General features: G+C 50.1%; 9 protein-coding genes and 2 long non-coding RNA genes across 41 annotated transcripts; 7 read left to right on the forward strand and 4 right to left on the reverse strand.

Moving 5' to 3' along the window:
• The first annotated feature begins 13,174 nt into the window (after positions 1-13,174).
• TARDBP (TAR DNA binding protein) lies at positions 13,175-26,462 on the forward strand. Of its 23 annotated transcripts, none has more exons than XR_006583909.1 (10): positions 13,182-13,477; positions 14,451-14,702; positions 16,603-16,766; positions 17,919-18,059; positions 18,834-19,004; positions 19,383-19,509; positions 20,537-20,606; positions 21,340-22,503; positions 22,868-22,964; positions 25,890-26,462. XR_006583909.1 is itself a non-coding variant. In XM_045035078.1 (8 exons), exons 2-7 carry the CDS (start codon positions 14,465-14,467, stop codon positions 20,602-20,604), a joined length of 909 nt encoding a protein of 302 aa, XP_044891013.1. In that variant the 5' UTR covers positions 13,182-13,477; positions 14,451-14,464; the 3' UTR covers positions 20,605-20,606; positions 21,340-26,462. The 23 variants fall into 23 exon arrangements, 9 of the variants coding, with proteins under 9 accessions (XP_003989534.1, XP_044891013.1, XP_044891014.1 ...); XR_006583911.1 differs by having other exon boundaries at positions 21,340-22,065; positions 22,405-22,503; positions 22,868-26,462; XR_006583914.1 differs by lacking the exon at positions 22,868-22,964 and having other exon boundaries at positions 21,340-22,065; positions 22,405-22,503.
• On the reverse strand, positions 20,340-37,516 carry MASP2 (MBL associated serine protease 2). Of its 3 annotated transcripts, XM_003989575.4 has the most exons (11): positions 37,335-37,516; positions 37,001-37,232; positions 36,629-36,806; positions 35,786-35,917; positions 33,685-33,881; positions 33,464-33,611; positions 30,455-30,573; positions 28,538-28,616; positions 26,685-26,819; positions 26,112-26,186; positions 20,340-24,851 (listed from the first exon to the last, which is right to left on the reverse strand). In XM_003989575.4, exons 1-11 carry the CDS (start codon positions 37,379-37,381, stop codon positions 24,088-24,090), a joined length of 2,106 nt encoding a protein of 701 aa, XP_003989624.2. In that variant the 5' UTR covers positions 37,382-37,516; the 3' UTR covers positions 20,340-24,087. The 3 variants fall into 3 exon arrangements, with proteins under 3 accessions (XP_003989624.2, XP_019691705.2, XP_019691708.1); XM_019836146.2 differs by lacking the exons at positions 36,629-36,806; positions 37,001-37,232; positions 37,335-37,516 and adding an exon at positions 36,315-36,600; XM_019836149.2 differs by lacking the exons at positions 20,340-24,851; positions 26,112-26,186; positions 26,685-26,819; ... (2 more) ...; positions 33,464-33,611; positions 33,685-33,881 and adding an exon at positions 35,046-35,156 and having other exon boundaries at positions 37,335-37,468.
• Positions 37,517-42,389: 4,873 nt separating this feature from the next.
• On the reverse strand, positions 42,390-46,438 carry SRM (spermidine synthase). Its single transcript, XM_003989486.6, has 8 exons — positions 46,191-46,438; positions 45,470-45,590; positions 44,860-44,952; positions 43,880-44,033; positions 43,250-43,333; positions 43,012-43,157; positions 42,805-42,927; positions 42,390-42,698 (listed from the first exon to the last, which is right to left on the reverse strand). Exons 1-8 carry the CDS (start codon positions 46,355-46,357, stop codon positions 42,678-42,680), a joined length of 909 nt encoding a protein of 302 aa, XP_003989535.1. The 5' UTR covers positions 46,358-46,438; the 3' UTR covers positions 42,390-42,677.
• A 4,971-nt stretch (positions 46,439-51,409) lies between these two features.
• On the reverse strand, positions 51,410-76,232 carry EXOSC10 (exosome component 10). Of its 3 annotated transcripts, none has more exons than XM_003989487.5 (25): positions 76,074-76,232; positions 73,406-73,542; positions 71,097-71,220; positions 69,464-69,568; positions 69,009-69,174; positions 68,531-68,645; positions 66,633-66,708; positions 66,317-66,427; positions 65,972-66,115; positions 65,256-65,446; positions 64,078-64,234; positions 63,776-63,924; positions 63,543-63,593; positions 62,778-62,889; positions 60,959-61,009; positions 60,705-60,783; positions 60,509-60,618; positions 58,721-58,816; positions 58,326-58,400; positions 55,916-56,003; positions 54,719-54,792; positions 54,023-54,194; positions 53,195-53,256; positions 52,204-52,280; positions 51,410-51,547 (listed from the first exon to the last, which is right to left on the reverse strand). In XM_003989487.5, the coding sequence occupies exons 1-25, from the start codon at positions 76,182-76,184 to the stop codon at positions 51,517-51,519; spliced, it is 2,664 nt and encodes an 887-aa protein (XP_003989536.2). In that variant the 5' UTR covers positions 76,185-76,232; the 3' UTR covers positions 51,410-51,516. The 3 variants fall into 3 exon arrangements, with proteins under 3 accessions (XP_003989536.2, XP_019691710.2, XP_019691711.2); XM_019836151.3 differs by having other exon boundaries at positions 51,513-52,155; XM_019836152.2 differs by lacking the exon at positions 73,406-73,542 and having other exon boundaries at positions 51,513-52,155; positions 76,074-76,213.
• A 43-nt stretch (positions 76,233-76,275) lies between these two features.
• On the forward strand, positions 76,276-84,535 carry LOC123379471. The gene is made up of 2 exons (XR_006583916.1): positions 76,276-77,780; positions 77,853-84,535. It is a non-coding gene; the product is annotated as an uncharacterized LOC123379471 (long non-coding RNA).
• Positions 79,020-213,117, reverse strand: MTOR (mechanistic target of rapamycin kinase). 4 transcript variants are annotated; one of them, XM_045035087.1, is made up of 59 exons: positions 212,963-213,117; positions 210,815-210,990; positions 210,005-210,113; positions 209,078-209,310; positions 207,385-207,585; positions 206,296-206,430; positions 198,371-198,646; positions 198,180-198,288; positions 195,237-195,423; positions 194,438-194,566; positions 193,480-193,724; positions 192,185-192,400; positions 191,675-191,880; positions 184,310-184,432; positions 183,610-183,699; positions 183,401-183,493; positions 182,585-182,719; positions 182,214-182,343; positions 180,656-180,906; positions 169,198-169,284; positions 166,474-166,641; positions 165,882-165,994; positions 165,390-165,552; positions 164,175-164,267; positions 163,317-163,463; positions 157,722-157,864; positions 154,724-154,886; positions 154,472-154,617; positions 125,229-125,348; positions 123,138-123,213; positions 120,033-120,172; positions 113,334-113,434; positions 111,385-111,500; positions 109,840-109,917; positions 109,525-109,632; positions 106,055-106,180; positions 105,825-105,956; positions 101,634-101,749; positions 100,551-100,668; positions 98,081-98,332; positions 97,327-97,427; positions 96,578-96,674; positions 96,230-96,328; positions 95,818-95,940; positions 95,260-95,442; positions 94,691-94,825; positions 94,304-94,478; positions 92,640-92,775; positions 91,938-92,085; positions 91,180-91,302; positions 89,247-89,329; positions 88,051-88,123; positions 87,474-87,548; positions 86,958-87,093; positions 85,468-85,533; positions 83,393-83,473; positions 83,034-83,114; positions 80,656-80,761; positions 79,020-79,964 (listed from the first exon to the last, which is right to left on the reverse strand). In XM_045035087.1, exons 2-59 carry the CDS (start codon positions 210,974-210,976, stop codon positions 79,949-79,951), a joined length of 7,773 nt encoding a protein of 2,590 aa, XP_044891022.1. In that variant the 5' UTR covers positions 210,977-210,990; positions 212,963-213,117; the 3' UTR covers positions 79,020-79,948. The 4 variants fall into 4 exon arrangements, with proteins under 4 accessions (XP_044891022.1, XP_003989538.1, XP_044891024.1 ...); XM_003989489.4 differs by lacking the exon at positions 125,229-125,348; XM_045035086.1 differs by lacking the exons at positions 79,020-79,964; positions 80,656-80,761; positions 83,034-83,114; positions 83,393-83,473 and adding an exon at positions 84,853-85,156 and having other exon boundaries at positions 212,963-213,093.
• LOC109502082 lies at positions 92,775-100,326 on the forward strand. 2 transcript variants are annotated; one of them, XR_002744321.2, is made up of 3 exons: positions 92,775-93,904; positions 99,869-100,003; positions 100,105-100,326. It is a non-coding gene; the product is annotated as an uncharacterized LOC109502082 (long non-coding RNA). The 2 variants fall into 2 exon arrangements; XR_002744322.2 differs by lacking the exon at positions 92,775-93,904 and adding an exon at positions 95,933-97,967.
• On the forward strand, positions 140,773-147,197 carry ANGPTL7 (angiopoietin like 7). Its single transcript, XM_003989490.5, has 5 exons — positions 140,773-141,467; positions 143,870-143,970; positions 144,548-144,742; positions 145,404-145,602; positions 146,052-147,197. The coding sequence occupies exons 1-5, from the start codon at positions 141,098-141,100 to the stop codon at positions 146,219-146,221; spliced, it is 1,035 nt and encodes a 344-aa protein (XP_003989539.1). The 5' UTR covers positions 140,773-141,097; the 3' UTR covers positions 146,222-147,197.
• A 4,043-nt stretch (positions 213,118-217,160) lies between the features above and the next one.
• On the forward strand, positions 217,161-223,481 carry LOC105259936 (ubiA prenyltransferase domain-containing protein 1-like). The gene is made up of 2 exons (XM_023258124.2): positions 217,161-217,893; positions 223,288-223,481. The coding sequence occupies exons 1-2, from the start codon at positions 217,368-217,370 to the stop codon at positions 223,479-223,481; spliced, it is 720 nt and encodes a 239-aa protein (XP_023113892.2). The 5' UTR covers positions 217,161-217,367.
• Positions 223,482-223,534: 53 nt separating this feature from the next.
• LOC123379470 (ubiA prenyltransferase domain-containing protein 1-like) lies at positions 223,535-229,647 on the forward strand. The gene is given in 3 exon segments (XM_045035091.1): positions 223,535-223,556; positions 223,559-224,059; positions 229,454-229,647. Coding segments are annotated over 3 exon segments (717 nt in total).
• A 38-nt stretch (positions 229,648-229,685) lies between these two features.
• Positions 229,686-242,040, forward strand: LOC101099816 (ubiA prenyltransferase domain-containing protein 1). Its single transcript, XM_011284490.4, is given in 3 exon segments — positions 229,686-229,722; positions 229,725-230,225; positions 239,581-242,040. Coding segments are annotated over 3 exon segments (1,011 nt in total). The 5' UTR covers positions 229,686-229,700; the 3' UTR covers positions 240,069-242,040.
• The last annotated feature ends 38,809 nt before the right edge of the window (positions 242,041-280,849 follow it).

A 280,849-nucleotide genomic window follows, 5' to 3' on the forward strand; every position in this document is an offset into this window, starting at 1 on the left:
CCTAGAAGTGGGTGAGGGAAGAGGGAAAGAGACCAGCTGAGAACATCCTAACACCCCCCCCATCCAGGAGACAGGTGTTTCCCCTCCCCAACCCCGAATACACCTGGTCCTTCCTGCCTCAATCTATGCTCTGCTCTCCCACCCCCCCCACCCCCCTCCCTGGGCAAGACTCACTCAGCGGAGTGAGTGTTCTCCAAGCTTTCCAAGACTAACAGTGTGCGCCTGGATCTTGTTGTTGGATCGTTTTTTGTTTTTTTTTTAAGTTTATTTATTTTGAGACAGAGAGGGTGTGAGCAAGCAGGGAGGGACAGAGAAAGAAAGAGAGAGAGAATCCCAAACAGGCTCTGCTCCGGCAACTCGGAGCCCAATGCGGGGCTCGAACTCACAAACTGTGAGATCACGACCAGAGCTGAAACCGAGATTTGGACGCTTAACCGCCTGAGCCACCCAGGCACCCCCTGTTGTTGGATAGTTTTAAGCATGTGATGCTTTAGCCCCACAAAGCAAGGCTGCAAACAAGACTGGGAAGAAGAGGAGAAGGAGAAAGACCAGACCAGAAGTTGGGAGACGCATCCTGGTCCCAGTTCTGCTGCCGATGAGCTTGGGCAAATCCTTTCCACATCTGCTGTTACGGGCTGAGCTGTGTCCTTCTGAAATCCGTAAGTTGGGGTCCTAATCCTCAGTACTTCAGAACGTAACCTGATTCAGAGGTGAGGCCTTTCCGGAAGTCATCAAGTTCAAATGAGGTCGCTAGGGTGGGCCCTGATCTAGTCTGACCGGTGTCCTTTTACGAGGAATTAGGAACCAGACACACGCGGAGGAAAGATCGCGTGAAGACACAGGGAGAAGACGACCCACAAGCTCGGGAGAGAGGCCTCAGGCGAAAGCAACTTTCCAGACCCCTTGATCCCGGACCTCCAGCCTCCGGACTGTAAGAAAATCCACTTCTGCTGTTGAAGCTGCCTAGTCTGTGGTACGTTGTCATGGCGGCCCCAGCAGACAGGTGCACCTGTAAAGTGACGACTTAGGACGCTTTGGCTCCTGATGTCCCTTGCAAGTCAAAAATATATGTCTCGATTCTAACTGTGCCCATTTCATCTGTACCTGTAGCTTCTCCCCGCACCCTGCCCCGCACCCCAAGAGTTGGCATCGTTGGAAAGTCCAGGACCTTCCAATCCCAGCAGAGTGCTGGGCACGCCGTAGCTTTCAAAAAACACTGAATGAATGAAGAAAAGTAGCGAGAGGGCAGAAATAGTAGGGAGGGAAGCGAAATAGAGGGGACCTTTGACAGACACTTGACAGGGCCTGGCACATAGCAAGCACGTGTCAAACGGGGACCCGCAAATCCGCAGGCGTGGCCACTCTCTTCTGCCCTGGACGGATTTATCCAGAAACGGAACCAAGAGCACAAAGGTTAGCCTCTTCTTTTCCCCTCCAGTGCAGATGTCAAACCCCATTCCTCCTACACACAGGTACCCCTACACACACAGCCGCACACTCCTCTGCACACCCTTACGCAAACCTGAAGCACACCCTCACACACACAAGCGCACAGACAAGTCTCCTGTCTTGGAGAGGCTTAGATTCACCCGGCTCTTTTCAGTGGGGCTCAAATTTGCATTTCTCCATTTGGGAAAAGTCACATTTTCAAAACTGCTTTTACTCGATACACCGGAAGCCCCGGGATTGGCTGAACCACAGCCCCTGCACGGTTTCACCACAGTTTTATTTACGAACACCCTCCCTCTCTTGCAAATGAGAAATTGCGAAATCCTTTTAAAACTAAGGGCCCTTCTACCTACTAACTAAGCCGGTTTTTCAAAAGCAGAAACCACTGACCCACTCATGGGTTTCTTTTGATATTTAGAGGTCAAAGATTAATAAAATATATTTAACTCCCATCGCCAAGCTTCCAAGGCATTTTAAATGTGCCCATCTCAGTGAGATCTGGCATCATCGTCACCACTTTATAGATGTGGAAACTGACATGTAACCAAACAATTATCAGGCTTGCTGAAAAGCTCCCTGATTAGTCCCTTAGAAAACACACACAGCACCCTGGGAACCAGGAAATGAATGGTCAACTAGTTGTGATGCAGAAACAGAACTTTCTTCTTTGCTCTATTAGAAGGAGTGATTTAATCCATTCTAGGAAACAGTTCCCTCTCCTCCTGGAACAGAAAGCAAATCTTTGACTCTCCTTCCCTCTCCAAGGGGGGAGCCCGTTTTCTGCTGCTGGAAATCATCATTTATTGAGTACCTCCAGAGCCAGGCCCCGTTCTGAGACCTAGAGCATCTAATTTGGGGATTCTTACCCCAGGGTCCACCCCAAGGCATATACAGAATCTGGGGGTTCTTGAATTTGGGTGGGGAAAAAATTACTTCTTTATTTTCACTAACTTCTAACTGGAATTTAGCATTTGCTTCTGTTATGAAGGTAGGCAATACGCCAGAGCGTTGTTGTAACTCTGTCCCCAACAGAAATCCCCGATAGTTTGTTTTGTTTTGTTTTGAAGTAGGCTTCACGCTCTTTGAGAAGCCCAGCACGGGGCTTGAACTCACGACCCTGAGATCAAGACCTGAGCTGAGATCAAGAGTTGGATGTTTGACTGAGCCCACCCAGCACACCTATATGCTTTTTTTTTAATGTTTATTTTTGAGAGAGAGAGAGAGAGAGAGAGCGTGAGCTGGGGAGGGACAGAGAGAGAGAGGGAGACACAGAATCTGAAGCAGGCTCCAGGCTCTGAGCTGTCGGCACAGAGCTCGACACGGGACTCAAACTCACAAACCACGAGATCATAACCTGAGTTGACTGAGACACCCAGGCGCCCTCACTATGTGCTTTTTAAAATGTTATTTAGAGAAAGGGTCCATAGGTTTCACCAACCATAGAAGGGATCCATATGTAACACACAAAAGATGAAGAAGCCCCATGAGACAGACATTAGAAAGATGGGCTCAGAGAAGTTAAAAACACTTGCCCAAGGTCACCCAGCGGGGATTCGAGCCCAGCTCAGTCAGATACCAGAGCCCATTAATAATGGTATGACTTCCCTTTCAGTGAGACGACTTCAACTCTGGTTTCAATGGGCATTCAGGGTCTTTCCGGATGGGCCCTGAAGGGAACAAACATATCTTACATCCCAGCACAGAAGCCCCAGGCATGGGTCAGCGTTTGTAGGAAGAAGGTCAAGCCTGTTCTCCACTCCCACTTCTTGGGCAGTACCCATTGGGTCTGGGTCTTTACTCGGCCTCTTTCAGACCCCCTAGTGAGGATCCCAGGACAAGGAGCCCCAAAGGGACCTGGATGCCTCCTACGGCACCCGAGCCCCCAGATCTGGGACAGTGGGGAGTGAGCATCCGATTATAGCCCCAAGCCTGTGAGCATATGGCTGGAATACCTTTCTTCTTTTTTTCTCTTTTCAAAATTTTTTTAATGTTTATTTATTTTTTATTTATTAAAAAAATTTTAATGTTTATTTATTTTGACAGAGAGAGAGAGAGACAGAGCATGAGCAGGGGAGGGGCAGAGAGAGAGGGAGACACAGAATCAGAAACAGGCTCCAGGCTCCGAGCCATCAGCCCAGAGCCCGACGCGGGGCTCGAACTCACGGACCGCGAGATCATGACCTGGCTGAAGTCGGACGCTTAACCGACTGTGCCACCTAGGTGCCCCTGTATGTCCCCTTTCTAGAACACAGGCCTCAAGCTGCGACTTCCTCAGGGAGGAAGGCACCTAAACGCCTGGGAGTTTCTCTGTTAAAACATTTTTCCCCCACTCTGTTTAGAAAATATGCCAGTTGCAGAAGAAGATACACTCGTTGGATTTCAAGAAGCAAATGAACAGGAGTCGAGAGCCCAGATTCTAGAAATACTCAAATTCACTAGAGATCAGAGAAATGCAAATGAAAATGACATGAGGAGAGAGCATTTTATACTCATCAGAATGGCAAAAATTAGGAAGGTGGAAATTAAGGGTGGAGTGTTGGCAATGCTGTGCAGAGTCAGGAGATCAAAATGCTGAGAGCCACAACCAGTCAGGGGTGGAGTTCACGTCCTACCCTGGCATTTCCTTTTTTTCTTCTTCTTCTTCTTCTTTATTTACTTATTTTGAGAGGAGGGATGGGCAGAGAGAGGGAGAGAGAGAGAATCCCAAGCAGGGTCTGTGCTGTTAGTGCAGAGCCCGGCGCAGGGCTCGATCTCACGAACCGCGAGATCATGACCTGAGCTGAAATCAAGAGTCGGACACTTAACCGACTGAGCCGCCCAGGCGCCCCGCCCCCGCCTTGGCATTTCTGCGCCGGTCTCTTCATCTGGCAAACAGAGGTGACATTGCCTACTTCCCATCCTCGCGTTGTGAGGGTCCCAACGCTGTTGACACCAGGTGCTGAGAAGGCCACCCGAGCGGGGTAAGGGCCCCGTGAATACAGCACTGGCCACCGTAAGCTCCCAGAGGGCAAGGAGTTTTCTCTGCTCGTTTGCTGTATACCCACTGCCCAGAATAATCGCATGTTCTGTAAGTGAAGTGCTCGGTTAATATTTGTTGCATAAATGATGCGTGTGACTGGTCTAGAGAGAGGAATAGCTTGATGGGATGTCAAATAGTGAAAAGAGAAAAACAAAAGGAAAATCTTGGAAATTGTTAACAGCACAGAAGAAAGGAAAATGAAGTGTGCGGCCACGGCATGAGCCAACTGTCTCACCTCGATGTCGCTCAGGGAGGTTTGTGACGGGGAAGCCAGGGGGCAAGCCAGAGGCTCACAGGGGAATGAACCAGTAAGATGAGGGGGTCACACGACAGAAGACCGCAGCAGTTAGAAGCCGTCACTCGGAGCACGGCTTGGCAAGCCTTTTTGTAAAAGGCCGGATAGTAAATATCTTGGGCTTTTCAGAGCATAGAATCTCTGTTGCTTTAGGCTTTAGGTGATATACAAATGGATGGGTGGACACTGAAATGTGAATTTCATGTAGTTTGTGTATGTCACAAAACACTATTCTTCGTTTGATTTTTTTTCTTTCCTCGACCATTTAAGAACCTGAGTTTGCAAGCTATACCGAAACTGTCCTGGCCCAGATCTGGCCCTAGTTTGCTGAGAGTTGTGTATCCAACAACACAGCAAATTCTAAAAAATGCAAGGAACAAAGCCAGTGATCTCAGGCAGGATGACAACTGGAGAGAGATGACCACACATCCTGTTTTTCCAGGGATAGACTAGTTTACCCCATGTCGTCCTAGAAATTAACAGCCTCTTTTTCACTCTCAAAAGTCCCAGATGGGATGATGAATTGCATGCATGCCTCTACTCCATTAAACCCTCATTTGTTTTGGGGTGCTTGGGTGGCTCGGTCATTCGAGCAGCCGACTTCGGCTCAGGTCACGATCTCATGGTTCGTGAGTTCGAGCCCCTTGTCGGTCTCTCTGCTGACAACTCAGAGCCTGGAACCCGCTTCGGATTCTGTGTCTCCCTCTCTCTCTCTCTGTCTCTGTCTCTTACTCACTCTCTCTCTCTCTCTCTCTCTCTGAAAAATAAACATTTAAAAAATTTAAAAATTAAAAAAACCACATTATTTGTTTTATATAAGTTAAAACATATGTTAAATCGCTGTACCCTAACATCTCAAGCAGGGGTCAGCAATTATTTTCCCTGTAAAGGGCTGGATAGTATATATTTTAGGCCTTGTGCCATAAAGCCGATGCAGCATGAGAACAGCTATAGACAAGATATAAATGAACGAATGTGAGCGTGTACCCCTAAAACTTACTGATGGACAATTTGCGTATCATAAAATATTCCTCTTCTTTTGATTTTGTTTCAACGAATGAAATATGTGAAAACCATTTTTAGCTTGTGTGTCTTACAAAATCTGGCAACAGGCTGCAGTTTGCTGACCCTTGGTCAGGAATAACACCTCGCACCTGGTAGGCACTGCATAAGTGGCTTGCTTTGCTGAGTACGCTCACTGAACAACCATGCATGTCCTGCAAGGACCGGTGCATGATTTAAGGTGCAGGCGGCAAACACCAGTGTGAATGTCCTGGGGCAGGGTGAGAGGGGCTAGGGATTAGGAATACGTGGGGAAAATAAATAAGAGAAATGGGGAAGAAATGGGGAAGAAGTGAGATGCGGGACAATGGTGGATCATGAACTGAGAAGGTTGGTAAACCCAGCTCCACTTCTAAGGCCCAGAAAGAAAAAGAGGAAAAGAAAAAGAAGTGAGGGGTCCGGAGCCGGACAACCTAGAGTTGAAACCCTGGTGCTGCCTTGACTATTTGGTGATCTTGAATAAGTTTAACCTCTCAGTGGCTCTTTGCAACTCAAATACAACTAAATACAGTACGTACTTCCTAGAGACGTTGGAAGGATTCCATGAACCCGCGCACGTAAAGTGCTCAGAACAGTGTCAGGCACTTAGTAAAGGGTCAATAAATGTTATGATGTTGTGGTTGTTTTCTATAAAGAATAGAGAAAAGGGGTGCCTGCGTGGCTCAGTCGGTTAAGCATCTGATGCTTGGTTTCAGCTCAGGTCGTGATCTCACGGTCGCGGGACCGGGCTTCACGTCGGGGCTCTGCGCTGACAGTGAGGTGCCTGCTTAGAGTTCTCTCTCCCTCTCCCTGCCCCTCCCCCTGCTTGTGCTCTCTTTCTCTCTCAAAATAAATAAACTTTAGAAGAAGAAGAAGAAGAAGAAGAAGAAGAAGAAGAAGAAGAAGAAGAAGAAAAGGGAGAAAAACTTGTTCCAGAGGATGGACAAAATGGAGTCAGAACAAAAATCCCCTGCGAAATACTCCAGAAGTTCCCAGAAGTTGGGCTGGGGACTCTGAGCAAAGACTCTGTGGAGGAAACCTCTAACATGAAAGACAAGACCAAAACAAACAAACAGAAAATAATTATCCTGATGAAACAGACATAATGCTGAGTGCACGAAAACATCAAGGAAACTATCATTAGCGTCTTCCGAGAGTTAAATGAAAACGTCAGTTCTGTGCAACAACAGTTGCTGTCATTGAGGAGCAATCAAACAATGGGAAAGATCTTTTGGAAAACAAAAATATAGATGCTGAACATTTTTTTTTTGAGCCAATAGAAGGATTGAAGGTAGGGTTGGAGAAATTCCACAGAAATTCCACAGAACAAAAAGGAAAATTTGCACAATAGAAGAAGAAATACTTTTTTAATGGGGGGACATGGCAGGAGATTCGATAGCTAGCTAATAGAAATTCCAGAACGTTTCCAGGACTGAAGAACAAGAGAATCTAGAACGAAAAGCTCTCCATGTGCCCAGAACAGTGAACAAAAAAAAAAGATCTCCAGGAAAACAAAGTCACCATCTTGAATTTCAGGCTACGAATAATAAGGAGAAAATTATGAATGATTCCAGAAAGAACACACAGAGTACGTGAGTGACCAAGAACGCAATAGACTGCTCAAAAGCAACAAGAGAAGCTGGAGGGCGGTGGGGAAAATGTCTTCAAACATGTCAACCTAAAATTAAAAATGTCTTTCAACCTAAAATCCTGTTGCAACTGACTACCAGTCAAGTGTGAACACGGAAGAAGTCCCAGGATGACAGCTGAAACAAGGTCCAGAAAGGAGGGCTGAAGTCTCCAAGAAATTTGTAAAAATGTAAATTATCTGATAGATTTGACTGTAAGGAAAACCTTGAGAAGTTTATACATCTTTTGGAGAGTGCAGGGGGAGATGTGGATGTTCAAAGAGTACAAAACAAATGAAAAAAACCCAGGCAATTATTAACGCCAGGGAAAAGAAAAAGTTGCACAAGAAAGGATACTTCTTGGCTCAGTATTGAATGAAATGTATTTAGTTATAAGAAGGAAAACATTGAATGTGTACTTAACTAAAAATTGTGAGGGCGCCTGGGTGGCTCAGTCGGTTAAGCATCCGACTTCGGCTCAGGTCACGATCTCACAGTTCTTGAGTTCGAGCCCCGCGTCTGCTATCAGCGCAGAGCCTGCTTCAGACCCTCTGTCCCCCACCCCCGCCCTTCCCCCACTCATTCTCTCTTTCTCATTCTCTCTCAAAAATAAATAAACATTAAAAATCAATCAATCAGGGGCGCCTGGGTGGCTCAGTCGGTTAAGTGTCTGACTTCGGCTCAGGTCATGATCTCACGGTTCGTGAGTTCGAGCCCCGCGTCGGGCTCTGTGCTGACAGCTCAGAGCCTGGAGCCTGCTTCACATTCTGTGTCTCCCTCTCTCTCTCTGCCCCTTCCCTGCTCATGCTGTGTCTCTCTCTGTCTCAAAAATAAACATTAAAAAAATTTTTTTAAATCAATCAATCAATAAAAATAAAATTGTGATATTTTAAGAGGATGGAGGAAATGATAAAGGCGTGTGTGTGAGATGAAAACCTTCACTGATAGTAATAGGAAATCAACAAGATCATCTCTAAAGTGGATACATCAAAGTATTGTAGAATAGATTTATTATTTAAGTATGTATAACTATAAATATGGGGAAAATCAGTTTTTTGTCTTGGGTATTTTTGCACTAATTGGCTGTTCACAAAAAATAATTTAGAAAGTCTAAGACCTCAGCCAAACAGGGGAGGCATATCTTGACTTTGGCAGGTTCTAAGATACTGAAATTAAAAGGAAAGTCAATCGTAATGAAACTGAAATAGCTTGCAACAATATTGTTATTTTACCTTTCAGAAATGCTCGTGACAACCAAAGTAGCAATGAGTACACCTAAGGTCCAGATTCTAGTTTCTAAATGCCTTTTCTCACCAAAAGGAATCAGGGCTCTTTAGAGGAAATTCATTCATTCCAGGTGAACCTGGAACATCTTGTACCAGAAACAAGAGCATGCTTAAAGACTAATGGAGACACATTAAAAGGACCCGAAGCTAGTTTAAAGGGTTTCCCCGGCCATCATCAGGACAATCTGATCATTAAAACCACTAATGACTGTAACTTATTGTAAAACATTGAATAAATAAAATCCAAGAGTTCATAGTGACTATCAAAAGAGAGAGAGAGGTGGGGGGGCACCTGACTGGTTCTGTTGGTGGAGCATGTGACTCTTGACCTCAGAATTGTGAGTTCAAGCCCCACATTAAATGCAGAGATTACTTAAAAAATAAAATCTTTAGGGGTGCCTGGGTGGTTCAAACAGTCGATCGTCTGACTTCTTATAGCTTGTGAGTTCAAGCCCCAAGTCAGGCTCTGTGCTGATGGCTCAGAGCCTGGAGCCTGCTTCGGATTCTGTGCCTCCCTCTCTCTCTGCCCCTCCCCTGCTCATGCTCTGTTTCTGTCTGAAAAATAAATAAAAACATTTAGAAAAAAAATTTTTTTAATTTGCCATTTTGCAACCCCAACAAAGTGACTGAATCAGGCAACTATCACCAGTGGATGCAAAACTATGAAGTGAAAGGTTGTAGGCAAACGGGATATTTGCCTGTGTCAGAGTATCACCCAGAGATTACTTGCAAATTGCAAAGACGGAAAATATGTTTTTCCGGGAGGGATGTGGTGGTCATGCTCTTAACCAAGAGATCAAATTTAGCATCACCGAAAATAAGACAACCAGGCATAATGTGTTCCTGATGGGGCGCAATGGAACATCCGTAGCTTTACTCACAAAGTGTTCAGGCCATTATGTCTAACCTAAATGTGATCTCAGGAAAAACAGGGGAGAGAGGAATAAGCTAAGTAATGCCATGAGGAACCAACCTAATGAATCCAAAATGCACCACCTTCTACAAACTATCTGGCCAGATATCTTCCAAAAGTCAGTATCTTGGGTGGGGAGATTATTCTAGATTTAAAATGACTAAAGAATGGGGCGCCTGGGTGGCTCAGTGGGTTAAGCGTCTGACTTCGGCTCAGGTCATGATCTCGCTGTTCATGTTTTACAGCCCCGCGTTGGGCTCTGTGCTGACAGCTCAGAGCCTGGAGCCTGCTTGGGATTCTGTGTCTCCCTCTCTCTCTGCCCCTCCCCTCCCAAAGATAAACATTAACAAAATTAAAAAGACTAACGAACACAATAACCAAATGCAATGCATGCAACTTAACTGGATCCTGATTCAAGAAAACAACTGTAAAAGACATTTGGGGGAATAATTGTGGAAATTTGAATACGGACTGGATACAAGGTGCTATTAGGAAATCATTGTCAATTTTCTTGGGTGTGATAGCAGCATTGTGATTATGTAGAAAAATGTCCTTGTTCTTAGGTGATGCAGGCTGAAGTATTGAAGAGTGAAGTGTCACAACAACCTTCAACCTACTTTGAAATGGTCCAGCAAAAAATGGAGAGCTAGCTAGCTAGCTAAACAAATAGGGCAAAATGGTAATGATCCTTGCATCTGGGCGGTGACTATGCTAATACTCATTGTAAGTTTGCTTCAATTATTTCTAGTTTGACATTTTTTGAAAGAAAATTTTCTTAAATGTTTATCTAGTTAAATTGAGAGAGAGAGCATGTGGGTGAGCAGGGGAGGGGTGGAGAAAGAGAGGGAGAGAGAGAATCCCAATTAGGCTCTGCGCTGTCAGCACATAGCCTGACACAGGGCTCAAACTCACGAACCAGGAGATCATGACCTGAGCTGAAATCAAGAGTCAGATGCTCAAGTGACGGAGCCACCCGGGCGCCCCTATTCTCACAACTTTATCGTAAGTTTTCAATGATTTCAGAGGGGGCAACTGGATGGCTCAGTCGGAGGAGCATGAACTCTTGATGTCCAGGTCGCGAGTTTGAGCCCCACGTGGGGTGTAGAGATTCCATCCATGCACACTTAAAAAAAATATTTTGGAGTAAAAAATTTTAGAAAAATCTAAGTCAGACCTAGGCCAGTTGGAGGTGCGGCTTCCAATTTAGGGACCTAAAAACACCAGGACTAAGAAAAGTAAACCTTGACAAAGTTGCCCTTATTTAAATACTTGTATTGTCTTGGTTCTTTCAGCGTTCAGGAATGTACGTACACTTTCTGGAGCTGGCAGAGCTGGGAATCTAGGGGAGACACAGCCAAGTGACCAGAGTGAAAACTGGGGCCCTTTCCCAGACATTCTGGTTCTCCGCCTAGTGTCCTTTCTTTCCAGTTGAGATTCCTCATCCCTGTGCTTGGAAGCTAGCACCCCAAAGAGCTATTGGGGAGCCCCTCGGTCCCTCAGCATCTGCCTAGCACTGGCACCCATGTCCTTTATGTCCTCTGAGATTGTTTCCCAACTACTCTCTGTCCCAGCCCCCACCTGGATTGTAGACCACTCCATGCAGGCTGTGCCTGGCTTTCATTTTTCTCACGTGTCTTTAGACTGTAATTTGGGCACAGTGCTGGATGAGCCACGAGAGCTCGGTATATCCTTTCTGATCCATGATCTTCAGAAAGCATTTCATAAATGCTCAGAAGAGAGGAGATGGGTAAGAACAGGAATGTCTGGCCTTCTAACAAATCCTCAGGCTTAATGTGTGCAGGATATGAACAAACAAACAAACAAACCAAGGGAACTTACAAAACACATTTCAGGGTGCCTGGGTGGCTCAGGTGGTTAAGCCTCTGGCTCCTGGTTCCGGCTCAGGTCACGATCCCATGGTTGATGAGTTCAAACCCCACGTCGGGCCCCGCACTGATGGTGCTGGAGCCTGCTTGGGCTTCTCCCTCTCCCTCTCTCTCTGCCCCTCCCACACTCTCTCAGACTAAATAAATAAAATAAAACACACACACACACACACACACACACACACACACACACACACATTTCAAACAAGTAGAACGTTTGATATGATCATCGCTGTAAAGCTGAAGCCCAGAGATGAATTGCAGTTAAGAGCAGAAGGATTCCACACTGTCCAGCCTCCCTCTGGCCTTATCGATTCTCTTCCTGAAGGAGCATTTGCCCTCTTCAAGACGGTGTTCACTGGTTTTCTCAACTGGCCGCGAAACTTCTGGGGGGAGGGACGGCTTTTGTGGTTTTGTCCCTGCTTGACTTTTCTCCAGTTTCTGCACACCCTGCTCCACCCACCTATGGCTGGCATCCAGGGCCCACAGAGCTGCCCACACTAAATGCCTCAGTCTCAATCATGACACAGAGAGTGGGCCAGGCTGGAGGATGGAACACAGCTTCAGGGTCTGACAGAACGGGGGAGAGCAATTTACGGCCTGGATGACATATATGGGCAAGTGTGTGACCTCAGGCAAGTCACATGGCCTCCGAGCCTCAGTTTCTTCTTCTGCAAAACGGGAATAATAAAACTAACTTCTCTCCCCAAATGGCTAGGTGGATGAGTTTAGATGACTCAGGCCTCTGCGCTTTATCTAGTGCTGCAAAACGTTAGTGACCATCAGGAGCCACATGCCCAGCTCTGCCGTCCTGCGTGTAGGGCCGCCTCTGGGTGTCTGTCTGCCCCCACCCTCTCTTCCCTTATCCCTGCGAATTGATTCACGCATAATCTGATTAACATGAACAGCAGGCATCAGGACTGGCAGGTCTTGACATTTACTCCCTAGGAAGCTTCAAGGGGGTGGCGGTGGAGCTCCTCCAGCCCGGAGCCAGACTGCCTGGGTTCAAATCCCAGTTCCACCAGTTACTGGCCCTGTGAGCTTGGGCAAGGTGTGTCCTAATGTAGACAAAGTACAGTATTATCATCAGAGGCCTGGAGCTGGAATATTTTAGCATTAGGGTTAGAGTTCAAATCCCAGGTCCACCATTTACTACCCGAGGGACTTTATGCAAGACAGTTAATTTCTCTGTGCCTCAGTTTCCTCCTCATCGGTACAGGCGAATAGAATCAATAGTACCTACCACACACAAGACTGTAGGGGCAATCGGATATGTGAGTACGTGGAAAACACCTGGCACATAGTAGGCTCCATCATTTGACTATTTCAAACAAGGTCATTCTTTTCAGGTGTGGAGATCGGCTAGGGGAGGGAGGAGTGGATGCACTCGGCTGGCTTTTTAGACAAAGGGGGCTGGGCTCCCGGGCTCGCTCAGGCCTCCAGAAGGTCAACCGGACCGGGGATCCAGCTCCCAGCTCCGGTCTGGCCCCGCCCCGCCCCACCTGGCGTCTCCCGGCCCCGCCCCGCCACTCCTAGCCCTGCCCCTGCGCTAGTCTCGCGCACTTTGAAAGTGCGCGAGCTCGGCCGAGACCCGGGGCCGACGGTTGGCCGGGCGAAGCCATTTGTTACGCTACGTGGGGGGAGCTAACAGCCTACGCCTCCATATTTTTGTCAACTTTTAGCCTTTCAGGCTCAGGTCCTGGTTTTACTGTCGCCTTTAAGTCCGTTCTGTTTGCTCAGCCTCCCGGAAGGGAGCCGTGCCGCTCTGGGGAGAAGGTCGTTGTGCCTCGGTGCGGCGTCCTTCCCCTCCCGACGGGGAGCCGGTGGGAGAGGACGACGGCCGGCGGGGGGAGGAGGCGGCCCTAGCGCCATTTTGTGGGAGCGAAGCGGTAGCTGGGCTGCTCCTGGAACCGTCGCTGCTTCGGGTTCCCTGTCGGGCTTCCTAGCAGCGGCCTAACGGGTGAGTCGCGGCCGCTTCTCACCGAGGACGCCCTGGGGGTCTCGGCCTCCGCACGCCGCGGCCCGAGGCGGACGCAGCGGCTTCCGCCACCGCCCCGGGAAGGGAGCCGTGGGGCCGGGTCCGCCTGGTCCTGCCCGAGCGGGCTCGCGCGGGCGCGACGTTAGGGGCCTGGCGCTGGGTGGCAGCCGGCGCCGAAGCCGGGACGCTGGGCCTGCGGTGCCGTGCAGCCCGGGGCGGAGCTTCCGGGCCCTGGCAGGGCTCTGTGCTTTCGGCGCTTCGCAAAGCGCCGGGGGACGCCGCCAGCCTGGGCCCTGTGCCCCTGCGTCTGGTCCTCGGGCCGCGCCGAAAAACCCCTCCCTCGGCCGCCACGCGCTGGCTTGTGGGAGGTGGCGGCCCGCGTCGCGAAGGACCTGTTGTCGCTGTCCTTGCCCGAGTGTGGGGAGCCCCCGGAAGTCCCACAGTGAGGAACAGGGAGGAACTTTTCTTCCTGCTCTCTTCACCTGGCTCGCTGCTGCTGTTTCTCAAGACACAGCTTCTGCATCTGGTTCTTAGGGACATCAGCTTTCATTCCCACACACGTCTCAGCCCCCAGGATGATTATTTACTTCTTTCTGGCAGCGTATATCAGGGTCCTAATAAATAACTGCTTGTTTGGTATCCTCTCCGGATGTTCCCCCGCCCCCAGTAACCACCTTGCCACCTGCGACTGACTATTTTCAGTTGAGCATCTGATGCCTAGTAGGCACGCGGCAAGTGTTTACAGCAGGACTGAAGTAGCAAGGCATCGTGTTTTGTTAGGAATCACTGGTCTTGCCTTTGCCTCGTTTCGGTGGTAACCCGCATGTATAAGAGCCCAAACAGCAGAGATGTCCCCGGAACATGGACGTGGTGGTGGTGGTGTTAACCAGGTGATGATAAGGAAACAGTTACTCTGACTTGAGTGTCGGTCATTAATGGTTCTTTTTCCTTTAAGAAAACTAAGAGAAGATGTCTGAATATATTCGGGTAACCGAAGATGAGAACGACGAGCCCATTGAAATACCATCAGAAGACGACGGGACCGTGCTGCTGTCCACGGTTACAGCCCAGTTTCCAGGGGCCTGTGGGCTGCGCTACAGGAATCCAGTGTCTCAGTGTATGAGAGGCGTCCGGTTGGTGGAAGGAATTCTGCATGCTCCCGAAGCCGGCTGGGGAAATCTGGTATATGTTGTCAACTATCCCAAAGGTTCGTTGCCGTTTGGCTTTGCAACGCTCAAGCGTTTGCTTCTCATTCTAAGTCCGATCATGGCCTCGTTTCACGGCGAAACATCTTCTATAACCCAAGTATTTCTTTAAATGTTACTGTTAGCTGCTAGTCCTAATTAGTGAAAATTGGAAATACAGAATTTTTCTGAGAGAGAAAACTATGTATTATGTGAACAGATGCTGCCAAGTTAATGCCAAATTTAAGGAACCGCTGAGAATGCTTTGCAGTAATCAGCCTCTTGTAAATAGATTCTTTTCAGGTGCCCTGATGTTTTGCTTTGGTTTTTGGTCCTTGCAGGCTTCCATCAGTCATTCAGTTGATCTGATGTTTTTGCCCCTTAAATCGATGGCTGTAACCCAAATCTGAATTAGTGCAACTATAATTTGGGGTTTTGGTCTTATTCTCACTGCCCCTTATCACTGATGTTCTAAATCTAAAAAAAGGAAATATGAAGGAATGGTGCCAAGGAAGTAGGTACATTTCAGCAGAAGAAATTTGCTGTAGTTGATCTCTTTTGTTAAAACGCGATACCAACAAAGTATCATTTTTGATTAGTATGCAAGACTTTGACTTACACTTTGAGAACATTTTTAACAGCAGCTTGGGGTTTTTTTTTGTTTTTTGTTTTTCGTATGCTGTTTTTCGAGCCATTGGCTATAGATTAATATTTACCCAAATTTAAAATGTCGTGTAAGGGCACCTGGGTGGCTCAGTTGGTTAAGTTCTTGATTTTGCCTCAGGTCATGATATTGCAGTTCTCAGGATCGAGCCTCGTGTAGGGCTCTGAGCTGACAGTGAGGGGCCTGCTTGAGATATGCCCTCCCTCCCTCTCCCCTCCCCATGCTCGCTCTCAAAGTAAACAAACATTAAAAAATAAAATGCCATTTAGATGATAACGTGTCAATACAGGTTCATCGGTTGTAACAAATGTCCCATACTGGTTTGGGGGGTTATTGATAATGGGGAGAAGCTATCCATGTGTGAAGGAAAAGGGGGTATGTGGGAAGTCTCTGCCATCCTTTCAGTTTTGCTGGGAACCTGAAGCTGCTCTAAAAAATAGTCTTTCTAAAAATCTCACTTAGTTCCTTTCCTCTTCCGAATACTGAGGATTTTTGTTTGCTTTAATGTTAGTTTATTTTTGAGAGAGCGAGAGTGGGGGAGAGGCAGAGAGGGAGACACGATCCCAGAAGCAGGCTCCAAGCTGTCAGCACAGAGCCTGACAACATGTGGCTCTGACTCACAAACTGAGATCGTGACCTGAGCCAAAGTCAGACGCCTAACTGACTGAGCCGCCCAGGTGCCCCCCAAATACTGGTCTTGAAAAATAACCTAAGATTTTGGTTTTTGTTACAAAATCAATGTGAGTTCACTGTTGAAAGTTTATAAAAGAAAGAAAAAGAAAATTGAAATTACCCTTAAAATCCACAGCTGGAGATAAAAGTTGATTGTGTTTTGGTACGTAACTTTTAACTTATAGGCATTAAGGTAAGCAGATATGTTTAGTAGGCATAAAGATATTACAGCACTGTTTTTTAACCTGTTTTTTTTTTCCTTAATGTGTTTTAAAGTCCAAAATGAAGTAGAATTAGTTTTGTTTTGATGTGCCTTTTGAGAGGAGAGAACAAACCATTGTAATCTTGAGATCCTGCAAAACCAGAGGTGGGAGGGAGTCCCTGCATTCGCACCAGAAAAGCCCTTCAGCCACTTATTCAGTCCCTCCTTCTGTCTTTGAGAGCTGATGTCACTCCTTGCCAAAAGTTTTCAGTATCTTATTGTTCTTAGAATCTTTTTGCTTGTCGTCGTTAGGTGCAGGGGTTAATATGTCCTAAGAAGTGTTAAATGGGGAGTTCACTGAGAGATTTCTGCTCCTTTTGTTCAGATAACAAAAGAAAAATGGACGAGACGGATGCTTCTTCAGCAGTGAAAGTGAAAAGAGCTGTCCAGAAAACATCTGATTTAATAGTGTTGGGTCTCCCGTGGAAAACGACTGAACAGGATCTAAAAGAATATTTTAGTACCTTTGGAGAGGTTCTTATGGTTCAGGTGAACTTTGATTTCATTTGACAGTTTTTCTTCTCCAGTGAATTCTTTTCCCCGAATTCCTGCAGTTTAGTGACACTGCCCTTCATGTTCAGCAGATAGTATCTTTAACATTTGTTACATGCGTGCATAGGGGATGCCGAAATGGTTCGGGTGCCTGGCGGGGTTAGTTGGTGGAGTGTGTGACTCTTGATGTCAAGCCCCATGTTGGGTCTAGAGCTCACATAAAAAATTTGGGTTATACTCTTTCCCTTTATGCATATATTTTATATTAACTTAGATTGTTGGGAGATTAAAAAAAACTTTTTTAAAGTTTATTTACTTTGAGAAGAGAGCGTGAGTAGGGGAGGGAAAGAGAGGGAGAGAGAACCCCACGCAGGTGTGGACCCTGATGCAGGGGTTAAACTCAGGACCCTGAGATCATGATCTAAACTGAAATCAAAAGCCAGGCAACCAATTGAGCCACCCTGGGTCCCTAAAAAAATAGCTTTTTTTTTTTTTTTTTTTTAAAGGGGGAGCCACCTGGCTGGCTCAGTTGGAGGAGCGTGCAGCTCTTGATTTCCATGTCGTGAGTTCAAGTCCCATGTTGGGTGTAGAGATTACTAAAATAACTTTTAAAGAAAGATAAAAACACATTTCCTGTTTTTCCAATTTAAGAATGTAAACATTAGAGGAGTGCCTAGGTGACTTAGTTGGTTAGGCATCAGACTTCAGCTCAGGTCATGATCTCACTGTTCGTGAGTTTGAGCCCTGCATCGTTCTCTCGCCGTCAGACAGAGCTAGCTTCAGATCCTCTGTCTCCCTCTCTCTCTCTCTCTGCCCCTCTCCCACTCTCTGTGCAGGCACGTGTTCTCTCTCTTCCTCTCTCTCTCTCAAAAATAAGTAGTTAAAAAAAAAATGTAAATGTTAGATCTAATTTATCTTTGCATTGTAAACCAAGTTGTTAAAATTCTGTTTCATAACATGATCATTAACATGATCTGGATTCAACATTTACTCTCCTGTTGTTTTTACTTCAAGAATAACTTGATTTAAATTTTAATTAAGCAACTCCATCTGAGTGAAGCCATTCAAATTACCAAGGAACTCTGATTTGGGTGTGTGTGAGTGTGTGAGATTTTAGTAAATTTCAGTGATTTTTTTTTTCCCCCCTAGGTCAAGAAAGATCTCAAAACTGGTCATTCAAAGGGGTTTGGTTTTGTTCGTTTTACGGAATATGAAACCCAGGTGAAAGTAATGTCACAGCGACATATGATAGACGGACGATGGTGTGACTGTAAACTTCCTAATTCTAAGGTACTTTACTCTTTTTTCCTCTGGGAATTTTGCTTTGGGAATTTCCTCTGCTTTGGGAATTTTTGTCAAATTTTGACAAAACTCCCTTAGAAGACACTGTAGAATAATAGTAAATGTACTTGGTAAAGGTAGTGGTGGGTATATTCCTGAAACATTTTGTCTCGTTAAAGCCTTAGGACCTTAATGCATGCTGAATGTTTTATGTTTGTTTGAAATACTTAGTTTATTACCTCTCTTACTAAAACTTCGTTCATTTTATTCTTTTTTTTTCTTTGTTATTTCTGGTGAGTGAACAGTTTCTTACGTGGTTACGTGTTAAAGCACAAAGACAGTGAGAACACATTAATCTTGTCACAAAGGCCTAATTTGTTCCTAGCAAGCAAGACTTATTTGGAGAGTTCCCATCTTTGCTAGGGCGTTCCTCAGTCATTGACTTTCCTTAATCCAAATAAACCTTTTTGAACTTGAAACCTTAAGACTTTGGAGGCACCTAGCTGGCTCAGTCTGTAGGGCGTGCAACTCTGGATCTTCGGGTTGTGCATCTGGGCCTCGTGTTGGGTGTAGCGATTACTTAAAAATAAAATCTTTAAAAATTAAAATGTTACTCTTCGCTGAAGCATTAAAGAGAAGTGCTAATACAGAAGAATGTATCTCCTTTTTAATGACTAATCGCATATAAAAGGCAGATCGCTGTCGTTACATCCTCTATCATAATGCTCTTTTCATAGCTCATAAAATATTTCTCATGTTTTTCTTTCCTTTCGATTTGACCAGCAAAGCCCAGATGAGCCTTTGAGAAGCAGGAAGGTGTTTGTTGGGCGCTGTACAGAGGACATGACCGCCGATGAGCTGCAGCAGTTTTTTTGCCAGTATGGAGAAGTGGTAGACGTCTTCATTCCCAAACCGTTCAGGGCTTTTGCCTTCGTTACGTTTGCAGACGATCAGGTACTTTTCTCTTTAATGATAGTCCTCTGACTGGGTAATTTGTCGTGAAGATTTCCCATCCCGCTGATTGCCGTCCTCAGCTGAGCTTTCTCACCTTGTAAGCTTTGGGATATGTATGGGTCTAGATAGTTGTCATAAACCCTTTAGGTATTTTTTCAGGATGTGGCACTTAAGTGGGAGTGTTTTATATCTTTTGAAAATAAGCTGAAAAAGTCCGTGCTGCTGTTACTACAGCTAAAGTCCATGTTACGGGTTTAAAGGAAATGAGCTTATTTTTCCTCCCGCGTAGACACTGGCTTGAAATCTAAGTTTGATTGCTACTCTGGTGCATGAGTCAATGGTTTAATTTCCTTTATTTACATCCCCTATTTCTTATAGGTTGCCCAGTCTCTTTGTGGAGAGGACTTGATCATTAAAGGAATCAGCGTCCATATATCCAATGCTGAACCTAAGCACAATAGCAATAGACAGTTAGAAAGAAGTGGAAGATTTGGTGGTAATCCAGGTGGCTTTGGGAATCAGGGTGGTTTTGGTAACAGTCGAGGGGGTGGAGCGGGTTTGGGAAACAATCAAGGTAGTAATATGGGTGGGGGGATGAACTTTGGCGCTTTTAGCATTAATCCGGCAATGATGGCGGCTGCCCAGGCGGCACTGCAGAGCAGCTGGGGCATGATGGGCATGTTAGCCAGTCAGCAGAACCAGTCAGGCCCATCGGGTAATAACCAAAGCCAAGGCAACATGCAGAGGGAGCCAAATCAGGCCTTTGGTTCTGGAAATAACTCCTATAGTGGTTCTAATTCAGGTGCAGCGATCGGTTGGGGATCCGCATCGAATGCAGGGTCAGGCAGCGGTTTTAATGGAGGCTTTGGCTCAAGCATGGATTCTAAATCTTCGGGCTGGGGAATGTAGACGGTGGGGTTGGTATAGACTGGTGGGAATTCAAATTTTTCTAAACACATGGTAAGTATATTGTAAAATACATATGTACTGAGAATTTTCAGAATTGGTCTGTTCAGTGTGGAGTATATTCAGCAGTATTTTTGACATTTTTCTTTAGAAAAAGAGGAAAAGCTAAAGGAATTTTATAAGTTTTGTTACATAAAGGGTTGAAATACTGAGTGAAAGTGAACTGCTGTTTGCCTGATTGGTTAAAAAAAAACAAAAAACCCAACACACTACAATTGATATCAAAAGGTTTCTCCTGTAATATTTTATCCCTGGACTTGTCAAGTGAATTCTTTGCATGTTCAAAATGGAAACCATTGATTAGAACTACATTCTTTTCTCCTTGTTTTAATTTGAACCCCACCATATGAATTTTTTTCCGTAGGAAAATCTCCTTTTTTGGAGATCATGGTGTCACAGTGTTTGGTTCTTTTGTTTTCGTTTTTGTTTTTTTTTTAACACTTGTCTCCCTTCATATGCAAAAGTACAATATGAAGCCTTCATTTAATCTCTGCAGTTCATCTCATTTCAAATGTTTATGGAAGAAGCACTTCATTGAAAGTAGTGCTGTAAATATTCTGCCATAGGAATACTTCCGTCTACATGCTCTCTCATTCAAGACTTCGTCATCACACTGCACAGGCTGCGTCTTTGACGGTGGGTGTCCCATTTTTATCCGCTACTCTTTATTTCATGGAGTCGTATCAACGCTATGAACGCAAGGCTGTGATATGGAACCAGAAGGCTGTTTGAACTTTTGAAACCTTGTGTGGGATTGATGGTGGTGCCGAGGCATGAAAGGCTAGTATGAGCGAGGAAAGGAGAGAGCGCGTGCAGAGACTTGGTGGTGCATAATGGATATTTTTTAACTTGGCGAGATGTGTCTCTCAATCCTGTGGCTTTGGTGCGAGAGTGTGCAGAGAGCAATGATAGCAAATAACGTACGAATGTTTTTTGCATTCAAAGGACATCCACATCTGTTGGAAGACTTTAAGTGAGTTTTGTTCTTAGCTAACCCCGTTAGTTGGATGTGTTAAGTGAAACGATACTTGTATTTCCCCTCCCCTTTTGTCAACTGCTGTGAATGCTGTATGGTGTGTGTTCTCTTCTGTTCCTGATCTGTAAGTGTGGTCCTGTGAACTGAAGCTGGTGGGTTGAGAACATGGACTGAGCTTGTGGTGTGCTTTGCAGGAGTACTTGGAAGCAGAGTTCACCAGTGAGCTCGGGGTGTCGCCACGAAGGGTGGAAGTTCTAATGTCTGTCAGCTACCCATAAGAATGCTGTTTGATGCAGTTCTGTGTCCTGTGCTTGGATGCTTTTTATAAGAGTTGTCAATGTTGGAAATTCTTAAATAAAACTGATTTAAATAATATGTGTCTTTGTTTTGCAGCCCTGAATGCAAAGAATTCATAGCAGTTAATTCCCCTTTTTTGACCCTTTTGAGATGGAACTTTCATAAAGTTTCTTGGCAGTAGTTTATTTTGCTTCAAATAAACTTATTTGAAAAGTTGTCTCAAGTCAAATGGATTCATCACCTGTCATGCATTGACACCTGATACCCAGACTTAATTGCTATTTGTTCTTGCATTGTCCAAAGTGAAAAGCTTTTTTTTTTTTTTCTTTTGAAACCTAGTTTTTAATAAGTCTGGGTGACCGCACCTAAAATGGTAAGCAGTACCCTCCAGTTTTTTTTTATTAGTGCCTCTGTGCATTTGGGTGATGTTCTATTTACATGGCCTGTATGAATCTCCATTGGGAATCATGCCTTCTAAAAATATTCTTATTTGGGGGGAGTGGGAAAAACAACGTTGATTATTTTCAAATGCTTTGTAGCAAAGCATAGCAGTTGGAAAGGAGGGCATTTCAGCACCTTTCTAGTTTGGGATTTGAAAAGTGGAATTAATTGCAGTAGGGATAAAGTAGAAGAAACCACAAATTTATCTTGTGCCTGAAATCCATTACAAAGCCTGATAGCTTTAAGAACTAGCAGGGTGGGATGTCTGTCTGAAAGTGTTAAGTGAAATGGGCTTTGTCCTCCACAGGTGGGGGAATAGAGTAACGTTGAATGAAATCGTTGACAGAAAACTCAGATTAGACTCTCACGGCGCATTGTGCAGTATGTAAAAGCAATAATCTATGATTCTCTGTTGTACTTTTTATGTAACTGCTGTGAGAGTTGAGCTTGTTTTCTGATGGAAGAATGTTAACATTTTTGTGTCGGTAGCTTACCTGATGCCCTTCTCTAATTAGATGATGATAACTAGGTTTGTCATTTTTGTTTTTCAAGTTACATGTTTTAAGCTTTTAGAAATGAAGTCGTCCTTTAGACTTGTGATCGCCACGTTGTTTCGTTACTCAGTTTCCTCTGTAAAAGGATCTTGCATTGTTTTAATTTTTTTCTGCATCTGCATTGCATGATTTCCAAACCCTGTACCATCTGAATTTTGCATTTTAGCACTTGCACTGTTACTCAGCAGCAGTAACTTGGTAACACTTAAAATGGTATTCGGGGACCTCCAAAGACTAAACTGACAAGCCTTCAAGGAGCCCAGGGGTAAGTTCACTTGTCAATGGCATGGTTTTAATCCCTTACTTGCACTTGTTGTGAATCTAGTTTCCGGTCTTAGAAGGCTTTCAATCTGCAGCAGCCTTCTGTTAACAATGTTTGTGGTACTAGTAGCTGTGGGTATTTAATTCTACCCTTAAAATTAAAAAAAAAAAAGAAAAAGAAATGAAGTCTAGAAGTAAAACTATTTGGCAAAGATTTGTTTTTAAAATTAAAAGTCTTATTTGGTCATCTCAATGCATTCATTCTTAAAACTTTTTTGAACCAGTTGAATAAAAAATTTGTTGCCACCACAGTTTAGTGTCTGGAGTCTTACTGGAAAAATTCAATTTCTTTTTTATATGTGACAAAGGTGATGGAAAGTTACTTTGGAGAAGTCTCAAGAAGTTCCCCTTTAATACGCACAAGAGGAATCAGGCAGAAACTCAAAATGAATTTTTACACGAGTGGTAAATATTTGGCTAGAATGAAACTCTTTGTTAAGCGTTAGCTATTAAGACTTTAAGGAGGAATAGCCAGCCGAAATGACCTGAGATCTTTAAGGTTAGGTGAGCTTAAGTTGTGTCCTTAGGGAAAGTATCTTAACCGCTTGATAATTCCAAAGATGCATGTGATACTTAGGAGAATTTGTCGTTGAGTGCCAGGAGAGTAGCTCTTCGTTGTGCAGGAGTTCTGTACTCGGCTCTTGTGATTGTGACCTGTTGTTTTAAGTATGCCCAAGGATTTCGTGTTCATTGTGAGAATTAAAACAACTACAGACTTACCTATGCTGTGGCCACTTAGTTCTGATGTCGTAGTTCTTCTTAAGGAATCGCCACATTTGATTCAGCCGTCTTCTGAATTTGGACATTATTTAGGTTATTATTTCCAAGTGCCGGGAACATCCTCACAGCTGAATTAAATTCTTAGCGCTGGCGTTACTAGGTCAAAGACTGCATGCTTTCAGGGCTTTTCAGATACGTTGCCAAGTTGTCCTTTAGAAAACCTGTGTTGTCTTTGACAATGTGAAATGGTGCTGTTCTGTGTTTTTCTTGTCTGCCAGTTGGATAAGTGAAAAATTATATCTCACCAGCTGATGGCATTGGTTTTGCACATGGGAATCAGTCAGTACCTAACCTGAAGTATTGATGTTTCCGTTTTATCTACAAAATCACGATTCAAGGTTATCCCTGAACCAGTACTGCTATAATATATAAAGCTCTGTTAGAGATCAAGAACAAGTCCCCAGACAATGGAAGAGCTGTCAGAGAACATGAACGGGCAGTTTATAGAAATGCAGATATCTGGTGCAGATACTGCACTTTGTAAGTCATGAGATGCAGATTTAACTGGTGATTTTCTGTGGGATTGGCACAGGTGATCTCACTTGCCTGTGTCCCCTCGAATCCGGCAGGAAGCGGTGAGAAGCCCCAAGGGAGGGGCACCTGTGGTGGCCTTCTCCCCCGCAGTTTGCTTTTGGTTTTGGCGGTAGGGCGGTAACTGCCATGTTAATGTCTCCTGGGTCACGTTGCCGGTACGGTCTTTTAAAGGGGTTTCTAAAAAGAATCCTTTTCTGATTGAAGACACAACGAATTAGAAGTTATTAATTATGTTCTTGATCCAGGGAATATAGTTAACAACTTTTGTGTACACCCCATACTGGTTTGCTTCCCCACAATTCATGGAACCCCAGGACACTATTCCTCCCACAAACCATGTCTGTGTCTCGTTATCTAGAAACACTAATGCCCCTCCACTGTCCCCTTTGCAGCTGTCCTTGCCTCCGCCTTCTAAGCCAGCGCAAAGCATGTTTTCCGTCACCCTTCCCCCTGGATAGGGCTGCTTTTCATACGCAGCAGTACATTTCTGATGATCGACAGTTGGAATGTCAACAAACATTAGACTTCTGGCAAGAAAACCCCTTTGGGTTAATCCCCATCCAGACACGGTTCCAATGTCATTGGTCCTCGTGAAGGATTCGGCTTCTTTTCGTGGCAAACAGATGGGCAGGATGTTGCTATTGATTACAACTCTGTTCTTCAACTTAATCAGTGCTATGTCGTTCTCAAAGCCGGCATCGTGAGTATAGCCTTCGTGTATAAAAATGGCCTCGGCCCAGGCTTGTGTATAATGAGCTGACAGCCTCTTCAGGGCACCCATTCTGATCTCTAAGGAGGAGGCATCTTCTTTTTGCTCATACACAGCGTGAGCAGCCGTGAGGATCCAGTTGTCCTGTAGGAGCGCGCCTGCTGCCGTAGTTCGACCTAGTAATAGGACTTGCCAGGGAAAATCGCCAGGCTTTGCGTTCTGCCCTCCATATATGCGCCCTCTTACGGTGCGAGTTGATATTCCACAAACTGGGGGAAGAAGCAGATACATAGAGCCTTTATAGAAACCCAGTGGTGTTTTTTTCCGTAATCATTCCCACTTTGGAATTGCATCTATTTAATATCCTCCAAAAATATCATCGGGTGAATTGGTGGGTGTCCACCCACACGGGCAAGTGAGACTGCTTTAAAACGGCACAGTTCGAACCTGAGGAGGAAACCTTTTGGTATTAGCATTAGCTCCTCAGAAAATGAGGTGTATGAAAATTAGCTTTTAGAAACTAATTTGTTTTGCTGAAATAATTTGGCCTACACGATAGGGAGTATTAATAGGGCGGACAGGAATTGTCTGGGCTGATGTACTGGGGTGATGTGATTACAAATCCAGTGAAAGGAAATAACCTTTTCATTGCTTCTGTTTTCCTGCTTGTAAAATGGGGTATTTACCCTGTAGTTCTGGGAAAGCAGGAACTAAGGTCACTGTTGCAGGATTTGCAAAATCACTTTCGCCTTTGAACATTTAAACGTTTTGCAAATCAGAATGTTGGCAGTTGTAGCCAGGAACCTTCAGGTTCGGAAATTACTATTTTAGTCTAGTTGGTTCTTCCAAACTAAATTTTCCTGTGTGTGTTGCTAACCAAATACACTCATTAATGTAGCAAATATGTCTCCTGTTGTGGCAGAATACTTGCACTAAAACGTACAAATGTTGTGTCAGCTAAGATGTAGTTTTTTTAAGAAAACTAATTTAAGCCAGATAACGCAGGAGTAATGAATACATTATTACCTTTCTGATTTTTTTTTGAATCGCTGTACTCAACTACATCTTCAGAGCCAATTCTGGCAAAAAAAAAAATTTTGGGGGGGTACTATTCAAAAGGCAGATTGCATTAATGTTTAAAAACTAGATGTCGTTGAAAACAGTTGCTTAGGGAAATGAGTTATTAGCTTTGGGTTTTAATAGTTTCACAGAGAAGAAAAAGTTAACTCCACAGCAGGACTTGTGTTTATAAATGTAAATGGTTCAAGATAATTCTTAAAATCGTTTCATTTTTTACGCTCGCCTAGTTGTGAAGTCAAAAATAATCCAATGACTGACGTGCAGTCGGCACCTAGCAGCCCCTCCGCATGGAAAGGGGAGAGTGAGAACGTGTTATCTGGAAATAATAACTTGGTGTAAGAGCCAAGTGCTGAGGTTCCATTTCTGCCCAACACCAGCCAGAGCGCTCGCCTCCCACCCAGCTGTACTTTCCATCAATTACTCGTCTCTTGTGTAAATGTATCCATTACCAGGCTCACAGACTGGGAGCGATTTTTCTCCTTTGGAGCTCGTCCAGAATCCATCAGCCCCACACACATATTTACCTGCAAATCATTGGAAAAGCAAAAATGTTTAACTGCATGGAGAAGGTGGTTGTCATTTGCTTGAATAGCCCCTTGAAGAATGTTGATTCTGGAGCATCATCGGGAAAGAGAGGTGTCTGAATAACCATTTTACATGATTTCATAAATAGGTCTCTGCATTAACCATGTTTGCTTGCAAAGTGGAAACCTTTTAGATGTGTAACTTGAATATGTATCAAGATCTCAAGTGCTTAATGATAAGGTTTTGACTTGTTAAATTAAACCATTTGGAATATATTGTGTGTTTGTAGTAGTCATTTACTAGATAAGATCTGTTTTCAGATTCTTGCAAATTGACATTAAAGTCACTTGAGCTGTAATACTTCACTTAGCGGGTGGGGGTAGTGCCTTTTAATCTTCCCTGCAACCTTAGCCAAAAATGTTGGCTAAAGTTTATTTTCAGATCCCGAGGGTTTAGGTTCCAAATCCCTCACCCCCAACGGTGAGCACTTTGCTTACCATCCTCCGATCGCATCGTGTAGAAGATCTCGTTACAGCGGTATTGAATCTCCGCCTTGTATGTGGTCACTTCAGGACCTGTGACGTACTGCACTTGGCCGTTGGGTAGATCTTCCGGCGGGCCGCAGTCCACAACTGGTAAGGGGAGAGGGAGGAGTCAGGTCGCGCTAACCTGATTTGTGTCCAGCGCTGACCGCGAAAGGCCAGACGGGCAGGTGGCTGCGCTGCCGGGCGCTGTGGCCCGAAGCTCCCCCTGTGTGGGAACAACGCTGACCCTCTTCCCTGAAAATGGAGAGGTCGGCCTTTCTGTGATCGTAAAGCATCGCCTTCTTCCGTTCCGACCCGAACGGCTAGATTGCGGTGAGGCCCCTGGGGTGGGAGCCGCACGGTGCTTTCCAGAAGGAAGGGGTTTGAAGCCACCTGGGACTGCTTAGTGCCGGTGCCCTAACTTCAGACGGAAATTCTGGGGCAAAAGGGCCTCAAGGAAGGAAGAACGGGGCACCGCCCACGCGTCCCTGGAGAGCAGTACTCCGTTTGCAGTTTGGCCCTGAGAGTCAACAATAGGACGGAGGACTTGGTTTGTGCTAAGGCTCCTTGTCCCAAATTAACTTTTTAGGAGATCTGGAAGTCCTAGTACCTTGAATTTGCATTAGAATGCTCACCCGTTAGGACACGAGTGTGAACGATCTACCCAGGTTCGGGGATGAGGTGATAGCAGGCCAGAAGCCCTACTTCACGCAGGAGGTCGAAAGCGACACTGGACGTTCTTTCTCCGAACATTCAGAGCTTACACTGAGATAGCAACTTAGCCGTGAGCCTGGTTCCGTGCCGAGGGCTCCTCTGATTCTCCGCAGAGAGGTGCCCACGGCTACCTGGCTTCATTAAAGTGGGGTTCGGAGCCGGACTCCCAGCTCCCAACGCCCCCGTGGTGCCGGCTCTCCTGCTTTGGAACTAAGCATTGGTAGTCTCGGTGGTGGGGCTGAAGCTACGAAGTGAAAGCGTTTCAATTGCCTGTGAATTCTGTGGGAACCCTTGCACAAAATGTGCACAAATACATTTACAGGGGCGCTGACCGCAGCAGCGGACGTATTCGGAAAGACCTGGGCACAGCACACAGGCCGTGGCGGGGGTGCCACGCAGCCACTAACGAGGGCGTGATTCTCCTAACCCTGGGGTTGACGTGGAAAGAGAGCCCAACAACACGGGGGAATCCGTGCGATCAGACCGAGTCTCCTTTTGCTTAAAGAGTGTGGACTAGTGAGATACGTTAGGACACACACACAGCATGGGAGCTGAAGCACGTGAAGGCACGGACCTCCAAACTCTCAGGGGTCGTTTGGGGACGTGGGCAAAAGAGGCTCTCGCTGTAGGTTTCTGTAAACTTAGTTTTTCGACTTAACTTGCATTTTATCGCTGGGAAAACAACTTACGATGTGATTCTTAACTCACAGGCTGGTAAGTACACCCTCGCTCCAGTTTGGTGTGTACGTGTCCGCGCAGTGACCCCCGTCCCTACAGTATGGTGGCCTGTACCTGTGCACGCGTGTGAGAGCGTGTGTGACCGCGGGCGTGTTCTAACAGTGGGATCGCGGGCCTTAAAGTGCCATTTTCTCTTTCCCATCCTGCACGGAGATTTCATACTTGGAAAAAACAGTTTTAAAGATTACGCTTGTCCAAAGGCGATACTTTTCCTAGTGGCTTGGTTCCCGTTTAACCTGTAAGAGCGCCCGGAGAGGCCGGGGAGGAGGGGCAGGTTTGGAACCCGGTCCCCGAGAAGCGGACCGTTTCAGAAGAGACCGGAAGCAGGCACGGCGGCAGAAGCCGCGCGGGGATCTGGGGTCACGGGGCCTTACTGCTGCACTGCGGCATCGGCTTGTCCCAGGATCCGTCTTTCTGGCACACGGCAGCAAATGACCTGAGGGGCAGACGACCCTAAAGAAGAAGCCGGAAAGGGTTGCGTTACTCGTTTGTATCGGGACCCCACTCCCCGAAGCTCCGCTCCCGCAGCAGTGCCGGGGGGGGGGGGGGTTGCGGTTCAGGGGGTGCCGCACCCACGTAACCGGTCACACCCCCGACTCTGCCCGGTGCCCTGGCGCGCTGGCGGCTGACAGCTCTGCCCCTTGTGTCGCCGATGCCGCAGACCTCCTAAGAGAGGTGTTGGCGCTGCAGGGATCAAATGGTGACCTCTGCGGCACCTGCGGAATACTTTTCGCTCTCCACTGCAATCCAGGAACACAGCACATCCAGTGCCTGCTGCTTTTTCACCAGTTCTTTACATAAAGGGCCAAAGGGCGGTGGCCAAACTTCGGGGAAGGCCAGCCGGCTCCCGCGTGGAGCGAATGTGCCCGGAGTTTTCCAGCCTTGTGGCCATCAGCTGGGGGGGGGGACACTTACTAAAAATACTTTGCTAGGCCTCGCCTGTGCGTTCTCAGTGATTGCTAGAATGGTTTGCAGAGAACGTGTCTGACTTACTGAAACGTTATTTTAAAGTTGGAAGTGAGGGGCGCCTGGGTGGCTCAGTCGGTTAAGCGTCCGACTTCAGCTCAGGTCACGATCTCGCGGTCCACGAGTTCGAGCCCCGCGTCGGGCTCTGGGCTGATGGCTCGGAGCCTGGAGCCTGCTTCCGATTCTGTGTCTCCCTCTCTCTGCCCCTCCCCCATTCATGCTGTGTCTCTCTCTGTCTCAAAAATAAATAAACGTTAAAAAAATTAAAAAAAAATGGATAAAGTTGGAAGTGAAAGATCACTTGGGCAGAGCAGAAGAAGCCTTTATGCTTTCAAGGAAGCAGGAGGGTTTTTTGTTCGTTCTTTTTCCCTTCCACCCCCCACCCCCACCCCCAGCAGAAACTGAAGAGTTTGCAGTCCAGGGAGCTGCGGGCCAGGACCCTGGCCGGGAACTTTGCAAGGTGGGAAAAGTGCAGGGTTTTGTTTTGCTTCGTTTTGGACTCACTCCTCCGCAGGACTGGACTGAATAGCTAACTATCGTTTCCGTGTTATTACTTTGTACCGCTGGGACTCAGTGACAATTTTGAAGAACATAAAGAGGACGTGTTAATCTCTTACCTGTGCCCCTGAAGCCACACAGTAAGCATTTTTTAAAAAAATTATCCTCCCTCACCCTTCACAGAGGTCACTATTTATAACTTTGCAGAATGTACCGTTTCCTAGTGCCGTTTAATCTTTGGTGCGCCCGGGACGTGTGGCACGGAAAGGTCGTCACGTGACCGGGGGCGGGGCCTAATTTAATGCCAGGTGGTAGCCCGGGCCTCTGGAGCTGCCTTAGGGTGTGAACAGGGAAAAAAATCCATTTTAATCACCAGCTTCGGAGAAGAAAAGGGCTTCTTCTTTTCTTCCTTCCTTTCTTTTTTTTTTTAAAGTTTATTTTGCTTATGTTGAGAGAGAGGGTGGGAGGGGCAGAGACAGAGAGGGAGAGAGAGAAACCCAAGCATGCTCAGCATGGAGTCCGCTGTGGGGCTCAAACCCAGAAACCGTGAGATCACCGCCTGAACCGAAATCAACAATCCGGGGCTTAACTGAGCCGCCCCAGGTGCCCCTTAGAGCTTTTTGCATAAAGAACGAAAGAATTCTCCATAGACCTCTGTCTTCTAGGCCAGCTTATCTCTTTGAATGTTAGTGGCTAATCGTGGGCCAAAGAAAGCCCCGTGCTGACCACAGCTATTTTTCCACTTGCACCCATCTGCCGATACGAATAGGTGGCCACGTAAAAACCGGTCATGATCCTGCTGCGCTTGGAGCTCTGTGCTAACTTACCTGCAGGAGCTCGTACCCAGTCTCGCAGAAGACGGCGAAGCGGTCTTTCAGGACGTACTGGGCTTGCACAGGCGCGAGGCGGCCATTAGGTGGAGCCACCGGACCAGGGCAAGGCCGAGCTGCGCGGGGGGGGGGGGGGGGTTGGAAACCGGGTTTAGGGGTTTTGATGCGGCCTCTCGAAGGCCAGTCTGAATGCAGCCATTTCAAGGTCTTGATTTTATAGCCGGAACACTTAACACACAGAGAGAGCTCGCCACAAGTGGGGTAGACCGCTTCAGAGTTCAAACCAGAGGCCAGATGACCCTGTGGGGCGCGTATTGCACCGATCGGGATTAGTAGCCGAGCCTGGGCCTCCCGGAAAGCGGCGTTGCCCGAGCCGGGCACCCGGGGGGCGTCTGCTCTGCCCCGGGGACCTTACAGTCCCTGCCGCAAACCAAGAGAGAGTGTCGCTTGGAGGAAAAGAGCTAGACCCGCATTCGCAGCAATTACTTTTAGCCTCTCTGGGCCTCCGATTCCTCTAGGGGTCGTGAGGGCCGGATGTAAAGGCTAGTGCCTTGCTGAGCGCTGGGCCAGAGTGGGTGCGGGTGACCACCCACAACAGCCCGGAGACACCTGGGGTTCCGATCCCCACCGGCACTCAGGGAGCCTGTGCTTCCCCCTCGCCAGCACGTGCTCACAGCGCTCAGGCCCCCGGGGACACTGCCTTCCACTCCGGCCCCCAAACCCCAGCCTGGTGTCACCCTCCGCTTCCCCTCTGCCACGCCAGTGGTTTGCTAAGTCCCCCCAGCAGCTGGTCTCCGTGCCCTGGGGTGGCTCTCAGTCCCTTGCTGTCCCAGAGCCCTGCCCACCAGCGCCCCCTGCGCACCCCCCACACCCCCACCCCTCCCCTGTCTCCAGGGACAGCCCTGGTGGCTGCCCGGCACCCAGGCCAGAGCCCTGCTCCGCTCTGCCTTGGCCTTCACCCACCAGCCCCGCAAACCTGACTCCCCCTTTGAGTTGCTCTGAAAGCAGCACTTCCGTTGAAGATGTGTTATTACTCTGACCTACAGGAGAATGAATGAACCGGGGACAAACCAATCGGTCTCCTAGCTCCGGTCTCCCTCCTCCCGACCAGTCTCGCCCCTTCCCACGTTTCTAACCGAGGTGGCCCAAGGGTCAATCTTTTCTAATCCAGTTTCCTCGTTTAAAAAATGACTCCAATCCCCATCATCCCAATTATCACTTCCTCCAAGCCACACCCTGTGCTCAGCGCCTTCCCTGCATCAGCCCAGGAAGGAACACCATTTGAAGGAGACATCGTTCTTAATTGGGACGACCGGGACATTACGGCTCAGGAAAGTTATGTGAGAGGTTCGGCGTCACATAGCCAGGCAACAGGTCCGTGCCCGGACACACACCTAGGCAGCCTGACACCAAACCCTGCACTCTGATTTCCTGGATGGGTGGGTGGTTGGATAGAAAGATGGATGGATGGATGGGTGGATGGAAGGCAGGCAGGCACTGAGAATGGAGGGAAGGAGGGAGACATACTCTTTCCCCTAAGAGAAGGTGATCTTGCCTGGAACAATCCTTTCTTTTCTTTTGCTTATAACTGTCTTGCCCCCTCTTTCTTCCTATGTTTGTACACCCCCCTTCAGAGCTCCCCTCCACTTGGTAGATGGGATGCTGCCCAAATCATGAATCATTTAATGAAACCAACTAGATCTTCACATTCGCTCAGTGGGATCTCGTTTTCTGGTTTTGATGGCTGGACGTGAGGGGTGGTGCAAGAGGGCACCCCAAGACATGACTCTTTAGCATAAAGATTGTTTTGAGCTGGTTATTTCCAGACATTGCAGACACAGGAGAGGCTCTGAGAACAGAGTCGAAGTTTTCCTTTTGTCGGGGAACTTTATGTTTACAAAAGACACGTCCATTTTGTAAGCGTGTCCCCCCTCTCTGCCCTAGAAGAAGGATGAATACGTCACTAGAAAACTCATCACCGGAGAAGGCAGGGTCTTAAATCTGTATTACGGACCTTACTTTCATTTACCATACTTGTCCTGGTGACGTCACCTGCCCGTAACTGGCTCCCCGCCCCCCTCTCTTTTGTCTTTAGCTGAAGATGTTATCGAAGCCTGAGTTCTAAGTCCCCATTCTCCCCTGGGTAATCTCCAGTGTGCATGAGACGTACCTGTTAACAAACTTGTTTGATTTTCTCTTGTTAATCTGTCTTTTGGTCCCCGCTAAGAATTTAGGAGGGAATTCTGTTTTCCTCTCTTACAGAGGAAGGAGGGCTGGTCGGGTGGATGGAAGAGGGGGGGACAGGAGGAGGGGTGAGGAGAGGGATGGACACGTGGGCGGATGGCATTTCTTCTTGGGGTACCATTGTCTCTCACAGGCCATCCCCCCCACCCCCCAAGCCTGCTTTGTCCTCTGGTGGAATTTGGGACATACTATCCCAAACTACAGCACCTTGGCATGTTGAATATCTTTTTAAACTGAAGGAGTTTGAGAAAACAGAAACAGGGAGATCCCTCAGACCTCTGCTCCCCGGCCCTTTGTCATTGTCACAGTCAGAAGACCCTCATGTACTGTCCTTGCGCCAGGAGGGAAGGAGCATCCTTATCTCTAAAGACAAAGGGAGCCAAGAAGAATCCGAATAAATAGGCCTAAGTCCTCCCCCCCCCACCGAGTCTACTGCACTGACCTTAACGTGTCATTTTTTTCCCGGTGACCATCCATCCACCTTTCTGCAAACCCGGCACAAAAGTACACAGGCCTGTTTCTTTGGGTCTTTCTTTCCTTATGACGTCTCCCATGTAGAACTTACGTGAAATAAATCTGGACGTGTTTCTCCTGTTGATCTGTCTTTATCGTCAGACCCAGCCAGGGACCCTAAGAGGGTCGAGGAAAACTTTTTCTCCCCCTACACTTCCCAGGCCCAGCTAGGAAAAGTCCCATCCCGTGTGGCTCCTTGACTCTCCCGAAACAGCTTCCTGCTGGGATCTGAGACCCACTGGCCCTCACCTGTGCTGGTGTAGTGGATCTTCCAGCCCGTGTGGTCCCCCGACTGATCCGTGACAAAGGTGATGGTCACCGCGTTGCTTTTTGTTTCAATCCTGCTGGGCAACGTCGTCCCGCAAAATGGGCCATATTCCTCTTTGTCTGTTTGAATCTGAAGGCAGAAAGGGCCCTGTCACCTCAGGACCCGCCAGAGCCAGATGAGGTCCAAATCCCGGGAACCTGACCTTGAGGGAGTCGTAGGGGCACAGGGTTTCAGGGTGCGTCTCCACGTCGAAGGACCCCACGAAGTCCAGGATGATGCTGAACCCCTCCTCCAGGTGGATGCTGTAGGAGCAACTGGACAGTTTGGGGTACGGCTGTGGGTATTCAGGGCTGCTGAGCACCCCCGACCGGCCGGTGAAGACCTGACCTGAACACAGGGCTGAGAGAGGGGGTGTTCCTGTGAGCCGGGCGCAGACAGCCTGGCTCCGCCCCGTCCGGCTGTCCTCACTGCGGTCCGGCCGGGGCCCCGCGCAGGCCCGCCCCACAGACACCTCCTCGGACCGAACACCCCACCCCAGTGGTGAAGGGACAATCTGGAGTTTCTCGGGCTTCCTGGCTTTGGCCGAAACAGGTGACACAGGCCCCACTCACACCCCTGGGGCTCCTGGGCCAGAGTCACAACCCCGGGGGGTAAAGAAGTGAGCGAGGTCACCGGCGGGGTTGGGGGGGGACAGAGGGGGGCGGAGACGGTGGGGGGTGAGGGATCCCTTCCTTATCTACCCCTGACCCCAGCAACTCCCAAGTTCATCCACCACGGGGCTCCCGCCCGCACCCGGCCCGGAGCAGCCCAGCCTTCCCTGGTTCCCCACGGGGAACAGCGGGGCCTTCTCTTGTCCACTTCCCCTCCCACCCTGGGCCTGGGCTCTGCCCCGGGGGGGTTGGTTGAGGGAAGTTCAAGTTCACACTGATCAAGCGTGTCTGGTGCCCTTTCCCCACTGGGCCAGCTGATTGTGCACTTGCTGAAGGAGCGTCTATACCAGCGATGGGAGGTGTCCGACCACCCCTGCCCCAGGCTGTAGACAGGGGGTGTGGGCATTTGAGCCGGGAGATTTCCAGAACTGAGGAGTCCCAGCACGGCCTTCCTTGCTCTGTGTGGCTGCTCCCCAGGGGCAGAGGGAACAGCCCCTGGGTGTGGGGGACCAGACCCCCCCATCAACACAATCTCGCCGAGCCTCTGTGCTCGGGGTCAGGCTCCCCCAGCCCAGCACACGTGGGACAGGAGCCATCCTCTGAACAGGAGCTGGTCTCAGGATGCTCCCAGCTCAGCCCCTGGGGACCTAGTGGGGCATAGAGAGAGCTCGGTTTCCCTGTGTGAACTCGGGCCAGCCCTCGCCCCTCTCTGGGCCTCAGTGCCCCACCTTCCAAATGGATTGGGGGCTGCTGAGTAAGCCTTTCTAGCAAAGAGGCCCGTGGCCCGTGGAGGGGACTCCCACTGACCGAGGTGCCTCCAGGCCTTGATGAGGGTAGGGAGAGAGGGGAGGCGGCCAGGGTGCACACCACAGCCCTCTCCCCACAGGGCCCCCCAAGAGACACGAAGCAGAAGTAGAGGTGGAGGCAGGTTTATTGTTAGGTCCGGGGATGGGGCGGTCGGGGGGGCTGCAGCAATCTCGGCCCGACCCAGACCGGAGCCGGAGGTGAGGCTAGGGGCTCTGCTCTGGAAGAGAGAACAGAGAGACAGGGAGAGACACTGGGAGAGAGACACTGAGCAGGGGGAGGCGGGGTCAGCACTGAGGCTGGGGGCCGCCCTCTCGCCAGGACACCCCCGGGTTTCCTGCCTTCTGGCCACCTGGCGCCTGGCAGGAGCTTAGAGGGGGCGGGCAGTAGAGGCCGAAGGGGCTGGCCTGCTGGGAACCAGCCGCTTTGAGCACGCCCTGTCCACACTGGGAAGTTTTGTGCAGGGAAGCTTGTGTGAGCCAGGCCCGCGTCCCCCACTCTTCCCATCTGGGGGCCCAGGGCGGCTGTATGGGGGCGGGGGGTGCCCGGAGCCCAGACGGGATACACGGTGGGGGCCTAACACATGCGATTTAAGGGAACGGGCTGAGGACCAATGGCCGAGCCGAGGGCAGAGGGAATGTGAGTGGATGGGACACACGGCAGGAGGGGACAGAAGGTCAAAGGTGGGCCGGCGGCCTGCCAGGAGAAGTGCCCAGTGGGCCAAGGCCAGGGGTCCCTCCGGAGCCCCGGGCAGAGCGGCTATGGCCTTGAGGAGCTGGCTGTTTCCTGGGCCAAGGTGGGGGCTGGGCTGGGGGCCGTGTCCGCCCCGCCCCCACGGCCACAGCTCACCTGAGCACGTGCGCTTGTTGCGGTGGAGAACGTAGCCCGCGCGGCAGGAGCAGTAGAAGCCACCCAGGTGGTTGTGGCAGTGGTGGTCGCAAGGAGGCGCCTCTCCTGGGGGCACCTGGCACTCGTCGATGTCTGGGGGAGGAGCGGGCCAGGCGGGTGGTCAGAGGGAAGGAGACGAGTCCGATCTGGGGCCTCACGGCTGAGCCGAGAGGAGTCCCCTCATGTCCCAAAGAGGCTGGTGCCCGGCCAAGCATGTTCTAGGCCCAGGGGCACCGTAACGTCCCCGGGACGCTTGGAGGTAGACGTCAGCACCACCTTCTCCAAACCAGGGACAGGTGAAGCGTCCTGCTCCGAGTCACCCAGCTAGCGGGTGATCGGTCGAACCCACCAAGCAGGTTCCGCCAAACCCCGCTGCACCCTCCTGAGGAGCACAGAGAGGTTGAGCCACGTGCCCAAGGTCACACAGCGGGCCCCCCCCCACCCCGGAGCCGCCATGTGAAATCAAGGGTCAGGCTCGAGGCCCACGCACAAGTACAGTGTTCCGGGCCGTCCGTTCTCGGCGGAGTAAGTGGGCTCCCTGGGCCCTTGCACCACAGGGGGTCTGTGGGCATGTCCCTGGCTCAGCACCGTCAGGCTCAGTCGGAGGGCAGAAGGCATGGCTGTCACCGATATTTGCACCGGGGATGGTGTTGGACTGAGCTGCGGACTTCTCTCCCACTGGCTTGGCAGGAATCCAGCCTCGGGGAGGTGAGGAGGCTGAAGGGAGAGCTGGCCTGGCCCAAGACAGAGTCGCCCCCGGCCCGCAGATGGGCCCTCCCCCGCCCCCACCTCCTCTCGGCTCACCCTCTGCCGCATAGAAGGCCTCAAAGCCCGTGAAGGGCTTCTCGTTGGAGTAGTCGGAGTGGAAGGTGACATCCAGGCTGGAGGCCGGCGAGTAGAAAGTGTCGTTGCCGGGGGCCCGCTCCGTGTCTGTGCTCTCCTGCCCGCACAGCGTGGCCAGCACCTTGGTCCCTGAGCTCAGCTGTAGGGTCGGGGTCACAGCGAGGGAGGGCAAGACGCAAGGCCCGCCGTCCCTCCGTCCCTCCTTCCCTCCTTTGGAAGCCAGACCCCGCTCCCACGTGTCCCTGCCCAGCACCCCCCCCACCCCGTGGGGCCCCTTCTTCGGGAGCCCCCAGCCCCCGAGAGGGTCCGGGTCACCCCCCGCTCCATCAGCACCTTGACAAAGTCATACTCGCAGAGGTAGGAGAGCTCCAGGTGGAAATGGGTGAAGTAGAGGCCCAGGCGGTAGCCGGGGGGAGCCCTCAGGGTCCAGCGCTGGTCCTGGTTGTTGCCATACTCCCCGGGGAAGCCAGGAGATGCCAGGCGCCCGAACACGGGCTCGGGCCACTGCGGGCCCTGGGGTGCGGCTGCCGAGCCCCACAGCAGGCCCAGGAAGATCAGCAGCAGCCTGAGGGCGGCGGCACGGGGGTGGGTGAGGGCCCGGAGGCCTGTCCTCACCCCTCGCCCCTGCGGGGGAGGCTGGTGGGGGGGGGGGCGGTGGTCCACTCACCTCATCGTGCACCCATCCAGCTGACCAGGCCGGATCTGGAGCCTCATGGTCTCACCTTTGATCTGTTTGTCCAGTGCCCGGCCCTGCCCCCAGCCTCCCTGACCCTGGGATTCTGGGAATTGACCCCGTGACTCCTGCTTGCCCCGGCTTTCCGGCAGGGAGGACAGGACGCTCCAGGAGCCAGGAATTGCACCTGGATGACAGATGGCCCCGGAATGAATCTTGGCTCCGTCCCTCACCCTTAACTTCTGTGTTTCCTCCTAAGGCCGGAGGGGGGCCTCCGTGACAACGATGGCTTTGGACGGAGGTGGGGGATGCATTTATGTTTGCTCCCTCCTGAAACCCTATGCAAGATGGGAGAGAGAGGTTTCTCAAATGTCTTTTATTTTTGAGAGAGAGAGGCCGCAAGTGAGGGAAGGGCAGAGAGAGAGGGGGTGGGCAGAGGATCCGAAGCGGGCTCCACAGGGACAGCAGAGAGCAGCCCAATGTGGGGCTCAGACGCACTAATGGTGAGATCGTGACCTGAGCTGAAGTCAGACGCTCGACTGGCTGAGCCACCCAGGCGCCCCGGGAAAGAGAATTTTTAAAAACACATGAATGTATGAGGACGGAGGCTATGGGAGAGGAGGCAGCGTTTCCGTTTTGGAAGCTGGGGAAATGGACAGGTGAAAATAACACTCTAGAAAGCAACTCTAAATCGGCAACGGAAGGGGAAATCGGCTTGGGGATTGGCGGCACTGAGTCCTTCTGGAAGCGTTAAGAAGCTAGCCAATCCCAGGCTGCCTGGGGGGCTCAGTCGGTTGAGTGCCCGACTCTTGATTTCAGCGCAGGTCACGACTCCAGTGTCATGAGAGCGAGCCCCGCGTCGGGCTCTGCACAGTCCTCTGCCAGACTAAAGCTTGGGGGTAGGATATGGCTGAGATGTGTGTTACTCTGTGGCCAGGCCCTAAGGGACGCTGCAACTTCTGTCTGGCTCTTTTTGGGATCAGTTGCTCTGGGGGAGGCCAGCTGCCATGTTGTGAGGCCACTCGGTATCCCTATGGGGGGCACATGGGGGAAGAACTGAGGCCTCCTAGCAACCACCGGCGTAATTTGCTGGTCACCCATCAAGTCACCAAGATGGTGAGGGACCCGTCTTGGAGGTTGATCCTCCGGTTCCAGTTAAGGCCAGGTGACTGGCCGACGGCTTTGCCGCAAACTTACGGAGGAGTCTAGACTGCACCAGCTAGCTAAGCCACTCCCAAATTCCTGACCCGCAGAAAAGCATTTCAATCTGCCACCTCTGAGGTACTTTTCAACACAGCAAGAGATAATCCATAAAAATGGAAAAGAACAAATCTCAAAATGCTAAAGGGAGATGATTTCCAACATAGAATTCTATACCTATCCAAATTCTATGCCCATCAGTCAAGCAGTGGAACAGGGACATTTCATGTGTGTCAGATTTTTGAAGCATCCCCTGTCCCCTTTCTCAGAAAGTTACTAGGGAATATGCTCCACCAAGACCAGGGAGTAAACCATGAATCGGGAAGGCATGAGGTCCAGGAGACAAGACTTCTGATAGGGAGTTCCACCAGGGGTGGTCCAAGGCTCAGGGGTAGTCAGAACACTTGTTGAGTCTAAACATTAAAACCGTTTTTCAGGGGCGCCTGGGTGGCTCAGTCGGTTAAGCATCCGGCTTTGGCTCAGGTCACGATCTCACGGTTCATGAGTTCAAGCCCCTCATTGGGCTCTGTGTTGACAGCTGGGAGCCTGGAGCCTGCTTGAGATTCTGTGTCTCCCTTTCTCTCCTCCCCTCCCCCACTCACACTCTATGTGTCTCTCTCTCTCTCAAAAATAAATATACGTTAACAAAAAAAACCCTACTTTTTCAGTAGTTATTGTTTCTTAAAAGAGTGCTATGTACTTTCTGGTATAAATCATAGTGAACAAATGCATATTAGGTATGTTAATATTTCCTGTTACTGAACATTCCATTGAACATAATCATGAATGAACTATAAATTATAATGGGGCAGTTACTAGGGTCTCATAGCAAAAAACTGGTGAGCATTCTGTCCAGACCCTCATGAAGTATATTGAGTCCAAAGATCTTAAAAAGAGCTTTCAAGATTTGGTAAAAAGTTCGAGGCTGAACTGGCAATGAATTTATTAAAAATTAAGACAATGTGAGGGGCGCCTGGGTGGCTCAGTCTGTTAAGCGTCAACTCTTGATTTCAGCTCAGGTCACGGTCTCACAATTTTTGAGTTCAAGCCCTGCACAGGGCTCTTCACGGACAGCGTGGAGCCTGCATGGGATTCTCTCTCCCCCTCTCCCTTTCTGCCCCTCCCCTGCTAATGTGAGAACACACACACACACACACACACACTCTCTCTCTCTCTCTCTCAAAAGAAATTTAAGCAGATGTGAAACACCCCCAGGGGAAGTGCAGATGAAGTTGGTCTCCTGTCCCAGCCGAGAGTGACGTTTATAGAGCTGTACTGGCACCCGTGCTGAATGTGGCCCCAAGATGATCGTTTAGTTGTTGAGAGTGTGGCTGGGTCAGGGAAGGGAAGAACGAAACCCTCAGCTTCCCTAGTGGAAAGTCAACAGATTATGACTGAAGCTGCCACGCTGAGAGGCAGTAACTCAGGACGCTCCAGACGTGAAGGCAAAGACCAGAAGCCTCGGCTGAAGAGGCACACGCGGCTGCCTCTGCGAGAGGTGCAGTGGCCGAGGAGGCCTGCTGTTTTCCTTCCAAATGCTCCACCTACTGGAATCCTTACACCGGAGCAGGGCTAGTTTCGATAAATAAGTCAACTTCAAAGCTACGGGGTGCCTGGCCGGCTCAGTCAGTAGAGCATGTGACTCTTGATCTCAGGGTCACGAGTTCAAGCCCCGTGTTGGGCATAGAGCTTAAAAAAACCCAAAAAACCCAAAACTCAAACAAAAAACCAAATCCCCAAAACGTCTTTATCCGCCATGCCACAGAGGGGGCCTGTTTGTGGCCCTCTCCGGCATTTCTGGGGCCTCGGGGCTCAGGCCACGTCTGCACTGAATGCCCCCCTTCTGCTTTGGCCCATTAGTCTGTGTCTACATCACACCCACCTCGATGTGGGGCCCAGTGCTAGTCCCTAACTAATGTGCACCCCTTCAAGGAGGCTTTATTAAAAGTTGGGTAAGTGGAGGGATTTACGCTGCGGACTACTTCAACGTCCAGGAGAGGCATTCTTGTTTCCCGATGGCCTCCCTCTTTCTACACCTTGGGGCCTCCTCTCCTCTTTCTCTGCCCTGATAGGCAATCCTGATTCTCACGTACTCAGCAAGCACTGCGTCACCTACACTCCTTAACGAAGCCCGTCATGGGTAAGGGCTATGAATGCTCCCATTTTTACAGGCAGGGTAAGCAAGTCAGGAGCGGAGCGGCTCAAAGCCACAGAGCCAGCAGGAGGCAGGGTTGAGATTCAGATCCAGGTCCAGAGCCCCTGCCAGCAGCATCCCTCGGGTTAACCTGGGGACAGACCTTCCTGGAGTCTGGTAAGATGGGCTGGGGCAGGAGGCGCCCTGAGAGCAGAGGCCCGGTGATGTCCCTGCTGGGGCCCGAGGGTGCCTGGGCTGAGCTGCAGAGGCATGTGGGGCAGGCAGAGTGGAGTGGCTCTCAGAAGGCCAGGTGCCTGGTACCCCCCACCGTGTGCTGACTAGATGTGTGGCCCTGGGCAGCATCCGCCTCTCCTGGGCGCAGTACCTTACAGGCAGCTGTGAAGGTTTAAGGAACGAAGACCTGTGTTGGGTCAGGGCTTTGTAACTGGCCACCGCATCTTCTTTTAACTGACACTCTGCCTTGCGGCCCAGACTTGTCGTGACACCACCCGGCCCCCCTGGGAGTGGGGAGACCTGGGGGAACAACGCCCATCCCCAAGCCTGGGTTTCTGGCAAAGTTAGCGATCAGGTGTCAGAAGGTGGTCCGGGTCCAGTGAGGGTGTGGGGTTGGGGTGCGTGGAGCCCAGAGCAGGGAAGTGATCTGCCTGCGGCCGCTCAAGGAATTATCTGTGCAGCTGGAGGCTTGCTCCCCAACCCCGTGATGACTGCAGTTCCAAGCCCCTGAAACTGTCGGGTCTGGGGTAGCTGCCCAGGGCAGGTGCAGGTCAGGGGGGTGTTCTGGCATCCTTCCTCCCTGCTGGAGCCACTCCCTTGTCACCGCCCTGCCAAGTCCCCTTCCAGGTCAACTCATCCTCCGGCAGTGCCTCCGTCGAGGGCGGAGAAGGCAGTTGGTGAGGTCGGCTTTTCCAAGGAGCAGGGCTCTTTCCTGTAGACCCTGAGATGGGGGTGGGCTGGAGGCCTCCCCCCTGAACCTGCACCGTGTTGTGGCTTCTCTCGTACCAGCGGAGCCTCAGTGCAGGCCATCGGGAAGGGTAAGGTGCCTGGGGCAGAGGATGGAGGTTCAGCACCTTGGAGAGGGGACAGTCCTGCGCCCACAGTCCTGGTATAGCCACCCACACCTGATTTCTCAAGCTCTCTCAACGCTCGGGGGAACTTCTGGGAATGGACCACAGCACACTCACGGGTTGGCAGGCAGGATCGGAACCTGAGTCTGAATCCTGAGCCACGTTAGGGCACCTGATGTGCTTACACAGGCCCAAGTAACCGGACCCCAAGCATGCCCCAGCCAGCTGCCTGGAGTCATCTCCAGCTTCCCCACCCCAATCCCCAGGATGGCACCTGACAAGCCTGTGAGTGACCCAAATTCTTCTGAGACGACAAAGCCTCCGAGCGGCCCCGCATGATCTTGTCAGCCCCACAGCCCCGGCCCCAGGGGTCTGTCACCTCTGTCCTTGTGGGGTTCGGTGAAGGAATGACTAAGGCAGTGTCTCAGGACAGATGTGGGCCCAGTTTGATAACTGCTGTGTCCCCCGGTGCCTGAGGTCGAGGGCCAGTCCAAGGCTACACAGGGAGGGCGTGGGGCAGACACCTAGAGGCCCGACACTGGGGCCGCCTTGGAGCCTGCTACACAGGAGTGTCCAACCGTGGCTGAGGTGGCGCCCGCCTGGGCCCACTCAAGATCGGGGGACACACGATTCAGACTTTGTTATAAATACACGTGTTTGGTGAGTGAGGGTGACAGAAGGCGGAGAAGGTGCCATACACAGCTGCCATAGGCTTGGAGGCTGAACGCCACATTGAGAGAGACAGACAGTCCGCCCAGCGGGGCAGGCTGGGCAGCATTCCGGGGCCTGTAACACTTGCTTGGTGGGCGCGCCGGTGGGGCAGGGTCGGGGGGGTCCTGTCCAGGGCTTGTCACACCCGGGCGCCCCGGAGGCTCCCTGGCCTGAGGTCCTGGGCAGCACGGGCGGCGGTACCTGGGCTCAGCTCACGTCATTCAGGGCCTGGGGGGACAGAAGGCCTCGTCAGGGGAGTGCTGGGTCACGTGGGGGCTCAGGCGGACCCTCGGGAGGCCCCGGGCCCCCCTGCCGGGTCCTGCCAGCGGCTCACCTTGCGGGCAAACTCGGGCAGGACGAAGGCTGCCTGGTGCACGTCGGAGTTGTAGTATTTCAGCTGCATCTGTTCAACCTGCTTCCGTGTCAGCTGTTGCACGGGCTTCCGGAAGTCGGTGCCCTGGGGGCGGGGGACGGGGGGCGTCAGGGAAGCGCCTTCGTGCCCACTGCCCCCCTCCTAGCCCCAGGAGGGAGCGCAGCTCACCGGATTTTTGCTGCACAGCATGAAGCCTATCTGGCCGCTGGGGTAGGTGGGGATACTGCAGTAAGCGTAGGCCACCACAGGGAAGAGCGACTTGCAGAACTGTCGCATCTCCTTGATGAGGTCCAGGTGCAGCCACTGGCACTCACCTGTGGAGAGAGCAGGGCAGTATCAGCGCCGGCAGGCAGGGCCCCCCAACACTGGAGGACCCCCGCCCCGCCCCCGACGCCGGCCTGCTCACCCTGGCAGCAGAGGACGCCATCATCCTTGAGAGCCGTTTTCATGAGCTGGTAATAGGACTCCTTGAAGAGACTCTCCGCAGGGCCTGCAGTGGTGGGGACAAGGGACAATGGCTGAGACCTCCTGAGCCTGGCTCTGGCAAGTACCACCACTGCCCCTTTACACGTTCACAGCTGCCAAGGGGGCAGGGCCGGGATTTCAGCCCAGGTCTGTGGATTCAGAAACCAACCACAAAGAGAGTGCTTTTGAGGAGCGCAAGGACCCACTGTCCACCTGAGGAGGGCTCCATGTCTTCGTCCCATTCCTGGGCAGGGAGGTGGGGGGCTTCTCATTGCCATTTTGTTGGGGGACTCTCCACCCTGGGCCCTGGGTTGAGACTAGATCCCTGCCCTGATGCTGGCCTATTAAGACCAGAGAAGAGGCTGAAGAAGAAACTTAGGCCTCAGTGGGCCAAGACCAGAGCCCCACCCTCCTCTAGGAAACCAACCTGTGAACTTTGGGCAACAGCGTGGTCTGCCTCTGCTGAGCCAGGGCTGGGTTGGGGAGGTAGTAACCAAGACAGGAAAGACGCAGGACCCCCGCCTCTGGACGGTGGCTGCCAGGGGGGGCCCAAGGCCCATCCCTCGCTTACCCATGGGGTCTGAGGAGTCAGTGATGATGACATCGAAGGCATCCTGGTTCTGTTTCATGAACTCAAAACCGTCACCCACGTGTAGGGTCAACTTGGAACTGGAGTAGCCCACGGCCATGCCCGGCAGGAACTTCTTAGAGACCCGAATGACGTCCTGAGGAGGGAGGAGGGACCGGGATCTGCCGTGGGGGTTGGAGGCCCTCCAGCAGTCCCTCTAATCGCCTGGTCACTTGGGCAAGCCATTCATTTTGTGGAAACCCGGCTTCCACATCTGTAAGATAGGGGGCACTCTGGTACCTCCCTCTCAGTCATGGCAGGATGGCTCCTCCCTGCTCCCCGGCCCACATCCCACTGTCCCTGTTCTCTGTCCCCAGACCAAACTGTCCCTTCTGAGTGACTTTCTTGCTATCTCAGAGGGAGGCGAGTCCAACCTCTTCCAGGAGGACCTTCCCCTGCCTCCACGTGGCCAACTGTTTTCCATCCAAGCCTCAGCTGAAATCTACCTCCTCGGGAGGCCTGCGCTGACCAGCCTTCGCCCGTGAGCTCTGAGCCTGCCTTTTCCTTTCACCCCCGGTTCCCACCACGCCTTCACCAGATCACCCTCTTAAGTCTCTTCCTCCCCGGAAGACAGACTCCAAGGGGGTGGGGACTGGACGGGTCCATTCACCACTGTGCCCCAGCATCTAGGACGATGGCTGCTGCATACTAGATGCTCATTAAAAACAAGCTGAGCGTAAAGGGTAAACGCACGCACGAGTAGTTGGAACGCTCCTGGATCTTGACTTGAAAACCAGCTTAGTCTTACTAAGAGCCAGCATTGAGGCACACTTATTACGTGCAAGGCCCTTTACCACCCAGATCTTCTATTGAATCCTCCCAACGAAGAAAGAGGCTGAGCAAGGTTAAGCAACTTGCCCAAGGGAACACAGCCAAGTCCCAGGGCGGAGCTGGGACTTGAAACCCCAGAGCCCAACACTCACCTCATCAATCTCACACTGGACCACGGACTCCACGGAGGAATGCTTCAACACCTCCCGCAGGACACCCCCGTCCCCACCCCCGATGATCAGCACCTAGGAGCGGGAGGAACAGTCAGAAGCAGGGCATCAGCTGAGCACCAGCCTCACCAAACAGGCTCCAGCAGGACTCAGCGGCCTGGGCCCGCACGGGGCAGATACACTCACGCAAAACCATCTGAACAGGGTAGGTTTCTCAACCCCGCTGATGCACAGACCTTATTATTTCATCTGCTACTCTCAGCAACGCTGTCCTGCCTCAGGAACCTGGCACGAGGCGTCCCCTTTTCCTGGAAACTCCTCCCAGGGCTGCTGCTTCTTAAGCTTCGGGCCTCAGTGAGAAGGGTTTGCTCCTCAGAGGCTGTGTCAGCCCCCACCCTGTGAAGTGGGCCCGCCGCCACCCCCACCCAACTTACTCCCCTTGTGCTTTGCTAACACTTTCTGACAACCATTTAGGAAGCAGCTGGGCCGAGCATGGGCACATCCATGCGCGTCGGGGCCTCCCGCACTGTTCTGCGGGACACTGAGCAGTGGGCTTCCTGTGTGGGGGCTGAACCTTGCCGAGCCGGGGTACCTTGCGTGGGTTGGGGTGGCTGCAGAGGGGCAGGTTGGCTATCATCTCCTGGTAGGAGAACTCGTCCCTCTCTGTGCACTGGATGACGCCGTCCAACACCAGAACGTTGCCGTAGCTCTTACTGAAGGCAGGAGTGACAGTTAGGGACCTGGGTCCCCTGCAGTGGGGGCGATGTGCCCCGACTCGCCCTGGGTGAGAAGGATCTCCCCCGACCTGCCAAGGGGTCCCAGGGGGGAGTACTGGGGATGACACGTGGCGAAGCTGGGCAGGCAGGCCCGCCGGGTGGGGGGTGGGGGTGGACTCAGGGTCCCGGCTCTGACGTGTCCGGGACTGACACGTGGAGCTCGGCGCGTGGGGTCGGCGCAGACTCCGACTCCCTCCCCGCGGAAGAGGACCGCCCCAAACGGCGGCCCCCGGCCCAGGGAGACCGGGAGCAGGGTGGGGAGGGCATCGCGGCAGGGGACGGGACCGCGGGAGGGGACGGGCCTAGTTCTTCAGAACTTCTGACAGTTTTGCATGGGGAGGGGCGGGGGGAGAGACGGCCGGGGGCGGGGGGCGAAGTAAAGGGCGCAAGGCAGGGGTCGGGCAGGAAGAAGGGTGGTCGGGACCGAGATTCGGGCAGGAGGAATCCCGGCTGGCTCCGGAGCAGCGGGCAGCGGGCGGTCTGGGCTGAGGGCCGCCGCAGGCGCTCGGTGGCGCGGGGCCGGGTGGGCGGTGGTACCTGCGGAAGACAAGGATATCCTGGTACCGCGAGCGCTGGTGGTGTAGCAGCTGCTCCACCTGCAGCGACAGGGCCTGGCCTGGCCACAGGCTGCACGTCTCGCGGAACCAGCCCTCGCGGATGTCAGCGGGGCCGAAGGCGGTGGGGCCGTCGGGGCCGGGTTCCATGGCGGGCGGGCGGGCTGCGCGGGGCGCGGGCCCGGGACTGCAGGCCGCGCGGAGCCGCAGCACAACGGGACCAGCTCCGCCCGCCGCCCGTGAGGCAACCTAACCCTGCCGGCGGGGCGGGGCCTGCCGGCAGGGGCGTAACCCAAACTCGCCAATGGCGGCGCGGATACGGGAGCGCGGCGGCCCGGAGGCACCGCCCCCACCGGCGCTCAGAGCGCGCTCATTGGCTGTCGGCCCTCAGCGCGGTGTCAGTGGCTGGTCGCTCTGTCCGTCGGCGGCAGCAGGGTAGTGCGGCCCGCTCCGAGGGGCCACGTGGGGACGGGCCCGGGCGGACGGGCCCAGGCAGCGGGGAGGGTTCCGGCTCTGGGCGATCCGGGCCGGCGGCTGGGGTCGGGTCCGCGTCCGTCCCCGGGCCCCGCGCTGGCCGGGCGGTGCAGGCCCCCGGGCCCCGCCCCTTTTCCGGGGGCCGGGAGGCGCCGGGGGCCGCAGGGAGGGAGCGAGGGGGCGCCCCGGCGCGGAAGGGGAGACCGGAGCGGGCGTCTCGGGCCGGGCGCGGACCCTCCGAGCGCTGGGACGAGCTGACCGCCCGCCTGAGCCTTCGGTCTGCAGAAGCGGGAGCGGGCGGCTACACTGCAAGGCGCAGAGTTACGTTGTTGCGCCAGGGCGGACGAGGAGAGTGTAGCTCTCGCCGTGTCCCCAAATTTGGCTCCTTGTTGGACGGAAAGTGTGGCTTGTCGCCAGGCGCACTGTTGTTGTTGTTGTTGTTGTTTTACTTGAAAAGGACCGACTTAGCTCCCTGACTTCAGCGAGATCTAGCCATTTTCTGTCCGATTCTCCTCCGACCCATGAGCTGTGTGGCTGGCTGCTGGATAAGGAGTCTTTTTCGAAACGAGTTTCTAAATTTACGAGCAATGTCCCGGAAGAGGCCAACCCACGTATATTCAGCACCAAATAAGACTGGCACGCGAGTTTTTTTAATTTGTCTTTTTATTTTTTCAAACCAACTGGGCTTTGCTCTTTGAAGGGGTGGGCGGGAACGTGCTGTTTTTAGGAAAATGTCAAGGAACTTATCTGAATCACATTAAGCATGCTAATTACCAAATATTACATGCTAATTGCTCTACACGCATAGTTCTTTGCACGCCAAGGAAGGGAGCTGAAGCTGGTGTAAAACTACCCGTGGCATGAGAGGGATGTCTTTTGACTGACGTTTTGCGGCCTCCCCTCGGAGGTGGGAAGCATGTTCTCTGTAACCTCAGATGAGTAACAGGCTGCTGTTTACCAGCTGGTGCAAGCCTCAAGCCTTACAGCAACAACGTATCTTGGTTGGCTTTAAGCTTTTACAGGGAAGGTGAGCCAAGACAATAAAAGAATTGCTAGGAGACGTCTCATACAAAGCCGTTTCAGGACACGAGGTCATTCAGTAGAGGGTCGCACAGCAGGTAAGATTCTGTCCAGTTAACCACAGGCTTGCCTGCGTTCAGTCCTGTACTGGGGTCATGGCATTTGCCTCACAGCCTGTACAACCTCCGTCAAGACATTTGCACCTCTGAGCTCTGATCGCTTGTTTACTTCTGTGTCCCGAGGCAGACTGTAAGCTCCAGGAGACTAGAGCTGGCAGCACTGGGTTACAGGCTGAGTTGATGCTGGCGGCCTGGGCCCTAGTCCAGGCCCCTCGTAGTCAGCTGTCGCGGCTTTCTTCCAGGGACTGCACAGCTGAGACCAGACAGGGGCCCTGGCATTCCTGGGGCACTGCAAGGTCAGGGGATGGGGGGAGTGGAAGATCAAGTCCATCCCATGCCCCCTGTGAGCTGAACAAAGCTGCTCCCAGCATGCGTCTCCTCACAAGAGAAGGAACATAAATGACATCTTATCGCCTCCTGTAGAGGAAGGGAAACCACGGTCTCCGCCTCAACACCAACAGGGAATGGGATCTCTGGGATGGTGTGTCTAAGCAGTAGCTCAAACCTTCCAAGTTCAAAGAAGACAAAGGCCCTGAATAAAATACAGGCAGAAAAGTCCCTAGATGTACAGGACCATGATCCATCCCATAAATGCCACTCGACTTCAGATCACGAGGAGGAAACGCAGTGCTTCTGCCAGAAGTGGCCATATTGTGGAGCCCAGTTATTCAAAGCAGGTGGGGAAAACCAGGATGGCGGCAACCAAGGTATAGCATGAAATGTTTCCCCGAATTCAGACCAGCGTGCTTTTAAGATTCCGTTGTCACGCGTCACTGTCTAGAGGGTCAACTATCCCAACCTGTTAAAGTGTAGATAATATGTAAAAAGGGGGAGAGGGGAGAGGACAGAGGTGGGCGACTGGCCACTGTCCAAGGTGGAGCTTCAGGGGGACCGCGTGGTAAAGGTATGTGTGCCTGTCACCGGAGACTTTTAGCAGCTAGCACCTGAGGCATGTTTTAGGCACTGTGTTCGGCCAGGCTGACAGCTGTGGCCATGAGTGGGAATGAATTTGGCCACCGCGTGGTATTACGTGGTGAAGATGTTTATGGCAAGCTGACCAAAGTGCCACAAAGAGCAGCATGCCTCCTTGAGTGAAGAGCCCTCCTCGTAGATCCTCTCTCCGCCGCCAGCCCGCTGACCCTGCAACCTCACTCCTCCAGAGCCCAGGCGCGGTCCTCCGCGGTTCCAAATCACCGAGCCTTTCCTCCGCAGGCTTACCCATCCTCCCACGGCCTTGGGGATCCACGTGCTGTCCCCATGGCTTGACACATCAGTGAATGGAAATAGAGCTGTTCTCCAAACGTCCCCAAGGTTCAGGTCTCCATCCCGTGGCTCGGGAGTCCTGGACTTGTGGTTTCAGGGCCCGGCCAAGTTTCAAAAACCCATCTGGGGACTGACGTTCAGGTTTTGCCAGCTCTTTCTTTTGCAAGGAATGACACTTAGACCTCAACTAGTACTACTGTTCATGGTCCCCATCTTTTTAGAAAACAAACGCACCAAAAACCATTGCCACAAAGACAAAACTAATAAAGATAATTTCCAAGTAACGGACAAGGAATTGTTTTAGCCACGGAAGAAGCTGAACACACAGTCTTCGTTGTTCTCATCTCCCCCTTGGCCTGCGTGCGGGAAGCCCACTGAGGCCCGCTAAGCGAGGCCTGGGGCCCACCGCCCCACTTACCATGGCGGTCCTCAGACTTAGGCCACTGTGACAATCACCCGGAGAGTTTGCCGAGCCCGGCTCCCGAGGCCGCAGCTCCAGCCTGGTTTGCAGCTGTGGGGTGGAGCCTGGGTTTCTTTGTATTACAAGGTTCTCTGGACTTTCTCCCTTCCTCTTCCAGGTCCGACCCAAATGTGCCTTTCACGAAGTCTCCTCGGGCCATCCTCAGTAGAAAATGATTGCTCACTCTTAAAAATTCCCATCTGTCCCATTTTTTAAAAAAAAAAATTTTTCTTTTTCAACGTTTATTTATTTTTGGGACAGAGAGAGACAGAGCACGAACGGGGGAGGGGCAGAGAGAGAGGGAGACACAGAATCGGAAACAGGCTCCAGGCTCTGAGCCATCAGCCCAGAGCCTGACGCGGGGCTCATCTGTCCCATTTTTTAATCGCAGGGACTCTGAGATTTGGGGGGAGACTGCTTATTGTGCCTCACTGTCCATTCTCTCCAAACTGCATCAGAATCCTGGACTTTTAGGGGCACGTGGGCACGGAAATGACTTTCCCAGTAGCCCTTGCTGTGGCATGTGACTATAGGCCGGCCAATGGGAAGTGGAAACGGGCAACTTCCACGTGAAGGGAGGTGGGTGGGCATCTCCCACTCCTTCCAGCTGAATGGAATGCAGATGTGATGGATGGAGCCACGGCAGGTCCCCGTAACCCATGCGGTGGAAGCCCTATGTTCCTGTTGAGAACGGCAGCGCCACACTTAAGTGCCAGAGGGAGGACTGCAAAGTTGTCCCACTAGCTCTGGACTAACTAGGACTGAGGAGAGAGGAAAAAAACATCTGCTTTGCTAAGCCACCGACAGTTTGGCTTTTCTGTTGGTTGCGACCGTTCCAGTCCTGACTAGGCTAAACATCAGCCCATTTGGGGCCTGGGCTGTTCTTCGCTGTTCTGCCTGACTGGCTGCTCCCTGGCAGTGCACCTGCTTTGGCTTCACGGCTCCTCCGGGGGTCGCACACAGCCAGCCCTCTCGATGATCTCTGGGAAAATTTCTATGAAAATATGTTCTTTGTTTAAGTAGTTGTGAAAACAAAAATGATGGTATATTTTGTGCCTTCTTGGCTTAATATCCCATCTCGATATTAAAATCAAACGGAATTCTGAAGAAGTTCAATGCTCCATTATTAAGAACATAAAAATGCAAATATACATGTTCAATAATGGTGCTTAACTAGAATGAATTTTGGAATGAGAAAAGATAGAAACTTTAAAGGTGAGAAACTGCAGAAGCATAAATCCAAGTTTGGAAATGAACACACACATAGTAGAAAGCCTTTCTACCAAAGCGTGAAAGCTTATCTCTGTGTGGTAGGATTACAGACGGTATAATTGTTCTCTTTTCCTCATTTCCTACAGTGAACATGCTATTACTTTTTTAATTGGGGAAGTTAAAAAAAAAGGGGGGGGGGAGACAGGTACAGGGAAGAGACCGGGCCCTCTAGAGGCCACAGTTGGCTCTAAAGCTGTACCAGCCGCCCCCCACCCCTGCTCCACCCCGCCCCCTCACCCCCCACCCCCCCCACCCCGCCCCGGCCCCATGGGGTCTTTACCATTTGGCTTTCACTGGCATGAATGGAAGGCATGTGAAGGAGGGAGCACGGCTCATGGAACCCTCTTAAAATGGAGAGTCGATGCTCCATGAACAGGGTGCTCTGTGTTTTGTGGGTGCTGCCCTTTTCTGAGTCATAGGAGATTCTCCTGTGTTCTCTCTCAGGAATGATTCTGGACTTCTCCAGAAATCACAGTGTCCTCAAGGGCACGCTTACCCACAGACAGCCGGAGACGGTGATCTGAACAGGGTGGGATCTGTCCTCTCCTGCCGGAACTGTGGTGGCAGCAAAGGAAAAGTCAGGAACCCACTTTCTTCCAGTAAGAATTATTTTTAATGGTTTAAAAATGAGTCTGTACAAAACCAGCACCACCGTCTGGTGCTTCCGGTCCGCTGGGGAATTCCAGGGGTCTCTTCCAGCGCTATCTCTTTGGCCAGCTGTGCCTGAGACCTCTGCGGAGACAATATGAAAACAAGAGTTACTTCTTCCAGTTTGGCTGGAGAGCTGCTCCCAGCTGTTCATAAAACCTTGCAAACCTTAATGCACAACTGGGGGAGCCTGGTTTGTTGGGGGGGGGGGCGGTGCTCCTGGACAACTGAGCTTGGTGGTAGGGTGCCCCCCCACCCTGGCAGACGAGAGCGGGCTGGGGCAGTGCCCTGGGGCCCAACGAGGGTGGCTGTGCTGGCTAAGATCTAAAGGCAGATTCCCTCATCAGGCCAGCCCCCAGGGGTGAGTCCTCTGGTTTCAGGGTCTGTCCTGAGGATAAGCGTTTCAGGTTCTTAACTAAAATTTTCTTAAATGACAACCCACACTTACTTCACTGATTTTTCCCCCCCATTCCTCAGAATTAGGCTGATCTAGGAAAATTCCAAGCCTATTTGCTCGGAGGTGACCCCGAGGCAGCTGTGTGGCGATATAGGTGGTGAGTGACAGGAATCTGAGTCTGGGACACAGTAACAGCACTCGGCAGTCCCTTCCCCTCCTCCCAGCTCGGCTTTCCTAGAGTGACCGGGAGGGATCTGCTCCAGTGAGGCTCTCTGGGTCTTTCCAGCTGAGACCTCTGAGCCGCTGCTGGGTTTGCGGGGCCACGCCGGCCTTGGCCACATACCTGTCTGGCTTTCCGCTTGGAAAGGACATGCTTTTGTTTCCCACCGACTGTTTAAGTTTTTTGGGTATGGCGCATTTCTGAAAAGATAAAAAGAAAAAAAAAAAAATCACTTCGGCTGAGTGATAACCTGACTGCTGGAGACACAGGAAACAGCTCAGAAGGCCCTCCCGAGACACCAGCGCCGCCGGTGTGACTGGTTTTCTCTCCACTGGACGTTTCTGGGTGCTCTGAAGAAAAGGCCGTCCGGATGAGCTACTAAAGGGACAGGAGGGCTCCACACGGGCCTCAGCCTCCGAGTGCAAATTTTCGGCCATTTTTGGCTCCGACTGGCACCGACACCCACGGGGGCGAATGCAGGCTTGTGCCGGCACAGAAAGGAGTGTCTGTGGCCTGCGGCTGTGATTCCCATGGTAGCAAACCGCATGCCAGCCTTTACGGCCTCTTTAAAAAAAGCTGTTTTTTTTTTTTCTTTTTCTTTTTATTGCTGGAAGAGCTGACGGGTATTGTCCGGACTTGGGAAGGGATGAGGTGAGGGCAAAGATATGCAAAGGAAGATGACTGATGATTCCTAAGCTGGGCCCTCTTCCCAGCAGTGGAAGAGGAAAAAAAAAAAAAAAAGCACCACGAGCACGTGAGAATTCTCAAGCAGATTTCTATTTTTCATGTAAAAATTTTTTTATTTTAGAGAGAGTGTGTGTAAGTGGGGGAGAGGGGCAGAGGGAGGCAGGCAGAAAGAGAGGGAGGGAATCTTAAGCAGGCTCCACGCTCAATGCGGAGCCTGACATGGGGCTCGATCCCACGACCCTGGGATCACGACCCAAGCTGAAGTCAAGAGTCGCATGCTTAACCGACTGAGCCACCCAGGTGCCCTGTCTTTCCTTTTTTCTTTTTTTTTATTAGCTGTATCTTGTGTTTTGTTTTTTAATTTTCAATCAAAATATAGCTGACATATACAATCTTACTAGTTTTCGGTGTCAAATACATGTCTTACCTTGCCAGATGGCATCTGCTTATTTGGATCAAACTGGGAAGAAGGTTTCGATTTGCTGTTTCCTGGAAGGTAAGAGAAGAGAGACGCCTGTGATCACGTACAGGAGTCAGTACACCCAACGGGCGGACTCCTGGGTGGGTGCCTGGTGTTCAGGAAGGGTGGGGCTGTCAGCCTGCTGACCCCTTTACGAGGTGGGCCGATGGCTGACACATTTCCACGTGTCACGCTCCCAGTACAGAAGGACAGCCCGAACACTCGTTTCTCACAGATCTATTCTCAGCTCAGGGCAGGTGGCTATAGCACTGGCTCTTTTTCCACCGAGGAAACCCGTTCTGGTCTGCGTGCTGGTCAGATGCCACTGTCGGGAACTTGGGCTCTGAGGTGACAATCCTGCGCTACCTTCTCTCTCTTCAAAGGGATGTGGTGCCAAGGAGGCTGCTCTAGAGTCAGGAATGCCGCCTGTAGCCCCTCCAACGTAGACGGACTCTGACGGGCCAAGGAACCGCAGAGCACCTCACGGGCGTCAGGTTTCTTCAGTAAACTCCTTACCATGTTTGTGTGTCTGAGAAAATGTGTTTCTGGGCACAAGCTACAGTGAGGAAAGACCACGCGTGCCATCTCGCTCAGCTACCAGAGAGGCCCCGGCAAGTAAGGCCCAGCACAGGAGGGCGGCGCTTTCTGTCCGGGCGCCGCAGGCTCCTAGGGCGCCGGTGCCTTGTCCTTCTCGGGCTTAGTCGGTGCCTAGGGCACGCTTTCTTCCTTCGCGCTACAGTTCCTCCCCCTTAAGGCGGCCAGACATTCCTTAAAGGGCACCAGTCCCGGCCTCACCAGCAAAAGCCTTGAAATCCGACTTGCTGTAGTCGTAAGGGGTAAAATCTTTTTCTGGCAGATCTGGGACTTTTGGCTTCTTAGAAGTTTTGAGTCGTTTCTTCTCTTGTTTCTGCTCTGTGGTCCTCGGGTCACTTGTCGTTCGCTCTCTCTTCTTGGCGGCGCTTTCTAGCTGTAGAGGGAAGCAAGCACGGGGGTGGGTGAGACAGACGGACGGTCCCACTAGGGACTCCGCCGCTGTGCTGGCAACTGGAAGGGGAGTGCGGGCCGTGAGTCTGGGCAGGGCTAGGGCCACGTGGAACAAATCCCTCGCTGGAGAATGACGGCAGGTCACTGAGGAAAGATGGGCTATGCGCTCTGGAGGGCTCTGGCGGGGTGGAGAACGAAATACATACTAGGGCAGAGCAGGACGGTAAACAGGCTTGGCTGTTAGAAGCTTCAGCACCTTATCTACTACTAGAGTCAGGGGTACGGTCTGTTGAGCGTAAATTCAACAGAGGAAATCATCTAAGAGGAATTACGGTATAAACTTTTTCGAGGGGAAATAAGGCAGGCACTAACTGAGGAGCCAAAATGGACGGGGAAGACATAGCATTTAATTTGAACCACAGGGCAAGCCCTCCTGCCATTCGAGGAAAATCCTGGCCACAACCAGGGGCATCGGGTTTCCTAAAAGAAAGAAGGGCCCACACGTACGGCAGCCTGCTGTCGGACGGACACGGCCTGTTCCGCTGTTGCTTTGTACTCTTCCCTGGCCTGGTCCCGGGCGGCTGCAAGAGAGAGCACTGTCTGTGGAGCTGCCGCCTCCGGCAACCAAGCCTCCTTCCTCACCTGGCTGCCCCGGCTGCCGGGGCCGCCACAGCCGGGGCGCCCTCCCTGCTCCCCAGCCTCCCGCTCCGACCCCTCTCCCCCAGGCTCGGAAGAACGGCTGCCTTGAGGCTCAGGCCCGGCCGCTCTCCCCACACTCTCAATCTGACGGCCCACCTGCCCCTCTCCTGAGAGCCCAAGCCAGACGTCCACCACCTACGTGACTCCTCCCTGAGGACGTTTCGGATGGACCTCAACCACGGCACATCGAGGACCAGAACGAAACCCAAATCGGCGCCCTGTGCGCTCTTACTCTGTTGCTGGCCACCCTCGTCTTTCTAATCACTCAGGCCCAAACCTTCTGGCGTCCACGGCTCCCTTCCTCCTCTCACGTGCCTCACCCGACTCGTCATGAAGTGCTGTCAGTGTCACCACCGGAAACGTCAGCTTCCAGCCGCTCGTCCCCAGCTCTGCTACCGTGCCTTCCGAGCCAGCGACCCCTCACCTGGGTTACCACCCTGTCTCCTACCTGGGCTCCCACTCCTGCCCTCTCCACTGGGCCCTCCGTGGCCCCTGAAGATCAGTGCAGGTCACTGCTCCGCTCAGACCCTCCAGAGCTTCCCAGTCCGCTGGGAGTACAAGCCGTGTCCTCACAACAGCCCTTCCTGCTCTCCTCCCCTCAGCCGTGCTGGCTTCCCGGCCTCTCTCTGTGCGCGCCCGACAAGCGACCGCCTCGGGGCCTTGGACTTATGGGGCTTCCCCTGGAAGCAGCCCGTCTTTGCTCAGTGTCACATTGATTAGACTGCCTTCACCAAACGCCACACGGAAGCAGCCACCACTCCCCCGTGCCCGCCCCCAAGCACCTCCTACCCCTCTCCCCGCGGAAGTGTCTCTGGCCATCTGAAAGGACAAACGTTCACGGCAGGCTGTCCACTGTCCCCCAGGAAAAGGCAAGCCCCGCAGGCAGGGGCCGTGCCGTTCTGTTTGCTGCCATACGGGCACTTTGTTGAACAAACAGAATGATGTCCAAGGCCTGTTCTTTGACAGACACACTGACGGGCTGACTTACAAGGAAGTGAGCGCTACCTGTTTGTTCCGCTGCCTTCTCCTTGGCAATTTCTTTAGATTCTTTGCGTACCTGCACCTGGCTCGCCAGCTTCCAATGGTTGCTGATCTACAATGAAAACAAACAAGACAAAAATGCTCCGAAACTCAGCCACCTAGGAACGCTGTATTTTTTTAATGGGGTGATACCGGACATGCTAACCTAACAACTACACACGTTCTAAGTCAGAAGTTCCAAATCTGATGACACACACACACAAAAAAAAATCCATTTTATTTATAAAATCTTTATCAAGAAGGACAAAGGGCAACTGTATTGCAGGCACTGAGCCGGATGCTTTCCCGTCCGTTGTCTCATTCAATCCCTTCTAATAATCCCCGGGACAAAGGCGTTATCATCACCCCCACTTTGAGATGGGAAATAGGTTCAGAGAAGCTAAATAACTCGTCTGAGGGCACACGGTTAGCAAATGGTGGAGCTGGGATTCAAGGCAGGACTTCTCAGGGCCGTTTGCTTCTATATGAACATTTGCCTGCGGGTCAGGACGCATGTCGCTGACATTAGACAGAAGCACGGTAAGGGACGTACAGTTGCCGAATGGGCCACAACTGGTGGGGTAAGTGGGGGAGAAGGCATAAGATCCACCTGACTCCCCATTTCTAAAGGCAGGAGGCTAACCACCAGCGACAGGGCAGGGGCCTGTCAGGTTTCTGGCCTGACCCTTGGTGCCTAACGAAAGAGTGGGAGGCAGACGGAGCCAGGCCGTCCATCTGACTGGAGCAGGAACTTCCTGCAGGAAGGAAGAAGGCTTTTAACAGACAATTAACAACGCTGGCTCCCAGGAACATCTCATGGGGCTCCAGGGAAGGTATTTCCTTATTCCTCATTATGCTATTAAAAACAAACCAAACAACAGAAGACAGAGTGTTTTAAATTTAAGCTGTCATCTATAAGAGCCTTAAAGTAATATTCATATATAAAAATGCATCAAGCTGATCTACAAAGAACTTATCAAACTCAACACCCAAAAAACAAATAATCCAGTGAAGAAATGGGCAAGATATTAATAGACACTTCTCCAAAGAAGACATCCAGATGGCCAACCGACACATGAAAAAATGCTCAACTTCACTCATCATCAGGGAAAGACAAATCAAAGCCACAGTGAGATACCACCTCACCCCTGTCAGAATGGCTAACGTTAACAACTCAGGCAACAACAGATGTTGGCGAGGATGCAGAGAGAGAGGATCTCTTTTGCATTGTTGGTGGGAATGCAAACTGGTGCAGCCATTCTGGGAAACAGTATGGAGGTTCCTCAAAAAATTAAAAATAGAACTACCCTACGACCCAGCAATCGCACTACTAAGTATTTATCCAAGGGATACAGGTGTGCTCTTTCGAAGGGACACATGCACCCCCATGTTTATAGCAGTGCTGTTGACAATAGCCAAAGGATGGAAAGAGCCCAAATGTCTATCGACGGATGAATGGATAAAGAAGATGTGGTATATATATACAATGGAGTATTACTCGGCAATCAGAAAGAATGACATCTTGCCGTTTGCAACTATGTGGATGGAACTGGAGGGTATTATGCTAAGCGAAATTAGTCAGAGAAAGACAAATATCATATGACTTCACTCATATGAGGACTTTAAGAGACAAAACAGATGAACATAAGGGAAGGGAAACAAAAATAATATAGAAACGGGGAGGGGGACAAAACATAAGAGACTCTTAAATATGGAGAACAAACAGAGGGTTACTGGAGGGGGTGTGTGTGGGGGGGATGGGCTAAATGGGTCAGGGGCATTGAGGAATCTACCCTGAAATCATTGTACTATATGCTAACTAACTTGGATGTAAATTTAAAAAAAAAGGAAAAAAAAAGGAAAAAAAGGCATCAAGCTGTACACCTAACATCTGTGCACTTTGTGACATATAAATTAAACTTCAATTAAAACCAAAAGCCTCAGGGCACCTGGGTGGCTCAGTCGGTTAAGCGTCCAACTTTGACTCAGGTCACGATCTCACCGTCCGTGAGTTCGAGCCCCGCGTTGGGCTCTGGGCTGACGGCTCAGAGCCTGGAGCCTGCTTCAGACTCTGTGTCTCCCTCTCTCTCTGCCCCTCCCCTGCTCACGCTCTGTCTCTCTCTGTCTCAAATTAAAAAACAAAAACAAAACAAAACAAAAAACATTAAAAAAAACCCCAAAAGCCTCTTTCTTAAAAGGTTCCCAAATGCTTCTGAAAGTCAGAATAAAGTTCTCGCCCCTCTCTCTAGAAGCTATGCTTATATGTATTTATATATAAAGCGTTTTCTGTATTCAGGAGGTTCAAGATGGGCTTAAGACAAGAGCTAGTTCAGATAATTAAGAAGTCTCCTTTTCCTAGAAAGTCACTCTTGGAAAGGATGGTGAGTCCACTTACTTCATAGATTTTTGATGACGGATCAAACTTCGCTGCCTGAGAAACGTGAGCGCGGCGTTCGAGAGAAGGCAAAAACTGGAGGGACGGAAACAGTCGTGTTAAAGGCGGTCAGGAACTGGACGGGGGGTTTCGGTTGGTGTCAGCATGGGAGGCCTCGTTCAGAGCATCAGCCGAGCCATAGCTCACTAGCATTTGAGCGAGGTATCTTTGCTGGTTTCATCTGAGAAGATCCCGACTCCATCCCAACCTGGACACCAGGGACAATGGACACACTGGATTCAGGGGCTCCCTCTTTCCTGGGCTGTCGGCCTCTTTTCCAGGCAAAAGGCCCCTACAGTGGCAGAAACCTCTGCCTGTTCCGTCAGCCCTCAACTAGATGCACAACGCTTACTTACCATCCTAAATGGATTTTCAAAGGACTCCATTATGTTCTGGGCTTTCTTCTGTGCAACTGTTAGTGGGCCCTTTCCACTCTCTTCAGCACTAGGTTCCTGCAGGGACAAACAGAAAACGATCAACTCATCACCATCATCATTTTGTGGCAATACGATACAAGCAACGGCATAATCGTAACAGTAATAAGAATACTGGCTAATTTTTTAGGGCTCTCGTCTGCATAAAGCACTGTAATAGCCTGTAATAGCACACAGTGGGGTGTACTTAACATCTATTTATTAAACCAATGAACTCTCACTGTGTCCTTACAGACTATTAAAGTATGTGGTATTATTCTCCCCATCTTACAGATGAGGAAACTGAGGCACAGAGAGGCTAGGTCTTCCAGACCCCGACGGCTAACAGCGGCACAATGAGGACTTTAAACTTAGGTCCATCTGGCTCTAGAACTCGAGGTTGTAACCGGACACTCACAAATGAAAAAAATTACACACTTTTGCGGGGAATCAGGACAATTCTGCACCAGGGTGTTGCTTCCAACCGGGTTCAGCATGCATGCTATCCTTCCGCGTGCTCTGTGGTAGCAGTCTTGCCACCCAGGGCACAGAGACACGACAGTCTGTTAAGTACAGTGCTTCCCTGTTCACACGGCCCCAAGTTCACGCTCGGATTTGTAGCTGCTGAGTCACCTTGATGACTCAGTTAAAGCGCCTAGATTTCTCTGGTCACGAGTTACTGAAGCCAGACCCAATCTAAGTTTATGTGATTAAGTGAGAAAGTTAACTCTCAGGCACCACGTCTCGCAGGCGGCATTTTGTCTTCCTGGCTGTGGCCTCGCGCTCTGGGGTGATTCTGGAACCTACGGAACCGCCCAGCTGCTTCTCACGTGAACACCTGCTAAGCTCGATCCTCGTCTTTGTCCAAACGGATCAGACACTTGCTTCTCTTTCTTTCCAGAAATTCTGAATTTTTCCTCTACCACCTCTGTTGTTGGCAGTATTCAGTCTTACCTGTGTATTTTCCCTTCATCCCGGTCATTTTGGTATCTACCTATCTTGACCAACAACCATACCGTTCATCCTCCCTTTGCAAACAGCCTGAAATTCCAGTACTGGCAGAAACACCCACTAGGGAGGACAGACCGGGACAGGCTCCGTCACAACCCAGTGCGTATTCCGGGAACATGGCCTGACCCAGGTTGGCCACGCTCGGTCCCATACTGGACGGGGTCACGACCTACCACGACTCAGCCCCTCTTTGGGATGGGAAACACGTATCTCCCCGCTTCCCAGTGCCCTCATATCCTGCCCTTCGCTTTCCTTAATCGGCCAGCATAGAGAAATGCGTTTCAAAGCCGCCTCTTTTGCATCCAGAGCACACGCGGATGGCACCGGGGCGTGCTGGGGCTCAACGAGCAGCGCGTCACGCTCACGAGTGCTCAGCCGGCCCCGTCCGGGACTCAGGCCGAGCCGCCTCCACCGTCGGGAAGGTCCTGCTTACGGATCACCGCGGCCCACGCCCTCCTCCCCGCCAGGCGTTAGCGCTCTCGTCAAGGTGTTAACCCTTCCTCGAGGACCTCTTCACACAGAGCTCAGGAGACAATCCTCCGCCCATCTCTCACAGACTGCTTAGCAGATCTGTCTCCACGCCTGTCCCCTCTGGCCTGGGTTTTACTTCTGGCATCAGCGTCCACAGTGGATGCGACGCTCCAGGCACATAGCCTGTCTGGTAAAGCCAACAAATCCCTGCCGGTCTACATCACCTCACCGGCGAGTCCCACTACTCACGTTAAATAACGTGATGACAGCGGTAGCGATCAGGCATTTGGTCTCTGGAGGGGCGTCCTCTTCTCTTTGGTCAGGGAAGAGGCTCGCCTGTTTCTGCACGGGCACGGGCCCTACAGGGATGGAAGCCAGTAAGGTCAAAGCCTAGCGGACAGCGTGCAAGGCAGTTTCCAGGACATTCCAGAGGCCTCTACGTTACCGTCGCTTGCGACGACAGGGTAGCCATCTGAAGGGGCGTGGGAGCAGTCGTGGGGTCCAAAGAGAACATTCTCCAATCTCTGCGTCAGAAAGAAACCGACAGGCCTCATGAAAGCCTTGCAAGCACGCAGCAGCTTTTCGCTACTGTGCCGGGGGCTGCCTCGGACAGGGAGGTTTGTCCCGCAGCGGCTCTGACTGGTGTCCCCCCCCCCCCCGCCCGCCCACTGGAAAGAGAGGACAGATGCAGGACCATACCTCGGGACTGGGCAGCGGGCTGGTCTTTTTCACGCCGGTTGCCACTTCAGACTGAGGAGGAAAAATAAAAAGCATCTGAGCAAAGGTACACCAGTGGGGCGCCCGCGCGTGTTTCCCTGGCATAAACTGTGCCCTTCACTAGACTGTCGTTCACGAGCCCAGAGATTTTCTTTCGTCCTTCATCCCTTACAGCGCCTGGCGATACGATCAGTTGGTACTCGGTAATTATCTGTGGAACGAAAGAATGAAAGCCTTTCTCATGGCAAGGGACGACGCAGCAGATTTGCAAGAGCTTGAAAGAGATTCTTGTCTAGAGACCAGGGTCTCTCTTTCCCTGGACAAGCTGTAGAGCCAACAAAGGAAACTTTAACACGAGGACTGAGATGTGTATATCTTTACACATCCTAAAGGAACTGATTTTAAGTCTTTCTGGGTCAATAATCTTTCAAAAAAATTACAAATACGGTTTTACCATATGCCAATGTTACTACTGAGGCAACACCGTTAAAAATTGTCCCCTCCTAGCTCGGAGCCTGGAGCCTGCTTCAGATTCTGTGTCTCCCTCTCTCTCTGCCCCTCCTCTGTTCACGTTCTGTCTCTCTCTCTCTCTCAAAAATAAAGATTAAAAAAAACCTGCTCCCCCCCCAAATATAAACCAAGACACGTAAATCTATCTGAACATGCTGTAGCATCGACACAGGCATGTGCGCGCACACACACACACACACACACACACACACACACACACACATCCGCCACTGTGCCCACACCCGGGCGCCACGTGCGTGGAGATGCAGGTAACCGGACTTTTGGCTGGCTAGCCTGCCTTCGCCTGAGTTTGTCGAAAGTTTGGCATCTCCTTCACAAAATCAGCTCTTCCTGAATTCCTCCTATTTTCCCAGTCACCTAGGCTTTATATTTGGAGTGAGTTGTCCTAGACTCCACTTCCACTATCCCCAAATCCACAGTCTGAGAACACGCCGGGGTACTTCGCCCGGTACTCAAAGAAAATGGCAGTCGCTTTCACCGTCTGTTACTAATTCCCATCGACCTTTCTTCTGATGGCGCTTCTTGTTCGTGTTCCTTTCCTTCCATTTCTGGGACCACCAAACTCACAAGACATTATCATTTCACATCTTGGACCCCTGCCAGGCTTCCAAAACATGCTCCCTGGACTGAGACCCTCAATCCATTTTTTTTTTTAAGTTTATTTATTTAAGTAATCGCTACACCCAATGTGGGGCTCAAACTCACAACCCTGAGATCGAGAGTCGCACGCCCCTCCGAGCCAGCCGGGCGCTGTGACCCCCAATCCATTTTATTCCACCAGGTTAACTGCCTCCCAACAACAGCTAACTGGCCCAGTCATTAGACATTACTTGCTGTCGACTTATTGAAGACAGGATCATAAAATAACAAAGATGAGCTTTAGCTTTTCACTGTCATCAAGGAGACATGTCTACTGGCTTTCCTAGCCCCTATTATTTTCTTGGGGTTAAAAAAAATTTTTTTTTAATTTTTATTTATTTTGGGGGGGGCAGAGTGTGAGCGGGGGAGGGACAGAGAGAGAGGGAGACACAGAATCTGAAGCAGGCTCCAAGCTCCGAGCTGTCAGCATAGAGCCCGACGCGGGGCTTGAACTCACAGGCCGAGAGATCATGACCTGAGCCGAAGGTGGACACTTAACTGCCTGAGCCACCCAGGCGCCCCTCCTGGGGTTTCTCTTTAGCACGGAGACCAGATCATGTATGGAGAAGACCACAGGTGCCAGCAGACAGAGCCTGGTGAGCTGAGAACCTTTGGCAGCAAAGCTTCTTACCTTCAGCAGGGGCATCTCCCGAGCCTGCTGGATCAAGAGGTGCATCTCATTGATCTGCTGCCGTACGAGGGGTGGAACAGGGTTGCAGCAAGCTATGATGCCCTGGGGTTCCCTGAAGACAAGGAAGGACAAGCTCATCACTCCGGGACACGGCCCTCCGAGGCTTCCAGACAAGCACGGTGATCAGGGAAGCCCGAGCGCTACGGCTGAGGGGAAGACCAGGGAGACGAGCTCCTAGCGGGGGGCAGTCGGGGCCAGCCGCTTCCGCATGTGCTCTCTGCTGCGGCAAGCTTGGAGGAGGTGGCCCCTGCAGCCTGCCTCCGGCTAACAGGGAGAGCTGGAGAGGGGCACCACAGCCCTGCCGAGCCGCTGCACTGCAACGGGGTCAACAAGAGATCACGAATTTGGATTCTCTGCGTATGCTTCAATGAACATCATAAAGCATTCAAAACCCCAAGATTCCAAATTACAGAGGAGAGCATCTGTGACACTTTCCTCCCTTCAGAGTGGGTACTGGAGGCTCAGACTCACAGCGGATCCGATCTGAGGCGTAACCATTGAAAACGGCTGCAGTTCAGAAGCTTTAGTTCCTACTGGGCAGTCCAAGGGAGGAAATTCTGAATCCTTGGACTCGTGAACTTCCTTAGAGCACTCATTTTCTCTGAGTCAACAGCACTGGGGTAATAACTATCAGAGAGGCTGATTTTTGAAGGATAAAGTTTCTCTGTTGAGAAAGTCAACATATTTATCAGTTCTCAGACTCACTTGGGCAGTTCTTCAGCTATCTTTAGCATCATGTGGTTTGGCAGGACGTATCTGGAACAAAACACACAGTGGTAGCACGTTAAATTCAGCCAGCGAGCCCCATTAAAAGGCTACAACCCGGGAGGGGAAAACGTAACAGACTTTCAGGGTGAAAAGAAAAAAGCCCATTATTTCCTTGTCACCCGAGCTGCTCAGTCTAGGAGCAGATATTAAAAGAACGTCTAATCCCTTACCCGTAACTTTCATCTTCCCTACGAGCTGTTTTATCCCTCCAGGCAAACAGCAGCTGAAAGGCTGTCAGCTGCTGTGTGTTGAGATGCTTCTTCTGCTTCCTATACAGTTCGAGGTAGGATTCGTCCGTGAAGATAGGTTTGATGAATTTCTGCAATGTATTACAGAACATTCAGGATCAATGGGAATCAGAATTGTGCCCTGGGCTCTTGAAGACGTTTGGCTCTTTTCCTCTGTGTAAAGAACAAAGCAAAGCACGAGGACCCGGCCCGAGACAGGGTGGCCGTGACCGGTGACACTGTACCTTGAGGCAGATGTCCCTGCTCCGCTGCCACACCACCTGCAGCTGCACGGGCTGCTGGTTGCCTCGCTCCCACAGCTCTAGCCTCATTTTATCATAAATGTAAAGCAGGTAATGGGTGTCATCTCGGGCGTAGTTGAGCATTTCCTCAGGCAGAGGTCTAGAATTGCAACAGAGGCAATAATTTTGCTGGTTTCTGCCCCGGGTGTGGCAATGTAAGCTATGTGCTCTGAGGGTGCTAATAAGACTTTGGCTCCTTTTAGTATCACAGCCAATACTCCAGTTATGGCGACATTTCCTCCATCTTAACAGGACAAGCCACTGTCTCCACGGTTGGGGAGAAAGGGCAGCAGGTAACGATGTGGTTGAAAATAGAGACCCTGGGATCCCGAGTTTGAATCTTAGCTCTCAACACCTGTCCTCGGACAAGTCACTGGGCTCACTTTCCTCACCTGGGAAATGAAGGCTGGCACCTCACAGGCTGCTGTGGGGACCACCCAGCACAACATCCCCGAAGCTCTTAGCTCAGTGCTTGGCACATGGCAAGGGTTAAATAACAGGTAGTGGCTTTCAGGCTTTGTCAGTTTTCATCTTCTATCTGGGCTTTGTTAGATCCTCTTTGGAAGTTCTGGTGTGCACAACTGGAGGAAAGCTCATGGGAGGAGGCTGCAAACAACAGCTGCAAACTCAGGAAGCCGGCCACCTGACAGTGATCGAGCTGAGCCCAAACCCCGGAAAGTGTGGCAGGACTCCACCAAAATCTCACACTCTAGTAAATACTCATTATAAGGTGCGATCACCTACATACCTTAGAATTCTTTCAGACCTCTGGGAATTCACCACACACACGCACGCACGCACGCACACACGCACGCACGCACCCATCCCGACTGCAGAGATCTGAGTTTCAAACGAGAGATTGGCAGGGATACAGACACGAACACGGCACACCTCTTCCAACCTCTATTCCCGAGAAGCATGGTGTGATAGCCCTACACACACTCCACGTGGTCACCCTAAAACTTCCAGCTGTGTTGGAAACAGCTGGAAGAAAGACCAGCGACATTCAACTCAAGGTTTGGCTAACGTCACAGTCTGAACAAAGGTCTGCGGGGACGAGACGCTGATGGGCACCCATGCTTCCTGCGCCATCAGCATTTCCTCGTGAAGCACAAACTGACCGTATCCTCCAATCAGCCAGCTGAAACTGTTTGTTGGATTCCACGTTGCAGTAGAGTTTCAGCAGATGGTCCAGCGAGTGCCTGCCCAGGTTAAGAAGGCGTGCTGCCTGATGGGTATCGAACATGTTCACTACATACAACCCGAAGTCTTTCTGTAGCCATTCTATGTCTGAATCAGCACCGTGGAAGACCTGAAAACAAAGCCGGAGTCAGGGGGTACAATGTGCACGAGGCCACTTGTGCCCCGAAACACACTCTACCTCTAGGGGATTATAACTCTGGAATTAGAAGCCAGAAGGCAGATTCAGATGCGTTCAGTTTTAAACGCTTCTTTTAATTTGGACCGACAGCCTTCTACACTCCTAATGGCACACTCTTCAAGTCTGAAACTGCTAACAGCCAGTGATTCTGAGAAAACAGCTCCACTAGCTTCAAGGATAGTCATTAAGTCCGCAGGATCCTGATGGCATGGGCTCACTGCGGGAATCCTTAACATGATGTACCGTCGCCCCGGGTGGTAACGAGCTGTAAGCTGTATCTCAGGCTGTTCTAATTGGGGCTTAGAAACAAAAGCAGTTTAGCGTGGGGGATCCGAGTGCAGGAAATTACAATGATTTCTCTCCACGTCACCAGGTCTATGTTGAAATAATGAAACGGTAAAACGAAAGCACTTAAATCCTGCGCTCATGCGCCAGGGCTGGAAAAGGCTGGCTGACCTTAACGATGGCGGGGTCTGTGAGGCTCTCATTGAGAATGTACATGTCACTTCGGAGCTCCAGGGTGTCGACAATGAAGTCTTCTGTTCGGGTGGAGATCTGCATCAGGCAGGTCAGCCCCAGGAAGCTCCTGTAGGAGTGGTGCTAAAACCCGGAAAGAGGGGAGAACAGGGAAAAATGATTTCGCTAGGCTTTCCTTTACGCATTTTAGGAGGCCAGCTATAAAAGTTACAAGGCTGATTGGTCTTTGCCAAAAAATAGATCTGTTGGTATTAATTTTATACTCCTCAAGTAGGTGCGCTCATAGAGGATGTAAAATTTCACTCAAGGTCATTCACAACTTACCTCTAAGTCTACCGCAAACTCCTGACAAGTCAAGAGCTTCTCATTGAGCTCCACCAGTTCATCCAGGGAGGATACAAAATGGCAGGGTGTTTCTCCCACAGGCCTATATAACTGGAGCACGAACGCACAGGTAGGAAGAGAGAGGAACATTACGAATCATCCTTCGCTAAAGCACAAAATGAATTAGGAGTTCAAGAAATGACTCAAAGTTGCAACCTTCTACTTTAAAAGATATTTAAAGAAAGCCAAGATTGCATTGATTGGATTTTTCCTGGGCTACCTGGCCATCATCCATAAACTCAGTTTGGATGCTAACCTGGGGTTCTGGCTTTTGAAGGACTGAATCTGGTGGAGTGAAGTGATCTAGTTCATACTGATAAGGATGTGCGAACCTGAATAAACAAAACAAAAAGAAAAGTCCTTTTGAGGAGTTTTGTGATTCAAGGAAGAACAACTGCTTTAATCCAATTTGTAAAGACAAATGAGCAAAGAACACTGTGAAAATATCTTCTCTCTATAAAAAGCACCATTATTTCACTGAGAATTCAAGGGCATAAAAAAAAAAAAAGATCATGTCATACTGGTTCACCCTTATAATGTGATTAATTAAAAATCTACTGATTCATGGGGCACCTGGGTGGCTCAGTCGGTTAAGCGTCCAACTCTTAATTTTGGCTCAGATCATGATCTCAAGGTTCATGGGTTCGAGCTCCACACTGGGCTCTGCGCTGATAGTGTGGAATCTACTTGGGATTCTCTCTCTCTCCTCTCTCTCTTTCCCTTTCTCTCCCTCCCTCGCCCTCTCTCCCTCCCCCTCTCTCTCCCCACTCTCTGCCCCTCCCCTGCTTGCGTTCTCTGTGTCTCAAAATAAACTTAAAAAAAAAAAATCTCATTTATAAAAACCTGAACTCTTATTTCAAAACACTGAATGACTGCCACTGTGGATGATAAAAAAATGTGCAATGTAGAATTCCTTGTGGTTTGGGGGGAGAAAACACAAACCTGTGGAGAGAGAGAGGGAATGGGGCAGGTATCTCAATTGGTCATATGCTAAAGGCTCTATTTTTTGTTTTTCTGTCATCTACTTGCATAAAAACCCTAAATCTCTGAGTTCCTTGAGGGCAGGGCCATGAGTCATCACCTTTATTCCTTTGCACCTGCCTGTGGCCTCATGGTGCAGAGCTGGGGCCGAGAGCATGCCGCTAGGGCAGACTCCAGCTGTATGTGAGAAAAAGACCAACACCAGCAAAGTCATTACCACCTTTTTCTTTCATACGGAAGGCAAGGTCCCTTTGTCTATTTTAAGCAGTTAATTATTCTTTTTTAAATTTTAATTAATTTTTAAAAGTTTATTTATTTCAAGAGAGTGAGAAACAGAGAGTGTGTATGTGAGCAGGGGAGGGGCAGAGAGAGAGGAAGAGAGAGAGAGAGAATCCAAAGCAGGCTCCGTGCTGTCAGTGTAGTGCGGGGCTTGAACCCATGAACTGGGAGATCATGACATGAGCAAAAATCAATAGTCAGATGCTTAATCGACTGGGCTGCCCAGGCACCCCTACGCAGTTTTTTGCAGATGCTTACACTGCCAGTGAAAAATGCTGTCTCCCTACTGACTTTATTAGCGGGCGCCTATCTCATGCCTGGTGAGAAAGGCAGAATGTCAGAGAGGAAGGACAGGTTTTTTTTTTTAACATTTATTTTTTTGAGAGAGAGAGAGACAGGGCATGAGCAGGGGAGGGGCACAGAGAGAGGGAGACACAGAACCCGAAGCAGGCTCCAGGCTCTGAGCTGTCAGCACAGAGCCCGACGCAGGGCTCGAACCCATGAACCATAAGATCATGGCCTAAGCCGAAGTTGGACGCTTAACTGACTAAGCCACCCAGGCGCCCCTAGAGGAAGGACAGTTTTAAGAAAACTGGAGGTTTTGAGTTCTGGTTGTGCGGGAAGTCAGCATCTCTCGGAGGGGGTGGCGGGGGTGAGAGCGAGTGCTACCTCTGAGGACTGGTGACGGTTACCCAAGATGTCACCTGTGCAGGCCCTCTGTGAACACCAGCAGGTTTGACCAAAGAGATCCACTGTTAGGATAGTGATAACAATCACCCATGCCTCAGATTCTCTGTTTACACGGATATATTTTACAAGAGTGAAGCCGAGTGAGAATGTGGCATAAAGGCAATAATCACTCAGGGCAGAAAGTCCCGACAGGCAAATACTCACATGTCCTGCTCCACCTGCTGGGTTCTCTGCTGATGGATGAAATCAGCCAGGGCAGGGGGGACATCCAAGTCCTCTGGACGATCCTGTGGGCGTTCCCTCCTTTCTTTAGAGAGTGCTAGAGACCCAAGGAGCAACAAAAACGTCATCCCAGGGTGTCTGGGTGGCTCAGTCAGTTAAGCATCCAACCTCGGCTCACAGTTCATGAGTTCGAGCCCCACATTGGGCTCTGTTCTGACAGCATGGAGCCTGGAGCCTGCTTCGGATTCTGTGTCTCCTACCCTCTCTGATCCTCCCCACTCGCACTCTGTCTCTCTCTCTCAAAAAGAAACATTAAAAACAAAAACAAAAATGCCATCACAAAAGGGGTGAATACATTCACATCTTGTCTAGTTATGGAGGAGTTAGCTGGCTCCTTCCAAGACAGGGAGGCGGGGGGAGACTTTTCCCGCTTTCTTTAGGCAGAGCCTGTACGACTTACCCTGAGGGAGGGGTTTCTGAGCGTTGGGCTTGATGAAGATCTTAGGAAGAAATGGTGTGTTGGAGTTGTCGATCCTTTCTCGGAATTTAAGCTGAGGCCGGGCGATGTTTTTGGCATGAAGCAACCGGAAAGTTTCAGATTTTGTTTTTTTGCTATATTCTCCTGCCTAGGATAACAAATACAAATAGCTTATAACGCCGCAACTCATCGATGAGAAATATAAATCCCATTTCTGCCTTCCAAGAGCATTCATTTGAGAGTGTATGTTGTGGATTAGGTTGCAGGGTGCAAAGGAGAGAAGAGGTAATTAGGTTGTGCCTGTCCACGAGAACAAGTTGGGCAGTGGCCAGTTCTGTGTCCAATGAATCAGAACAGAAATGCAGACTTGCACGGCCAGGGGCCCTATTGTAAAGCTGACATTAGAAGCTCTAGTCCATCTGAAAAGCCTCCCTCACCTTGCGGTTCCAGCTGGACACTATTGTCTTGGGGACCTGTAATCCTGCAGGGAGGACTGGCTGTTGGTTCTTATTCACACCTGAAGCTTCATCCAGTAAAATACCCTAGGGGCAAGAGACAACAGTTCAGGGTTAACAGGTTAATTATTTGACATTCCTAAGAAATACATTCAGGGGCGCCTGGCTGCATCAGTCGGTTAAGCGTCTGACTCTTGGTTTCAGCACAGGTCACGGACTCGCGGTTTGTGAGTTCCAGCCCTGCACTGGGCTCCGTGCTGACAGTGCGGAGCCTGCTTTGAATTCTCTTTCTCCCTCTCTCTCTGCCCCTCCCCCACTTGCTCTCTCTCTCTCTTTCAAAATAAATAAATAAACTTAAAAAAAAAGGAATATATTCAAAGAATCATGCGTGGGAACATATATAAACACACACAAGAAAGTCAGCCCAAATAATTAAAACATTATTTGCTCAAAGACAGGGCAGTAATTGACCACTCCCAACCCTTGATCAGTTCCCCTGACAGCTCTCAGTTGAACTGAAAATTGAAAAATGATTAAACAGTGTGATCTGGCCCACAAAAAGAATCAAAAAGACCCTAGACGGTAGCTATTAAATAAGGAAGGATGGTACTCAGAGGGAGAATGGAGGGTGTTTTGATCCATTCTGCCCCATTGAAGTAGACGTAGGGTATCAGTCTGGGCATCCAGATGACAAATGGTAGCATGGTCGGACTTGAAATCATAAAATATGAGAAACTGCTGAAGGACCCGTGGGCATTGAGACTATGAGAGGGATGACTTCACAGGACAGGAGTGTGTGATTTAAATATCTGCAGGGCCGTCACATGGTTGAGGGTTCAATTTGTTTTGGACGATCTCTGTGTATTTCCGTAAATAACTCTGCTGTAGAATTGGGCCTAAGTAGACAGTAAGCCAGATCATATGATCCACATCTCCTTCTAATCATGCAAATCAGGCTGTTTAGCAGATAGTAGATAACAGTGAAAAAAAAAAAGACTCAATTTTGGTTAGGCTCTGTACCCAGAAGCCTCTTCTCTCGCAATGCAAATAGGACTTGCAAACCTGGAACGTGGATTTCTTAACAGGCCTCCACTGAGCACTGATAGGTTGAAGTAACTTATTTGAAGACAACTGTGTTATCTTTGGGGAAAAAAGGCCAACTGTCAGGAAGGGAATGTCATTGGAACTTCTGCTAAATTTCTGGGGCGTCTGGGTGGCTCAGCTAGTTAAGCATCTGACTCTTGATTTCGACTCAGGTTATGATCTCATGGTCGTGAGACCGAGCCCCACGCTGGACTCTGTGCTGAGTGTAAAGCCTGTGTGGGATCCTCTCTCTCTCTCTCTCTCTCTCTCCCACTCTCTCAAAATAAATAAACACTTTAAAAAAAAAAAGAAATGCTAAACTTCCTTTTCATTTCCTCAGATGCTGGGGTTTCTTTTCATATTTTAATAATACAAAAGCTCCTCATTTGTTAATTATCTTTTTTTTTTTTTAAAGATTTCATTTTTAAGTAATCGCTATGCCCAACATGGAGCTCCAACTCATGACCCTGAGACCAAGCCAGCCACGTGCCCCCATTTGTTAATTATCTTAAGAGTAGGGTGAAACACTCACCACTCTTTCCAGAATGACGTCGTTGGTATCGACCAGCAAATCAAACTTGTCCTCCAACTCTGTCACTTTACTTCGGTCCTTAATGTTGCTTCGACACCCGTGGTACTGCATTACTCTGCTCATGCTAAAAGGACAGGAAAACCAAGGTTAGTTTGTATACCTTTATTCATTTGTTCCCTGTCTGAGAGAAAGCTTGAAAGGCTTGGCTTAGACTGTTCCCGATACTTTGTGATCAAACTAATAGTATTTGCACCCTTATAGCAAAGTTGTGTGGCCTTGGGCAATTCCCTAAATCTCACTCAGACTCACTTTCCTCACCTGTCAATTAAAGGGATGGAAGAAATTACTGAAAGCTTCCTTTAAATTCTAAAGAATGCATCATACTACGTAAATAATACACTCCTCATTCATTGCTTTATCATGAAATCTAGAAGAGATTCTCTAACTCTGTCACATGACAGTTAAACAAAAACACTGTTTGTGTACTGTCTGTCCTCATACTCTTATTAAAAAGCTAATCCTCACGTCCCAGCAAGCTGTATGAGAGACTCTTGGATCTAGGCTTTCAAGTCCCATGTTATTCAAAAAGATTCACATACAGTGCAAGAGTCAATGTTTTTTAAAAGTTAAACTCAAAAGGTACCAAATAACATTCCCCTAATCAAAATCCACTGTCTTGGGGGACCTGGGTGGCTTAGTCAGTTGAGCACCTGACTCTTGATTTCAGCTCAGGTCATGATCCCAGGTCGTGGGATCGAGCCCTGCATCAGGGTCCACTCTGAGCATGGAGTCTGCTTATGATTCTCTCTCACTCTCTCTCTCCCTCTGCCCCTCTCCTCCGCTCACTCTCTCTCTAAAATAAATAAAATTGGGGCACCTGGGAGGCTCAGTCAGTGAAGCCTCTGACTCTTGGTTTTGGCTCAGGTCATGGTCTCATGGGTTTGCAGGATCGAGCCCCACGTCAGGCTCTGTGCTCATAGGAGTGCGGAACCTGCTCAAAATCCCCTCTCTCTCTCTCATCTGCCCGTCCCCTGCATGTGCACACACTCTTCCTCAAAATAAATAAACATTAAACAAAATAATAAAAAAATGAAATAGATGAGAAAAATCCACTCTTTAAAAAAATTTATTTTTTTAATGTTAAAAAATTTTTTTAAATTTTATTTAAAACATTTTTTTGTTTATTTATTTATTTTGAGAGAGACAGAGAGAGCACGCAGGGGAGGGGCAGAGAGAGAGGGAGAGAGAGAATCCCAAGCGGGTTCTGCACTGTCAGCGTAGAGCCCGATGTGGGGCTCGAACTCATGAACTGCAAGATTACGACCTGAGCTGAAACCAAGAGTTGGATGCTTAACTGAGCCACCCAAGTGCCCCTAAAAAAAAATTTTTTTAAATGTTTATTTATTTATTTATTTATTTATTTATTATTTTTTTTAAATTTTTTTTTTTTCAACGTTTATTTATTTTTTTGGGACAGAGAGAGACAGAGCATGAACGGGGGAGGGGCAGAGAGAGAGGGAGACACAGAATCAGAAACAGGCTCCAGGCTCCGAGCCATCAGCCCAGAGCCCGACGCGGGGCTCGAACTCACGGACCGCGAGATCGTGACCTGGCTGAAGTCGGACGCTTAACTGACTGCGCCACCCAGGCGCCCCATAAAATGTTTATTTATTTTTGAGAGAGAGAGAGAGAGAGAGAGCGAGCACAAGTGGGGGAGGAGAAGAGACAGAGAGAGACACAAAATCTGAAGTAGGCTCCAGGCTGTGAGCTGTCAACACAGAGCCCGACACAAGGCTTGAACTCAAACTGTGAGATCATGATCTGAGCTGAAGTCAGACACCCAACCCACCGAGCCACCCAGGCACCCCTATTTTTTTTTAAGTTTATTTATTTATTTTGAGAGAGAGAGAGTGCATGAGTAGGGGAGGGGCAGAGAGAGAATCCCAAGCAGACCTCATGCTGTCAATGTGGAGCCCAATACGGTGCTCGATCATGTGATCAGTGAGATCATGACCTAAGTCTAAACGAAGAGTCAGACACTTAACTGAGTGAGCCACCTAGGCGCTCCAAGGGTTTTATTTTTTTTAAGTAATCTCTACATCCAACGTGGGGCTGGAATTCACAACCCCAAGATCAAGAGTCACATGTTTTACCGACTAAACCGCCCAGGTGCCCCCACTGTCTCATTTTTATATGTTGTAGGTCTTGATAGCACAGAAAAATATGATTAAGATCAAACTAATCTAGGAAAAATTATCGTCTTCTTTATATTCATTATTCTCACTGTAATAAAATAATAGAGTACTCACCACTGAAGCAGCCTGTCTCCCTGTGTTTCACAAAATGCCTGGAAACCAGGAAAACTTCGGTAGAAATCATACTCATCGCCAAACTGTGGTAGGCCCCCAGATGCCTTGGTGACTGCCACCACTGACCCAAGAGCAAACTGTCAAAAACCAGAAAAAAAGCATTTTTTTTGTTTAAAGTTTATTCATTTATTTTGAGAGACAGCGTGTGTGCATGCATGCAAAGCAGTGGGGGAGGGGCAGAGCGAGACAGAGAGAGAGAGAGAGAGAGAGAATCCCAAGCAAGCTCTGCACTGTTAGCACAGAGCCCGTTCTGGGGCTCAATCCCATAAACCGTGAGATCATGACCTGAGCCGAGATCAAGAGTCAGACACTTAACTGACTAAGCCACCCACACACCCCAAAACAAGCATTTTATCTATCTATTTATTATAACAAGCATATTTTAAACACGGGTCCCCATTCATTCAAAAGCTCATTTTTCTCAGGGCGCCTGGGTGGCTCAGTCAGTTAAGCGTCCGACTTCAGCTCAGGTCATGATCTCGCAGTCCGTGAGTTCGAGCCCCGCGTCGGGCTCTGTGCTGACAGCTCGGAGCCCGGAGCCTGCTTCAGACTGGGTGTCTCCCTCTCTCTCTGCCCCTCTCATGCTCACGCTCTGTCTCTCTCTCTGTCTCTGTCTCTCTCTCTCTCTCAATAATAAATAAATGTTAAAATAGGGGCGCCTGGGTGGCTCGGTCGGTTAAGCATCCGACTTCGGCTCAGGTCATGATCTCACGGTCCGTGGGTTCGAGCCCTGCGTCGGGCTCTGTGCTGACTGCTCAGAGCCTGGAGCCTGTTTAGGATTCTGTGTCTCCCTCTCTCTCTGACCCTCCCCCGTTCATGCTCTCTCTCTGTCTCAAAAATAAATAAAATGTTAAAAAAAATTATTTTAAAAAAGCTCATTTTTCTCAAGATTTACTACATACAATACATTGTGCTAGACGATGCATCTTCACACATTCAACAAATATTCATTTAGTGCTGATTTTACTTCAGGAACCAAGTTTTGGAGCTTACATTCTTGGGAGAGTGGGAGAGGAAGACTAAATACATACAAGACTAATATTCAAAATGGCCTGGGTTTGGGGACGCCTGGGTGGCTCAGCCGGTTAAGCGTCTGACTTAGGATCAGGTCATGATCTCACGGTTCGTGAGTTCGAGCCCTGAGTCGGGCTCCCTACTGTCAGTGCAGAGCCTGCTTCGGATCCTCTGTCTCCCTCTCTGTCTGCCCCTCCCCTGTGCTCTCACTCTCTCAAAAATAAACAAACATTAAAAAAACAAATGGCCTCGGTTTGAATCTTGGCTCTGCTACCTATCAGCTGTGATCTTGGGTAAGTTGTTTAATTTATCTGGACCTTAGTTTTCTCCTCTGAAAAAGAGGCATAATAAAAGTGCGAGCCCCATAGCGCTGTTGTAAGGATTAAATGAGCTAATGAGATCAGAAAAGGTAGTGCTTGGTAAGCACCTAAGTGCTACCATTATTACCACTCAAATTCAGGTCCATGAATTTTCTATGGGAATTGACTTCCATGTTTTCATTTAGGCAAGCATCTAAAACGTAAGAACACTCTAGATCCTTTCACTGACCAAAGTATAACCATCACTGCCCACGACTGGACTTGTGTTTATGTGCCAGTTAGTGCCAAGTGGTTCTTTATTTTAATTGTGGTGCGATCATGAGAAAAAAACCTGAAGTGCTGTCATAAAGAAATCATGGTTGGTAACATGAAGGCCAAACGACACCACTGTGAGTTGTGTAAGGAATGGTTCCAGTTGGGGGGGGGGGGGGCGGGAGAGAAAGGAGGTGGGACACATGGTAGCTGGTGAGCATGAACGCCACCCAATCAGGACCATGGCTAGTGGTCCAGGAACTATCCCAGCCAAACAAATGAATTAATAATGACATCTGCTAATGATGATCCACCTAGCTGAGTGGAGGTTGGGGGAATACACGGTGCTAATTTACAAATTATTTTAGTTTTGTGGATTTGTAAGAGTTATGCACGAGGCATAATTAAACCGACTTTTGTTTGTTCATGTTTAAAAAGCATTACACAAATAATTTAGATGAACCCTCTCTGTGTTCCTCCGAGGAGGCAATGGTAAATGTTCTAAGGCACCCAGAGGAGGCTGAGTTGGTGGCAGCTGTTACAGGTGACATTAAACCCAGGGTCTGGGATTATATAGGACTGCACCGCATCAGAGGAAAGGAGGATCATCCCGGCCGCGGGAGAGGAGGATGCCCATGCGGCGTAAAGCAGCCGAGCCCCTCTGGGGAGTTGGTCAGGTGGCTCAGGCCCGGGCGGGGACGAGGGCCCGAGGGCTGGGGACATCAGGGTGACAAGGAAGCCCTTCCCAAGACGCTGACACGGCTCTCCACACCCGAGGCTGCATGGGCTCAATGTGAGAACGAGGGTCCTGGGAAGCGGGGCGTCCCTCAGTGTTCGCGTGCGATCACCGCCCGGGAGGGGAAGTGAAAGACTGTGCCCGGCTCGGACAGCGGCCTCTCGATCCCTACCCGGGGCCGACAGCAGCGCGCGTGCGGCCGGCTGGGCGGCCGCCGACTGGATCCGGGCCTACCTCTGGCCGACTTCGGGCGGCTCCCGATGCCCCAGAGGCACAGCAAACTTACCTTCACGAAGCTGTCCGCGTCCGGGAAGCCCGGTAGCACCATCTCCCCGTCGGGTTTGGCCGCGCTAGTGGCCGACTGGGCCTTGGGCTCCCGGGGGCTGGGAGGCGCCATTTTTCCCAGCCTGCACGGCTCTTCTCGCGAGAGCGCCTCGGGTCGACGCGACGTGCGCGCACTACGCACGCGCAAAGTTCGTCTTCTCGGGGGACGCGCTGGCTGGGAGTGTAAGTTGCTCTTCGTCCCTGAGCGCCGCGGCGGGGGAGTTTACGTTTTCTCTTTAACCTCTTATCGTATCTTCTTGATAACCTTGTGTTTTACGGTGGGACCCGGGGGATCCAAGTATCCTCATTTAAGGCCAGCTCCTCGCAAGCTCGTCCTGTGCCCGCTTCACCCGCTTGGTCGTGTCTCCTGTAATGATGCCCTTTCTCCGCACAACTGTGAGCCACCCAGGCTTCCTTGTAATGATGCCCTTTCTCATTCCTAACGGCCTACACGTGTGCTGGCATCCCTGCGACAGAGACACAAAACATCGCCGCACCACCTCCTTCCAACAGCCGTCACGTTTCTCTTGCCCTTTTTAGGTAAACTATTGGAGAAGGCATTTTCCTGCCACACGGGCGGGCCCTCCAACTCTTTTGACCTCCTCCAATCAGTCATTCCCCCCCATCTGCACCGCTGGAAGCACTCTTGCTGAGGCACATATGGGGAACTCACACATTTGTTAAGTGAACCTGGGAAGAGGGGCTTTTGTTCGGAGGGAGGCAGTTTTGGCAGCCCAGGAGATGGTTCGGAAGGTTAGTGGGGTGTAGCCTTTCTCCTAAGTTCAGGGGTGGCACACCTTTAACAATTCATTTGGCTTAGTCAGTGTTCAGTAAACATTAACAGATCTCATTATTCAGACTGCCCTATTAACAAGAATATCCTATTAAGAGAACACTCGTTTTCACTCTCCCCCCTCCCCACTGGCAGGGTACCCTGGCAGAACAAAGACCTAGCCTGGGTCATTTTAACAACAAATATTTTCGAGCACTTATTCCGTGTGGCTCAACCTAATACCACATTTCAGGCTGTTTTGTGTGCTTTACATGTATTATCTCGTCCTCAAAACAACCTTATGGCCTAGATCATACTGTTCTCCATACCGTCAGAGGAGGAAGCAAGCATAGATTGAATAACTGCACAAAGGTAGTTTGAGGTGGAGTTGAGATTTGAAACTAGGCAATTTGACACCACAGCCTTAGTTCTTTCAAACTACTTTACATGCCTCCCAGAGTTTTAAGACCTAACCTACAGAAAGGTACCAGGGCTTGCAAGGATCCTGAAAGTCCTTTGCTACATGCCTCCCTTCACACAGGGTTACGTGAAGCCATCAGGGATGGGTAGGTTAATTACGACTGTCCTTAAAGGTTTCCATCAGCTCACCTTCCTTGGGTCATTCATCTCAACAGAGTTGGAAGTTTTTGTCTAGATACAACCTGAAACCCGTTAGATTCACTAAAGATCTTAATCCCGGTGACTCTTTTCCATTGATAGCCACCATTTTCCCGAGTCCATTCATTCCCATACCCTTTATCTTTCACAGAAATGGTAATGTCACTGTAGTCCCTGATAGTGATTTCACGTAGAACCAAGAAAGTTATGGTGCCCATATTTTCTGGAGCAGAATAGTTGATGCGTGGCGTAGAGTGACTATAGAAAAATCTAAGACAGGTATGAGGCTTTCTAACTGGGGGGGGGGTTAAAATAGTATCAATATTTAAACTCATCTTTGCTTTAATACAGGAGTCCTCCAACAAATGAGTACGGAGCACCACTGTGGTCCAGGACTCTGGCAGGTTTGGGGGATACAAAGTCTTATAAGAAATGGCTCCTGGCCTTGCAATTCTCATGCTTTCCCTAATACAGGTTCTCTGAACAGCGTTTATGACTCAGTATTTCAAACTGGGTAGCTGCGGCCCATGGGAATTTAGAAATAGGAAATTTACTTGAACTGAAAATGCTGTTCTTCGGAAGAACTCCTTAGGCATGCTCTCTCTAGAGGACTCTCTATATAGTGCTTGGCAGCTCCATGTAGAGTTCTCTCCTTCCCATTATTGTACGCCTCTTTAATAGGTCGTGTGGCTTCTAGTTTTCTCTTTACCCGTTTGACGCTGGTTATGTTTTATTTTTTATTTTTTAAGTAGGCTTCACGCCCAATGTGGGGCTGGAGCTCATGACCCTGAGATCAAGAGGCGGATGCTCTACCGACTTAGCCAGCCATGCGCCCTGATCTGTTTTAAACACTACTCAGATTCTACTTCTGTTTTAGAACTTCCCATGGTTCCCTGTTGTTCCCAGTGTCAGGTTCAAACTCCTTGCTGTTGAATTGTGAGGCAGGCCACGGTCTGCCCCACACTGTACTTTTTAGCCTCCTTTTAGTTGCTATTATTCCTTTTGTTCTCCAGTGACCACTCAGCCAGATGTGCTGAACTGTGAGGTCCGACTGGGTGAAACTGCCGTTTTACATATCAAAAATGGTCTAAGACTTGCAATTCAATACAGTTCAAGTTCACACTTGCCATTCCTGCAGGATACTGTACTTTCAGACCGCTTTTCTGCAGAATGTCTTCACTTGCTTCATCTGATAAGCTCCCACTTATCCTTTAAAACCCATGGCAGATGTCCCCTCTCCATGAGGCTTTCCTGGCTCACCTGGTGGAATTAGTGCCCCCAGCAGAGGCTCACACCCTGGATGGGATTCTTCTCCCCACTTAGCTTGGCGGGAGTTACCAGTCCACTCCTACACGATGCTGACCCACCTTGTCTGGCCTGTGAACATCCCAAGGAAGGGGACCATGTCACGAAGATCCCACATCCTGCATAGCCCTTAGTGCCACGTGCATAATGCTGACTATTGGAGGACTACCCGCTTCCTTTATGAACTTATAATTATGAAAAGACACTCCTACATGTTTTTAAAATTCTGATGTCGTTTATTGGCACAAAAATTATTCAGATACAACATGGTGTCTAGAATGGCTACACTTGATACTTTGTGCATTTACTTTAATATTTCCTTTGCTCAGAATTCCCAGCGGGTACCAGACCTTCCCTCTCTGTGTTGAGCACCTCCACGATGGCATTTCTATTTCCAAGCCCTTGCTCTAAACACAGAGCGTTCGGACTTCACTGACAACATCCTAAAACCGTGCTGGGGAAGGCCACTGTGGGCCACCCTACCGCATCACGATCTCTGTGCATTTGCTCAGCTAAGGCCACCCAGCGACTGGAAGAAACCCCTCCTAGCACTGGGGCCTTGGATTGAAGTGAGTTAAGTCGCGGCATCACGAGTGAGGCAGAAGACAGGCGCTTGCCACCCATTTTGGCCCATCTTACAAATGTTGTTGCCGTCCGCGGACCAGTGAGGTAACGGGATGGGTGGAAGTGACCAAGTCAGCTCCTCCCGATTTCTAACACGTGTCCTCCGTGGCCTGAGGCTTCCTGACTGTGCAGAGTTTGCCGTGTCCTTATCGGGAAGGACAAGGAGGCCATTCTTCCATCAGCAATGCTTATGATGAGTTCTCTTGTGAGTTAAGTCAAAACCCGTATTTCTAAGTTATGGATCTTCTGTTCCCCCAAATCAATGGCTTGATTTATGTAGTATTTCTGTGTTTACTGTCCTGGGAACCAAATCAAGCCTTGTGTTTCTGACAATATATTCTTCAACAGCAGCTAGAAAGTTGGTTCAAACCAACGTTTAATATACAGTAGTTCTTTTCATTTACATTTCAAGATATTTAACAAAGTCGAACTTCCTGGCCATGGTTGCGGTTTAGTGGAAGCATATCCAAAGTACAAAAGCCTCAAGAGAAACGCTGTGGGCCCTTCTGGGCCTCGGGTTACCAAAAAGGACACCTAGGAAGACAGAGAGAAAAGGAATATTTTAATAATTTGGGCTTTTTCAGGGCTTTACACAGATACACTGAAAGTGGAGAGACCAAGGTCTGACAACCCCTGGGGACATTCCTTGAGATCTCCCACAACTAATTGTGTCAGACACACTCATCATTTCCAGTCAAGGGCTGATGCCTGCTGCGGTCCCAGAAGGACACTTCGCCATCCCCCTCCCTCTCAAGTTTCTATCTTCAAACGTGCCTCCGGCAATTCATCAAAGCAGACCCCAGCGTGGTCCTTGAGGTTACAGTCCCAGAGCATTAATTAGTCTTTGCGTCTCTTGCTCTGTCACTGCTCTGGCTTCTTTTCTGTGGCCCTTCCCTCCATCTTTGAATTGACAGCAAAAAATCCAAAAAGAACCTCTCTCCCCACCCCTAAGGAAAGGGGGACTCACCTACTTTTCTAAACCACTTTTTAATGTAATTTTATTTCGGTGTTTGCCTTCCAAGTAGGCACCCGTGTTTCTCAAGTGGCTCCCTTTCTAGAACTGTGAGTGCACACGGTGAATACCAACTTTTAAAGAGATCTGACACTACGATTACCCTTTATGGATAACCCCCCCACCCCAGGCTTTCTGCAGCTCTGGGACTGGGGCACAGGACGGGGCCCCACTGGCTGGTTTTAGCACAGGCGCTCCGGCACGCCCACTCACCAGCCGATGTAGCACTGGCACAGGTTTTCATGGGATGTTGCTTGCTTGATCAGCAGCTCAACTTGAGTGGGGACATCCAGGGTTTCGTCATGAGAAAAGTCCCGACCTAGGACAAGAGAAACAAAAACAGCTCTTGTGCACTTGGTTTTCAGCTCCGTCCTTGCCCCGGGGTCGGCTGACCTGTCTGTGCAGCCCGTATCAGGTTCTCCTTGCCTGTGAGTATGAAGGCTACGCGGCGGCTGGATTTTAAATTCACCTCCGTGAGACATGAATACACACCGGTCTCCTCCTCCAGACAGAGACTGGGTGTGAGGAGGGTAAGTGTAAAGGTCTGCGGTTGGCTGAGCCCAGGGGTGATGCAGGTCTGGCTGATGGGTCTGCGGAGATTCCTTTATCTGTTGCCATCTTCAGGCAAGTGGACGGGAAACCCTTCCCCCCTTTCAATCCTATAACCTCCGTTGTTGAGCCTTTGCTCCCACGGGCCGGCTTGCCTCCGTCATAAACCAGAGCAGGCACTCGTGGCCGGCCGATGAAGCCTCTGGTGAACGTGCCTGTCCACCTCCCCGAGGGCTCAAGATGGTCGAGCTGGCTTTTCACCGCTGGCTTCTCACCGCCAGCACGTGCCCTCGGCTCCTCCTTTACAAGTTAATTCATTCACTGAGCTCATAGTTTCGGACCCCTGATGTGTCAGGCAGCGCTCGAGGCGCTGGATTTGCTGGACACGAGCTCTCTCCTCATTGCTGCTACCGTCTGGAGGCACCTCTCCTCCCGCTGAAGGCGAAGTTCCTCTGCACTCGGATCCCAAGGCCTCCCGGTGCCTAGGGGGGCTTCGCACGGTCACTTGCCCTCCTTCCCTGTCTTTACATTTTGTAAACTAGGTCCTCTTGCCCATTAAAGAACAAAGGGCTCCCGCCCAACTACTCCCTCTGCAGCCAGGGACTCTCCGGTCCCTGCACGGCCAGCTTCTCACACTTTTGACACTTGTCTCCCCTGTCTGGCTTCTCTCCCCAAGTTCACATCCTCTTCAACCCCTTTGGTCTGGCTGCCAGCCTCGTCACACTCTCAGAAGGCTGCCAGTGACTCGGGGCTTCCTGGGTGCCTCCCATCCTCACGCCCCATCATCATCAGTCCCTTGGATTTTGCCTCCTGAAGTTCTGGAGGCCACCTCAGTCTAGTCAACTGTCCAGCCGCCACTTCGGCACCTGCTTCCTTCCTCCGTGCAGCCTCCACATGGCAGGACAGGCAGGATTCCCCAGGGTAAACCCAGCGGGCTGTTCCCGCCTCTCCACCCCACTTCAAGACCTCAGGGCCTCCCCACTGCCCTGAGAACGGAGAACGAAAACGCAAGGCCCCGCGTGACCCCGCCCCAGCCCCCTCAGAGTGAAACATTTTGCGCCGCACTCCTCCCGTGTCGCTCTCTGCGGCAGTCACGCTTGTCGGCTTTCAGACCGTTTTTCTTGCCAGCTTCCTTCCCACCACGGGGCCCTTGCATGTGCCGTTTCCCTTACCTAGAACAATCTGCCTCTAATTGCGTCCTTTTCGGGTGTTAGCTCAAGGGCTGTTTGCCTAGGGAAGCTCTCCTGAACGCCAGCACTTAGATTTCCCCGTTACCGGCATCACAGCCCAAGCCCTTTCTTGCACCTGACAGTGTCTCCTTTAGACGTTGGCCCCACGAGGGCAGGAAATCCAGCTGCTTTTACCAGCACAGTCTCCTCAGCCTCTAGCGCCTGTAGGCGCTCAATAAATAAATACAACTTGACCACGGCACTTCTGTGCCAGCCCCTCACGCTAAGGCTTGGCATCCCATGTCTCACTTGAGCCCCGCCGCCTTCTGAGAGAGGCGCTGTCGTCATCTTCCAGATGAGCAGACAGGGAGGCCCAGGAGTCACACAGGATGCGGCAGAGCTGGGGTCTTCGGTCCCCCGTGACCACTGCCCCCCCCTCCCCCATCATACCCCCTGGTCTGTATGACACGTCTCGTTTTCAAAAGTATGCATTTCTCTCCCTCCACGCTCTCCACTCCGTTAACAGCCACCAAAGTGCGGGAAGGCAGTGAATCAGAGTGGTCAGATTTGCTCCAGTATCAAGCCAGGATGAGAAAAAAATTTTTTCCTGAATTTGGCGGACTTTGGACCCAAAAGGACTGTACCCACCTCTGTCTGTTAAAATGAGATTAACGTCTGCTTACAGTGGGTTTATTGGTCTTTAGAGAATCAGAGAGGGTCCTTAACAGATACAGCCTCGGAGACCCTCCAGTGAGCTGCAGAGTCCAAGTTTAGGCGCCAACACCACCGGGAAGAGGCTGACCACCCACTCGAGGACAGAGAAATCTCTCAAGATTCTATGTTCCTTTTAAGTGAACGCACGCACACACTCACCAGTGAGCTTGTCTCGAACCCGGTTGATAATCTGAATAGCTTTCTTATTTAGGGCCTCTGGTTTCACCAAACCGTCTCCAACTGGAATACACAAAAGTAGAAATAACAGTAGGATTGGATCATCTCAACAGTCTCAACAGACGCCCCTGTTTTTCTCAAATATTCACTTTTGTAAGTGTTGGGTAATTCTCCCTCTGTGTCTATCTTTGTGCTCGGAATATAAAGAGGAATTCACAGAGCGCTGTCTGCTCAAAGGCAGTTTTGTTGCCTCGCCCTGTTGGCCCCTCTCATGGTACAACACAGCCGCTGTGCTCTTCATGAGGCGGTCCTCGGTGCAGTTCCTCGGACGTTGCACTTACTGAAGGAATGAATGGACTCTGGCACCGTGGTCCCTGTTTTCTTATGCGCGGGTTCCCCAAGCTCCACACCGTCCAAAATTTCTAGGAGGAGAAAGAATCGACTGGCAGAACATTCCACCACCAACAAACCACTGTTTCAAGTGTTAGCTCTACTTCTCCACACACCACCTCCCCTTTCAAGCTCGCCCTGCCACCTCTGAGGGGAAAGGAGAGGAAGAAGGGTCACTATGGATTTGAAAGACCTTACGTCTCCAAACACGAATTTTCAAGCAAACGGCCTTTATAAAATGTTCTGACGTAGAGAACAGGAGCGGGAACGAAAGCCCTGTTGATAAGACTTGTTTGGCTCGACAAAATCTGATGATATAAAAAACACGAGCCTTCCCTGGGTCACGCTCATGACCCGAGTGTTATTCTTTGGAGGAATCTATATGCCATTTCTGGGCAGAAAAAGTCCTCAGGCTTTAGGGTCACTCTCCACCAATCGTGGCCTTCAGGAGAAGAGAGTCTGGAAGCAGGAGTATGAGGTTATTTGCACATTGCCCTTGCACACCACAGGCCTTCAAAATGAAGCGAGTAGTCGTAATACTTCTATGAAACTTCACTTTTAAGCCCCATGACACCAGCCAGGTCCACCACTCTCTGGTGCCACCAGAACCAGCTGTCCTAATTCCCCGGAGGCAGCACAGAGGAGTCACGCGATAATGTACGAACGAGGTGGACCCTGAGCACGAAAGTCTCACATGCTTTGGACAAGACCAGTCACCCGCACAAAGTATCCCAGACACCGCAGGTAATCCCGGCATCATTCACAAATCCTGTCGCAGTGTCCACGGTAGAGTCCGCACCGGTTCACAGACTGCACCATAGCCCAGGACCTCAGTGTCCTGCCCAGAACACCCTCTTCCCTCCCACTCGTCTGAAATGGCCAGCCTAAATCGCACTGACCCGGGACCTCCCTTTTCGACTGCAGTTCAGAGTGGTAGGTCCTTGCTCTCAGCCCCACAGCCTCTCCTCTGAACCAAACCGCAAACCGTGAGCTGCGGGACCACACGGGGCGGGGGGATGACAGTTGTCTGATCAGTTCGTGGGCTATACATGTTGATTGATTCTGTGATGTGATTCTATGCTTCTCTAAGGTAATCTCTGTATGTCATTCTTTTTGCACCCTTAAACATTATTTGGCTTAGCTAAGTAACAAATTGCAAATGTTCCATAGGTGTTTGTAGAGAATATTTACCTTTTTTTTTTACACCCCAACAGTATTTCCAAGGTGCGAACTATGTAGGATGTTGTTAGATATTATGGGGGAAACAGGGGAGGAGGGACGGGGAAGGTGAAACAAAGTTAAACCGCTTTACTCTTAAGACTTTTGAGAGGTTCACACAAACCCCGTTCTGGCTCTTGAAGGGCATTATCTTCCAGGGACCCTGTTCTGTGGACCCACTCTTGACAGCAGTGTTTCCTGTGGCTTCCCCGCCCCTCAGACAGCAGTGTGAGTACACTTCCAGTAGCTTCCTGGGTCCTCAGCCAGCAGTACGAATACACTTCCCGTGAGAACACTTTCTGTGGTTTTCCTCAGACGACAGTGTGAATACGCGTCCGCTGCTATTTCTAAGCTACTAACAATTCTCTAGGCCCGTGGACACGGCTAATAATTATCCCAATCCAGACAGCATTCAAGGGCATATACTGGCTCATATTCAGACATACTTTCAATTGTGTTTACAGATAGATTAAGACTGGAAAGTTTGATCAAAATTTCTGAGCCTCAGGTACCCACCCCATCCTGAGAGGCATTAAATAAAAAAAAACGTGTGCTCAGTAAATATTTCTAGACTAACTTTCTGAAGTTACATGAATGCCCATTAGACGATATTTTAGCAGTGACACAACTTCTGCATGACCGTATCACTGGTAAGAGCCTCTGGAAACACATGCTTCCTTCCTTCATATTCAGCATCCATTACCGCTTTCCATCATGACTCCTAATGGCAAGAACAAAGCTCACCCTGTTTGAGACAAACTCTGCACAAAAGGGACAGAATCTGCAATCTCCCATGGGATGCACCCACCTACTGACTGGCCAGCAGAGTAGGAATCTGTCCTTGTTCGGGACCGCTTGTTGCCTTTGGTATTTGCTGGGGAAAGAAATAAAGAGAGGATAAAAAGTGCTTCCAACTGTCACTTGAAAGAAATTTGGTTGAGACGATGTTTTCTTACAACCATAAAAATACAATTTTTCGAAAAGCTAGAGCGTTGGGGAGAACTCAGGATGGATCCCTCAGGAGTCGGCAGGTGAATGTGAGCATGGGTGTCCAGTCCTGTGGGACACGCTATGTCACGGAACTGAATGTAGATGCTGGGGACCAGATAACAGAGGGTGAAAACAGGGTTTGTTGGCAGTGGTAGAGACACCTGTGTTAGTCACCCCGTTCTAAGGAGGAGGAGCAAGGGGGAGACGGAGAGGTTGCTGCCCTAGGTCACAACTGCCTGTGTCTCCTGTCAAGATGCCCGCTTGCTACTCTATATGAAATGCAAACAAACAGAAATCACTAGGGTACTTAATTTATCCTGAATTTATTTATTTATTTATTTATTTATTCATTCATTCATTCATTCATTCATAATGGATGTCTTATTTTTATATGTTTTTTAATGTTTATTTTTGAGAGACAGAGAGAGACAGTGTGAGCAGGGGGAGGGGCAGAGAGAGAGAGGGAGACCCAGAATCTGAAGCGGGCTCCAGGCTTTGAGTCGTCAGCACAGAGCTCGATGTGGGGCTCGAACTCATCAACTGCGAGATCATGACCTGAGCCGAAGTCGGATGCTTGACTGACTGAGCAACCCAGGCACCCCTAAATGGATTTTGTTTTTTACGTTTATTTATTTTTGAGAGAAAGAGAGAGAGAGAGCAAGCAAGCGGGGTGGAGGGGGGTGGCAGGGAGGGGATGGGGAGCAGAGAAAGAGAGTGAGAATCCCAAGCAGGCTCTGCACTGAGAACACAGAGCCTGACTCGGGGCTCGATCTCAAGAATCACGAGTATGACCTGAGCTGAAATCAAGAGTCAGACGTTTAACAAAATGAGCCACCCAGGCGCCCCTTAATTAATATTTAAATTGATGATTGGTGTTTTCTGTTCTACTTAGAAAAACAAACAAAAAAAAACCCCTTGAAATTCATTTCCAGCCACCAGAACAGCTCTGTAAAAATACAATGCAATAGGGGCGCCTGGGTGGCTCAGTCGGTTGAGCGTCTGACTTCGGCTCAGGTCATGATCTCACAGTTGGTGAGCTCGAGCCCCGCATCAGGCTCTGTGCTGACAGCTCAGAGCCCGAAGCCTGCTTCAGATTCTGTCTCCCTCTCTCTGACCCTCTCCCATTCACGCTCTGTCTCTCTCTCTGTCTCAAAAATAAACATTAAAAAAAAACAAAACAATGCGATAGTCCAGTTATACACCTCAGGCTCCAGGCTGGCAGGGGAAAGATCAGTGAAATGGAACACATCAGATGTTCCCTGTCTGGAGGGTGTGGGTTCCAGCTCCCAGACATTTGCTCATACTCACTGTCCATCAGCCTCCAGTTCAGCAAGGGGTCATAGACAAAGGCTTCCAGCACGGCCATGACACTATCCTTGTGTTCCCGAAGCACTTCCATCACTGTGTGGCACGTGATTCTATAGTTGCCATCCAGACCAGTAACCTGCAGGACCAGAGCCATTCGCCACAGAAGTCGCTGGTACCAGCCCCACCCCTGAAGGCCCCACAAGCAGAAGCAAGTCAAGAGGGTCTGCTCCCCACACTTAGGAAGCAGACACAGACCATTAATGATGTAGCAGGATGGGAAGGTGTTCGGAGCAAGGGGTGGGGTCAGGCCTGTGGCTCGTAGGAGACAAGGTCTGACGTGAAGCATCTCAAAGATGGATCGTTTCTAACACAATGGAAAATACCAGGAAACCACCACAGAAGCCACCCAGGTACTTCAGGGAGCTGATGAGATCTAACAAGCAAGTCTGTCTTCAGAGCGGGTCCTGACTACACCAGCCCCCATTCCAAAGTAGCTCGTTCCCAATGCCCACTCACCTCCATAGCATTGGTCAGCATTCTGGTTAGTCTAAATGGAATCTTCTCTGGGAATTTCTCCCTGGTCATAGCAACCTGTGGGGAAAAGAGAGAAAAACCAAGTCTGACGGTTAAATTGTTTTCTTTAGAAGAAGCCAGGCGAAGGCAGACGGCTTTTCTTTGTACTGATTTGAATTAGGGTGCAGAGATGAAGTAGCTTGAGTTTAGCGAGGGGACTTGTCACAGGGATTTAAAAGACAACCGGAGAGAGAGACAAAGGGATAGAGGGGAAAAAAGAAAAAGGACAAGCGTGCATCATGCCAGGCCTTTGACCGGCAGGCTGTGTCGGGAAGGAGGATTCCTCCACTTGAGAGGGTGTGTGAACAGCCTTGCTTGCCTCCAGAGAAGTCAGAGACCAATTACAGCAAGTATCAATGAGCACTGATTTTGTTTCTTAGATTGACTTTCTGTTGCTTTGGTAGGAGAGGCAGGAGTCAGGATAAGCATTTTGGGCTTAAATTTGCTGGAATGGTCAGAGGGTGGAAAGTGGTCATCTGGAAAGGAAAGCTTTATGTGGTGTTTGAGAACGCACGGTCACCTCAAAGCAGTCCCCGAAGTCAATGTGCAGGATCTTCCCGCTCAGCCGGTCCAGCATTAAGTTGGATGGGTGTCTGGGAAACAGGAGAGAGACCGGGGAGAGGTCACTAGAGCGGCACTGATGAATAAATCAACAAGGATGTGATATTCCAGGCCCCGTCCACAGGCCAAAGCCAGCCCCGCCTGCTTCTGTAAACAAAGTTCGACTGGACGCGGCCGTGCTGACTGGTCGCGTTTTGTCTCGGGCTGCTTTTGTGCTACCATAGCAGACACGAGTAGCTGTGAGACGTCACATGGCCAGCAAAGACTAAATTATTTCTAATCTGGCCCTTTACAGGGAAAGTCTGCCGATCCCCGCTCCACGTCTGAAACGAAGGCTCATCTATGTGAATCCCAAGTTGCTTTCCCAAGGTCTTTGGTCACAAGATAAATCATTCCTGGCGGTGCTGGCATCTCAGAGTGACAAGGCTCTATCAATACCCCTCAGCATCTATCACAGGGTCTCACCTCTGAATTCTCCTGGTTCTTTTCAAAAACAAGAACTTATTATTTTTGTGGGAAAAAATTATTTTACTCTCAAGTAATTGGACAAGACATGAGCCCAAGAGAGAGTAGATACCAGAGAACTAGTTTTTCAAAGACTTCTGGTGAGTCAATTTCTGAATATTCCTTAACTACTTTTTCAGTCAGTATATTTGGATACAATTTCTTATGTAGAACTATCAGGAGGATCTACTTTGGTTGGTTTCATTTACAGAAATAGAATTATTTATCTCAGCACAGAGGTGACCGATAAACGTTTACTGAATCAATACAACCAATCAAGATTGTTCTTTGTCTTGTAAGTAAGGTCTGCACCCACTGTGGGGCTTGAATTTGCAACCCTGAGATCAAGAGTCACGCACCCTACTGACTGAGCCAGCCAGGTGCCCTTGTACGTGGCTTTAAATATATCAAACCAACGTATGGAGAAAGCAGTACCCTAGGACTAAGCTTTCTCTTCTCTTTAGTTTGTTGTGTGGCTGTTGTGTGGATAATAAATTGGGACCTAAGGCTGATGCTGCAAACGAGGGCCTGGGGTACAAAATACAAATATTTACTAGATGGTCATAAAGCTTACTAGAAAACAAAAGGAAACTGTTTAAGAAAGGTACAATGTAGAAAAAAGACTAAAAAAACCAAATTAAGTTTGCTCACCTATCTCCCAGGCCCAAAATATACCCGACCATGGACATGACCGCTAAAGAGCGGGTGTAGTTGGTTCTTCGGTCAAACCACACCTGGAACACAGGAGCACACTTGAACCAAGGCTCTGGGAGCTAACTAGCTTCAACATAATTATACCTCAATCAGTTGCTTTTTAATATTTCATCGGTAACTCATTAATAACATAAAATAGAATAAAAAATCTCATTTATTATTATAACAATAAAGTATGCTTGGAATAAACTTAGAGATGTTCAGAACCTAGATGAATAGAAAAAATTAACCTTTGCTTTGGAATATAAAGACCTGAGTAGATGAAAATATCCATGTAAGACAGAAAAAATATAATGACCTCCCAAATTATTTGATACATTTAATGTAATTCCACTAAAAATTCAGCGGTACTTTTCTGGGGGGAGTGTGACAAAATGATCCCAAAATTTATCTGGAAGAAGAAAAAAATTAAAATAGCCAATGAGAAGAGACTTTATACTAATAGTTGTATTAATAGTATGGTACTTGAAATACAGTATGGTACTTGAGAATAGGCTTTGGAAATAAAGATCAACGAAACAGGGGCGCCTGGGTGGCGCAGTCGGTTAAGCGTCCGACTTCAGCCAGGTCACGATCTCGCGGTCTGTGAGTTCGAGCCCTGCGTCGGGCTCTGGGTTGATGGCTCAGAGCCTGGAGCCTGTTTCCGATTCTGTGTCTCCCTCTCTCTCTGCCCCTCCCCCGTTCATGCTCTGTCTCTCTCTGTCCCAAAAATAAATAAACGTTGAAAAAAAAAAAAAAAAAAAGATCAACGAAATAAAACAGAAGCCCTAGAGAGAAATCCAATGGCACAGAAAAAAATTTTTGTATAATAAAAATTAATTCTCTTAAAAGTAGGGAAAGGATGGATTATTTGCTGAATACTACGGTGTTGGCTAATCATCTTAAAGAAACAAAATTTAAGGGGTGCCTGGGTGGCTCAGCTCAGTTGGTTAAGTGTCTGACTTCACCTCAGGTCATGAACTTGAGGTTCATGGGGTTGAGCCCTGCTTCGGGCTCCACGCTTTTAGTGTGGAACCTTCTTGGGACTCTCTCTCTCTCTCTCTCTCTCTCTCTGCCCCTCCCCACCTGCACGTGCTCACTCTCTTCGTCTCAAAATAAACAAACTTAAAAAAAATTTTTTTAATCTTACTCTTAAATTTTGAACTGGGTCGAGGATTTATATATTTTAAAATGTTTATTTATTTTTGAGAGAGAGGAAGACAGTGTGCGAGCAGGGGTGGGACACAGAGTGAGGGAGAGACAGAATCCCAAGCAGACTCTGCACTGTCAGCACAGAGCCTGATGTGAGGGCTTGGTCTCACGAACCATGAGATCACGAGCTGAGCCAAAGTCAAGAAACAAGACACTTAAGCAACTGAGCCACCCAGGCACCCCTGGGTTGAGGATTTAAATGGATAAATAAATCTTAGAATCAGTACAAGAAAATAAATGTAAAAAGACACATAACCTTGAGGTGGGGATGGCCTTTCTAAATGTAAGGCCAAAGGTAGAAACTTCAAAGAAAAGGATAAAAAACCTGGTAACTTCTAACTTTCAAAAAAGTTTGCGTATCAAAAACGAAACAAAAATCCCAAACCAGGAAACATACCATTAACAAAATTAAAAAACCAAATGGACAGGAAATTTATACCGTACGTGAAAAAGATGTAACAGCCTTAACGTAAAGAACTCAAATTCTATTGCAAGAAATGGGAGAAACATTAAGTTACTAAATCTCTATCTGCTAAGCTGCACAGCTCACCCATTTAATTGCTGCTAGAAAAGACTGCACATAATCTAGAATCGTTACAAAGACGAGTCCGCCAGCACATGTGAAGGAACAAGGCCATCCCCGACAAGCGAGTGGGCCAGGGGGCGTGGCGTGTCATACCTCGGAGCTGGGGCTTTTCAGCCATAGCAGCTTGGCCAGGTCATCCCCGGCCGTGTTATTGACGGCGTGCTCGAACACCTCCACCTTCTGCATCAGCGTCAGATGGTCGTAGTCCGGAGCCATCTGCATCAGGACACAACCATTCTGAGAGCGGCCCCAGACTAGCAGCTTGGACCCAGGAAGAAACAAGGCTCTGGGCCCGGGCAGAGCTGGGTGCTAGTTTCACCACCCCGGCCCAAAGGAAGAGGAAGGAAGAACAGTGCAGAAGGCAAAAGGGTGTGGCCCCTCAAACCCAATGACCACAGGGGAACTGCCAGGGCCTGAGGATAAAACATCAGGCCCCACCCTGAGTACAGGCCTGCTGGTGGGGATGACAGCAGTGCGGGCGTCAAGGTTCCGGGTAACAAACGAGTCTCTTTCTTACTACTTACGCATCCACTAAACATTTCCCCACGGGGCCAGTGCCCTGTATACATTAGGTGTTCAGAAGATACACACTGCCCGATAAACGATCCCGTCCAGTCTCACCTGGAATGACCGAAACCTAATTTCTGGGCTTTAGGGTCCTTCTATTTCTTAGAGGTAATCTGCTGTAGGACTCACTTCATTAAAACTTCTTCCGTAGCTAATTCTCCTCAATAGACTTTTCAGTGATATACAAGCACCGAAGAACGACAAGTGCAGCTTTGCCTAAATTTCTCAACTTGTGAGTTATGTCCAGACGTGAAAGTGCTGGGCTTGGCAGCCTCATCACGTACCCGCAACATGATGCGATGCTCGATGTTGAGAAGGATCTTCTTTTTCTCTCTGTAGTCCCGGATGAGGGCGTGCAGCGTGTCGCAGTGGGGGACCCAGCCGATGAGGCCCGAGTTGGTTGATAAGGGGATGACGGCGTATCTCTGGATGCTGGCACCCACAGGAAAGGAGGGTTAACGGACAGTAAAAAGAGTGCATCTTTGACCCGCTCGCAACACACGTAAATGGGCCGAACGAAGTCCCCTGCACAGGGCTGTCGTGAGGTGTGCGACGAGGGCCCTTCCCAGAAGGATATGGCTGTGGACGGGGACGGCATCAGCCTCCTCAACCTGCCTGACAACCTCCCTGCTTCGGGGGAGCGGCCCAGCGATCCTCAGCCGAAAACAGCCTCGACACTTAACATCCGTGTTCTTAACAGGAAGAGGAGGGAGAGCAGGGTGGACAGGGAAGGTCAAACACACCAAATGTATAGCATCTCTAGTCTAATGGCCACGGGTTGTTCTATTCCGGACCCTTTGGCGTTGTCACAGGCATTTCCCGTGCAAGCATGTTAAAAATACGAATTCTTCTCTTTGTGTTTGCCACCTTGGCTGTTGAGGACTTCCTGTCCGGGTACACAGTTCTATAACTGATTTCGTGAAGGGACGTAAGGAGACCCTAGAAGACCTGTCACTGCCGTGCCCCCCGCCCCATGTCCTGAATACCTGAGGTTCTTGCGAAGAGACGTGGGGTCGTTGGCCAGGAGGGTGTTCACCAGGCCGAAGAGCTGCATCACTCGCTCGTCCTGCCGCAGGTCCTCGTGGCCCTTCAGGAGGAAAACAAACTCATGCCCGTTGCTGCCTGTGAGGAATGGTGGGAGCAGTTAGCACAGACCGGCCCCGGACTCATGAGCTCCTACAGACTATGCGGACCCTACCCAGTCACACTTCCCCCCCAAACACGAAAAAACGCCCTGGACCTCATGAAAACAATGGCGCTAGTTTTGATGGTCTCCCAGTGAAAAATGAAAAATGGTCTCAAATGAAAAATAAAATTTTAAAAAGCTCTGTCTCTGAGGATCAGGAAGGCCTCTGCACAGAGATGGTCACTCCGGACGTTCCCTCACAACTCACTCTCCGCCCTTCTCTGGTGTGCTTGGGCCCTGTGAAGCCTGACCCCTAGAGACCTCATCACCCAGGCTCCCGGTTGGGCTGGGACCATGGCAGGAGGTCAGAGGGTGGGAAGAGGGAGAGGCCCAAGGGTTTGCCCCTGACGAGCGGCCAGGCTCCAGTTCTAGAAACAGCCGTGTTCCCTCCATCTGGGCTACAGCTTCTGCTGAATGGCCCCTTTTTCCAGGTCACATGCCCTTGACGGGCTCCTTGCCCTCTCGGGTCTGGAGGGTGGGGGCAAGTCACAGCTTCTCACTGTTGGCTCTCTTAACCCTATCACACCCTGGACACGGGTCCTTCACCCAAGTCTCTAATGAGACACCGTGGAGAACCTGAGTGACCCACAATTTAGTACAGGAGACGCCAGCCCACGGGCACAATCACTTGTGTACCATGACTAACTGGTGGTGAATAACTACTGCATTTAAAAAGCACGAGCCTTTCTGAGGCGCCTGGGTGGCTCAGTGGGTTGAGTGTCCAACTTCAGCTCAAGTCATGATCTCACGGTTCAGGAGTTCGCGACCCGCATGGGGCTCGCCGGTGTCAGTTCGGAGCCGGCTTCGGATCCTCCGTCCCCAACCCCCCTCTGCATGCGTGTGCGCACTCTCTCTCTCTCTCTCTCTCTCTCTCTCAAAAATGAGTAAGCCTTTATTAAATAAATAATTAGCATGAGCCTTTTTAAAGGTGAGAACCCTCAAAGGACCACCAGAGCATCCAGGCGTCCTGCAACTACACGAGGTGACAGAGCTGCCCGTGAGAACTCGTTTCTACCTCGGTTGTTCCTTTTACACAACCATTTCCCACAGAGAGAGACTGTGACGGTAAGAGAATATTCAAGAGCCCGGGAGCACTTTCTCCAGCCCTGCCCGTCCCCTGCCACACCTGCATCCAGGCTCCTCTTTGCTGGCCTGGTCAGTCCCCTACAGCCGCCCCCCACCCCCACGTCCCCACGCTGAACACCTTTACGGTTCCCTCCACCTGTCCCGCTGCAGGGCCGTCCAGCTTCAGGTAAGTGAGCACGTGATATGAACGCAGTGGGAGTCCTCAGGAGGACGTAATAAGGAGCCCGCTTGCCCTCTGTTTCTCTCTCAATAAGCAGGAGCGAGGTGTCGCATATGAAAGATGGGTGGTGTGAACGGTAAGCGGTAATTTCAGAAAAGGGGAGGGGTTCGGCCAGGGTGGGAGGGAGACGCAGGTGGCGGGAGCACAGGGGTCCTTACCCATGAGGGTCAACTTCCGGGGCCGCTGCTTGGAGGTGATGACCTGTAGAGACGGCGCTATGGACTGAATGCGGATGATCGGCTGGTGGGGATCGTATGTTCCCGGCACGGCCAATTCAAGGTCCCGGCACATCAGAAGTTTGGGGGAAACATACTGCAGTTCTAAGGATGTGAGCTGTAAATAATTAACCACAGGATTTAGTTTTCTACCTCCAGGGAGGAATTTCAATGCCATTTAAGTAGTTTTCAATGGACTGCTGATAGCAATGACTTGTCTGCAGACAGAAGTGCAACCAGATGCTTCAGAGTTAGCGTTAGAACGTTCATAAAAAGTAAGACACACAGGACTCTACTGACAGTTCACCCCGCCAGAACCTGGAGACCCACCTGAGGCAGCTGCTTTGAGATTCGTCTGAACACGTGATAGTAGAGGTCCCAGGCTTGAGTGAGGTCCTTCACGTTTCCCGATTTCATGTACTTCCTGCACCACTCTTGGGCCTCCATTAAGTCTCGCCCATATGCCTGAGCGGGGAAGCAGGGGAGGGATGCGAGCTGTCAAGGTGCGGACTAGGCCGTGGGCTGTCAAGGTGCGGACTAGGCCGTGGGCTGAACCCCCAAGCCCAGACAGCGGAGCCGCTCGGGCACACGCTATGGCCGGATGGCTCCAGCCCCTGGCAAGGCGTAGCTCTCTGGTCCTGGAGGCCCCAATCCCAGGACGGCTTATGGGCAAAGTAAGGTCAGAGGAGAGGCAAGATGACCTCGGGAAGAATCTTGTGGTTTTCTGGTTAAAATCTGGGGAGGGTTCCCGTAAGTTAGTGACAACTAAACTGTGCTGGTGTTTTTATATTGTGACTTCAGTTCGGAGAACACCGTATTCAAGTCAGCAGAAAGGCCAGAGGGAAAGGGGTCTGGTAGCGGCTTTGGGTCACGTCGTGTCGCACTTTCTTATCCCATACCTGATTAAAAGACGTTTCCTTCAGAGTCTGGGGGCCCCGTTCCATCATAGCATGCAGGGGCTCCAACACCTCAAACATGCCTTTCACGTTCCTCTCCCCAAAGTATAAACGAGACGCTTCTTCCAGGCCTTCGTGCCACATCTCGTGCCAGAGGATGGCCACGCGGATCAGTTCCTCACTCACCTGGACCAAAGAGGGGAAAGAGACAAGCGCCGAGGATGAGCTAACCTCGGAAAGGCCTGTCTTGGGGGTGCTTGGGTGGCTCAGTTGGTTGAGCGTCTGACTGTTGATCTTGGCTTGGGTCACGAAGCCCTGCCTTGGGCTCCATGCTGAGCGCGGAGCCCGCCTGAGATTCTCTTTCTCCCTCTCTGCCCCTCCCCTGCTCATGTTCTCGTGCTCTCTTAAAAAAAAAAAAAAAAAAAAAAAAAAAAAAGGCATGTCTTGGAGAGACAGGAGGTACTCCTTTCAGCAGCACTGTCATGAGGAAGAAACCATCTCCCTCAAGACCTCTGGCTAGGTGGTGGGGTCCACGAAGGCCCACACGGACTCCTGACTCACCATCATGGCCTGCTGGACCAGGGTGTTACTGTGCTCACACATGTTCTTCAGAATCTTGTTGGCTGCGTTGTGGCGGGCCGTGGTGGTGGACTTGGAGGCCACGGTCAGGGGATAGATGAGGGCCTGAGGCAGACACAGAAGGAACATTCGCAAACTCTGACTTTCAGGAAGACAAGAGAAATGGCTGTCAGCGCTCCTGTGAGTCCACCAGGCGGGGGCGCTGCTCAGTCTCGGGGCGGGTGGGGGGCTCTTTGTCTTCGGGAAGGCCCCGGGCCTGGGACCTCCAGCTGGACGGGTGGGATGCCTGGCTCCCAGTTCCTGCACTTGCGTCTCTAGAGCAGCTTTGGGAGAGGCGGAGCACCAGGTCAGAAGGCCAGCTGTTCGAGGAGAAACCGCCCAGGCGCCCACGTACCTGCGGGTGGTACCGGCCAATGTCGGTGAGAAGCTGGTGGATGAGGCGTCCCACCAGGGGCCTGGGCGTATCAATTCTTGCAATGAGCTGAGGTATGACCTGGTATTCAGAAAGACCCGGAATGCAGCACGTGAGACACAGAAACAACTAGTTATTCTCCTGGGCAACGACCAGCTCTTACAACTTGTCACGGTAGATGCTGGGAAGCTCTGAAACGGTTCGTTCCCTTCAGTCCTCTGGGAGAAACTAAAGAAACTATGGCTCGACCCCTACCTCTTTACCACTGTTGACTGAACACGCGCGACTCCGGGAGGAGGCAGACCAGGAGTGAGTCCGACCCTGCCTTACCTGTAACCACGTGTCAATCTGGATCGCCTTCACCCCCTCCACCAAGGCTTCGTTTACGTCCGGCCAGTGACCGTAATCAAACCACAGGGTGAGGACCCTGGAAACAAAACATGAGAAAGTCACAGAAAACTTAGTCTCCCAGCTTGTGCGTGTGTGTGTTTTAATCTTCAAGGCTCTTGAGAAAAGAATTAACTGGCAGGGCCTCAAATCGGTGGCTCCCCAGCGTTTGGTCTCGGGACCGCCTGGGAGGGTGGGTGGTGATGGCCGTTTAGAACTGGGCTCACACGAGGAGGGGCATCCCAAGCGAATGCTTATTTTATCCCAGATAAAATCCCAGAGGGATCGGCACGGTGCGAGCTCGGAAATCGGACAGATGAGCCCGGGGCTAATCACGGATAGTCTCTGCACGTATAGAAAATCACCTGTAGAACAGTGTCAACGGGCTAAATGTGGGACTTAGCTGCCCCTTGTCACCTATGGTCTCCGGACTGGCCGGTCTGTGCCATGTTTAGGCCTTCCTAAGTGGCCTCTAAAAGCCGAGGGCATTTCGGCACTCAGGCTTCCTCCTGACAGAACACAGCACACGGAGTGCTCCCAGGCCACTTCCTCCTCCTGGGTCTCGGCAGGGGGAGGCCTGTCAGCAGTTCCCTTTGGACACACCCATCAGGGTGGGGCGGGGGAGGGGACCTCCGTGTCATTCCGTGTCCCGCAGAGGCTCACGCAGCCTAGCAGGGCCCGCCCTTCGATACCTCAGCGTGTCCTGGAGGTTGTTGCCTCGCGACAAGGAGATAGAACGGAAGAAGCCCTGGACGGCAGGGACGGTGTACATCAAGAGGGTTTTGGACAAATCCTGTTGGAATACACATTCTTGCCTTAGTGTTCCCATCCGTTAAGAGGGGATCCGTAAGAGCAGCATCCCAACAGTATCTACCTCAAGGAGTGGTTACCAAGTTAAATCAGTTAATGCATGACGAGCCTCTGGACTAGTACCTGCACACAGCAAGCACTCAATAAATGGCAACTGTGTCATAATCGCTATCATCTTGGGCTAACGGTGGCTTCCTGAGCAGGGTGGCAGGAGGAGGGGCACGGAGTCTGAACACGCTGCTCTCTGAACTGACAGCCCGGAGGGAGGCGGGGCGCGGGGGGGAAAGGCGAAGGCAGAGGACGGATCCCGTCAGCCTCTGTCCTCAAGTGGACCCGCAGATGTGCACGGCCACCCACGCGCGCAGGTGCAGGGCTTTCAGGGAATGAGCTCATTCTCATGGGAAGAACGACAAGAAACTCAATCTTCAGCTTTGGGGCCATAGCAACGCCTCAAATACAAATACGAGCACAAGGGCACCGTCTCAAACAATGGCGGATGGCAAATGAGCAACATCGTCTAGCTGTACGTGGCACTTCGGGGTGAAGCCCGGGTTCGTGAGGGCCCTGACGACACCCCGCTCCTCAGAGCGCCTGCTGCCTGGGTCTGTCCTCGGTGAGGGAGGAAGGGAAGGGTACCTCAGTGACCTTCTTCTGCAGAGGGGACGGGGTGGGGCTGTTCTCGGTGCTCTCGGCCTCACTCTCGCTGTTGCTGCCCTCGGTGCTGGTGGCCGTGGCGGTGGCGGTGGCCGCTGTGGTGGCGGCGGTGGTCGTGCTGGTGACGTTGGCCCCGCTGGCGTGACGCAGCTTCTTCTTCTCGTCGCGGGCTTGGTTCTGATGTTTGTAGTGCAGCACAGCTTCGAAGTTCATCACTGCCCACGCGTGCCAGGCCTGGGTGTGGCGAGAGTCGAGGATGAGGAGGCCTGAGTGCCAAGGGGCTGCCCTTCCCTCTCAGTGGCCAGCAGAGCAAAACTGCACTTCACTGAAACACTGGGGAATGGGGCCTTTTACTAGACGCAGCCCGATTCCTTCATTTTGTGGGGCCCTTACTGTACCGGCACTGTGGCGAGTGCTGCGGGGGAGGGGCGCCCCAGGAGAGGCAAGCCGGGTCCTCACCTCAGGGCGCTTCTGGTCTGGTGAGGGGCCCAGCAACCCAACAACAGGCGAACGTGGGGGGGGGCAAGGAGAGACGGGCAGTGGGCAGGCCAGGGCAAGCTTCACAGAGGGGAGGGATTTAGGGGAGGGCTTGAAGAGCAGCCTTCAACGGACAAGGCAGGGACAAGAGGCCAGCAGCAGGGACTTCCTGGCCTGGGGAGGTCAGGGACGAAGATGCGGGGTGGCCAGCATAGGGCGGTTCACAGGAAACAGACCTGATTGGAGTGCAGGTGCGCAGGAGGAGGTGAGGGGAGGGTTAGCGAAGCAGCGGGGTCAGATTATGGACGGGTTGACATATTAGGTCAAGGAGGTCCCATTTCATTCTAGGTTTGGAAGATTCCCTTGGCAGCCGGTATATGAAACAGCTTATTTAAGACAGCAGAGACTTAGTGGTGCAAGTCTTGACCAGGTTCCAGGCCAGTGGGAAGGGAAGCACATCAAGAGCACGTATGGGGGCCGGTGTTCCGCCATCCAGCTCTCCCATCCGGCCAGGGCGTGTGGCCTGTCAGAGAGCCCATGCGCCATGACTGTTTGCTGGGAGAAGCCTTTGGTGCTTATTTTGGTAAAGGACGAACTATCCACCCCGTGCCATGTTCAAGGACGGTACAGCACTGCCTGGTGTAGACAGCAGGAGGCACGCTTTGATTTGGGGGCCTCGTGAGTTTGCAGTGGGGGCAGGACATCAAATAATCCGCTAAGAGTTGGGACTTTCTGGAGAGTCAGGCAATTCCTTTGCATCCCTTGCTAGAAACATTTCTTTAACATAAATGTCTCCATTTTTCCACCTAAGCAGAGTAGGTTGACCACAATTGACCTTTATTTGATGAGTAACAATTCTACAATGACCCAGGCTCAGTTTCCCAATACCTTCATTTAGTCAACAGATCACTCCTCTATATCCACTGCATGACGGGCACTGAGCCAGGGGACGCGGTGAGCAACACGGAACCAGTCTCTGCACACCGATGGGACCACACCATGGGCAGTAAGACAGCATAGACCCCAAAGGACTCATACGAGGGAAAAACTTAAATTCCTGGAGTCCGTTTTTTTCCCCTGATGACTCGTTTCTTTTCTAATCTGGTTAGGAGATAGTTCTAATTAGTAAGGTTCTGGCTAGTCAAGGGTTTACTGGCTATATTTTCCAGTGTAGGACTGAAGCTGTTCTAGATAAATTACTGCTGCTACCACGAAACAGGCATTTTTCCGATCAGAATGAAGCATGCATAAATCAGGATAAGATTTTTACTGTGGATGCTTCTGTGTCTTCAGATGCGCCTTTTGATCCCAGAGGGATTAAATCACAAAGTATCAACAAGTTAAAGAAATACTGGAAAGAAGTGATGACATCTGTTACACCATGCGGCCATTACCAGGAGGTCCCTGAGGAAGGTCTAAAAACTCAGGGTATGTGCTCTCCTCAAAGATGTGTTCTTCCAAAAATCCCTCCTCTACCGGTCAACCACATCCTTGATACATTTTCTAATTTTGTTTATCTTCCTGAAAAGTCTCCTATGCCATAACAGGATGTTACCCAGAGCTTTCCAATACAAATAAGAGAAAGTCAAGTTCTCAGATGAGGACCAGGCAGGGATGGAAATCAGGAAGAAGCCGGGAAGGAGCGGATGACCCAAGGGAAGACAGAGTTCCAGAGATGAACTGTGTGTCCAGATGCTCGTAGGAAAACAATCCGCTAAGAGTCTAGAAGACAACATCATTCCCCAGAGCCACACACGTAATAACGGTGCAGTAAAGTATCTCTCAGATAAAAGATGCGATCAATCTTTCTGTATCGATTAAGCTCGTAAGGGGCCTCTGGCAGTCCAACAAGCAAATGCCCAGAATCGGACCGGCACCACGAGGCTCTGCCGTAAAGCGCAAGCGCTCGGGATGCCGGGAGCCGGGCTCTGCCCCGGAGGAGGCGGGGCTGGGACACGGCCCGGGCCACGGTTACCTTGTACCAGCCGCGGTCGTGCTCCGTGGCGGCGCTGTAGTACTGCAGCACTTTGGGGATGGTGCTCTCATTGATGCCCTGCAGGTTCAGCTGCCACTCCCCGAGTTTCAGGAAACACCTGGAAACAGAGAAACAGGCCCCCGTGTCGCCGTGCCCGCACACCAGCCCTCGCCCTCCACCTCCACCAGGGAGGACAACTGATTGTGTCAGGGGGGCACGAAAGCCTCCCGGACAGTCATGCTTGCTCTCGGGAAGCGACGTGGTGGAACCATAGAATTCTCAATGGCACAGGAGGGAAAAAAAAGGGCTTCGGGGATGCGTATTTTACGTATCGTCTCTTCCCCTTGACGTGTCCTTCAATGCTAGCATAAACCAGTACCTGGGATGGGCAGGTCTGTATGGACCTGTCCACCCCCATGTCAGTGTTTGGTGGGAGTTGGCTGTTGAGTAACTTTCCTGATCGACTGCTCCTGGCTTCCCTCTCACTTCTCCCTTCTCCTCCATTTATAAGGAATGATACGATACATATCAAAATATTACACATATACTAATAACATTAAGAGCCAACATTAACTGACTGCTACTCCATTCCAGGTACGGCTCTAAATTGTTGCCATGTTTTTTCTATTAACCCTCATATCACCTCATACCACCCTCACAAATAGGAGCTCTCATTATCCCCTTTATAAATGGTGGGGAAACTGAGGCACAGAGTGGTTAAGTCATGCATCTGAAGTCACACAGCAAGGTAGCGGCGTATCTGGCGTTTGCAAATGAGGAGTCTAACTCTACACTTGATCTTAGCCAAGAGGCCGAGAAGCGATAAGGAGTCTGACTCTAAAGCCAGACACCAGGAGGGAGGACCACAGCACGTGGATGCTCTCGGGCTGCTGAATCCTGGGAAAACAGCAGCAGGGGCTCTGGAGCGGCATGATTCGATGGCCGCCTGGGGTCCCTACCAGAAAGAGCCAGGTCAGCAACTAGTGGCCCACGGAGCCCTGAGCGCTCCCCCTCCCCGTGCTGCAGAGGCGGCTGGCGTTGGTGGGACCAGAGCACGACCGGCCCCGGCCCGGAGGGCCTCACCTGGCCATGAGCTTGTGCAGCTCCTGCTTGTGTTGCTGGTCCTCGCTGGCGATGGCGTGCTGGGCTTGCTGCTGCATGGTCTGCACGAAGTGCTGCATGTGCTGGAAGGCATCGATCTGGAGCAGGACACAGGCACAGGGAGCTGCTTGGTTGGGGCCCAGCCTCAGGGTCAAGAGACTCCTGTCCATCAAACAGGCGCGTGAGCCAACCCCCTCTCCCAGGGGGACACCCCGGAGCGGTGGCGAAGGGTCCCCCAAGGTCAGGGGAGCAGGGCGTGATGCTGGGAGGTGGTTAGGCTTTTCAAAAAGATTCGTAGTTTTCCACCTCGAGCCTTAGCTCCCCTTGGTTAACTGCAGTACTATTTTCCTAAGTCTGGGAAAAGCTACGGCCCGGCCACCCCAAAATAACAATTCATATGAGGTAATCCGAAACGACCGCTTATTTCGCTATCAACACACTGCCCCGGGGCAAACCAGGCTTATGGGGAGCTATTTGGGGCCCGTAAAACTTTAGTTTTGTTTAAAACACTCTGGTACCTTGGGACACTCCAGCGGGGCAAAAACTGTGGTTTAAAAAACCCGACAGAACCCTCAGTGCCCGACTGAGAATACACAGGTGGTGTAGAAGCCCCTCATACGTGCAGGTGAGACGGGGGGTGGAGGGAGACACCGGCCGAGCAGACGTCCAGTTGAATGGGGTAGCTTAGGAGCAAAATGCTCACAGCAGCCTCAGTCAGATCTATTTACACCACGGGGTTTTATACCAACAAGGCACCTGGGCTAGGAACGGGATGCCGAGTGAGGGAAGAGTGGAGGGAGACACGGAGCCAGAGACCTGGGAATAAGTTACAAGCCGTCTGTAGAAGCCCACATGTCCACACACACCAGTATCTTAATAAACGGGGTCCAGGGGCGCCTGGGTGGCTCAGTCGGTTAAGTGTCCGACTCTTGGTTTCGGCTCAGGTCGTGAGCTCACGGGTCGTGACTTCAAGCCCCGTGCCCGGCTCTGCACCGGCGGTGGCATGGAGCATGCTTGCGGTTCTTTCCCTCCCTCTCGCTCTGCCCCTCACTCTTTCTCTCCCTCTCAAAATAAATAAATACATAAATGGGGTCCATATGCTCTTCAAAGGGCTTCACGGGTGGAGACAGAGCATATGGACACAAACGTTCCGACGGAAAAAAATGGTGGAATCTAAACCCACCAACACAGTGAGGGGAAACGCTACGTGAGAGGATGTGAAAAAGAGGCTACGGGTCCTTTCCTGTAGAAGGGGGGGGGCAGGAAAAGCTAACGTTTTAAATAAATAAGGTCAAAGCGGTCTTCTTCCGTGTTTTTAAAACACAGAAGCAGGTCAGCGGTGACAGTCTTGAAGGAAAAATAAAACTTCCTGGCTTGGGGGCAGAGACCAACCTCAGACACTTTTCAACGTAAGGAATTAATTGGCGTCAACGGGATGGGCTCACCCCAGAGCCAGAATGACGTGACAAACGATTTATCAGGCAGCTAATCCGTGCGGGGGGACATTGCAGACACACAGATGTTCAACAGTTAACAAGACAACTGTCCCCCTCAGACAGCTAGCTGCCTTCAGAGGGTCCCATTACTCACCGCTGGCTTTGAAAAATGAACTACGTTAGCATCCCACACCTGGGAAGTGATAAATGTTCTTTTAGTTTTTCTACAAGAAACCACACTGACCAGACTTAGAGCTGATTAAAAAGAAGAAGAAGAAAAAAAAAAAAAGAATTGAGAGGCAGCAGTAAAAAGATCAATCGGGGGGCTCCTGGGTGGCTCAGTCGGTTAAGCGGCCGACTTCGGCTCAGGTCATGATCTCGCAGTCCGTGAGTTCGAGCCCTGCGTCGGGCTCTGTGCTGACAGCTCAGAGCCTGAAGCCTGTTTCAGATTCTGTGTCTCCCTCTCTCTCTCTGTCCCTCCCCCGTTCATGCTCTGTCTCTCTCTGTCTCAAAAATAAATAAACGTTTAAAAAAAAAAAAAAAGATCGGGAGAAAGGTGGCTGACTGATAACTCAGTGTGATGAGCGTGTCCATCAGGTAAGAACTACACCAGGAACGCTGAGGTCAGGGCTGTTTGGAGCCCATGAGCTCTGTGTCACTGACAGTCCAGACACACAGGTTAGAGACTTTTGGGGAGGCTCAACAAGGCACCGAACAAAAAATAAATTGCCCAAACCGGGGAGGACTGGGTATTACTTTGGATTTGAAGCTCAGTGTAAAGTAAATTTATCCCACTTGGGAGAATCTATATCCTTCTCCTCTGTGGCATGGAGGCAATTTATTTTCAAGGAATTGAAAATGTTCTATTAAAATCCCTCTTGGCTCCGCCCCTGGGAAGAGGAGAGAAAAACTGATTTTCTCTCTCTCTCTCTCTCTTTCTGACGGATGAGGGACCGGCCACTCAGAGGAAGGGGTTTCTCTCATGCCCAGAGTTTAAGCTGCACATCATACTCTTGGCTCCTGGATGCCTGAGTGGTTTGTGGGCAAGACGGACAAGCTCAGCTTAGCGAAATGTCATGGAAGGACCGGCCTGTCTCTAGATTCCGGGAAGCGGCTCACCTAGGAAAACACGGTACGTTCACCTACTGCCCGACGCCTTCCTGCAAAGCCGACGTTGCTTTTCTCAAACTCTTTCTGCCTTATGCAGGGCAGAACACAACAGTTTACTGAATTGTTTCTAGTGGCAGGAAAGCAGAGCTCAGAGAAGAAAAGCACCTTGTTCAACAGCACAGTTATTACTAAGCATTTGGTTTTCTTTGAGTAGCTCCCGAATGTCTGCGAAGGCAGAACATCTCTAGCTCTGGGCTTGAAGTTCGAGCCCCTAACTTGAAAGAGGTTTCTCAATTTCTAATCCATGTCGTTTTATGGGCTCCCACCAGAATGTGGGCTCCCAAGAAGAGGCTGTAATGTGTGGAGAAGCCGGGCTGTGGTCCCATGTTGAAAGAAGCCACTCCTTGGTTGAGACATCAGCCAAGAGGCTCCCGCTGCCTGCCTTCGGCAAGACGTTCAAAGACTTGGAGGCTGCACGTAGGAAGGAAACTGGACTATATTCAGATCCAGTACCTTCTGTTTTTCTCATCTGCCTGGAGGAGGTCAGGCTTTGAATCGGAACCGCTCTGGCCTGGGAAGCTTGCAGAGCCTTGCAACCACACCAAAGCAAACCAGACCCCAATGAACAACAGGAGGAAACACCCCCCCGCCTTCCCCGCCCCCGGCCATACGAGTAGGGAATGCAGCTCGGGTCGATACGACTGAAGCGCACCCCTGTCAAAGACCAGCGCTGGGCTCCAGGGCTCCCGATCCCACTCTGGGTGGTGTTCGTCGTCAGAGTCGACCATCCGAAAAGAAGACAGTTTCCAGACACGGTCCTAGATTTCCCTAAGCATGCCTCCCACTGAGACACGACTGCTATGTTATGGCATCTTTCCACGGCCACGGCCGCAGTGCTGACCCCTCTCACGACGGGTCCCAATGCGGGGACCACAGTGGCGAGAGAGGGAGAGCTGGGACGCCCTCTCTGTCTGGTAAGGAGGATGAGGAGCCAAAGCGGATGCTGATTTTGCCTCCGGGGCCAACTTTTTGTTAATCATCGCCATCATCCAGGAAGACGGTTTCAAAAAAATAAAACCAAAGCCCCCGCCAGGAGCCGCATCTAATTCCCTGTCGGGGGAAGGCCCTGCCTGTAACTGAAGTAAGAGGAATTCTACGCTGGCTCCAAGGTGACGCTCCCGACTGGATTCAACATTACACTCAGTGTGGCTGCTTCTGAATCCCAAGCGATGATAGGACAGGAGACGAGAAGTCTGAAAACGCAAACTGGTCTTGTGAAATTTCCCGTCTGTGCTCTCACAGATCGGCTGCCCTTTCGGTACTGAATAGCCCACCTTCTCTTGGGCGGGGAGGGGGGGGGGGCAGAAATTCAGCTTTCTCTATGTTCTAGCATGCTCTATGTAATATAACTGATTACACTCATTGGTTCGATCAACTGTATACGTGCACGTCCTCGAATATGATTCACTTTTGAAATCGGGCCAAATAGCTTCCTACCAGGAGCTAACTCCCTGACATGGTGGTTTGGATGCTGTTCCCCTTTGGGCCCCGACGAGGCAGTGACAAGCCGATTAGTGAGCATTCTGGAGCGACGCGGTCTACTGCTGGACGGAATCGGGACACAGACCTTGCGAGCACTCTTCCACATGTTTTTCATGTAGGCGTAGGTCACCTGAGGGTGAACTGTTGGCAGAGGATGGTCAAGTTGCCGAGACGGATCAACTCCCAGGAGCAACACCAAGGTCTTATGAGCAAGAGCCTTAAAACCAAGAGAGGTCAGGTTATAAACAGAACGGGACGGGGAGCGCCGGGCCCTCCTCAGCCTCCCACCCTGTCCTGGTGGCGGGGGTGACTCACCAGCCTGCCACTCTTGCCACACAGGCTGGCATACTTGAGCCAGGTCCTCATGTCCTCGTGGGGGCTGACCACGAGGGAGCGCACCATCAGGATTTTCTGCCAGTCCTCCACGATGCGCTGGCAGCCCTGGAACATTCGGGGGTGAGAGTTAGGTAGGTCTCCTGCTGTCGCTTAATCCCCGACAAGCAACAGCAAAACCCACCTTGAGCCAAAGAAAAGAAACTCATTTTTACAACCTCAACTTTCTCAAGGGAAGGGTACTGTGAAGAAAACAAGAAAACAAAACACTTCTTAGGAACCTCTCAAAATCTGAGGACCAGGGGAGTATGGACTCTGGTGCTTGGATCCTGGCCCTGCCACTTACCATCGATGTGACGCTGTGCAAGTCACTTAGCTGGTAAAAGGGGGTAAAGGCAGTACCAACTTCACAGGGCTATGATGAGGGTGACAGGAGTTAAATTATTTAAACTGCTTTTCTGGATTGTAAATAATGCATCTTTAACTTTGATTTTTTTTTTTTTTTTTTTTTTTTTTTTGCTTCAGTTTCTCTGGATGAAGTGGACTATCACTGACAAACGCAATGTTAAAATGTATCATGCAGGGGCTCCTGGGTGGCTCAGTTGGTTGAGCGTCCGACTTCGGCTCGGGTCACGATCTCGTGGTCCGTGAGTTCGAGCCCCGCATCGGGCTCTGTGCTGACAGCTCAGAGCCTGGAGCCTGCTTCAGATTCTGTGTCTCCCTCTCTCTCTGCCCCTCCCCTGCTCGTGCTCTCTGACTCAAAAATAATAAATAAAAACATTAAAAAAAAATGTATCATTCAGGGGCGCCTGGTTGGCTCAGTTGGAGAAGCTTGTGACTCTTGATCTCGGGGTCATGAGTTCAAGCCCTGTGTTGGGTGTAGAGATTACTTAAAGATAAAATCTTTTTAAAAATGTATCATTCAAGATTTGAAAGATGAATTAAGTACAAAAGAAGTTTAAACAATTAAAATTTCACATGACGTTGCTCATAAATTGGTGGCATAAATAGTCCTGAAGTTATTAATCCCAATTGATGATAGGAAAGGTGATGAGGAATCTGAAAAACCGAACCAGACTTGTGACCAGTTATTTATTGACGCTTAAACCTTCATGAAAACTTGCCTAGATTCTTTCCTCTTCATTTTCATCTGTCCCAGAGCAAAAACTGCACGGAGAAGGAAAAGTGCCTCATTTGTTCACATCTATACACTCCTTTTAATGACAATAGAGTGGGGGCACCTGGGTGGCTCAGTCGATTATGCGTCCGACTTCGGCTCAGGTCATGATCTCACGAGCTCGAGCCCCGCGTCGGGCTCTGTGCTGACAGCTTGGAGCCTGGAGCCTGCTTTCAGATTCTGTGTCTCCCTCTCTCTCTTTGCCCCTCCCCTACTCATGCTCTTGGTCTCTCTCTCTCTCTCGAAAAAAAATAAAAGTAATAATAAAAAAATAGAATGAATTCATCATTATTAAAAGGGGTAGGCTAATTTTATATCAAAAACTTCTGAGGGAGAGTGGGCCTCTCCTCTTCCTCACTGTAAGAAGTCAGGCTCAGAGACAGATCTGCAGGGGAGCAGAGCTCCTGAGACCTGTCACTCCTTTGGTGAATTCATCCATTCAAAAGGCAAATGGAACCAAATGAAACATCCCTCCATGGACGCGATTCTGAGAGTCCAGCAGCAATGGCCACAGGCTTTTAAGTGTAACAGGATCCAGAGTGAACTTAAATGCAGAACTCAAGGCACATGAGGCTGACCTCTCATGCTCCCCACTGGGGACCTCTCATGCTCCCCAGCTCTCATGCTGGTGGGGGATCTCAACGGAAATGACCCGATCACAAAATGGCGGCCTTCCAGCTGAGGCGGCTTATCAAGTGCTTTGACGACAAGCCATCCATGAGAGCCAAATTTCTGCCACAAACTTAATGCTTTATTTTCAGGCCTTGGACCGTGTCTTTCCGTCCCATTAAGTGTGGCAACAGTGATTTGGAAAGTTATAAAAACAGAAAAAAGTACATCGAGTGACTGTTTTGGGAACTTCTCACCATCCGCTAGTTTCTTCCAGATGCTGAAGTGATCGGGCCCCCTGTGAGCCAGAAAGCATCTTGCTGTCTCAAGGTAGGAAAGTCACGAAGGCCTCCGATGACGACAGTGTTTTGGACACGGTAAAGTCAAGCACGGGTTTCCCCTCTCCAAGACTCATTTACTCCACCCCCGTCCGGGTCTCTATTTGGACAAGGTCTCCCTTGTCAGAATGGCAAAAGATCCATCAGATCTCTGATGTGGAAACTCTTTACCCCATTACAGACACTTAAAAAAAACCGGGGTGTGTCCAAGGCAGGTGGGAAATGCTTGCTCTGTGGAATTCTTTTCTGGTGGCCAATAGACAATTTTCCGTCAAAACATTCACTGGGCATTTCATAATTGCTAATAAAACATCTGAAAGAACTGCATGTGCTCACTGCAGAGCGTAAGTGACTGCATTCACACATGATCTTCGCCTCCTGCTCTCCCCTCGCCAGTGGAATGTGCCCAAAGCTCCCCAGACAGGAATGCAGCCTGGAGTGAAAAGGTTTTATCACAGCCCACTGAGGAGGGGCCTGGAGCAGAATCTGGAAATAGGTATGGATGGGCCAAGAGGAACTGTCTAAAACCGTGGCGGGGGGGTGGGGGGGCCGACGGACGAGTGGCTTCTGGAGCGGTGAAGGCTTTTTCTCCTTTGCAAATGAACCTGCCCTCCTACCAAAGCAAGGAATGGGAGAGCTGTCCTTTCCAAGAACACTTAAGACTGCTGACTCCCACATCTGGAACGGACTGCTCCTCACGCTTCAAACGATCAGAATGTACAATGAAAACACTGATGCAGGACTTGGAGAAGTTCCTCCGTGAGGGAAACTTCAGTCAGAAGAGAGACTGTGGACGACTATGGCCTGAGGAACTGTACACGGCAGGGGTCGGTCAATCGAAGCATCAGGTAACCCCGGTTAAAAAGCTGGATGTGGGTGGCTAGTAAGTGGAGTCAGAGCAGTGGTTCTCAGTGTTGGCCACACACTGGAAACATCTGGGGAGGCTGAAGAGATACTGATCCTGGGTCTGTCCCCAGAAATTTGGATTTATTTAGTCTGGGAAGCGGCCTAGGTATCCGGACTTGAAAATCACTCAGGTCATTCTATCATGCAGCTGAAGTGGAGAACCACTGAATCTGGGATTAAGATTCTCAGCAAGTTGTCTAGAAGTGGCACTTATTAAAGACGTTTTCTTGCACTCCTCGAAAAGGCTAAGAGGAGGCTGAGAATTGGTCATTCTCTCACACCTAAGGGCTTAGGTGCCCAGACTTTGAGCGCTTTGCCTTGAACGCAGCCCCAGCCTCTGTGAGGAGGCAGGGAGCGCATGGCGAGCCAGAGAGGGGGAGGGAGAGTGGGCGGGCTACCCCGGGGCTTTCTACCGGCCTCACCTGCAGTCTCTCCCACCAGATCTGGCGGATGATCTCCCGTCGCTCGGGGACGAGTTTGTACTGGATAACCTCCTCCAGCTCGGAGAGCATGTGGCAAGAAACCATGGCCTGATGGAAGCAAATCACATTCCAACTTAATACGGCATGAACAATCCACAGCCAGGATTCATTTCAATCATTCCTTCTGGCGACAGGGTATCTGCTGAGAACACACAGGCATGTTCTCAGCGGCCTGTGAGTCCTCACTGGCCCGCGCTGATAAAAGAACTGAAATGAGCCTTTAAAACGACACTGTGCAGAATGCTCGACACTCACCCCATATGCCCGACTGTAGCTCTCTCCTGCCATAGCGGTTAGCTCTGCATCCAGCAGGTCCCTGGCTTTGTCGATACACTAGAAGAGAAACAGAGAAGCCTGGAACTGAGCCATGGGCTCGGGAGCCGAGCGTGGTCATAGGCTTCCTAACTAGTTGGAGCTTATCCGTTTCACTTAAATTCTAGTGATGGAGAGAAAAGTTCACTGAAGAAGGAAAGAAGCCTTTTACCAGATTTGCAAGGCTAAAGAAGAGCATTATCCAATTTCCCAGAAAAGACAGAATGTATGGCAACCAAAAGCTTAACATCCCGAGTCCTAGGTAACAAGGGAAGGAATAGGTATGCTGAGAATCACTGTGTTCTCAGGACGTCAGGGTGGCCCAGTCGGTTGAGTGTCCGACCTCGGCTCAGGTCATGATCTCACAGCTCGTGGGTCCGAGCCCCACATCGGGTTCTGTGCTGACAGCTCGGAGCCCGGAGCCTGCTGTGGATCCTGTGTCTCCCGCTCTCTCTCTGCCCCTCCCCTGTTTGTGCTCAGTCTGTCTCAAAAATAAGTGATAAACATTAAGAAAAAGTAAAAAAAAAAAAAAAAAGAAAAAGAAAAAGGAAAGAACAACTGTGTTCTCCTGTCTCAAGACAACAGCTTGGAGACCTGCCTTCTTTCATCTTTTCCTTGCTGGACGTATTTGTGAAACTAAACTGTGCAAACCCTTAGTAGCTCCAGGTGGCCATCACTGGCTTCTAAACGTCTTGTCCTCATGCAGGAGTGCCGTGGCTCCTGGCAGAGGAATGTCCAGACCTGTCCATGTCACAGGCGCTTCTGTGCCTGTGAAACGACGGCCCAGGCCTCAGTTCTCATCATGTAAGCCCGAGCTCAGGGGATGGCCCCAGGACTGTGGTTTGAGTCTTGTGTTTCCTCAACTCAAGACCCCGCATGCAAAGCTTTTCCTTTCTCGAATATTTGAGCTTCGTTACTGTGCCCCCATCCCTTGGGTGCTCGGGTCATTTACCCCAGCACCTCACCCAAGACAGCCTGGTGCCTGTTAGGATGTGACCACTTTGTTCTTTTATCCCGTGAGCCAGCACAGGGTTCTCAAATAGAGAGCTCCCTTTCCCAGGCCATCGCTATGTGACACGCCTGAACAGCCGAAGAACCTGGAGACTGACCTCTGCAGACAGGGCTGCTGCTTCCCAAACCCTCCTCGGGTGAGACACACCGCCCTCCTGTACTACAAGGGACGCTGCTAAAGCAGAGCGATCAGAGGGTGCAGTGCTGACCCGAGAAGCGAATTCCAAAACCACATACATGGCAAATTCCAGAACACCTCTGTCCCTCTTAGAGCAGAAAGTGGCCCTGGCTGATGTGCTGGCAGTCTTCTTGCGAGTCTTAGGCTCCAAAGCCTAGATTCTGATGTGCTCACGGAGCCGAACCCCAGAGCGGAAGGACATTAGCCCATTTCCACAGGGGCCGCGTGCCTCAGCACTGACGGGGCACGACTAATTACCTTTCCTTTGCTAGACGGTCTGAGTACACGTAGGCTTTTACCTGTTGCGCCAAGGAGAAGAGGTCCTGATGCAGTGCCAGCACGGCTCTATAAAATGCCCCATCGTGGGTGTCCCGAGGGATCATACACGTATATTCCTCCATGCTGTCCCACTGACCTACACACACACACACACACACACACACAGAAAGAGAGAGAGAGAGAGAGAGAGAGAGAGAGAAAAGCATTAGGGTGGTCAGCTTGCTAGGATGCTAAGGTAGCAGCTCAAACTGGCCTTGTCATTGTACCTGGCATTTAGCTTGGGGTTCGAACGAGACGGGCTCATGCCTGATGTATCAAAATCCTGCAGAGACTCTATACCTTACGGGGTTGAGCGAGCCAGTGTAACAAACAAAGCCACATCTGTCTTCCAAACACAGGACTCCACTGCTGCCCCAGGGAGCTCCGTGAAAGATGGGAGAAACCCAGTGAGTGCAAAGCCTACCTGTCAAGAGGCTTTAACGTAGCACCTCATTAACCTAGAGGACTCTCTCAGGCTTCCCTAGGTGACACGGGATGGCTTTCTTCCCTACTAGCAAAGCAGCTCGCAGTTCAACGGTACATTGGAAATTACATTTTCCCCTCAACGACTGAAAGAGGCCATTACCCAGACAGGGGGCAGGATTAGACAAAGAGCTCGCCCGCCTCACTCTGGCACTACCTGTGCCTCAGGAGGGAGGAGATAAATATTTTAAGAGGTTCTGTTATAACAGAAAGATGGGCTGGGTCATAGCACAGTGGTCTCCGGATCAGGGCACAGACCGGGGAAAGGGCTACATCCAGACAGAGACGTTGACTTCCCCTGACGGTGGGGGGAGCACGCATCAGATGCCAGCGTTTCCAAGCCCATCTGCAGAAACGCTATCAGCCTCATTAGCTGCAGACTGCAGGGCAGCCGATTTTACAAGGCATTTTCCTGCCTTTCACTCCAGACCATCGACTCATTCATTCTCGGTGCCTCTGGGCAAAAGCAAACGGCAAACGATGACTCCTCAGGAAGCACTTTGTTTTTGAAAAATGTCCTGGATCCAGCCCAGAGCTCATGAATGGAAAGGATATAAGCTCCGTGACTCAAGAGGGATGGAATGGAGGTAGAGGGTTATGTAACCTTCCTCTGGACTCCACAGGTGAAGCTTTTCACTTGGGGCGTCCTGTGGCTTCTGTCCCCGCTTATTGAGAACATCTCTGGACCAGACATTGGTAATCTCAGCTGGGGCCCGGTGTCAGAAATCTACACTTGTCTGTGGGGACTGAAAGGAGATTTCTGCCTTAAAATACTCAGGGAGTAAGGGGGGTATCAGGCAGCAAGGAGGAGAACAGAAAATACAGAACTGTGAAAATGTTTATAAGTGTTGGAGAAGGTGAGGGTACATGGGAGTTCGTTATACTATTCTCTTCACTTTTATATGTGTTAGGAAAGTTCTAGAATAACAGTTAAGAGATAAAAGGAGACAGACAGCTGTCTTCTCTCTTTATTCCTGCTAGGGGTAAAGACATGATGGGTGGAGCTCCAGCAGCCGTCCTGGATCATGAGGTGGACTTGAAAAATGGAGGTCCCATGCAAAGCGGAAAATATGGAGAGAGGCTAATGGCAATGGAGCCAGACACTAGGTTGGAAATTTCTACTTCTAGATATTATTCGTAAGAGAGAAAAATAAACCAGTAATTTGTTTAGAATAAACAAAACCTCACTAAATATGTCAGTTTTGATACTGGCTGGCTGGTTTTCTTGGCTTCCCTGGCGAGGGCCATTTTTACCCGTGTCTACCAAGTCAGTCACGGTCATCAGGTAGAAGGGACGGGTGGGAGAGACAGACGTGGGTACAGGCTCTTTGACACTTCTGTGGACCTCACGTTTCTACCTGTAACCACAGCTGCCTTGGTTTTTGAATGCGGGCCCCCAGCCACCCCCTCCCTGCCCCGACGGGGGTGCCTGGGAGGGAAGCCTCACCTAAGCCCCAGGCAGCTGCAGCGGCCATCCGGGCCATCTTGGCTTGGGTCTCATCGTTAACCAGGGTCCACTTCTCACAGCACTGCTGGTGGAGCTGCCCCCTGAAGGAAGAGAACCAGACAGTTGTGTTACCCGAAACCACTTCCACAACCTGTGCGTCGTCCTCTCTGGCCCCCCGGGTGAGCTGGGGCCTGCTGTGAACCGGGAGCCTTCAAATATAAAGCACCCTTGACTGGGTCCTAAGATATAGGAGAAGTGGTCGGTGACTTCTTTCTCGGCCTGGTGGCTCACCATTTGTCGGCGGATGACTTTATCGAGGGTGGGGACTGTGTCTAACTCTGGGATCGGAGATGTCCTGGGCATCCCGCCCCCTTCATAAACACTAAGTAGCTTCTTTCCTAGGCCAGTGAATTTTGGGCTCTTTCCCCTTAGCGGGCCTACAGAGAAAGCAATCTGAAGAGACACAGCGACATCTGGACATCATCTTGGGCTCAAAGGTTTAGGGAGAACGGGCTCTTGAAAGTGTGATACAAACGGCTGTGTCTGAAATGAGACGCAACTGAAATCCATCAGCACAGGACGAAGAAGGCTCAACCGTGGTCACGCCCACCAGAAACCCAGATGCTCGTTCCTGGATTTTATACAACTGCCGTTCGCATGGGGAAGGACTATGAGATACCGAGATCTGAATGGTGCTCAAGAGACTTCAATCCACCAAGAGGGCAGAAGCCTCTCGAGAAGCAAGACGTCCCGTTGACTCCTGACACCGTTGCCTTCCCATGTTCCCCTCCTGAATGAATGGATGTCAAACCTTGCTGGTGGGCGGACAGGACCCTCTGTTTTCCTGTCAGCTTCAAGACTCAGCTAGGAGACTCTAATCCTTCACGCTTTCCAAAAGAGACGCTGCAGCATTTTTTTTTTTTTTTTTTTAGGATGTTCTAACTTGGTCTTGGCAGTGGAGTCAAGAGAAAAGGTACAAGTTCCAAGTGGCCCAGATCAGAAGCTGTGTGGGACACGAGCTACACGGTGTGTGGTAAAGGATGCTGAAGCCAGTCAGTTCTGAAGGGCTCTAGGCTGAGCTCACCGAGAAGCGGACTAGCGACCACCGCTAGGACAACTGCTCAGGGCCGTGATCCAGCACGGTGGCACAGCCATCATTAACTTCTCTGGCGCACGATCAAGAGAGCTGGGGCCACGACATTCTAGTTCAGAACACAGCTAGGATCAAAAAGAGGAGGAAGGGGAGTGGGCCGCCTCTGTGCCCTAGGCACTCACTGAAGCTCGGTGACGGGAGCAGGATGGAGGTCGCTGTTGGCTTCCTGCCATCCACCCCCAAAACCTTCACCACTGGGCCCTGCAAGGGGCGACCTTTGAGCAGCAGTTCTCAAATTGTCTGTGCATCACAATCCCCCGGAGGCTTCTTCCTTCAAATAGATTGGTGGGCGTCACTCCCTGAGCCTGACTCAGGAGGCGTGCACTGGGGCCTAAGAAGGTCCATGTCTAGCAAGTTTCTAGGTGATACTGACACTGCGGCCCCGTGTCTGAGAATCACGGACTCAGCGGCAGATTTTTGTTGGGGTCCTGCCTAGACGTCGGGGAGGAAGCTGCCTGATCTCTGAACGGTTCTTCTAACCCTAGATTTCAAATCTGTATAGCTGGGGGCCACAGGCAACTCAGCACCCTCCAGTCTTGTCAGGACCACCCAGCTCTGTGCCGTAGGTCTGCGGACCCAGCTGTGCTTTTCATCTAGAGGCAGGGAGCGAGTTCAGTGTGAAACACCACGAACTGTTACCTGAAAAGACACAGCAGGGAGCAGCGGCCCCCGACGGCAGACAAGGGCACCGCCTCCAACCCGTGGCCTGTGTTAATAGCTGCCAGCACACACAGAGGGGGGTTCCTCTCCCATCAGCACTTGTCACAAACAAAAATGCAGAATACACTGAATCTTAACGCTCAAAGGCAAGGGGAGAACAAAATCAAATACATAAGAAAATATGAGTCTGTGTGGGGGGCAAACAGTACAATCTGTTTTCTGATACCACTCACGGCACTCCAGGGAGAACTGGGTAAAACGCCTGTCCTCCAAGACTTTGACCTTCCCACTGAGCACAGGGGCAGAAAGCTCGGAAAGTGTTCTTTCCTTTGAACCCCTAAGTGGCTGACGAACTCTGATCTCGCTCCTGAGCAATCTGTTCTCTAGGACCCAAGGGCCTGTGAAGGAGTAGTTAGGGAGAGGGCTTACTCACACTCACCCTGGCAGCAGGTGTGGCTGTGTGTGCCATGGGGCTGGGCTGGGGGGACTAGCTCTTGCACTTAGCTTCCTGGGGCAGACGAGCAAGGGGAAGGGGTAGGTTCTTAGCTCACTGGTAACCCCTGGTCACTGCTGACGCCGCCTCTGCGGGCGTGTTCAGGATACATACTCGAAGCGAAAGCTGCTTAGAAATCGCACGTTCGATAGAACTGACCGAACAAACCATGTGAGAACCCTGCAGGTGATCAGGAAAAGGATTCTGCTTCATTCATCTCTTTTTAAAATTTCTTTCAGCCGGCCGCGTTCCTAAATCCCCTGGTCAGCATCACCAGCCACTTACACTTTATAGGTAATTGTGGAACTGGAACGAATCCAAGAGAGCAGAGGCAAATGGGACCCAGCCCCGCCACGGCAGGAGACCTGGATCACTTAGCTCTTGGGACCCCGCAGGCAGGCTGCGTCAACTTCCCCGAGTGTCACAGGGGATTGGACAGAATCACAACGAAAGCCTCTTCAAAATATCCAAGCTACCCTTACATAACCAACGTAAGAAAGTGCTCGTCTCGAATTCCTAAAGTGAGAAGGGGGCTGGAAACGGTCTTGAGGAGGAAGAAACAGTACGGATGGACTTTGAAAAGGGGGCAGAGTTTCAAAAAGTGGAAAAAGGAGCAGAGGAGGAAGTGGGTACACTTCAGGAAACTGAATCGACAAACGCAGAGGAAACAAATTCTGTGGAGTTTGAAGGGCAAGGTTTGGCCAGAGCTCGGATTATGAGGTAAAGTTCACTGAGAAACGGGCTGGGGTCACAACACAAAAGACTTGGCTGCTAGGCTGTGACACTTACATATAAATTCAAGGGCAAAATGCAGACGCTAAAACATTTTAGGAATTGGTTAGAGTTGAATTTTAAGAATGTTTACATCTTTTTTTTTTTTTTTTTTAATCTTTCTCTTAATAGCACGGTTGTATGATAACCAATTTGAAAGTGGAAAAAATTGTTTTTGAAATAACGTGGCTAGTTTTCAACATACTACTCTTGCTTTAGATCAGTACCGTCCAATAGAAGGTTTCTAGAGTGATGGAAATGTTCTCGATCTGCACTGTCCAATGCACCAGCCATCAGCTGCATGTGGCTGAGTACTTGAAATGTGACCAGTGTGACTTGAATCATTAATTTTATTTAATTTTAAATAGCCACACTTGGCTAGTGGCTACAGCAGTTTTGGATACCTGTCGGACATGAAAAACAAAAAAAAGCCTTAGTTGTACAAACTAATGAGGCAGATTTGATAGGCTATGCTTCCTCATTTATTGAGGTGAACGACTCATTAGGAGAATGCTAATTATGGAAATAAATAATAACATTTCAATCTCCCTAATAATGGTTAAACCAGACAAACCAATTTCAAGCAATTTTAGACTATTATCTGCATATATGTGATCCAATGCCTAAGGCTAAAATCATTGACATTAAATTTTCATGCAGTACAATTAGATCTTTTGTCTTAGGAATACAGTAATAACTTTATATTAAGAAGTAAAAATAGCCATCGTTTGCCAAAGAATATCTATAATTAGGTACAGAAAGCGTGTAGTGGGAGAGCGTTCTGCATTCTTCTTAGAAGACTTCCTTTGATTTTTCTCCAATAATATTCTTTAAACTGCCCAAGGTATTAACATTTCAGAACAATCTAAATTTGCCTGTTTAGACAGACTGAGATTTCCTAATAATGACAAAATGGAATACCGTGAGGCCCTCGAGAAAACGAGACAGCACTTCAGGGAGTGACGGGAGAGTGGCTTACACGCGTTAAGTGAAAAAACAAGGTGCAAAGAGGTGTGCAGAATTCGCCATCATAATGTACACGGTGCACCGACGCGGACCGTCACCGGGAGTCTCCACAAGGACCCGGCCTCGGCGCCTGCGGGTCTGGGTGGCTGCGGGACGGGGAGAAGACTTGGTTTGCACAGTTCCGTCACTGTTTTGTACTAGTGGATTCCGTACCATGGTGGATTTTACCTTTTCAAAAATACAATGCTTTAAAAATAACTGATTACAAGAACGTAGAGTTAAAAAAAAACAAAAAAAAACAACAAAAAAAAACCATCCTTCAGGGACAGAGGCTGCCAATGCAGATCCAAATGCGATGGTGCGGGCCTGTGGAACTTCCCCCAGACGGCTCCTTGGAGGCCCGGTTTCAGGGAAACCTTGGGCTTTGGGTTGATCTGACCTCTGAGGAGCTCTGGGGGTGTTCCAGCTTCCCTTTATTCTGGAAGCTACAACCGTAATTTCTTCCGTCCTCACTTCCACACCTAATCAGACTCCAAATCCTGTCAACACCGCCTCCTAAACACCTTGGGATCCTGGGGCGCCTGGGTGGCGCAGTCGGTTAAGCGTCCGACTTCAGCCAGGTCACGATCTCGCAGCCCGTGGGTTCGAGCCCCGCGTCAGGCTCTGGGCTGATGGCTCAGAGCCTGGAGCCTGTTTCCGATTCTGTGTCTCCCTCTCTCTCTGCCCCTCCCCCGTTCATGCTCTGTCTCTCTCTGTCGCAAAAATAAATAAACGTTGAAAAAAAAAAAATAAACACCTTGGGATCCAGCCCCCTCCCTCTCCCCCTTCTCCCCTTGGGTGCCCTCTGAACAGGCCCTTCCAACCCTTCTCTGGTCTCCCTTCGATCCACTCTCTTAATTTGCTCTGAAAGGTTCTGTGTATAATGCAAACCTGCCAGTCACGGCTCTCCAACTCCTCGGAGGGCCGGTCAGTAGCCTTAAACTCCTCACGTGGTATACACCCCACGCCACCTGGCCCCTGGCGACCTCTTCTGCCTCCCCTGTTACCTCTCCACATCACACTTGACCCTCCGAGCCACACTGAACTTTCAGAACACTGAACATACTGTGTTCACTCCTCACTACACACGTTCAAGTTAGGTATCACTTCCTCCTGGAAGCCTTCCAAACGCTTCTACGCCTGGATTAGGGACCCTTCTATTTCCCACAGCCCCCTGCACTTCCTCTTTATTACTGTATTCACTCTGTACTACTGCAGCCCAGTTACCTGGCCTGTGAGCTCTGGGAAGGCAGGGGCTGTGTAGCCTGGTTCGCTGCTGCGTCCTTGGGACCTGGCACAGACACTGGCCATGAATAGGTGCTCAGTAATTACTGGCTGAATGGGTACATAGGGGCCCTCCGGTCTCCTGTCTCAGAGAAAGTCTGGATAATCCACTCGTGGGGAAGCAGCATGGCATTTCAACTATTTAAAACTACTGTTACAGTATTTCAGCATTGTGATGCCTGGGGGGCTCAGTCGGTTCAGTGTCTGACTCTTGATTTCGGCTCAGGTTGTGATCTCACGGTTCGTGAGATTGAGCACCACGTCGGACTCTGTGCTGAGAGTGCGGAGCCTGCTTGGGATTCTCTCTCTCCTCTCTCAAAATAAGAAATAAACATTAAAAAAAATAGCATCTCACCACTGTACTGTGGCTTTTTGTTCCAACTATTTAAAAAAACTGCACACAGGGGCGCCTGGGTGGCTCAGCCGGTTGAGCATCTGGCTTCGGCTCAGGTCATGATCTCACAGTTCATGGGTTAGAGCCCCGCATCGGGCTCTGTGCTGACAGCTCAGCACCTGGAGCCTGCTTTGGATTCTGTGTCTCCCTCTCTCTCTCTGCTCCTCCCCCGCTCATGCTCTGTCTGTCTGTCTGTCTCTCTCTCTCCTTCAAAAATGAATAAAGACATTAAAAAAAAATTTTTTTTAAACCTGCACTAGATGCTGGGAAACAGAATAGGGACCATTTTTCCTTCAATGTCCCCCCAAAAATCCCCAGACCAAGACCTCGGCAAGTGTTTGCAGCTAAACTCCCCATTCCCCTTCAGTGTCCCCCAGTCTTAGTCCTCCCTTCAGGGGGCAGGGCAAGGCCATCCTGCTCCCTCCGGTGGTTAAAGTCGTCTGCTCAGACCACCGTCACTGTACTCTCCGGCTTTAATGACTATCTGCGATATGCTTGTCTCATGAGCCCCCTGATGGAGGGAGGCCTTATTTTCTGTGCCTCTTTTATGTCTGGGGCCTGGCAGAGTGCCGGGCACGTAGTAAGCATTCAATATAGATGAAGCATCTGAAGAGGGCGGTAACTTGTTCTTCTCTTCCAAAATCATTAGCAAGAACTAATAAAGAAAAGGCTGCACAGTAAGAATGTGAGGTCTGCATAGTCAAGGTCAAGAGGCAGACGGGAAGGAGCAGGTGTAGATCCTAGCAGCTCACCCAAGCCCACCCTGTCCTCGAGGACTTACAAAGTCTAGGTCTGAAAAAAAACCTCCAAACACCCAAGGTCTAGATGATCCCCAGGAAGATGCCCAGTGAAACAAAGAGGAGTGTCTTGGGTGAGAACTCTGCATGGGGGAAGCCCTCCAAATCCGAAGCCCCAGAGAGGACGTCCCCGGCGGCTCACCATTCCCCCAAGGCCTCGAGGCAGCGCATGCGACCCAGCATGAGCTCTGGGTCATCCTTGTTGGTGTCCATCTTCTTGTCGTAGGCCACGAGCGCATCTTCCCACTCGTGCAGCTTCTCGTACCAGGTGGCCTGGATCTCCTGCCAGGTGGGAAAGAGAGAAGATTGCTGTGCGCATGGAGAGCTGGAGAGCAAATTAAAATTGCACGTTTTAAACCCTATGCTGCCTTTCCTAAGGTGCTAGATGCTTCCCCCGTCACCGTATGTCCTGGCTGTGGTGGAAAAGAACTTCAGCATATCTGGAGGCAGCTTGGGTGGCGGTGCGAACACAGGTGCCTTGGCATACTGATGGAGTGACCCTGTGATAACCTGACAGCAGATGGCGGGCCATGTCCCCGTGCCCCGTCACGTCCTGCCCAGACGCAGGGGCCACCAGAGCCCCGGCAGGTGGGGATGCGATGACAGGGGAGATCCTTTGGGACAGCAGGAGGCCCCGACCAGAGCTCCTGCAAGGATGCCAAGGCCTCGGTCCGCTGGAGTGCGGGCCGCGGGCCACCGGACCGGGAGCTGCTTTCCTGATGGGGCCGGAAAGACCAGGCATATTTGCACATTTGCTGGAGGAAAATAACTCGAATTTTTAAAAGCTCCTGATTCTCTGCATTTCTTAATGCGTTTTTAAACTTTCAGGAAATACTGATTTAAAATACGATAGAGCGCCACCACTTAAAATTCTTTGGAAAACCTTTCCTCCCTTCTTCGACTCCTGCATCCAATGTTCCCTCCTGCTCAGCGCCTGGCAGGTCTGCCAGTGTCGGGGGCCAGAGGATGGTTTCCATTACCCAGGCAGATGGTGTGCCACGCTGAAATTCAGAGCTGGCCACGTGAGGAAGAGGGGCCACAGGCTAAAAGGGGCAGACTCCGGCTCTCCAAATGGTCAGGGGACAGACCGCTTCCCGAGACGTCTTTGCCTGCAGCCCCCCCCCACCCCCACCCCGCCCTCCACCTCAGTCTGTCTTCTGGGCTTCTTCCTCACCAGCTTAGTGAACGGCTACTTCTCTACAGGCCAGGGCAGTGGCTCTCCAGGGATTTCTCTAACAACAAGAGGAGTCTGCAGCGGATTCTGCACGATACGATCCAGGGCCCACCCGCGCTTCCCCCCATTGCCCTCCTTTCCTTTCTGAATAAAAGTCTTATTTGAGTGGTATTATTTGAGTAGCTGACCGCTACTCTGCTAAGCTCTCTGAAAGGACCTTTTCTTCTCGAACCTCCGTAAGGAGGTCATTTCTATTTTCAGTCGTTAACTCGTGCCGACTTCCCCTCGGCGGTTCTTGGCACAGCCGATCCCCTCGGCCGCCCCTGCACGAATTCTGCTGCCCGACAGCCCTCTGCCCTGTGTCGGTGCACAGGAGGGTTCACCCAAACCGGCCTGTCTGGCTTTGCAGAAGGGAAAACTACTTAAACTTCATTTTCCGAGGCTGTTTAGAAGAATATGAGAGAGAAAACTTAGAAGCGTGGTGGTAAAGACAGCGTTAAAATGAAAAACGCTAAAATTGGGAAGTAAATGATTTCTACCCCAGCGGGAAAGAGGAAGGGGGCCGGTGACCAGCGGATGGCACACGCTAGGCGCAGACAAGCAGAAAGCAGAGGCAGCGGCATATGGAGCAGGTCAGGCAGGGGGCAGGATATTTTGAATTGCAATAGATTGCAGAAACTATAAGGTTTAAGCAATGAATCACACTAAATTCTAATGAGATTGCTGTTACATAAATTGTGCTGAGAAAGCGCAGGTTCTGCCAAGAAAAGCCAAACCATTGTCAGGCTTAATACGCTTCAGCTCCCTAAATATAACAGAAAATCCACCACGGGTTTAGCAACAATCCTGGACCTAATGGCCACCTTTAGAACCTGGAGACAGAGGAACTTGCACTTAAGGCTGGCGCTCTGAGCCGCCGGGTATTAGCTAGCTGCTGGCAGGTCACCCGAATGCCAGATGGTCATGGGAGCTTCGTTTCTATCGCCCTTACTGCGGCCCAAGCTCTAGGGAGAGCAAAGGAGGAGAATGAATGTCTTTGAGAGACTACGTTAAGTGCCCCCTCTGCAATCGAGGATTAAGGCAAAGGTAGAGACGTTGTCCCTTCTGTCCTGTCATCTGGACAGATGCTGTCTTGGTCTAGTTACAGATAGGTGCTCAAGATGGCAAAATACTCCCTGGAAAGTTCCAGTCCAATTGACTAGCCCCTGTGTGAGGCAAAAGCCTATGAAGCAGCCATGGATTTCTTCACTCTAACACACTGGGCTCTTGATTACGGCAAACCTGAGTAAGTGACCCACGCGACTAACAAAAGGTTCCTCATCAAATGCATGGACCCAGAACATCTTGACCTTCCCGGAAGTCAATGCCTAGTTGATTAAGTCAATGCTTTATATATGGTTAGGTAGTTACCAAAGCACCCTCCCCGGACCACAGAGGGTAATGGAAACATTTTAATATTGATAAGGCAAAGATGGCAGGAGAGAAGAAGCTATGTGAGCAATAATGAAATGGAACAATTCCTTAACAGGAGGTATAAATTATAGTACATTTTTTTCTGGAGCACTGGCCATGGTTTCTTCTGAGGTATGTACTGAGCATTAATCGTGGCCCGGTGGCGATGCCAGCCGCCACAGATGACACAAAATAACTCAGGTCAGGGTTAAATGGATGATGCCAGACTGCCTGGGTTCAAGTCCTGGCTCGGCCAGTGATTCGCTGTCAGATCAGGTGAGGTTGCTGTTCTGCTGGGACCACCGACTCCCTTCCTGTAGGATGGGGTCACGATTGCACCTCTACTCATCGGGCTGTCGTGAGGACCGAATGAGATGGTGTACACAAAGTACGCGGCGAAGGGTCGGGCACGTGCCAAGAGGCTGATGCACACCAGCTATTACTATGTATCAGGTTCCGTCCTCCCGACCTATATTCAATTTGAATGTAATCCATACAGCCGCTGTCTCCTTCATCCTTACGGTACAGCAAAGTCAGATGTCAGCAACTGGGAAAAGAATAGGAAAGTAACTTCCTCCAGGGGGTGGCTGAGTGCCTCCCTAGCCAGGTCTCTGCACTTACCAGCTCTCCGAAGTGTTTCATGGCATATTCTAATACCCCGGCAGCTGCCTCTGGCTGTTGTAGCTTATTATTAATGCTGGGGAGACAAAAGGAAGAGGGGGTTACACTCAACATGTCAGAGAGTGGGAGGCGTGGCGGTCGGGGCGGGTAGATGGCTCACCAGCCCACTGGAGACATGTCTTGCAGAGAAGGTGACTGTCTGTTACCACCCAGCAAGCTCAGTCTGAATGACTTCTTCTAAGGAACGATTTCATCTCGACCCCACACTCCTGGTTTTGAGGGGGCAGCGTCTGGTAGACAGGAAGCCCCACCGGCTCTGGGGCCCTTTCTCCCAACCAGCACGGACTGGCTTCCTCTCAGATACTGTCAGTCAGGCACCTTGTGCCTGTTTTCTAAAAACTAGAAGCCCTGGGTCCGTATTTGGCCCTGTCGTTGAACACGACCAGATGAGGTCCCTCTGAACTTTGAACTCTTACTTCCGCTCATCAGTTGCCTCCAGGAATCAGAATGATCAAAGTCAATAAAAACCATCAGGCTCTGTGGGTGACACAGAAGTGGCACGGAGGCTGGGTCATCCACGTTAACGACAGAGCACCCCAGGGACTGTGGCTGTGCAACCATCTTGACTGCTCCCCCGATAGCCCATTTCCTTCTAAGATGGACGCTTCCTTAGTCCCTCTTCGAGGACCACCCCCTCCCTCTGAGGTGGGCGGCCAGGGACCTCATCCAGGGTCACATGCCTGGCGGAACGATGCTTTTCACTAACGACACGCTACTCTGCTGTCATCTGGGGGCAGCATGTGGCCACTGGGACCGACTGGGGGACTGTAACGTATCGGGACAACTAGGCGGTAGGCTGGCGGTGGGTGCCTGGCGCTGGCTAACCAGGGAGGCTGTAGAGAGGCCCCGGAAGTTGGACAGCAGCAGGGCCGAGACCCTTGTTCCGACGGGAACATACACGAAAGGGGAAACGGAAACTAAGCCAACACTGAACGTAAGCTGGAGTTACAGAAGGACAGAAACGAGGGACGAAGCAGGCCTGAGAAACTCATAGGACAGCAGTTTCTTTATCTGTTCACAGGTGGGGAGCAAACGATGTCAGTCCAACTTGGGAGTCTAGACTGTTTAACGAGCAAGGGATCCAGTTTATTGCCCTAAGTACAAACTGTCTACTTGACTAGAATTAATTTTTAAGTGGTTTTGGGAAACTCCAGGATTTGGGTGGAATGTGGTAATAATATGGCAAGAGATTGCTGGTATAAATATTATTTTTAAAAATTCAAATTCCACCACATTTATTCCAATAAAACCAAGAGGGAACTGCCCACAATCTGTCAAACTAGAGAAGTTAACATTTGTGCAAGTAATAATCGAATGCCTGTTTACAAAGCACATTTCAAATCATTTTTCCAACCTATCACTGCTTTAACCTCATGCATCCCTGAGAGAGTGGAAAGGAAAGGTATTACCAGTCTTGTTTCACTCCTGGGGAGACTCAGGACTGAAAGGGTAGCAATGTTCCCCGAGGCCCACAATGAATGGGGAGAGTCTCCATATGATCTGAAGCAAGTTTATGACTCTCCTTTGTTAAGGTGAGGATGGGGAGGGGGGAGGGGGGCCGCTTTGGATTTGGAGTCAGAGAGCTTGGGTTTACATTTCTGGAGGTCCAATCCTGCCACCTATAAGCTGTACGACCATAAGCAAGTTCCCTTTTTTGAGTTTTAAGCTTCTCATCTATAAAATGGGCCTAATACCACTCCTTCCAAGCTTCCTCAGGGAACAAAATGAAATAATGGGTATGAAATTACTAAGCAGATCCTGGTAAATGCTCCTTCCCTCATTTGGTTTTGTCTAAGAATAAAGGTTGCTAGAAACATAGCTGTATGCTTGTGTACAGAAAAAAACACTCATCTAAGGTTGAGCCTCGAGCCAGCACTAAGAAATCATCAACTCATCCTGAAGACAACTATTTGAGTAGGGTGCCCAGGCTCTAGGCCCTGCAACTGGAGGGGAGAGTCACCATACAGATGTCTCTCTCCTTTATTTACAGCAGACAAGTGACCTCAGGTGGCATCTACTGGGCAGACCCACCGGCACTTCTGTGCTGCTCCTAAGCAATGAGCCAGAAGGTTCTCCATATAAGTCAGTCCGCTGCAGGACTCAGAAACATTCAAAGAGAAGCGATAACACCATAGTTTCTTTCCAGAAGTCCTATGAGATTTAAAAAAAAAAATTTGTGTATATATGAATGTGTGTATATATTTACTTAAACAATTTTTTAAAGTTTATTTACTTAGTTTGAGAGAGAAGAAAGAGAGTGAGAGTGGGTCAGGAGCAGAGAGAGAGGGGAGAGAGAATCCCAGGCAGGCTCCATGCTGTCAGCACACAGCCTGACTCGGGGCTTGATCTCATGAACTATGAGATCATGCGTGACCTGGGTCGAAATCAAGCGATGGCTGCTCAACTGACTGAGCTACTCAGTGCCCCTGTTTATTTTTTTTTTAAGTAAGCTCTATGCCCAATGTGGGGCTTGAACTCACCACCCCAAGATCAAGAGTCACATACTCTACCAACGGAGCCAGCCAGGCACCCCATGTGAGTTTTTCTAATAAGCTCACTCACACAGGGTTAGGTGAGTTATATTAATATCACTCTTAGCTGTATCCATACAGCTTTGTGATTACCTAGTTCCCTGAACCCAAACACAGATTTTGGAAGCTTAAGAAGACATGGGGAAAAAAAAAAAAAAAAGCCAACGTATCTTCTATCATGAAACATGTAATATGCCATATGTAAACACATATAATTACATAGTCTGTATATTCTTTTTGGTTCCAGTGTGGATTCTGGGATGACCGTAGCAGAGATATTAACTACTCTGGTGAGGAAGACAATGTGTTCCTTGCCTAAAGCAAAAGAAGTTAACTCTAAGAATCACACATAAAAACCCAGGAGTTCCAATAAATGTCTTCCGATCTTGCGTTCTGGAGCATATGCTATTTTCAAGAGCAAATTACAAACATTGCCAAAGTTTGCCTCACGTGGAACAAAGCCAACACAAAAACGGAAGCAAGCAAAAGCCTCTTTCCACCCCATTCTCCCACTCATTATGCCTAAAAAGGAAAGCTTTACAACAAGCTGATCAAAATCAGGAAGTAATAATGACTAGGAACGAGAGGAGAAATACAAATTTTACCTTAATATTGCTATGGCTTTGATATCCCTCATCAAAGGAGAGAGTGACTTAGCTTTGCAAATTAAAAACAAACCCCCCCCCCAACCAAAACTCATCGTATGGCCCCTACTCCTTTAAGGGAAAGTCCAAATAAGTCCCCTACCTGTAGAATACAGACAGAGGTGCTGGGCTCGCTTGGGGGAACCACCGACCAGGACTTTAGAACCTGCCAGAAAACTGGGGGTTGTACCTTGAGAGTCTGTCCAACAGTAAGGATGATCACTGAAAAATTACAGCTTTGACTAAACGGACTAAAACACAGCCACGAAAAATAACCGGGATCAGCCAGAGGAAAGAGTCCCTTATTAAATCCTTGGTCTCTGGATTGAGGACCTGAAGGAAAGGAGGAGACCGTGTGCACCTACGGGCGACCGTTCAGAGTAAATATTTTGAGTTGACCGGCCGCTATCCCCATTTATTCTTTTCTCCTCCCTGTTCCCTCTTTATTTTCCTGACTACGCTTCCCTCTTCTTTCCTTCCATGGAGTCTTCCGCGCACGCTACGAGGCTGCTGGAGAATGCAGCTGTGGACGCGGAGAGGAGGTTCTGGTGAGGGAAGGAAACAAAACTCTTGGTGATACGAGAGTCTGTCATCTTGTTTGGGACCTTAATTTTTTCTCCTTCCGCCATGACTTCTGGCATTCCACTGTGGGAGGCAACGTATTAGAACAACAACAAAAAGAGACCTAAATTTACCGCGCGCTGACTGTATGTACCAGCCACGGGGCTTACTGCTTTTATGTGTTATCTCATGAAGTCGGCACTAATATTAATACTCCCATTTTACACATGAACAAGCTGTGGCCCAGGTCACAGGCTCCCGTGCCATTAAAAATGATCTTAAAAAATTGTTTTTTAATGTTTATTTATTTTTGAGACAGAGAGAGACAGACCATGAGTAGGGGAGGGGTGGAGAGAGGGGGAGACACAGAATCTGCAACAGGCTCCAGGCTCCGAGCTGTCGGCACAGCACCCGATGCGGGGCTCGAACTCACCGACCGCGAGATCGTGACCTGAGCTGAAGCTGGACGCTTAACCAACTGAGCCACCCAGATGCCCCTAAAAAGGATCTTAAGTTGGGGCCCCTGGGTGGCTCAGTCGGTTGAGCGGCTGACTCTTGATTTCGGCTCAGGTCACGCGTGATCTCACAGCTCATGAGATCAAGCCCCGAGTCGGGCTCTGACCGACCGCACGGAGCCTGCCCGGGATTCTCGCTCTCCTCTCTCTCTGCTCCTCCTTGCCTGCATGCACGTGCTTTCTCTCAAAATAAGTAAACTTAAAAAAAATTTTAAAAATAAAGAGCGTCTTAATTAATAACTAAGAGTGCACTGTAGCTCTGCATCGGGAGGGACAGCGCCTCAGCCTTCCCCTCTTGGATCAGCAGGCGTGCGTAAATGCTTGTACAAGGAAGGAAAGCAAGCACCGGGTGGGGGGTGCTCCCTGTAACCCGCCACGCGGGAGAAAGCAGCCCTCCCAAGCTTTCGTTTCAATTTCCTCATGGACGCTGTGGCTGACCGCCCCTCTGACCCCGAAGCTCCCGTCCCGTCTCTTTCCTTTCAGAAGCTGCGGGTATGCCTTGACGCTTCCCGACAAAACAGCCAGCCGGGTCGCCACCGTGGGCTTTTTCCAAGGCAGCGTGTCCGAGGCTGCTGGGCTTACAGACACAGCCCAGGCTACAAAGTGCGGGCTGCCTAAGTCTCTGTAGTCAAGTGCCCAGTCTCCTGCCTACTTGGGTGACACAGGGCTGTCCTCTGAAACAGTCCCCTTTAAAAAAAAATGTTTTTTTTAAATGTTTATTTATTTTTGACAGAGAGAGAGAGAGAGACAGAGCATGGGCAGGTGGGGGGGGGGCAGAGGGAAAGGGAGACACAGAATCCGAAGCAGGCTCCGGGCTCCAAGCTGTCCGCACAGAACCTGATGCGGGACCTGAACTCAGAGACTGTGAGATCATGACCTGAGCCGAAGTCGGGACGCTCAACCGACTGAGCCACCCAGGCGCCCTGAAATAGTCCCCTTTTAATAAAACTCAGGTGTGGTTTTATGAGACTGGAGGGAGAGGCTCTATGTTTGGCTCGTGGGGAGAAATCACCTTCACTCAAAGCCCCCTTAATGAGGAACTCTTGTTTCATGGGGCAGCTGGGAGTTTTCTATCGTCCGTTCTATAAACGTTCCCTTGTGTGCCCCTCAGTCGCTCCGTGTTACTGCTGGAGGCTTAAAAGGGCAAACCGTTCCAAACCCCACAACAAAAAAGCACTTAACGACACAAACCAGACCCCACGGACATCAGTCCAGGTGACAAGATCTGACCACAAACAAGCTGAGAGAGGTGGAGGTTCGGCAGCAACGTGCCCACGAGAACAGTGCAGAAGGACAGGCTGACGAATTTCCTGTCTCCTCTCGACAGGGGCTGAGGCCACAAGAACACAGAGCTTTGCCAGCTGGTGGAGGCCCAGTCAGCAGGGGTCTATCTGCATTCTGCTCTGTCTTCCAGTGGGAGCAGCCGGTTGAGATCTTACAGGCACAAATCTACAGAGCAAAACAGAAATGCCCTGTCCACGTGATCATCCCGGAGCCCACAACTGAACCTGGTGTTAGAAAGCCCGTGAAGAGGCAATTCTACCGACATTCACTTTCACTCATTCCCTACCCCAAGACTTAATTTTTATTAAGGGAAGTGGAGTTGAGAGCTAGCAACTGGGAAAATTCTTGGCAATTGAGGGAGACACTTTCTAGAGTTGCGCCAGATAAACAAATAAGGACGAGACAAGAGTGCCTCCATGCCTTCCGTGGCAAACACCTTAAACCATGTATCTTCTCTCCCTGCGATCTGAGAATTCTTCTCCAGAAGCAGGGGAAACCGGTCAGGAGGGCCAGTGGCTCAGATGTGAAGGAGATTCTCTCGCCGCCTCGGCCGATGCCCCGTCAAGAGCGATGGCGGAAGAGCTAGTGCTGGCGGGAGGGCCTGCTTACTTCTCCACGGCTCTCCCTCTCGAGCTTCTCCTCAGTGCTTTTCCCGTGCAGGTGATGACCAGCCCCACGAGGATGAAACTGACCGAAAGGGTCAGTCACTAAGTCACTAGCTGCTCGGGGCCTTAATGCTGACCCACAGCATAGCAGTAAGACGGTCTCTGGCTTGGCATCCAAATGCCACTCCTACCACCTGAAGAATCCTCAAAGGGTTTGGCTCGTGGGAAGAAATCCCAAAGCGTTCTCAAAGTCATTGCTCCCCACGCTTCTGGACTGATGTCAAATCCCAAGTGGCTTGGCCTGATAACTAATTCCTTCTGGGATGACTCCTTTGGTTATTGACCTCATCTCTTAGCCTCGCTGCCTCAGCGACCTTCAGGCTATTAAGAACAAAGCCCGAGGGGCGTCTGGGTGGCTCAGTCGGTTGGTCGTCCGACTTCGGCTCAGGTCATGATCTCACGGTTCGTGGGTTCGAGCCCCGCGTCGGGCTCTGTGCTGACAGCTCGGAGCCTGGAGCCTGCTTCGGATTCTGTGTCTCCCTCCTTCTCTGCGCCTTCCCTGCTTGTCCTCTGTGTCTATCTATCTCAAAAATAGACGTTTAAAAAAAAAATTAAGAAAAAAAAGGACGCAGCCCAAGCCTGTTGGAAAGTCAGTCAAATAAGGAGCATCTGCGGTCACATCTGGGGGACCGCTTAGGCTTTCCTAGCGCTCCCATCAGGAATTTAGGAGAACGTTATGCACTCGCTTCCCAAATGGCTCCGGGCCTTCTTTCTCCTGTCTATTTCTAGTGCAGACCACAGTCTGTGTTTTATTTGGTGCCCAGTCAAGTAAGAATTCTCCGAATTCCCTTAGCGCCAGGCTGCGGACACATGCAACACAGCTGACTGGGGACCTTGGCAGGTCCGACCGAGGAGCTCCTGACCAGCCAAGATGAGGCCAAGGGGGACATGGCTTTACATCCTTACCACCTACATCGAGCAGTCCCTCCTGCTTCTCTTGTAGAGGCAGAGCTGCTTCAGACCATTCCCTGTCCCTTCTCCCAGCACCGAGGCTTAGCTCTGTGTGCCAAGCATGATCCCCGCACAGAGCCAGGGAGATCTGCGGCCGGCCGGGCCCCGTGTCTTTATCAGGCAGTTCCCCCGGGACTCTGGGAGCAGCAGGGTAGACTGGGGAACCCAAGGGTGTGGCAGCCTCTTTCTGAAGAGGGTAAGTGAAGACAGAAGGCCACGTGAGGGCATCTGAACTGTGACATGGACAAAGGCCGTGAGGACGATTTAAACTCAGGCAGCAGGAAAGCACAGGCAGGCTGGTTGGCCTCCGTCGCCCACGGACAGCTAGGTGTAAGCAGATGACGATAGCAGCTGTGGCTCTGTTTGGGTCAAACTTCCCTTTTCTGCTCTAGGAACTCAGGAAAAGTCACTTTAGTCCTTTTTTACATATTCACAGACAGGAGGCTGGCCTCATTAGAAGGTTTCAAAGCTGGGACATTCGGTGTCCCTGGTGTTCTAGGGCACCTGAGGCATCCAGGTAAAGAAGATTTGATGCGGAAGAAGCGGCCTGCCTTGGACAGTCAATGGGTTCCCGACGTCTCAGTCCAGAGTGGCTTAAGGGTAAAGAGCTCTTACTTGGTCTCCCACCCTTTCCTTCGGTCACGGTTTAAATGGCGTGTCGGTCACGATACTTGGAGGACATGCTAACCCTGCATGTGAGAAAGTGGGAGATGTCAAGAGGAAAAAAGAACACTAACAGCTGTGTTAGGGACAGATTAGGGACAGGGGAGACAAAAAATCCTATCTTTCCAAGATTGGAGAGGGGAGGTGTATCTTCTTGTTAAACTCCACTGCAATTCAACCACTTTTCAAAATACTGTTTTCACCTACGCATATTCTACATAAACAGGTATGTGTTTTATACACAGCAGTGAGCAGAGCATTCGTACAATTTTGTATGTTGCTTTTGCACGTAACACGGGCGTTTCCCACTCGATCCAGTCTTGGCAATTACTTTTAAACAGCTCCACCGTTTCGTCCTGCCTGTGGCTCCCAGGCCTGTGATCAGTCTCATGGGGGCACCTTCTTGGCTGTGGGCGGGCAGCACTCGCGTCAGATTCCCAACCTCAGGCACGCCACTCAGGAGCACACATTCGGCGCTCTCGCACGCGCAGTAAGTGATCTGTCCGGCAGAAGTCTGCAAGGCCCGCTCTGGGAATCCAAGCCCCGAAGATGAAGACAGCGCTCAGTGACAAGCCCGGAAGGCTGTCCCATTTTACACATCACCTCCAGGCAGCCCCTGGCTGGACGCGGGGCCCAGGTGCCCTAGCACAACCCGGCATAAGGCACGGAGAGGCCGCAGAGCCCCGGAGTGTCAAAGCACACGATTTGTGCCGGCCGGGTTTCCAACCCAGGGGCCCGTCAGAGGCGCGCTGTAAAAATGATGAATGGCTGTCACATTTCCAAGGCTCCGGCTGATTTAGGGAGCCATTGGCAGACACATCACTCCCAGCATGTCAGCCAGTTAATTACTTCCAACTTTATCTTTCTTGTCAACACTTCTTGACAAATTGGCCATTATCTTTTTATTCTACAACAACGAGCACTGCTCCTTTTCTGGCGATGCCTGGAGGTTTTTCTCCTTTCCGCTTCTTCGTACCCAGAGTGGATTGAAGAGCTCTGAGAGAGCCGATTAGAAAGAGGAGCTGTCAGGAAGAGGACAAAAGCGGCGAGGGCTGCTAGAGTGAACCCAAGGCTCATTATCAAATGTCTTCACTCAAAGCAGAGTTGATGTTTTGGGTAAAATACTGATTTCCTGGCTTCCCGACGTCCGAGAGCTCTGCCTCAGTCTCTCGCGGGGACGAAGTTGGGACACAGAAAGGTAAATGAGCTGGCGTCTGCTGATCTGGCAGTGCTGAGCCCTTCTCCCCACCTAACTGGGTACGCGGACGTGAGGTGGCCCTCCGCTCCCCTGAGAGGCCACATTGTAGAAACACTGATGCCCATTCTGGAGTCAGGGAAGAGGGAAAAATAAACCTACTTCTTGGTAAGGCCAAGCCAGTAGAAGATGAGCATGACACGCTATAAACGGGCCACCGAGACTCAAAGTCTACGAGACGACCAAAAGTATCTGGAGAGACCAATGGTGTCACCACCAATACGTTTCACCAGCACTGCACGGACGTTGTCAGGGGTGGCCATGGGGCAGAACCCAACCCCTACTGTGCTCCGCCAGTTGTAAGACACACACTTTAACATCTCTGAATCATGATATGGCATATAATTCAAGGCTTGAGAGCGCTGTGACGTGGTTTAGTTGCCAGCGGTAACCCCCGCCCCGCCCCACCCCGCCCCAGAAGTACATGAAAATCAGAAGCAGCGTCTCCAACTCACCATTTACTGGTCCCATTAAACCTCGAGGCGTTCCGGCGGGTGAGCTACGTACAGTGGAAGGGCAGACATTTACTACTGAACTACCGCGAGCTTCTCCCTTTGGATGGTCTTGGGCTGCAGTGAAAGACCCTGTGTCCTTTTGGTTCAGCTTCAGGGGAAACCCCGGGATTCTTCCCTTCGTACGGCTCCCTGCGGACGGCCGGCTTTCTACACTGACAGGCAGCTTCCCTGGGGTTTCTGAGCTGCTCTATAAAGACAGGCAGGCTGTCGTCCAGTGAACCTGTAGAAAGTCTTCAGAACAGCCAGAGATACATTTATGCTCTCCTGGCGACTGGTGAGAGACCTGACCTCTTGGGTAGGGCTGGATGTTAAGAGGGCACTAAGGCAAAAGACGGGCCCGGGAAGATACAATCTGCGTTTGCGCTCTGGCTGCACGAGGGTTTCCTCTGTCCATCCACTCTCCCCTGTGTGGAGCTGCCCTACAAGGGGTACAGATTCCTAGAGGCACATTGCACTTTTGAAGTCAGCATGAGCCCAGAGGTTTGGAATGTGTTTTTGTCGAGAAGTGAGGAGCTTTGAGCAAATCCTCACCCCTCTGGCCGGAGTGCTTTTTCTTCCAGCAGAGGTAGGGGAAAAGAACACGACTCTGTAACTTTTCTGGAAGCCAGGAAACAACTGTGAAAGCAGGACTCATACTTCCAAGCAACACAGCGGTGACACCCTGGGAACATGTGTTTAGAATTAAGACAGAGTGGGTTTTATTCACCCCTCTAGCCCCTCGCCGGTAAATGGCAAAGCGCAGTCACGCTTGCCATTAATTGATTGCTCAGGCACAACTGGCACACAATTTCTCGAATGTTCTCAAAGAATTACAGTCCCCTTTTCCCATCAGTGCTGCCTATGTCAGGGCGGCAGAGGTCCGGCCCGAAGGGAAGCTCTGGGGATCCCAGGGCACCTGGGTACGAACGTGTGATCCTATCCTGCACTTCTGACGGGGTCTTGTCTCCGGCTGAGAATGACTTTCTGCTATTGCAACGTAATGGGTATTTCACCCCCTTTTGGGGACAGCAAGATCTGTCAAGTTCCCGGATAAGTTCTGGCTAACACAGCTGCCCCGAGATGTGGCTGTTTTCACGGGGACATGCGACTTCATTCTGCCTTCGATGTCAGCTGTTGCGTGTGGCCCCTCAGGCCATGGTGATGGTGAACAAACAGGCTGATGCAGGCGGAAGCGATCAGATAGGCCATTTAGCCAGGCCTCTGGAATAAAGTGGAGCGGGACAAAACCTTGCCCCAAATGCTCCGTGGTCCTTCTGTTGGTCTTCATACGTAAAGAAAGAGGAGGGAGACACAGATCGATGGTTTCCAGGGAGACAAAGGGATTACACAGTGAGGATGCTGCCCCCAGTTAGTGATTAAAATACAAGGTTGAGCCAGATGATCTCAGTGTTTCCAGTTCCCACTTCCTTTGATTCTGTGTCTAAGACCTACAGAAGGAAAACGGACTCAGAGCAGGACAGAACACAGGGGCCAACGATGAAGACCTCACGGTGACAAAGTACCGCCAATGACCATGGATAGAGACTCTGAGTCTCCACAACAGATGTTTTAGGTGAAGAGAACCTTCTGCTGGGGATTCATTCTTTCACTTGACGAGTTCCAAATAAGGAGCTCTTTGGTCTCAGTCTGGTGCCAAGAGATAGATGTTAGAGCTACCGTGGTAAATATGACAGACGAGGCCTTTGCTTTCGCAGAGCTTACGGGCTGGTGAAATAGATATACAAAAAAAACGAAAACAAAAACAAAACAAACAAACCAAAAAACCCTGAAATAAATGCTGTGAAGGTAAACACCAAGAAGAAAACAGAGCGCCTAGATGGAGACTAACGTGGGGGGGGGGGGGGGGGACTTAGTGTAGACTCAGAAGGGCAGGGAGGGCTTTTCTAATGAGATGATAACTGCATACCTAACCAGTAATACTTAATATTTGCCGGACACTGACTATGTGTCCGTCACTAACCTGTATCATGTGCACTATCGATTTTTGAATCAACTTCCTAGTTGAAGTGTAACACACATATAGAAAGGTGCACACAGTGTGCAGCTTGATAAATCGCGGAGTGAAGATACCCTTGTAAATACCACCCAGAGCGAGAAACAGAACACAACACGCTGCCAGGGTCCCAGAAACACTGAGCCTTGTCCTGACCGTGGCTCCCCTCCTCATCTCTAGAGGCAACGACTATCTGACCTCTGACGCAACTGGTTAGTTTTGCCCGTTTTTTTTTTTAGTTTAGTTATTTACATCAAAAGAGACAAAGAGAGCACGAACAGAGGAGGGGCACAGAGAGAGAGAGAGAGAGAGAGAGAGAGAGAGAGAGAGAGAATCCCAGGCAGCTTCTGAGCTGTCAGTGCAGAGCCTGATGTGGGGCTTGAACTCACGAAACTGTAAGATCATGACCTAAGCCAAGATCAAGAGTCGGATGCTTAACTGACTGAGCCACCCAGGCGCCCCACAGTTTTGCCATGTTTTGAACCTCACCTGATGCTCAACACGATGTCCGGGACATATGTCCGTGTTGCTATGTGCCACCAACATGCCACGGTCGTTCTTCCTTCTAGTGCTGAAGACTCATTCACTCTATGAATATATCACAAAGTATCCATCTTCCCGCTGACGGGCATGTAGGTGGCTGTCAGCTCTTGGCCGTACGAGTGCTGTCCCTACACACGTTCTTGTACTGGCTTTGGTGCAAGGGTGCTGGCGTTTCTGTTGGGACCCTACCAAGAAGTAGCACCTTTGGGTTACAGGGTGTGTTCTGCTTTCGAGGACACGGACAAATTGCTCCCCAGAGTGGTTTCAGCAATTGGCATTTCCACCGGAAATATCTGAAAAGCCCAATGGCTCCACATCCTTGTCAACACTTGGTACTGTCCGTGTTTCCCATTGCAGTGTGCGTGTATTGGCGGCATGGGAGAGTTTTGATTTGAATTTCCATAATGACTAAGGAGCTTGAGCAGCTTTTCATATGTTTATTGGCCTTGTAGAGATCTTCTTTTGTGAAATAAGTCTTGCCAATCTTTAAGTTGGCTACCTTTTTCAAAGTTGTTTGAGAAGAGTTGTATGTATAATCTGGATGCAATAAACACAAAGATATCTATTGGAGATAATCTTCCCCCCTTTTCGCTCTCTTCGTGGTGTCTTCTAATGAACAGAGATGACTCCTTCTATTGCATTTGATAATGTTTTCTTGTATGGTCAGTGCTCTTTGTATCTTGTTTAAGAAATCTTTGCTTACCCCCAAGATGCCGAAGATAATATCCTATGTTATCTTCTAGAAGCTTTGGCTTTACCTTCCACATGTGGAACGGAAGCCTCCTCTGAACTTGAAGTTTTATGTGTGGTGTGAGGTAAGGGTCAAGCGTCCTCTTCTCCCCGTAAGGCTACCTAGCTGACCTGGAAGAACTTGCCGAAAAGACTGTCCTTTCCTCAGTGTTCCGTGGTGCCACCTTGTCAAAAATCAAGTGTCTACACACATGCGTGTGTTTCCAGACATTTGATTCCGCTCCATTTATCTGTGAGTTTAGCCTTGTGCCACCACTACGCTGCCTTTAATCACTTACAGTAGCTTTATGATAAATGTTGATTTCTCGTAGTTTAATTCCTCCAAATTTATTTATCTTATTCAGAAATGCCTTCACTATTTTTATTGTTTATTTTATGATTATCTTTTAAGTGTTTATTTTATTTTTGAGAGAGAGAGAGAGAGAAAGACAGAGGATCTGAAGCGGGCTCTGAGCCAATAGCAGAGAGCCTGATGTGGGGTTCAAACTCACAAATGGTGAGATCATGTCCTGAGCTGAAGTCAGATGCTTAACCAACTGAGCCACCCAGGTGCCCCGCCTTAACTATTTTTAATCCTTTGCTTTATTGAACCAGAAATCCTGTGAGGTAAAGTAGTTAGGATTTGCATCACCACTGCACAGATCTGTAAACTCAGAGAAATAATTTGCCCAGGGTCATGGAACTACCAATGATGGGAAGGGATTAGAACCCAGATTTGTCTGATTCTAGACCCAACTATTTCAAGTCCTTCATATACCGCCTCCTTAATCTTCAAGCCAGATGATCCCTTCGGGGCATTTAATATGAACGCATTACAATTTCAAGAAATTCGGATGCTCTAGGCCGTCCCATTTCCAGTTAAAAATCTTGTGGGGCAAGTACAAAAAGCCCCTTTCCCGGTGAGACTCAGGAAAACAGAGCAACAAGGGTAAGGAGCTGCTTAGATTCCTTCCAGAGACCCGTCTGTCTTCAGAGTAGCAATCACGCCCCTCACGTGGACTCCTCGGGGCCCTCAGGCCTGGCTCCCCTCCACCTCTCTGGCTTTACTGTCCTCCGCCCCTGACTCTTAAGCCACACTCAACTACTTACGTCCTCCTACTAAGCCAAGGTCTTTCACAAAGCTGCACCTTGCTCAGAATGCCCGCCTCCCACCCCTGGCTACCTCCTCCTTTCTCTGTGAAACCTGGGTATCACTCCCCTTGGGAGGCCTTCCGGACCTCATCTGAATTGGGCACTCCTCCTCCTCTGTGTCCCTCTCCTAGCATGTCACACTGTCCCAGAGCTCAGCTGTCTGTTTCTCCAACTGGACGGTGAGGCAGTTGAGGCTGGGCCGGCATTGTTAACGGTGCTCTGCAATTTACATGCTGGCTAACAGAACAGACGTTTGCTACAAAGTCTGAGCGCAGAGACAGACTCTCTTGCTAGGTGCTGTCGTGAAACAATAGACTCTAGAAGGAAGCACAAGAGAAACGATTTCTAACACGTCCAGAATGCACTCTGGTACAAGTGGCAGATCAGGAGACTTAGGGAAGAGATGGATGTGCCTCCTGGGGTGGGTGGCATTTAACTGAGGCAGAAATAGGACTGAGCGACAGGAGTGTCAGGTATTGGGGCACGTGGGTGTGGCTCAGTCGGTTAAGCATCCGACTTCGGCTCAGGACATGATCTCGCGGTTCGTGAGTTCGAGCCCCGCGTCGGGCTCTGTGCTGACAGCACGGAGCCTGGAGTCGGCAACCTGCTTCAGATTGTGTCTCCCGTCTCCCCCTCTCTCTGTCCCTTCCCTGCTCGCACTCTCTCAAAAATAAATAAACATTAAAAAAAAAAAAAAAAAAGGAAGAAGAAGCATCGGGTATTAAATGGCCGCATACAGTAAGGCAAAGCCGTGACTCACTAAGACTTTAGGAGAAGTAAAATATCCCCATAAAGAACACTATTAAACTAACAACAAGGCAGGCAGGTTCTTCTGAGATGTACTCATGCCACAAACTGAGAGTCCGGTTCTAAGGGTAGCTGTTTCCCTCACCAACTGTGCAAGTGGTGGTTTAAGGGCAGGCAGGGGCAGGAATATATTAGCAAAGGAGGAGGCTCTCCAATCGGGACGTTTTCGAGACAATGCGACATGACGCTCCGTTTGGGTGGAAGGAGACCACCTCTAGGTCTTACCCAGCTCTGTAATCCTCAGGCTGCTGGAGGCTTCCCGTCCTTGGTGCCAGCCCAAGGCAGTACGGCCCAGACTGTGAAGTCTCTGAGAACTTCCAGGCTAAGTAAAAGCTCACTGGCTTTTTCTCATTAAGACTATAAATTTGATTTTCACAAGCATCTTCCCCAGGAACACCAAGCTGACCCTCTTTCACCAGCAGCAAAATAGAGAAAAGGAAAAACTGCAAGATGTCCAACACAGGCTTTCCTTATTTTCTCAGTTAATTCCCATTTTTATGGTCACTTTATCCACTGAAGGGCAGAGAAGGTAAAAGCCTCTTGGAGAAGGGAAAACTGGTCTCGTCCTCCACATTCTTCCTGGTTTTCTCCACTGGCTTAGCTGTACTCAAAACAAGGGCTTACTTTTCTTTCTTTCAGAAACTCAGAATCTAGGACATCGCAGGGTTGTGGATGTATGCAGGATTGAGAATCTTCCGGCATGGGAAACACTCTTAATTTGCTATTTTTTTTTTTAATTGGGAGGGCTACTGACATTTGGGCAGCTTAGGTGATTTAAGAAAATCTTCAAATAAGGAAAGCTTCTGTCTCTAACTTGTACCTCATGTTAGAAATAGGCTTTCAGCAAACAAATGTCAGAGAGTAGGCATTCATGCTAACAGCTAGGTGCTTCTGATCCAAACCTATGAACCCCCAGAAGGGATTGCTACATGGGCTGCAAATACAAATGATTGATTCACTTTCTGCCCAGATATGAAAGTCTATTCGTAACAATTTCCTGTTTGGGCCGGGGAAGTGGCCACTGGGAAGAACAAACAGAAAGTTGGCTGGGAATCCATAAAGCTCCACTGATCCTTTCTCTATCACGTTGCTGCGGGGGGAGCACCAGGACGGCAGGGTCACAAAGGATGCTCCACATGCCTGTGTGGCACAGGGCAAAAGCTCAGTGTCAGCTGATGGCTGGGAGATCGACGTGAAGATCCTCACCGGGTTCAGGAGGCCGTTGGATGCGGATGGTCGGGGCTGGGTTCGTGTTAGTGAAATGAACTCCATGTGGCCGAGACCGCAGTGCCCAGCTGGGCTGGGTATTTGCGAAATAAGAGCGGGGACTGGCTGCCAATTCTAAACAGGCTCTTCTGAGAGGAATGGCAAGCTGCTGTGGGGGGCCAGCCACACCCTCACCCCTCAGTAGGCAAGGGGACTCAGGAAGGGAGAAAACAAACCCTGGGACACCTGAGCCACAACCGCTTAGTGATTTAAAGGGGGGGAGAAAACCTGTTTGGTAACTCTAGCTGCTGAACAGAAATGACTTTCTGAAGCCAGAAGTGCCACCCGTAAAGGGACTCCGGGGGTCATGGCAGGGAAGCAGGGCTGTCGGGCACCAGGCTTGTGTGTGAAGGACCCACATGGAACAGCAACGGGACGAGGTCTGCCTCGGTGGCTCCGTAACATGGAAGCAGAAAGAGCACGTTCCAAAGACAGAGGCAGTTACTGCTGAAGGATGGAGAGGCCTCTGCATTCGTTCTCAGTGAGAAGCTCATGTTAAGTATTTAAGGTTTGCCGAAGCCCCAGGTTTTTCCCATTTGTTTTCAAAGGAGTAGTGCCCTTCCGTTCCAATACATGAGAAGTGACAGCATCCCTATTTTCAGGGACGTACATCAGATATAGAGAAGAGCTTCAGATTTGCAAACTGTGTTGTACAGGAAGAGGGACATAAGAGACTGTCGATATGGGTTAGGTGACAGAGATTCTCTTCCCTACGATTTAATGTACGTTCCAAGTTTTGAATCACGGGCCAAGGATGGGCCTGTTCTCCGTTGTGCCTACAGACCGATGGAAGTACATCGGCATGACTGTGCCAGGACCGTGTCCGGCACTCCTGAGTTTTTGTCCCTGCCGTCCTCTCCGACACCTCCTTGTCAAATGCCACGTGCGAGGAGCCAATACGGGCCCACTTGTGGAAGAAGGAAGTACGTAAGAAGAAAGATGATGGAGCAAATCCTGTGGATACAAACCACAAAGCCTGTTTTTGCTTCCTAAGATGCTTACTCTATTTCTAGAGCTCTTCTAAGTTGGAGATTTTCCACCGTGACAGTGTTAGATGTAGGCGGAACGAGGGTTTTGTAAAACATCATTCTCTGAGTGATGATCAGAGAAAGGAATAACCAGCCTTGTTAAGAGCACACTCAGCAGGATGCCAAAATATACCAGATCCTCATATAAACAGCATGGATTACATTAACAGGCCTCCCTGGGTGAGCGGGAGTCGTATTCCCAATTCTCTTTGCCTACCTTACGCTCACCCCACGGTTATGTAACCTTTAGAACGGAATTTGGAAATTCTTCCGACCCTGCCCTGCTCGCTGATAGAGCTGAGCCAGTGGCTGGCAGGGGCATAATCTACCAGGCGAAATTGGAAACACACAAATTCATAGTCCTCTTGTCCCAGCCCAGAGACTGTGCAGGCAAGGAAAGAAAGACTCGCCCCTGTGTCCCTCCTCCCCTCTGGCCTAAGTTTACGCTGACTTCACCCAACAGGCACCTGACCCTCCCAGATGAGCTGGGAGGGGCTAAGGCACCATGCACGGCCACAGTGGGGGTGGAGGTGCAGGCAGCAAACAATATTTAAGATGCTGAGTTTGTAGAGCGTTCAGGCTTGGGAAGAAAGGTACAGGGAGCCCAGTTAGGCTGCACTTTTAAACCCAAGCTTTGAGAAAGGCTAAGAAAGAGCAAGGGAGGACAGAAAGCAACAGGGTGGTGAGCCCATCCGGAGTGAAAGTGCACAGTTGTAATTTGCTGCAGCTTTGCAGACCTCAGCCGGGCATATCCAGATCCCCCAAAGGAAGATCCTTCCCCACCCAGGCCCGCGAAAGATGCTGAAAAAGACTCTCTCAGCTATGACCTGGCTCTGCATTTTCATCACGGCCTTTGTCAGCCACCCAGCGTGGCCACAGAAGCCCCCGAAGCGCAAGACACCCGCGCAGCTCAAGGCGGCCGCCTGCTGTGAGGAGGCGAAGGAGCTCAGGGCCCAGATTGCCAATCTGAGCAGTCTGCTGAGCGAACTGAGCGAGAAGCAGGAGAGGGACTGGGTCAGCGTGGTCATGCAGGTGATGGAGCTGGAGAGCAGCACCAAGCGCATGGAGTCACGGCTCACAGACGCGGAGAGCAAGTACTCGGAAATGAACAACCAGATTGACATTATGCAGCTACAGGCAGCACAGACTGTCACCCAGACCTCGGCAGGTAAGGAGAACGTGTCCTCACGCTACTTGCCACCTTCTCGTTCAAACACCGGAGCGTCTCTGTGTGGCATGGTTTCTAGATGGCTTGGCCATCAGAGTGATGACTGGGGGTTCTTTGGGGGTGTGTTTTCCTGGGTACGTGCCACCGGCTCTAATGTTCTGTAAATTTCTGTCAATTTCCCCAATGTCTGCACAGTCTCTTTACTCACACCATGATTCAGCATAAGGAAGGTATGAATCCCCATCCCAGAGCGCACAGGGACGACGTGGTTTGCCCAGAGTCACATTGCAAGCCTTAGAAACAGGGTTTAAGTCTCCCTGATGGGTTCGCTTTCTCACCCAGAGCCGACAGGCTGTACCCACAGTCCTAAGGAAGCAGGATTGAGCACCAAAACTGTAACATCTATCGTTGTAGGAACCAAGTTTTGCCAAAAACAGTTCTCCTGTGTCCCTAAGATTTAGTGGACTGGGCATTAATGGGTTTTTGTGTCCTGTCTCTGCAAACCTGACTCTGCCCCTGGCTCAGAATTAGGTATAGATGCTGCCTAGAGCCAGAAGAAGAATTCCTTTGGGTCAGGAAGGAGAGGCTCGAGGTTCCTCACTTCTGAGATTTCTGTTTTCCCCCAGGATCTCAAATAAAATTCTCCCATTACAGCAAATAAGAAAATGCAATGCTGAAATCTGGATTTTTGGAAGCCCCCCACGTAAGATACATCCAATGCTTTCTTTCCTAAAGTAACTTCTGGTTTCTAGTTAGGTTGGCTCAGACCGGCTAAGGTGAATTTATTGCTCAGAGAGAAGAAACTGGGGTTTCTGAAATCATCAGGAAATCGTTACTTGTCAGGCGAATATCCTACAGATATGTCATTTATTACTGATATAAACACTTTCGGTCACATCACAGACCAAGTCAAGAAATAGAAGAGAGTGAGTCACTGATGACTCTCAGTTCAAACAGAGAAAAAGCTTTAACGTGAAATAAGCTTAAACGGCCCGTTACCCAATAAACTACCATGTGAAAATCACTTCCTAAGCATGTACTTCCTGCCCCTCAGCGTGGGACTAGAAAGGTATCCTCAGGACATTTTCCAGACAAGCGCGTCCCGATTTGGCCTGGCGCGGCAGAGCAGGCCAGGCGGGACTCTGATTGTGCCGCCTCCTACTCCTCCGACTGGGGTTTTCTCCCCTCCCAGCAGGGAGCTTCTTGGGGGTCAAAGGCAGCTCTCCTGCTGGGCCTCCTACTCTTCTTGCCCAGGACATCCTTCCTCCGTTCTCTTCTCGATTGCCAGCTGCTGGGTCACCTTTAGACTCTCTAAGCAGGTAGCTCATCGGAGAAAGCAGTAAGTTGATGCTCTCCTCAGTAACAGAAAACGAAGGATGCTGATGGCGAAGGCACACATCTCCCCCTCCCTCAATGTGCTCTGCCTGGGACAGTTCCTGGTGGCAGTGAGCGTCTCTCGAAGGGCTCTTCTCGAAGGCCCAGCGCAGGGGCCTCCAAGAAAAGAACCCCAGAGACAGAGGACAGGAAGCGTCTCCTGAACAGCAAGAGTTCCCGCTCTTTGAATCCCATCAGGAAAGGCGGTTTCTTTGATATTTGAGACCTGGGGACAAAATCTGGCACAAAGCTGTAGCCCCAAGATGGCCAAGGAAGCGTTTAAATCAACCCCAGGGTGAACACCAGCCTGTTCGATGCTCTGGTTTGCTTGTTTTAATAATGCTGCCAGGGGAGGCCTCCGTGGGTTCCTCAGGGTGTTTGCACTTCCGTTTGAGGAATGAGCAGTGTTAGACGAAGCAGCGGGGGGCGGGGGGGTGGTCCGGGGAAGAAGATGTTATATTGATCTCCCTTAATTAGGGTCCTTGTAGGCAATCTAGATAAAAATAGCCATTCTCAAAGGTAGAAATAGCCATTCCCTCTGAAAAATCACCCCCACCCCCAAATAAACCAAGAAAACAACAAAACCAGACCCTATGAGATGCTCATAACGTACATGGTAAGAGAGGCTAGCGGTCCCAGAAGTGGAATTTATTAAACAGGCGCATCTATTACGTGGCCCTCGCACACTGTAATGTTCCCAGAGATCGTGGCCTAGAAGAACAGAACATAGCAGGATGATCTATTTCAGAGTTAACCTGAAACCACCTGTTTGATGGTCCCATTGATGCTGCTATCCAGGTGAGGGCTTCCCCACCACCAATGAAGCCAAAAGATACCTCCTTTTGGTCTCCCAATGGCCACACCCCTCCAAAACCCAGACCCTGCCTAGTAATGAACACTCGTGTGAATTGCGTGGTAGACATGAGATCTCAGTTTTTAAACTTTCAATGGAGACAGAGCACGAATGCCCACCTGCCGTGGAGCCCCTGGGTTTGGATGCTCACTCCTGCGGTTTGCTCCTATTACAGACGCCATCTATGACTGCTCGTCCCTCTACCAGAAGAACTACCGCATCTCTGGGGTGTACAAGCTTCCTCCCGATGACTTTCTGGGCAGCCCTGAGCTGGAGGTGAGGTCACCAGAGCCCACGGCCCAGGTTCTACCATCGGTCCTCTGCCCCCTCACAGGGCTGGGGGCAACAGGACTAATCATGGTCTAGAGAATGGGAAACTCAAGACAGAGAATCAGACACACCGAGTACCAGAGAGCTATCCACACACACACTCAGTTTGTGGGGGGGAAACCCCTCCCCCGGCATCTCTTTTGCCCCTTCAAATCATTACTGACCAAACACCAAATCTTCCGACACAGATAATTCTATAACCTCCACCCGACTTGTTGACATCTCTTGCCACGACCCAGAGCAGTTATTCTTGGGGGAAGGAGGTAAGAGAGAACACGTAGAGAGCACACATGGATTTTCTTCTCTTCCAACTATACGTGAGCTTGCCCCCCTCCTCAATTTTGACAATTCTTCCTTAGCAAGCCACCACCCCACTCCTGCTCGCTGACACTGGGGTAGAGTCGTAGTGAGCCCGCACACATCCACTGGCCCTGCGGCAATGGGAGGGAGGCGACGAGGCCCGCCTTCGGGCTCCTCTGCCTGCCTCTGTGGGTCCCTGACCAGAGCATCCTCTCTGCCACAGGTGTTCTGTGACATGGAGACGTCAGGCGGCGGCTGGACCACCATCCAGAGACGAAAGAGTGGCCTCGTCTCCTTCTTCCGGGACTGGAAGCAGTACAAGCAGGGCTTTGGCAGCATCCGTGGGGACTTCTGGCTGGGCAATGAACACATCCACCGGCTCTCCAGACGGCCAACCCGGCTGCGTGTGGAGATGGAGGTGAGCACAAGGCCCCTAGGACTGGAGCAGGTGCCACACACAACTCTGCACGACTCTGGGGGCGCCCTTTCCACTCTTACTGACTACAGGCTTGTGTGCTTATTACGGCGGTTTTCCTGCAGGCTGTAGTGCAGTTGAGAAGAGAGTTTTTCCTATTTGCTCCCAAAAGCGAGGCTGCAGATACACAAGAGGCTGGACTCGGGCCAGAGCGGGGAGATCCAACAGTCAGCTGTGCTGACACACTACAGTCCCCACTCGGGCCTGGGGCTTGAGCTCCTCTATGTGCAAATCTTATCGACACTGACTGGTGACGGTTGTGAAGGGAATGGAGGCCCCACTACCTTCTCCAGTGACTCTGAGTGGGACACAGAGAGACATACACCCACACCTCACAGACAGAGAGGGACAGGAGGGATGCAGAAAGAGGGGCTAATCCAGGCCAGATGGCGACTCAGGAGCGAGCCTTGCTCTGGGACCCTTGTTTTGTGACTCCCAAGCCTAGTGTGGTAGCTAGAGGCAAACAAGTGATAAAGCCTCGCTGGGCCCCCGCGCAAACGGACAGACGGACGTGTGGCTGCGAGCCGAGAGAGGGAAGGCCAGTGGCATGGCGGGAAACACAGCCCCCGCGCTGCTTCTCTAAGGTCCACCTGCTCCCCAACAGGACTGGGAGGGCAACCTGCGCCACGCCGAGTACAGCCGCTTCGCTCTGGGCAACGAACTGAACAGCTACCGCCTCTTCCTGGGGAACTACAGCGGCAACGTGGGGAACGACGCCCTCCTCTACCACAACAACACGGCCTTCAGCACCAAGGACAAGGACAACGACAACTGCCTGGACAAGTGTGCACAGCTCCGCAAAGGTGAGGTGCGGGGGCTCGGGGGCTGGTCCCGGCAGGGAAGGACTAATTTAAAGACGGATTTAGAGCCGCATGGCCCGGCGTTCTGGCTTTGGCACTTCTGACTGCGGAGCTACGGTTCAAATGGCAGCTCCGGGGGCGCCTGGGTGGCGCAGTCGGTTAAGCGTCCGACTTCAGCCAGGTCACGATCTCGCGGTCCGTGAGTTCGAGCCCCATGTCGGGCTCTGGGCTGATGGCTCGGAGCCTGGAGCCTGTTTCCGATTCTGTGTCTCCCTCTCTCTCTGCCCCTCCCCCGTTCATGCTCTGTTTCTCTCTGTCCCAAAAATAAAAAAAAAAAAAAAAAAAAAAAAAAAAACAAATGGCAGCTCCGCCAAGCCTCCTGTCCCGTGTGTCCGCCGTTTGCGGGGCGGGGACGAACAAGGCTCACGGCCCCGATCTCTCTCTTGGGCCAGGCGGCTACTGGTACAACTGCTGCACAGACTCCAACCTCAACGGGGTCTACTACCGCCTCGGGGAGCACAACAAGCACCTGGACGGCATCACGTGGTACGGCTGGCACGGCTCGAGCTACTCCCTCAGGCGCGTGGAGATGAAAATCCGCCCGGAAGACTTCCAGCCCTGAGTGCAGGCCTGCTGGGGGGCACGGCCAGGGAAATGGGGACAATCGGAGGCTGGGTGAGGGCAGGGAAGGGGAGGAATGGAGTGGAGAAAGGGTAGGGACGGAAAATGGCCTAGAATCTCCAACGAGAGTCTGTCTCTAAGGAGCACAATAAAACTGAGAGGACAAGGACACTACATAAATGGGATGAATTATTTAAACACGATGGGCCATCACACAACTTCCCAGGGGCCTGGCCCGAGTGGGCTCTCTGTGCCTGTGATCCCTGACATATTCACTCAAAGCCTCTCCTTTCCACTTGATTTTTCTGTGAAAGAAAAGTAATTGTGACATCACTGTATCTATTTAGTTGAAGGTCTAGGTTAATGTGAGGGGAGAAAATAGACCCCTTTACTAAAAAGAATCATGTGATTTTGATCTTCAAGGAGAGGCCTTGGGTGATGGAGGAAGGCATAAAAGAGAGGAGTGGTGGGGGAAAGGAGTTTCGAGTTTTAAATCCAATCCAATGAAATTACCCTCGGTCTACACATTTTTTCTTTAAAGACAAAAATTATTCTGCTGGCAGTGGATTGACCCAGGAGGGATCTCCAGGGTTCCGGGCCTGGCGGCAGGCCTCTGCCTCCTCCCTGCTCAACGTCAATCAGGGTGCAGTGTGCTGAAAGGCAGAAGTGGGTCTCGTGGCGGCTGGGGAGTTCTAGTAGGAGGTGGGGAAAGTCCCTCGTGGATGCTTGCACAAAACTGCCTTAAGATATTCAGTCAATACAGATATATTGGTTTTTATTTTTTACTTTGTAAGAAAAGGGCTCAAAGAGCTTCCTCTTTTGCCTATAAAAGTGGCTGCAAAATGAAGGTAGATGACACTATGGTTAATGATTCATGCTGTTTATAAGCATTTTGCTTTGTAAAAATACAACACTGTAGGATGTTGTAAACATTTGAAGTTTCCTTTTCCTTCCACAATAAATTCTTTTAAAACGTGTTGGTTTTTAAATTACCACCATTACCATTCAGAGCAAGGTAAAAAGCTTAAGGGAAAAACCAGAGGGTGAGCAGTGAGAAAGAGACTGATTTTGTTACAGTCTTTAGGGAAGCCAAAAAGTGAAAAGGCAGGGGCCGACAAGGGCAGCAGCCGCGGGGAGAGGTCAGATCTAGCCACCTAATCACCACGGAGCCCAATGCCACCGCCTGGCTTCAAAATACTTCGCAAACCAACACTCCTACTTTCTTTCTCCTTGAGCAAACTAACACAGAGAGGGGGCATGTCTTCAGCTGTAACAGACGCTAAATTCATTTTGAGTGGTAGGAAGTCATTTTTCCTTGCCAAAAAGAACCATTCCCTTGAGCCAGTCAGTGTAAGGTGAGCCATTACTCCTACTCAGTGTTCCCTATTGTACCTATAGTTCTTGGGCTGCTGGGAGCCTATTTAATCTTAAAAACAAGAACGTGGGGATTTTCCAAGGAACAGAGTGAGCACAGAAGAGGTGCGCTGCAGCAGGGCATTCCACAGGACAGGCATTCAAACAAACTCCCCGAGGCAGGCGGGGAGTCTGAGGTGCCAGCAGCCGGCGCAATACTGCCTGCAAAGTGAGGATAAAAAGATCAGGGGGTTAAGAGAAGAGCAGGAAAAGTGTAAACGCCTCTGGCAGAAGTAGCTAATAATTCTCTCTCTCATCTCCTCTAACCCCACAACTAAAAAAACATCTGAAGCTCTAGGCACCAAAGGCTAAAATCAATAAGTGGGCTCACCTAGAACTAAAAAGCTTCTGCACAGCAAAGAAGCAATACGTCGAAAAGACAACCTGCAGTATGGGAGAAATGATTTGCCATCTATAGCCCCTCGTGAGGAGTTAATAACAAAATATATAAAGGAATCATACGACTTAATAGCAAAAAAGTAAATATTCCCAATTAAAAAAAGGGCAAAGGTCCTGAATAGACATTTTCCCAAAGAAGACATTCGCGGAATGGCCAATAGGCACGTGAAAAGGTTTTCAACATCACTCATCATCAGGTATCTTCTCATACCAGGTCTGATGGCTGTTATCAAAAAGGCAAGAGACAGCAAGTGTTGATGAGGATGTGGAAAATAGGAAACCCTTGTACGTCGTTGGTGGGAATGCAGATGGGGAGATTTTTAAAAATAAAATTACCATATGATCCTGAAATTCCACTTCTGGGTACATATGCAAAGGAAAGGAAATTAGTATCTTGAAAAGATGTCCGTATTCCCATGTCCACTGCAGCATTATTCACAATGGCCAAGACATGGAAACAGCCTAGGTGTCTGGTGACAGATGAGTGGATAAAGACACACACACACACACACACACACACACACACACACAGAGGAATATCATTCAGCCATATAAAAGAAGGAAACTCTGCCATTTATGATGACATGGATGAATCTGGAGGGCATTATGCTAAGTGAAATAAGATAGAAAAAGAAAAATACCATATGGTAACCCCTACATGTGGAATCTAAAAAAACAAAACAAAATGAAACAAAAACCATAACCACCACCTGATTCCACAGAAAGAGAACAGAACCATGGTTGCCAGGAGGTGCAGAGAGCCGGGGAAATGGGGAGACAGGTTGAAAGGCACAAACTTTCCACTGTAAGATGAGTAGATTCCAAGGATCTCATGCACGGCATGGGGACTATAGTCAGTGTTGCACATTTTAAAGTTGCTGAGAGTGGGTTTTAAGTATCCTTATCTCACACACACACACACACACACACACACACACACACGAGTTAATGATGTGAGGTGATGGATGTGTTAATGATCTTGAGCTTGATAAGCATTCCATAATGTATTATCAAGTTATCATGTTGTACATTTTATTTTATTATTATTATTTTTAAGTGTTTATTTGGGGGAAGAGAGAGAGAGAGACAGAGAGAGAGAATCCCAAGCAGGCTCCATGCTGTCAGCACAGAGCTGGATGCGGGACTCAATCCCATGAACCGTGAGATCATGACCTGAGCCAAAACCAAGAGTCGGATGCTTAACTGACTGAACCACCCAGGCACCTGCCTTCATGTTGTACATTTTTAATATATACAATTATATTTATTAATTATTCCTTAATAAAGTTGGGGTGCAAAGCATCTACACCGTCCTAATCCAAACCTATAGTTGCTAAAACTTACTCCTATTTTTACATGTACACAATTGCGTAAACAGAAGTATAAATTTTTCGTGACAATGTTAATGTTGGAGGACGCCCCCAGCCACTTAACCTACGGTGCGGATTCTGACCAGAACCACCACTTTCCAAGCATGTCTCCGGGTGCAGCCAGAGGACAGACACCAAGGATTCAGAGAGGAGCCAACACAGTCTCTGGCCCTAAAGAGGACAGAATCACCAGGAACCAAAGGAGAACTCAGTGTCATCCCGGAAAGTAAAGCACATTCTGTTTCGTCCTCCACGAGGTATGCTGCTGCACAGCCACCATGGAAGTGCCGGCCCCTGTTTTTGGTCTTAATTCTGCTAATCTCAGTCAGAAAATTCTTAAAAAATGGGATTACTTGCTAGGGGTTGGGCAGTGAAAGCATCCAGCTTGGATCAGACACTTCCTTCTACTTTTGGGTGAGAAGCAGGTCCTGTGGACTGAATGTGTGTGTCCCCCCCAAATCCTACGTTGAAGTCAATTCCCAATGTATTCAGAAGCGGGGCCTTTGGGAGGGGATTAGGTCACAAGGGTGGGGTGGCTCACGGATGCAATTAGGGCCCTTATGAAAGAGACCCCAGAGAGCTTGAGCTCTGCTTTCAGCCACGTGAGGACACAGTGAGAAGGTGGCAACGTGGCAACCTGGAAGAGGGTGCCACCAGTACCCAACCGTGCTGCTCCCTGATTGTGGGCTGCCCAGCCTCCAGAGCCGTGACAAGTCAAAGCTGATTAAGCCCCCTGGGCCGCGGCATTTTGTTACAGCGGCCCGAATGGACTGAAACAGGAAACTGGTACCAAGATGCGGGGTGCTGCTGTACCAAACACCTAGAAACGACGAAGTGGCTCTGGAACAGGGTGATGGGCAGAGGCTGGGAGAGTTTTGGGCTGCGTGCTAGAGAAAGCCCAGACTACCGTGAATGGACTCTCAAAGGCAAATTCTGGTGAAATCTCAGAAAGAAAAAAAAGAGAACCACAGAGAACGCTTCTGTCTTCTTAGAGAACATGCATAGTTGTGAACAGAACGGTGATAGAAATATGATGGTAAAGGCCATTCTGACGAGTTCTCCGATGGAAAGGAAGACGGGTTATCGGGGAATAGAGAAAAGGCAATCCTTGTTATAAAGTGGCAAAAATTTTGCCCGAATTGTGCTCAACGCCGTAGTGTTTGGTGGAAGGCAGAACTTGTGAATGATGACCCTGGGTATTAGCTGAGGAGATTTCTAGGCAAACTGAGGAGGAGTGGCTTGGTTCTTCCTGACTGCTTAGAGTAAAATGAGAGAGGAGAGAAGCAACAGCGAAAAAGGAGCCGGGACTTAAAGATTTGGGAAATTCTCAGCCTATCTCTACTGTGAGAAATGAGTGCGTGCATTTGGGGAGAGCACGAAGGGTACGGCCACGTGAGGCTTTGCTCAGGGGACTAGGTGTCAGGAACCATGGACCTAATCAGCTACTCCGGCAGGAAAACTACCACATTGAACAGACGGGCAAAGAGACAGGAGGGAATGAAGGAAGGCTGTTGAACTTCCTGGATTTTACAGGACGGGACTATGGAGCTATTTGGCTGTGAACAAGAAGAGAATGATCCTGAAGTTGATTCAGAGATCAGCAGGGCTGCCTGCTTGTTTTCAAACAGGAGGACCATTGCCTTGTTTTTAACAGGCCCGTGAACTCTGCCCAAAGCTGTGGGGGTAGAGCCACCACCGGGCCGTCTAGCTGGTGGAGCTGTGGGGCCAGGACCTCTGCCCAGCAGGTCCAGAAGGCAGACCATTACCCAGAGGGCTTGGAGAGCAGAGGATCCAGCAAAAGCGATTACTCTGGAGATCTCATGAAGTTTGCCTTGCGTGGGACCTGTCACCCTTTCCTTCTTCCCCGTGTCTCTTGGAATGGGGATGGCTCTCCTGTTACTGCCCCATCAGTGTATTCTGGAAGCATGTAACTTGTTTGTTTTCACAGGTTCGCAGCCAGAGACAAATTTTGCCTCAGGATGAACTGTACCTAGATTCTCAAGTCTATCCCTGATTTAGATGATATTTAGATGAGACTTTAGAGCTGATCCTGGAATGGGTTGACTTTGGGGCTGTTGTGATGGAATGGATGGATTTTGCATTTAAGAAGGACATGCATTTTGGGGGCCAGGAGAGGAATGCTGTGGACTGAATGTTTATGTCTCCCCAAATTCCTGTGTTGAAGGCTAACTCCCAGTGTGATGGGATTGGGAAGTAGGGTCTTTGGGAGGTGATCAGGCCATGACGGTAGAGCCCTCACAAACGGGATTAGGGCCCTCATAAAAAAAACAGCCTGGGGGCTCAGTCGGTTGAGCATCCAACTCTTGGTGTTGGCTCAGGTCATGAGCTCATGGTTTGTGAGTTCAAGCCCTGTGCTGGGCTGTGTGCTTTCAGCACAGAGCCTGCTGGGGATTCTTGCTCTCCCTCTCTCTCTCTGCCTCTCCCCTGCTCACGAATTCTCTCTTCCTCTCAAAATAAAAATAGACATTTAAAAAAAAAAAAAAGCCCAAAGAGCTTGTTCTCTGCTTTTTGCCACTTGAGCACACAGAGAGAAGTCGTCCGTGGGGCAACCTGGAAGAGGGTGCTCACCAGAACCCAACTGTGCTGGCATCCTGACCTTGGACTTCCCAGCCTCCAGAACTGTGAAAAGTGTTTCTTGTTTAAGCCCCCCGTCTATGGCAATTTGTTACAGCGGCCCTAATGGTCTGAGTCAGCAGGCACTAGACCTTAACCTAATGCTACAGGCTAACCAAGTAAAAGCCGGTGTGTGTGTATGTTTACAAATAATTCAATACCATTTAATCCTCTGTTCCCTTATGAAGCAATTATACTTACTGATATATACAAGCTTTGAGGAGATGGGAGTAGTTTATAATGTCTCACTGTGAGCCTGGTTTGAGGATTACATGTGAGATTTAATTTGTCCTGGAGTAAATAGTAGAAACGTCAAGAAGTAGGAAGACAGACCAGTAGCAAGAGAACAGTACTGTTAGCAAAGCACAGCTTTTAAATACAAAAACAAAAACTAAGGAACAGCTGCGCAAAGACATTTTTGTGAACAGGTAACCTGATTGTTTCAAAGAGAATTTAAGGCAGTCGACTCAAAGATATATACCAGAATAACCTTTAAGAAAGGGCACAAACAGTGAAGGGAAAGAGCAGGAAAGACAAAGTAAAGCTGGGAGGAGAGAGGGCAGCAGACAAAAGAGGTCGAGGGTCTGTAGTCTGTTAGAGGTCAAGTTAGAGTCTATTAGAGGTGGGCCAGGACCCGAGCTGTGAGCTCCCCGGCAGCCACGGCGAGGAAGGGAGTTCAATCTATCACTGAGGAGCCGTGTCTCCAACACGGGACCCAAGCAGTAACTCAGGGACACGCAACCACCAGCGTGGGACCCCTGGGAGGGGTTTCCACGAGGCTCAGCTAGAGGACTGGGGTGGTGCTGGGCGCACATTCTCTAACAGCACCTTTGCCTAAGCCTGTTTCTTAAAACTTTCTGTGGGGACAACGATGGCAGAACATTGCCATGGTGCGTAGCAAGTGCAGTTTTCAGTGGGAAAAGCGGCCAGTGGAAACAGAAAAGTGACGTTATGGGATGATGGGAGGCGGCACTGTGAACTCGTGAACTCGGCTCAGTCAGGCCGGGACAAAACCGGAGCTCAGAGCACTGGCTTCATCTGGGAGCACAGGTTTCTATTTGTCTGTGTTCTTAAAGTCAAGATCAGTCTGCAGGGATTTCTGAGGACTCATTTTCAGTTATACTGGCACAAGAAGTTAATGACTTTCTTGGACACTTTTCCAGGCCTCTGACTATACCTTCCTGTTACAAATCTGTATACACACTAATGCTTCTGTGATCGTTTCAAATACGGAGAAAGACCTGGGGTGGCACCAGGGAGGTTTCAGAGAGCTGTCAAACAGAGAAAGCTCAGCAAGGAAATTGACACGCAAAACTGGTTCTTTGACACTGAGGTTATTATATTCAGTTGCCAGATTTTCTATCAGTTATCAAGGAAGACAATATTACCAAAGCCAGAGGGGGTGGGGGGGGGGGGAAGAAATGCAGGTTTTCACATCTGCTGGACCTAATCTGAAATGGAAGCCGACTCCAGAGGATGGCATGTTTATATCTGTTGGTGTGTGATATCGTAGAAATCAATGGTCTCTCCAAGTTCACTTCACTTGGACAAAAACATGACTCTCCTGCCTTTTGGTCACTTTTTAAGGTGTTTAAAGGAATACTCAGCATTGACTCAAAAGCAGGCCTGGCAGGGAAGCTGGCTATTTGATTATTCTCTCAAATGAAGGAAGCATCACACACAGCAGACTGTTTCAGCCACAAAGGAGGTACTTATTAGCTGGGTGATTTTCCCCTAAACTATCTGTAGTGAAATAATCAACCGTGTTAGCATTTACATGAAGATAATTAGATCCCAGAGTTAATATTCTCTGATAATCATTAGGGGAAGCGAACAGTTCTCTGGGAGCTGGAGCTAACATTTGAGGCTGCTTCTAATTTCGTAACAGCAGAAAATTTATTAAACAACCTATTTTTGTCCATGCCCAGAAGACTCAAAACCGTCTTACGAGAGGAGAACGCATGACCAAACCAAGGGAAAAGATCACTGAGTCTCAGACTTCGCTCTGCCTCTTAGATTCACAGAACCCCAGAGGAGGAAGACTCGGGCAGCAAAACCCCAGTGGCCCTTGGGGCAGTGGAGCCAGTATTTTACTCCCACCAGAGAGGGCGATGGAACCCCCGTGTGAAATCTATCGCTCCTAGGCTGCTACTGACCCGGAATCGCTTCTGGACTGATTTCCCTGGGACAAGCAGGCCCGGGTTGGAAAACAACGGGAGCCCATGTGCTGAGGGTTAACAGAAGTGATAATTACGGCTCTGACAGCGGGGAAAGCCGTCTGCAACCACATCGCATTTAAACGTGCTGGCCGGACCGGGCGGCCGATTTCACGGAGCAGAAGTCTCCAGGTGACGGCGGTGATTTGGTACCAGGCAGCGGAGGGGAGAGAGGTCGTTTCAGATGAAGGCGGCGATTAAAAAGGGTTTCGAGCCTACCTGATGAGAGACTCTAGGATGGCAGGGGTGGGACCTTTCTGGAACTCCAGCTCTTTGTAGTGTAGTGCTTTGGCATATGCTCGGCACTTGGCGGCCCTCTCGCCCAGCAGGACGATGCCGTTGTCGTCTCTCAGTGGCAGGGGGCCCTAGGGCAGAACAGAACCCACAGCGTAGGAGCGCGGCGGCCGAGCCACTTCTCCCTCCCACCTGGCTCCTGTCGGGCTCCATCTGGACAACGGCGGAGCATCTCACCTTGTCACTGTGTTCCATGAATTCAGCCAAGTTTAAGAGAGTTTGCGTGACTTCGGCGATGTCCTGCGAGGTGAGGGCCAGCTCGATGCTCCTGATGAGTTCATCCTGCTGGTCTTCGTTCAGTTCAGACCAGCAGGACACAAACGCGGCGTTGAAAAGATCCCTGAAGGCGGAGAGAACGGAAAAAGATGTTGGCAATGCCTCTCGTGCCTCTGCCCGGTGCCATCAAGTCACACCTGTCAATCTACTCCCGGCATCACTGACTTTGCTCGGACACACAGACAAGTGCTGTCCATCAGAACTTGCTGGAAACGCTCTGTATCTGTCCGATACGGTAGCCACTGGCCACTGAGTACCTGAACCGTGGTGAAGTGTGCCTGAGGAACGGAATTTTAAGTTCTGTTTAATTTTAATTCCGTTCGTGCAAGCACACGTGGCCAGTGACTCCTGTATTTACAGCACAGGCACAGACACTGTGCGCACAGCAAGCTGCGTGGGGGTGCGAGGGGCAACAGCCTGTCTCACAGGCACGTTTCTTAGCAGAGTTCGCATTTTTTCTCTTCAGTGGGCGGGGGGACGAACAGAAAGGGGACTTCCAGCACAGAAGTTGGCATTAGCCGATTCAGAATATGATCATCTCCAAAGGATTCTTGGGATCCTTCTCAGGTAATGTCCAAATTCCTACGATCGGAAGCGGCAGAGGCAGCACCTATGACTGCTTTTCAAAACACGACCAGAACCCTTAGCTGAATGGTCACAGACACACAACAGGACTTAAGAAACTAGAAGCGTTAGCGAATAGAATCCCGAAGGATCCCCTACGCCAACCTCACCACTGGAGACCTGGAACCAGAGGTGTCATTTTTAAGATTACTACGACTACTTTAAATCATCAAAGCATCACACGAATAGACATATTTGCTGTGCCCGACGACATCTGAACTTTAATCCTATGCCCTTTTGTGGTGAATGTTGGGGGAAGGGGCTTGGAAACTATAAGGTATGCTTATAATGGATGGGTTGAGCATTTCATGCCTCTACATATGCTTTTTATTACATGTTAAAAAAGGTTAAACCAGACCAAGTATCTAATTTTGGAATCTTCTGGAAAAAACAAAATGTGAAATTCAAAGGATAACACGAAGACCAAAAGAAGTCCCGTGTAAATTAAGAAATAAACTTTCTGACCTACATCCAAGGCCAAATGCACACAGTTGGCACTACAGTGATAAACGCATACGTGCACGTTTTATCACAGGCCTCTTCTGGATGACGCTGTGTTCGAACATGACCTGGGGCAGAAGAGAGATACGCTCCATCAGCTGAGCCATGTGAAATCTGCACACTGTGCGACCAGGGAAACCCTAGGAACTATTTTTAAAGCATAAAAAATAGCATTTTATGCCCCATTATAAATAATTATCCGTCACAGAAAAATCTGGAAAACAGAAAAACATTAACAAAAATACTCCGTAGGCCTTCCTACTTAATCACTGCTGTATTACTTTCTAATCTCTTCCCTCTGTACAAGTGGTTTTTTTTTTTTTTAATTTTTTCAATGTTTTTTATTTATTTTTGGGACAGAGAGAGACAGAGCATGAACGGGGGAGGGGCAGAGAGAGAGGGAGACACAGAATCGGAAACAGGCTCCAGGCTCTGAGCCATCAGCCCAGAGCCTGATGTGGGGCTCGAACTCACGGACCGCGAGATCGTGACCTGGCTGAAGTCGGACGCTTAACCGACTGCGCCACCCAGGCGCCCCTGTACAAGTGTTTTTAATAGTTGAAATCACACACACCGTCTTGTATTCCATTTCGTTCGTTTACATTATACTGTAAATCTTTTACATGCAGTGAAACTTTTTATAAACCAAATCTTCAATGGCTGTTTGAGATTTACTATTTAAAACAGTATTTTTTTATGGCAAATTCTATTTCTCAAAGATGGCTGTCACAGTCTCTCTTCTTCCACATGTTCTCCTAGAATCTTCCTACTCTCTTGTCGATGGACAGCATCCATAATCTCCTCCCCTTGAATGTGAGTGGGCTTCTGTGACTGCCTTGAACTACAGAGTGTGGCAGAAGTGACACTGTGTGACTTCCAAGGCCACGTCATATAAATATCATACACTTCTGCCTTGTTCCCTTGGGGACATTCAGTCTTGGACCTGCCAGTATTCTGTGAATGATCCCCACAGAATGAGCCACACGGAGAGGAACCAAGGCTCCTAGCCAGAGCAGTTCCCACTCAAAAGCTCCAACGGGGCGCCTAGGGGGCTCAATCGATTAAGTGTCCGACTTGGGCTCAGGTCATGATCTCACGGTTCGTGGGTTCGAGCCCCACATCGGGCTCTTTGCTGACAGCTCGGGCCTGGAGCCTGCTTCGGTCTCTGTCTCTCCCCCTCTCTCTGCTCCTTCCCAACTCATGCTCTGTCTCTCTCTCTCTCTCAAAAATAAACATTAAAAAAAAAAAGAAAAAAAAAAAAAGCCCCAACCTGCCAGACGTGTGGATGAGCCACCTTGAAAGTGGGTCCTCTGACCCCCGGACAAACAGCCCCACTGACACTGAAGCAGAAATGAGCTATCCCCACAGGTCATGTCCAAACTGCAGATTCATGAGCAAAACAAATGACTGTCGTTGTTTAAGACCCGTAAGTTCTGGGGTTATGTGTGATGCAGCAGTAAAGAATTAGAGTATCATTATTATCGGAAAGCAGTTAGAGTAAACCGTTACGTCGTTGTTTTCAGAGTTGTAAAGGATGTTGTAATTAAAATTCTGGACCTAAATCTCAGCAAGGTTAAGATGGGTGCTTTTCCTGTGACATGAGCTTGTTCAATTTGCCTTTTTATTTTTTTCCACCACGAGTTGGCAAAATTAAAAATACTAGCCCCTTTTACTGCTACTGCTGATAAAAAGGAACTTATATATGGTTTTCTCTGTGCTGAGTCTCTTGATCCCACACTGAAGCGGGGGAGGAGGGCGGCCGGCCACGACATACCTGGCCATCGGGTTGTAGGCCTGAGCCAGGGCCCAGCACGAGCGCAGGGAAGGTGAAGACGAGTCCTTCAGGAGCTCCAGACTCAGCCGCCTCAGCCATTCTAGCCAGTCATCTTTGGAGACCCTTCTGGCAGCTCCCCAGGCCTGCGATCCCCAGGCGACAACGGAAAACCATGAGCTTCAAGGGCCAGTTGTGAAGAGCCCTCATCTATTTAATGATTATTCTGTCTTTGATTTATGAAGTCGTTACCTCCCGTGACCAAATTCCCTCAGAGCGCAAATACAAAAGAGTAACATCTAATTAGCAGCCATGAAACAAAAGCGGCAACCTTTGGAATATAGCACGATAAAGAAAAAGACTGTTTTACAACTCATTTGTGCCGGACCCTACCTCTATCAGCAAAGCCAACAGCTCTACAGACCCATGGTGGATGGGGCCGTCACACGCAGGGTGCGTTCAACAAAGCCTAACGGCCCCTGCAGTGTGTGATGGGCCCTGGGCCCTCTGCATGAGGACACTGGCCCACCTGACAGAAGAGGGTCACACAGGGAGAGGGAAAACGCTCAGGTTCACGCTACCATGAACCACGTTACGATCGGGCGAGCCTGAGCCCAGAGCGCACGGCACTGTGGTGGAATGGGACAGAAGGAATAGAACAGATCCAATTTTTACTTTCTGATCTATTCCCTCCAACTTTCCTCAAGACTCTGAGCATTCCAGGCACGAAGGGTTATGACCAGGGGAAGCTCAGGGAGCGGGGCGGGAAGGTCCAGCCTCTGGAGCTCGGCAGCTTGAGCTCAAACGGCTGTTATCTAACTCACTGGCTGTCTGACCTCGGGCAAGTTACTTCTCTGTGCCTGTTTCCTCACTTGTAAAATGAGGGCAATAGGTCCCACCTCATAGGGTGTTTTAAGGATTAATTAGGTTGAATATGTGTAAGAGGTTTATACCAGTGCTTGGCACAAGGTTAGCGCTCCTGTGAGCACCTGTAACTGCGAAGTCAGGCACACCAGTGGGAATCCTGGATCCGCCACTGGGCAGGTGTAGCACTCTGGGCAAATTACTTGTGTTGCATCTAAGCCTCAGTCTTCTGCATCAAGGGATAAAATACCTAAAGTGCCCTGCTGGAAGGGAAGAGCAAAAAATGATTGCTATTATTATCAAAATGACATTTCTTTAAACTGGCCTAGCCCAATTTTTACAACATACCCTTAAAAAATTTTTATGTTATTTTTTTGAGAGAGAGAGAGAGAAAAAGAGAGAGAGAGAGAGAGAGAGTGCAAGCTGGGGAGGGGCAGAGAGAGAGAGGGGGAAAGAGACATCCCAAGCAGGCTCCACGCCATCAGTGCGCAGCCTAACATGGGGCTTGATCCCACAAATCTCAAAATCATGACCTGAGCCCAAGTCAAGAGTTGGGCACTTAAATGACTGAGCCACCCAGCACCCCTAAAATATATTCTTAGAAGATTTTCCAGGGGCACCTGGGTGGCTCAGTCGGTTGAGCGTCCGACTTCGGCTCAGGTCATCATCTCATGGCCCGGGAGTTCGAGCCCCGAGTCGGGCTCTGTGCTGACAGCTCGGAGCCTGGAGCCTGCTTCAGATTCTGTGTCTTCCTCTTCCTCTGCCCCTCCCCCACTCATGCTCTGTCTCCCTCTCTCTCTCTCTATCAAAAATAAACATTCAATGGGGCGCCTGGGTGGCGCAGTCGGTTAAGCGTCCGACTTCAGCTCAGGTCACGATCTCATGGGTTGTGAGTTCGAGCCCGGTGTCGGGCTCTGGGCTGACAGCTCAGAGCCTGGAGCCTGCTTCGGATTCTGTGTCTCCCTCTCTCTGCCCCTCCCCTGTTCACACTCTGTCTCTGTCTCTCTCAAAAATAAATAAACACTAAAAATTAAAAAAAAAAAACACATTCAAAAAAAAATTTAATAAAAATTAAAAAAAAAAGATTTTCTGGCAGAACAGACACATGGATCTTCCCTAAACTAGGGAAACTGAGTAAACTAGAGCAGAGGTTCTCAAGCGAAATTGTCCAGGGAATGAAAGACATCCCCATGTGCTACACCACCTAACCATCAACAACTCAACCTCTCACTTCCCTGGGGTCACCTGGAGACCTGCAGTGGCTTCTGATGAGTTATCAGTGGGTGACATCATATAAACTATTATTTTATGTCAGAAACTAAAAGAGAGATGTTACGAGACAAACTGGAAAACTACGTGCATGATTCTCAATGATCGTACAATGAGAACCCTGAACCCGGAAGAAGACTGACACTACTTACTTGACTTTTAGACCTTGTTCTATTGAACAAAATGGGAGCATCAAGTTCTTTTCTATCCAGAGGCTTGTGGCTTCCTCCCTACACAAAAGATCTCTGGACAGCTGCTCTGCAGGGCATGGCATTAGAAAAAATTTTTTTTAATGTGTATTTATTTTTTTTGAGAGAGAGAGACAGAGAAAGACAAAGTAGGAGCGAAGGAGGGGCAGAGAGAGGTGGAGACACAGAATCCGAAACAGGCTCCAGGCTCCGAGCTGTCAGCACAGAGCCTGATATGGGGCTCGAGCTCATGAACTGCAAGATCATGACCTGAGCTGAAGTTGGACACCCAACCGAGCCACCCAGGTGCCTCCCCTCCAAAAATTTTTTAAATGTTTTTATTGATTTTTTTTTAGAGAGAGATAGAGTACGAACAGGGGAGGGGCAGAGAAAGACAGGGAGACACAGAATCCAAAGCAGGCCCCAGACTCTGAGCCCGAGGCGGGGCTTGAACTCATGAATCACAAGATCATGACTTAAGCTGAAGTCAGATGCTTAACTGACTGAGCCATTCAGGCACCCTCCCCCTTCAAAAAAATTTTTTTAATGTTTATTTATTTTTGACAGGGGATGGAGGGGAAGAGGGAAGGAGACAGAGGATCTGAAGCGAGGATCCGTGCTGGCAGCAGAGAGCCCGATGTGGGGCTCGAACCCACAAACTGTGAGATCATGACCTGAGCCCAAGTTGGATGCTTCACCCACTGAGCCATCCAGGCGCCCCTTCGGTGCATGGCATTTTAAAAGCTGAGGACATACAAAAGGGAGGATCACTAATGTCTTTTCCCTCCAATGACGTGAAGTCGAGCCTGGGTAAGGCGGAGGTGATTCAGCACGGTGGTTAAGAGACTTGACTCTGTAGTCACGACACCCAGGTCAAATCCTGGCTCCACCACTACCAGCTGACGTTGGATAAATTACTTAACCTTTCAGGGCCTCAACATCCATGTCTGTACGGTGGTGACAGTAATGACAGCACCTAACTCATAGGGTGAAGGTTAAATGAGTCAATGTACATCAAGTGCTCGCACCAGTGCCTGACACGTTGAAAGCACTCAACAAATGTCGGTAGTCATTATTGCTATCGTTCTGGTTAGCGTTTGAGAAATGGTAGCAACTGAGTGCTTGGAAAGCTTAGCTTCACGGACAACTGCGCAATCTAGCAGACAGGCCAAGTCCCCCATATGGGCCTTTCATTGAAGACATAACCCACTCTTGCTTCTCTGGGGTCTGTAGTAACTGTTGACACCTGCCACCGTCCCTCTGCCGCCACCCGCCGTGGACTGCCTCAGCCGGTGACGCTGGCGCATGTTGACAGGACATCAGCTCATTCGTTTAGAACCTAAGCCCAGACAGCCTCTCCTAGGACAGTAAAGCTAATGAAAATCCTGGCGGGCATCCTAGAGGCATGTACGAATGGTTTTTCTATCTCTGGTCCCGTGTAACTCCTCTATTAGCACAGCCAGTAGAAAGATGGCCGAGGTGGCACACTGTCGCTCTGAAAGCGGCTGAAAGCGGGGGCCGCGCTGACCCCGAGCGCTCAGCATGCGAGTACGGGGAAGCACAAACGGGTCTGAGAGTCCGCGCTGGAGATCCTGCTGAGGCCTTCTGGACTGGCTCTGTTCTCTCAGGTGAGATAAACTAGAGGCTCTTTCTTCCTTCTGTTTGGCAAGGGGGACGCTTTTTTCTCCAAGTCCTGGGTAGAAAGCAAGCCTTCCTGGAAGCAAACTAGACTACTGGGGAATTTCCTAAAATAGCCTGAACAAAGCTCTAAGAGAAGGTGGACAGCTGCCTGCTTGGAAGGACATTCTGAACCCAGGCGGGCTGAAAACACATCTGGGTGGAAATGTGCATCTGGCCTCTTTGCCCGGCCCCTCCCTGAAGTGTGAGGTGTCAGCAGGGTAGCCTCGACAACCGCCCGGGAGTGCCGGGTGACTGGTGACCTTTTCCTTCTCCTGGAGTCCTGGGCTAGCAGGACACACTCCACAGAGGGACAGCAGCATCACGCCTGCCCCAGGGGTCTTTCACCACCTCCCTCTCGGATCATCCAACGTTTCTCAGCAGGGGTCACTTTATAGCTGGCTGTGCGGGTGCAGAAGCCTGGCTCAACAGTCAGTGATAGGCCTCAGTGGTCCCAAGCTGTGTGTCAACACACACACACACACGTGTTCAAATCGTTACGGGCTGGGCCAAAAGCAGAGAACAGGGCAGCTGGGACCCAATCCTGCCCAGTTCTTTATCTCGGTCCATGCCACACTTGAAGGGCAGCTGCTGTGGGGCAACTGCTAATGAAGGAAGACTCCTACGATGGTGAAGTCCAAACAGGGACTGCTTACAGTCTCCAGAAGCACTGACACTAATACAAAACGTGGGAAATAAGCAACCTGGTGTATGTATTTAAAAGTCAGGAATGTCACGATTATTCTACTCCGATCGACTAGTGATGCTTTGAACCCGCCTATTTTTTAAGTGGATGGCTGGTGGTATATATGGTGAGACTACTGGTTACATCCCAGGCTTTTGTCAGCACAGAGAATTCGGTATTTGTCTGCAAAGATCTAAAAGATCTTGCTGGGGGTGTCTGGGTGACTCAGTCAGTTAAGTGTCTGACTTCGGCTCAGGTCACGATCTCACGGTTTATGAGTTTGAGCCCCCATCAGGCTCTGTACTGACAGCATGAAGCCTGCTTGGAATTCTCACTCCAGGCCCCTTCCCCGCTCGCTCTTGCTCTCACTCAAAACTAAAATAAACGTTAAAAAAAAGAAAAAGCTTGCTACTCAAAATGTGGTCCGTGGACCAGCAGCAGTGGCCTTACATAGGACTCTGGTAGAAATGCAGAACGTAGGCCTGACCTTGGACCGCCTGAGTCTGAGCAAGTATCTTCCATCAGCTGCCAGCATTCGGCGAGCCCTGTGAGTCTCGGGAGGCCGAGAAGCCCCGCTTTAAAGGGCCTGCCTCAGTCTCGGTGCTAACTAAGGAGCTCACTGGTTTTGTTCCAGTCATGTAAGAGATGAGAATGTTACTCACAACGAAGGACTCTATCAAAGCTCCAAGGAAGTTTAGAACTTTGTTCTACATTTACCCTCTATTAAAAAAATGTGTAATTTGGACACCTAGGGACAGACAAAATGACCTAAGTTCACGGTACCTAGAGTTTCAGAAAAACGCTTGGGCTGGTCTTTGGTTGTTTTACGCTGGTGGCAGCAAGAGCTAAGAGTTCTAGACAAGAGAGAAGAGCAGGCCTCTCCTTGCCAAGTCCCCCCAGAAAGCATGGACTTGCCTTTTGAAGGTTGATGGTGCTGACATGCAGTTTCTTCATGGGTCCTGTTTCTACCGGCCCACTGGCCAACGCATCTCCTTGGCCACTCCTCAGCATTCGATGCTGGTAAATCAAAGGGTCCTCTTCTTCATCAGCAAGGGTGTATCCCTGCAACCAGAGATTCACAGAAAAACCCTGCAGCTCCTCCCAGTTTGGAAAACACCCTTAATTAAACCCCGGGAAGGTCCCACCTTCTGGAAACATCAGGACCTCAACAAGAAGGAAAAAGTTAACTCATGGACAAAATGAACCACGGGTCGGCTATACTCCCCACTGCAGACCCATCTCCTCTGGTCACTCTTGGCCACACTGACCGCACGGACTCCGTAGTATGAGCCACGCAGCTGGCGAAGCCCCAACAACTGGGGGCAGTGATCAAAGGGACGAAGTGTCAGGAGCAGAGGTGGCAAACAGCCCCTTGCCTGGCTTTGCTTGGCCCTACAGCCAAGAAGAGTTTCCTCATTTTCCGACGGTTGGGAAAAAGAACAAACAAAGGAAGATGAGGATTGTGTAACACATGCAAGCTGCTACAGAAGCACGCTATGGTGACCGCAAGCAAAAGCGCACCGGCAGGTGGCTGGGCTCATTCCCGTCCACGCGCGGACAGCCACTTGCGAGCCGGGGCGGCAGGGCCGAATCGTTGCGTCAGAGCCCAGGTCGCCTAGAGAGCCGAGCAAAACTGGCTATCTTTACAGAAATGGGCTGCCCGTCGCCGGTTCGGAACTAAAAAGCTAGATGTGCTCCCACAGCTAAGACCACGTGAATACCGACGGGAAAAGACAACGGGGGACTCTGAAACAGAAAGAAAGTGCAGTTCACCTTGACGATTCTGCAGATGAGGACGTCATAGCGCTGATGGTTGATTCGGTGTCGTACCAGGACTTTATTCACCATTGGAATGAAAATCTGGTACTGAGAGAGAAGAGGGAAGAGGTCAGAGATGCCACTCCGAAGAGTGGGAAGCAGAGAAAGGATTGTTACCACCACTATGTTATAGCTAGTTCTTTTGGGTTTGGGGTGGCTTGGTGTTATTCAGAAGAATCATTTCTCTCTGTCTCTTGCACACACGCACACACGCACTACATTCCTAGTCCCCAGCATCTTCCATCTGGGCTCCTGCGATGGCCTCTGTGCTCTCTCTGCTCCCCCGCTTGGCCTAGTCTGTTCTTCCACACGGCGCTGAGTGTAATCAGCTCAGATCACAGTATCCCTGTGCTCCAGAGCCTGCAAAGACTTCTAGACTTGCCTAGGGTAAAAGCCAGAGTACGTATTATGACCCACGGTAGTGATGTGCAAATTCTGATGAGCAGCAGAATAACCTGGAGGGTTTATGAAACCAGGGACTGCCAGGCTCCACAGGCAGTTTCTGGCTCAGGTCTGGGCAGAGGCCCGAGAATCTGCATTTCTAACAGATAGCCGGCAACTGACACGGACACTGTCTGTCCAGGGACATCTGAGAACCGCTGGCCTATTGCATCTCTGTGCCCCACTGCCTTATCTCTATGACCTGAACTCTAAGGCCTTTCCCCTGAAGCTCACTCCTCTGAAGACACATGCCTTTCCGTGATTCCGTAGACCCTTCAAGCATGCTGCCTCCTCACGCCTTTGCATTTGCCACTCCTTCTGCTGGGATCCAACCCTGTGGGCTCACTCGGATTTTTATGTTAACATCTCTGCTCAAACGTCAACTCAGGAGAGAGGCCTTCGCGGTCTACCCTAAATACACAGCATCCCTCCCCCACTGACACTCTATGCTCTGATGAGACAAGCTGTGCTTATTAGCTTTGCCTCACTGGAATCTAAGCTCCATGAGAACAGGGACACCATTCTGTTTACTGCGTTACCCCCGGAACAGCACTTAGCCCACAGAGGTGGCTCAAGAAATATTTGCTAAACAGATGAACAAAAAAAGCAAACAACTTCCAGTTCTCTGACAGTTGCTGAGACCTACAGACTAACGTATAGAGACCTTCAGAGAGGTCATCTTCCCAAAGCCGGGCAGAAGAGCACGTTCACACAGGGGTGCGGCCTCACCTTCTTCCCCAGCTGAAAGACAAGCGAAGACAACGTGTCCATGGCCGTGGGACGCAGTTCCGGGCTCTGGTCCAGGGTTCGAACGATCGGGTGAATGATCCGGGAGGCGTAGTCAGTGAAGTCCAAGGACTCTGTGAGGCGGTCTACTGTCTCTAACGCTGCCCTGCAATTGTTAACAGACAGTAGCTGCTAACATACGGTCCTAAAGTGCGAGAAGTGGCTGAGGGTTATCTTAACAGCACCAAACGGGAAGGAATGGCCTCTCCGGTATCACATGACATGGATCCAACATATATCCCAGTGGGATGGGGACAGCTAAGATTTCCATCAACCTGGGACATTTCTAAGCTAAAATAAAGGGAGCTGAGGTAACAACAACAACAACAACAAATGGAAAGATGGCCTGGGAACTTAAGAAAAGGACATTTTCAACAGAACAGGAAAGGCTTAACTGCGGTTAGTGATGGTTAGTCCCAAAGGGCAGGTGCGTACTTGCGGGACGGCAGGGGGACTTCAGGGGCATCAAACAGCTTCACGATAGGAGGCAACAGCAAGTGCAAATAGTCGTCCAGGTTGGCGCCGAACAGCTGGATGGCAGCCAGCAGCTGCGAGAGGGAGCAGAAGGCTGGTGATGAACAAACACAGGCAGGCACCACGCATCTAAGCACACGGAGGGGGGTGATGGTTTAGGTAACTCCAAACTCTGTGGGGACTCGAAAGGCCTTCAGTAAGTGGTCTTGAACTACATTCTTTTGGTAGCACTTCCCCCCTCTTTCATTTTGCTTAGGGATTGTTTTGCTTTCTCTGAGCTTATTTCAACTGATAAGGAATCAGCTGCTAGACAACAGAGAAAACTGGTGTGGGATAAAACATTCACCACGAATAAGCAATGAAAGGAGACAAAACACAAGGACAATCGAAGGAGGACTATAAACATCCTGTTAACTGCACGCTTCGGGGATCAGCGTTCTTTCGGATGGAGCATCACCCTGTCACTCAGAGCAGGGTCTCGGCTCTTAGCTGATCATCCCCGGACTGTGAGGGATGCTGGCAATCTCTCTAGAGGACGCCCTCATGGACTCACCTTGATGGAGACGATGCGGCCTGGGCTGTTGTCATGCATGAAGACACGTAGCATGTGTGGGATCAGCTGAGGCAGATAGAGCTTAAATTCGCCCCCAAGAGCTACCACGATTTGCTCAATGAGAAGAATGATCGTGCTCTGGATCGAGGTGTTCATGACCCAGAATTCCTATAAAGAGGGAAGAGACAGAGAAGCAAAGCCAGGCGCCCTTCTGCCGAAACATGAACCAAGGAACTGAGATGGTCCAAAAAGAATGAAATACGCAGTGAGCGCAGTCTGCCCCGTGACAGACCCCTTGCCTACCCTCCTCTCCCCGGGCCTCTTTGTAGCCCCTGTCACGGTCACAGTGCGCAAATTAAACCGCCTTTTCCTGAATGCAACCAGGCTGCTTTGCTCTTCTGTGCTTTGCCTGTGTTCTTTGCCTAGAACTCCTAAGACCGCTAAGCTCCCGTGGTCTTTCTAGCCCCGGCTCAAGCCTCACTTCCACGAAGGCTTTCTCGCTCTCCTCCCATTACACGCTTTGGGTCCCTCTGCCCTCCTCTTTTCTAGCACCTGTAATACTTAATTTTCTTTGCCACCTTCCCTCTACTAGACTGTAAACTAATCAAGGGCAAGAAACCCCTCTGAGCCATCTCTGTCTCCCCAGAATCTAGCATAGCACCCGGCAGAGTCCAGCCACCTGAACACATTGACACAGTGAATGAGTGACTAGGCTTACATCACTCGAGGGGCTCCCAGGTCACCCAGGGTGGATTCTTTACTTTGGGTACCACCTGCTCTCTACCAGGGGTAACTCCAATGTTAACAAGGTTTCCTGCCCCTTCTGGATCTAGACTTTGCTACACGGCACCTGCCATTTGTCCCACATATTTTCAGGCCTGGATGATGCCACAAAAGGAGCGCTTTTTCTATACCCAGAGAGTCATGTTCCGTATAAGTTACGAAAAACTTGGCTGATCGGCCACAGATCCTGCCTTGGTACCCCAAAATTGGTCTGAGTTTCTGACTCCAGGAAAAGCTGTCATTTCAAGTCAACTCAAAAAGAGAGCTGCCTACTACCTTGCCGAAAACCTCTGGAGAGGGAGACTTAATGATGACAGAAGTTGAACTGATGACGGCAACACACACATATTAATACTTTAGGGCCCCCAAATAATTCAGGAAAGTCAAAGGGGGAAAAGAGAGAGAGAGAGAGAGAGAGAGCGCGCGCGCTCCTCAGAAGGGCTTTATAGAAGCCTAAAGTATTTTTACTACAACTTTGAAAAAACCCTAATAGTTCAGAAAGTAAAAACCATACTAAAAGATGCTGGTAAAACTTGTATTTCTCTCTGCTCGGAGAGAGAAGTATTCTCTCTGAAAAAGCTATTTTCTCTAGACCAAAACCTCTGCCAAAGAAACACCACAGATTTTATGACCTCCACGGTTTGTCTGATGGTCGCTCACTTGGACCGCACTGTGCCTTCTTCAGAGAAAGCCCACCCACCTTTCTGCTGCGCTACTATGGGCTTCTCTACCTCAGAGAAACCAGGCAGCCTGCCCAGGGATCACTGTTAACAGAGACTGTTCTCGTCCCAGGCTCGGGGCACTCATGAAAATGCCCAGGATCAACAGAAAGGAAGAGCCCTGGACTACCTTATCTATCTTGGAGGAAATGAAAGCTGCATTTTGCAGGTGTGAGGCTCCCTGCCTCAAACCCCTATGTTTTGGGCCCAAGTCTTTTTCGGGGACTAGGTCCCCGATTAGTCCAACTTCAAACCACGAGTACAAACCACGAGTACACACGGCTGCGTCCTGGGACCCTCCCCCCCGGCCATCCGCCTGCTCTCCAGCACTCTGCTCAACTTCCTTGTACGGAGGCCTCTGTGGCAGGAGTCGGGGAGCAAGAGTGGTTTTAATTATTTATACAGACAGGAGATTTTTCAGCTCTGAGACCCAGTTTCTGGGAAGTTCCAGTTTTGAAGTCAGCCACTTTGATTTCAGTCCTGCTGCTTCCTCCAAGCTAACTACAAAGAGCTGGCATAGAAGAACAGAAATCGGGGATGAATTGTCTTCCAATTCTTTGAGGGCACAGCCATCTCGGCAAAGCAAGTCCCCCAGCAGAGACATTTAAATGATACAGACCAGCAGGAAGCAGGCCTCCTCCTCAAACGGGAAAACGACATCGCCACCGATGGGGAGTCCTCTGCACCTGCTTAAAGCAGGTTATAAAATCTGGGATGTGAGCCTTTCCTCCGGTGCTGCTACAGTCAGAAGGTGGCATTTATGCTCTTAAAGGCAGTGGGGGAAAGCCTCGCCTTCTTCCTCAGTGCCTGCCAGGAGTTCATCGTATTTAATAGCCCTACGAAAACCCAATCCTCCAACCTCTCTTAAGGCCATGGTTTTATGGGCCGTAAGAAGGAGGGCTTTCCTGGGAACAATAGAGCACTGTTGTGATAGTAAAGTGAAATTGCTTTGTTGTGTGTGAGGCGAGAAACTCGAGAGTTTATTTCTGGCAGAACAATGACTTCAGTCTCCCTCCCCTGTTCTCGGGTGCCACAGCCTCTGAGGGGGTACCCCCTCCCCTGTCAACACCCACTGGGGAACCGGGCCCCCGCTTTTTATCCTCGGGCTGGAACAGCTCTCCGGAGACCCATGCCACAAACTGCCCATGTTATCCAAATCTGCCTCCGAACGTTCCTTGACCCAAACACTGATGAACTGGCCAAAACATTAACTTCTACTTACTCTCATGAGGGTGACTATTTCATCCATGTAAGGTCTGATGTGGCTCTTCACAAAGGACACCAGCATCCCCAGCTGCTGGAACAGAAACTGGAATGGAGAAGAGGTCAGCAAGTTGGCATCAGGAAGGACGTAGAACTCCCAGGCTTACCCTAAGTCCGTGGGAACAAACGAAGACAACTATGGGATCGGTTTCCACACCATTCTATGCACTGAGAGTAAGTCTAAGAAAAAAAAAAAACCCAGAACCGAAAATTTTGGTGGTGACAGTGGTTGGGGCTAAAAACAACTGTCAGGTGGCTTCATACCCCAGGTGAGCTAGTTACTGCACAGCAGGTGCCCTGGGGCCACACTGGCTTTTGTGAGCCATGATGCTACCTATTAGCTCTATGACCTTCATTTACCTTCTCTGCGCCCAGCTTCTTTGGTTGGAAAAAGCAGGTAACAGGCCACTTGTCTCCGAGGCTTATTTTAAGTTAAATGGGATAATACCTGGATGTGAATACTATTAAGCGCTCCATGAACACCAGCTATCACTGAAAGATTTCTGGAGTTACTAAAGACTTAAAAACGGACATGAAATTTGTAATCAAATGTAAATGTGTCTTGTCTTTTCAGTTCTAATTCACTACCACTTACTTTCTAAAAATACAGCTAACTATTACGGTTCATTTATAGTAATTAACTCAATTAATTAGATCTTAATTCATTAGTTAGCAGTGTAACGCTAAGAAACTTTGAACCAAACAAAACAGTAAGCAAACAGGGGGAGGGATGAGATAAGGAGACCTGTTCAGGTTGATACGGTACAAAAGTTAAGAAGAGGTGCCTTCTGCTAAAAGAAGCTGGGAATGAAAAGACTGGGGGAAAGGCAACCTCTGCTACTAAAGAGGTCTTTAGGGCATAGTTTTTATCTTGTTAGGATCTTCAGATAGTGCTACGTGTCAATATTCAGTAGCGAATCATATTCTAAATGTCCCTCCCCAAAAGATTTTTATAGCCCTCTATGCCTTTGCCTCCCCCCATTAACAAGGACAATTTAGTGTGAACATAATATTTTCACTCTTTCCACATTTGGAAACTTGAGTAAGTTGAGGATAAATAAAAAGTGTTGTTTCAAACAGTGAGCAACGGACTTACGGACTCGTTATCTGATGAGGAGAGACTGACAGGACAGACAGGGTTGGGCTCGAAGGGAGTGTGGACGCATTCTCTAACCACAAGGACACCAATGGATTCTAAGCAGTTACAATCTGCTCACCACATGGCATAGTTCCGATTCAACTCAGGACGGCCGTTCCTACCTATCTCTTGGGTGCCTCCTCATTGAATCGCTGACAGTTTTTGTGAAATGTTCTCTATAAAAGGACATTCCAGAGATCAAGGGACGTGGGACTCTAAATATAATGGTTTTTTAGTTAAATTTTTGTTATGGCAAACCTGACAAAAGGTAGAAAATCAAAGCTGGAGGAAGAGCAGGGCGCTGGGGATGGCAGGGCAGAAAGGACAAAGTGTCCTGATCCTTGCTGTCATTTCATATTAGGTGTAACGGGGACGCCCCTCTGTGGCTAAGTCATCTGCAGCGGCCACACGAGGGTACCCACACACAAGTGTCCCCTCCACAGCAGCCACCTCATTTCTTTTCCTGTAGATTCTCTCATGAGATTTTTCTTCTCTTTTCCCCCTGAACGTTAGTATTTTAAAAGAACATGTAGTTTTGTTCTGAAAATATGGTGGGTTAGATATCCTTACTATGAAAAGCCTAAAGATAATGCATAAAAGGTAATAAATATTGTTATTATACTAAGAGAATTGAAACCTGTCACAGAAAGCCAGACCTTCAGAGGGCTACATAGTAAGAGAAATGGTGACCCTCCCACCCCTAAAGCTGTCCAATGGCAAAAGGAGACAAAGACATCTGTCAGTCTTGATGTGACATCTAGGTAGGAAAAAAGTCTCCCCCAAGAGCTTGTAATTTCAGTTCATTTTCATATGAGTTTAGATATGGGTTATTTGGACCATCTCTGCGGACTGAGAAACTCTAAGCCAAGAAATTAACTTAAGGTTCTCTTGGATCACAGGGCAGAAGCAAATGTAAATCTGGAGAGATGCGACCTCAGAGCCAGGGAATGCCAGTGGACTAGGATGTGCGATCCAAAATTATAAAACACATAAGGACAGGCCACTCAGAGCATGACTCAGCAGAAACAATAAGTAGCAGGATCAGACCCATCAAGGATTTTATACATGTTGGAATTATTGGATAAAAACATAAAACAGATCTGTTTAAAATGCTTAAATTCTCACATTTATTTATGTGAGGATTTAGGGCACCTGGGTTAAGCATCTGACTTCGGCTCAGGTCATGATCTCCTGGTTCACGAGTTTGAACCCCGTGTCAGGCTCTGTGCGGACAGCTCAGAGCCTGGAGCCTGCTTCAGATTCTGCGTCTCCCTCTCTCTCTCTGCCCCTCCCCTACTGGTGCTCTCTCTCTGTCTCTCAAAAATAAATAAGCATTATATATATAGTTGAATATATATATATATATATATATATATATATATATATATAGTTGAATATATATAGCATTATATATATAGTTGAAACTAAAAACTCAAGGACAGGTCCAAAGACACAGTTGAGGAATTCATGAACAGAAACAGGAAGTGAAGAAATATCTAGAAGGGAATCTCAGAGAGATAAAGATGAAAAATACAGAGAAGAAACTAACAGACATTAAGGACAAAGTGAGAAGCTCTACAGGTTGAAACGAATTCTGCAAGGAAAAAATCGAAGGGTGGAATCCTCATATTCAAGAAGTCCACAAATCCCAAAGAGGATGCAAGAAAGCAATCCGTATCTATACACACAATAGTGGAGCTTCAGGGCAACAAACACAATGAGAAGATCTGAAACAGACACTGAGAAAAGTGAGGTTAAGTGAAAAGGACTCATGACTTCTCAACAAAAGAAATGAGAAAACGTGGGATCTTATCTACAGTTGCAGAACCCACAATCGTATTCTCAGCTAAGTAAGGATTTTAAAAGAGGGTGAAATAAAAATGGTTTCAGATAAAACAGAAACAGAGAGCTTGCTTTGATGGATGCTCACAAGAGGAATGTGCCTTGGCTCTACAGAAGGATAATGATGCTAGGAGGAAGCACTGAGGTGGGAGACAGAATAAGGAGAAGTGAGTTGGCAAGTGTCTCTGCACACAACAGCGATAACGTTTAGTTTGGTGGTAGAAAAAAAAGGGATACTTCATAACAACATAGTCTGAGCAATCGTTCTAAGCTTTGTATGTTATTCTGGGGAAGGACAGAGATACGGATTCATTTTTAAAATTAGGTACTAAAATTAGGTATGTGAGGCAAAATCGTAAGGGTAGAGAAAGATAACACGAATCCATCCTGTACACGGGGACATATTCCAAAGAGTTCAAAGATCTAAGTGTAAAAAATGAGGGGGCACCTGGCTGGCTCAGTCACAGGAGCACGTGACTGTGGATCTCAGGGTTGTGAGGTCACACCCCACACTGGGGGTAGAGATTACAAAAAAAAAATAAATAAATAAAAAGCTTTTTAAAAATGTAAAAAATGAGGCCAATCAAGTACAAAAAGAGGTAAAAATTATATGCACACACAGCTTTTTGTTACAGGATTATTTGAAGCATCAAAAGAGTGGAAAAAACGTAAAATACATCCACAGGGATGGGTTAAATGGCGGGGGGATACCCACACGTGGAGCGCCATCACCTCTCAAGGAAAGAAGGAAAGATAAATTTAAAAACTGACCAAAACAGTTACCTCAGGGGGTGGGAGTGCAAGTTGGTGCAGCCACTCTGGAAAACAGTATGGGGTTCCTCAAAAAACTAAAAAGAGAACTACCCTACGACCCAGCCATTGCACTACTAGGTGTTTATCCATGGGATACAGGTGTGCTGTTTCAAAGGGACACATGCACCCCCATGTTTCTAGCAGCACTATCGACAATAGCCAAAGGATGGAAAGAGCCCAAATGTCCATCGATGGATGAATGGATAAGGGAGATGGGGTATAGATACACAATGGAGTATTACTCGGCAATCAGAAAGAATGACATCTCGCATTTACAACTACGTGGATGGAACTGGAGGCTATTATGCTAAGTGACATTAGTCAGTCAGAGAAAGACAAAAATCATATGACTTCATTCATATGAGGACTTTAAGAGACAAAACAGATGGACAGAAGGGAAGGGAAGCAAAAATAACAAAAAAACAGGGAGGGGGACAAAACATAAGAGAGTCTTAAATATGGAGAACAAACTGAGGGTTGCTGGAGGGGTTGTGGGAGGGGGATGGGCTAAATGGGGAAGGGGCACTAAGGAAGCTACTCCTGAAATCATTGTTCCACTATATGCTAACTAATTTGGATGTAAATTAAAAAAAATAAAAAAATTAAAAAAAATAATAAAATAAAATGTAAAGAAACATTAAAAAAATAAAAATAATAAAAAATTAACTACCAGTAGAGAAGATTTAATAATACATGATTGAACATTAAAAAAAAAAAAAACAACCAAAACCCGGTTACCTCAGGGGGAAGTGTGGTAGGCAGAACAATGGTACGCCATAGATGTCCATGCCCCAATCCCCAGAACCTACCAATACATGACAAAGGGGACTTCAGAAGAGGTGATTAAGGTTCAGGACTTTGACATGTGGAGATTATCCAGGTGTGGCAAATCTAATCAAAGGCGTCCTTACCTTCAAAGCAGAGAACCTTTCCTGGCAGTGGGCAGAGAGAAAGATCTGACAGCAGAAGAAGGGTCAGGGAGATGCAATGTTGCTGACTCTGAAGGTGGAGGCAGACGGCAAAGGAACGTGGGAAGCCTCTAGAAGCTAGAAGAAGAAGATGGATTCTCCCCTACAGCCTCCAGAAAGGAATGTGGCCTCAATGGCACCCTGATTTTAGCTCAGTATGACCTCTGTCAGACGTATGACCTACAGAGCCATAAGATAATAAATTTGTGTCGTTTGAAGCAATGAAGTTGGCCGTGATCTGTTATAGCAGCAATAGGAAATGGCAGAGGAAGGAAGAAACACGGAATAGGGATGCGGAGAGAAGTTAGACTTCACTGAACATATTTTATAGTTTTGGCCCTGGAACCATGTTAATGTCTTACATAATCAGAATGAACCTCAAAGTTAAATCAGAAAACCTACTTAAATTGGAAAAACCTCAAAGAAATTTCTAAAAATTGAAAACAAGCAGAAACAATTTAACTATAAATCAAGTTGGTTGGACAATCACTCAGAATTTCAAGCAACTTTAAGCACAGCATTTTAAGGGGTGCCTAGGTGATTCAGTTGGTTGGGTGTCTGACTTTGGCTCAGGCCACGATCGTGTAGTTCACGAGTTGGAGCCTCGAGTCAGGCTCTGTGCTGACAGCTCAGAGCCCGGAGCCTGCTTCGGATTCTTTGTCCCCCTCTCTGCCTGCCCCTCCCCTGCTCATGCTGTCTCTCTCTCTCTCTCTGTCTCTGTCTTAGAAATAAACATAAAAAAAATTTTTTTTTAAATAAAAAACAAACACATCATTTTGGTTTATATCTCCAAAAGGACACAGCCTAAGAACAACAAAAAAATTGCAAAAAACCTTGAACTGCATTCAGTAATCTTACTGTTATTACTAATTCTGGTCATTTGCTATTTACATGTATATAAGATACATGTAGGTATGTATTTTGCAAGATAAAGCAAGTAATTATAGAAACGTCAGAACCAAGGAACCAAGTTTTTCAGTGTGAGAAACAAGTATAAAATCAAAGTAAAAACTCTTAAAACTTAAATATGCATTACTTAATTTTCCTCTTTCTAAAAATTACTTATTTCTAGGTCTGTTCACTGAAATGGCTGAGAATAATGGTATGTCAGTAGCAATGAGCACCCTAGCACACAAACTGCAGTTTCTAAGTACCATGTCTCACTTAAAGAAACCATAGCTCTGGGGACGCTTGGGTGGCTCAGTCAGTAAAGTGTCTGACTCTTGATTTTAGCTCATGTCATGATCTCACAGTTCAAGGGATTGAGCCCCATGTCAGGCTCTACACTGACAGTGTGGAGCCTGCTTGGGATTCTCTCTCTGCTCCTTCTCCACTCATGTGTACATGCTCTTTTTCTCTCTGTCTCTCAAAATAAATAAATAAACTTAAAAAGAAAAAAAAAAAAGGAAAAAAGAAACCATAGCTCCTTGAAAGTGGCCATGACAAGGCTTGAGTGAAATGTACTTGATAAGCTCAATATATCTTTTTTTCTTTTTTTTTGCCAGAAAGCAAGAAAGCGATCAAAGACCAAGACCACTGGCAATGTAAAAAGAACACAACAGCCACGTCGAGTGGGATAATTAGATCATGAGAAAAAACAGTGCCTTCAATGAACAGAAAACACACACACACACACACACACACACACACATGCACGCGCACACAAGTTGATACTGATACTCCAAAAACAACAGGGGTCGTGGGGTGGTGCCTGAGTCACCTTGGAGAGGTTGCAAAGGACTTGATTCATTACTCTGAAAAACTGATAAATAAAACAATCGTGCATTTATTTTGCCCTTCCTGCATGAACTATACTTCAAATTAACTAAATAGTTGATAACATAAAGTTCTTTATAGACAGAATTAGAAATCACCGTTTTCCAGTTGCCAATGAAATAATGGTTCTACAAAACAATCTTCAATGAGCACTAAAAGGATTAGGAGAAAAGCTGATGGGGAACACAGGATCACAGTACCTGAGCCCATCGATTACCCTTTGTATCACTAGAAGTGGATCATTTAGAAAAGACTTGCTTACTAACTGTTGAAATAGGAAGTATGCGGTACCCCCTAGGAAGTATTTCTCACCAAAAGGAACCTCAATCTAACTAAGCATCTAAATCTAACCAGTTTACAAGAAGTTAAAAGACATCTTGAAGATATATCAGCCAAATCCAGAATGGGAAATTCTATAGGAAAAATGACCTGTTTCCTTCACAAATAAATGGTATGAAAAAAAAGTGGGGTAAAAAGAGGGACAGAAAGACAATTGGCTATATCAGCTGAATGCCATGTGCAGGCCTTACCTGGATTATGATTTAAATAAACCAAATGTAAAAATACATTTTTAAGACAAACAAGGAGGGGGCCTGGGTGGTTCAGCTGGTGAAGCGTCTGACCCTTTAGGTCAGCTCAGGTCTTGATCTTGGGGGTCATGAGTTCAAGCCCTGTGTTGGCCTCAGCGCTGGGTGTGAAACCTACTTAAGAAAAGAAAAGGAAAGGAAAGGAAAGGAAAGGAAAGGAAAGGAAAGGAAAGGAAAGGAAAGGAAAGGAAAGGAAAGAAAAAGGCAAACAAGGACATTTGAAGAAGGCTTCATATTAGAAGATACTAAGGACTTATTTTTAATTTTGTAGGTCTTGTAATTTTGGTTATATGGGGGAAAAGCTTTTCATTGGTGAAATAGTACGATACCTAGAATTTGCTTTAAAATACCCCAGAAAAAATGTCTGTGTGTGGTGGGGGAAGAGATTGGTGGGGGTGGTAGTAATAAGATGAAACCAAACTGACAGAGTGCTAGTAATTATTAATGAGTATGGGAATTTGACAGAAGTTGTCCGCTTTTGTTTACAACTGAAATATCCCATTATAGATCATTTATTAAAATTAAAGGTGGCCAACAAGTAGAGGGCAAAAGACAAGAAAATGAAAGCTTAAATCAAGCCCCAAAAAGACAGAAAATAAAGAAAATAAACAAACAGATAAAGCACTAGATCAGATGGTGGAAATAAGCCCAAATTTACCAGCAATCACAATAAATGTAATTGGACTGAATGCAAAGATTTTCAAACTAGATTAAAGGGACAATCTAGCTGCATTATTATACATATCATGATCATGAGTGACCCATCTAAAGCAAAAAGTCCTTAAGACAATTAAAAGTAAAAAGATAATAAAAGACATCCTCCCTCCCTTCAAAAAAAAGATGGTGTAGCTATATTAAAATTAGGCAAAATAAATTTTAAGGTATTATTAAAGATATAAAGAGTCATTGCAAAATGATAAAAGATTCGACTTACCAGGAAGATATGATTTTAAATTTGAACGTACCTATAATATATCCCCCCCAAGTACATAAAACAGAACTGACTAAACTATGAGAAATTAATAAAGCCAGCATTGTAAAGGGAGATTTTTATCTCACTTCTCTCAGTAATGGACAGATTAAGCAAACAAAAAATTAACAAGAATACAAAAGACTTGAACGCAGCAAGTAGTAAGTTCAAATCTAATGACACACGTGGAACCTTGTGGATAACGTTAGCAAATACACACGATTCCCAAGCATGGAGGAAACATTTATCGAAAATGGACCAAGCATTAGACTACTAGGGCGGTTTCAGCAAACATCAAGGAATCACAAACCCAATGCAATTAAGTCAGAAGTAGATATCCAAAGAAGAAATCTGAAATCCTGTAAATCTGCAAATTAAAATATCCATTTCTGGATAACTCAGGGACGCAAAAAGAAAGCATAGGAAACATTAAAAACACTTCCTCTGAGCAATAATAGCATTACATTATTATTTAGCTAGAAAGAAGGAATAAACTACCGATCCACGATGAACTCAAAAGGATCACGTAAAGTGAAAGAAGCTAGACACAAAAAACCACATGATTCCAATTCTATGAAATGTGCACAGAAGGCAAACCTACAGACAGAAAGTAAATAAAATGAGTAATTTCCTAGAAAAATGTGACCAAAACTGTTTTAAGAAGCAACAGAAAAGATAAACAGATCTTTGAACCTATAGTAAAAAAAAAAAAAAAATAGTAACAATTACAGGCAAATTCCACTCAGGATTGCTGATGTAAAAAAATCTCAATTAAGTAGTAGATATAAAGTCAATGTATTAACAAAATACATCGTAACCAAGTTGGTTTTAGAACAAGACTTCAAGAATACTTCAACATTAGAACATATCCATAAATTCAACATATGAACACCCTGAAAGAGGAAAAAATATGCAATCATCACGGCAGACAAATAAAAGGCAGTTGATAAATCCAATGCCTGTTCGTGATAAAAACTTTAGCAAATTAAGAACGTAAGGGAACATTTATAACCCTTTCAAAGCTAATTACCAAAAACTTACAGCAAACATTATATTCAGCAGTGGAATCTTTACAGCTGTCCCACTGAAATCAGGAACATGGTGAAAGATTTCCACTTTGACTGAGCTAATCAACATTGGGTTGAAGGTCCTGGATATACAATGAGAAAAGCAATAACTAACTGGTTTACAGACTAAAACAAAAAACTAGAACTATCTTCCTTCCTTCCTTCCTTCCTTCCTTCCTTCCTTCCTTCCTTCCTTCCTTCCTTCCTTCCCTTGTTTTTTTAAGTTTGAGAGAGAGAAAGCATACATGCGCTAGAACAAGTGCGAGCGGGGCGGGGCAGGGCAGAGAAAAAAATCCCAAGCAGGCTCCACGCTGTCAGCACAGAGCCCGATGTGGGGCTAGAATTCACAAGCCACGAGATCATGACCTGAGCTGAAATCAAGAGTTGGATGCTTAACCGACTGAGCCACCCAGGCCCCCTATCTTTCTCTTTTTGTACACTGTATGATTATCTAGAGTGAAAAGCTAGCTGATTAGAATTAGTAAGAGTTCAATGAGGTTGAACACATAAAAATAAACTGCACTTCTCTCCTCCAAGCACAAAGTTAGAAAATATACTTTCTAAAAAGATACTATTTCCTCCAAATGTACATCAAGTTGAATATATAATCACAGAGAGAAAAACTGATTAGAAAAATTAATTCAAGTATCTTTATAACATAGTACTCTGGGGTGCCTGGGTGGCTCGGTTGGTTGAGCATCCGACTCTTAGTCTCGGGGTCGTGAGTTCAAGCCCCACACTGGATGCAGAATTTACTTTAAAAAAAAAAAATTAAAGGGGCGCCTGGATGGCTCTGTTGGTTAAGCGTCCGACTTCGGCTCAGGTCATGATCTCACAGCTCGTGAGTCTGAGCCCCTCATCGGGCTCTGTGCTGACAACCTGCTGGAGCCTGCTTTGGATTCTGTCTTCCTCTCTCTCTGCTCCTTCTCGCTCACGCTCTGTCTCTCTCCTTCAAAAACAAATAAACATTAAAAAAAATCAAAACATTAAAAAAAAAAGCCCCCTTAAACTTTATTTAGCAGGTTTGTTGTCAGTAGTGGCATAAGTATAATAATCACAGAACCACTCTGCAGGTTCTGTGGTTCAGAGAAAGGAAAGAGAACAAAAGGGAGCTATGAGGAAGGAAAGGGGAAAATTCTACCTAACAGGAATGTGCCAGCTTTTAAAACTAGAAGAAATGGGGGGCGCCTGGGTGGCGCAGTCGGTTAAACGTCCGACTTCAGCCAGGTCACGATCTTGCGGTCCGTGAGTTCGAGCCCCGCGTCGGGCTCTGGGCTGATGGCTCAGCGCCTGGAGCCTGTTTCCGATTCTGTGTCTCCCTCTCTCTCTGCCCCTCCCCCGTTCGTGCTCTGTCTCTCTCTGTCCCAAAAATAAAATAAAAACGTTGAAAAAAAAAAAAAAAACTAGAAGAAATGGTAGAACTAGAAAGTCCTTACTTTGCAATCAGTGTGACAACGGATTCAGGCAAGGATCACCTGTGAATACTCAGCCACGGAGTAAAAGGTAGTCAGGGAACAGGACAGTCCCAGTCTCGAAGTATCACCCCACAGATTACTCAATGGCTCACGAAAAAGGCAACTTTACAATGGAGAGATCTGACAGATGCCAATTTAACCGTGTGCTCAAACTCATGATCAACACTAATGGGAGAAGCTGACATTATGAGATCAGATAAGAACGTCACCTCTGCAGTATTCTCACTAAAAATGATGGACTTAGGGGTGCCCGGGAGGCTCAGTCGGTTGAGTGTCCGACTCTTGATTTGGGCTCAGGTCATGATCTCACAGTCGTGGGATCGAGCCCCACCTCAGGCTCTGCACGGATAGCGCAGAGCATGCTTGAGATTCTCTGTCTCTCTGTCTCTGTCTCTGTCTCTCTCTCTCTCTGCCCCTCCCCTGCTCTTTCTCTCTCAAAATAAATAAACATTAAAACAACCACCACAAAAATGATGGACTTAAATCTAATCATGAGAAAGCAACCAGAAGTCCACAGTGTGGAACATTCTCCCCAACAAACGCACTGAACTCTAGACACACACACACCTACCCACCCATTCATCACCATTCTGAGGGGATAACCCAGGAAACCGGGCCGAGCCAACCGCACCTGTTCCGTCAAGTGTGAGGAGGGAGGACAGGTGCTCAGCTCAACAGCCAGCAGAGGGCAGCGACAGGAGGCTGATATGCAAATAATCTGCCTCAGCGGACCAGCTAGGGCTCAGGCGGAGGGAGCAGGGGCGGGGTTTTAGCTACTTACCTCCCGGATGGCCCCGTCACAGACTCGAATGACGTTGAGGAACGTGGGCATGACCTGGGGCAGGAACTGCACACACTTGAGGCCCAGGGACTTGAAGATGAAGGTGATGGCCTGGACTACCATGGTGTGATGGTGCGAGAGGGACTGGTCCCGGAAGATCCGCATCAGCGCCACCATGGACACGGCGGGGTAGAACTCATCCAGGGGCAGGTTGCCCATGTTGACCAGCATCTCGCTGGTGCTGTAGTCAGCTAGGACAGAACGACGGCAACAGTCACGAGCTATACGTGACTATATGTGACTCCGACTTGGAGTAGAGCCTGGCGTGCCACCAACAGCCCGAGCGCCATCGGCGTTCACGGGGAGGACAGAGAACATCAGGACCCAATGAGTAGGCTGTCACCATTAAGGCTTCTAAGAGTTTCTGGCTTTTCTCTGACCCCAACTACAGAAGCCTAGAATGGTACATGATGGGTTTTCCTTAAATTGCTCTGTTTAACTTAGCTTCTTATCATTACAAGTGACAACTCTGAAGTTGAAACCGTCAGTAAAAATAATCACACCCCCTAAATGAAAGTCAAGGCCAACTCCCCAGTTACCCCCAAATTAGGCCAGCATCTGTTCAGTAGCTGCTCGGTCCCTCTGGGGACTTCAGAGAAGGGGGTGGCAAATGCCACCAGACCTGAACAGCAAGGATCTCAAAGACTGGGTGAGGGGAGGCTGAACGGTACACTGAGGAGGGTAAGAACTCAGTGGGTCAAGAGGCTGGACAGGCACTGCTGAGTAAGGACAAAACCCGCAGGGACCCGGCCCCCACTCTGCTGAGTCACGGGTCTGACAGGGTGCTATCATAGGTACACTTCTCTAACACACAGAAGAATACGTTGGAAGCAACAAGGTTCCTTCCATAGAGTTTGGAAACAAATTATTTGGGGAAAACAACATTTTGCTGGAAGGGCTGGGAGAGCCACTGCTGGATTTTCACTCTTTCGGAAATAAGTCCACCCTAGAAGAATCTGCTGTAACCCCATACCCTACCCAATCTCTCAGGCTACTTGTCAACAGACAGAGGGGCTCCAGAGCCAGACCAGTTGATGGAAAAAACAGCCCTGGATTCTGATAGCTACTAGTTTGTCTATGCCCCCGAGCCTGGCCTCAGATTTCCCTACCGATTAAAACAGAGAGGATAAATTCTACCCTCTTGCTCCTTGGGCACCAGGAGAATAGAAAATATCAAAGAAGGACTAACAAAGAACGACAGATGAACAGAGGTGAGGGGGTGATGATTCACATCTCTCTCATCAGCACCAAAAAGCGGGTACAGGCTTAGCCTGTTGACCCTTGGCAAAGAGTCTGGACAGATGTAAGGATTCCAGACACATTGGGAAGCAGCATCCCTATTGCAGTTTAAGACAAAACTCAACTTTCCACTCAAAAGTCATGAAGTGAGCCGATGTGCTGTCATTTGTTAACCAGCCCAAGGCTCTTTCCAAACACAGCCGGCAAGCGCTTCGTGAGGCAGAATGTGATAAGTCTCTCATCAGTCCCCTCAACTTACAGGAATCCTGACTTGACTTGGATTCTGACAGGCTAACAGCAGAAGCGTCGCGGGACTGGTCAATCATGCCAATGTTCACTTTGTGCTTGTAGGGATCCAGGGCCCCCAAAAGCCCTAACACACGGATAGCCTGGGTGGGGAGGGGGAGGGGAAGAAGAAAACATTCATCACAATATCCGATGACCATAGCTTTGATGCGTATTCCTCTCGATGCTCCATGATGCCCAGTTCATACCCGAATGGCCAGCTATGAGAACGAAACAGGAGGACAGGACATCTAACCAACATGCTCTCAAGAGCGTGTTAATGCCACAATCTCTCTCCATTCTTCCAGCAAAATCTTTAAAGACCGAGTGTGCCATGTGCCCTACCTCTCTCCGTGTACCCTGGTTCTGCTCAGTCTTCAGAAAATTCAGCAGGACCTCAAGCAAAGTGGGGTACTTCCTGTAGGGCTCCACCACATAGCCAGTGCTGGCCACCAACTGTCCCAGGGTCCACAGAGCCACCTGGACAAGGAACAGATCGTGCGGTTGGTCGAGTCAGTAGGAGAAAGCATGGTCTGTACTCTTCCTTAAATAATTACAGCGAAGTATTAGAAGCTCTTCCAAGAAAAAAATGTTTCCAGTAGAGTTCTGTTAACCGCCAACAGAAATCCTTGAGAGTTCGGGCATAAAAACAAGGCCACAAACCAATGCCAACGATCACTGGATACAGAAGAGCTCCATCTTCCTCAAAGGAAACACACAGTCCTTCCACATCCTGAATGATTAATGGGAGAAATCGAGCTTCGAGGGAAATTAAGACTGTTCTTAATGTTAGTCACCTAATGGCCTCAGTGGCCAAAGTGAAGCCAGGACTGGGGGCGGGGGTGGGGGCTGCTGAAGCGCGGCTTTTGCTTCCCCAGCCACAGGCCCAGGCTTTCCTTTTCCCTCTGGGGGCCGGGGCTCTGATACATGATCTGGATTTTTCTTTGAGCTGCTACTTCCTCAAAGTTGTCTCCAGGTCAGGATGACAATGCATCCTGGTTCCATATCTTCCTTCCCTTTACTCAGCAGATACTTCTGAGTACCTACTGTGTGCCGAGCTCTGGGTCGGGCACTGGCTGGGGGCAGTGAGTGACTAAGAGAGACAAGGGCCCAGGCCTCCCAGGGGCCTGTCCTGCTCAGTCCAGAAAGAGCAGTACTCACCTGCCTTTTGGCCAACAGGGAGGAGTCCTGGAGCATGTCCATGATGATAATAAAGAGTTCATCAACCCATTTCCTCATTTCTAGGCCACTGACCTACAAAACGAAAAAGACCGCGGTAGAGAAGATAAGAAATTACGGCCTTATTTTGATTTCCTCAGAGGCTAAACAGTATTCTTTCCATCCTGTGGAAAAAGTGGTTGTCCCCTCACCTGAGCCAACTCTCCTATTGTGGCCAAGACATTATTGATCACACCTGGGTTTGGATCAGGGTCTGGATCTTTCAGTTTCAATATTAAAGCCTATGAAAAGAAGGTATGAGAAAATGAATGCAGGACAGCATCTACCAGGAACCTTTCTTTTACATAAGTAAAATTCACCCAAGAGACCATTTCAGTCACAGATAAATTACTTCTAGGCTTTACAAATCCAGGATTTCTCTGGAATGTGGATTCTAAAACTTTTCTGAGCCCAGTCTGACATACGAGAGAGCTGGGAAGTGCCATGATTTAAAAACGTTTCCCATGCCTCCTCAAATGATACCTGTGTGATCATCTGCCCAGATGCACGTAGGTTCTGAAAGATCTCACATGCCTCTAAACGCATTCAGATTTTAAAGCTCATTTTTTCTTCATTTTGAAGGAACAATTTTATGCCACTATTTACCTACTTCTTTCCAGGCACATTTGATGATGTGCTGGAAGCATCATTTCTTATCTCTTATAAAGAGAGCCCTTTCCTGCAATTGGTGGGATTTTTGTAGTTCTTTCGCTGAGAAGGGCCTGATGTGGCCCTCGTCCCCGAGCCTGGGGCCAAAGAACTTCTCTACTGAAACATTCCCATCGTCCCGAATGAGCTGACATAAGATCACCTGGAGAGAAAGTACCAGTCTCTCTAGCTATTGTGGGTTACCTTCAGAATGGGCTCCATGTAGGGGCGGATGAGCCGGGGGGCATTGGAGACCAAGTGGCCCAGCATGCGGGCACTCTGTTCTTTGATTCTCCCGATGCCGCTGTGCTCCAGCTCTGTCAAAATCTGGAGGGAAGAAAGGTGTGTGTGATAGAGGAAATTCTAGAGAGGAACGGTGTGTCAAAGGGGAAAGGTGGCAGGGAACCAGAGGAAGGAACCAGAACTCCATTATGGATCAAGTGGTTGCTAGATATTCCACAAAGGCAAACAGTGGGACACAGCAGTGGTGGGAAGAGAGATGGTCTGAAACCAGTCCCAGCTCCCACGGTCCCACGATCGTCCCCGAGTGGAGCTGTGACAGTGCAGCACAGTCACAGGAGACTGAGAAAACCACCAGGGACAGTATGAGCAGGGGTCTGCAGAAATAAGGATTGAAGTGGGGCATCTGGGTGATTCAGGTGGTTGAGCATCCAACTTTGGCTCAGGTCATAATCTTGCAGTTCGTAGGTTCGAGCCCTACAGTGATCCTCTGTCTCCTTTTCTCTCTGTCCCTCCCCTGCTCACACTTTATTTCCCTCTCTCCCTCAAAAATAAATAAACATTAAAAAGAGAGAGAGAGAGAGAGAGAGAGAGAGAGAGAGAGAAATAAGGTATGAAGGAAGGGCTCTCTTTGAGAAAAATCTCCATCCAGACAGCAAATCACTAAGAGGGCTTATAACTAATGACAAAAGAATCTAAGAACAGTCAGAATAGCTATGATGTTGAAAGAAATATTAGTACTCAGTAGTGGTTTCAGGCACATCTAAACCCCAACAGTGAGGGATTATATCAATAGATTCCCCTTGGACCTTTATGAACAGAAATAACATGTTTGTTCTGACATCCTTAAAACACCTGCAAATCAGCACGTTCTACTCATAGTGACTTCATAGAAACAACTTAATATAGACAGACTTCTGGTGAGCTGAAGTTGCCAGAAGGAAATCTCTGAACCATGAGAACAGTGCATGTTAACTCAGCTACCCAGAGGAGGAGTCTACAATTTCACGTTATATCTTGTCTCTGGTTATTGATTTAATAATCCTGACTTTCTGGATCCCCCTGGCAGCCTGTTTTTCCCCTGTCACAGCAGACAGCCGTGAGAGGGGATGGACAGGGATGCTGAGAAAGGACCCACGTGAGCAAGGAGACGCAGGCGGGGAGAAAATGCGTGCCCGTGAGGAGAGCACAACTCTCGGGGGCGGCAAGGGCCACTTCAAAGATCCCCGATTCATTTCCAGAGCCAGAGAGCATTGCTGTGCCCCCACAACAATACCCAATGCCCTCTCTGGTGATCAAGGCATCAGAAAAAGGCCAAAGCACATTTAGGTAATGTCCCTTATTATCAAGGCATGAAAATGTCCAATTCACCTTGGGAAGGTCTGTATATGCATTTGAAAACAATTAGAAATTTTGGTGTTACCAGGGCTGAGCTCAGTACATGGTAAATTCATTCAATAGTGCTTCACATTCCAGTATCAGAAAAATGAGATAGCTTATTGTAACCTTCCAGAAGACACAGGCCATGCCTGGCTTGTTCATTAATAGGTTTCCAGCACCCAGCAGGACCTGAAACATAGCAGGTGCTCAAAACATCTACTGACTGAACAGACTGATATTCTCATTAGGAGATATTTCTGTTTCAAGCTTCTTTAGCAGGATTTGGGCTGGTAGGTTCAACAATGATTTCTTTTCCTTCCCCAAACCTTAGAGATTATATATATATAATCACACACACATATATATATATAATTTTTTTTAAATGTTTATTTTTGAGAGAGAGACAGAGTGTGAGCAGGGGAGTGGCAGAGGCAGAGGGAGACACAGAATCTAAAGCAGACTCCAGGCTCTGAGCTGTCAGCACAGAGCCCGACGCAGGGCTCGAACTCACAGACTGTGAGATCATGACCTGAGCTGAAGTCAGACACTTAACCGACTGAGCCACCCAGGCGCCCCAGGTATATTTTTTTATTGTTTATTTTAATTTGTTTTGAGACAGAGACAGAGAGCATGAGCGGAAGAGGGACAGAGAGAGACACACAGAATCTGAAGCAGGATCCAGGCTTTGAGCTGTCAGTACAGAGCCTGACATGGGGCTCGAACCCATGAACCACAAGATCATGGCCTGAGCTGAAACTGGACGCTTAACCAACTGAGCCACCCAGGTGCCCCGTAAAACCTTAGGTATTTTAAAAAGACTTAAAGTGATGGACACTCCTCACACAGGGCAGCAGTTGAAGAAATAAACCATTAGGCTAAACACAGAAGTGCTGGCAGCATATTGATGGATCTTGTTTTTTTAATCCATTCTGCTACCCTATGTCTCATTTGAGACCTAAGGACACCTGCAGATTGAAAGTGAGGGCATGAAGAACCATCTATCATGCTAACAGAAGTCAAAAGAAAGCCAAAGTAGCCATACTTATAGCAAACCATATTTTAAAACAAAGACTGTAACAAGAGATGAACAAGGGCATTATTATCATAATTAAGGGAGCTATCCATCAAGAAGATCTAACAATTGTAAATATTTATGTCGCCAACTTGGAAGCACCCAAACATATAAATCAATTAATCACACATGTAAACAAACTCATTAATAATCATACCATTATAGAAGTCTTTAATACCCTACTTACAGCAGTGGACAAGTCAACCAAGCAGAGAATCAACAAGGAAACAATGGCTTTGAATGACACACTGGACCAGATGGACTCATATTCAGAACATTTTGTCCTAAAGCAGCAGAATACACATTCTTCTCGAGTACACATGGAACATTCTCCAGAATAGATCGCATACTAGGTCACAAATCAGCCCTCAAGAGGTACAAGAAGACTGAGATCACACCATGCATATTTTCAGATCACAACACTATGAAACTTGAAATCAACCACCAGGAAAAATTTGGAAAGCCCTCAAATACATGGAGGTTAAAGAACATCCCGCTAAAGAATGGGTTAACCAGGAAGTTAAAGACGAAATTACAAAATACATGGAAGCAAATGAAAATGAAAACACGACAGTCCAAACCCTTTGGGATGCAGCAAAGGCAGCCCTAAGAGGGAAGGAAATACATTGCCATTCAGACCTATCTCAAAAGCAAGAAAGGTCCCAAATACACAGCCTGACCTTACACCTAAAGGAGCTAGAAAAGGAGCAGCAAATAAAGCCCAAAGCCAGCAGCAGAAGAAAAATAATCAAAATGAGAGCAGTGATAGAGAAACAAAAAACCACAGGAGAACAGATCAACGGAACTAAAACCTGGTTTTCTGAAAGAATAAACAAAACTGATAACCCCCTAGTGAGACTTCTCAAAAAAGAGGACCCAAATAGATAAATAAAATCACGAATGAAAGAGGAGAGATCACAACCGACACCACAGAAATACAAACAATTATAAGAGAATATTACGAAAAATTATATGCCAACAAACTGGACAATCTGGAAGGGAGGGACAAATTCCTTAACACTCACACACTACCCAGACGCAAACAGGAAGAAATAGAAAATTTGAACAGGCCCATAACCAGCAAAGAAATTGAATCAGTTATCAAAAATCTCCCAAGAAACAGGAGTCCTGGGCCAGATGGCTTCTCAGGGGAATTCTACCAGACATTTAAGGCAGAGTTAATACCTACTCTTCTCAAACTGTCCCAAAAAAATAGAAATGGAAGGAAAGCTTCCTAACTTATTCTATGAAGCCAGCATTACCTTGATTCCAAAGCCAGAGACCTCACTGAAAAGGAGAATTACAGGCCAATATCCCTGATGAACATGGATGAAAAAACTCTCAACAAGATATTAGTAAATCGAACTCAACAGTACATTGAAAGAACTATTTACCATGATTAAGTGGGATTTATTCCTGGGCTGCAGGACTGCTTTAATACTCATAAATCAATCAATGTGATACACCATGTTAATAAAAGAAAGGATAAGAACCATACGATATTTTCAATAGATGCAGAAAAGGCATTTGACAAAATACAGCACCCTTTCTTGATAAAAACCCTTAAGAAAGTAGGGGTCGAAGGAACATAAGTCATCATAAAAGCCATATATGAAAGACTCACAGCTAATATCATCCTCAATGGGGAAAAACTGAGAGCTCTCCCGCTAAGGTCAGGAACACGACAGGGATGTCCACTCTCACCACTGTTGTTCAACACCGTGCCAGAAGCCCTAGCCTCAGCAATCAGACAACAAAAAGAAATAAAAGGCATACAAATTGCCAAAGAAGAAGTCAAACTTTCACTCTTCGCAGATGACATGATACCCTAACGTGGAAACCCCAAAAGAGTCTACCAAAATACTACTAAACTGATACATGAATTCAGCAAAGTCGCAGCATATAAAAACCAACGTACAGAAATTGGTTGCACTTCTATACAACACAACAAAGCAGCAGAAAAAGAAACCCAGGAATCGATCCCATTTACAATAGCACCAAAAATACTGTTAAGATACCTAGGAATAACCAAGGAGGTAAAAGGTCTGTATGCTGAAAACTATAGAAAGCCTCTGAAAGAAACTGAAGAAGACGCCAAGAAATGAAAACACATTCCATGGAATGTGACTGGAAAACACATTCCATTCGTGACTGGAAAAACAAATATTGTTGAGATGCGTAAGATACCGAAAGCAATCTACATATTTAACACAATTCCTATCAAAATAATACCAGCATGTTTCGCAGAACTAGAACCAACAATCCTAAAATTTGTATGGAACCAGAAAAGACTCCGAACAGCCAAAGTAACGTTGAAAAAGAAAACCAAAGCTGGAGGCATCACAACCCCGGACTTCAAGGAGCATTACAAAGCTGCAATCATTGAGACGGTATGGTACTGGCACACAAAGAGACACACAGATCAGTGGAACAGAATACAGAACCCAGATATGGACCCACAAACGTATGGCCAACTAATCTTCAGCAAAGCAGGAAACAGTATCCAGTGGAAAACAGACGGTCTCTTCAGTAAATGGTGCTGGGAAAACCGGACGACGGCATGCAGAAGAATGAACCTGGACCACTTTCTTACACCAGACACACAAACTCAAAATGGATGAAAGACCTAAATGTGACATAAGAAACCATAAACATCCTACAGGAGAAAATAGGCAGCAACCTCTTTGACCTTGGCTGCAGCAACTTCTTACTAGACATGTCTCCAGAGGCAAGGGAAATAAAAGCAAAAATGAACTATTGGGACTTCATCAAGATAAAAAGCTTCTGCACGGTGAAGGAAACAGTCAACAAAACTAAAAGGCAACGGATGGAATGGGAGAAGATATTTGCAAATGCCATATCAGATAAAGGGCTACAATCCAAAATCGATAAAGAACTTATCACACTCAACGCCCAAAAAACAATCCAGTGAAGAAATGGGCAGAAGACATGAACAGACACTTGTCCAAAGACATCCAGATGGCCAACAGACAATTGAAAAGATGCTCAACGTTACTCATCATCAGGAAAATACAAATCAAAACCACAACGGGATACCACCTCACACTTGTCAGAATGGCTAACATTAACAACTCAGGAAACAACAGATGTTGGCGAGGATCTGGAGAGAGGGGAACCCTTTTGCACTGTTGGTGGGAACACAAACTGGTGCAGCAACTCTGGAAAACAGTATGGAGGTTCCTCAAAAAATTAAAAATAGAACTACCCTGCGACCCTGCAATTGCACTACTAGGTATTTATCCAAAGGATACAAAGATGCTGATTCAAAGGGGCACATGCGCCCCGATGTTTATAGCAGCACTATCAATAACAGCCAAAGTATGAAAAAAGCCCAAATGTCCATCAAGTGATGAATGGATAAAGAAAATGGGGAAATTGTGTGAGCGCGTGTACACACACACACACACACACACACGCACTGGAATGCTACTCGACAATCAAAAAGAATGAAATCTTGCCATTTGCGACCACATGGATGGAACTAGAATGTGTTATGCTAAGTGAAATATGTCAGTCACAGGAAGACAAATATATGATTTCACTTATATGTGGATGAACATAAGGGAAGGGAAGGGAAGGAAAATTAAGACAAATACAGACAGGGAGGGAAACCATAAGAGACTCTTAAATGCTGGAGGGGAGGTGGTAGGGGGATGGGCTAAATGGGTGATGGGCACTAAGGAGGGCACTTCTTGGGATGAGCACTGAGTGTCATATGGAGGTGATGAATCACTGGCTTCTACTCCTGAAACCAATACCACATTTTATGTTATCTAACTTGAATTTAAATAAATTAAAAATAAAAATAAAAACAGAAGTGCCAACATAATATAATCCTCTAATTTGTTGACTGATATAACTTACACTCACTTTAGCTAGGACAGACTGTGAATACATGACATTTATTTCGGATGAAAGTTACACGTTAATGGTTTTTCTGTGTTTAAGTTTTTACGTGTTAGGAAAAGTATCTGTTTCGAAAGAAACCACGGGAGATTCAGGAAGCAGAGCGGGGCGTAGGGACAAGGTGGAGTCAGGGGACAGGAAAGGACCGGGCGAGCCACACTGAGACCCAGAAGAGGTGGGTGGAAATCACTCAAGGCAAGAAGGACTGGACCACGGGCCCCTAACCAGGAGGCCAGAGAGTTTATGCGGCTACGTGGAGACAAAAACTGAGGAGTCAGGTTTTAGCAGGAATTGCAAATCCTGGGGCACCAGGCTGGCTCAGTCGGTGGAGCATGCGACTCTTGACCTCGGGGTTGTGAGTTCAAGCTCCACACCGGGCCCACTTAAAAAAAAAAAAAAGTCCCAATAGATGGAGCAGCAAGGCCAACCTAAATCTACCTCTGGCTCCAGTCCAGCAGCTTGGCTTGGCATCTGACGTTATTTAAGAACGAAAGCCACGGACCACAGGCCGGGGGCAACGACTATGAGAAGCAGAGTTGGAACCACTGTCATCCTGGGCCTCTGTGCCTGACCTGGTGGGAGCAGGAGAGCAGGGGGACAGAGAGGTGCTAGCAAACTGACACCATCGGCAGCAGACTGAGCCAAACGTGCCAAGAAGCGGGATCTCCGGTGACTTCCCAGGAAGAAGAAAAGAGCTGCCTGCAGACGAGGTTCGCCGGGGATAAGAGGCCCCTGGAGTCGTGCCGCTGGGGGTAAGAGGCTCATGAGGCGATCAGCCCTGAACTGTAACTGCCAAGCTGGGAAAACAGGGACTCTTGGAGCCAAATGTGGCTTTTACCAGGCATCTTGATCTTTCTCCCCTTCCTTGTCCTCATCTCTCTTTCCCCAAATGGCTCTCACAATGACAATCCCTTCCAGACTGCCACTAGGTGTGACTGTCACCCCATTACCTGGATGAGCATCTTGCGCAGGAAGGGCATGACGAAGGCCGGGTTCATGCTACTGAGCCGGCCCACCGTGCAGATGGCCAACTCCCGGATCTCAAACACCTGGTCGTTCAGGGCCACAAACAGGGCCTGCAAGTTCTCTGCCTGGGCCAGGTGTGCATCAAAGCGCTCATCCAGAGATGCCAAGACGCAGTAGCGGATGTCGGGGTCTGCAAGAGCAATCGAGCCTTGGAATGCCTCTTCAATGCCGTCATCCTCTGGTCCTTTCCCAGTTTCCGCCCCCACTGCCCCCGGCCTCGTGAGAGGCTGCCACTTACCCTTCTCTCGTCTAACCTGTCATTCTTTGCTCGCAGGAGCAAAGACAACAGGATTAAAGACAGATCGTTTTACGCCACCTGGCTGCAGAGAAAGAGGCGGCCATCACCTCCCTGAGGGCACGCCATGAAACTGGCTAATTCCCGGTGCCCCGAGTGTCCAAACTCCCCCAGACTGCTCCTGTCTCATGAACCTCACCAGGATCTGTGATCCCGACCACCAGCAGTTTGCTGAGCACGTCTGCCACCACTTGCACCGCAGTCTGGCTAACGACGTGCGCGTGGCCGCTGATGAGGTGGACGGAGGGCGTGAGCAGGCGGGAGCAGGTGCGGGCGGCTTCCATGCGGATCTCCTTGTGCTCGCTGTTTAGGAAATGATCCGCACAGTGGCGGACAAACTGGGTCAGAGAGTGGCCTGGATACAAAGGCAGAGAGAAGACAAAATAAACACCGCTGCTCTGGACGGCAGGCCTACAACTTGCTGGCTGCGTTTTTCATTTCATGGTGATGAATTCAGTTTTCAACAAGATATTGACCCAGAACTCTTCTCTTAGAAAGGTAACAAGTGGGTTTCGAATCAGCAGAGGCAGAAGGGAAGCAGAGCAGCTGGGAGACAGAAAAAGGGCATTCCCCCCACCCGCCCACCCCCCATCCTAATCTTTTCTTTATTCCCTTCAAAGGATGAATTATTTCGTTTTATTCTGACCCAAACCTTTCTTTATGTTCCCAGAGAGTAAAACAATTCTTGATCAAATTTACCTTGTCTATTTTAGTTCCCAGATTTGAATAGCAAAAGAGAGTCTGATGTTGGCTGGGTGTAAATATAGCTACTTTCTATTCATTAGAAATATATTATGCTGGGTGTTAATCAAGGCAAGTGAAGGAGCTACAGGAGGGAAACCACAGATGGCTGTAAGCATTCAGACCGCACACTTAGGCTTTTTGTACTTGCTTGTTTCCCTGTAGTTTTGAGCAATACCACCTACATGATCTTAAATTTCAAAAGTATCCCTTTTTCTCTCCTGAAACAGATCTCCCTAGGGGCATTAATGTGGGTTTATCTGCAGCTTAGAACTCTAAACCGAACTACACAGGACGCCACAGCTGAAAATCATACTGCCGTAGGAACGGAAACACCTTAAAGCCTCTGGCTTAGACATTTTAAAGCATTAAACGCCATCTCCGCTTCATGGATGTGGGGGGATGGGGTGGGGCTCCATCTCTGACTTTCTCGTCTCTCTGAAGCATTCATTCCTTGGATCAATGCAGAATTTCCCTGAACGCCATCTGCCCCCAAACTCAGGGTGGGACAGAGAGACAAAGAGTACGAATTAACAAAGCATCCAAAGAGCCCAGAAGGCTGAGCCGCTACCCGATCAGCTACCTGGTCTCCAGATCCCCAGCCAAGACCCGGCAATGCTAGGCGCCCTTGTTCCTTCCTCGGGGTTCCCAGCGACACTCCGTGTCTTGGTAAGAGCTGGGGCAATTTCTTACCTTCAAACTCAAAGCTGCCGAGAGTTCGCAGGGCAAGAGTAATGCTGCCCACGTCGCTGGCCTCAGGGAGGGCTGTGAGGCCAGGGGAAGCCAGCTGATGGGCCAGGCCCTTGGGCATGCCCGGGTGCCGGAGGGGTTTGTGCATAAGGACCAGGGACAGCATCTTCAGTAGCCCATCCTGGATGTCCTTCTTCAGCTGTGGAATCTGACGGCTCAGGTCGTACAGCACAGCAGTGAGGGCAGGGCTGAGGGGAAAGAAACCAGGCGTGTATGGTGCTAGACAAGACATCTGTCTGTTCTTGAGAAGAAACAGCCCTTCTCGTCCAGCAGGGGGTTAGGCCCATCACTGCTTGGTCTTTAAAGTAGAAAGGATACTACAAACTAGGATAAATGGCCGGAACTCTGTTGGCCTGGTCAGAGGTTTCAGATCAACCTACGAATTTCTGGTCTCTGCCAGAGAGGAACTTGCTTAATGTAATTTAGCCACTGCAGAAGACCAAGTCTCGATTACAAATCTGGGAAGCAAACGGAGAGCATCGTCTTTGTTTTACAGAGAAAGAGAACTAATGCCAGGAAAGCCAGGCCACTTCCCAATGATAACATAAACAGCTGCAAACATCGGCCAGGCACTTCTTACACACAAAGTCGTGTGCCGAGAGTGGCTATTTCATGAACTCCTTCACTTAAGCTCCATGACAACCCTAGACAACAGGAGCTGCTATTGTGCCCGCTTTTCAGGTGAGAAAATGGAGGCTCGGAGAAGTTAAGTAACCGGGTCAGGATCACACAGCTAACTAGAGATGAAACCAGGATTCAAAACTAGCCCGTGCTTAGCGCGAGCTGTCCCGCCTACCCAATCTCACACGCAAACACCCACGCCTCGCTTTCAGCACCACCCCGAAACCGCGGTTCGAGTCTCATACTCCCCGAGACGGGAGCTCAGGTTTCCGACACCCACCTCAGTCCCACTGCCAGCATGGGCTCCAGCAGCTCCTTGATATCCTGCTGGATGCCTGGCCCCATTGCCCGGGCCAGCATGCTGATGCAGGTGAACACTGTGGCATCCACCTGCATTGCCTTCTGTCTCCTGCAGAGGACCGAAAGAGTGAGTGAGTGGCCACTTGAGACACAATGACATTCTGTGATGCCCCACCTCAAAACCGCCTTGGGGCGAGGAGGGCAGGTTACCCAGGCAGGGCCACGACTCGCTGGTGTGCCGGTCATCTCCTGCCCAATTCTAGGGGGCCCACCACACCCTAGTCACCACACATTTGAATCTACCACAGCCCAGCAGATGGCAGTCACGTGTCTTGAGGAAAGGGCCCCTTTCCTGAATTGGCACAAAAGGCACCATGAGGCTTAGCGCGGTGCTGGCCAAGGTACCTATTTAGGAAGCAAACTGAACAATGTGTACATCAGGGACCAGGGTGCAGAGCACAGCCACCGGACGGAAAGAAATTCTCCCCGCAACGAGAAGGCTGGGCTCTAGAATGGGGAGGCTTATCCCTTCCCCAGGCCAATCTACTTATACGTACATATATACATATGCGTGCGCGCACACACACACACATACATATATCACTTAGTTTGAAAAAGGTTGGAACTCAACTGAGGAAGGGTTGTTCTTTGTATGACTTGCTACACCCTGGTGGTTAATGATGCAGAGAATGGGCTTGAGCTCCATGGAAACTGGGATAGAGCATCCTTTCTCCCCAACCAAATGGGGCGGAGGGTGAAATCCTAATAGAGACACTTACTTATGGGCAAAGTCCTTTGGGGGTAAGGCTGCTCGGATGATGTCCAGCACACGAGGCAAATAGACCTTGAACTCAGATCTCACAGCCACAGAAAGGAGCCCCAGGGCTTGGAAGGCTGCTGTCCGCTCCTTCTCCTTCTTGACACAGCTCAAGACGTGGTTCATGGTATCTTGGAGGTACTGGGTATCTGATCACAAAAAAGACAAGGCATATGGCTCAAGGTCAGGGTTGGTGTATGTACCAAAGGTCAGAGTTCCTATAAAACACTTACATTTAGGAATAAATTAAGACAGCCGCCTGGAAAGATGTAAAGAAGAATTTAGAGGATGTATTAACCAGTCTTGATAATCGCTTGCTAATCACTCCTCAGATACATCTTTTGGAAATATTAGAAATGTAAGATTTTTTTTTCCCCTTTAATTAAAAAAAAAAAAAAACCCACCAGAAACTTAAAGAGCCTCTGAAACAATAACATGGCACGATCGTCCCCATTAGTGCTATATTTTGAGGGAACGACTACATGCTCTTACGAAGTATATGTTAAATCTTGCTTAAAAACAAAGAGAATCATCTAAACGATTTTATATTATGTTGAAATTTAAAGTACTGTTGGATACTGTTTGCAATAAACAGGCCATTCTATTCAGCTTAGGCCTGGAAATCACTTTGCTATTACCCAGAGATTTCTGTTATAGTTATATTTAATAGAACAAGATTTAGTCTGTAATTTGGGAAGCCACAAGTGTATTTTCATTAAGTTTACATCAGCCAATGTGCACGGGTAAGCGATTCTTGGGCAATTTAAGCCAAAGTGTTATTACTCCTCTGAAGGTTGGAATTTCCTGATTTTTGCCTCTCTCTATTTCTTCCCTTCCATCTTGCTGGCCTCAAGTCCGTGCACCCGCAGAATATACACGGCAGCAGAGAAGGCAAGACCGCACATCCATTAGAAAGTGAGGGGTGCTGAGGGCCACAGCTCATTTAGGAGGCAGTGAGCTGAAGTCCCAGGCAGCACATATGCCTCCCTGCATTTATTCTGACGAGAAAGATCTTCTCTCGTGGCTCTCGTGGTCAAATGACACCGAAGCATGCTGGGGCTTGAAAATCACATCACGTCAGCCAGGAAGACGGGACTTCTGGACGGGAACAGCACTTCAGCAGGAAGGGAGCTTAAATCAAGAGGGTGATTTCCTTTGCAGATTTAGCACCCTAAGAGACTAAGGGATCTGATATTGTGAGAGAGCCCAGCCCAATCTTAGGGCATTTTTGATAGGTCCAGAGCTTCCGTCATTAGGAAGTTTAAGCGGCGACGTCCAAACTGTAAGCTCTAAAAATGTGGCACTTTCCCAATGAGGCTCCACGGATGGAGGCTGCCCAGGCTGAACATCAACGACACGCTTTAGTGTATTATTTAATAAAACAACAAAAACCCACATCAAAAGAATAAACCTAGGGGCCCTCTGAGCCTCTGTATCCTGCTGCTAGGCGGTCCTTTGAACTTACTGGGGTAACTGCTTCCACAACATGACAGACTTTGATCAAATTTGGCCTAGTTATTACTTTCTTTTGAACCAGAGACTTTCACACCACAATTATTTAAAGCTCTACTGAACAGGGGCATGTCTGGTCATTAAAGAAGAGAATAGCTGCTGGGTACCAGGTGGGAAAAATGGAAAACTGAAAAAAATACGGGCAATTTTCATGATATCATTTCTCTCTGGTTCATTGATTTTATGTGGCTAATTGTCTTGTCCTTCCTCAACACCTTCTATTCTCACACGCAGCATATTTAACACCTCACCAACTATACTTTTTTCCTATTTCATCTGGACTGGGGAGTGTGAAATGAGTCTGTGTGCTAGAGGATGGCGTCTGTGGAGGGTCAGGCTGACCTTCCACTTCCACTCCTGGCTCTCATTTGGTCCTGAACGCTTATTAAGCACAGGCGACGGGCACCACAGTGAAGTGCAAAGAGACGTTCAAGACGGCGGCTCTGCACTCAGCAAGCAGGGAGGTAAGATGAGGATATTAAGTATGAACAGGCAACTAGAGTATTGTTATAATTTTTCCCTTTACCTTACTTCTAAGATGGATCTGAGGAGGCAGAGGAGGCAGTAATAACAGAATGGTTTCCACTTATGGGGGCCTACTCTGTGCCAGGCATTTAGAGCAGGTGTTTAGGCATTAACACGATTCACCTTGTGAGGCAAGGATTGTTGTTATTCCGCCTCTACGGGTCAGGAAGTGGAGGCCTGGGAAGGTCAAATAACCTGTCTGAAACCTCACGGTGGAGGACAGAAGCAGGATTCATCCCAGGTCTGACGCCAAAGTCTTTCCACGGCCGGAGGCTATCGAGGAAGGGGCAAGAGCACTTCCGGCCGGAGTAGCCCAGGAAGGCCCAAGGGAGAAGCCAGCATCTGGGCGGGGGCAGCTCTGGGAGCCGGGGATTCTTGCTGCCCAGTGAAAACAGGGCAGGAATACAGGAGCCCCCAGGCCATCATCCCCGAAACCTGCCTCTGAAACTTCCAGTCCTTCCTCCCTGTGAGCGGTGAGGCAGTGGGTGACCACGCCAGGGGCGGAAGCAGGGCGGTCACCACATCCTCCCCGCCCCACAGAGGGGCTGCTGCAGAGTAGCTCAACCCAAACTGCCCCTTCCTTCGGTCCCTCTGACGTCCGTCATGAACTTGTTGGCTTCCACACGCACGAAGTCGCTTGGCTCCAGGACTGCCTCTCTGCCTACACACTCTGGTCCTTCCCGTGTCGGCTGCCTCAGACACTTGTGGAAACCCTACGCCGGGCCCCACTGAAATCAGACGTGAGGCAGAGAAACCAGAGACTAGCCCCTTAGTTGTTGCTTCCAATGAGAGGCAGACGTTCTGGAATCACTCCCGTGTGATTTCCCTTAAACAGGTAATGATATGACGTGTCCACGGACATCCTCACCTGTGAAGGCAGAAGGTCGAAATGCAGCCAAGCGGGGCAACAAATTAAGGATTGTCATTTGGATCAGCGAGTTCTTGCTATTCCTGCATTTCAGCACCCACTGGCACACCTGAGACAGGAGAACACAGGGTTGGCCACAGAAAGGGAGCACGGGGCTTGGGAGAGGAGGGGGCAGGCCTCTCGCCACCTACCTGATCGAATTTCTCCTCCATCAGGTCTCTGCAACACCGGCTCTCCACCAGCGTGGACTTCGCTGGGCTGGGGGAAGCCCCGAAACCCATGAGGCCTTGGTGAGAGCTGTACCCCAGCAGTCCCACCAAGGCGTTGGACTGCGGGGGCTGGCCAGCCTGGAAGCTGGTGAAGGGGGTGATGTGGCGAGGTTTCGTCCCGAAGCCCATGAGGTCTTTGCAGTACTTGTCATGGACCAGCTGCTGCTGCGTGATTTCTTCCATTTCTTCTCTCAGGCGCTGCACGTGGGGAGGGAGATGACCTTTACTCACAAGTGCCACCTGCCAAGCCCCTGTGGGGTCTACACAGCAACTCCTCTATCCAACCCTGCAGGGGAACTATTTGCCAAGTGGAGGGAGCCCACTCTTCATCTTTAGGAGTTGGATTCCCCCAGAACCTTGCAGGGGGCCTGGTTTTGTTCTAACTTAGGCAGAAGAGCACCACCTACTGAACAACGAAGAAGCGGCAGGGGGCTGGCCGCCAAGGACCCCTCCCCTGGTTTGGGAAAGCTGAGTTGCAGACCTGAGGTCACAGCGATGAGGTCACCCTCTAGCGAGGGTGACAGGGTGACAGGGTGCTGGGAGGCCCCACGCCAGGGTCCCGTTGAGGACATGCTACTCTCCTTGTCGCCGGAAACCCAGGTAGAAACAACTAAGGCAAGTTATTTTCTCAGAATCTGAAGAATTCCATGGGCAGCACGGACTAAATGGACTGGCTGAGAATTCACACCTATTTCCTAGCCAAACGGCTGCTTAGAAACAGTCCAAACTGAGAAGCACAGGAAACAATTTCTCAACTTGCACACTATTCTCGACACAGGTATTTTCGCTTCTCAGACATCTTCTCCACTCTCCTTGTCAAGGTCACCAAGGACTCTCAGTCTGCTAAATCGGATGCTCAATTCTCAGCCTGCACCCTATTCGCCTCGGCTACAGCATTTGATCCAACTTAATAGTCCCTCCTCTTCGAAAACTTTCTTCCCTTGGCTTCTTGGATCCCGAGCTTTCCTGGGTCTCCTCTCCTCCTCACACCACTGGTCTCCCCTGCTTGCTCCTCACCTCCTGACCTCAGGTCCCCGGCACCCCCCTTCTCTGACGCTGGTATGCTGCTGGGGAACCTGAAATCACAGCTATGTGCTGACAGCTCCCCAAATCTGGGTCTCTGCCCAGATCCCCCCAGAACAACTCAGTTCTCTGCTCAGAAGCCCAACAGGTGTCTGAAACACATTCAAAAGCAAACTCCTGACCTTCTACCGAAAACGCACTGCTCCTTCCACCTAAGTTCTCCGGACTCAGCAAATGCCACCCTAACCTTCCGGTCACTCGGTACAAAAACCTGGACTCCTCTCTCCCTCACTGACCCCCAAATCTCAAATTCAAGAATCCAGCCCCTCCTTGTGCCTGCACGGTTCCCGCTAGGGTGCAAGCCGCCAAAGTCCTCTGCTAAGGCTGCCGCAGTTCCTTCCCCAATAGACCTCCTGGCATCACCCCTTGCCTTGCGGATAATCCCGCTCAACATGTAGCCACAGTGATCCTTCTGAAACGTGCGTTTCAGCTAGCAGCTAACAGCTTCCCATTTCCCACACACGGTCCGTACGGTGGCTCCCGAGACCCTACACGATGTGCCCCTTACCTCATCCCAGGTATTCCTCTGACCCCATCTCCCGCCACCTCCCTCCTGTCACACGGCTCGGTCGCAGTGGTGATCTCGCTCCCGGCCAAAGGCAGCGTGCTGCTGCCACGAGGCCTTCACGCCTGCAGAGCCAACTGTCTAGAATGCTCCCCCCAGATATGTATTTGTATGGCTTGCTGTCTCACGTCCTTCACAATTGTGCTCAAACAGCACAGGAGTGTGAACTGCACTGGTCCACTTATATGCGGATTTTTTTCCCCATAAAGACAGTGCAGGGTTATAAATGTATTTTCTCTTTTTCCTATGATTTCCTTAATGCCATTTTCTTTCCTCTAGCCTACTTTATTGTAAGAATACCGTATATTATGTGTATAACATACAAAATATGTGTTAATTGACTGTTTATGTTATTGGTAAGGCTTCTGGTCAACAGTATGCTATTGGTAGCTAAGTTTTGGGGGAGCCAAAAGTTATATGTGGATTTTCAACTGTGTGTGCGTTGGGGGGGGGGGGCTTGATGCCTTAACCCCCACATGTTCAAAGGTCAATCGTATATATTTTCACTTATTTGTGTCTTGTCTCTCCCCGCTAGAATATAATGTTTTGTCCACTGCTGCATTATTCTAGCTCTGAGGACTTGGTGTAGCTGGCCCACAGTGGGTGCTCAGCTCAAACTTGTTCAATGAATGAACAATGACAAAATTATGACACCTTACATTTGGATAATTCTTTAGGATTTATAAAGTACCACCACAAGTACTATTTTTTAAATTTTTTTTAAATATTTATTTTTGAGAGAGAGAGTGCAAGCAGGGGAGGGCAGAGAGAGAGGGAGACACAGAACCCAAAGCAGGTTCCGGGCTCCAAGCTGTCAGCACAGAGCCCGACTCTGTGGGGCTCGAACTCACGAACCATGACACCATGACCTGAGTGAGCCGAAGTCGGACGCTCAACCAACTGGGCCACCCAGGCGTCGCACAAGTACTATTCATTTAATCTATTTAGGTGACACTGTTCTGTTTTCCTAGGAGAAAACAAAGATCCTCAGGCTGTACGTGCTCATCCATGGGAAGCCCCATGTTATAGTTAGACGGGAAATCTCTGAGGGCTACCATTTATGGAATGCCTACTCTATCAGATGATGTGTTAGGCACTTCGTGTAGATGGCCCACCCGTGATCAACGTAGAGGTTAGGGGCACAGACACCCAGTGAGGTCAAAAATCCATGTGTAACTTTTGACTCCCCCCAAACTTAACTGCTAATAGCCTTCTGTTAACTGGAAATCTTACCGATATAAGAACAGTTAATCAGCACATACTTTGTGTATGGATTACACGCTGTATTCTTACCACGAAGAAAGCTAGAGAAAAGAAAATATTAAGAGAATCACGAGGAAGAGAAAAATCTATTTACAGCCCCGTCCTGTATTTCTCTATACTGTAAGTTTATGTTGTCTGTTTATGAGATGAATCATCTGTCAGCACCCACGTGAACATTATCTCCTATGAAGCAGAACAATGTGAATGTTACATGCATTACTAACACCGGATAGCAAAAATGAAAAGATGTGAGAAAGAAATTCGTGTTTACTTATAGGTATAATGATTCAGGCACTAATAATGAAGCAGCAGCAATAAGACTGCATCACGGTAGCTTAGTGTAATCAATACGATTGCTTCATGGTAGCCTCGCCTATGCTCTGACGAATGAGTCGTTACCAAGTTTTTATGGTGCACAGTATTACAGTCATATTCACATTACAGTGCTGGAAATGCTGATACATTTTTTGAAAAACCACGTACCTGTGATAGGTCGATACGCACTTTCTCCAATTACCAGAGAGAGACACGAACTCTACTGTATGGTGATATAATTCTTTGAAAGTAAAGTTATAAAACAGTAAGAAAACCAACATGCTATTAACTTCACAGTAAATCCCACTCACCTAACGCCCACACGGGAATAGGCCGTCCACTGCCACACGGGTCTTGCACACGATGTCTGACACGATGAATGGTCAGGCGATCAGGATACAAAAACACCTCGTACCGTTCTTGCCATACGGTCAATAGATTGTCACACGAAGACCCACAGAGTTCATCAACTGTATGGCACGATGATGATTTACTGTTCACTAAATGGGAGTGGCTCATCGTAAGGGTCCTTATCCTGGTTGGTCTCCTGGTGAGTAGGCTAAAGCAGAGGAGGGGTCGGCTTGAGGCCTCAGGGGTGGCAGAAGGGGAAGGGGAGGCTGGAGACCCGGTGCAGCGCTCTGTGTAACTTTACAGAAATATATTGTAATTTGTCTGACTTCTTTGCTTTTCCATTTCTCTAACAATGTTGTTGTTGTTGTTTTTTTTTTTAATGTTTGTTTATTTATTTTGAGAAGGGCAGGGGAGGGGCAGAGAGAGGAGAGAGAGAATCCCAAGCTCTATGCTGACAGCACAGAGCCTGACGTGAGGCTCGATCTCACGAACTGTGATGACCTGAGCTGAAATCAAGAGTCGGACGCTCAACCGACTGAGCTACCCAGGCGCCTTCTCTAACAGTGTTTTTATACGGTACCAATCTTTCTTCCACTGTCTCCTTCAGTTTCAGTACCCGTATCAGAAAAAGATCCAGGTCATAAAAGAAGTCACAAGCAGTCTTGAGTAACTCGAACCCTTCTGCCGGACTGCAGCGTCAATCGGTTTCCTGGCACCGCTTCCCTGAGGTCTTCGTCGTCCGGCACTGGTTCAGAAACGCTCGGCTCCCTCAAGCCGTCTTCTGTTAATTCCTCTGGTGTGGTGTCTGTTAGCTCTTGAATTTCTCCAAGATCCGTATCACCTTTCAGCGCCCATCTTTTGGGCCACCTCCACGTTCTTTCACTCTCTTTCATGGTTTCCTTGATCGGCTTTGTCCTAAGTCCTGTGAAGTCATGCGCAACATCTGGCCACAGTTCTCTCCGGCAGGAATTTATTGGTCCGGGCTTGATGGCATTTGTGGCTTCTTCTACAACCAAAATGGATTTTCAGCGACGGGATCCTTCTAGACTTTCTATCAGGGTTCTCTTCAAAGTGTTGACAATCCTCTTCATAAAGTACCATGTGTAACGAGCCTTAGAGGTCATGACCCTGATCCAGAAGCTGAAATAGAGATGTTGTGTTTGGGGGCAGTCAACCCCTTCAATGCCTCCAGTATTGAACTCAGGGGGTTCTGGGTGGCCAGGGGCATCGTCTCATATGGCAAGAACTGTACAAGGCGACGCTTTACCGGCAAGGTCCTTCTTGACTTCAGAGACAAAGCATCAAGGGAACCAATCCAGAAAAAGGGCTCTTGTGCCCAGACCTTCTTGTTTTACAAACAGAAGACTGGCAGCTGGTGTTTACCTCTTCCCTTCAAAGCTCGAGGGCTAGCGGCTTTATAGATAAGGGCCGTCCTGATTGTAAACTGGACCGTATTGCACAATGGCAGGATTATCCTGCCCCTTCCTGCCTCAAATCCTGGTGCTCGCTTCTCTTCCTAATAAATGTCCTCTGTGGCATTTTTTTTTCCAGAGCAGGGCACTTTCGTCTGCATTAAAAACACGTTCAGGCAGATACCCTTTCTCCTCAGTGATTTTCTTTTACAGCCTCTGGGAACTCATCTACTGCCTCTCGGTCAGCAGAAGCTACTTCTCCTGTTAGCTTGACTTTTTTTTTTTTTTTAAGTCAAACCTGTTTCCAAACTCATCAAACCATCTTTTGCTGGCATCCGATTCTCCGGTGCTAGGTCATTCACCTTCCTTTTGCTCTACGTTGTCATATAATGACTTTGCTTTTTCTCAAATCACATTAGAGTCTTTAAGTATGCCTTCCTTAAGGCAATCCTGCACCCACATAAAAGCTACATTTACCATATGCGATCAAAAGATACTTCATAAGGGGCACCTGGGTGGCTCAGTCGGTTAAGCGTCTGACTTCGGCTCAGGTCATGATCTCGCGGTCTGTGGGTTCGAGCCCCGCGTCGGGCTCTGTGCTGACAGCTCGGAGTCTGGAGCCTGCTTTGGACTCTGTGTCTCCCTCTCTCTCTGCCCCTCCCTCACTTGTGCTCTGTCTCTATCAAAAATAAATAAATGTAAAAGCTATTTCTCAAAAAGTGCAAGAGATTTGTGCCTGTGGGCACAGCTGTGGCAACAGCTTCACGCTTCAGCGTCCTTTTCTTTTTTTGCAACGGTGGATTAAATGCTGGATTCATTTATCCTGAAACGGTGGGTGGTCACAGCTGCGGACCTCAAGCTGCGGTACGTCTCAAGCAAGGCAACGTTTTCTTACAGTATCATGACTTTGCTTCTTGGGAGAACTTCGCCAGTGGCACTTCACATGGGTTCCACACAATTATTCAAGGTTTATTTACAGTATCGCACTGAACACGACGAAAAACACACGAGGACGGAGACAGATCGACAGATCGCTTTTGCGACACGCGACTTACTGGAGGGGTGAACTGGGCACGCGGAGATGATCAGCCTCGCACGGTGTTTTAACCAGACGTTCCCAACACTTGAGCTCATTGCGGCAGCAACAGAGGTGGCTACGAAATTACTACAGTCGGTACGGTTGTACTACAGTTAATTTTACGCGGTTAGGATTTAATATTGTACCTTCGTGTTTGTTCACATTTCTCTCGACTGCAAATGGCACCAGGTATAGTCTGTGAGTGCTCGTGTGCATAAGTTTAGGTAACGTTTAACTCTAACAAGAGATTTGTGTATATTTTACGATGGTCAATAATAAGACTAGGATCTACATCTATGTTACGCCTTCGTGACATACTTAGCTTCTTAATTTCTAGGCTATGAGGTTCCTATCTGTGAGTTTTTTCAAACGGTCACAAACCTCCCAAAAAGTTTTCCAGTATGTGTACCGAAAACAATCCACCTAGAAGTGGACCCATGCAGTTCAAACCTGTGTTGTTCAAGGGTCAAGTGTACTTGGAAACCTCCCAGGAGCCCAGTGAGGTGGAGATCCCCGTTAACAGCGAGGAAAAATGAGGCTAAAGGAAGTAAAATATGTACCCAAGTCACACAGCGTACACATGAATGGGGATTCCGAGCCGGACTCCTGAGCTCTCCATACAGTGTAGCCCAGGCCGCCCGCATCTACAGCACAGCCATCACCAAATGATCATCCAGTCTATTAAAGCAAGAAGCCCTGGGGCAAAATTCCACACCAACTTGCTCCCCGCAGGAAGACCCGTGGATGGGGCTCTACTCCCAAATGTATCCCGAATCCAGTGTCAGTGGATTGACACTGAATCCACTTCTCAGTGTCTGCACTGCCAACCCTAGGGAGGCCACCACCATCACTTGCCCAGACCACTCCAGTAGCCTCCCACGGTAGCCAGGAGAACAGGATCAACTACAAGGAGTGCAGTTGACAACGGCCCCGGCCACGACTCTAAAAATGTCACGTTTGTGCCAAGGCCACATTTGCCACGGGCTGCCTCTAGCCAACGCAGGAGGCAGGAGGAATGCTGAGGCAGGGCTCCCGGGGGGGGGGGGGGGGGGGGGGGGGCGATGGTGGCCGGAAGCCCCCCGTGGTGGCTTTGCACGGTAGCCTAGCACGCTCCTGTCACTTTCCTTTGCTGTCTCATGGCTGCTGATGGCTAGCCGGCCTCTCCCTGCTCCCTCCACGTCCCCCGCCCGCACCTTAAGTTGTTTCCCTGACAAAAGTCCTTGCACTTTTAAACACAACCCCCTAACGAGTCTCCTGCTTTCATTCCCGCCACTGCATGAGCTTTCCCCGCACCAGCAGCCAATGATTATTAAAAATGGAGGCCCTCACCCCGCTCCCCTGGGCACGCATCTCCAACGCTTATGAGAATAAGAGCCAGTGTTGACCGCGACCCTGAGGCCTAAGAATTTGACCCTTCCCCCAACCTCCCTTGCTCTCCGTGCCCCAACCACATTTCCCTTTCTTCTGTTCCCTGAATTTGCCAAACTCTCTCCCACCTCAAAGCCTCTTCCTGGGACACCCCCACGCAGCACAAAGCTCGCTCCTCCACATCATGTGGGTCTCAGTTGAAACAGCACCACCCCAGAGAGGAAGTCCCCTCCCACTGTTACCCTCCAACCCGCAATTTCACAGGATTTGGTGCCTTCTGAAGCGACCTCATCGACTTGCTTATTTCCTGGTTCCCTTATAAAACATCCTCTGTAAGGACAAGGATCTCGCCTTGTCTTGTTCACAGAACGGCATGTGGGAAGCCAGACTCCCTTCTGACACGCTTCCTCACCTCTCCCTCCATGCTGCTGATTCGGACCAACTCGTTGAGGATCAGCAAGGCTCCATGGATGCGATCATCCCGATTCATGCCCTTCTCCTTGGCCAACGTCTCATCAAACCCCTTCTCTGCTTCTTCAAACGTGTGCTATTAGAGACACGGGACGTGTTAATTACCCCATGTCCAAAGGGAGAAAGACCGCCAGCCCGCCCCTTCTGCATGGGGGACCCTGAGGTGTTACCATGCCTGCTCAGTGGCTTGTGCCAGCAACATCAACGATAGGGATTCACCAAGCTCTCTCGTTTAATTTAGCTTCAACGTGCATTGTACCATGAGGCAGAGGCCACGGCTATCCCCATTTAACAGATAAAAACCAGAGGCTCAAGGAAATTAAGTGACTTGTCCAACGTCACATAGCAAAGCCAACCCTAGAACCCAGGTCTCCGATGCCACGTTTAGGAATCTCTTTGTAGTACCAGCTCTTAGTTAAGAAGTGCCAGGTCTCTCTCGTCTAATGTCACGAGCCCTGGCACTTCTTAAATTAGTATCATTGTGTGTCGCTGCTTCTCAGACACCCATTTTTCTATATTTTCACACCTCTGGGAGGAGAGCTCTTATAACTGGTGATGAGACGGCAGTAAGTCATAGTTTTACTGTATCACGTTTTCATTCATCCTGAGTGGCACGTAAAATAATGGTGTGGCCACCAACAGATCTTTGCATTAATGAAATCCAATGAGGTAAGTTCTGACTCATACTGAGCTTAAGAAACCACTTGAGACCAACACAAAAGTGACATCTGCTCTGTGGCAAGGGCCCTGGTGCGGCCCTTAGGCCAGGTGGTGCTGTATATAAACGTGCTGTGGGGCGCCCGGGTGGCTCAGTCGGTAAAGCCTCTGACTTCAGCTCAGGTCATGATCTCCCGGCTCGCGGGTTTGAGCCCCGCGTTGGGCTCTACACTGACAGCTCGGAGCCTAGGGCCTGCTTCCGATTCTGTGTCTCCCTCTCTCTCTGCCCCTCCCCTGCTCGTGCTCTCAAAAATAAATAAACATTTTTAAAAAATGTGCTTTGCAGGCGAATGCAACGGAACCATCTCCTCACCCTGTACCACTGAGGCTTCTGCATCTCCTTCGGCTCACGCTGGGTGGTGAGAATCAAACAGGCACGAAGGGCGGCCACAGCTCCCTCCCGGATGGCCTGTTTGGGGTCCCACACGGCCACAAAAATGTTGTCAAAGAAGGGCTGCACTTGCTGGAAGAAGAAGGTGGGGACGCTGATAGCCAGCTCGCGGAGAACCAGAACCTGGGGGAGAAAAGCACACAGAGAACCCTCGTCTGTATCAGAGAGTTTCGTCCCATCAGGATGCGGCTTCTTGCCATCCTGGGGCCTGTGTGTATATACATCAGGAAAGGAGCAGACTCGTCCTCTCTTCTAGCTGGGAACCTCTGGGGACACAGGAATAAAAGAAAAATTGATCGAAAATCTCAGTGTTCATTATCCTAGGGTGTTTACAAACATAGGATTCTCATAATGTTAGAACATGAGCTCTGGAAGGGAGACATGTTTACGCTTTGCATTCCATCCCAATGACAGCCTAAAACCATCCCTGGAGCACAGCGGTATTTGATAAACATTTATTTATTTTTTAAATGTTTATTTATTTTGAGAAAGAGAGAAAAGCACAAGCGGGGTGGGAAAGAGAGAGAATCCCAAGCAGGCTCCGCACTGCCAGCGCGGAGCCCAATGCGGGGCTCGAGCTCAGGAACTGTGAGATCACGACCTGAGCTGAAATCAAGAGTGGGACGCTTAACCAAATGAGCCACCCGGGCGCCCCTTGATAAACGTTTATTAAATGAGTTAATAATCCCGTTCAATATTTAATTTTGCTATATGTGCATCTGACAGTGGAAGAAACTGAAGGTCAGAGGTTGGCCCGAGTTTAGGAAGGACAAAGCCGCCTTGAAGCAGGGTCCACATGGCTGTCCCTCCCCCAGTACCGGGGTCCCTCCTCGTGGTACTGGCTCCTGAAGACAGAGCCAACAGGAAAGGATCCAAATGATGCTCTGATCCCCACCACGTTCATTCCCAGATTCTCAAGGACAGACTCTCCCTCATCTCGCGGCCTAGAAGCCTGGTCCCTCAAACCAGGCTTTTTTCAGGGCCGAGCCTCAAAAAAGCAGTGGGGATGCACCACGAGAGGATGAGAGGCTCCCACTCCCCCAACTGCAGAAGAGCCAATGGGGAAAGAGGGAGTTTGGGCCAGGTGCCCACCAATCAACAAACGCCTAGAAAATAAACAAGAAAGGCCTGAAAGGAGGCAGACCACCACTCCCACTGCCCCCGCTCCTCTCCTCCTCCTAGTATTTCTGTGTTCCCATAGGACAGCAGAGAGACCTTGACAGAGACACTGATAGGATCACACAGATAGGACAGCTGTCTGGGGCTTTCGGAGCCTTTTGGCTTGTGATTTCGTCTGCCTGTGGCCAAGGGGGGAACCTTCTGCTCAGGAGGCAGTTTTGAGTCTAGAAGTCAGAGGTCCAGACAGCACCGCACTCAGGGCTGTGCCTATTGGGCCACAGAAGAGAACTTTCAAGTTTCCTCTTTGGGTACGGAGCTTGGGGCAAAAAGAGAAAGGGATTCAGGACAGAACCGAAGGTCCCTAAGAAGCACAGCGCCTCTGCCTGGAGCGTCCCCTCACCGCCTGCCTTTCAGGGACCCGAGCACGTGGTGCGGAGGACCCCGACAGGGCCCCCTTGCTCCCCGGCCAGCTGCATCCCTCCCCGCGGGCACTCACGGCTGCGTGTCTCCGGCCCTCGTTGCGGTCAGCGCCCAGCCACTCCAAGGCTCGCTTCACCTCGAACTCCACATACTCAGCTGTAAAAGTGTCGCCTGCCATGGCAAGGCGGCCAATGGCCTTGGATGCCATCTCCATGACAACTGGGTCATTAGAGGGGAGGAGGTTCCGAAGATAGTTAGCAAATCTGCCGATACGGGTGGCATTCCCGCCTTCCACTCCTATGAGGCTGGCTGGGAAAGACAGGAAGACAAAAGGTGAGGATGGGCACGTCCGGTCCCGGAGAGCACGCGGCCCTGACAGGAAGGTAGGTGCGTGACCCCTTCCTTCTGCTTTGAGTACCAAGCGCAACTTCCAGATGGGAAGGATGCAGACAATATTTTCATTTTAAGCAGCAGGTTTCACATCTGCGCCAGAACTACTTACATAAAGCAAAACAATCTTGTTTTAGGACACGTAATTTGTTTTCCCAAGAAGAAAAGGAGTAAAACGGAGAATGAATAATAATGCACCAGACCGGTCCCTGGGATGTGAAAATGACATGCTTTGTATCACTGTACCCCAACTTCGCCTTTCCATTTGTGAGCCCCGCTACGCCGAACTGCCCGACAGGGAAACCAGAGCCTGCAACGAGCCACACGGGGTGAGGGGGGAGAAAGCTGGCTTGCAGTCTCGGCTCAGGCACTGGCTCAGGCATTACGAAAGTTGCGTAATGGTTCTGAGACTCTGTATCTGAAGACATCAGCTGTGCCACCATCCCAGGACCGTTGCTAAGAATAAGTACACTGAAAGCCACAGGGCTCCTCAAAATTTCATGAAACAGGTAGGAACTCAGCATCTAGTAAGCAGCGGACGCAGGTGCAGTGGACACAGAGGTGACCGCCCTTCATTCCCAGTTGTCCCCGTCACCAGAGGCCCTGCCCTTACCTATGGCCAAGATGCCACCTTTCCTTTCATTGGCATCCGAGCTGGAAACCAGTTCAAAAATGTGATGGTTCAGCTGATCATAGAAGCGAGTAGACTCCTCTTGACTCATCTGCGGAAGAAGATGTACTCAGAACAACTTCTAATGTCTCCCTGATGCTGGGGGTGGGGGGGGGGGTGGCTCCCAAAGGTCAGGACTGAGAGGTGGCCAGCAGATCTGGCTCACGCCGAAGAGGACAGAACTACTGCCCACGTTTATAGCTGTAAACTGTTGAGCAGATGAACCCACAGCTCATTTGTATGTGGAACAAATGCCTGTTGAGTATCTACCCCATGGCAGGCCACATCCTGGGGTTACAAGGATGAGCAAGAGACACCGTCCAGACATCAAGCATGCTCTCTCTCTAGAAAGCCCCAGGCTACCAGCTCCTCAAACCCAGCCCGACTACGGTTATCAGATAGAGAGAACTGAAGGTCTGGAATATGGTGGGAAAACAAGCAAGAAAAGAAAAGAAAAGAAAAGAAAAGAAAAGAAAAGAAAAGAAAAGAAAAGAAGGAAGAAAGAAAGAAAGAAAGAAAAAGAAAGGAAAAGAAAAGAAAAGGAAAGAAAGAGAAAAGGAAAGGAGGAAGGAAGCACAGCATACGAAATGCCACAGAAATGTGTAGCCACTACAAAGGAACCGGCGCACCCTACAGACAGGAAAAATTGGGTGTCTTTGTTTTCCAAATCCTCACTCAGCCGTCAGAAGGAATCGAAACCAGTGCCGGTGCATTGAGGCCCAATACTCCCCGACAAAGCCCAGAAGCCCTGACCTCTCGAAGCTCCATGGTGACATAGTGCTGGAGCTCCTTGGCAGCTTTGGCCCTGGTCTCCTCATTCCGGCTCTTCAGGCCGCTGGCAAACTGCTGCAGGACGCTCACGTTGCTGGACGTGGTGGTGGCTGTGGTGGCGGTGGCAGGTCCGGTTCCCAGCATCTTGACCTGAGGTTCTTTGGAGAGAAACTTCCCTCAATATTTTGCATAACAAACTATGGTGTCATGAATATATTTATGGTGCCCGTTCCTCAACACGGATCTCCTCTCTGCCTGTTGTCGGCGGGTGGGGGGGGGGATCCTAAAAAGGTTGGGAGACCTCACTGAGGAATGTAGAGAAAGCCTTGATTCATTCATTCCACAATGACTGGTGTTTAAAAGAGGCGGGGGGGGGGGGGCGCCTGGGTGGCTCTGTCGGTTAAGCGTCCGATTCGTGATTTCGGCTTTGGGTCTTGATCTCGCGGGTTCAAGCCCCACATCGGGCTCTGTGCTGACAGTGTGGAGCCTGCTTGGGATTCTCTTCCTGCCTCAGAATAAATAAATAGACTTAAAAAAAAAAAAAAAAAGAGGCAGTATAGCAGACAGGGTTAAATTGTGGGCTCTGAAGCCAGACTACCTGGGTTCGAATCCAGTCCAAAATTATGTACTAAATTACAGATTAAGTGAGTTAATAAATGTTAAAAAGTGCTTCAGTGCCAGGCACACAGTGAGTTCTTAATAACCGTTAGCTGTTATTACCATGACCAGCGCCAAAATCAAGAGTCAGATGCTTCTCCAACCGAGCCACCCGGTTGCCCCCATAAATGTATAATTTTAAATCTCCTGGCAACCATATCAAAAAGACGCAAAAAGAAACAGATGAAATTAATACATTTCTTAAATCCAATAGATGCAAAATATCATTTCAACATGTTACCAACATAAAAATTACTGATGTACTTTCCGTTCTCTTTTTGTACTGTGCATTTTCCACTCAGGGCAACCTCAACTTCAACTAGTCACATTTCAGATGCTCTAAGCCACCTGTGGCTGGTGGTTATGATATTGGACGGTGCCGTTCTCTTAAGTACCAGTACTTGGAATGTGAGCTAAAAGAGACTGATTCATTCCTGAGATCACTCATTCGTTCCTCAATTATATACTGTCCCTCCTCTCAGTTGAGCTTACAGTCTAGAGGGAAATACAAATAATCAGGCAACCACCATAAAGTGGCCATAACAGGGCTCAGCCCAGACTGCTGCGGGAGGAACACATATAACCGGTCCGAGGTATGTCCACATTATATTAGAACACCAATTTTTCCAAAATTCTTATTTTTGAAATTATCTGTGAGATGCAGAGAAAAAAAAATTAGGGAATAATTCGTTTTGTAAGGCTTTTAAGTACTTCAATGCCAAGAAAAAGGCTACAGAAGGAAATGTCATCCTTCAGGGGAGAGGAAACCCAAGGATCCCTGATGAGAAAACTAGGAAGGGGTGTGTGCCCCGCCTCTGCGATGAGGGGGAGGGAGGCTGGCAAGGAATTCTCATTCTCAGGAAGAAACCGGAGTATCTTCACAGGGTCTAAGGCCCACAGGCCCATCTGCTCCAGGCAGAATTCAACTAAAATACTTGTGAGTCCAATATCCTAAGAGTCTTGGTGACGGCTGGCAGAAGTTAAAGTTGGGGTGGCTGAAACTGGAGATGGGGGTGGGGGTGGGGAGGGCAGAGAGGATGAAACCCCAGGATGGAACCCAGCTCAGTTCTGGGGACTGGGTCCTTGAGAGGTTCCCAGGGTGCAGTGCAAGGGGCACACACGGACGTTGCTCCTCTCTGAGGACAACCTGTAGGTGGCTCGGAAGATGGGGTGACTGCGGGGCATGGAGACCCAAAGGCGCCCGGCGGTACCGGAGCTGATGGGCCGCCCTTCGCCGCGCCAGGGACACACAGCAGGCTGAGGGGTCCGGGGGTCTCCTGGGGGTCCGGAAGGAGGTGGGTGCTGCCTCGCCGGGTGGGGGTTAAGGGCTCAGACGGCGCCCAAGTCCGTAGGGACCTCACGGACCAGACGGGCGACTTCCCGGCACCCCCCCTCCCCCCCAACGGACCAGGCTGACCCTGGGTCTGGAGATTCCTCCACCTTAGAGGGGTCGGTGCCAGGCCCCAGACTCACCGCGCGGCTTCGGCCAAGGCCTCGGCTGCCGCCACCTGTGCGGGTACCGCCGCTTCAGGCCCCGGCCCCACCACCCGCCTTCCCCGCTGTCCTCTAAGCCGGGCGGGAGGGAGGGCGGACTCCTAGCGCTGAGGACCAATCGCCAGGCGCAAGGAGAAGATGGACTGGAAGGCAGACCAATAGAAACGAAGGAGAAGTGAGGCCTGGGACCCGGCTTCTCTAGGGGGCGGGGACTGTTCAAATAGACAAACCACGCGGCCAGTGGCAGACGAAAGGAGGCTTAAAAGAGGACTGCGTCCACTTGGGAGAACCAATCGCTCGTGAGTTGATTTCTGCCACTTCCACGCGCACATCCGGTGCATCGCTACTATTATTCCCCGCTGCATCGACACTGTGGCCGTCCGGATCCTGGTGTGTGGGTACCGCTGTAACCAGGGTGTGAGCGACGTGGTGCCCTGTCTTTAAGAGAGCAAAGATGTAGAATTTTGGGACCAGCGCTAATTATGCACCCGTGATTTCTCTTCTTTGAAATGCAATGTGCGTTTAAAAGCGTTTTTAGTTAGAATTTCCCAGTTTTCCAAAATTACCTAGCTCACAAGATCATTCCCATAACCAAGTTTTAACTGAATGACCTACTCCTAAATAAATAGTTTTAAAGCAACATCACTTAAAAACATCCAGGGGCTCCTGGGTAGTTCAGGGGGTGGAGCCTGTGACTCTTGATCTAGGATCCTGAGTTCAAGCCCCACCTTGGATGTGGAGCTTACTTTTAAAAATTAAAATAATTAATTAAAAACATATTTTCAAACAGTCAATGGCAAAAATGGCATTTGACGGCATTGTGCTCCTCGCTGACAGTGCGGAACCTGCTTGGGATTCTCTCTTTCTCTGCCCCCTCCCTGCTTGTGTAGGTGCGCTCGCGCTCTCTCTCTCTCTCTCTCAAAATAAACATTTTTAAAAATACAAGCTGTACAACAATAGAAGTATAATATAACCCCTTATGAAGCATTTATATATTTCTTATGTGTCTATTCAGGGCGGGGGTGGGGGAGGGATATGCAACTAAGATGCAATGAAATACGGAGAGGGCCTATTTTTTCCTTTATCCATTACCATCAATTACTTGTGTAATAAAAAGAAGTGTCTAAAATACCATATGACCTCATTTGTGGAATTTAAGAAGCAAAACAGATAAACATATGGAAAGAAGGAGAGAGAGGGAAACAAATCATAAGAGACTCTTTAGGATAGAGAACAGACTGAGGGTTGATGGAGGAAGGTGGATGGGGGATGGGCTAAATGGGTGATGGGTAGTAAGGAGGGCACTTGCAATGAGCCTTGGGTGTTGTATGCTAAGTGATAAATCACTAAATTCTACTGAAAACAATATTATATGATATGTTAACTAACTAGAATTTATTTTTTTTTAACTTTTTTTCAACGTTTATTTATTTTTGGGACAGAGAGAGACAGAGCATGAACGGGGGAGGGGCAGAGAGAGAGGGAGACACAGAATCCAAAACAGGCTCCAGGCTCTGAGCCATCAGCCCAGGGCCCGATGCGGGGCTCGAACTCACGGACCGCGAGATCATGACCTGGCTCAAGTCGGACGCTTAACCGACTGCGCCACCCAGGCGCCCCTAGAATTTAGATAAAAATTTGAAAGGAAAGAAAGAAGTGTCCATTGTAGATATTTAAGTTTCCAGAAGTTCTGAAATGCCAAATTAAAGAGGTTTGGCAATATTCTGTGGCTAACAAAACACGTTGGCAGATTCTCTTTTTATACGTACTCCTATTTTCCCTTTTGGTTACTATCTGTACTGTTCTGCACTTTTAACAATTTTAGTAGATCTTGGAGATGTTTCTTAGCTTATAGAAAGCTCCCTTGTTCTTTTGTTATTATATAGGTACATAGTATTTCATCACATGGATGTATGGTAATTTATTTTTCCAGTCCTCTGTTGATGGACACTTGTATTCTTGCTATTACTAATGATGCAGCAAAGAATGCTTTTGTACATATATAATATTTCCCCTGGAAGCTATACCAAATAAATACCCAGAAATCAGATTACAGGGTCAGAGGGTAAATGCATGTATAATCGACAGACATTCTCATATTGTTCTCTATAAGGGAGGTACTAATTTTCATTTCCACCCGCAATATATGAGATTTTTGCCACCCTAAGTTGTGATAAGGCCCTGTTTTCTAACTAACAATCACGTGGTTTTATAACAACAGTAAGCAATACATATGTAGGTCTCTTTTCAGTTTACGAAGAGCTTTCTTATCATGTTAAAATGGTAAGTAATATTTATTGAGCACTTACAAAGTATCAGGCATTTTGGTAGACATTATAAAGTAGTGGTTAAAAGCAGCTTGGAGTCTAACTGAATCTGAAACTTTGCTCCAACATTTACTAGCTATACGACCAGGTACTTAATCTCCTTATACCTATTTATTTATCATAAAACCAAAGAGATTATAATGCACTTACCTCCGTAAGTAGTGTGGTGGGGTTAAATGTTAACATATGTAAAGTACCTAAAACCCTCTATGACGCATGTGAGCAGTCAATAAATTCTATCACTGTTATTCTTGAACATTGAGGCATTCAACATTCTTGAACTGGGAGGCATGTTGTTGTATATTGTTCAGACTTTACACGTGAGTAAACTGAGAGAGGGATTAGGTTACAGAATTGGTAAACGATGGAGCCAGGGTTTTGATATATCTGCTTCTTCCTCTTGTCCAACTTGGCATCAGAGGACACTTGGGTCTGGCCAGCATCACGGGTATGTGCTAGGTAGTAGAGATGTAAATATTTAACAACCAGCTAGCTGATAAGGTGGGGGTGGGGGGAGGGACATGTTGGTATGTTTGTATGTACAAGGGCTGGCTTTGGGGCTGTGTGAGGTTGTATTGCTCTTAATGAAACTCTTAATGCTTTTTGACCAAGGGGCTGCACATTTTTATTTTGCACTAGGCACCAAAATTATGGAGTTTGTCCCGCGTCCATATATGCTACGTGCATATTATAACTGTCACCGATATAAAGGATGTATCTAGCACGTAACTTCTAAGTAATAATAAAATGCACAATGCTTTTCATTGCAAATTCCATATGGCCAATTGATTCTAACAGGATGCGTCTTTTGGATATCATATAACCTCCCAAGCTGGGAGAGATGAGTGGTAGCCCGTCATTATATCATATTTCCACAATGCCATAGACAACAGACAAAAGAAACAAATGGTAACATGGAGTGAGATAATTGGGAAGTAATGAGTTTTGTTAACTTTGTTTTAAATATAATTTATCTAATTGTAAGTTTGTACAATTTAATTTTTAATAATGGCTGTGCTTAATGACGGGCTCAGAAAATTCCTGAAAATTTAACAGTTGGCTCCCTCCAGCGAGAATGAGCTACGGCTATGGCCCAGAAGCTTCCAGAAGGCGGGCAATGAAGAGCCAAAGCTGGCCACCAGACAGAGTGGGGAGGAAGACGGTTATTTGCATGAATAAGTGAGTAACCTAGAGTATGGATAAAAAGGCAGGCAGGACAGTACATGGCAAATGGTAATCGTTCACAATAAAAAGCGGGAATTATTGCCGTGGTGATTATTACTAGAGCTAATAATTTCTTAGATATCATTTCCCATTTCAGAGCTTCGTTTCCCATTTAAAAAGTGGGAGGTAATTCTACCTGTTTCATTGCCCTCGATGCCCTCCCTGATTTTTGTCCATTTTGTTCACTGCTGCCTAGCATAGTAAGTGCTCAAAAAATACTCGTTGAATGAAAAAAATGAGTGAGTCCTATTTTGGTGAATGGAAGCTCTAGGTAAGTTCCTGTGATGCTGAGGCTGTTTCCTGCGAGTCTGGGGGTAGCTGAGGACCTCGGACCCCCGGCGGGAGAGGGGCTTGGCCGCCGGGTCGCCGCTCCGCCCCGGCACGCAAGGCTCCGCCCCGGCCCGCCAGGCCACGCCCCCGGCCCGCCAGGCCCCGCCCCCGGCCCCGCCCCGGCCCCGGCCGCGCAAGCACCGGCCGGGCCCGCGCGGTCGGTCCCTGTTTCCGGGCGGGCCTTCGGAGGCTGGCGCACAAGATGGTGGCTCCAGTATCCTAAGGCGCGTGGCCGCAGTTCGGCCTTGGGCTCTACCGCGGACTGAGGTCCAGAGACAGGTTTCGCCCAGGTGACAGGAGGTCGGGGCGGTGCCGTCGGGCCTCGTGGGCTGCCTGGTTGGCTCGGTGCTGCCCCCGGGGCCCGCCCGCCGCCTCCCCAGCCTTGCCCCGGGGCGGAATCGAAGGAAGGGCAGGTCCGGCTGCCCCGCCCCTCTTCCCGCTGAACTGTAGCTGTGCCGTGGGTGGCTCACTATTAACTTTGGCTTCAGCCACGTGCAGCTTCCATGGCGGCCTCTCAGGTTCCGGGGGAGATTAACATACAGGCGGGAGAGACGGCCAAGGTCGGGGACAGGGACCTGCTGGGGAACGACTGTCCGGAGCAGGACAGGCTTCCCCAACGCTCCTGGAGGCAGAAATGCGCCTCCTACGTGCTGGCCCTGCGGCCTTGGAGCTTCAGTGCCTCACTTACCCCGGTGGCCTTGGGCAGTGCCCTGGCCTACAGATCCCAGGGCGTCCTGGATCCCAGGCTGCTGGTGGGCTGTGCCGTGGCCGTCCTGGCCGTGCACGGGGCTGGCAATTTGGTCAACACTTACTATGACTTTTCCAAGGGCATTGACCACAAAAAGAGTGATGACAGGACCCTGGTGGACCGAATCTTGGAGCCCCAGGATGTTGTCCGGTTTGGAGTCTTCCTCTACACCCTGGGCTGTGTCTGTGCCGCTTGTCTCTACTACCTGTCCCCTCTGAAACTGGAGCACTTGGCTCTCATCTACTTTGGAGGCCTGTCTGGCTCCTTTCTCTACACGGGAGGTAAGAATTGGCCTGTTTTCCTGACTGCGTGTACGGGAAACTGCTGGTTTGCATCGGAGTTTCAGGGCTGGAGAAGAGGTTCCAAAGGTTCTTCTCTGAGTTAGGCCATTTATGTGAAACCTGTAACGTGTAGGTCATGCGGACTTTTTGAAAACAGTGGTGACTTGAGAAGATCCCAGCTGGGCTTATGGATGGTAGGAATCACAGAATCACGTGTATGTAAATTTTTCTATTTGGTTTTCTTTCGATGGTCGTATCTTAGGAGGCCACGGTTTCAAATTTTAGAGGAATTAAATTTGAAGAACTCAGAATTATACAGCTAATTACTGGCAGCTAGTTTGCTGTGTGACTCCTTACAACAGGCTGATTAAGGTAGTGATGGGCAGGTGGTCAAGTCCTACGTATTGAGCACCTATTATGTGCCAAGCACTGTTCTGTGTGAACCCAGGAGTCGCAGATCCCTGCCCTTGTGGAAGTTATTTCATAGATCTTGAGGAGACCTGGAAAATAAAAATAATAAATTATATTTAGGATGACCAATGTCCTGGTTTGCTCAGGACTTGAGGTGGTTCCCAAGATGCTGGACTTTTGGTGTTGAAATCGGGAAAGTTCCAGGTAAGTCCCGATGAGTTGGTACCCTGGTCATCGTATATGAAGATATTATTAGTGCTATGGGGAAAATATAAGTAGGGCAAGGAAGGAGGGCATAGCTGACTGTTTGAAGTAGTTTGATCAGGGTAGGCCTCATCAAAAAGGTAATGTGAGCACAGATAGAAGGAAGTTGGCTAAGCATGTATCTAGAGGAGGGATGTTTCAAATCTTGGCATAGCAGTTACCAAAGGCCTTAAGGCAGGAGTGTGCTTCAAAGTTTAAGGAACCGCAAGAGTCCGGTATTGAGTGAGGGAGTGAGTAAAAAGGTAAAACCAGAGAGAAGTATGTTTGGGGAGGCAGAGAAGCACAGAGATTATGGAGACCTTCATGTTTTCAAAGAATCAGTCTGGGGGCGCCTGGGTGGCGCAGTCGGTTAAGCGTCCGACTTGAGCCAGGTCACGATCTCGCGGTCCGTGAGTTCGAGCCCCGCGTCAGGCTCTGGGCTGATGGCTCGGAGCCTGGAGCCTGTTTCCGATTCTGTGTCTCCCTCTCTCTCTGCCCCTCCCCCGTTCATGCTCTGTCTCTCTCTGTCCCCAAAATAAATAAACGTTGAAAAAAAAAATTAAATTAAAAGAATCAGTCTGGGTGCGGTATTGAGAACGGGTAAAGGTGAGTGGGCGAGGACGGAAGCAAAAAGGTGAGGCTGTTCCGCAATCCAGGCAAGAGAGGTTTGGTGGCCTGGATGAGGGTGGTAGTGGAGAAGGGAGGACGTAGTCAGATTCTGAATATATTTGGACATATTTGGAAGGTGAACAGGGTTTGCTGATGGATGAGATACAAGGCAGGAGAGAGACAGGGGAATCCAACATCACTCAGAGGTTTGGGCCTGAGCACTTGAAATGATGGACTTGATGTCAAGGGAGCTAGAGAAGGATGAAGACAGGTTTGGGGGGGGAGACTCCCAGAAAACTGGGAGACTGGCTTGGGACATCTTAATGTATTAGATCTCCAAGTGGAGATGTCCAGATGGCTGGCCGGATATAAGCACCTGAGTTCCAAGGAGAAGCCTCAACTGCAGATGCAGATATTTGGGAGTCTCTGGCACAGAGATAAAGTTGTGTGACTGGATGAGATCACCAGAGGAAAGAGTGGCGATAGACACCCATGGAGACCAGGACTGCGACCTGGGGCACTCTGATGTGAAGAGGGGGAGAGAAGAAGGAAGGGGTGGGGAGACTAGGACAGAGCAACCAGCTGTGAACAGCTCTGTGAAGGAAATCAGTAGGGTGCTGTGGTAGACCGTGCATGGGGCGGTGGTGAAGAGGCCCTTGAAGGATAAGGAGCAAGCTACAGGGCAGAGTAACTGGGTCTGATTTGGGAGCGAGTCCTTCAGGGCTGGAGGAGTAGCGCATGCTGAGTCCTTCAGGGCTGGAGAAGTAGCGCATGCTAATGCCCTGGGGTCAGGGAGAGCTCAGCGTGCTTTAGGATCCATGAAAGGCCAGTGTGATGGAGAGGGAGAGCGAGGTACTGTTGGGGAGGCCACTCAGGGCTGGATCATTCTGGCCTCACAGGGCCTCTGGCTCCCCTGCTAGTTAGTTGTTCCTTACTCCCAGCCTCCAGCTTCAGTCCTTGGACCCCTTTCCTCTAACTCCATCCACTCTCCGGCTGCTTTTAGCCAGTCTCATGGCTTCATATGCCATCTGTTAACCTGGTGACTCTCAAAGGTGTTCCTCTGTTCCAGATTTCTCCACTCAACCCCAGACTCGCCTAACTTCTCCCTCAGTAGCTTCTCCCCAAGATCTCACAGGCATCTCAAGCCCGTTGTGTCTGAAACCAAAGCCCTGATCGCCCCTAAGAATCCTGTCCTGCTCCCCACCTCTCCCCATCTCATTCCGTGGCAGCTTCCTCCTTCCAGTTCTTCAGGCTAAAAGTCACGGGCATCATCCTTGGCCCTTCCTTCTCCCATCCAGTCCATCAGCAAATCCTGTTGACTCCACTTTCAAAATGCATTTGGGATCTGGCTGCGTCCCACCACCTCCGGCCACCGCTGTCGTCTCCTCAAAAATGGCAGCAGGTTCTTTATCGATATGCCTTTCAGGGTGCTCCCAAATCAGAGCTGGAGTAGTCCTGTGAAAACATGAGGCAGCGACATCAGTCCTCTGCTCAGAATTTTCTTTTTTTTTTTTAATTTTTTTTTTCAACGTTTTTATTTATTTTTGGGACAGAGAGAGACAGAGCATGAACGGGGGAGGGGCAGAGAGAGAGGGAGACACAGAATCGGAAACAGGCTCCAGGCTCCGAGCCATCAGCCCAGAGCCTGACGCGGGGCTCGAACTCACGGACCGCTCTGCTCAGAATTTTCTAATGGCTCCCATCTTGTTCAGAGGAAAGGCCGGGGTCCTCACAGTGACCCCCGGGACAGTGCCTTATCTGTTTCCCTCTCCCCTCCCTCCAGCTCTCTGACCTGCCCCCTTCTTCCTTCTTGCTCATCATGCTCCGGTCACACTGTCCTCTTGGCTCTTTCTGGTACAGGCAGGACATGCTGTACCTTTGTAGATCCTTTTCCTTGGCTTGGAACCCCCTTACCCCTTCTGTCTGCTGGATTCACTTTCTGACCTCCCACCCATTTGCTCACGTCTGCTGTTTTGTGAGGCTTTACTTTCTACCCTGTTTAAACTTACAAACAAAGTTTTTGCAGCAGATAAAAATAAAATGCAGTAAAGTAAAATAAAAGTGTCTGCGCACACACACACACACACACCCACACACACACACACACACACACACCCCCTGTGTTTTCCCCCAAAGTACCTTTCCTATTTTCTGTTTTCCTTCACAGCACATACTACTCCTTTTTACAAATTTTTATTTTTTTTTATTTTAGAGAGCATGAGCAGGGGAGGGGACAGAGAGAGAGAGAGAGAGAGAGGGAGGGAGGGAGGGAGAGAATCTTAAGCAGGCTCCACGCTCAGTGCAGAGCCCAGAGTAGGGCTCGATCCCACGACCCTGGGATCGTGACCTGAGCTGAAATCAAGAGTCAGACGCTCAACTGACTGAGCCACCTAGACGCCCCACAGTTCATACTACTTCTAACATACCAGACTTTGTTAATTGTCTTCCCCTTAAAACTGTAAGCTCCCTGGGATTAGGGATTTGGATCTCTGTTCTTTCTGAACGCGTGGCACCCAGAACACTGCCTGGCATATACTCAGTACTTAATATCCATTGAATGAACAAACGGGGAGACACGGAAAAGTATTGAGCATATTATGTAATGATATGATTTATGGTTTTTTTTTTTTTTTAAACCATTGGCGTTTATTGATATAATTTGCTTACCGTGAAATGCACAGTTCTCAAGTGTTACCGTTTGAGGAATTTCGACAAATGCAGGCAGTTGTATAACCCACACCCTGTAATGATACAGAACATTTCCGTGACTCAAAAACTTACTTCTCCGTCAATTTCCACTCTCCCCAACCCTATCCAGAGGCCACCACTATTTGATTTCTTTCACATAGATTGTTTTGCCTGGTGTGGAACCTTATATAAGTGGAATCACTCAGTATGAATCCTTGTGCCTGGTGTCTTTGCTCAGCGTGGTGGTCTTGAGTAGTTCCTTTTTAAGTGCTGAGTAGTATCCATTGTGTGGACATACCACAATTTGTTTATCCTTTCTCCTGTTCAGAGACATTTGGATTGTGTCCCTAGTTTGGCTTTTATGCCTGAGCATTCATGTTTAAGTGCCTGATCATTCATGTTTTTTTTTATTTTTTTTATTTTTTTAATGTTTATTTATTTTTGAGACAGAGAGAGACAGAGCATGAACGGGGAAGGGGCAGAGAGAGAGGGAGACACAGAATCGGAAACAGGCTCCAGGCTCTGAGCCATCAGCCCAGAGCCCGACGCGGGGCTTGAACCCATGAACTGTGAGATCATGACCTGAGCCGAAGTCGGACGCTTAACCGACTGAGCCACCCAGGCACCCCTGAGCATTCATGTTTAAGCCTTCCTCTGAATATTTGTTTTCATTTTTCTTGGATGAATGCCTAGGAATGGAATTGCTGGGGTCATAGGGTAGATGAATGTTGAACTTTATGGGAAGCTGCCAAAGCATTTTCTTTTCTTTCTTTTTTTTTTTAAGTAGGCTTTATGCCCCCTGGGGAGCCCGACGTGGGGCTTGAACTCATGACCACCCACCCCCACCCCCAGCCCGAGATGAAGACCTGAGCCTCATGAGATCTAGAGTCGGGACGCTTAACCGACTGAGCCATCCAGGCGCCCTGCCAAAGCGTTTTCTAAAGTGGTTGTACTATTACTTACATTCCCACTGGCAATGTTTAAGAGTTCCATTTACTCCACGTCCTTGCCAACGTTTTGATTTATGTTCTGACAAATTCATTCTGGCCGCCGTGTGGAGAACTTATCCAGTCTTTCACTGTGTTGGCTCATTTGGAAAATGGTGGTGGGAAGGTCCGAGGTGGGCCGCATTCTGAAGCAGGTGGAGCGCGTGAGCCCTGGGCCGTCCGTCCGTCCGACTCTTAGGAAGCAGCTTTCTCCCCAAGGGCTCTATCGTTTTCTTGTGTCAGATAACCTCAAGAAGGCTACCAGACCTGTCTCGGCTCTCGAGTGGGTTTGTGGTTGGTTTTTGTGTGGGACCTGTTCAAGGTGGGGGGCCTATCTTTGCAGGCCTAGGTTTCATTCCACGTTGCTCACATCACTTTTGCCCGGTGATCGAAGGGGATGTTCTTGGGTAATTAGCCAGCTGTCAAGGCTGTAGAGCTGTTGTGTTTTCTTCCGTAGCTACAGCCCTGACATCCACCTGGAGAGCTGGGCATGGAAGCAAAAGAAGAGTGGGCCTCGTGGGCTGCCCGGTGGGCTCGGTGCTGCCCCCGGGGGCCCGCCCGCCGCCTCCCCAGCCTTGCCCCGGGGCGGAATCGAAGGAAGGGCAGGTCCCGCCGCCCCCGCCCCGCCCCTCTTCGCCCGCTGAGCGGTAGCTGTGCCGTGGGTGGCTCACTATTAACTTTGGCTTCAGCCACGTGCAGCTTCCATGGCGGCCTCTCAGGTTCCGGGGAGATTAACATACAGGCGGGAGAGACGGCCAAGGTCGGGGACAGGGACCTGCTGGGGAACGACTGTCCGGAGCAGGACAGGCTTCCCCAACGCTCCTGGAGGCAGAAATGCGCCTCCTACGTGCTGGCCCTGCGGCCTTGGAGCTTCAGTGCCTCACTTACCCCGGTGGCCTTGGGCAGTGCCCTGGCCTACAGATCCCAGGGCGTCCTGGATCCCAGGCTGCTGGTGGGCTGTGCCGTGGCCGTCCTGGCCGTGCACGGGGCTGGCAATTTGGTCAACACTTACTATGACTTTTCCAAGGGCATTGACCACAAAAAGAGTGATGACAGGACCCTGGTGGACCGAATCTTGGAGCCCCAGGATGTTGTCCGGTTTGGAGTCTTCCTCTACACCCTGGGCTGTGTCTGTGCCGCTTGTCTCTACTACCTGTCCCCTCTGAAACTGGAGCACTTGGCTCTCATCTACTTTGGAGGCCTGTCTGGCTCCTTTCTCTACACGGGAGGTAAGAATTGGCCTGTTTTCCTGACTGCGTGTACGGGAAACTGCTGGTTTGCATCGGAGTTTCAGGGCTGGAGAAGAGGTTCCAAAGGTTCTTCTCTGAGTTAGGCCATTTATGTGAAACCTGTAACGTGTAGGTCATGCGGACTTTTTGAAAACAGTGGTGACTTGAGAAGATCCCAGCTGGGCTTATGGATGGTAGGAATCACAGAATCACGTGTATGTAAATTTTTCTATTTGGTTTTCTTTCGATGGTCGTATCTTAGGAGGCCACGGTTTCAAATTTTAGAGGAATTAAATTTGAAGAACTCAGAATTATACAGCTAATTACTGGCAGCTAGTTTGCTGTGTGACTCCTTACAACAGGCTGATTAAGGTAGTGATGGGCAGGTGGTCGAGTCCTACGTATTGAGCACCTATTATGTGCCAAGCACTGTTCTGTGTGAACCCAGGAGTCGCAGATCCCTGCCCTTGTGGAGGTTATTTCATAGATCTTGAGGAGACCTGGAAAATAAAAATAATAAATTATATTTAGGATGACCAATGTCCTGGTTTGCTCAGGACTTGAGGTGGTTCCCAAGATGCTGGACTTTTGGTGTTGAAATCGGGAAAGTTCCAGGTAAGTCCCGATGAGTTGGTACCCTGGTCATCGTATATGAAGATATTATTAGTGCTATGGGGAAAATATAAGTAGGGCAAGGAAGGAGGGCATAGCTGACTGTTTGAAGTAGTTTGATCAGGGTAGGCCTCATCAAAAAGGTAATGTGAGCACAGATAGAAGGAAGTTGGCTAAGCATGTATCTAGAGGAGGGATGTTTCAAATCTTGGCATAGCAGTTACCAAAGGCCTTAAGGCAGGAGTGTGCTTCAAAGTTTAAGGAACCGCAAGAGTCCGGTATTGAGTGAGGGAGTGAGTAAAAAGGTAAAACCAGAGAGAAGTATGTTTGGGGAGGCAGAGAAGCACAGAGATTATGGAGACCTTCATGTTTTCAAAGAATCAGTCTGGGGGCGCCTGGGTGGCGCAGTCGGTTAAGCGTCCGACTTGAGCCAGGTCACGATCTCGCGGTCCGTGAGTTCGAGCCCCGCGTCAGGCTCTGGGCTGATGGCTCGGAGCCTGGAGCCTGTTTCCGATTCTGTGTCTCCCTCTCTCTCTGCCCCTCCCCCGTTCATGCTCTGTCTCTCTCTGTCCCCAAAATAAATAAACGTTGAAAAAAAAAATTAAATTAAAAGAATCAGTCTGGGTGCGGTATTGAGAACGGGTAAAGGTGAGTGGGCGAGGACGGAAGCAAAAAGGTGAGGCTGTTCCGCAATCCAGGCAAGAGAGGTTTGGTGGCCTGGATGAGGGTGGTAGTGGAGAAGGGAGGACGTAGTCAGATTCTGAATATATTTGGACATATTTGGAAGGTGAACAGGGTTTGCTGATGGATGAGATACAAGGCAGGAGAGAGACAGGGGAATCCAACATCACTCAGAGGTTTGGGCCTGAGCACTTGAAATGATGGACTTGATGTCAAGGGAGCTAGAGAAGGATGAAGACAGGTTTGGGGGGGGAGACTCCCAGAAAACTGGGAGACTGGCTTGGGACATCTTAATGTATTAGATCTCCAAGTGGAGATGTCCAGATGGCTGGCCGGATATAAGCACCTGAGTTCCAAGGAGAAGCCTCAACTGCAGATGCAGATATTTGGGAGTCTCTGGCACAGAGATAAAGTTGTGTGACTGGATGAGATCACCAGAGGAAAGAGTGGCGATAGACACCCATGGAGACCAGGACTGCGACCTGGGGCACTCTGATGTGAAGAGGGGGAGAGAAGAAGGAAGGGGTGGGGAGACTAGGACAGAGCAACCAGCTGTGAACAGCTCTGTGAAGGAAATCAGTAGGGTGCTGTGGTAGACCGTGCATGGGGCGGTGGTGAAGAGGCCCTTGAAGGATAAGGAGCAAGCTACAGGGCAGAGTGACTGGGTCTGATTTGGGAGCGAGTCCTTCAGGGCTGGAGGAGTAGCGCATGCTGAGTCCTTCAGGGCTGGAGGAGTAGCGCATGCTAATGCCCTGGGGTCAGGGAGAGCTCAGCGTGCTTTAGGATCCATGAAAGGCCAGTGTGATGGAGAGGGAGAGCGAGGTACTGTTGGGGAGGCCACTCAGGGCTGGATCATTCTGGCCTCACAGGGCCTCTGGCTCCCCTGCTAGTTAGTTGTTCCTTACTCCCAGCCTCCAGCTTCAGTCCTTGGACCCCTTTCCTCTAACTCCATCCACTCTCCGGCTGCTTTTAGCCAGTCTCATGGCTTCATATGCCATCTGTTAACCTGGTGACTCTCAAAGGTGTTCCTCTGTTCCAGATTTCTCCACTCAACCCCAGACTCGCCTAACTTCTCCCTCAGTAGCTTCTCCCCAAGATCTCACAGGCATCTCAAGCCCGTTGTGTCTGAAACCAAAGCCCTGATCGCCCCTAAGAATCCTGTCCTGCTCCCCACCTCTCCCCATCTCATTCCGTGGCAGCTTCCTCCTTCCAGTTCTTCAGGCTAAAAGTCACGGGCATCATCCTTGGCCCTTCCTTCTCCCATCCAGTCCATCAGCAAATCCTGTTGACTCCACTTTCAAAATGCATTTGGGATCTGGCTGCGTCCCACCACCTCCGGCCACCGCTGTCGTCTCCTCAAAAATGGCAGCAGGTTCTTTATCGATATGCCTTTCAGGGTGCTCCCAAATCAGAGCTGGAGTAGTCCTGTGAAAACATGAGGCAGCGACATCAGTCCTCTGCTCAGAATTTTCTTTTTTTTTTTTAATTTTTTTTTTCAACGTTTTTATTTATTTTTGGGACAGAGAGAGACAGAGCATGAACGGGGGAGGGGCAGAGAGAGAGGGAGACACAGAATCGGAAACAGGCTCCAGGCTCCGAGCCATCAGCCCAGAGCCTGACGCGGGGCTCGAACTCACGGACCGCTCTGCTCAGAATTTTCTAATGGCTCCCATCTTGTTCAGAGGAAAGGCCGGGGTCCTCACAGTGACCCCCGGGACAGTGCCTTATCTGTTTCCCTCTCCCCTCCCTCCAGCTCTCTGACCTGCCCCCTTCTTCCTTCTTGCTCATCATGCTCCGGTCACACTGTCCTCTTGGCTCTTTCTGGTACAGGCAGGACATGCTGTACCTTTGTAGATCCTTTTCCTTGGCTTGGAACCCCCTTACCCCTTCTGTCTGCTGGATTCACTTTCTGACCTCCCACCCATTTGCTCACGTCTGCTGTTTTGTGAGGCTTTACTTTCTACCCTGTTTAAACTTACAAACAAAGTTTTTGCAGCAGATAAAAATAAAATGCAGTAAAGTAAAATAAAAGTGTCTGCGCACACACACACACACACACCCACACACACACACACACACACACACCCCCTGTGTTTTCCCCCAAAGTACCTTTCCTATTTTCTGTTTTCCTTCACAGCACATACTACTCCTTTTTACAAATTTTTATTTTTTTTTATTTTAGAGAGCATGAGCAGGGGAGGGGACAGAGAGAGAGAGAGAGAGAGAGGGAGGGAGGGAGGGAGAGAATCTTAAGCAGGCTCCACGCTCAGTGCAGAGCCCAGAGTAGGGCTCGATCCCACGACCCTGGGATCGTGACCTGAGCTGAAATCAAGAGTCAGACGCTCAACTGACTGAGCCACCTAGACGCCCCACAGTTCATACTACTTCTAACATACCAGACTTTGTTAATTGTCTTCCCCTTAAAACTGTAAGCTCCCTGGGATTAGGGATTTGGATCTCTGTTCTTTCTGAACGCGTGGCACCCAGAACACTGCCTGGCATATACTCAGTACTTAATATCCATTGAATGAACAAACGGGGAGACACGGAAAAGTATTGAGCATATTATGTAATGATATGATTTATGGTTTTTTTTTTTTTTTAAACCATTGGCGTTTATTGATATAATTTGCTTACCGTGAAATGCACAGTTCTCAAGTGTTACCGTTTGAGGAATTTCGACAAATGCAGGCAGTTGTATAACCCACACCCTGTAATGATACAGAACATTTCCGTGACTCAAAAACTTACTTCTCCGTCAATTTCCACTCTCCCCAACCCTATCCAGAGGCCACCACTATTTGATTTCTTTCACATAGATTGTTTTGCCTGGTGTGGAACCTTATATAAGTGGAATCACTCAGTATGAATCCTTGTGCCTGGTGTCTTTGCTCAGCGTGGTGGTCTTGAGTAGTTCCTTTTTAAGTGCTGAGTAGTATCCATTGTGTGGACATACCACAATTTGTTTATCCTTTCTCCTGTTCAGAGACATTTGGATTGTGTCCCTAGTTTGGCTTTTATGCCTGAGCATTCATGTTTAAGTGCCTGATCATTCATGTTTTTTTTTATTTTTTTTATTTTTTTAATGTTTATTTATTTTTGAGACAGAGAGAGACAGAGCATGAACGGGGAAGGGGCAGAGAGAGAGGGAGACACAGAATCGGAAACAGGCTCCAGGCTCTGAGCCATCAGCCCAGAGCCCGACGCGGGGCTTGAACCCATGAACTGTGAGATCATGACCTGAGCCGAAGTCGGACGCTTAACCGACTGAGCCACCCAGGCACCCCTGAGCATTCATGTTTAAGCCTTCCTCTGAATATTTGTTTTCATTTTTCTTGGATGAATGCCTAGGAATGGAATTGCTGGGGTCATAGGGTAGATGAATGTTGAACTTTATGGGAAGCTGCCAAAGCATTTTCTTTTCTTTCTTTTTTTTTTTAAGTAGGCTTTATGCCCCCTGGGGAGCCCGACGTGGGGCTTGAACTCATGACCACCCACCCCCACCCCCAGCCCGAGATGAAGACCTGAGCCTCATGAGATCTAGAGTCGGGACGCTTAACCGACTGAGCCATCCAGGCGCCCTGCCAAAGCGTTTTCTAAAGTGGTTGTACTATTACTTACATTCCCACTGGCAATGTTTAAGAGTTCCATTTACTCCACGTCCTTGCCAACGTTTTGATTTATGTTCTGACAAATTCATTCTGGCCGCCGTGTGGAGAACTTATCCAGTCTTTCACTGTGTTGGCTCATTTGGAAAATGGTGGTGGGAAGGTCCGAGGTGGGCCGCATTCTGAAGCAGGTGGAGCGCGTGAGCCCTGGGCCGTCCGTCCGTCCGACTCTTAGGAAGCAGCTTTCTCCCCAAGGGCTCTATCGTTTTCTTGTGTCAGATAACCTCAAGAAGGCTACCAGACCTGTCTCGGCTCTCGAGTGGGTTTGTGGTTGGTTTTTGTGTGGGACCTGTTCAAGGTGGGGGGCCTATCTTTGCAGGCCTAGGTTTCATTCCACGTTGCTCACATCACTTTTGCCCGGTGATCGAAGGGGATGTTCTTGGGTAATTAGCCAGCTGTCAAGGCTGTAGAGCTGTTGTGTTTTCTTCCGTAGCTACAGCCCTGACATCCACCTGGAGAGCTGGGCATGGAAGCAAAAGAAGAGTGGGCCTCGTGGGCTGCCCGGTGGGCTCGGTGCTGCCCCCGGGGGCCCGCCCGCCGCCTCCCCAGCCTTGCCCCGGGGCGGAATCGAAGGAAGGGCAGGTCCCGCCGCCCCCGCCCCGCCCCTCTTCGCCCGCTGAGCGGTAGCTGTGCCGTGGGTGGCTCACTATTAACTTTGGCTTCAGCCACGTGCAGCTTCCATGGCGGCCTCTCAGGTTCCGGGGAGATTAACATACAGGCGGGAGAGACGGCCAAGGTCGGGGACAGGGACCTGCTGGGGAACGACTGTCCGGAGCAGGACAGGCTTCCCCAACGCTCCTGGAGGCAGAAATGCGCCTCCTACGTGCTGGCCCTGCGGCCTTGGAGCTTCAGTGCCTCACTTACCCCGGTGGCCTTGGGCAGTGCCCTGGCCTACAGATCCCAGGGCGTCCTGGATCCCAGGCTGCTGGTGGGCTGTGCCGTGGCCGTCCTGGCCGTGCACGGGGCTGGCAATTTGGTCAACACTTACTATGACTTTTCCAAGGGCATTGACCACAAAAAGAGTGATGACAGGACCCTGGTGGACCGAATCTTGGAGCCCCAGGATGTTGTCCGGTTTGGAGTCTTCCTCTACACCCTGGGCTGTGTCTGTGCCGCTTGTCTCTACTACCTGTCCCCTCTGAAACTGGAGCACTTGGCTCTCATCTACTTTGGAGGCCTGTCTGGCTCCTTTCTCTACACGGGAGGTAAGAATTGGCCTGTTTTCCTGACTGCGTGTACGGGAAACTGCTGGTTTGCATCGGAGTTTCAGGGCTGGAGAAGAGGTTCCAAAGGTTCTTCTCTGAGTTAGGCCATTTATGTGAAACCTGTAACGTGTAGGTCATGCGGACTTTTTGAAAACAGTGGTGACTTGAGAAGATCCCAGCTGGGCTTATGGATGGTAGGAATCACAGAATCACGTGTATGTAAATTTTTCTATTTGGTTTTCTTTCGATGGTCGTATCTTAGGAGGCCACGGTTTCAAATTTTAGAGGAATTAAATTTGAAGAACTCAGAATTATACAGCTAATTACTGGCAGCTAGTTTGCTGTGTGACTCCTTACAACAGGCTGATTAAGGTAGTGATGGGCAGGTGGTCGAGTCCTACGTATTGAGCACCTATTATGTGCCAAGCACTGTTCTGTGTGAACCCAGGAGTCGCAGATCCCTGCCCTTGTGGAGGTTATTTCATAGATCTTGAGGAGACCTGGAAAATAAAAATAATAAATTATATTTAGGATGACCAATGTCCTGGTTTGCTCAGGACTTGAGGTGGTTCCCAAGATGCTGGACTTTTGGTGTTGAAATCGGGAAAGTTCCAGGTAAGTCCCGATGAGTTGGTACCCTGGTCATCGTATATGAAGATATTATTAGTGCTATGGGGAAAATATAAGTAGGGCAAGGAAGGAGGGCATAGCTGACTGTTTGAAGTAGTTTGATCAGGGTAGGCCTCATCAAAAAGGTAATGTGAGCACAGATAGAAGGAAGTTGGCTAAGCATGTATCTAGAGGAGGGATGTTTCAAATCTTGGCATAGCAGTTACCAAAGGCCTTAAGGCAGGAGTGTGCTTCAAAGTTTAAGGAACCGCAAGAGTCCGGTATTGAGTGAGGGAGTGAGTAAAAAGGTAAAACCAGAGAGAAGTATGTTTGGGGAGGCAGAGAAGCACAGAGATTATGGAGACCTTCATGTTTTCAAAGAATCAGTCTGGGGGCGCCTGGGTGGCGCAGTCGGTTAAGCGTCCGACTTGAGCCAGGTCACGATCTCGCGGTCCGTGAGTTCGAGCCCCGCGTCAGGCTCTGGGCTGATGGCTCGGAGCCTGGAGCCTGTTTCCGATTCTGTGTCTCCCTCTCTCTCTGCCCCTCCCCCGTTCATGCTCTGTCTCTCTCTGTCCCCAAAATAAATAAACGTTGAAAAAAAAAATTAAATTAAAAGAATCAGTCTGGGTGCGGTATTGAGAACGGGTAAAGGTGAGTGGGCGAGGACGGAAGCAAAAAGGTGAGGCTGTTCCGCAATCCAGGCAAGAGAGGTTTGGTGGCCTGGATGAGGGTGGTAGTGGAGAAGGGAGGACGTAGTCAGATTCTGAATATATTTGGACATATTTGGAAGGTGAACAGGGTTTGCTGATGGATGAGATACAAGGCAGGAGAGAGACAGGGGAATCCAACATCACTCAGAGGTTTGGGCCTGAGCACTTGAAATGATGGACTTGATGTCAAGGGAGCTAGAGAAGGATGAAGACAGGTTTGGGGGGGGAGACTCCCAGAAAACTGGGAGACTGGCTTGGGACATCTTAATGTATTAGATCTCCAAGTGGAGATGTCCAGATGGCTGGCCGGATATAAGCACCTGAGTTCCAAGGAGAAGCCTCAACTGCAGATGCAGATATTTGGGAGTCTCTGGCACAGAGATAAAGTTGTGTGACTGGATGAGATCACCAGAGGAAAGAGTGGCGATAGACACCCATGGAGACCAGGACTGCGACCTGGGGCACTCTGATGTGAAGAGGGGGAGAGAAGAAGGAAGGGGTGGGGAGACTAGGACAGAGCAACCAGCTGTGAACAGCTCTGTGAAGGAAATCAGTAGGGTGCTGTGGTAGACCGTGCATGGGGCGGTGGTGAAGAGGCCCTTGAAGGATAAGGAGCAAGCTACAGGGCAGAGTGACTGGGTCTGATTTGGGAGCGAGTCCTTCAGGGCTGGAGGAGTAGCGCATGCTGAGTCCTTCAGGGCTGGAGGAGTAGCGCATGCTAATGCCCTGGGGTCAGGGAGAGCTCAGCGTGCTTTAGGATCCATGAAAGGCCAGTGTGATGGAGAGGGAGAGCGAGGTACTGTTGGGGAGGCCACTCAGGGCTGGATCATTCTGGCCTCACAGGGCCTCTGGCTCCCCTGCTAGTTAGTTGTTCCTTACTCCCAGCCTCCAGCTTCAGTCCTTGGACCCCTTTCCTCTAACTCCATCCACTCTCCGGCTGCTTTTAGCCAGTCTCATGGCTTCATATGCCATCTGTTAACCTGGTGACTCTCAAAGGTGTTCCTCTGTTCCAGATTTCTCCACTCAACCCCAGACTCGCCTAACTTCTCCCTCAGTAGCTTCTCCCCAAGATCTCACAGGCATCTCAAGCCCGTTGTGTCTGAAACCAAAGCCCTGATCGCCCCTAAGAATCCTGTCCTGCTCCCCACCTCTCCCCATCTCATTCCGTGGCAGCTTCCTCCTTCCAGTTCTTCAGGCTAAAAGTCACGGGCATCATCCTTGGCCCTTCCTTCTCCCATCCAGTCCATCAGCAAATCCTGTTGACTCCACTTTCAAAATGCATTTGGGATCTGGCTGCGTCCCACCACCTCCGGCCACCGCTGTCGTCTCCTCAAAAATGGCAGCAGGTTCTTTATCGATATGCCTTTCAGGGTGCTCCCAAATCAGAGCTGGAGTAGTCCTGTGAAAACATGAGGCAGCGACATCAGTCCTCTGCTCAGAATTTTCTTTTTTTTTTTTAATTTTTTTTTTCAACGTTTTTATTTATTTTTGGGACAGAGAGAGACAGAGCATGAACGGGGGAGGGGCAGAGAGAGAGGGAGACACAGAATCGGAAACAGGCTCCAGGCTCCGAGCCATCAGCCCAGAGCCTGACGCGGGGCTCGAACTCACGGACCGCTCTGCTCAGAATTTTCTAATGGCTCCCATCTTGTTCAGAGGAAAGGCCGGGGTCCTCACAGTGACCCCCGGGACAGTGCCTTATCTGTTTCCCTCTCCCCTCCCTCCAGCTCTCTGACCTGCCCCCTTCTTCCTTCTTGCTCATCATGCTCCGGTCACACTGTCCTCTTGGCTCTTTCTGGTACAGGCAGGACATGCTGTACCTTTGTAGATCCTTTTCCTTGGCTTGGAACCCCCTTACCCCTTCTGTCTGCTGGATTCACTTTCTGACCTCCCACCCATTTGCTCACGTCTGCTGTTTTGTGAGGCTTTACTTTCTACCCTGTTTAAACTTACAAACAAAGTTTTTGCAGCAGATAAAAATAAAATACAGTAAAGTAAAATAAAAGTGTCTGCGCACACACACACACACACACACACACACACACACACACCCCCTGTGTTTTCCCCCAAAGTACCTTTCCTGTTTTCTGTTTTCCTTCACAGCACATACTACTCCTTTTTACAAATTTTTATTTTTTTTTATTTTAGAGAGCATGAGCAGGGGAGGGGACAGAGAGAGAGAGAGAGAGAGAGAGAGAGAGGGAGGGAGAGAATCTTAAGCAGGCTCCACGCTCAGTGCAGAGCCCAGAGTAGGGCTCGATCCCACGACCCTGGGATCGTGACCTGAGCTGAAATCAAGAGTCAGACGCTCAACTGACTGAGCCACCTAGACGCCCCACAGTTCATACTACTTCTAACATACCAGACTTTGTTAATTGTCTTCCCCTTAAAACTGTAAGCTCCCTGGGATTAGGGATTTGGATCTCTGTTCTTTCTGAACGCGTGGCGCCCAGAACACTGCCTGGCATATACTCAGTACTTAATATCCATTGAATGAACAAACGGGGAGACACGGAAAAGTATTGAGCATATTATGTAATGATATGATTTAATGGTTTTTTTTTTTTTAAACCATTGGCGTTTATTGATATAATTTGCTTACCGTGAAATGCACAGTTCTCAAGTGTTACCGTTTGAGGAATGTCGACAAATGCAGGCAGTTGTATAACCCACACCCTGTAATGATACAGAACATTTCCGTGACTCAAAAACTTACTTCTCCGTCAATTTCCACTCTCCCCAACCCTATCCAGAGGCCACCACTATTTGATTTCTTTCACATAGATTGTTTTGCCTGTTCTGGAACCCTTATATAAGTGGAATCACTCAGTATGAATCCTTGTGCCTGGTGTCTTTGCTCAGCGTGGTGGTCTTGAGTAGTTCCTTTTTAAGTGCTGAGTAGTATCCATTGTGTGGACATACCACAATTTGTTTATCCTTTCTCCTGTTCAGAGACATTTGGATTGTGTCCCTAGTTTGGCTTTTATGCCTGAGCATTCATGTTTAAGTGCCTGAGCATTCATGTTTTTTTTTTTTTAATTTTTTTAATGTTTATTTATTTTTGAGACAGAGAGAGACAGAGCATGAACGGGGGAGGGGCAGAGAGAGAGGGAGACACAGAATCGGAAACAGGCTCCAGGCTCCGAGCCATCAGCCCAGAGCCTGACGCGGGGCTCGAACTCACGGACCGCTCTGCTCAGAATTTTCTAATGGCTCCCATCTTGTTCAGAGGAAAGGCCGGGGTCCTCACAGTGACCCCCAGGACAGTGCCTTATCTGTTTCCCTCTCCCCTCCCTCCAGCTCTCTGACCTGCCCCCTTCTTCCTTCTTGCTCATCATGCTCCGGTCACACTGTCCTCTTGGCTCTTTCTGGTACAGGCAGGACATGCTGTACCTTTGTAGATCCTTTTCCTTGGCTTGGAACCCCCTTACCCCTTCTGTCTGCTGGATTCACTTTCTGACCTCCCACCCATTTGCTCACGTCTGCTGTTTTGTGAGGCTTTACTTTCTACCCTGTTTAAACTTACAAACAAAGTTTTTGCAGCAGATAAAAATAAAATACAGTAAAGTGAAATAAAAGTGTCTGCGCACACACACACACACACACACACACACACACACACTCACCCTGTGTTTTCCCCCAAAGTACCTTTCCTGTTTTCTGTTTTCCTTCACAGCACATACTACTCCTTTTTACAAATTTTTATTTTTTTTTATTTTAGAGAGCATGAGCAGGGGAGGGGAGACAGAGAGAGAGAGAGAGAGAGAGAGAGAGAGAGAGAGAGAGAGAGAGAGAATCTTAAGCAGGCTCCACGCTCAGTGCAGAGCCCAGAGTAGGGCTCGATCCCACGACCCTGGGATCGTGACCTGAGCTGAAATCAAGAGTCAGACGCTCAACTGACTGAGCCACCTAGACGCCCCACAGTTCATACTACTTCTAACATACCAGACTTTGTTAATTGTCTTCCCCTTAAAACTGTAAGCTCCCTGGGATTAGGGATTTGGATCTCTGTTCTTTCTGAACGCGTGGCGCCCAGAACACTGCCTGGCATATACTCAGTACTTAATATCCATTGAATGAACAAACGGGGAGACACGGAAAAGCATTGAGCATTTTATGTAATGATATGATTTATGTTTTTTTTTTTTTTTAAACCATTGGCGTTTATTGATATAATTTGCTTACCGTGAAATGCACAGTTCTCAAGTGTTACCCTTTGAGGAATGTCGACAAACGCAGGCAGTTGTATAACCCACACCCTGTAATGATACAGAACATTTCCGTGTCTCAAAAACTTACTTCTCCGTCAATTTCCACTCTCCCCAACCCTATCCAGAGGCCACCACTATTTGATTTCTTTCACATAGATTGTTTTGCCTGGTCTGGAACCTTATATAAGTGGAATCACTCAGTATGAATCCTTGTGCCTGGTGTCTTTGCTCAGCGTGGTGGTCTTGAGTAGTTCCTTTTTAAGTGCTGAGTAGTATCCATTGTGTGGACATACCACAATTTGTTTATCCTTTCTCCTGTTCAGAGACATTTGGATTGTGTCCCTAGTTTGGCTTTTATGCCTGAGCATTCATGTTTAAGTGCCTGAGCATTCATGTTTTTTTTTTTTTTTTTTTTTTTTAATGTTTATTTATTTTTGAGACAGAGAGAGACAGAGCATGAACGGGGAAGGGGCAGAGAGAGAGGGAGACACAGAATCGGAAACAGGCTCCAGGCTCTGAGCCATCAGCCCAAAGCCCGACGCGGGGCTTGAACCCATGAACTGTGAGATCATGACCTGAGCCGAAGTCGGACGCTTAACCGACTGAGCCACCCAGGCACCCCTGAGCATTCATGTTTAAGCCTTCCTCTAATATTTGTTTTCATTTTTCTTGGATGAATGCCTAGGAATGGAATTGCTGGGGTCATAGGGTAGATGAATGTTGAACTTTATGGGAAGCTGCCAAAGCATTTTCTTTTCTTTCTTTTTTTTTTTAAGTAGGCTTTATGCCCCCTGGGGAGCCCGACGTGGGGCTTGAACTCATGACCACCCACCCCCACCCCCAGCCCGAGATGAAGACCTGAGCCTCATGAGATCTAGAGTCGGGACGCTTAACCGACTGAGCCATCCAGGCGCCCTGCCAAAGCGTTTTCTAAAGTGGTTGTACTATTACTTACATTCCCACTGGCAATGTTTAAGAGTTCCATTTACTCCACGTCCTTGCCAACGTTTTGATTTATGTTCTGACAAATTCATTCTGGCCGCCGTGTGGAGAACTTATCCAGTCTTTCACTGTGTTGGCTCATTTGGAAAATGGTGGTGGGAAGGTCCGAGGTGGGCCGCATTCTGAAGCAGGTGGAGCGCGTGAGCCCTGGGCCGTCCGTCCGTCCGACTCTTAGGAAGCAGCTTTCTCCCCAAGGGCTCTATCGTTTTCTTGTGTCAGATAACCTCAAGAAGGCTACCAGACCTGTCTCGGCTCTCGAGTGGGTTTGTGGTTGGTTTTTGTGTGGGACCTGTTCAAGGTGGGGGGCCTATTTTGCAGGCCTAGGTTTCATTCCACGTTGCTCACATCACTTTTGCCCGGTGATCGAAGGGGATGTTCTTGGGTAATTAGCCAGCTGTCAAGGCTATAGAGCTGTTGTGTTTTCTTCCGTAGCTACAGCCCTGACATCCACCTGGAGAGCTGGGCATGGAAGCAAAAGAAGAGTGGGCAGCTGGTGGAGAAGCATGCCGGGTCCCTGCTGGGAGCCTTCCTGCCTGGCATCTCCTTGGGCAGAGGTTGTTCCCTCAACGTGTGAGATTCTGCAGGAGCCATTGATTGGCTATCTTAGTACAGGAACCAGTGCTCTGCTTGAGAGAACCTCCTCCCGGAGGGCATGTCCTCAGAGGACTTCCCACAACCCTGCTCGGGTAGTGCAGAATTCGTTTGCTGCATGTTGGCGGGTACCGGGGGCCACGGCTATGACAACACTTCCCTGGGGACGCTTCAGTCTAAAGAACCAAGGGTGGTCATTTAGCACCAAAGCACCCCAACTAAATGGAGGCGTTAGCTAATACTGTGGTGGCAGTCATCTTGCAATATATGAATGTAGGAAGTCTACACGTCGTAGACCTTACGCTTTCACTGTGTTCTAAGCCAGTTTTCTTTCAAGAAAGCTGGAAGAGAAACAGCCGCAAAGAATCCCAGCTACCAGTGTGAAGGTGATCTTGGGCTGAACCCATTCTTTGGCTGCCCTGGCCTTAGGTCATCTGCAGACCACCGTCCCTTATCGTTTTCGGCTGGTTAAAATGCAGTTGATGACCCAGTACTTTTCTTTGTCTCCTGATCCTGAGGCCACGTGTTGGAAGCTTGATTAGATCGGGAGGTTTCCCAAGCTTCTGTGTGTGTGTGTGTGTGTGTGTGTGTGTGTGTGTGTGTGTGTACGTACCATACCCCACCCACTCCATGCTGCCTCCCTCTGAGTGGGTCATTTTCCTTAACCTCAGCCCCAGCTCCAGGTGCTTGTTACTGTAGCTCTGTGTTCAGCCTTTGTGCCCACGTGGGGGAGCGAGCTGTGAACAAGCCAGACACCAGGCCCTGCCCTCGTGGAACTTCTGGTTTGAGGGGAGGATGCAGACTGAGTAATTAGAACCACGATGAACTTTATGAAGGGGGAAATCTGGGGTGCCCTGGGTGCATATTGCAGGGGAACCGGCTGTGGCCTAGCGGGTGAGGAGGGGCTGTCTTGAGGAATGGTCTTTAAGGTCTTGAAGGGTGAGTAGGAGTCTGCCAGGCAAAGGCAGGGTGGCGTGCCTGAAGGCCTTGGGGAACCGACAGAAGTATGAGTGGAGGAGGAGGGGAGCTTAAGGTGAGGTGGGGAGGAGGGAGGCGGGGCCAGAGGTGTGCCGGTGAAGGATGCCGAGGACAGCTTGTGATAAGGGTTTTGAGGTATATGTTGGAGGAAGGGCATGGTCAGATTATGTATTTTTTAAAATGTTTATTTATTTATTTAGAGAGCAAGCAAGGGAGGGGCAGAGAGGGGGAGAGAGAGAGAGAGAGAGAGAGAGAGAGAGAGAGAGAGAATATCCCAAGCAGGCTCTGCCCTGATAGCTCAGAGTTTGACCTCATGAACTGTGAATTTATGATCTGAGCTGAAATCAAGAGTCAGATGCTTAACCAACTGAGCCACCCAGGTGCCTCAGGTCAGTATTTTGGAAGGACCCCTCTGGCTGCCCGTGAAGATTAGATCTGGGGGGGGGGGTGGGGTCATAAGCATGGCTGTCACCATGTTCCAGGCATAGGATGACCATGACTCCTCTTTGGAGATGGGAGTGAGGCCAGATGGAGTGTGGTATCGCTGGAGAAAACTGGGCAGGTTCTGACGAAGTGGTTTAGACAGGATTTGAAGCGGGTTGGCAGTCCAGGAGGAGTTCACGGGGCGGGGGGAGGATTTAGTTTGAACTTCGTGGGGGAAGAGGAGCTGGGGGGAGTGAGTTTGGACTTCACGGGAACCAGAGAAGGGAAGCAGCATGGGAGCCTCGTCTTAGCCATTTTACTCGTTACGTGGACGAAGGTTTCTTTATGTGGAGTTTGGGCACCATCAGATTTCACTGAGATTCGCTGCGGGTTTTCTAAACTAGAGGCTGTGGAAGAAGGAGGGAGAAAAGTAAGAGACTGGGATGGGCCTTCTGTGAGGTACTGACTGACGGAAGCGATGTCTCGCACGGGCCGGCGAAGGGAGAGAGAAACCAAAGTGGCCTGTGAGACCATTTAGATCTCCGTGGGCTCCCCCGTTGAATCGCGTGTGGTGGGAGCTCACTGCTGTTTGTTGTAGGACTTTGCTGGGGGACAGTAGGAAGGAGAGCGTGGGGATGACCCGAAGCCCAACTGGGTGCTAAGAGAGGAGTGTTCCCTGCCCCTCTGTGTCACTGGAGACAACCTCAGGTGTGCTCTGGAGGGCAGGGAGCTCGCCGACTGCTTGTGGTCTCTGTCTGAGAACTCCCTGCTCCCGGCCATCCGTTTCCAGCCCTGGATCTCACACCTCCTCTCTGGGTCTTCTGGCCATAGGAATCGGATTCAAGTACGTGGCCCTGGGAGACCTCGTCATCCTCATCACTTTCGGCCCGCTGGCCGTGATGTTCGCCTACGCCGTCCAGGTGGGGTCCCTGGCGGTCTTCCCCCTGGTCTACGCCATCCCCCTCGCCCTCAGCACCGAGGCCATTCTCCACTCCAACAACACCAGGGACATGGAATCCGACAGGGAGGCCGGCATCGTGACGCTCGCCATCCTCATCGGCCCCACCTTCTCCTACATGCTCTACAACACGCTGCTCTTCCTGCCCTACCTGGTCTTCAGCATCCTGGCCACACGCTGCAGCATCAGCCTGGCCCTGCCCCTGCTCACCATTCCCATGGCCTTCTCCCTGGAGAGACAGTTCCGGAGCCAGGCTTTCAACAAACTGCCCCAGAGGACTGCCAAACTCAACCTCCTGCTGGGGCTCTTCTACGTCTTTGGCATCGTCCTGGCCCCAGCGGGCAGTCTGCCCAAACTCTGAGGGTCCCGGGAGCCCTCCCCACCCCCGTCCGTGCCCCCTCATCTTAGAGTGTGTTTGTCGAAGGCAGAGAATCACAGGAGGGAGGCTGATTTGGCAGTGAAAGGCCTAAAGATGGCTTCTGAACTCCCACCTTTTTTCTAATTATTATGCTTTTAAAGATAAGGTTTGTTTTTGTGTTATTCCGTTTGACGGTGACTCTTGGAACCACTCGCATCAGAAGGTGAACTGGAAGCATGGCCCTTGTTTTATTTATAATTTCCACTAGGGGGTGCTGTTGGGTCACTTTAAAGTGGATTCAAAGGCCCTAAGACTTTGTGAAGGAGCCACCAGGTTGGCCTCCAGTCCTGAAGAGCCCTTGTAACTGGGCTCCTCCTTGCTCCATTGACACGCAGCCAGCTTCCTCCCGGTGTGCTGGTCTTGCAGGATGCGCTGGCGATCGGTGCTGGGCTCCGGGACACAGGAGCATCCGTCTCTTACCCTGAGCCCTTGCGTCCTAAAATACACTGCTTGAGAGAGAGTCCCTCGTTAGCAGTCCAGCGTGGCTCCCAGCTTTGTGCCTGGGTTGTGTGTCAGGCGCGTTTGTCCTTCGTCCCCCCTTTCACTTATTGCCACAGCTGAGTGTCCTGCAGCAAGATAGTCAAGCTGAGGGCTGGGAAAGGAAAAAAAAAAAAAAAAAAAAAAAAAAACCCACCCTGGAGGCAGCTGAGAAAATCACTCTGCTTTTGGATAGAATTTGGTGGGGCAGCTGTTTTCCCTGTATAGAATCTACTGGAATGACTCCAGCCCTTTCGGTAGCTATTAGGAGCCCTGAAATTGTAGAGGCACCGTCCTTGCGGACTCCTTAAAGCCCACAAGGCCGCCTCTTCCCCCCACCTATTGCCTTTCCTGATGCTCCCCTGTGCCCACCCCCCATTTCTGTCCGGTTCCCATTTGTGCGTCTCCTGTCCATGCAGCCTGACTGTTTGGGTAGCAGCTTAGCAGCTGAGTTGAGGACAGTTGTCACTTTCCACAGAGCCCCAGGGAAATCAGCTCTTCCCTGAACGAATAAGCCGACAGACACAGTCCTGACCCTGTTCAGCCGGAAGAAAGGCCCTGCCGGAGAAGGAACCGTGTCTTCGTCTTTGAAGACAGATGAGCAGCATCGACCCCGCTGCTCCCAAAGGCTTCAGTGGCCTTGTGCAGAGATCATTTGTGCCCAGAATGGGGGAATTCCAATGCTGCTTTTCACTTCATTGCCTGCAAAGTGTAATTTCTGGGCTACAGTTGCCCAGTTGCATTTGGTCCAAGACTGAAATAGATTGAGACCGTCATCATCATGCTTTTCCGTTGTGATTACAGCAGCCTTTCAGATAGGTGATTCAGGGGCCCGGCCTGCCAAAAATGACAAGAATTAGTTCTTCACCCTTAACGTCAGTCTGATTATGAGTAGGTTCCTTAAGATTGGCCAGTCTACTTGGGGAAAAAACATACTTGGAAATTGCAAACGTTCCTCCAAAGTTAAAGGTGGTTTGACTGCAGAGCTGCGGGATCCTCGAATGGTGGTTAGAGCCCAGTGACAAGAGAAGGAAGGACGGCCCTCCTCTCCTGCCATTCTTCCCAGCACCACTCTCGTTTTGACGCCAGGCCTGTGGCATTTTGGTGCTCATAGGGGTCCTGCCTTCAAAGATAGGCTCTCGTGACATCTCTTCAGAGCAGGCCATTCTCACACAGGGCTCGCTCCGGTGGCCGCAGGACCAGAGCTCCCTGTATCCCCAGACCAGACCCACCTTTGCAAGCACACGTGTCGGGAGGTGACATCCGGCCTCTGCACCGCATCATGGTACAGATTTTAACACGTATTTTTTTATACAAATGTTTCTAAAAGGCCGGATTTGGTGCCAGGTTTTATATACAGGTCACCATAATTTGTATTACACCCCCTGACTCAATGAAGGTTTTCTTTAGACTTGCCAATAAAAACAATGTCTTATCAGTTGTCTCTGCATTTCTCCTACTTCCTGTCTTGCTGTGAACTGATTCAGAATCTCAGGAGGACAGCGCAGGAACACCGGGCCATTCCATGGGGGTGCGGGTGCGGCGCCTGGCCTCGGCCGACGAATCTGGATAGGGGTTTGGCCAGATTTGAGGGGCCTTTAGGAAAGATGGGAGGGACCACTTAGAACCAGCCGGGCCAGGTCATCCTCACTTCCTCTGTCCTGTCCTGCATTCGTTTTCTGTTTCCTCGGTAGGGTCGCTGCGCTGATGGGTGGAGAACGTGTAGTTGATAGAGGACATTTGGGTTTCAGCTGGCATTTGACAATGTGTCCCTAGGAACAGAGCAGAGATATGTAGACCGGATACCAGTCTAGTCAGAGGAATTTGTGGGAGACAGAACACACTGCGGGGAGAGAACTGGCTGATGAGGGCGTCCTGTCAAGGAGCAAGGAGGCCTTTAGTAGCCCATGTGAACCTGCCCTCTGCCCTCCACCCTCCAGCCGGCCGGATCCAACACCTGTCAATGACTGGAATTAGCCTAAATCGCAGGCTTTTTTTTTTTTTCAACGTTTTTATTTATTTTTGGGACAGAGAGAGACAGAGCATGAACGGGGGAGGGGCAGAGAGAGAGGGAGACACAGAATCGGAAACAGGCTCCAGGCTCCGAGCCATCAGCCCAGAGCCTGACGCGGGGCTCGAACTCATGGACCGCGAGATCGTGACCTGGCTGAAGTCGGACGCTTAACCGACTGCGCCACCCAGGCGCCCCCCTCGCAGGCTTTTTTAAACCTTGGAGGAAGAGCTTAGAAAATGGCTGACCGTTAGGATCCTCATAAATCGAAAGGCTGCTTTGATGGGTCAAGGGAGAAAATTCGCATGAATAAGTCTAGTTGGATCCCCAAATCAACTCGTGTGACGTCAGAAGGGGGAGATCCGTGGTGCGGCAGCAGTAGATGTGGTGGGTGTGAATTTTATCAACGACCCTGGGATACAATATCCCGTGCCTTTATTTCTGTGAGTCAGATTTATTCTGCTTCCCAGGGGGGTGGCTGGAAATTCAACCTCAGTCACCTGTTGGGCCCACTCCCATCCCTCTGGGATCACCCAGGACTCCTGGGTCTCGGGTGGGGGGGAGCAGGAGGCCAGGGGTGTTGGCTGGGCGGGAAGCACCTGTTCGCACCACAATCTAATAAGTCCACCTCCCCTGTTCAAAGCACTTCCTGCGTCTCCAGCCGTTGCAGGACCTTTGCCCACAATCCCAACCCGGGGACTCCATGCTGGCTTCTTCTGGAGAGGGGCAGTGAAATACATCATCACATGTTATTAATTTTTCCGTTAGTCCTGTGTTCAAACCGACACACCAAAATCTGAGCCTGTTACCTGGCCCAAAGGTCAGTTTGAGTCAGTAATGAGTTCTGACTTCCGTCAAGGTTAATGTGATCCGAGGCAAATTAATAGGCGATTAGTGTCCAGAACAAGGAAAAGCGCAGGCCCTGCCATCCCTGTGTTGTTGGATTCTATACAGGGGGCTGGGTCCGTTTCTGAGCTCTTTTCCTTGTTTGTTTATTTTTATTCTTGATAGTCAATCTGGGGATGGGTCAAAAACATGCCATGGTTGGAATACACTTGGATCTCAGCAAGGCATTTGGCAATACGGTATGAAATGAGAAATGGATGAAAATGCAGTCAGAGGAACTTTATTTCTGTGTGCCCGTGCGTGTGTGTGTGCACGTGCGTGTGTGTTTTCACGCTGGTAACAGCTGCAGCAGAGATTTTATGTCCCCGGTATGGGAACTGCATTTTGAAGATAATGATTAACAGACTGGATCTTGTCCCGAAAGCAATAGGCACACTGGCCAGGACACTTAGAACAATGTCGGCACGTCAAGGAGACTAACCAGAGGTGTGTGTGTGTGTGTGTGTGTGTGTGTGCGTATGTATGTGTGTGTGTGTGTGTGTGTGTGTGAGACTTCAAAGGTCAAACCTAGGACCAATGGATAGAAGTTAACATGGCCCCAAGTTTAAGCTCTTAGGTCAGGAAGAACTTTCCAGCCATTAGAGAAATTGGCAGGTGGGATATTCAAAACCTCACAGTAGTAGTGAGCTCCCTGTGACGAGAGGCATTCAAGTGAAGGATGGCTCGTCAGAAACATTGAAGCAAAGCCTTGGATGTCAGAGGGGTGGACAAGAAGACCTTAAGGGTCTCCCAATCCTGTGATAGAGTGGTTCTGTTTTTCTGGGATTTTCTCTCAAACCTGCTCCCAGGGGTTGGAAGGACAGAGGACAAGAAATATGTTACCACTTCCTCTCTGTGCTGTCAGATTGTTGTCTGTGTGCCTATTTTAGCAGGCACAGCTGTGATTAATGTTCCTCTTTTTAGAGACTATACACACACGCACACACATACGTGCGCGCGCACACACGCACACAAAGAGCTGATTTTGCCCTTGAAGTGGAGTGGATGACAGCTCTGTTCCTCCGAGCCTCGCAGACCACTCTGCTGCTAATGGACTGTCAGCCTCTTTCATTCCGGGCTCGACTGTGTGCCGGCTGGTGAAAAGCAGCGCCTCTGGCAAGAACCTGGCACTTGGGTCTCAGCCAGTTGACATTTGCGATTTGCCCTCCTTCAAATCGGTACAGCCCTCCCACCGTGAGTAACTGAGCCAGGATGCCAACGGGTGGTATAAACCAGGTCAGGTCCCCTGCCTGCAGAGGTGACAAGGGCTGAGCCCGGGCTCTTCAGGAGCGCCTGCAGGTGGTTCCTCAGCGGGGGAAAGGCTAGAATTGCAAGGCACGGACCCCTTCAGTGCCCCCGACCCACTGGACACCCGGAGAGCTCTGGGAGGGTGTTGATCACACGATGTCAACGACGTTTGGGGCAGAAAGAGAAGTTGGTCTGGGGGCGCACTGTGATGCTAATATATCCAGAGAGGCAGCCCTCTGTGCTGTGTGACTCAAGGGGCACCCCCAGTCCACACCCCCACCCTCCTGCCATATCCTTGTCTCTCTGTCCCCCAGCCAGCCTCAGCATTATTCCCATTAGGGTCATGGTGGGTTTAACAGGGAAGCCCGGGGGCCGGCCCTGGTGCCTTTGGGGGCATGTCAACATGACTGCTGTCCGTCTCCCCCAGTAGGTGGCAGGACTGGTGCACAAGGACCTGTTTTACTTACTGTCTAAGGTAGCACTTCAGATCCAGCTCGCCTTCTTGGCGCCCGGACGCCTCGAGATGAATGTTTGCTGAGTGACTGAGTGAATGACAATAATAAAGCTATCACTTTATTAGGTGATAGCTAATTAGCTTTATTAGGTGTGTGTTAGGCATTGTTCTGAAAGTGAAAATACATTCTTTTAGTGCTCAGGACAACCCCATGAATGGAGTATTAAGGTCCCTTTTTTGGAAGAGAGGAAACTGAGCCTCAGGGACTTGATTAAATTCTCCCAGGGTCATCCAAGTAGTAAGTGAAGGAAGCACAATTCAAACCTTGGACTCTTTCAGGGCAAGGTCTGCCCCTCATGCCTGTCATGTGTGTCTTCTGTGGCCTTGTACGCAGCACCTTGTACACGGGGCTCAGCCAGTTGGTCTACTCTTGGCAGTGCTGGTGTCGAGGGAGCAGACAAGGCTGAAGGTGGGGGTGCCAGAGAAGGGCGCTTCGGAAGCATCAAAGAGGGACCAGCCTTCACAATTTCCCTGGCCTCGCCACTGCTCGTCGGTGCTGGAACCACTCCCAAGGGTGAGTGATGGGGCCGGCTGCAGGCCCACAGAGGTGGCCTGGGGCCCTGGCAGGTGGTTCCCATCATGGAGGGACCGCCACCTCCTGGCTGCAGGTGCCCCAGGGAGGGAGGCACACAGAGAGCCTGAGGCTGGCAGAAGAGACGAACTGTTGAAGGTTGAGGAGGCGCCATGGGCTGGGCACTGGCCTCTAAATTTCAAGGTGAGGGTCTCCCTGCGTCCCCCACCCCTGCCCAGGCCCTCAGCCCTGCACCCTCCAACGCCTCCAGGGGGCCGACTCTACAGGGACGGTAATTAAGCAGCTTGTCGAACCTGCTCTGGTCAGTCTCATTCCCCACAGTGACACGGGAAGGTGTGTTCAGGTTACATTTCTACTCCTGCACCCACCAGCCTACGTTCATTTTCTCTGTTCCTTGCAGTCCCCACCCAGCCACTGACTCAGAGTGCCCACGTCAGGAACGTGGGTCACTCTGCTTCCCGAGAGTGTGGCTGGCTGCCAAGTGGAGGGGGGATGGGGGAGACCGAAGGAGCCCCTCCCTACCTTCAGAGTGAGCAGCCCCTGGGGGCTGATGGTCATACAGTGCTGGGGACACAGAAGACGCAGTGGGAGGAGGCTGAGTGAGGCGTGTCACCTAAAGAATAAACACTGGCCACCACGGTGCCCTGAGGGTAAAGAAGGGGGTGCTAGATGGAGCTAATCATCGAGGCTTCCAGGAAGGCTTCCGGGAAGAGGTGGCCATGAGGGTGATTATTTCCTTGGAAGCTGAGGTGCTGGTGGACCCCGGCTGGAGAAAGTCCCTTGACCGCTGCCCGCGAGTTTGGGTGAAGCTTCATCAGCCTCTCACTGAGGCAGGTGTGCTAAGGGCCATGACACCACCACCAAGGTCAAAGCCAGAAGGATGAAAAACCCTGTCACCTCCTTGCTGAGAAACAAACAGGAGGTGACGGTGGGGCATTTAATCAGCCAGGGCTGCCAATACCTAATCAAGATGAATGGCCTTGAGAGATGAAGCCCAGGAACAGCCCTGTGTTAGGAGATGGGAGACTGCACTAGGGCCCCTGGAAGGCCGGATTCCAGAGAGATGCCAACGGGGTTGGAGGTCACCACTGTCACCAACTGTCACCAACCAGGGCTTTCCGGTTGACGCTTCTCTGGCCGAGGACCTTTACTAAGACTGCTCTGGGCCGGCTGTGTCTCAGGACTGATGATAAATGGGGCACCCCCCCTCCCTGCTCTTTAAGGACTCAGGTGAGCGGGTGGAGTAGCACACGTGGATAAGTTATTCTCATGCTGTCGCAGGTGCCATAATAGGGGCCCAAAGGGTGTGGGGGGGAATGAGGGTGGCAGAGATTAATTGCTCCAGACCCGGAACACCAGTTCACTGTTGACGTGAACCTTTTTCGCTCGGGCTTCTGACCACTGGTCTTCTCTGGCGCCACCTGTAGGCGGCTGCGGGGCAAGCCAGTCACTCACAATTAATTGAGCACCTACAAACTGGGTTACACCCTGGGCTAGGCTCTGGGGGATAGACCCAGTCCTATCCTCAGGAATTGCATAATCCCAGAGGAAAGACAGACAAACAGGCGCTCCTTGTATCACTCGTGGAGTCTGGCGGCACTGAGTTTAGTCAAGTCCAGGCTGTATCGCTTGCCTACCAGGCGTGCTCAGCCACGCTGTGTAACCCCTTTAAGGGGGTCCTTTCCCCCAAATGTACCGTGGAGAGAGGTAACATCTCTCCATGAGCTCCCGTCAAAGTTCAACAAGGGAAGAACATCCGGGAAATATCTGAAGTCTGTTTTACCAGGGTCGCCATTAAATTACAAACATTTGCTCATGTGTAAGTGTGTGCGAATGTGTGTGTGCACTTGTGTACGTGGGGGGGGGGGGAGGATACCTGCCCTCTGCCCCCTCACCAACAGGGTAGTTATTATTCTGGGTATTCAGGAAGAACCGAAAATTAATGGAACCTAATGCAATGAGCGACACCTTGTAAAACAATCTCAATTACCAGATAACCAATCTCCGTGCAATTCCAGAGAGGATAAAAAGAGGCCACGGGGGCTGTGAGCAAATGAGAGCCCAGAACTGCGGGCAGAGGCAGGGAGATGGAACCGTCCGTTATCTTGCCAGCTCAGAACAGAGGTTAGGCACAGGGGCGGGCTGCTGTGCTGAGAAGAGACATTCTTTCTCCAAGAAGGGGCGAGGCGGGGACGGTGAAGAGCAAAGATAACCGAGTTAGTCAAGTGGGGAAGCGGGCTGTGTAGTCTGTGACCCCCGGGCCATCGGGTGGCTGCAGCTCAGCGCGCTTAGGCAGCGCTGGGACACCTGCTTCCCCAGGAGGGGCCGTCCCCCTGGAGAAGCCGGGCCCTGCCTTGGAACCTCCACTGGCTGCCTGGCGGGCCGTTATATTATTCTCCAGCCCCTTCCCGGGCTCTGGGGGGAGGGTGTCCTCGCATTCACGTCCTGGGGTGTGTCCTGAGATGGAGAAGTTGAAGGAGAGGTGGGGGTAACAGCAGACCGTTGACCCCGCCTGACCGTGGTCAGAGTGAGAGTCTCCCTCCTCCGAGTCCAGGAAGCTGGGTGGCATTCACCAAGGCCCTTCTCCATGCACCAATCAGCTCGCCCTCCCCCCCCTCCCCCCCGCAGCCCTGAGAGGTGTGGCCTCGGCTGGCTTCACAGGCTGAATGGTTCCGTGACTTGTTCAAGGTCACAAGGCCACGGAGTGGCAGACCTGCCTTGGCGCTTCTCTGACTCTGAATGTGGCTCTTGTTTGGTTAAAAATCTCATTTTCAAAACTTTCGTGTGAAGGGGGGGGGCAACACATGATGGTTTTTTTTTTTTTAATAAATCTCATTTTGAATTTAAATCTCTTTAAAAATGTTGAAAGAACCACAGCTGCCTGTCTGTCGTCTTCCCTCCCCTTCTCCTTCCTGCCTCTCCCCTCGCTTCCCTCCCCTCACCGGCTGCCCTGAGCTCCCCCTGCACATGCCGGCCACCCTGGGTGCTGGAGGAGAGATAGGAGAGGTAGGGTCAAGGGGCCTGGCAGAGGGAGGGGAGGGTCTCGGGGTTCCCACTGTTTGGCAAGGGGCTGGAAGATTCTGCGCGTGGTGCTGTCTGACCCCAGAGATTATCTCCGCCATCCCTCCCATCTGGAGCAGATGCATGGCTCCCGCGAATTCGGGAGGCATCATCTTCACGCCAGACAATATCATCTAAGGAGACCCACACTGCAGGGTCTCACCAGCCTTGTTCTCCGCCCTTTTGCTGTCTGACCCAGGAGAGGCTCACATAATGTGTGTTCTCGCCTTTGAGAGTTATGGCGACTCCACGATGGAGTTAAAACGGTTCCGATTTTGTAGCTGAGGCAACCGAGGCTCCTGCGGCAAGATTAAGCACCTTGCTCCCGATGTCCCCGGGCAGATACAGCCACCCGAGGTGGCAGAGCCAGTGGCCCAGCCAGGATTGGAAGGCAGGTCCTGTGACTCCGAGTCCAGTGCTCTCCCCAACCATGCCGCCAACCTCGATCCCAGCCTCTAGAAGGCAGGGGTGGCATTGGAGGATTGTGGCTTCCAGGTTGCTCCTGAAACGCCCACGTCAGAGACAAAATGCAAGTAGAGCGGCAGGCCTGACCCTGCGGAGAGCGGGGGAGCGGCGATGGCTCCCCGGGTGGGGATAACAAACAGGCGAGGAGCTGCTGATTGGGAGATAATCTCTGAGAAATGATCAAGTGCCAGTTGCTTCCGCAGCTGCAGGGCTGCATCTGGGCCCAGTGCTGACGTGAGCTCCACCCCCAGATCCGCATTGTCACTGCTTGTTGGAAAAACAGATGTTATTGTCCTCTGTTCCCATCCCTTTGTCCCTAATAGGCACTTAAGTGCAGGAGGGGGAACGGAGAAACGGGGACAGAATCTGCGTCTATTTCAGGCTCTTTCCGGAAGCTTGCACTTCGGTGGGATTTGCTGCTTGGGGTAGAATGGGTGCATGGAAGGACCTCCTCTCCCTGCCCTGAGTGCCCAGGGCTAGCAGGTGCTGAGGACTGGTTCTGGGAGGGGGGTGACTCCATGTCTCCTAGGTGCCCTGCTTGGACTGGACCTTTGGCTGACGTTAGGCAAAGGGCCACCCCTGGCCTTCTGCCTTGACTCCCAGAATTTGGGAGGTTGGATAAGGTCAAGGGCTGATGGGATCAAGGTCTTGAGTCCTATTCTTACTTGGGATTCATTCGTTCGTTCGTTCATTCATTCATTCATCCATTCACTCGTTGACCTGCTGCTGAGCACATTTCTTCAGTTTAACCCAAGCTCTGACAGCAGCATGCTGCTTTGCGGGTAGAAACTTCTCGTGGAAGAACAGGACATCCTCTTGCATCAGGTCACCATGGCTCTGACTTAATGGGAGCTCAGAGGCTCTGCTGCACAGAAATTGCTCTGCAGCAACCTGCCCGGTGCCTTGAACCCCACCATCAGTCAGTCTTCTGGATGAAGGCATTGTATTTCCCAAAGGGCCCTGCCGAAACACAAGCGCATAACTGAGGAGGGCTCACAGAGGGGGAAAAAAAGACCTGCCCATCACCAGGGATGGAGAGACACAGAAGAAGAGAGATGTCCAGCCTCCGGGCTGTTGCCCTGGGAGGGCAGCCTGAGGGGCTGTGTGAGAAAATTAAGGACGCGGGGGAGCAGTTCCTAGAGGGATCGGGTCCTGCGTGTCACTGGCTGCCCAGGTCTGCTGAGACCCACGATGTAAGACTAAGGAGTCTTACGCCAAAGTAAGTCTTACACTTACTAAAGAGTGAGGGGAAACTTAGTATGCTCTGCTGACCTTCAAACCTTAGAAGCTCAGAGATGGGGCCACGTCAGTGGGGTAGCAGGGGCAGAGACGGGGTAGAGATGGACGCATGCCCCTACTGCCTTGCCTCTGGCCATCTCTGTTCTGTGCCCGTCTCCTCTCCCAGCTGGGGCCAGGGGCTGATTGCAGGTGAGCTCAGGCCCCCAGCCAGCCACTTCCCTGGGCCATCCCGATGAGTTTGATGAAAGAAGAGAGAACGTCATCACTGATGGGGGTGCGGGAGACCCTGTCCTGCCACACCCCCTTTACCTGATGGGTATTAGGCCTCTAATTAACTGGGGAGGTGCCCACGAGGCAGAGATGCCCTCTGTAACCTCTTACTACTTAATATTCCAAACCTATTTCACCTCCCTGTAGCAGAACTTCTAAAAAAGTCACATAATTAAAGCACATTAGAATTCATTTGAAATGGTTTCCATAAAGACAATTATTATCTAGTGATGATTCTAGGTGAGTGCGTGAGCTTACAGAATACCAGAGCTGAGGGAGGGCTCGCCCCCTCGCCCCACTTTGTTCTCCAGGAATCTCTCAGGAAGGGCCTTTGGAATGTTTCTTAATGCCCTCCGGCCCCTCCCCACCTAACTGCCTTCCACAGCAGCGTGAATACACCATCCACCATCCAGCAGCTTGCCCCCAACCCCCGAGTGATAAGGGGTTGGATGAGGAACATCGTTCAGGAGAAAATGGAAGGAATCTGGCCAGAGTCCCCAAAGCCTTGCTTACCTCTGGTGGCTTTTTATGCCTCCCCCAGACTCCTCTGCCCCCCTGCACACTTATCCCTATCCATCCCTTCCCCTTTTCTCAGATCTGGTGTGGCAAAACGGGTGCTCTCTGGAGCACAGGGTTTTGTCGTAGGGACAACACTCAAAAGGCTTAGTATGGAGAGGAAACCTGGGAAGTTGGAAAACCATCTCCTTGTCCCCAACCAGGGACTCCTGATCCAAAAGCCCTGAAGGCAGTGACCGTGCCTAAGTCATTTCCCATGTCTGGGACTTGGGCTGGGCAGATGGGCCTCTTTAAGGCATGTTCCCTTTGAATATACTTTTTGTTTAAATTTATTTTGGGGCGCCTGGGTGGCTCAGTCGGTTAAGCGGCCGACTTTGGCTCAAGTCATGATCTCACACTCCGTGAGTTCAAGCCCCGCGTCGGGCTCTGTGCTGACAGCTCAGAGCCTGGAGCCTGTTTCAGATTCTGTGCCTCCTTCTCTCTCTGACCCTCCCCTGTTCATGCTCTGTCTGTCTCTGTCTCAAAAATAAATAAACATTAAAAAAATTAAAAAAAATTTATTTTTAAAGCTTATTTATTTTGAGAGAGAGTGAGAGAGAGAGAGAGAGAGAGAGAGAGAGAGAGAGAGAGAGAGAGGCAAGAGGAGGGGCAGAGAGAGAGGGAGAGAGAGAGAGAGAGAATCCCAAGCAGGCTCTTCACTGTCATCACAGAGTCTGACATGGGGCTGCATCCCAGGAAGCGTGAGATCATGACCTGAGCCAACACCAAGAGCCAGTGGCTTAGCCAACTGAGCCAGCCAGACACCCAGAGGTAGTAGAAAGCAGTGGATACTCCATGATTGGCTTTGACTTGGATTTGGGATGAGTGCATGATATGCAACATGCACTTGTTTGCAAAAGATTTTTTTAAAGTTTATTTTCTTTACTTTTGAGAGAGAGAGGCAGAGAGAGAGAATCTCAAGTTAACAGTGAGGAGCCTGATGCGGGGCTTGAACTTGCAAACTGTGAGACCATGACCTGAGCTGAAATCAAGAGTTGGACTCAACCAACTGAGCCACCCAGGCGCCCCTGCAAAAGATTTGACTCTGTAAGTGTGTGTGCTGTTGCTAATATTAAAATTAGTTGGCAATTTCTGAATACATACTACTCAGCTTTGGGGTGAAATCATCTAGAAGCTTCCAGGTGGCAGTGAAGTCAGACTGAGGCAGAAGTAAGAATTTGACATAGGTTATCTCCTCCCTCCACCTCTTGTCCCTTGACTCAGTGTCTGATGTGGTTGCTGTCAGGTTGCTGAAATGCACATTTCTCTCCCGCTTTGATGGGTACCAATGTCAGGTCTTGAATGAAAGCCACCTCCTCTTGGTATGAAGGATGAGAAAGACACTGCCCATTGGAGGAGGGCGCTAGGGGCTGCTTCCAGATTGATGACTATGGTGCCCTGTATGCAACAAGCCCCCCTTCTCCCCGTGGCACGCCCATTTGCAATGTACCTACTCTCCAGTCTTCTTGTCAAGAGGCAGAGTCTCTTTCCCATCCCCTTGAACCTGGGTTGGTCTTTGACTTCCTTTGGCCAATACAATATGGTGGACGTAATGCTTCCCAGCCTAGTCTCTGACAGGCCTTGCAGCTTTTGCCCTCCTCCACGGGGGACTACCCTGAGGCCGCCAGGTGAAGGAGTCAGACACAGCCTCCTGAAGGGTGAGAAGCCACATGAAGTGGAGATGAACTATCGCAGCTGAGGTCCCCAGACCATCCAGCTGACAAGCCAGCACCAACCACCAGACGTGTGTGAGAGGCCAGTTTTAGGCCCTCTGGCCATCCCAGCCACCAGCTGATTGAACACGAGGGAGTCCGAGAAGAAGCAACCCAAGACACACACAGAATCACAAGCAAATAAACAGTTATTCTAAGCCACTAAGTTTTGGGGTGGTTTGTCACACAGCAATTCATCACTGATACAGTTACTGACACCCTTGCCTGAGCACCCACCGGCCAATGCCAGCACCCTAGGGGACAGGACTGTGCCTTCAAATGCTTTGTCCATTCTTCCATCTAGAAGCCCCGGAAGCAACTTTTTTGCCTCAGATTTGTTTCTTTGCTCATCCCCACCAGTTTCCGGGCCTGACACAGCAGTGCCCATTGCTCTTTATTAGTTTAATATATGTTGAAGCTTCCAAATAGATGCTGGGGCCCAGGTGGAACAGATGAAATGTGACTAAGTTCTGGGGGATGATTGATAATGAGTAGGGACTGGAAAATCAATTGTGTTAATTCCTAGTCTGTCACTGGGACCGAGAATTAATGAGAAAATCTGTCTAACTTAATGGTATTTACACATTATACAGAGTGTGATAAAATTGTCGGCAGGTGCTGCCTGGCATTCCAATTACACACGGCCTGCACAGCCTGAGGGGCAGGCGGGTCTGAGCTGCCCAGGACCTGGGCTGGGCATATGGAGACTCGCCCCAATGGCCACACTAAACTCTGAGTAGATCCCAGACCCCTGCGTGGATCTCAGTGGCCCTTCTGGTCCCTGCCATTTGGGGGTGTCCAACTGGCAGTGTCTCTGGGATTTGCCGGAGGGTACATTTACAGGGCTGCTTTGAAGGTAAGCACTCCAGAAGCCACATGTGCAGTTGGACAATGGCCAAGAGTGGGCTCAGTCCTATGGGCTGGCATGATTTGAGAGACACAGATGATCCTCCTGACCCACCTGACCCCTTCCCTGTGGAAGGTCAGCATCAGTCCTGCCCTATATACCACATCCACATGACAAGTCGCTTTTGGAAGACACCTTGAAAAGCCTCATGGAAAGTGACGGGAGAGTCTTCTTTGGCGTCTGAGTGTTTGCTTCCCTGAAATTCTGTCCCGACCGGGGCCATCCAGTTCTCGGTGTACCTGAGAACCCCCGAGAACCCTCAATTCCTGGTATTCACACCCCTGTGTGGCCTTCTTTCATACTGAATAGGACTGATCCGAGGATCCAGTAAGATAATGCAGACATGGCTGCATGTGACTTCTTTTTTTGTTTGTTTTAATTATTTTTCAACGTTTATTTATTTCTGAGAGGCAGAAAGAGATAGGATGTGAGCAGGGGAGGGGCAGGGAGAGAGGGAGACACAGAATCCAAAACAGGCTCCAGGCTGTCAGCACAGAGCCCCATGCGAGGCTCGAACCCATGGACCACGAGATCATGACCTGAGCCAAAGTCAGACGCTTAACTGACTGAACCACCCAGGCGCCCCTGCATGTGATTTCTGAAGCCAGTTCATAAAAACGGCGGCAGCTTTTGCCTCGCTCTCTCTCATCGCTCACTCTGGGGAAGGCACCACCATGGGGGGAGGAACTGAGGCCTCCTGAGGTCAACAACGAGCACATGGGAGTGAGCCATCTTGGAAGCAGGTCCTCCAGCCCCGGTCAAGCCTTCAGATGACCACAGCCCCGACTGATGTCTTGACTGCAACTTCCAGAGAGACCCTGAGTGAGCTTGCTCCTGAATCCCTGACCCCCGGAAATGGGGAGGGATCATAGTATAGATATTTGTTATTGTTTTAAGCTGCCAGGTTTGGGGGTACTCTGTTGTGCAGCGATGGATAATAATACTGGTGGGAGGGAGATGGTGGGAGGTCGGAGGGAGAATAATACAGGTGGGGGGGCAGCACCAGGGTTCTCCATGTGGGGTGTGGAGCTGACGGACGACCTGATTTTTATTCAAGTGAAACCTACTTGTGTGTTTCACTGCTTCCCATACCCTGCCTTTCCCATCCCGAGCCTTGAATACGCTACTCTCTCTCGGTGACTCGAGGGCTGGGCTGGGGTCCCAGCCCTTCTCACCACCAGAGCTGACGGCCAGCCGGCTGTCTAATAGAGTGATCACAGCAGTGCTTGCAGGGGAGGCTCTGCAGAGCACAGGGAGCCCTGTAGATTTCAATCCTTTCCCTGTTTAATCTTTCCTTCACTTCCTTTGGTTCACATGTTTCCACATGCACTGCAGAGTTTCAAAAGATAAGCCCCACAACCAGACATGGCAATCCACCCTGCTGTCCCTCCAGCGGGAGCAGAATTCAGCCAAGCAGGAAGCTACAGACTCTCCAGTTCTGGGAGCTCGAGAAGCCTGCAGGAGTCAGGGACCTGGGAACCTCCACTTCAGGCTGTCACTTCCTTTGGCCTCTGTCTCGGGCCTTCTCAAATCCCATCAGCTCCCCCCTGGATGGGCTGGGAGCTGCATACCCCTGGAGGGGTTGGTCAGCCTGATGCCATGAGGCCTAATGGTCAAGGGCAGGGGTCTTTGAAGTCAGATAGGCCTGAGAGTAAATCTCAGCTCTGCCATTTCCTGCCGTGTGGCTTCAGACAAATGACTTTTTTCTCTGGCATTCGATTTTGCTGGGCACTCAGTAAGTAGGAATGGCCAGCCGTGAGACTTGAGTCTGCAGGTGACCCCTCCCCGATCTCAGTGCCCCCCCCCGTCCCCCCGCCCCGGCCTTCCTCTCGCTCAGCAGGTGAGCAAGACAACTCTCCTGCCTCCGAGCACCGGCCAGGCTGGGATGCTGTGTGACATAAGGACATTAAGCAATCCTTCAGGCCAAAGAATCCCCACATAACAAATTCATTCTGTGTAATAAAGAACTTGGCTGCACCCCTGTTCTGAACGTTTGAGATCCGAATTGCTGCCTTGGAACTTCAGAGACGGAGGAAGAAGAAATGAGCTCAGGGTCTCTGGGAAAAGACCTTTAAACCTGTTTTGGAAATCAGACTTGTCTGACTGCGGCACATCTCCCCTCCAGGTTTGGATGAAGGGAAGGGACTCTGGAGGGCTGCCTGTGGGGGCACAGGGAACAATGGGTAAGGAAGGACAAGGTTCAGGAAAGGAGGGTGACAGGGACACACACATGCCCTCCTCCTGCCTTCATATGGCTCCCGTCTTCCTGCCCAAGGCTGCCTTTGACGCTTGCTCTTTCGTTCATTTACTCACTCAACATCCTGACATGGAGCACCCCTGGCTGCCAGTGAACAGGCAGGAAGGGCCGGGTTGATTAATGAAAGGTGAGTTCTAAATCCCAGAGTTTATGGAACCAATCCTTGCAGCTCAGCCCCCACTCAGGAGTCCATGAAAATAGACGTTATCACGGGGGTGCCAACAAAGGGTGACAAAAACGGTCCACGCGAGACTGGGAAGGCTGTCACAGAAGAGGGCATGTTTGAGCTGGGTCTCGCAGGCTGAGCAGGAGTTCCTCTCGGGAGGAAAAAGAAAGTGAGGAGGAAGGGGTGGAGATGAGAGGAGCAGAAAGGGCATTCCAGGCAGAGAAAGCAGCCTATTCAAGGCACAGAGGTGGGGAGAGCATGGTGTTTTTGAAAACAGCAGAACACAGCAGTGGTCTTCACTTAAAGTGCGTGGAGAAGGTACACAGGGATGTCTTCTCTCAGCTCCACACCCCAGGTGGAGATCCCTGGTGCTGCCCGCCCATCTCCCTCCTACCTTACAGAGTCACCTCTGTGAGTGACCATCACCTCACAACAGAGTACCCCCAAACCTGGAAGCTTAAAATAATGACAAATATCCACACCTGAGATCCCTCCCAGTTTCTGCGGGTCAGGATTTCAGGAGCAAGCTCACTCGGGGTCTCTCTTGAGGTTGCAGTCGGGAGGTCAGCCTGGGCTGTGGTCATCTGAAGGCTTGACCGGGGCTGGAAGACCATTTCTGAGATGGCTCACTCCCGTGTGCTGGTTATTGGCCTCAGGAGGCCTCAGTTCCTCCCCCCATGGTGGTGGCTTCCCCCAGAGTGAGTGATACGAAAGAGAATGAGGCAGGAGCTGCCATGGTTTTTGGGAGCCGGCCTCAGAAGTCACAGTCAATCACGAAGGCTGGCAGCTTCCTCTATACTCCAGACAAGCACTGCTGACGGCATGGCTACTGGGGGTCCCTGGGGCGGTTGTCCCTGCCCCCCAGAGTGGCCAGCCCCTAAAGATTGTGATGTAGGTGTGCCCATGACTCTGTTTGGGAAATCTTGACATGAGTACCTGCAGTCAGGAAGGCAGACCCTTGCCGCACACCCACTTGAAACTCTGTCACCATCCTGTGTTTCCCCACCCACCTCACCCTCTGCTTGCTGCACCCCTGCCTTGCTTTATCTTTCATACCAAAGGACGATGCTATTGGAGCACACTTGGAGCACGGGGGAAGCAACGACCCCAGCTTTATCGAGTACTGACTGTGTGTTAGGTGAGTACTGAGCACAGTAAAGGGGCTAACCTCTTACAGCCTCTCTGTGGGGTTGCTGTGTCCCCATTTTACAGATGAGAAAACTGAAGCACAGAGAGGGTAAGTAGGCTTGCCCAAAGCCACCCAGCCCTTAAGTGGCAGAGCCGGGTTCTACCTCCACAGCCCATCCTGCTAACCTTATATTTACTGCATCTGTGAAGCCACGGTTCATCAGACAGAGGTGGGGGTTCACAGTGCAGCGAGAGAGACGGAGGTTAGACATCGAGAAGGTTCTCCAGGCCCCGAGGCCTCGGAGTAGCTTTGTCCCCTGTGTTCAGAAAACGGATCTTCCAGACTCTAGGGAGCACTGAGGCAGCAGCCAGGCCAAAGGGCTATGGTTTTTTTTTTTTTTTTAATTTTTTTTTTCAACGTTTATTTTTGGGACAGAGAGAGACAGAGCATGAACGGGGGAGGGGCAGAGAGAGAGGGAGACACAGAATCGGAAACAGGTTCCAGGCTCCGAGCCATCAGCCCAGAGCCTGATGCGGGGCTCGAACTCCCGGACCGCGAGATCGTGACCTGGCTGAAGTCGGACGCTTAACCGACTGCGCCACCCAGGCGCCCCCTTTTTTTTTTAATTTTTAAGAATTGTGGTAAAATAGGGGCGCCTGGGTGGCTCAGTCGGTTAAGCATCTGACTCTTGATTTCAGCTCGGGTCATGATCTCACAGTTTGTGGGTTCGAGCCCCGCGTCGGGCTCTGCACTGGTAGTGTGGAGCCAGCTTGGGATTCTCTCTCTGCCCCTCCCCTGCTGGTGCGCTATCTCAAAATAAATAAATAAACTTAAAACATTGTGGTAAAATACACATAATATAAAATTTACCATTTTAACCATTTTTTAAGAATACAGTTAGTGCGTTCACGTTGTAGGCACCGTCCATCCCCAGGACGTCTTTGTGACACCTTGAGGTCTCTGCTGGTCCCCAGTTCTCCTGCCAACCTGGCCCCCTTCCCTCCCCGCTGCCGGGGCTGGGACCAGCGGAGGCAAGAGCAGACTCTGCTCTTTAGAGGGGAGGATTAAAATGATCCACCTCTGGGGCGCCTGGGTGGCTCTGTCGGTTGAGCATCCGACTTCGGCTCAGGTCATGATCTCGCGGTTTGTGGGTTTGGGCCCTGCGTCGGGCTCTGTGCTGACGGCTCGGAGCCTGGAGCCTGTTTCGGATCCTGTGTCTCCCTCTCTCTCTGCCCCTCTCCCGCTCATGCTCTGTCTCTGTCTCTCTCTCTCTCAAAAATAAACATAAAAAAAATAAAATAAAAATAAAAAAAATAAAATGATCCACCTCTGAGGTCTGCTCTCTGCTTCAAAGGCCCGCAGCCGCAGCACGGATGATGGGCTGTAACGTGGCATGAAAGGGAGTTTATCTATAGTACCGGGAGCTCGGTAACTCATAAACCTTTCATTAGTTTTACATCGATGACGGCTCAAGTCCTCGGAAGTAGATTTCGGCTGGAAGATAGATGTCTCTATAAATCATCATCTCTGAAAATTAGGGAAATCGAGGGAGCCTTTTTATAGGATTTCCCGGCCGCTCACTTGCATTCCTGCCCCCTTTCCGAGCTGACGTTGGATTCCAGCCTCATGCCCTCAGACGGAAAACATGATCGGAGGCTCGGAGAAGGGACTAGAAAGGGCACCAAACCGCCCTCCCTTCTCCTGGGCCACCTCCAAGCCTGGAGGCTGCAATTCTACTCCTATATGGGCTGTCTTATTATCTACAGAGAGGCTCAGGGAAGGAGCTTTCTGGAGGGTGTTTCTGTGAGAGAAAGAAATCAAGCAGCAGCAGGGGAGCAGACAGAGGAGCTTGAAAATCTAGCTCTCACCAGAAATGGGAAAGAAGAGGGGAGTCCTTTGCTTGCTGATGAGAACAAGAGTGATGAGAACTGCACTTCGAGCCGGGTCTGTCACGGAGACAATCACCAGTGTGTTTTAGGTATTATTGGGAACGTTTCTTATCTGCTATGGACTATATTAGCGATGTGTTATCATTACCCGCCCACTTTACGGATAAGGAAACCGAGGCCTAGAGAGGCCAAGCGACCTGCCCAAAATGACACGGCCGAAAGTGGCAGGGCTCGGGCCTGACCCCCTGCCTTACACGGCTGCTCCTCATCCTCGGGGCCGCCTCTCTTGGGCTTGACTTTAACAATGCCACCTTCCCCTCTCTCAGTCTGATTCCTCATCTCCCAAATAGAGAATCAACTTCATGTCCCCCAGACGTGAAGTAGGAGGCGAGCCAGCCAGGAAGCTCAAAGCTTGGAGCTCTCCCGAAGGATAAACTTCCCCCAAAGGCAGGGAAAACTGTTCGTTTCTGGATGATGTCCACACCTCTGATTCATGGTGTCTTCGCCATGTCTCATGGAGACTTGGTGAATGTGCCCATTTTACAGATGGGGAGATTCAGCCCTGCCCTCCCTCTCTCCCCTTTGCCGTTTCAATCACACAGTTAGTAAATGGCCGAGGCCGGCTAGAAGCGGGTCCTGGCTTATCCTGTGGTGTCAGAGGCGGGCGGACCCCTCAGCCACCACAAATGGGCTCTGTGGAAGGCCATGTCTCCAGCCAGGGTGTCAGGGCATCGGTCCCCTCTGCTCCTTCTCATCCAGGGAGGGGTCGTCTTCCCAGTGGGTTCCCTTCTGTTTTGCTCGGCCGCAGCCTCAGATGCTCCTGTCCCCACATCCCACTCCGCCCCGGGCTGCCCTAAACGTTCAGACTAATTACAAGAAACAGCAGAGAAGCTATGGCAGAGAAGCGGGTGGGTGATTTGATGGACTGGGTGGGCCTCAGGACACCTGGTGTTTGCCGGGTGCCGTTAGGTTCCCAACAGGTCAAAGACTTTTCAATTTCCTTTTCTCTCCCCGGCTCTTGCCCCTGCAAGCTGAGCAGTGATGGAACGAGGGAGGGAGCCAGAGGGGAGGCGTTGCGGTCTCTGCTGTGTGCTGGCTGCAGAGAAAGAAGGCTCCCAGCAAGTAGTGTCCCAGGAGGACTTTTGTTCAGAAATAATATGCATGAGGATTTATTTCCTCATCGCTGGGCTTCCAGCTAAGGGCCAGCTTGTTTCCGCTTGGCTCGGGCAGGAGAACTCCCCTAAAGGTTTCAGCGAAGCAGCCAAAGAGTCGGATTCAACTAGCATTAACTGAGCACCTACTGTGTGCGAAGCCCTGCACCCATGGCTTTATTTATGCCACGGAACCTTCGGAACCACCTTCCGCGTTTGGGATTCTTGTTCCCATTCTACAGATGGGGAAGGCGACTTCTTCAAGAGTCCGTAGTTAGTAATAACACTAGCAGCTGACATCTACTTTCTACGTGGACTTGCCATGAGCCAGTTACACTCAATGAGCTCCACCCCTTTAACTCATTGCATCCCAACAGCCCTGGGAAGTAGGTACTACTATTATTCCCATTTTGCGGATGAGGAATCTAAAGTCCGGTGAGATCGAGTAATTGTCTCAGGTAACAGAAGTTGTAAGCGATGGAGCTGGGGTCCAAATTCGGGCCAGCCAGCACCAGGGACCACGTGGCAGAGCTAGAAATCCCATCCAGTTCTTTGGCTCATGACCCGGTTCCTAAATACCACAGTTATTCTTGGCTTGGTGCCCTTCCCGTCCATGCAGAAGGATGGGGTTTGAGGGACTGTATCCACATACCTAAAGATCTCAGCAATTGTAAGGCCAAAACTTGGATGGACGTCTTGCTCGGGACATTTCAGTAGCAAGTTATAGAAACCCGACTTAAGAGGGGCTCTTTTGATTCCAGTGACTGGGGAGTCCAGGGGTGGATCCAGGGATCAAATGACATCATCAGGGCTCAGTCTGTCTGCCTCTGGACCTCATTCACCAGCAGTGATCTCTTCTGTCCTCGTGGTAGGGAGGTGGGTGGGGGGGCTGCATATGCTGGCAGTGTGGGCACGGCTCCAAGGCTCCCAGCTAAGAGGCTGAGTGGGAGCTGAAATATACCCGACACTCTGCTTGCCAAGCTGTCTCCTGATATACAAAGCAGTGTTGGCCCAGAGGGGCACTTTTCCTAGTTCTTCTGCCAGGAGGACTCACCTATTCCTTTTTTTTTTTTTTTAAGTTTATTTACTTTGAGAGGGACAGAGGGGGTGTGAGCGGGGGAGGGGCAGAGGGAGGGAGAGAGAATCCCCAGCAGGCTCCATCCACACTATCAGTGCAGAGCCCCATGTGGGACCCGAACTCACAAACCGTGAGATCATGACCTGAGAGAAATCAAGAGCCAGACGCTTAACCGACTGAGCCACCCAGGTGCCCCTCAGCTATTCCTAATACATGTAAGATGTGTATAGACCATGGGTAATCCTGACCCGTTCTCTTGAGGTCCGGGACCAAGTGCACACCAGCACTCCCACACCCCCACTTGGCAACTCTATCAGATCCAAACACTTAGTGAATATTCATGGAGCCCCTACCATGGGACACGTACTAATTTCCTGCAAACGTTCTGCCCTCTGGCAGCTTACATTTTGGTAAGGGATCCAATTGGCTTTGCTTGGGTCACATGACCACACTTGGACCAATCACTATTGCCCAGGGCACTTGATTGACAGCCTCACCGGGACCGCCTAGAACCTGGGTGGTTGCTCCGAGGAAATCGAAAGATTAGGCTGCAGAGGTAACGGACATCCGTTGAACTGTGGGGTCCCAGGAAAGTCTTGGTCCTTCTCTTCTTTGGCCAGTAACTTTCCCACCTGCATGGGGAGATGCTATCCCTAAAGGGCTCAGCCAGGTGAAAAGTTCCTCAGGTCTTGCTCAGAAAGGTCATGGGTCAGGACTGTTTACCCAACATCATCCTGAGCGTGACTTTCAGTTTGGGGAAGAAGAAAAATGATGGCGCCTAGGGGATTGTCTGGAGGGTGTCCATGTCAAGGATCAGGGCCTAAATGGGGTTCCCAGTTCAGTTGTCTGTGGGTTGGTGGGGGGTTTACTGGGTCTGATGAACATGGAGTACTAGTTATGTGGCAGGAGCTTCACCTGCTCTGTCTCATGTAAGATCCGCACCTGCCAGGGAGGCATCGTCGTCCCATTTTGCTGGTGAAGAAACTGAGGCTCAGAGAGGTAAGGTAACAGAAGTAGGTTCACTCGCTGTGCTGGCTCCAAAGCCCCCCCACTGAGCCCACAGAGACACTCCTCAAGCGGAGGGCGCCCTCCCCACACCACCTGTCACATGACCTCTTGAAGACCGGTTTCAGCTCCTGGTCCCTGCCCACCCACTCCTAGAGGCTCAGCAAACCCTCCTGCAGCTCCACCTTGTACCATCTCCCCTGCTCCCACTTACATCTGGGCGGCATCTTCTGGGTTCCCGAGCACTTTCCTGTGCTCTCACCATCAAAGGGTGAACGTCATCCATTCCCCGAGGCCACCTCCTCCTCCCAGGTGGCCCATCCCAGGCACAAGGTCAAACCCTAGCTGAATCACATGGCCTGTCTGCCGCTAGAGGGAGCCCCCAGCGTGGCCTTGTGGCTTTCTGGGGTGCTGAGGGGTGGGGCCCTGTAGAGGGCGCTGGGGATGTCTTGCCAAGAGTCTCATGGAGACTGGGGTGTCCCGACAGGATGATCCCTCCGGAGACCAAGAGGCTCTGGTCTGTGGGCTCAGCATCTCCACGATTAAAGAATAAGTCTGGGGAGATGCGAAGAGCTGGAAATGGAGCCCCGGCGGCCAGAGCTGTGGCCTCAGGCTCTGCCTCCCCTTCTCTGTCTGCTGCTGCTGCTCACATTTACTGGAAGCCAGAAGAGAGCACGTGAGACTCAGCAGCCCATCAGCGGCTTTGGTATTCCTCATTCATTGATTCACTGACTCATTCATTCAGAAAACATTTGAGCACCTCTACATGTGAAGCCTGGGCTAGGCCTTGGAGATACAGACCATGGTGAGCCAGACGCAGCCTCTGCTGTCATGGAGCAGTTAGTCTTGTTGGGGGGCGTGTAAGGGAGAGATGCATAAACAAGCCATTGTAGGGGCGCCTGGGTGGCTCAGTGGGTTGAGCGTCCGACTCTTGGTTTCAGTGCAGGTCATGATCTCACGGTTTGTGAGTTCGCGCCCCGCATCTGATTCTACACTGACAGTGCAGAGCTTCCTTGGGATTCTGTCTCCCTCTCCCTCTGCCCCTCCTCTGCTTGCTCTCTATCCCTCTCTAAAATCAATCACTCAATCAATCAATCCATAAATAAAATGAAAAATAAAAGATAAATAGACTTAAAAGCCCCCAAGCAATTGTAGTGTTGTATGTTACTTAACATACACTCCAGGTACACAAAGGATGTACTTAACCTCTACCGTGGGGGACAGGAAGGCTTCTCAGGGAAAAAATGACCTCTAAGCTGAGACCCAAAAGAGCTGAGAATTAGCTAGGCAAAATGAAAGTGTCTCAAGCAGCGTGATCAGTTTGTACAAATGCATGCACACACGCATGTATCCATCCAACAAATACTTTTCTAGCACCTACTATGCACCAGGGACTCTTCTAGATGCTGGGGCTGGCTATAGTGGTGAGCCAGGCAAACAGTGTCCCAACATCAGGGTGCGTATGTGCTGGTGGAACATAGCCTCCAAAGAGGCCACAGGGACATATGCACCCCGATGTTTATAGCAGCACATGGACAATAGCCAAAGTATGGAAAGAGCCCAAATGTCCATCGATGGATGAATGGATAAAGAAGATGTGGGATATACATACAATGGAGTATTACTCGGCAGTCAAAAAGAATGAAATCTTGCCATTTGCAACTACGTGGATGGAACTGGAGGGTATTATGCGCAGTGAAATTAGTCAGAGAAAGACAAATATCATATGACTTCACTCATATGAGGACTTTAAGATATAAAACAGATGAACATAAGGGAAGGGAGGCAAAAGTAATATAAAAACAGGGAGGGGGACTTAAATATGGAGAACAAACAGAGGGTTACTGGAGGGGGTGTGGGAGGGGGGATGGGCTAAATGGGTCAGGGGCACTAAGGAATCTACTCCTGAAATCATTGTTGCACCATGTGCTAACTAACTTGGATGTAAATTAAAACAAAAAACAAAACAAAACACAGACGCACCTTAAAGTCACCAAGTTGTGCACGTTAAATATGTATAGTTTTTGTATATCAATCATTCGTCAATAAAGATGCTAAAAAAAAAAAAGAGGCCATAAGGAACCATGTGGAAGAGACAGGGGCCTCTCCCCTTTTCAGAGTACTCTGGGCCTCAGTCTCCATTCTCTTCCTGATGAGCCTTGCGACTAGCCCCCAAGCCTTCCCTTGACGGTCAGATGTAGGGATGTCACCCAGTCCATGGGGGAGGGCGCACCTGTGCCAACGTAGCAATAGCCCGGACGGAGGCCTGCTGAGCGGTTCTGCTAATTACAGTGATGAATGGGTTTAATTTACTTGGAAGAGTAATGTGCTGTCACTCTATTGTCAGAGATCAGCCCCACTGTCTGCTCCCTCCCCTCTCCCCGACAGATGCCTGCCCAAGCTCTTGTAGCTTCCCCACTGGTGGCCCAGGCCCTTTCCTGCTCATCACCGTGTCTGCTTGGGACCTGTCTGCTGCCTCCTCTGGTGGCAAGGGGAGTAGAATTCTTAATCTTTTTTTTTTTTTAATGTTTATGTATTTATTTTGAGAGAAAGAGAGAGAGAGAGAAGGGGAGGGGCAGAGAGAAAGGGAGAGAGAGAATCCCAAGCAGGCTCTATACCACCAACGCAGAGCTTGAAGCAGGGCTCGAACCCATGAGCCATGAGATCGTGACCTGGGCCAAGATGAAGGGTTGGATGCTTAACCAACTGAGCCACCCAGGCACCCCAAGTAGGGGGAGAATCCTTGTGTGTCTCCACTGCAGAGAGTTGTGGAGCCACAGCTCATTGGGAAGGGTAGACCTTCCCATTTCCTGGGTCACCACTGCCCGGGGCAGAGAGCCCCCATCTCCTGTTGCCACCACACCTCCCATCCCTCTATCTCATCTCCTAGATGAAGCCATTTTATGCGGTTCCCTGTTTCACGGCCACCTTCCGGCTCTAGGGCATGAATGCTGGAGGACAGGGAGCTTCTCAGGTGCTCTGTGTGTTGAATGAATGTGTGAATGCGTGCATTCATGAAAGGTCCATGAGAACCTCACCACCCCCCCCACCCCCACCCCATGTGCCTCAGGCCTTGTAACAGGATGACTTTGGATCCTGGCGCTTTCCTTCTCCAGATCTTGTGTGTCTCCCTTCTCAGCTCTACTCCCAGGTGATGTCTGTAGGCAACGGGGGGCCCAGACTCTTCATTCTGCAACCTTAGCGATGTAAGACCACACAGCACGGAAGCTGAACGGAAGTTGAAGCCTGGTGATCTGAGCCCATTGTGGGCGGAGCAAGGACATCAGGACCAGAATGTGCCGCCCTACAGCCAGAGAAGCCCAGGTCCCCACTTCTAGAGGATGGTTTCGAGCCTCCCGCTTGGGCTTCCTTTGACTGCTATCATTTTTACAGCCATCCCGGGAGGGGCGAAACTTCCTTGTGATCAACAGACCGTCTTCTCCTGCTGTCTGGCCTGACTCCCCACCTCTGCACCCGACACTGCTCTGCAGCATCGCGTCTGAGTGGGGAGCTGGGAGGGGGCTGTCTTCTCAGAGCCAACCTAGCAGCTTTCTCCTACTTTCCAGGCCAATCCTGAGACCATGTTCAGGTCTCCTGGTTCCTCCAGGCCCAAGGACCGTTATTGCCAAGACTGTCCTAGCCTTGGGTCAGTGGTGTCAGCCTAGCCCCTCCCCTCCCCCCCACCCCCACCCCCACCCCAGGGCAGCTGGGACAAGCTCGGCTGAGTGGATGGCCTTGGTCAGGGGAGAAGGGAGTGGTGTTTGTTTTGTTCGTTCATTGCCACGCTTGCCTGCCCGAATAGGCAGCTGGCTGGCCGGATGCTCTAGGGAGACCTTCCCTCGGCTTAGCCAGGCATGACTGGTGCCGGGAGCCGGGCAGGGTTTGGTGGGGATAGGGCTGTGTTTCCATCTGCTCTCCCTGTGGGTGCAAGAGACCTCCCCCGCCAATCCTTCTGCCCAGTTAGAACTGGACAGAGGCAGCAAGGTGCGGGGGGGGGGAGGGTTGTGGCCAGCCTGAAAGAGAGAACACCTCCTCCCGGGAGGGAAGCCAGTCAGAAGACCTGGATGTCATCTGGGAGGCGTAGCCTCAGCTCTGCCACTAGCGGTCTGCGATGGAGGCAGGTCACGTCCTGCTTGGCCTCAGTCCCTCCATCTGTAATATAGGAGGAAAAGGTCTCTTCTAGTTCCGGGATTCACCATCTATAATTCCTGCCCCAAGACACAGCCGGGAAGGGAGCAGGGTGGACCCCTGACCCCTCGTGGGATGTCCAGCACTGGCCAGAAGCGCGGCCACCAGAGCCGGCACCTGCTGACCGGCTAGCTCCCTGCAGACGTGGGAACAGCTGGGTCCCAGCAGGCGAGAGGCCACGTCGATAATTGACTCCTGCCATGGGGGGAGCTGGCCCGGCCTCATCAGTATGCAGTGCCCGTGCCGAGTGCTTAAGAAAAACTTATTAATTTCCCCTCCACAAAGACTGAGGGCTCGGCAGTAATCACAGTATCAAGTCGTAATAAAAAAAAAAAAAAAAAAAATCCCTCCATTGAAAATAGCAGTTGGGACTCTGGAGAGTTCAACAGGAAAAGATTGTATTAAGATAAAGGAGATGATAGCCGAGCAGACATTAAAGGTTGTCATTGTCTGGTAAATCACATCAGGGAGGCCCCAGGACTGCTGTATCCCAGTGAGAGAGTGAAGACCCGTGCTCCTGCCCCGGCTACACATCCCCCACCCCCAACTGGCCCACCTCTCCCCCACCTCCTTCCCGCCCTCAGGCTTTGGGGCAAATGCAGGAATCTCCTGTCCCTGTGAGCGGCAACTGGCCTGAGTACCCTCATTAGGGGCAGAGGGAGGGACAGGCTGCAGATTCTGGAAGCTGGATCTCTAGCCTGACAGTGGGGATTCTGGAACATTTGTCAGTGGCAGAGGGGCCTGGGAGAAAGGGACTGTTTCTGGGTCACCTGTCCGGTTGGCATGTTCCTTGTGGGGACAGGAGTACCAGGGCCTGAACCCCCTGGACATTGCCCTGACTTGCCTACTAGACATAGGCTGATTCAGAGAGGGTGTTCCCGACCTGCCAAGGGGGAGGCCCATCCTGGTAGAAAAGTCCAAAGAATTCTAGTAAGGAGTTATCAGGATGAAGCCACACACAGTGAGGTGCCGGATGACCGTTGCCCTCTGGGGCTCTCAGCAAGTAGTGATTGGCTGGGTGGGGTGCAGGGCAGAGCCAGGGGGTGGGGGTGGGGGTCCTTGCTCTTTGACATTTTCACTTGGCCAAATGAGAGGTTGTGCGGGCTCTAAAAATGCAGTCTGAGCTGAAAGTTACACTGGACTCAGAACAAGAAGTTTCCGGGTGTCAGCGGTTGGGAGTTCACCTGGAAGAGTGGAGTCATGATGGGCTTCCCCTGTCGTTACTGAGGGGACATTCCACTGTGAGGTCAAGAGGACAGACTCCTTGGCGTTGAGTTCTGGCTCTGCTATGTATTAGCTGTTCGTCCTTGGGCAAGTTATTCAACCTCTCTGTGCCTCAACTTCCTTATCTGTAGAATGGTGGTAATAGTATCTACCTCGTAGGGTTGTGATGAGGGTTATCATACATGAAGAGCTCTAAATAAAAATCTGCTCTTATCCCTCAGTCGTCCTTGCCTAAGGTCACATAGTCAGCAGGTGGCCAAAGCACATCACTGGACCACCTCCCGCCCATCACCTTCTTTCCACAAGCCACTTCTTGAGGAGTCCAGCGTGGTGGCCAAGAGCTTGGGCTTCAAAGCCCAGAACGCTCAGGGTTCAAATCTTGGCCTCAGCTCGGGCAAGTGACATTACTTCTCAGACTCTCAGCTTCCTCTCTTTTTTTTTTTTTAATTTTTTTTTTCAACGTTTATTTATTTTTGGGACAGAGAGAGACAGAGCATAAACGGGGGAGGGGCAGAGAGAGAGGGAGACACAGAATCGGAAACAGACTCCAGGTTCTGAGCCATCAGCCCAGAGCCCGACGTGGGGCTCGAACTCCCGGACCGTGAGATCGTGACCTGGCTGAAGTCGGACGCCTAACCGACTGCGCCACCCAGGCGCCCCTCAGCTTCCTCTCTTACAGAGAAGGAGGGTGGCCAAGGCAGGCAGCTTCCCTGGGGTCTCTGCCTGTGGATGTCAAGCCCAGAAGGGCAGGGTCCCCCACTCTCATCCCTCCAGGTGGCATCCGTCCCTCTGTAGCCGCGAAGCCGTGGGCACCAGGGACTGTTCTGGAGTTGCCCTGAAGTTTAACGAGGCTGAGCCGAGAGGGCCAGGCGTATTAAGTGTGATGGGGTTGTGTGGAGATTAATGTGAGGCTGGGTGAAATAGCTAAGGCAGTCCTTTTCCCAGTTAATATGCACACTTAAGGAACGATTTGAGAGTGTGAAAACATTTAAAAGGAATGCTAATTTCAGCAGGAGAGAGGAGAAATTCTGGGGAGAGGGATGCAGAAGGGTGGAGCTGTGGTAGAGGGGCGGGGCGGGGCGGGGGGTGGGGGGGGTCCTGCTCAGAGTTCTGTGCTGCGGGGTGGTTCTCTGAGGGCCTCTCTGTGCCCACCCGTCTCTAGGAACACAGGCCTAGGAAGGCCCAGAGCAGAAACTGGGGTGCATGGGGTGACTCTGGACCTAGGTCTGGGCTCTGCTGGGCTGGAAACTTGTGGAAGTAGGGGTCCTTGTCTGCCCTGTGAAGAATAGGAACAAAGTCAGGGTGGAGGGGCAGAGTCAAGGTAACGGCCTGGGAGGGCTTCCTGGAGCAGGTGTTGTTGGACTGAGCCCTAAAAGAGGGGTTAGGAGGAGGAGGTGGGACCTTTTGGATGTTGGACTGTTCATCCAGGAGATCCCGGTGGGATGGGGCAGCCCAAATGCAAGGTAAGATCCAGGCTTCTTCAGGCTTATGTCCAGGCTCTAGAAGGGTCCTCATGAACTAGCTAGAAGGAGGCCAAGGAGTAGCCTTTTCTTCCTCAGGAGAACTCTCCCTCTGGAGCCTCTGGATGGGAAATGGGGATTCTCTGTTCCCACATCCTACAAATGTCACATGCCCTCTCAGCCCCGGGGGCTGGACATAGTACTTACCCCCATGTCCCCCACCCCCCACCAGGGTTGGCCCTTCCTTCCAGAGGCTCATCCTTTAAGCACTAAATGTGTGTCACCCAGGATCTTTCAGGGACCCCAGAGCTCTGAGACCGCAGCCCATCCCATCCACTAGTCCCGCTTAAGGGTGGAGTGAGCCCATCCCCCAGCCTCTCGTTCCTGCCACGCCCACCAGAGACCTGAGCGCTGAGCAGGTAGTGCTTGCAAAGCTGCTCGGATGAAAAACCTCTCTAAGTGCCCAGTGTGGTTATTAATAACGTCTCTCGGCTCCGAATGCCTCTTTAATTCCTCTGCTTAAACCACTCAGGAATCCATAACACTTGCCCCTTAGCCTGTGGTTATTCTACTCTCTTAATGGCCTTTTATGGAGGGACCTTATTGAAAGCTTTTCCCTAGCTTGAGTAAATCATGTCCTCTGGGTAATCCTTGCCTGCAATTTTATTAACTTCTTATGAGAGGTCAGAGGGACCAGAAGGAGGCCAGTGTTTCCTCCGTGTTCTGTCCCGTCCAGTCTCAGCACTGTCCCTTACCTGGCTGGGGGCCTCAGAGAGGAGGTATTTGGGGCCAGACCTTGGGGATCAAGAATGCCAATGCCCCTCCTTCCTGTACTCTCACCGGTCAGTCTTTCTACGTGGGTAGGGGCTGGGAGGCCAGGAAGCATGAGCTGGGCACAGGGGGAAGCAGGGCCAGGCACCAGGAAGGGCGGTACTCACATCAGTGTCCTGGTCCATCAGTCACCTGCTGTATCAGTCACCTGACACGTTGTCTACCTGGTGCGTTAGTCACGAGGCACATTAGTTACCTGGTGCATCAGACGTTTGGTGAGCACTAGATTGGACAGCAGGGGTGAGGAAGCAGAATGAGAGAAGGGCACTGAGGCCCCAAGTTGGGAACTGCAAAGGGTAAAGGACCACACGGATGCAAGGTGTTAATAACAGGGAAAATTGTGTGCAGGGGGAGGGGGAGTATATGGGAACCCTCTGTGCTTTCTCCTCCATATTTCTATAAGTCCCGAGCTACTCTAAAAAATAAAGTCTGTCTTTTTTTTTTTTTTTGAAAAAAAGCAAAGGAGTCTTCAGGAAACGGAGATGCCTAGAAAAGATCAGGGGTCTCCCTGGGAGTCCGGGATGATTTTCAAGGTGCCTGTGTGCCTCTGTCTTGCCCCAGGGGGGAGGGAAGAGGGGAGTCGGGGAGGGCTGGGAGAGGGGAAGAGGATAGAAACGGGGCTGAGGCGGGACTGGGTGTGTGGGGGGAGAGGAGGCGTTTCTCAGGGGAGCCTGAATTCACCTCTCCTGTCTGTTCTTTGGGCCGGAAGCAGGGGCGCTCACAGAAGAGGACCATCCCAGGTCGATATCCAGCTGTCCCTTCTTGTTCCAACTCTGAACCCCGCAAAGATGCCAGCCCCTCCCCTCTGGTCTGGTAGAAGGCCAGGGCAGCCACCGGGCCAGCTCCGGAGCTCTGTTGGACTTTCTCCCCTCCCAGAGGGTTATAAACCATCATTATGACTGCAGCAAAAGTGTGGCTAGAGGAAGGGGGGGAAGGGCAGGAGGCAGGGCTGAATCCCACTTTGGGAGGGGGCTCATGTCTTCGTCCAGCTGTCCCCAGGAAGGGTCTCAGAAGGGTTTCCAGCCCTCGATGATCAGGGGCAACAGAGGTCTTGCGAATTCTATCTGGAGCCTAGAGAGACGGATTCCTCATGGGCGGCTCAGTGAGGAGCCACTGTTCGTGTCCCATTGTCTGGGCCCAGATGGTTGGCCAACAGAGGAGGGGTCTGGGAGTCCCCTGTCCTTCTCCAACTCCGGGAAGTAGGGTGAGCACCAGACTTGAGGGTCAGGAGCCGGGCAATTCCTGCCTGCCCGTAAGAGGGGCCAGTTCTGAGATCCAGCCTGTGGCAGGAGAGAAAGCCGGCTCCAGCTGTCCCTTCGCCCTGCTTTGGCCGGCTCTGGGCTTGGAGCCGAAGGCCCGTTCTGATGCCCTCACCCTCTCTCTGAGTCCCTAGCAATAGTGGCTGGCGGGCACTGGCACTTAGCACGTGCCAGGCTGTGCGTCAAGGGTGTCCCACGTGTGATTTCAGCCTCGCAACCACCTTCTCTAGATAGGCCCCCTCCTCCTGACGGTCACCCGTTGCTTCACCCCTCCTCTCCGCCCCTTCGCGCAGATCCCAAGGCCCGGTAGTAATTGTTGCCTTGTTGCCTGTCTTCCCTCGGAGACTGTAAATTCCCCTTGTTGGCTGCAGCATCCCCAGCATCCGCGCTAAGTGCTCGCGCATAGTAGGTGCTCACTAAATATTTGCTGAATCACTGAAGGACCTAATTAAGTGAAAAGGCTCATCGAGGTAAGTCATGTTCTCAGGGTCACCCAGCTTGTAGCTGGTGGAGCTGGAATTCACACGGGCCGTGGACGTCTGCAGCCTGCGGACGGCACGGTGTGGAGTACTTACGTGCTCCCCCACTGCTGCTGGGAGGAAGCGGGAGTCCCAGGCCCAACACAGAAGCCAAGGATCACTCGTACCCTGTGCCTTCATTCTCCTCTGCAAAATGGGTTGAACTTCCCGGAGGTGCTAGGAGCGGAGGTGGAGTCTCCCCGGAGCTGGTCCCCCTGTCCTTCCCTCTGGGTAACCGGAGACGTGGCTTCATGACCCAGCTGGGCGTGGGAGCGAGCTTCAGGCTGGGGAGGCAGAGGAACAGAGGGGGGCACAGCCGCCGAACAGCTGGCTCCCACGCTTGTCATCCTTGCTGGGAGAGGAGGGAGTGGCAGAGGCCAAGAACGTCTCGGCCAGCTCAGCCTGTGAGATATGCCCTGAATCCGAGGCATCTCCGGTCCCCTCCCCGCTGGCGGGTCCCCCACCACGTCGCATCTGTAGAGCCCAGCTAGCCTCCTCCTCCCCCGTGACCCAGAGTGATCTCAGGAGGACAAAACTCTGAAAACTCCCAGTGGCTTCCCATTCTGCCTACAAAACAAAATCCCAAATCCTCTTCTTCGTGTCCGGGACCTGATCTGGCCCCTGCTTCCTTCTCCAACTTCTCATCCTGTGACCCCTCCCCCACCCACCTGCCACACGGGCCCTCTCTGCACACCTTTGCCCTTGCCCTGCCCTCTGCCCGGCACTCGCTGTCTTCAGATCCTCTCAAGGCTGGCTGCCTGTCATCACTTAGGTCTCAGCACGAATGTCGCCTCCTGGGAGAGCTCTCTCTTAACCCCCTTGTTGAAAGCAGCCTCAGGCACTCCCATCTGCTTTCCCTTTCATTCATTTACTTGTAGTTTACTCACTTCCTGTCTGTCTCCTCCCCTGGAATGTCAGCTCCCCGAGGGCAGAGACTGTGTCTGTTTGCTGCTCTGACCCAGAGGCCTAGACCGGTTGATGCTCACAGTTGATGCTCAATAAATGTTTGTTGAATGAATGAATGAACCTTTCACCTCTGGTGGGAGGCTCCTCTGGGGCATCCCTGCTGGGCGGCTCAGCTCCCTCCTGCCCCAAGGCCTTGATATGCCAATACTGGGAGATGGGGAAGGGGGAGTGGGGCTGGAGCTCCCAGCCGGAGTGCTGCCCCCATGGGTGCTGAGTGCTCCAAGCCGGACGAATGCACCTGCAGCGGGAAGCCTATTAATAATGGCAGTAGCACATGTCAGGAGGCCGTGGGGAGGGAGGCAGCTGTGACAGAGAGGGGATAATCCCTCCACTCCCACACCCATCAGACACACAGGCCGGGCAGGATACCAATGGGGAACTGCCACCATATTTTCTAGAAGGCAAGACTATCCCTTTTTTATTGGGGCTGGCTGGTACCTGGGTGGGCGGCTGATCCTGTGGACAGCCCATCCAGGGAGAGTTCTGCCCCAGCGGGGTGGACCCCACAAACCAGCCGGGGAGAGGCAGAGGGATGCCCCCTTTCCATCTCTGTCCTTGGCTGACCCGGCCTCCATGGAGGCCTCAGCTGAGAAGGGAGGAGTCTGGGCCCTGGGACCTGGGAGGATGAACTTTGCCCAGACTCCTCTTGACGTCTACCTCTGGGGGTGGAATTGAGGGACAAAAATCAAGCTGAGTATGGGAGGGAGGAGAAGGAGAAGGGGAGACAGGAAGATTGCAGTCGGCAGTTGGGGTGCGGGTGAGAAGGCCTGGTTCAGACCCTACCCGGCACCTGCCTTAGCTCTAGCCCCGGAGGGGGTGTCGGGGTGGGGGGGAACTCTGAGGAGCCAGCAGTGCTGCTGACAGAGGCAGAGCTGAGCTGTTCTCTCCCGACAAGAGCCCTTGTCACAGTTATTTTAAGGGGAAACACCTGTCACCTCCTGAGACACCTTCTGTCCCCAGCAGACAGTAGCTCCCAGCACCTGCGAAATAGGGGTGCTGCGGACAGCCCCGCCCCCACCTGAGGCTCTGACTTCTCACACTGACCCAGATGCCTTGACGGGATCCCTCAGTGGTCCAATCTGTGGCCCCCTGGTCCCCCCTCCATTGTCTGCCTAGAGCCCCTGCCCCCACCTCTATCGCTCGCCGAGCCCCTCCTCACGGCCAGCTTAGTCCGTCTTTAGACCCAGCCCCTGCCTCTCACTGGGCCTGGGGCCACCCAGCCCTGTCCCTTCTCTGAGCCCTGATCCCCCATCCTGAGTCCTGTGGCCCTAGACACGTCTACACTTCCACGACCAAGGGTCTTGGAAAATCCTTCAGGTGCCCTCAGAAGCCCCAGCCCCCCCATCCAAACAGCCTCTGAGCAAACCCACTGAGACCATGCCCACAGCCCAGCCCTGTCCCTCAAGCCCAGACAGGCCCTCCCCCCAGCACTGTGTGCCAGGACCTCCCACTGCCAGGGGCAGCCTGGAGTTGGCAGGGAGACCTGCTCCTTCCGTCCTAAGCTGATAGGGAATGTCATTATTAGCAGGTTCCTAACTGGGCCACACTTTCTGGCTGTGGGGACAGCTTGTGCCCTGTGCCAGAGAAACATCACACTGCTTACACCTCACTCCCTGGGGTGGTGCCTGAGACTCCCAGCATGTGCTCGTGAAATGCCCTGGTCCTCTGGTTCCTTCCAGCCACCTCTCTCCGTTGTTCCCCTCTGCTGGGTTGGGGTATGGCTGTGTTGGGGTGTCACCAAGGGGCCTTAAGCATTATTCGCAGCCCTCAGTCCCCTTCCATCCATTGAGAGGTCTTCTCTGAGTCTCTCTGCTGGCGACCGTGTCTTCACCCAACCCTGGGATAGTGTCCGTGACCTCATAGCTGGGAATTACCATTATCCTTGTTGTCAGCCCTGGAAACAGTGATTCAGAGACGTCAAGCCACTTGCCTAAGGTCACAGAGCTAAACGCTGGCAGAGCCATGATCGGGATATAGGTTGGGGTGGCTCCGGCCTGGGTCCCTGGGGCTCATATTGCCCCATATCTGACTGGGGGGACCTGTATAGGCATTTCTAGGTGGCAAAGCCTCGATCAGAGGTGCAGGGGAGAAGCTGGGTCTGGAAGTGCGTGGGGTCAGATACTGTAATCTCCTCCCTCATGACCTAATTACCTCCCAGAGGCCTCACCCCCTAATACTATCACATAGGGGATTATTTCGACATATGAATTTTGGGGGGACACATTCAGTCTATAGCATATAGTGTACGTAGTGTATATAAGGTGCATATGTAGTGCATGTATATGATTATTGTGTATATAATGCATATGTAGTCCAGTCCATATATAGGATCAGTGTATATAATGCTCAGTGGTGATGCCCCTCCTGCCTGGTTCCTGGGGGCCATTTCCGCACAAAGGAGGTATGCTGCCCTCCCTGCCCGAACCACTAGACCCCACGGAAGCAGGTGGAAACTTTGCCTCTTATTCAGGCTAATTTGTTATTGAAACAATTTGAATCAGCTTCAAAGTAAGTTCAATGAGCAGAGATCGCCGTTCCCAGTCCCATAAATCAAGGAGGGTACAAAGGAAGTGGGAAACAAAGAGATCACAGAAGCCTGAAAACAGATGGGCTTGCGTGGCCCCGAGTTCCCGCCCGAGGAGAGGGGCAGGCTTCTGGGCCAACACGGTGCACCGGGAACAAAGCTTTTTCTTCCTCCGACTGAAGAGGCTGGTCCGGAAAGCCATTCCTCCTCCTGCTTCTGTGGTTGTGGGGGAGAAGCCGGCGTCACCGTGGTGCGGGCGGGTGTAAGTCGGGGGGCCCTTGTCCTTCTCCGCAGGCAGTGGACGTGTCCAGAGTGCCTTCCTGCCTGCTGGGGTTCTGGGACCCTGATGGGGCAGGGGGGACATCTCCCTGGTGGGTGGTTTGGGGGTGGCCGGAGGGTGTCTCTGGTTCCTTGATGCCTGTGAGGAGATGTGAATTTTTGAGCCTGGTTTGGAGGCCCGGCGGGCTAAGAAGACTGCTCAGTGCTGGTCTATTGTGCTCTGTGTCGCTGCGTGTGTGTGTGCGTGTGTGTGTGTGCGCGTGAGTTCCTAAGCATTCAGTGGGGCCTGGCCTGGAATACCAGATCCACTCCCGATGAAAGGGAGCTTCTGGCTGCCTGCTCTGTTTGCCCTAAGCACGGTTGCTGCCTCCTCTTTGTGCCAAGCTGCCTGCTGCAGGGGGAGATGGCGGGGGGGGGGGGCTCCCTCTTCTGTAGCAACTCTTGGCTGGGAGACCCCATGTCCCACTCCCTAGGCTGCCTGAACTCACTACCCAGGACCAGTTCGGAGCACCTGTGGTCGGTGCCTGTTAGAGACGCAGGCCAGTGCCAGCTGAGGGAGGGGGACCAAAGACAAGAGCGAGACCCAGGGGGACACACCAGAAGGGGGGAAGTAGGGAGAGTCGCCCTCAAGGGGTAGAAAGTGCCAGGTGCCGAGAGGCTGACTGAGAGAGTAGCTCCTAGGGGAGTAAGATCGCTCGAGAGGGACACAGGAGGCCCCAAAGTATCAAGCAAGAAAAATCTAAGGCGAGGGAGGCCAGCAACAAACTGGGAAGCTGCCAAAAAGACAGGAACCAGGGAGTGAGGGACAGAGCAGGGACAGAGTGGCCTTGGCTGGGGCTGGCGGGGGGACAGGTAACTGTGGCCTCGCTGGGGCTTCCTACACTGAGAGCTTGTGGGGAAGCCTAGTGCTAGGTTGTGATTTCTTTTCTTTTCTTTAAAAATTTTTTTTAATGTTTATTTTTTGAGAGAGAGAGAGAGAGAGGGAGAGAGCGAGCACTAGTGGGGGAGGGGCAGAGAGAGAGGGAGACACAGAATCCAAAGCAGGCTCCGGGCTCTGAGCTGTCAGCACAGAGCTGGACGTGGGGCTCGAACTCACAAACTGTGAGATCATGACTGGATCAGATGCTTAACCTTGACCGACTGAGCCACACAGGCGCCCTTAGGTTGTGATTTCAACCAGGGCCTGGGGTCGTCTGCAGAGAAACAAACTCCACTAAACACCTCTCACCCTCTCACCGGGTGCCATCTTCATTTCGCTTTTGTCTTTGGAAGAAAGAGAATTAGAAACTCCCTAGGTGGGTTTCTGCGCTAACTTTCACGCCACACCCCCCTTCTGTCTTCATTGTTCTCGGCTCTGAGCTTCTTTGTCCCCCAGCTACAGCCCAGCAGAGCGGTGGCCTCTCGGATCCTGCCTTTCCAGCTAGGGCTAAGTCTCCACCCTATGGGCATCTGGGGTGTCTGGGTCTCTGCCCCCTCACCCCACACCCCTCCTCTCCCCCATGCTCCTGATGACCCCTGAGTCCCCCGTGGGCCTCCTCTCCCTGTCCCACCCCACCTCGGCCTGATGGGGGCTGCTCTTGACCCTTGCTTCTCCCCCCTGTCTTCTGCCACAGCCTACAGATCGACGGAGCCCATGAATCGCCATGGTGGGCGGGGCCCCCAAGGGCTGATGCGGCACCAGCTTGGGGGGCTGAGGTTCTCGGGGGTGCGGTGACCTGCTGGGGCACAGAGCCCGGGGCTTCTCTCCCAATGGAACACTTTGGTGGTGGCGCCTTGTTGGATGCTGGAAGCTGGCCTTGCCCAGCTCTGTAGAAGGTGGGACGAGAAGAAATAGGTCAAATATGAAGCGAAGGGGATTTAGGTGAGACTGACAGAAGAATTTACCGTAGTGAGGATTATCATTCATTGGCCAGGGGAGACCAGGGAAATGGTGAACTTCCTTAGCAAGGAGTTTATAAAATTTGGGAAGAGTCTGTCCGGTGATTTAGATATAGCGTCGCCTAAAGACAGGGGGGTGGAGTAAATGACCCACCCAACACAGAAAGCTTCGCTTGGTGGGAGGGGACACGGGGGGGGGGAGGTCAGAAGACCTCGATTCCAGGCTCCAGAGGTCACAGAGCAAGGACACAGCCAGCACGGCATCAGGTCCTGGCTTCCCCGCTGACCCCCTGTGTGCTTTGGGCAGTCACCCCTCCCCGGGCTGGTGTTCATCTGTAAAGTGGGGACAGGACTTCATACAGTTGCCGTGAGGTTAGAGGACAGTGTATGTGAAGTGCTCTGCACAGTGCTCGGCCCAGAGGACTCTCTAGAAAGTTCTCTTTAGAAAGCTATGATTAATTGGGCAAATCCTCAAACTTTCTAAGCCTCATTTTCTTCATCCATAAAATTGAATGTCTAACCCTCGCTCACTCATTCAGTGCACGTCTACTGAGCCCCTGCTGTGTGTCAGACCCTGTTCTAGGCACCGGAGATAGAGAAATGCGCACAACAGGCAGGATTCCTAACCTCATGGAGCTAATATTCTAATGGGGGTGGGGGATGACAGACAAGAAACAGATATATGTACTATGGGAAAGTGAGACAGGATGAGGGTGATAGGGCGTGATGGGGTGGGAGAGGCTGTTTTATAAAAGGGGACCAGGACAGGCTGCTCTGATAAGGCAACATCTGGAACAGACCTGCGGGAAGTGAGGGAGTGGGCGGCAGAGAGAGGATTAGGGCAAGAGGGACAGTGTGGTTGGAGCGGAGCAGAGGAGAGGAATCCACCGAGAAAACAGAGCCCACTGTAACGACTTCACCTACTGCCCCGAGGAAATGCCACGCTCTTGCAACATTTCTTTTTAAAGTTTACCTATTTTGAGAGAGAGGAGAGAAATGGGAGGGGCAGAGAGAGAGAGAGAGGGAGGGCGGGAGAGAGAGGGAAGTCCAAGCAGGCTCTTCACCATTAGCGCAGAGCCTGACGCGGGGCTTGAACTCGTGAACCGTGAGATCATGACCTGAGCGGAGACCAAGAGTCGGCAGCTTAACTGACTGAGCCACTCGGGCCACACCGGTATCTCCGGCAGAATTTTGACTGTGGCGTTCACCCGCAACAGGGAGCCCTTTGGTTCCAACGTCCTGGAGAAATTGAATTTCTTGCTTCTCCTACTTATTTGGGACCGGGAGACCAGCAAGTCCGAGGCTCCCTCCCCTGCTTGCCACCGCTGGTTTGTGGCCTGTAGAACGTATGGCTTTTTAGTAACAATTAAAAATAACTAAATTCTTTATTGCCGTAAGCGAGGGAGGGCTTTAATGCATTCAACCTTGTCCCAACTGGCGGCTTCACCTTCGGTTTGTAGATGCGGCAACGAGGCTCTGGAAGGTTCTGTGCTTGCCGGAGGTCATACAGCCCATATGGTGTGGAAGAGAGGGATCTCACTGACCGCTGATTTCTGAGCAGCTTTGTAAATGTGTATCTTTCAAAGTCACACGCGTGCACGCACGCACGCACGCACATACCGAGAACCCCCAAGCCCAGAGGGACATAATCACAGGGTCCCTCCCTTAAAGGCCGCCCATCACCAAAGGTATCAAAAATGCGGAGAAAGCGAACACATGGCCTGAGCACCACCGTCTCCCGGGCTACAGCTGTGGCGAACATCCCTAATCAATCACAGGGCGCTTCCTGTTGAGCTCAGGTGCAGCCTCGGAATTCTGGACAGCCACCACGGGGGTTGGTTCATTAAAGGGAACGTATTCGCCATTTGGGGGCAGGGGGTGGGAAACAGCAATGGCCCAATCTCTGGACTTGGGACTCCATTCCTTGAACGCCTGGCAGCTTTCTCTGCCTGCTTTATAAACTGACCACAAGTCTAGTGTGTGAGAGACAGAATCAGGGCAGCCTCCGAGGGAGACTGGGCTTTCCAGCTCCGGGATGGCAGGGGTGGGGGGGGTGGGGGTGGGGGTGGGGGCTGCCCCCCTCCCCCGCAGGTGTTCAGAGCAGCTGGGGCTGTTGGAATCCCTCCTGGGATTTGTTCCAGCTGTCAGACATGGATCAGGCTTGGGATTGGTGAACCCAGACAAGAGTACCTGCTGTTTAATGAGCTGGAGACAGAAGTGGCTTCTGCAAGCGAGTCCTTTCCTTGGCTCAGGTGTGCAGATCAGATACGAAACCGGGAGCGCTGCCTCTCCAAGCACGGTAAATGAGCGATGCTGATCTGACAGAGGAGAATAAGGACGGGGAGGGGGTGAGGTGGGGGGAGGAGGAGCAGGGATGGAGACATGGGGGAGACTGGGGAGAGGCCTTCGGCCAGAGCTGCAGGCTCCCCAACTCCTAATGGTGTTTCACAGGGGATCCATTTCATCACGGGCTCCTGGAGGCCCATGTTTCTGTTCCCGGGGCCCTTGTTTCTGGGGTCCATTGAGAGAACGGGAAAGGCAGAGGAATGAAGTAGAGACAGACCGGGTTCAAATCCTTGTCCTCCGGTCACTTGCCTCAGTTTCCCCATTTGCAAAATGGGCTCCATAAAGGCTCTCAGCCTTTCCCCACCTTGTCACCTTCTGCAACTGAGCGTTTGGTAGGTGCTCAGACCTGGCGTTTGACCTTTAACTGTGGGGTATCTCCCTCAGTTGGATCTGAACTCAGCGGCGGGGGCAGGGGGAAGTGGTGAGTTTATTTATTAGGACCTGTTAATCCTTCACAATTCCCACCCCGTGAGCTTGGGGTGAGGATGGAAAAAAATGATGGTATATGCTACAGCCACCTATATATCTCTGTCTCTGTTTCTACCATCATCTCTCTGTATCGTCGTCCATGTACATCTACGTCGTCTGTCTATACCCGCTGTAGGCATCACTGTCGCCAGCGTCGACACCACCTGTACACCTTAGGACCCAGCACAGACCAGCGCTCAGCATCATTTCATTTCGTGGGTCCTTCCCTTCCA

The sequence above is a fragment of the Felis catus genome, chromosome C1 (assembly GCF_018350175.1).
Source record: "Felis catus isolate Fca126 chromosome C1, F.catus_Fca126_mat1.0, whole genome shotgun sequence".
NCBI lineage: Eukaryota > Metazoa > Chordata > Mammalia > Carnivora > Felidae > Felis > Felis catus.

Coding starts and splice junctions, on each gene's coding strand:
- TARDBP (XM_003989485.6), top strand. CDS start 14,465: ATGTCTGAATATATTCGGGTAACCGAAGATGAGAACGACGAGCCCATT. Junction 16,767..17,918: donor GAGAGGTTCTTATGGTTCAG/GTGAACTTTGAT, acceptor TTTCCCCCCTAG/GTCAAGAAAGATCTCAAAAC. Junction 18,060..18,833: donor GTAAACTTCCTAATTCTAAG/GTACTTTACTCT, acceptor CGATTTGACCAG/CAAAGCCCAGATGAGCCTTT.
- MASP2 (XM_003989575.4), bottom strand. CDS start 37,381: ATGAGGCTCCAGATCCGGCCTGGTCAGCTGGATGGGTGCACGATGAG. Junction 33,882..35,785: donor CAACAAGCGCACGTGCTCAG/GTGAGCTGTGGC, acceptor CCCCTCTCTCAG/CCCTGTGTTCAGGTCAGGTC. Junction 33,612..33,684: donor GCCCCTACGACTCCCTCAAG/GTCAGGTTCCCG, acceptor TTCTGCCTTCAG/ATTCAAACAGACAAAGAGGA.
- SRM (XM_003989486.6), bottom strand. CDS start 46,357: ATGGAACCCGGCCCCGACGGCCCCACCGCCTTCGGCCCCGCTGACATC. Junction 43,334..43,879: donor TGACTCCTCAGACCCCATGG/GTAAGCGAGGGA, acceptor CCACCACTGCAG/GCCCTGCGGAGAGTCTCTTC. Junction 43,158..43,249: donor TGGCGTCCTCTGCTGCCAGG/GTGAGCAGGCCG, acceptor CTCTCTCCACAG/GTGAGTGCCAGTGGCTGCAC.
- EXOSC10 (XM_019836151.3), bottom strand. CDS start 76,184: ATGGCGCCTCCCAGCCCCCGGGAGCCCAAGGCCCAGTCGGCCACTAGC. Junction 69,175..69,463: donor TGTCCAGCTGGAACCGCAAG/GTGAGGGAGGCT, acceptor TTGTTATCCTAG/GCAGGAGAATATAGCAAAAA. Junction 68,646..69,008: donor TCAGAAACCCCTCCCTCAGG/GTAAGTCGTACA, acceptor TTGGGTCTCTAG/CACTCTCTAAAGAAAGGAGG.
- ANGPTL7 (XM_003989490.5), top strand. CDS start 141,098: ATGCTGAAAAAGACTCTCTCAGCTATGACCTGGCTCTGCATTTTCATC. Junction 141,468..143,869: donor TGTCACCCAGACCTCGGCAG/GTAAGGAGAACG, acceptor CTCCTATTACAG/ACGCCATCTATGACTGCTCG. Junction 143,971..144,547: donor TGGGCAGCCCTGAGCTGGAG/GTGAGGTCACCA, acceptor TCTCTGCCACAG/GTGTTCTGTGACATGGAGAC.
- MTOR (XM_045035087.1), bottom strand. CDS start 210,976: ATGCTGGGAACCGGACCTGCCACCGCCACCACAGCCACCACCACGTCC. Junction 182,720..183,400: donor CCCTGTTGGCCAAAAGGCAG/GTGAGTACTGCT, acceptor TTCCTTGTCCAG/GTGGCTCTGTGGACCCTGGG. Junction 164,268..165,389: donor TCTTTCAGCTGGGGAAGAAG/GTGAGGCCGCAC, acceptor CTTCTCTCTCAG/TACCAGATTTTCATTCCAAT.
- LOC105259936 (XM_023258124.2), top strand. CDS start 217,368: ATGGCGGCCTCTCAGGTTCCGGGGGAGATTAACATACAGGCGGGAGAG. Junction 217,894..223,287: donor CTCCTTTCTCTACACGGGAG/GTAAGAATTGGC, acceptor TTTCTTCCGTAG/CTACAGCCCTGACATCCACC.